Source organism: Lathamus discolor, chromosome 2 (genome assembly GCF_037157495.1).
Source record: "Lathamus discolor isolate bLatDis1 chromosome 2, bLatDis1.hap1, whole genome shotgun sequence".
In the NCBI taxonomy this organism is placed as follows: Eukaryota; Metazoa; Chordata; class Aves; order Psittaciformes; family Psittacidae; genus Lathamus; species Lathamus discolor.
In genome coordinates, this window is record NC_088885.1 from 44489681 (window position 1) to 44711178 (window position 221498).

At 40.8% G+C, this 221498-nt stretch overlaps 1 protein-coding gene across 3 annotated transcripts; it reads left to right on the forward strand.

Annotated features, from left to right (window-relative positions):
- The first annotated feature begins 28268 nt into the window (after window positions 1-28268).
- ZEB1 (zinc finger E-box binding homeobox 1) lies at window positions 28269-150162 on the forward strand. Of its 3 annotated transcripts, XM_065666686.1 has the most exons (10): window positions 28275-28377; window positions 30937-30994; window positions 124978-125178; window positions 129980-130042; window positions 131616-131777; window positions 135454-135656; window positions 140642-140747; window positions 142214-144024; window positions 145600-145780; window positions 147675-150162. In XM_065666686.1, exons 1-10 carry the CDS (start codon window positions 28327-28329, stop codon window positions 148229-148231), a joined length of 3393 nt encoding a protein of 1130 aa, XP_065522758.1. In that variant the 5' UTR covers window positions 28275-28326; the 3' UTR covers window positions 148232-150162. The 3 variants fall into 3 exon arrangements, with proteins under 3 accessions (XP_065522760.1, XP_065522758.1, XP_065522761.1); XM_065666688.1 differs by lacking the exon at window positions 30937-30994 and having other exon boundaries at window positions 28269-28377; XM_065666689.1 differs by lacking the exons at window positions 28275-28377; window positions 30937-30994 and adding an exon at window positions 29210-29324.
- Window positions 150163-221498: the final 71336 nt, after the last annotated feature.

Genomic DNA, 221498 nt, shown 5'->3' on the forward strand with positions numbered 1-221498 from the left:
AAACTTGGCAAAAAAATAAAAAAAAAAAATGTCAGCTAGTATTTAAATTATTGTACTAAATTTTCTTTCTTTTTATGAGTAATCTATGACCAGACTTTACCCTTGCAATCCCCACTACACTTCTAGGTCCCCTGGAAGCAACCAGCTTGAAAATGCTGCTGACTCCTCTTACAAATATTCAAACCAGAGACTGCAGAGCCCAATCTCTGTACCAAAATGCAGTTATCATTCTGTCTGTCTGTCTGCAGGCAATCTTTCTTATGCTTCCCCTTATCAAGGCAAAAGTTTCTTGGCAGAAGCTACAAGGTAGAGAGTCCTTACAAAAGTCGGAAAAGCAGAGGAGCAAGAAGGCACATAGCAAACCCCTCCTGGTGCAAGGTCTGGGCTTGGTCACTCAGTGCTCTAGCAAGTTATTTCTTGTTAGAAAAGGAGGCATGCTGTAAGGGAGTTTCTATTTGCAGTGGAGGCTACACCAAGCAACTATGTCTGAATACAGTAGGACTGTGGAGAGGGGAAGCCCAGAGAAAGCACCACAGAAGTAAAGCCCAGGAGGGTGCTCACCCTAATGCAGAGCAATAGTTTGCAGCTAGAGGAAGGCACAAGAGAAAGGGGCCATGTTATAGGGCTGGGTGAGCTGGGAAGCTGGAAAAGCCCTTTACCACTGCCTGTATGGAGCACAGGGACTGTCAGTGCTAGAAGTCACTGGGCTGCGCAGCTCCAGCCCCATGCCAACCCTGTCCTGCCCACTGCGAGTGCCAGGGCTGGGACACCATTTTATTGGCAAGCCCTATAAACCCTCTAGCCAAGTCCTCATCACTGCTAGTTGAGTCCTTGCAGAATTATCATGCTTTTTATTTGCCTCTTCTGTCTAAAGAAACAAAGGCAGGATTTCCACTGGGCTGGATTGGTGGAACCTGAGTCTGGTATTTTAGCAATCGTCCCCCAGAAGCCATATTTGGCCTCGCTCCTACTGATCAAGGTGTAGCAGCACAGTCTCAGCAGCATTTCCATCCCTGGTTTATATCATGAAGAAGACTGAGTAACTATAATACAAAAATGTATTTTAATGGAATGTGCATCAATCTCAAGAGGTACAAACAATTTTAATATGATTCTCTTACCTTGCATTTCTCCCTCCTGCAAAGCAACAGCAAAAAAATAACCATAGGTTACAGAAGCATTACAGAAGATGAGACCTGGACACAGCTCTTGAGGCAAACACCCTTCAGGATCCAATGCAGGGAGAGCAGTATTTTGCAAATACATGAACTCAGCTCTAGGCAATTGCTGGTCAGATCTAAATGCATAATGGAAGCAGAATATGCTGCTCTTTCACTGCTGCAGGAAAAACTGAGTCGTAAAAGTAGACCCACTTTAACAAACACAGAATCTACTTCAAAGCATTCAGCTCACAGTACAGCCCAACACTCCGTGGTGATCACCAGTTTTCCTAAAATCCCACTGCCACTTGGAGGGTTTTTGAAAGGCTTGAGGGAGTGCTGAGGAATTATCAGAGACCCCCTCCTCAGCATAGGCAAGATGCTTCCCAAATCAGGAAGATTAAAAAATATTGACAAAAATTATCTGATTAGAGATTATGAAATTAAGTTATGTATAAAAATTGCTCAACTTTGATGCAAGTGTGTTTAAATTTATTACCCATGACCACTGGATCCCTAATAATAGTAAGGACCATCTGGTTAAATCTCCATCCAATATGAACATCAAAAACTCTAAGATGTCTCTGAAAACAGAAAAAACTATTTGTTTAGTTTTGTCTTTAGCCCATTTTGATAGTGACCATCCTGTTAAATAATAGACATAATATACAGCTATATTGAGAAATGTTTTTCCAATTTCAAGCTCATCGCCACATTTCGTTTGGGACACTGCTCTTTCCTTCCACCGCAGAAGCCATCGGAAGAAGAGATCTGTGCTCATCTTTCATGAACCTTTCATTCAAAAATAACTTTGATATTAGGAAGAATTTTGCCTATCTATATAAAAATTTATTACCAGGTTTTGTCTCTTTCTCTGAAGCTTTCAGGACTCCTGCTATTTGGTTGAAGACACTTAAGCAAGTGGGCCATTAATCAGATTGAAATCCTAATTTCTACATTCCTGTAAGGATGAATTCAAGGGAAAAGGCAATTTGACTTGCTGTAGTAAGTAGCACTGATACAACACCTCAAAGATGCAATTTGTTACTTGATGTAAAAGTGTACCCAAGTCCATTTCAATGCTGACGACAGTCCTGATCTTCCCTGACCACCAGCTGTCATCCTGCCATGTGTGGTGTCTCAGAGTGTGGGCTGACACTCAGTTCTCTTCCTGGGTTGGTACATCAGGGTGGCATCCCAGCAGCATAGAGAGCAACGTTAATGTGGACAAACCCTCTGTCAGCCAGCCCCATTGCCATGGCCAAAAGCAGCACATTTACCCACAGCCAACTGGTAATTAAAACCTGATCATAGGAAGGCAAAAGAAGAAAAATGAATTAAAAAAAGAAACAAAAAACCCCAAAACCCACCAAAAATCCAAAACCAACCCAAACCCAAAACCAAATGAAACCAAAACCCCACACAAAACCGACAGGAAAAATAAATTAAGTGCTTGTTTGTCCAAGAACCATGGGTAGAATAGGACAATACGGTGGAGCTGTTCAAAGACACATACTTAAGGATGATAAGGATAATGTTATACAGTTTTCTTCCTCAAAAAGCCATGGAAAGGCAAGAGCAAGTCTTAACCTCCCCATCTCTGACCCCAGTCACATCAAGGAGACCATGTAGTTAGTGGGAGCTGGATTCACTTTGCAGGAGCAGGAAGAACAGGAGAAAGACTTGCTGACTGTGATCCGGTCACAAGATTCTGGGAAATGTAGCAGAGACTACCTGAGTGCTGGCAAATGATACACAGGTAATTGCAGTTTTTAAAGGAAGGCCTCTTCTGTAACTGCCCATTTGGAAGGGGAAGGAGGTATTCAGAGGATTGTGGTTTAAATTCTGGATAGCAACTCCATTTTTGGTCTGCCTGCAGTCATTCCTGACCTGCTAGCAACGACAGGTCATTTGGGTTTATGGTGCACCTTAAGTTGTCCCTGATTGACATGGGAAAAACTGTTCAAAGCCTAGTATGCCAGGATGGATGACATTATTTTTCTGAACCCAGTTGTAGAGTATTCTCTCAGGATAGGTGGCATTGCATCTGACTCATCTGCTGGTAGAGAGTGCTGCTAAGTGACCACAAGTTAAATAAACTTGAATTCCTCAGTCATGACTGAGGGATAATGAGGAAAGTTCCCTCCGGCTCTGCAAGTAGCTTCTGCAGGTGTTGAACATCTGGAATTCCCTCAGCTTCCAAGATCTATTAACCACAGAGAACAGATTGAATAGATTATTGTGGATTTGGATGATACAAGAAATCAGAGACCCTTCTGATGAACGAACACTGTTTTCAAGGGCTAGCTACAGTCACTGTTCCAATGTTGAATGGCTTTTCTCTAGTAATTACCACAAAGTTTCTGGTTTTCATGAAAAGAGTATAAACTGAGTAAGTTACCTGGTCAGGACAGTCCACATAAAACATCCGAATAAATTCTCAGGCATGTGAGTCATTTATTTTATTATATGTCAGGAAAACAAAATACATGTAGAAAGCCACATAATTCTGTAAAGATAACTTTGCTGAAATTCAACAAAGCACGTTATTTTTAGTAGTTGCAGATCATAAGTGGACATTTTATAGAGAAACCTACAAAAGTTAGTTGTACTTTCTGGTAGTAATTACCTCCCACAAATATGACTCACTTCTGCAGTTTAAATGCAATGGTTTGGTGTCCCAAAATCAACAGTTTTATAAATAAATCTCTGAATCACAGACTGACTGCTTGAAGTGTTTAAATATTTCTAACTGGCCTGGGAAGTAGTTTGCATTTAAGGTTTTTATTTCATAACAAATTCCCAGCGAGCAGTACTGATGCTAAAAGGGAGTAAATACAGACCAAATAGGAAGGCTGCAGTGAGCTTTGTAGCTGAATACCATAAACTAACTTTTCCCAGTCTTTAGCATTTCTGCTAATCTGAAGTGGGATTGCCAAATTAGATGCGAATAGGGCCCAGGATGGAAGAGATTTTCCTGTTTCACAGCATCCTTGACTATGGAAAGTGTGCGTGGAGCTGAGGTCACCTTTCAGCATGGCTTTCCAAGCAGAACTGGGGGGCACCATTTCAGGTTTTCTGGGGAGGCAAAGCAGATCATTTCTATAAAGAAAGGCAAGCTATCTCACTGAAGAATGATGATAAAAGAGAGAGGCCTCTCCTCAGAAAGCCAGCTCACTGCAAGGCTAAAGAAGAAGGCAGTTTCCCCTTCAGGTCATTGCATTTTATATTGTGAGAATTATACAATTGGTTTGAGGTGGGTTTTTAAATGCTGTGTGGTGCCCAGAGGTTTTTCTCCTGTTCGAGCGTAGGTGACTGCGTTCAGTTTTGCTTCCTGACATTTAGCACAGAGGTGCCCCCTCGCAGGAGGGCCGTACGCTGCCGCCGTGGTGCGTGCGCGGTCCCGCTGGGAATCTGCCGCAACATCAGGGCAGCAGAGCTGTATCAGGCACCCTTCGTCCGGACCGCTGCTGCTCAGCATCGGTTTTCAGCTCTTTCTGGGTCCGCTTCCTGCTCCGCAGCTGTTCTTATGGCTGCTCTGTCTGCCTGGAGCTGGCGGGGCGCGGGGAAACACAGCGGCTCCGCGGCTCCTGCCAGAGGTGGAACTGCTGCCGGAGGTAGCCCAGGTTCCCCAGGCACGGAGGACCAGCTCCGGCTACTCCTCTCACCCACGGCTGACACACCGCTCCCAGCCTGAGCGGCGGTGGAAGAAGCCGGCTCACGCCGAAAGTCCAAGCCATGGATGGCAGCGCTGCACCGAAGAAGTGCCGTCTCTGGCTCCAGCAGGAAGTTGGCTGTCAGCTGCTGCAGCCATGCTGGCAGCCTTGTCTCGTTTAGAAGCGATTTACAGGCGGTTGGAAGGTGCGTGTGTGTGTTTGTGCGAAGAAAGAAAGCAAAAGAGTAATCTTACCTGTGGAGCTTTACCCAAAGGAAAATGAGCTCTCCCAGAAAAAAGCATGAATTTTTGTTGAGTCTTCATGGAGATTCTTCTAGTTTCACTGCACATTAAACTCAGTATCTTCAGTCGGAAAGGAAAAAAAGCCCCAAACTACCATTCCCCTGGCTGATACTGCTATACGAGCATGGCTTTATGGACTAGAGGGGACTTAAAAAATCACTAATCTGATCAGGTATAAAAGCAGAAATATTTATAAGTGTAGATATGTAATAAAGTTCCGATTTACACATGGTTAAGTTTACGAAAACTACCCAGAAGACAACAAATGCAGATATGCAGTTGAAACCTATAAACCTTCTATCGTTATGTAATTGCAAACTGTCAGTTAAAATCGCTACTGAATCTGGATCTGGGATTGCTGGTGAGAAGCTATATATCATAAGTGACAGCACAGAACATGCAGTCCTTTTTATTTATATTTAATTAGAGGAGAAAAAAAAAAGAGAGAAAAAGGAAAAGGCAGGAGAAGATAAAGGGAAAGAAATGGAAGCTGAATACAAAAAAGAAGAAAAGGAGCGGGGATATTTTAGATGTCATCCTCTAGCAATTAATCAAAGGTTTCTAAAAAGTTCAAGCACAGACTCCACAGATTTATCTTGGTTTCTAAGTCTCAGTGTGATCTACAAAACAGCCCACTTATGAGTAAATGCATTCGCCCCTTGGCTGACTCATCCTCAGACATTTGCCTTTCTCCTTTATTTATATTTCAGCTACTATAAAATCTCTGCCACTTCTTCAAACCCACCTTTGCGGGACACACGGATCACTGCTGCTTCTGCTGCATGACCACCTGGAATCCTGCTGTCCTGCCCCCCTAAAGCAGCGAATCCTCCACCTGTGAGTTTCCAAAACATTTTATTGGGAACTGGACTGGGAAATTACATTCTCTCATCTTACATCCAGCAATTGGGAAGTTTGATATCTTTGGCAGGCATGGTTATATCCATTTACGTTTTATTTTATCTAAAAATAGATATTCCTCTGATATTATGCAGGCAAAGATTAGAACAACACATCATTGTGTATATCATGGAGTTCCATTTTGACGACTGTGTACAATATCACTTAACCAAATGCATAAAACCCCTACTGATTCCCTGATTCCCTGTGAACTGCAGACTGTGTGTTGCTAGCTACTATAACACTTGCTTTCCACAGGTGACCAGCCCTGATGCAGCAGGCACGCACAATCTGTCTAAGATTCTCTGAATTCATGCAGCTCAAAAGAGAGTGAGGCCTGATTCTCCTTCTCAGAGTTTCACATAATTATTCCACATAAAATACCAGTACCTTGAAGAAAATTAATAGATAATAATGATGATAAAATGGCACCATCAATATATTATATTCTTTTCAGAAAGGGTCAGAAAGAGGGAGTGAGGTAGTAGAAATGAGCTGAAACTTAGAAGTCGAAAGTCTGAGATCAAGAGCTTCAACTAACAAGAAGAATGAAATGGAAACAGCAGAGGAGGGAGATAATCACAGGACAACCGCAGCCTACCAGTCATCACAGACCTGAGAAATTACAAATGTGATCATAGAATGCAAAACTTTATCACAGGATACAAAAAAGTGTTGGTAGAGCATAGGAAGAATTCAGGCTCTTGTCCAAGGCACTGGTGAGACCTCTCCTGACATCTTTTGAATACTGGGTCGCTCACATTTGGAAAAGACAAAGTCAAACTGGTACAGGTGCAGAGGAAGCCTAGAAGTTTAAGCAGTTTGTGTTATGAGTAAACTACCTAATGTGACTAAACAAATCCTCTAAATAAAGCCGAAGAGGAGATATGATTGCTCTTTTTAAATCTCTCTTACTGATGTTATTGAGGCTAAAGGAAAAGGGGCACAGATCTAGAAATACCATAGCAATGGAACACATTTGCAGAACTAAATGGGTTTGAAAACCCACATTTGTTTTTCTGAACAAAACTTGAGAGCTGTGCAGGAACACCAGCCTTCCCAGAGCCAATCCAAAGATCTTGGACTGGGTGCAGACAGGCCCAGTCACCTGGGTCCAGGGATGAAACATATGCCAAAAGAGCTGGCAGATTACTGCTATCTGCTGTGCCTGAACTATTTATCTATTCCTACCCCCAAGTCAGCCTTACATAGAGTCTGAAGCCATGGGGGTACCTTAATAGCCTACAAATGCTGCCCATTTGCTGCTGAGTCCCTCTCCCAGAGGGCGCAGGTTTCTCTTAAATAGCCCTCGGAAAGACTGTTCATCTTCTCTTGAATCATAAGTCTACAAGGTGGAGGTAAAGAGTGCCTAAAATATAAACATCCCAAGGCTTACCCCTTCTAGAAGCAGAGCTCAGAGGCAGGCTGTCCTGCTGCTCTTGCAGGGTGTAGCTGCCATCCCCTCTGAGAAAAAGTGAGTCACTAAAGGTCACTTTTCTTGTTGGGGACAGCGAGTTCCTGTGCAGGTTGTGCCCTAGGCATAACTGAAGCACAGCACCCTCTGTCCACAACACCTCTCACCTCCATGCAGAGAGGCCAAGCAGAATCTGGTTCCTGTTTTTGTTCTTGCTATGGAATGTCAGAAAAAGAGGCAAATTTTCTTCACAGTGAAACTGATTTGAAAGAGAACAAATGCTCCCTGACTTGACTGAGCTTGGTGACCCCTGTGGTATGCTCCCTATATGTGTTCAGACACTTCATGTAGATGTTTCAAGTCTTTCCCTTGGTATATCTGACTCTCCAACGCCATGTGTAGATGCTGATCTTCTGCTTGGGATCACAACCATGAAATGCTTCAAGCGGTGAGTGTGCTGTCCCAGCCCTGGCTGCAGTGACAGAGGGGACAGCTACGTAACCAATGGAGGAATGAGACTGGCACATAGCCCTGAGAATGCAGTCTGAAGCAGTGAAGAAAATGGAGTCTGATTAATGCATCTGCAGTGCAAAAAATGGACAGCAATTGTCCTGTGTTTGTCTATTTGTGACTCTGCAATGTGGATTGATTACAGACATCTGAACTCAACAGGTTTCCTCCCTGCAAAGAGTGGAAAACATTGATGCTCTCTTTACAAAGTATTTCTGGGAAGTCTGTTGCACACACATATCAACAACTACTGGCTTGGATGGCTTTTATTTAATAGGGTTTTGAAAAGCATACGGAGAAAATTTCTTTTGTGATGCATTTAACTTAGAAATGTGCCATGCCTGGAGGATCAAGCTTTTAGGAAGTACAATGCTTTTGTATCTGGCTAAAGTGTGCTGGTGTAGGGATGTGTATTTGGGCTCTCATCATAAGCTCTGGGGCTGGACTGTACATTGCTGGAGAGTTCAGCCTGTACATAGGCAAGGCTCTGTTTAAAACTTGCATTTGCTAAAATTTGTAGCTTAAGGCCCTGAGTTTTATAACATTTTTATGACATTTGCTCTTTGGAACAATATCTACAATATGTTCATTTTCCTTGCACTCCAAGCTCCAGCAATCACCCAAAAATGGCATTACATAACACAGCACATCTGGCCTGGAAAAGGACAGTTCAAATGTTCTATATTTGGGTTCTGATCATTATTTTAATGTAGGTCTGGTGAGGGGATTTGAAGATAGATAATGTCTCTAAAATTTGAAATATTCTACTGTGTCCTTTTATGGTATTTGTTTTCACTGACCTTTACTTCCACATCACAGGCAAAGCCCTTCAGAGCTGACACACAAAGGAGCAGCACAGAGCACAAGCAAGGTGTGTCTAGGATCTGCAGGGACCCAATATATCCTGCACTCATGGTTAGATGAGTGGGAACTGCAGCCCTCAAACCCCACAGTATTTGGTTACACTTGAATTTCTCATTATTTGCTCCCTTACAATCAGTTTCTGAATTTCCTAGTGTGCAGTAGCAAGCCTGAACACACGAAAAGCAGGTCACTGTTGTTCAGACATTTTTTATTTTATAATAACCCAGCACCTGATGCAATTTACTTTAAATGGAGCATCCTCAAATCATTGTTTCAAAAGCTTCCTTAACAATTGTTAGGGGACTTTTCTGTTTCCCTACTGAAATTTACAGTGGTCTTTTCAGCAAGAAAGAAACTAATCAGGGTTCCAAATCTAAAAAGTTTTAACACGGCGAGTTAACCAAAATAAAGTTAAATATACACGTTAAGTCTTTGCAGGAATTGGACTCAGCTAACCATAAAAGAGAAGTTATAAAATCTAACTATGCCATCCAAAGCACAGAGCAGACCAAAAGTGTGAGACCATTTTGTAACTTATCTCTCTTTAATCAAGTTGCAAGTACATGAAGTACTCATTTCTCAGCCAGCGCTGTGATTTTTCAGGTGGGAGGCAAACCTTCAGGATAATTCCAAACAGGTCTCACAAGTTACTTAAAAGTGCATATCCATTATTTATAGGTGAAGTATTTCTCTTGTTTCACTTCCAATGAAACTCACGTTTTAAATTTTGATGGGCTTAAAAAGCACAATTCAGCCTGGTTAAAGAGCTTACTTTTGCAATGTAGGCTGAAAAGTGCAGCACACTCACCACGACACAGCAGTTGAATGTGAAGGACAAATGCATACGTGCCATCTGTACAGCAACTGATCTCACATTGGGAAACAAGGGGGAACTGAAAGAGAAAAGACTAGGAAGTAGTCAGTAGAGGAAAGGAGGCAAGAATAAGCACTAAAAACCTGAGTCAACATTAACAAGAAAAGACTCCCTGGAGGGAAGAGGTCCCTTTCTCATGACTTCTCTGTTTATTGATTCAAATGGAAGAAGATAGACACCACATTGTGGACCTGTTTTCTAATTAGCAAACAAACTAAAAACTTTAATTAAAAGTTCTGATTCAAAGAACACATGAAAAGCAACCTTACTGTTTCGACTGTGAACTGTTTAGTCTGCTTAAGTTTTCAGAAGCTCAGTATAAGAGGTTATGGAACAGATGGAAAAAAAATAATGCCAGCACATTTTTTCCCCTTAAGCTAAATACTAGGACATGCAGTAGGTAGATACTACATAAGCAGCAGGCAAAGCCTTGATTTAGCTTCTAGAACGTGTAAGCACCATACACATTGTGATTTTTTAATTACTGAAAATCAATACTGTATCTTTAGTTTGAAAAAAAAAAAAAACAAACCCCAAAACTTCTTAGATGACTTTAAGATGCAGAAATGTGTTAAACTTGCACATCAAAAAAGTCCCAGTTCACATTGTTTGTTCTTCTATATCTTATATAGTAGGGATGCTTTCAGCATGCTGTAAATCAGTTGCATATCCAATGTCATTAACCTTAACATAGACTTCATTAGGGTTTTGAAGCTCTGCAGTGTTCCTGATCACACTCACAGTTTGCAGCAATCATGACTAAGTTGCATACATACTCCCACCAGATTTTCTAGGTAAAACGAAGCCACAGGAATGTATGTGTTTGCACTGATCGCACACTTAAGCTCACCACAGGAAAAGCTGCTCCGGCTTGCTCTAAGCCTGCCGTTAAGTGGAAGAAGACAGATAACTCAGGGCCTGACCCGATATCCACCAGCATCTTGGGGAGTGTTGGCAATGATGACATTAGCCCATCAGTCAGGCCTCTGGTGTTCAGTGTACAATACACCCAGCCCTAAGAGCTGGTTCTAAAACAGGAGCAGTATGTCATACTTCAGACCTGCTGGTTTGTGAACTTATTTCCAAATACTTCCACAGGAAAACAGTGAAGTGTCAAAACCCCGTATCTTAAATTCTTGACATATACTGAGTAACTTGCAAAGGAAAGAAAACACATTTTCTCTTTTCTCATGAAAACAAAAGATGGGCACTGCTTCTGCAAACAAGAGCAAGGCTGGTTTTTAACCAGTAGTAATGCAGATTCCACACCCTTTTATTTCTTATAAAATCTTATTGAAGACATAAAAAACTAATAGGGGAGGATACATGGTCAGTGAAGAGCAGAAAGGGATTTACTTTGGTAGAGCATTGAGGACAAGAGCCTTTGACTATGGTACATCAAAAATATCCCTGTTTCGTAACAATGGTCTGGGTATTGAAACCAGACTTCACGAGGAATGGAGCTAAGACGTAGTGCTATATACAGATAACGTTGATTGATCTCCACTAACCAAGACCCCCAAATTATGTCATCTTAACACATTGTCAATATTTTTATTAACATGGTTAAAAATGTCAGTACCCAATGAACATTTGGTAATGCCTTCCAGCAAAACACCTAGGAAGAAGCCAGTGAGTCAGAGGGTCATGTATTTTGTTTCACAACGATTCTAAAGGCAAAGTTAATTTAAAAGATAAAGAATAAAATCTATACTTAAAATTTTTGTCTATACCAAGGAATTTTACTGGTAAAACAGGGAAGGAAAATATACATTCCACTAGCTGAGCCCCACAAAAGTTGAAAGTGCTGGGAGATTAGATATGTACATACTTCTGCTGTCTTTCAGCATTTTTACTGGTGGATCAATGAAGTGCTCCTCAGTGAGTTAATTCTGTCCCTGCTTTGGAGCATGCTCAGGGTAGATGGATCTTTTTTGCACATCAGTGTGCTAAATTTGAACAGATTTCTACTGTCTGTGTATCAGCTGAAATTTTCCACAGAAAGCAGAAGAGCGTGACTTCTTTGCCAATTTTAAGTAATGCCTTTAGAGCTTCTCTATATGGTCAAAATACTTTATTTTTGCTCAATTGCTTTATAGATACTGATGAAATCCTTACCCTCTCTCAAAAAGAAGTCAGATTGCAGGATATATGCCGAAAAGGAAAGTCCTACCTGATCAGTTAAAATTCAAACCAACCAGCAGTTGAAATGATAGCCAACTAAACACTGCCTCTTACAATGAAAATGTCAGAAATCTTTAATTATAGGTCACCATAGTTCTGCCTATAACAGACTAATTTTATTTTAATCCATGGAAATGAATGGGGATAGGGGGAGTGGCAATCCACCTATTAAATCCAAAATCCAGGCTGCTCCATCACTACCACTCTGCTTCAGGCCAGCCAAGCTGCTACAGAATTCTCACTCCACTTGTTTGCTGTGGTTACAGTCCTGTGTTATTTCCACTATCTCACACACAGAGCCAGGAGTACTTGGAAGATGAAGAGACTTTTGTTTTCAAGTATTTTCCTTTTAAAAGCAGAAAGCTAAGTGTAATTTTATTAATGCATCATTACTTTGGAGGGAGAGCTGCAGTCAGGAAATTCCAAGTCAATGCTATATTATATTCATTGTGCAGATGTACCACTTCCTATTTCTCTTTTCTGTGTTAAGTATAACCTGTTATGGCGTGTTTTTATTATAGAATGTGCAGCAGGACGGTTTCTGCAGCAGTGCTGGAATCACCCAGGGGAGATTAGTTACATCTGAAAGTGGATGGACAAAAACGAAGTGTAAAAAATGGCTGAAAGCAAGGTAGCATGTGCCAGAAAATGAAGCTTACACACTGTTGGACTTTCTCTTCAATGGATTCAAGACACTGTTCTGTTTTAGAGAATGCTCTGGGAGGTCTCCCTGATGTCCCGCTACAGGTAGCTTTGTTACCGTTTTGTAACACTGTGTATCAAAAATTCGTACTCAGAATTCTGAGTATGATTACTAGTTCAAGTATTTTGAAATTCTCTTTAGCTGTGCTTCACTACTTTGGAGCACTTCGTTCTAAACCACTTAGGAATATAAAGAAAGGATATTTAAAATGAGAGAGAAAACAAACCAAAACACACACACACAAAAACCTACCCCGAAACAAAACACACACCCCCCTCCCCTCCCCCGAACTCAAGAAACAAAACCCAGCCCAAGAATTCTCTACCTAGTGACACAGACTTAGAGCCAAATCTTTTGTTCCCAGACATAGGTCTTCATCCTGCCTCAGGGTTCTTCCTAATTGATGATCCTTAATTAACGGCCGATGGTATAGCTCTTACAAACTGATCTCGCCTCTTTGTTCTGCTCAGTAGCACGCTGAGCCAGGGTGCTTTCCCCAGGCTGCACACAGGAATGACCGAGGGTGTCCCAGGGAGCGCTAGAGCAGGGCCAGGCAGGGCGCATCAGTCAGGGGCTGACCTAAACCCCTCTGTGCCCTGATCCGCTCTTGAAGCTGTTGGCTGTCAAATGCAAATCAGAAGAGTTTCCAGAAACCTTTGGTTTATGGCTTCTCTAACCAAACAGAAATAAAACATTAGAAAGCAGTTTCTTTTCAAGGCTGTTTTTAGCCAGCCCTTTGCTGAAAAGAGTTCTTCTGCTGGACTTTCTCTCCAAAGCACGTTTTTACTTCTGTTGTTGCTTATATTTGCCTTTTCATGAGCAGCTTTGCAGGCTGTATGCCAGTGACCCACACTTCTAGCCATCCCTCCTTCCACTGGCACATCTGACTTCAGACAATATTGCCTACACTTAAGTTTTGACTGATTTATTACAGCAACTACAGGCTGATTACTCTCAACAAGTTGCACAGAAGAACTCTCATAATGATATAAATTGTTACAAAATACTAACTTCACTAAAAATACAATCAGATGCCATGTACATCAATTTAAGCAAGGAGGAATGGACACTAAGCACCAGCAGCAGTATTTACAAAAAATGCAGCACCGATGTTGGCAGATCTTGTAGCAATGCCCACTACAGACAGCTCCATAGGCACTCGCTATTGATTAATCTGTTATCCTTAAAATTGTTCTCCAAGAAGGGTCCTGCAGGTGAAGCTGGGAATGGCTTGCAATTGCAGTTCTTGAGTGCTGCAGGTCACGGGTCTCTCCTTGTATTTTTCCTTGGTATTCAAATAAAGAGGATAAGAAAGCACTCCAGGCCTCCTGTTTCCTTCTATAACTTCCTCAGATCCTCAGCTGTAATTAGGACTTCCAAGGGAGAATCTGTATTCGCTTAATGCTGACTTGACTCAGCAGAATGTGGTAAGGCATTAGCCAAAACCCTCCTTGTATTCGTCTAAAAGAGCGCTGCTTTCTGGGGAACAGCCTCCTCTGTCTCTTCCTTAAGTGCCTTCTGTAGATTCCTACTCTGGGAACAGCTGGATAAACAATGCTGTCAGGTGAGGAGGGAACAAGCTTTGAGTGACTGATGCACCGCAGCAAGCAGAACAGCTGACAGCTGGTCAGATGGACTCTGTTTAGGAAACACGTGGTTAGAGCCTGACAGAGCAGCACCAAAAATTTCATAATGAAAATGATAACAAGGAGATTACCTTTAGCCTTGTGGAATGTGATCTAATCCTTAATGGGAGAGACATGGAGACAAACCTGACACTCTCTTAAGCATATACCTTAACCCTTAAGGTGTCTTAACATGTATCATAATCAACATATATTAATCTGCATGTATTTTATTATTATATTTAACTATGTCATCATTATCATTAAATGACTGCTTGAGACTATTTTCTGCATAGCACTCAGCCAGTAATTTCTTAAACTTTGACTCTCTTTAGACAAGAATGTTGTACTCAGCATCTGACAGAGGAGTTTAGCTTTCATCTGATAGCGCTTTGCATCTTGCTTCAGTGTGTCCTGATTAAATATGGCAAGCTGAAATATTCTTTCTAATACTGGAATGACGTTTTTCTTATAAAAGGATCCCAGATGGTCAGATAACAGAAGAAAGGTCTTTTACACTGAAATGAACAGTAACTTAAAAATTGAGATTACTAGTCATTAAAATCAAATGGCATCTTCTAATGGGAAAGATAGAAAAATGTCTGCTACATCATCATCCTGAAACTCACATTCTCAGACTCCAATCAGTGTCCTGACATTAATCAATCCCTGTGTTTTCTTTTTAATATATCTGTAACTAGGACATAGGAAGGGCTTTATGTAGTGTGGTGATGGACTGTGGTCCAAGGAGCACTGGATCGTCTTAAGGGAAGTATGAGCTTTCCCATGACTTCAGGAAGTGATAGATCTCTGTAATGAAACGGCATACTTACCTTTCATAAACTATATAGGAAAATACAGGGAAAGCCATATGGCATCTCCTAAAATTAGGTATCACTTAACACAGTACCTAACTGCAAGGCCACAGAGCCTACATCTGTTGGAACTGGGTGTAGCATGAAATGTCAAATGCAGATTTAGATCTAAGTAGGACTGCAAAAGGGAAATTAAGTGGTTTTGATATTCTTTTATTGAGGAAGAAAGAGCTTCCTCATGAGTTTGCTGAGATTCTGATGGGAAAGAGCAAAAAGGTTGGAGAAATCTGATTTTTTTTCCCAGGAGGAAAGTGAAATAAAAAATACATGGAGCTTTTCTGTTACCTACTTGCCCTACTTGCCTATGCTAGTCTTCTACAGAGACGTATATCCCGAGCTCGTAGTTATACATACTAAAATGATATAGTAGATGCTGCTGGAACAAGAAAGTCCATATGAATCCTCACCCTTCTTGGTCAAGGAGTTTCCCATATTGTGATTTTGGCTAGTTTCTCAAAGCATTTGGGAAGCCACACTGAAATGTAATGTGTCTGACATGATGCATGACCTTCCATACATTGTGTGTCATTTAAGTTGAAATCAAACATAAGCATCTGCCTAGGAGTGTCTTCCATGGAAATTCAAAGATGATCTTCAGAGTAGAGTTTGCATAACCTGCATGATTAGGACTTGGGAACTATTTATTTTGAATGAGGAAGAAAGATATATCAATACATTACCAAGCGTTATATCTCAAGGCGCAGGAAGAGATGAGCTAATGTAACTAACATAATATGAGATCAAAATTAAAACTCTGTGACTGAAAAGGGAAACATTAGTATTTCCTTTCTGTAACGTTGCCACCCATGCTGAGATATAACGAAGAAGTTCTTTACTGTGAGAGTGGTGAGGCACTGGAACAGGTTGCCCAAGGAAGTGGCAAATGCTCCATCCTTGGCAGTGTGCGAGGGCAGGTTGGACACAGCCTTGTGGCAACATGGTCTAGTATGAGGCCTCCCTGCCCATGGCAGGTGGTTGGAAATAGATGATTCTTAAGGTCCCTTCCAACCCTAACTATTCTATGATTCTGTGCTGCATATAGCTGGAACAGCTGAAAACAGCACTCATCATAAATCTGGGAATGGTAACCTCTTTAGCCATTTCAGATATTCATCTGGGAGAAAGACTGCATCTGCAGCTGCTGATCCAGTGTACTGCTATTATTTTTAACTACCACTGTTTTCAGCTAGCTAATATATGGCAATTTGAATAGCAGCTTCGGCTGTGGTGGTAGTAATCTCTTGGGGAGGGATGGGGCAGGCAGATGTGGGTATAACCAAGGGATCACAAATCTAGGCCAAGCCCATGACTTTGTGACCTTCCTAATCTTTAAAAATAGCTTTATGCATGCGTGTGCGCAGACAGATGGAATGTAGTAAAAAATATGCACCATAAATGTTATCTAAAATTGAGTTTTCTATTTTTTAATATTCTGAAAGGTAAGAAAAGCACTGAGCTCTTGTGCAGTATGACATGAGACAGCATCAAGTATAGCAAGCAAGAAAAAGAACACACAAGTGAGGTTACATAAAATGTTTCCATTTTAGTTTAGCCATGGGTTTTGCTCTGGTACATTTGGTGACCCCTGGTTGGGTGGATACTCTGTCTAGTATTTTCTTCTATGCATGAAGAATGGTCTGTTTGCTGGGTTTGGCATGTCAGTCTAGGTAGTCGCAGCAATAGACAGGTTTGTTTGTTTGCTTTTTTGTTTCATGCTTGCCCAAGTCAACAGAAAAGCTTATCCATCACTATGCTACAGGAAAAATAGGCTGGGAAAACAGCATCAAACCATTTTCTTAGTATTCATATTAGCACGCATCATTTGGAGGAGAATGGAGACTCAAGCAATGTCATTAAAATGCAGTTTCAAGAGGTAAAACTAATGTAGTGCACTACTATTCAACAGAAAATGTAACTGTGATTTGATTCAGATTAAGACTAGACTGTAGTTAAAATGTCTTGAAATAGACTCTGAAAAATAGTTGTGCATAAGCTACCTTTCAATAGGGGAAATTAGCAGGAGTTGCAAACATAATTTTTCAAACCTTTTGGAATAAACATTTAAGCAAGCAACAACGTTAAGATAAAAACATCACAGAACCTATAAACGCTATTTAGGAGTACCAGAGTCCTTTTGAAGCAATCATCAACCAAACAAAGCAGTCTAAGGTGAAGCATTGAAAGTATAGTCCTGTATTCATAGTGAAGAATAGGATTGGAGTGAGAAGCTTTTCCATTTTACAAATTAATCTTACACCTAAAATAAGCAATAAATCCCACGAAGTTCCTGATATTATTTAGAATAAATGGCATGGCACCAAAGTACTATTATTAATAACAACTAAGCAAGTTGCTTCTGTCCTCTTCTTCAAGATGCTGCAATGATGAAGGCAAATACAAGCACACCTGTCTGCAGGAACAAACTTTGAGCTTTTGGATTATGCATCTTTGCAGAATAAGGTTTTCACAGTTCTCCCTATGCTAATGCCAAATGCATTGCATATCGCAATGGCCAAATGTTTTAAAATGTTTAGCTGGATTGCAAATATTAAGAAAAAAAGAAGGAAGGTTTTTGTCATGCCATAACAAATGCTTTTGTTGCCCTTGGTGTTGTAGATATATGGTACATTATGTGGAAATCCACAGAGCTGGTATGGCCTTATAGTATCATAGAATCAGAACAGTTGGGGTTGGAAAGGACCTTAAAATCAACTAGTTCCAGCCCTCTGCCATGGGCAGGGACACCTCACACTAAATCATGCCACCCAAGGCTCTGTCCAACCTGGCCTTGAACACCACCAGGGATGGAGCATTCACAACCTCCCTGGGCAACCGATTCCAGTGCCTCACCACCCTAACAGGAAAGAATTTCCTCCTTATATCCAATCTAAACTTCCCCTGTTTAAGTTTGAACCCATTACCCCTTGTCCTGTCACTACAGTCCCTAATGAATAGTCCATCCCTAGCATCCCTATAGCCCCCCTTCAGATCAGGGAACAATGTCTAATGATGGCTGGCAAAAAAAGACACCAGTTGCAGATGAGGCAACAAATTCTGGGACTTTTCACCCTACAAAACTGGGAGCAAAAATTAGAGCAGAGGGATGAAGTCACCTCTATAAACCCCAACAGTGTCCTGACAGGAAAAAATATCTCACTGACTGGACCAGTGTCAAGAGTAAGAAACTGGGTGGGATTCTTCTCACTTACCTTTAGATGCCTGCGAGGTATACCAGGCTCTACTGACTAGATCCTTACTAACCACAGAGGGAGCCTGGAGGGACTAGCCCTTAAGTAAAACTCTACATCAGGCAGCAAAGTCCCACTCATGATCACCTGCTATGGTTATTAAACATGAATTAGCCATTGCCTACAAAAAATCAACCGCTTCAATGAATGCCTACCAACAGCTACTGAAATATCTTGTATATTTAAGCCCAGCTGGTAACTCAGAACCACGCAGCCGCTCACTCACTCCCCCTGCTTCTTCCTCCCCCCTGCTCCTAGAGGGATGGGGAGGAGAATCGAAAGAATGTAACTCCCACGGGTTGAGATAAGAACAGTCCAGTAACTAGGGTATAACACAAACCACTGTTGCTACCACCAACAATAACAAGGGAAATAACAAGGGGAGAGAATACAATCACTCACCACCTGCCAACAGATACCCAGTCTGGCCCGAGCAGTTATCTAGCCCTTCCAGGTAACTGCCCCGTTTATACACTGGGCATGATGTGCTGGTATGGAACACCCCTTTGGCTAGTCTGGGTCAGGTGCCTTGTCTTTGCTTCCTCCCAGCTTCCCTTCCTCCCTGGCAGAGCATGAGACTCAGAAAGTCCTTGATCAGAGTAAACATAACTGAGCAACAACTAAAACCATTGGTGTTATCAGCATTGTTCCCAGGCTGAAAGTCAAAACCACAGCACTGCACCAGCTACTAAGAAGGAGAAAAATGACTGCTACTGCTGAACCCAGGACAGTATCCACCCTTATTCCATACCATTCACATCATGCTCAGATCCCACATTTTTCAATATACCATCACTCTTGTCTCATATATTTGTATGTATATATGCACCCACACAAACACAAAGAGAGAGGTATCACTCCTTAGTGCATGGACCAAGCCCTATAAAGCTGCTGAGTTCATCTGGTCCATGATGTTGGGCTCCATCTCTTGTAAGTCTTTCAGAGCAGGAGAGACAGTGTGCACTGTTGGATTGTTGCCTGCTGATGACACTGCAGAACTCGTCTGGTCACTGCTGAGCTCATCTGGTTTTGTCAAAGTTCATTCTTTGTTGGGATGATGATAGGAGGGAAGTCAGGGCCAGTCGCTGGTGACCTGAAGGCATTTAGTTGGTGGGATATAAAAGTGCTACATAGCAGGCGACAGCATATGATTAGGTTCATTGGCTGTTTTTCCCTAAAATCAAATCTCCTTGAGGTACACATCGGACTTCCCCATCTTCCCGCATTACCCACTAAGTATATCCGGGTCCCTGAGCAAAAGCAATCCCACAAGTGGGTTTGCCTTTACCTGAAGCAGGAATAACCCAGACTGTCTTCCCCAGCAAATTCTTTATGGGCACCACAGGAACTTTGTCCCCCTCTACAGTATGTAAAAGTTCTGATTGGGCTGGGTTAGCCCTGTTGGCCGATCCTCTGGTGTTGACCAACCACGTGGCATTTGCTAAATGTGTATCCCAATGCTTGAAAGTTCCCCCACCCATTGCTCTCAGTGTGGTTTTTAACAGCCCATTGTATTGTTCAATTTTCCCAGAGGCTGGTGCGTGGTAGGGGATGTGATATACCCACTCAATGCCATGCTCTTTGGCCTAAGTGTCTATAAGGTTGATCCACAAATGAGTCCCATTGCCTGACTCAATTCTCTCTGGGGTGCTGTGTCGCCACAAAATCTGTTTCTCAAGGCCCAGGATAGTGTTCTGGGCAGTGGCGTGGGGCACGGCGTATGTTTCCAGCCACCCGGTGGTTGCTGCTACCATGGTAAGCACATGGCGCTTACCTTGGCGGGTTGGTGGGAGTGTGATGTAGTCAATCTGCCAGGCCTCCCCATATTTGTACTTCAGCCATTGTCCTCCATACCAAAGAGGCTTTAACTGTTTGGCTTGCTTAACTGCAGCACGTTTCACAGTCATGAATAACCTGGGCAATAGTGTCCATTGCTAAGTCCACCCCTCGATCATGAGCCCATCTATATGTTGCATCTCTGCTCTGACGGCCTGAAGTGTCATGGGCCCAACGGGCCAAAAATAATTCACCCTTATGTTGACAATTTAAGTCCATCTGAGCCACTTCAATCTTAGCAGCTTTATTCACTTGTTGGTTGTTCTGGTTCTCCTCAGTGGCCCAACTCTTGGGTACACAAACATCTGCACGGGGTACCTTCACCACCAGGTTCCGCACCCGGGCAGCCATATCTTGCCACAATGCAGCAGCCCAGATGGGTTTACCTCTGCGTTGCCAGTTGCTCCACTTCCATTGCTGCAACCACCCCCACAGGGCATTTGCCACCATCCATGAGTCAGAGTAGAGATAAAGTACTGGCCACTTTTCTCGTTCAGCAATGTCCAGGGCCAGCTGGATGGCTTTCACCCTGGCAAACTGACTCGATTCGCCCTCTTCTTCAGCAGTTTCTGCAACTTGTCATCAGGGACTCCATACGGCTGCCTTCCATCTCCGATGCTTTCCCACAATACAGCAGGACCCATCAGTAAATAAGGCATATTGCTTTTCACTTTCTGACAGTTTATTATATGATGGGGCCTCTTCAGCACACACCACCTCTTCCTCTGGTGACATTCCAAAATCTCTGCCCTCTGGCCAGTCCATGATGACTTCTAGAATGCCTGGATGACTGGGATTTCCTGTTTGAGCTCATTGTGTAATTAGTGCAGCCCACTTACTCCACGTAGCATCGGTTGCATGATGTGTAGAGGAGACCCTGCCTTTGAACATCCAGCCCAGGACGGGCAACCTGGGTACCAGAAGGAGCTGTGCTTCAGTACTAATCACTTCTGAAGAAGCTCAAATGCATTCATAGGCTGCCAGTGTCTCCCTCGCTGCGGTGTAGAGTACATTTCTTATATCTCACCCTGTCCGGGCTGGTCCAAGGGCTACTGCATGAGCTATCTCTCATTTAATTTGTTCAAAGGCTTGTTGTTGCTCAGGGCCCCACTTGAAATCATTCTTCTTCTGGGTCACGTGATAGAGAGCTCTTACAATCAAACTGTAATTGGGGATGTGCATTCTCCAGAACCCCACAGCACCCAAGAAAGCTCGTGTTTCTTTCTTATTAGTTGGTGGAGACATTGCTGTTATCTTGTTGATCACATCTGTGGGGATCTGTCTACGTCTATCTTGCCATTTTATTCCCAAAAATTGAATCTCACGTGCAGGCCCCTTGACCTTACTTCATTTTATGGCAAAACTGGCTTTCAGCAGGATTTGGATTGTTTTCCTCCCTTTTTCAAAACCTGTATTGCAGGTGTTCTGGAGTTTGCCCCTGTTCCAGTGCGATCTGGATCAGTCCATGACAGATGGTAGGAGTGTGTTTCCACCCCTGGGGCAGTCGGTTCCAAGCGCACTGGACGGCCCTCCAAGTAAAAGCAAACAGCGGCCTGCACTCTGCTGCCAAGGGAATTGAGGAAAATGCATTGGCAATATCAATCGTGGCAAACCACTTGGCTGCCTTGGACTCCAGTTCATACTGAAGTTCTAGCATGTCCAGTACAGCAGCACTCAATGGTGGTGTGACTTCATTCAGGCCATGATAGTCTACTGTTAGTCTCCACTCTCCATTAGACTTTCGCACTGGGCATATGGGGCTATTAAGGGGTGAGTGGATCCTGCTGATCACTCCTTGGTTCTCCAGTCTACGGATCAGCTTATGGATGGGAATCAGAGAGTGTTGAACCCAGGACATACGTAATAAATCTTTTAAATAGAAATAAAATTACATAAAATGCATCCAATTTTAATTTTATTACAACAGATTGCTTTTGTATTTGAAAAACAGTGATCAGACAAGCATCTGAATTCAAACAAAGCCCTCCAGTACCACTTCCAGCTTCTAGATAATCCTAGTTACTGAGGATTTTTCAGTTAAATTCTCTGTGCATGAGAAGATCTGCTTCTGGTCATCCCTACAGCTGCCTACCTCTGCACTCTACCCCACCACCTGCAGATCTTCAAGCTTGGCTTTCCTCTACCTGGCTACTCTGCAGAAACTGATTTGGGCTATTCAGAACATGTCCTGCATGCATTAAATGTTGGGTGTAATTCATCATTAATATGAAATCCCTGTAGTCAGACTCCTCCAGGATATGATACCCAAGGTTCGATTCTGTCCTCTCCTCAAAGAAATCTGAATTGTCATCATTCACCAATGATGCCAATTCACCTTCCTACAGACAACAATTCAGGTGGTCTTCATCTGTACTGATGAAAAGGTTTTTGTTTCTACAAAATACTTTAAATAGTCATTGAACTAGAGAAAGATTATAACCTAAGAGCCAGAACATTTACCTAAGTGAGTAGTGAGAGGAGTAGAAAGCATTTCAAAGTACTTCTCTTAAGATGACACAGGAGCTCTTGTTCTTCTTTGGTACTTAAACAGTTAGCATGAATAAGAAAAAATGAAAATTCTTCAGAATACCTAAAGCTCACTGACTTAGGGTACTGCCTACCACAGACATCTCTGTTCACACCTCCTCAGGGAGGAAGGGAACCTAATAAAAGGAAAACTCCTGGACCACCTGCTCTGCTGTAACAATTGCTCTAATACAAGCTTTTACTGCTTGGGTAGAAAGGATATTTTTCTATTTGATCACATGTAAAATCTTTTTAGGCTTCTTTTTTCCACAAAGAAAAAAAAAAAGTTTTGATGGAAGCAAGCTACGTTTGATCCAAATTAAATGTTTGATCTTGCCATCAAAAACTCCTGATATGCATAGCCTTACATGAGAATCACAATCCCTTTCCAATTCTTTATCAACACATGATCATTCTAGCACTGAACTGCTGTTCCCTGCTCCAGTAAACTAAACTCACATATACTTACACTTGATTTTACACAGTTCTGTAATGCCAACAAATTTGGTCTGTGCTTCTGAGTTTCAAACATACCATTGCCCATTTTAATACCATGTTTGTATTTATCAGAGCCTTACCTCCCCAAATAGGAGAATCATACCAACCGTGCTGAGTATACCAAAGTTTCAGTTCACATCTTGGAAAAGTATCATTACAGGGTCTGTGTTTCCCCTTATGGCATTGACTGATGATTTGTTGAGGTCTCTAAAGCAAAAATAGACTTTTAATTGTATTTGCTTGTTTTGATAGACTCCTATGCTTTTTTTCCCTGGTTTACCTTATGTTAATTTTGTATATTCAGAACACATGCCACAAACTCCAAAACCATAGCTGCTCCAAACCAACAGCTTTCTTTTATGTACTAACAAAGATTTTCTGCAGAAGCATTACGCACTTCACAGTGAGAAAAAACAAAACCAACAAGAGATAGCAAATGAATAACATCTAACAACAAGATGTGTTCTAGCAATTAAAAAATCCAAATATAAATGACAAGAATATGCATGAAATAATTAAGAAATCGGTTTTAATTTGGGACTTTAAGAGCTGAGTGAGCCAGCTGTACAGATACCATAACAAAGAGAGTAACTCCAAATGAGAGCCAAATGAGCAATTGCACAAAACTGTGAGACAGCAAACAGCAAGAGGGCTGAGGAGTAGAATTAAATCAGAAACAGAGTGTAAGTTACAGAAGGAAACAAACATGAACCATATGGGAAAATATTCACAATACATTAGTGTTTAATTAGATAATATAATGGATAAGAACACTTATGCAGAATCATCATAAACAAAGATGAACTGAAAATGTGCTACTAATAAAACTGAGTAATCAAACTGCGCTACAACTGTAATTTGATCAGTCACAAGTTCATATGTAATGTAAATCTAAAAATAGTATTTTGATACAGTATTTTGCTACTGCATCTAGTAGAAAATATTGAACTTTACATTCTAAACTGAGTTCTGGATATGTTGAAAGCAAACAAAAAAATCACAACCATTCACAACCCAATGCTTGCATCCAAATTTGCATTGCAATTCCATTTAGAACATACAAGCTTTGCCTTTTGGATGAAGAATGTCAATGACCTTTTCAACCTTTTTCCCTCTCTAAAATCACTTTTTGCTTGTCTGAAAGCTGTGAAACAGAAATCACAGCTAAAGTTAAAATTAACATAAGAACGGAATTGTAGGTCCTCATTATGTTTTCATACATTTAGTTTACACAGCATACTAGCCTGACATAGGTATCAGCACAGGTTAATTGCTTTCAAGAGAAAAACAATATGCAACAAGTAGGGCAAAAGGAGAGCAAGAGAAACAAAAAGGTTTTGAAGGCCTTTGTGATCTTCACAAACACTTTTTTGTAACACAGAATATTTTTTGAAAGTCAATCGTGTGCATGCAAGTCATTACAATTATAAATACGTACACATTGATGCTTTATGGAGGTTTACATCCTTATACTTAAAGCTTGCATGCAGGTGCAGCCTTCCCAAGTCTGTACCTGCTTGCAAGATGACTATCAGGAATCAGCTTTAAGCTTTAAATGAACAAACATATTCACAGGAAAGTATAGAAACAGAAGAAAAGGAAGCTGAGGAAAGTGAAAAAGGGATAATTTCTCTTGATAAACATTTACAAACCCTGCTCTAAGTGAACGTGCAAATTTCAAGTGGCTTTACCATTTTTTGAGATTGTACAACATCCCAGGGTACACCTTCAAAACTTATTCAGTTCACTTGGAAGCAAATACAGAAATTGAAAGGCCATCTGGAATGGAACTAAAACCGTATGTTGATATCTCTAAAATCCACATTTTATTCAAGATTAGTGCCTCAGCTAGCTGCAGTCAAGCTGTATATTTCTGGGTCATTGTTCTCCTAGTAAATCTTTCAACTTCAGTTTCTATAGAGCAAAAGCATATATAAAAAAATTTAAAAATCATCAATTTAACAGTAAATTTTAACAACTGACATTCCAAGAAAATACATGCAGGTGAAAATAAAGTCTCACTAGTGGAAATCAGAAAAAAAAAAGAAACTTCACAAACCAGAAATGAAACAAGAAACAATTCACTGAGCCATTTTCCACTGTATTTCTAAATTCATTCATCTAAATGAACACCATTAAATCTAGAATACTCAGAATGTGAAACTTCATTTCATAAACATGAATAAGGAGTACACATACAAGAGGGCTGATTGCTTTAATTTAATAATACATTCTCGAGAGATCATAAACCATAACACAACATACACGACTTTTTAAAATAGCAAAAAACATCTATAATAATCATTACCTGGTTTTCAAGCATTCATACTCTAGTGTGACTACTGAAGTATTTTAATTCCTGCCTTCAGACAATGGAAATAAATTTCAAACAGTTGAAGTACCTCAGCAAGCCTGCCACATTGAGGAGGATACAGAAAATATACGGCTTTTCTGAGATTTTGCACGAGTACATTACTGAATTTTTGCATTCTTGACTGAAAAGTCAGATTGCAACTTGTGCATCATGAAGAAAAACAGGATTTTTTTTCTTGCAGCACAAACCAGTTTAAGTTACATACACAATGTGCTCATATAGTGCAGAACACTACAAAGACAGCAGGAATTTTAACTAGTGGGTTTGCATCCAGGATTAGAAGAACGTATTAGGCCAGAACACTTTGACAGCAGCTACATCCTTGTGATGCTTTTTAGCACAGGAAATAATGGGAACTTTGTATACAAAGATGTGAAGTGCTCAGTTGCTTGGATTAAATGTATCAAAGTTTAAAAACCAACCCACCCCAAAACAACCCATCCACATACCTATTTACAGGTTGTGAATGAAACAATTTTCACAATGAATAGTGATTGGGGTAATCAGTAACCTGATGCAAAACACTATCCTCTGCTTTTTTAGTTTCTGGACCTCCTTGCTATCAAAGATAACATATACAAAGATTGCTTTGGTTTTCTCTTCTCATTTATCAAAACTATAGCAGTGTAGAGCAAGCAATGCTCCTGCCAGTTTCAGTTCTGCTCTTCAAAACTAATAAGCAGCTAGAGTTGTCACTGGTTTCCCCTAGCTGCTAGGAAATCTCAAGAGACTAATGCTCAAAGAGCCACTGTGGCCATTTGAAAAACACCAGGAGACTCTTTCTCTCCTCATTCTGTTAGGAAAACATAAATTGTTCACAGAGACAAGAATTCTTATCCAGAGGTGAGAAGTGACAGAACTCAATTAAAACAAGCTACTTCAAAGTGACTTAAAGAGAAGCCTGCAATTCTGGGTGGGCATGCAGGGCAATATTGTTACAAATCTACAAAAATATTTACAGATATGTTATTTTTTGCAACTAACTTCTAAAACATGACAAATTTTAAGGAAGTAAAAACTTGGCATGAAAACCTGCACATGATATTTTGGTTAAATTCATCCACCAAATCATAAAAATGTCCCAGAATTCCAGAACACCTTAAGGCCTTGTTTGCAAGCAGTTTCACAGCCGCAGATATTTTCTGTACAAAATCTTGACAGGCAAGGATGTTGAACTATTAAAGCAGGACAAAACTGACATTCTGCCTTAAATTTTGTGATTCACCCACTCAAATTTCACTGACATTTCTTTTTTGTCTTGTAGCTGGTTTCATGTTGTGGTTCTTAGTAAACCTTGTATTTGGGGTTCAGTACCCCAGCTAATGCCCAGCCTAATGCCTAAGCGTTTCTGCTTGTACTGACTTCTGGGGAAGCTTCAGCTGTCAGGAACTTCCACAAACTGCCAGTGTTTAGCTCATCTTCTAGAGGCATGTTCTGAGATGAGGTGCTTCCATGAGATGAGGTCCTGTGTTACAGTGTGTGAACATATAGCACGTGGAAACAATGCAAAATAGCTGAAATATACCGAATGAAATTCGGTAGTATATCAATTACTTAATAAAAGTATCCCATTAACAGAAGCACTTCCACTGAAATTTGTCTGGATAAAATGATTCTCCAGCAGCATAGAACTATAAATTCTACAGAATCATAAGGGTGTAAGGGGAAAAAAAAAAAAAAAAGAAAAAGAGAAAAGAAATAAGAAAGTCTAGAAACAAATGGAAACTTAACAAATTATTTTATTGCCTGAAATAAAACTCAAGTAGTATGAGTGTTTAAAGGTAATGTTTCTATTTTTAATACATAAGCCCAAACACAGTTGTTAATTAATTATCTGTGAAAAAAATACACTCTTCCCTCTTTATTTTTTAGAGCACAAAACTTTGTACCTCACCTCATCAAAAAAGTACAAAGTATTATTAAGGGAAGCCCCAGAATGTCAGATTTCACACAGGGTGACAGAACAGCATCACTCTCCTCCGGCTGTTTGCCTCTTGATTAGACCTGTAACACCAGACTGCCGTCCCACGTGGATCAGCCGGCGCCCACACCGCCCCGCTGCCTGCCCGTCCGCCCCCCGGATTATGGTAAGGGAACTTGCGGAGGAACAGGCTGCCGCGGCCGGGAAAGCACGACCCTGTGGAGGGGACAGTCCCATCTCTGCTCCAACGCCGGAAGCAGGTGCCCGGCACGGAGGCGAGGTGAAGCGGGCCCGGGAGCCCCACTGTACCTGCGCACGACTGCCCGTTGCCTGTGCCGAGGAGGCCGCAAGGTAGCGGGTCAGGAGGCACCTGGTAGCGGACCGGTCCCTCAACGCGGCGATGCGGGACGGGAGAAACTCCTCCGCGGGCCGCGCCGACGGGGGAATCCCCCCTCCGACGCCCGCCCGGGCTCCTGCCCCCTCGGCCCCCCCACCCCGCGGGGAACGCCCCCCGCTATCGCCTGCGGATGGCCCGGGGGGGACGGGTCCAAGCGGCTTAAGGTGGGGGGGCCGGGCGGCGCCGCAGCCGCCCCGCGGACACCCCGTCCGAGGCCGCTGCTACCGGTACCTGAAGCCGCAACTTTTCCCCCGCCGCCATTCAAAACGTCCTGCCGTAAAGCACCCGTCTCCCCTGGCAACAAGGTTCCGGCCGAGCACTAGGTGTAGGAAGGTGATGTAAAAGTAAAACCACCCAGTGTCGTAAACCAGGTCCGGGGGGGAGGGGAGGCGAGGGAGGGGGGAGGGCGGGGGAGGAGGTGACTGGAGCATTTAGACACAAGCGAGAGGATCATGGCGGATGGCCCCAGGTGTAAGCGCAGGAAGCAGGCGAACCCGAGGCGCAATAACGGTCAGTCAGCCCGCGGGGTAGTGGCCCGGCCGCGCTGGGGCGGCGGCAGGGCCGGGGCGGGGGCCGGGTAGAGCCGTCCCGAGCGCGGAGAGGGGAGGTCGGGCGGGCGCCAAAGTAATTCCCCCTCCGCTCCTCGCCGGGAGCCCGGCTCCCTCCGCACCGTTATATCCGCTACCTGGTGCCTCCCTCGCTTCGCTGCCTGCCTGCCTCCCTCCTCCGCCTAGCGGTGCGTCCGCACTCCGCCGCCTGTCCGGGACCGTTACACGCTGTCTTCCCCCACACGTACCGCGACCGCCCCGCCGCCGCTGCGGGGAGCGGGCTCGGGGAGCCCCGCAGCCGCGCCGCCGCCCTCCGGCCCGGGCGGGGACACCGGATCCCCGCGGGGAGCGGTGGGGCATCTCTCTCCGCCCGGCCGGCCTCTGCAGTCCTAACTCCGAAACTTGTTACCTGCGCTCCCCGGCGGAGTGGGGTCTCCCCGCCCGCCGGCCTCGCGGGCGGGATCACCCCGCCGCCCGCCGGGGAGCGCCTCTCTCTGCCGTCCGCCGGAGTTCCCCTCGCTCTCCCGGGCCGGCGCCGCGGAGCGGGCTGGCGTTCTCTTTTCGGGGAGCGGCGGTGGGGGACGCCAGCCGTCACTGGGGGGCGGGAGGGGTTGGGGGGGCACACCCGGGGAGCGGGGCTGGGGGGGGGGGGGGGAGAGGCAGTGTCGCCACAGCGGGCAGCGATTCGCGCGGGGGCAGCGCTGCGCGGCCGCCCCGGGCCGGCAGGAGGGGGCCGGCAGCCCCGCCGCCCGCTCGCCTCTTTTGCCACCTCCCCTCTCCGCCGAGAGTTGGTCCCCGGCGGCGCCCGGCGGCCGTGCTTGCCTCCCCGGTCCCGGTGGGGAGGGGAGGGCTGTTCCCGGGCGGAGAGGGCGGGCGGCGAAGTTTCTTGCCTTTCCTCTGGCTTCGGAGGTACCTGTTTGTATAATAATGGGTGGTAACGGTTTGGCCGGGGGCCCCCGCTCCGTGCGTGTGCGACCGGCTGTTGCAGTCTATATAAGGAATTACATTTACATTTCGTACTGAAGGGTTGCCGTGGGGTGGGTTTGTGTGTGGTTTGTTTTTTTTTTTTTTCCCCTTTGGTACGTGGGTTACTTTAAGATGCGTTTTGAAGGTATACGGTGGGGGGAATAAACGCTCGTAACACCCACTCTCTACTTGTTTTCTGTAAAATGGAGAAGTAGTTGGGCTCTCGTAGCGACTCTTCGCAATAGGGTGGGAAGCAGAGATTTTGTAACCTTCCTTGGCAATTTTAGGTTTTGTGTGGCATTTCCTGTGCAGGGTCACAGATAGGAAGGCTTTCGCTTGCGATCCGAGGCGTTTTCCCCTCGCAGGGAACGGTCTCTGAAATAGCTCCGAGTCACGATGTGTGCCTCTCTTCTCTAATCCTGACTCTGTCGGGCGTAGCTTGGTGATAAATAACGGCCTCTCCAGGGGCCGGTGAGTTGATCTGATCGCTTTGAACTTAGGAGGGTTTTCTTATTTTGTTCTCTGCATTTTCTAGCGAGTATTTCTCTTTGCACGCTCATGTTATTAATTCCTTGTGCTAGTGTAAATATTTATATTTAGCTCATGATTTGACTGTGCTAAAGGTAAGTTTGGAAAGTGCTTTACTCTCTACCTTATTAAAAATGCTGATGATCACAGAAAGGGGCTTTTCTTGTTGCTGACGACATGTGTGTGACATGCGAGTCTGAACCACCCAGTGTGTGTGCAGGAGCTGTAAACATGTTTACCTGAACAGGAAAGAAATGGATTTTTTCCTTAAATATCCAGTGATATGACTATGATACTCATAAAGCATATCAACAGATGACTTGGGAGAGAAATTTTCTGAAACCTTAGTTTTTGAAATCAGCGTGGAAAGGAGATTCTTGATCACTGCAGCAAATGGCAACTTGTGCAGGTAGAAAAAAAGATGGTGTTTAGTTTTCTCCTGCATGCATGTCAGCCCCCTCCTGTCTGCTGCTTTCATTCTCAAGGGAGGGATTTATTTACCATGCTTGCTGTCAGTGTTTTTCCTTTGTGCTTAATATTAGAAAACCAGATTTGAGGCTGTTTAGCATAAAACGTTTTGTTTGCAGCATGTATCGCTCATAGAAAACAAAAGGTGTGTAAGATGTGGTATCGTTCCAGGTATCTTTCATCTTCACTTTTGGACCTCATTGTTGCACCCATTTAATTATAAAACGTCTCAGAGTCTTTATCAACTAGTTCTGTGGTGTAGAACGGCTTGTCTTAGGCTGGGTTTGGTTCTTTTTTTTGAGGAATTAAAACCAACTTCAGTCATTGTGCATTGAAGCATCAGGATTGGTTAGATAATAGATTCTGGATAATAGACATTTCTCAGCAGTGGGTTTATGTTTGACTTGCAAATATTTACTAAAGAAAATGGCTAGAAAAATGTTAACTGTTTTAACCTCTGGATAAGTATGAGATTTTTTTCTTTTTTGTGTGGGGGGGGTGGTGGTTTTTTTTTTTTTTGTTTTCCCCCGAAGTCTCTAAATGCACTTTGCTTTTATAGGTATCTTCTGTTAATGAGAGATCAGCATACAGGAGATGCTTCAGCAGCTGGCTTGTTGGTAATATATACTAGATCAAATTTCTGCTGTTTCAGTTGCCTTTTTCCTTCACTTTTGCATAGAATGTGAGTTTATTAGGGAGAGACTGCACTTGACATCCAGTATACCAGTTAATAATACTGGGCTATGGCATCGAGTTGTTACACTGTAAACTTTTCTTCTGTTTATCTGTTGATAAACTTAACTCAGCTGTTCTTGTCCTGTAAACTTTATTTTCTACCCACCAGCCTCCATTCCCGTGTTCAGGAGCTAGGACTTAGAGCTTCCATCCTGATGCATTAACTGCAGCTGGAAAGACACTCTTGTCTTTTCTTAACTCTAGAGCTGATTCATTTTCTACCTTGTTTATTGGCCCCTACAGGAGATCGGCAAAAGAGCTGATTTGCACTGCCATTAAAGCCTCCACTTACAAGAAAATCTGGCACTTCTTACCTGAAGAAAACTATCCTGTGTCATTGTCCTTACTTCTGCTCAATACACAAACACCTGCTACAGCGAAGGAGTTAGCAGTGTTGGGACAATAACACCATTCTGACAAAGCAGAAACACAGCACTGGTTGGGAGTGTCTCTTCCTATCTACCTTTTCTCCTTCTCCCCCTCTTTTGGTAGAGAAATGACGAGGAGAAAAGAGCGATGTGGTTTTTTTTTTTTGTTTGGTTTTTTTTTTTTTTGCCAGTCATCTGCATTGCCATGCTACGTGAATCCTGTGTGGACTTTAAATAGATTCAGCAAAGACTTTCATATTCTAAGTTGCTTACAGGATCAGGATTAGTTGCTTTCTTAGCATTTCTCCTGTATATTATAGGGTTGTCTTAATTGTTATTAAATAGCAAAACTAAAAGTAACACATCTTGTTCTTTAGCAATGCTGTGAAACAAGTAAAATGAGCAAAATACTTAAAACTTTCCTTACTAGAGGGTTAAAAAGATACCAACCTTTTATATTTATGTTCTGAAAAGTCAGTATGCCTTCAGGTTTTCAGATGCATATTTAATTATAAAAAAAATAATGAATTAAACTGAGTAAACTCTGCATACAGTCAAGTGTACATGAGAAGTATACATGAGACAGGCATTTTTTTTACCCCCTGGTAAGAGTGAGTTCTTTACTAAAAGGTTAGGTAGATTGACTTGTTGGAGTGCTAGTTCACTTGCTTTACAGTGAGATTTCCTCTCTTTATTTTTATTAGATTATCATTTAATGTTAAGTTTACTTGCAAAAGGAAGGACTTTAAGAAGATTGTAAGTGCCCTTGAATAAGGCAAAAGCATGGCGTAGTTCTGTTAGCTCCAAGGTGTTAACTACTGGCAGGATGTCAGGTGTTAGTGACGCTTGGGATAAAACATTCCTTGTCCTGCCTTTCTTCTCTTGCCCCATGCCTTTCTTTTCACTAGGTATCATGTTTTTAACTCCAGCATTAATTTAAATTTGCAATTTGGGAATTGAGGAATGTAGCCTGAGTTAAAATTCCAGGCACAGTGAACAGGTCTACATGGACAGCTGAATTAACTGTTTTAAGACCAGGGAAATCTTCCCTTATATAAACAAGTAATACTTCTATTTTAATGTTAACTACTGAAATATAATGAGAATACGCTTTAAAATGTCATTATCTCTTAATTTTCTCTCAGTTAACCAGTGCTTGTTATTTTAACGATTGTGAAGCAGGGTGTTTTAAGGTAATTAGTTGCCTGAAACAGTTTTACTCACTTATTTGACTCTGGTAAACATGATGCTGCAGTGGTTGATGAAAAGTAGCTAGTAAATGAAACTTTCCCTCTGACTTGGACTTCCTGATCATAGAAGTCACTCAGATTAAACTTTCTGGTTGAAGTCTGAGGATTTGACTTAGGTGATCTCAGCCCAAATTTTTTTGTTGAGCATTTTCTCTTGTATAAAGTAATCTCTCCCCATTGAGTCTTTCTGTGGACTTTTGGCTTTATTACAGGTCCTGTTAGTATCACTGTTACTGACTATGGTTAGGCCCTTGCCCTCTGCAAGTGAGCTCCCCTGTCAGCAGTGTTGGGGGAAAGGGTTCTACAGCCATCCTCTGCCTCCTTGCCTGCTGGCACTCAGGTAGTGGTATTAACCTTCCATATCTTCTTATAGAAGTTTTACTATGGTAGGTGGAGAAGCTGGACTGAAGTAAAAATACCAGTGCAGTGCCTTTCTTCATGTGGAAATATCTGTTATAATAGGGTTTAAAATGCCAGTGAGTGATGGCAGATATTTTTAATGTGCATGGGACAAACTTAATATGCTAAAGAAATTAAACCACCCTCTGTGAAGCTTGGCTTGTTGGGTTTTGCTTGCTTTTTTTCACTGATATTTGAGCAACTGCACTCTATTGCAGGGAAACTGCTGGAAGTACAGTGTCTAGCCAAATGGCTCTTAAGAATCTCTATTTCTAAATGCAGTCATTATTATTTATCAGAAATAAGCTCATTCCATTCAACTCATTAGCTGTTTGTAGTAATTTCAAAAACCTCAAACTAATTGATATTGCAAGCTGATTAGAATATGGTGTGCTTCACTCACTGTAAATCCAATATTTAACAGTACATACTGGGTTTCTGGAGATCATATTCTACTTATGATAGGTTTCACACAATTCAACAAACAAGAGCTTGAAAAATGGAAATGGTTCTGGGCTGATGTAGGCTTTCATACCAATTTTCAAAGTACAGTTCCAGATGAACTTTCAGTTGCTTAATATTCCTGAAATTCTGGTCATACTTTACCTGTTGTTTTCAAGAGAACTCACTAGGTAGGGTCTTCCCTGTTATGGGCATGTAAACAGGACCTGGCTTGCACCTGTGGTCTCAGAAACTTTGGTGCTTGATTCTGGCAGCTATAATAGGCCTGTTATTTTTGAGAACTAAATTCTCAAGTGACTTACCCAAGGTCACACAGGAAGTCCATAGCAAGACTGAGTCTCAATCCATTTTTAATCCTTGGGACTACCAGTGCATTTGGCTTGATCTAGAGCCTTAAAGAGAAAGAACAGATTTATCATTCAGCAATTACTATTCCTTTCTCTATAAGTATTTAAGCTCTTTCATATTTATTGTCTTGAAATACTTGCACTTTCATCAAATACGTGGCAAGATGCAAAACTCGGTTTTTCTCTTTAGTCATTTTTAAATGGCATTAAGATAGTATCTTCAGTGGTGAAGTTTCCTGTCTTCATAGTTAGCATTTATGTAATGATGTGCTGGAGAAGTAGAGTTTTGTCTTTGGGTGGTTTTTGTATTCCCAAATTTTAAGTTCAGTGGTGTGTCGGTAGAAAAAAGGAAAACACACCAGGAGGAAATTAACTTAAGACCTATACTGTTGACCTCAACATCCCTCCTTCACTGTGTGGGGTGCTTAGAAGACTGTTTTCTTAGAGCTTAATACCTGATTTAATCAGATATTGGTGTTCTTCAGACAGTAATAACTAAAGAAGAGACTCAGAATATGGCTAGTATTTCTGCTATTTGAACATGATTGCTAGATAATTAAGAAAGCATAAGTCTTCTTTAAAACAAACATTCCCTGTGTGAAATATTTAATAACAAAAATTATAAAAAAAATCAACAAAAAACCAAGCAGACCGTGGAGAGCAGAGAGAGATGGATGTAATGAGTGGGCAGGGGTGCACAGGTGAGGCAAACAGCATGTGTTGGAAGGAGGGAGGGTGGAGTATAGGGAAGGGAGTAATCTACTTCTCACTGAAGGTTGTGTACTTTTTATCTGATAGACCTTGGTGGTCTTCCAGGGAGTGAAGAAACTGGTCCCCCATCTGCTGCATGAGAAGATCACAGTGGGAAATAGCTTTGACCTCAGTTGACTAGGTGATGCCTTGAAACACTAGAATTGCTGGGGGGGGTGGTGGTGTAGGGGGCTTTATGTGTTTTCTGTAGGGCATTTTGCTTCCATGTTCCATTAGAAAGTTTTTTGCCATTGCTTCTAATACTAGGATTGACTCAATTTCTTGAGCTAATTGTCAAGTACATGGGTATTTCTTAGCCTCGGTTTGGTTTTGTGGCTGTCCAGTTCCTGGAGTCTTATTTTTAAGTTATTGGAAAGGGTAACAGAAGCTGGATATTTTTAAAAACTGTTCATAGTTGCAGCTTTTTAATCTTTGCTTGCCCTGCACTTTTAAAGAAAGAGTAGGGTGGGTTTTTTTTTTTCACTTTTCCTTTTGTATTGAGCCCCAGTTTGTTTATTTAATAATCTATTTGTTCTTTTTTTTGCATAGGTAAGTAGTATTCCTGTGTGACAGTCAAGGAAAATGGAAAGCCCAGTCAAGAAGAGTGAGACTTGACGATGAAATAATAACTACAGTTAAATGCAGCATAGCGTTATATATCTATTTTAGTACTCCTAAGAAAAATACTAGCCCTATCACCAGAGTATGTAAGCACCTTTTAGGCAGGAAAAATATGTTGGGTCTTTTCTTTCTGTATTTGGGCCTATACATTTGGTTCCTTGTGTGAGTACCGAGCAGCTTACATTCATAGGTTAAGAGGATAAGTAATGGTAGTGCAGAAAGAAGGAACTCGTTAAGTTTGTATCTTCACATGTGGAGCAGCCAAGCAGTGATTCACGTGTTTCGGTTGGTTAGTGCTGAACTTTTTAGCCAGTTTTTTTTGTCTTGTACATTTGCAGCCAAAGGAACCCCAAATAGGGAAGAAAGGAGGTGGGGTTTTGTGTTGGTTTTTTTTTGTTGTTGTTGTTGTTTGGTCTTGTTTTGTTTTTGTGTTTTGGTTTTTGGTTTTTTTTTCCTTTGCCTTGCTCTGTGCTTGTTTCTGATGCTATTACTGTAATGTTACTGTATCTTTTATTTTAACATGTTTTCAGAGCAACAGAAGTTAACTAAAAATATGCTTTCTCATCTTTGAGAAGTCAGTCTTGTTTGAAAGCAGCCTGTTTCAGTTCTGTCCTTTCAGCTGTCATTCCCAGCTGTCACAATCTCCTTGATGTAAGGACTTTACCCCTGTTGTTGTGAAGCAGTTCGGTTAACAGCTGCTGTCACCCAAAGGTTAAAACCTGAAAAGTGGCATCCTTTGTTGCTTCCCTTACAAATATTTGCTTTCTGTTTGGTAACATCTCCCTTGTTGCTCTGCCTTCAGTGTGTTCAATCTATCCTAGTTTTGGAGAACTATGTAAAGCAAATGAGTCTGTCTAATATGATGAATATATTCCTCTGGATATGTTAGGAGGCTTGTAACTGAGAGTAAAATAGAGAAATTCTATCCTTGCTGAGATGACTTTCCATCTTACCTACTTCAGATCTGTGAGTACAAGTAGGAGTCCTTGAGTGAAAGAGCATGTAAAATTACTTATTTAAATGCTAAGAATCCCATATGATATTGGAGTATATCAAAAGGAGAAGAAACAACTCTTCCTTAACTATCTAAATAACTGCATAGTTTTCCATAGTGGTTTTAAATATGTTTTTGTATTTGATGTGGATATCCTTTGTCTTTTGCAAGCTTTTCAGTTTTTTAGCTTGTTGCAAGTAAAGCATTAGATCAGGAATGCTGGAGCAGCTGGCAAGATCATTGAAGATAAACAGATTATAAACCTGGCATTTCACCATGATCCCGAGAGTGGCTTTCAGATAACACTTGAAATAAAGGGGTTAAAAGAGTCTGATGTGGTAGAGTATTTTTACCTATGAACTGCTGTGCCTGTCCTCGTTAGGATCAAATGCTACTTGGGCCAGTGACGCTAGGAACACCTTCAGTCACTGTGATATGAATTGTTTTCATTATTTCAGCAAGCACTCCTTTTAAAATTCTGTCTGACAGACAACTGACAGACACTGAGGGCAGTTTCTGTTCCATTTTGTAGAGACATCTGTCCACAGCGTGTGTATAGGAGGAAAGCAACATGAAATTACAAAACATCACAAATGTTGCATGATTGAAAAAGTCCTGGGGGAATCGATTACATCTGAAAAAGCGCAAAAAGAACAGAAAAAATAGCCCTTAATTACAGGGATCAGGTTGCTTTTTGCTAAACTGGTAGATTGGACCTAAAGAAACAGGTCGAGTATTTTGTTTGTTTTCTAACATTCCCTCTCCGAAAATGTAACGTAACTTTTCTTAATGCCAAAAAACTTATGGAGATGAGTTGTCCCTTCTTCCTTAAATACACTTGGTTTAAAACAGTTTTTCTCAATGCCATGTGGAATTCCTGCCTTGTGTCCTTTCAGGTATGCATCAGATTCTCCTTCTTCCTACCTTCTAATCCGTTTTATTATTTCTCTGAATTTACTGTATGCTACCTGCTATAAGTCATGTGAAGTTCTAGACTGGAAAAAGGAGATACTATTCAGAATCTGTAACCTGTTTAGTTGTCTGTTTTGTTTCTGTTTTTCCATAGGCTTTTGGTTTTTTTTCCCTATTACTCCTGCTACAGCTGCTTGGTAAATTCAAGCAAAGTAGAACTAGTCACATACTACTGGATTCATTCTTGTCTTATTGTTCACAGGAAGGACCTAGGTACAGTTGGCCCCGCAAAGAGCATGAGGTGGTGAATAAGGACTTTGAAGCAGATTTGGAGCTGTAATGACTGGCTTCCTTCCCTACTGCTGTCCCTTCCCCTTCCTTGCAAAGCATTTTCATTTGAAAAACTAAGGTGTGGTCATTGAGCATATCTGTTCTCAACTTCCAGTAATTTTTTGCTCACTGCTGAACTACACCATAATTACATATGCAAATGTAGTATTTTTTTTTCCCTTTTACCTTGTACATGTGGGAGAGAAAGATAAGGTTGCAGAGTACCGCCAGGGATGGTGCTGTTGTTGAGGCTGAGGAGGTGCTGCAGATGGCCACAGGAGAAGTACTCATCCTGCAGATCAAGACTCATGGAGGATTTCAGAACTTCTGTGACTCAAAGGCAACAAGAAAACACTGTTCTTACCAACTTTAAGCTTTAGATAGGAACAGATTGTTGAATGACTTGTAACAACCTATTTTGATACATTCTTGCTACTGAGGGCTGAGAGTGAATTTGCATTTACAATAGGAATTTGTTTTGTGGACACACATATGTAATAGTTATATCAGATAGTTTAACCTATTAGGTTGGCTTGGTCACTTCATATACTAACACAAGGAAACCTTCTGTAGTTTGTAACAGTGTTGTAATGATACTAAGATCACAGAGATTAATTCTATGGGAGAGACTATTCTGACAGCTTCTGGGAGAGACTATTCTGACAACTTCTGCCCTTCAGGGGAAGGCTTACCTTGTACTTTTTCCAGATTTTTAAATTGACTGACATACTGTTTTCCTGAAACCCTAAATATGTCGTATAACAAATAGTGAACATGAGAGAGAATCAGTTCTACATTGCAGTCAAAATGCTAGGAGATTCTTTCTGCACAAAAGTGAAATAATAATTTAAGCAGAAATGAGAAGCAAAACTGAATTGGTAGTTGTAGCATAGGAAAAGGGAAATAGTTCCAGTGACACATAATGCAGTATGACATGCTGTAGTTCTCTGTATTTCATCATGTGATTAATCATGCTTTCAGGGATCAGCCTGCATAGCTGATGTGGTAGTTACGTGATTGAGAGGGACTTTTTAAAAGGATGAGCCAGGTTTGTACCTCAGCATGTGAGTGACTGAAACTAGTGGCAGACTTTCTGTGAGCTAAGGCAGTTTAAACAAGAGGCAGCAATCTAGATTTCCAACTGCAAAGCATACAGATAGAACTGGTTGAATCAAAGTCATGACTCACAACAGAGGTTTATGATCCTGACAGAAAATTCTTACAGGGTATTTGAAGCAAAGTGTTGCTTGTAGATCTGGTGCTTAAAAAATCTTTTTGCTTATATTGCTGCAACTCTGCTGAGATGAAACAAAATAAGTAAGGTAATTAAAAACTGGAAAATATGGGTGGTTTGTTTATTTTGGTATGAAGCTGCAAGCCTTCTCCATTTAACTACCCCAACTTCTTAAAAAAAAAAAAAGGTGCTTGTTATGCAGTATGATATGCAGATTATTTCACTGTGTTTGTTTTGTGTATGTATGGTGTCAGAATAGTTTGGGATATAGGAAAGAATATACATCTTTTTTAAAAATCTGAGTATTTTTTTTCTGAGCAGGTAAGAAAACACAAGTGCTGAAATTGAAAACTTGCCAAATGTCTTGATTTAATAGTTTACAGTGCTTATACTTAGCCCTTCCTTCATTATTCTAATATTTTTTTAAGCATTTTGGAGGTCTTTTAGCAAATCCAGAGAATGGAAAGATGTTTGTAACTTTTCGAGTTCCAAGATGCTCACTTACTGAGTAAAGCATTCCAGGTTTGTGCCTTAATGTATCTTAATAGTCTTAATAGACATCCTAATCAAGCTGCCCTGTTTTGTTTGGGGTTTTTTGTGGGTTGTTTTTTTTTTTAATCTCTTCCCAGCCTATCTGGCTTTAAAGAACTTGTACCTCTTCCTTCAACCACAGAAACATTAAGTAGAAGTGCAGTCAAACCTCTGTCTTGTTGGTTCTTTGGTCTACCTTTGAAACACTTTGTAGCTGAACGTATGTGAATGTGCAACTGTGTGTGCTGTTTTCCTGCCTTTTCCTTTTGTCTGTCAAGCTTCTGGCTGATAGCAGATTAGCCATCTGAATGTGGGCAGCAAAGAGTAATGGGCTGTACAAAATGCCTCAGGCTTCTTGCATACAATAAAATGACTCCATTATAAAGCAAAAAATGACAAGCCTGCCATGGAGGATATCTGTATTGGCGAGATGGAGAGAGTAGCGTTTGGTTTATGATCATATTAATGGGTGTAAAATAAACTTAATTTTTTTTCAACTGTCAGAAGTATTCCTAGGTGTTTTACAGAGTAGTGCTGAAGATCCTTCTAGCAGGAAAATGATGATGGGCTGAATGGGTGATGCACAACTTGCTATTCCTGATAGCTGTATATGTGGGGGTGAAGGAAAGGAGCATGATGGCTCAGTTTTATTTTCACCATACAGATGTGTGTATGGTTTTTCTCTTCCTTTTTCTTTCTTCTCAATTTTTTATTTCTAATGTTTTGATTAGTTACAGGATTACATAATCTGCCCTTCATAAGCATGTTGGGTTTATTAAATCTTTTGGAAAAGATGTGCTAATACAGATTTAAAGGAAATTGGGCCAGAAACATGGTTGACTGAGACAGAGGGAATCCAGATGTTGGAGGAGGATATAAAATATAAAGCTGTAGTGAGCTGGATCAAGCAGAGGTACAAGTCTGTGTGCAGAAGCACAGTAGCAGGAAAAATAACTAGGAATCCTGAATCCTATCAAGGTTTTTGACAGCTATGCTTACCCACTATAGGAATCTGGTGTTTAAAAAAAAACAACCCTCTCAATTGTCTACAGTTTACTGTGTAAGCAGTAGTGGCTGCTCTTGCCCTCCTAACTTCCAGTTCTGGCCTTCAAGAAGGTTTGTGTTTGTTTTATGGCATGCAAGATCTAAAAGGTGCTCTTGTCAGGAAAAAAAAGAAAAAGAAGGTGCACTACTTTCATTTGTGCTAAATGGAGGATCTTCCTTAATTGCATCTGCTCAGGAAATGAAGACAGCTACTGATATACAGGAGCTTCCAAACTAACTGACAAGTCAGCATAAAAACAATTCGGTATGTAGAACATGGAAGTATTGTTAAAACATGCAATGCTTGTCCTAAGGTACTTAGTTTTAAAGAAGCCTTTTAGAATAATTGATACTTGTTTTAGTCTGCCTTGCTTGTTGGAGTCTGTTCAATATGTCACTGTGGATACAACCTAAGTGGACTCTGGAAATATATGCTTTAGCAGCAAAATGTACAAATTGCAACTTGTGATAAATAAAATGGGAATACTTTTGAGTAACCTCCCTTGTGTTATTTTTCTCATTCTGTCAGCTGCTGCCACATCTCACTGGGGCTGTTCTGAATGGTAATTCCATCTATGGTATGGACCATGTCCCTTGAAGATCTTTTAGCTGCACTTCATACACCCAGTCTCATGGATTGATTTTTCCCTAAAGGAAACCCCTTGCTCAAGATGTGTACTTCATGCATACTACTTTTGCTCCCTTCCTCTCCTCCAACAAAGTCTGCCCCCTGCCCTCTGAAGAAAAAAGAAACAAGAAACAACTGAGTGATTTTTGAGACCAGTTATACCACAGAGCTCCACAGATGTTGCTCCCTTGACAGCAGTGTTAATTCACTTTATGTGCATTTTTATTTTGCAGTTCAGAATTGTTTCTGTGATCATATGAGCTTTTTATGACACTGAAGACTGTAGCTGCTTATGAGAGAAACTGGTGATAAATCAGAAGCTTAGTTAACAATCTTTAACAGTGCATAGTCTGTAGATGGTGGCAACTAACACACGTTCCAGGCTAGTTCCATTGAGAGAGGATCTGTGGAGTTTTTCTTTTTGCCTCTTTCCTTGCCCCATGTGATCACTGTGGTTTATAGTAGGAAGCCACTAGTTTCTGCAGTCACAGGTGGGAAGGGAAGGTAGTTGCTAGTGGGTCATGCAAAGGCATTTGAGTAAAAATAAGAAAGTGAGTTCTTTTATGGGGGAAGGAGGTAGCTACATATTTTACAAATCTTTCAACAGCCATGACTTAATTGGCACTACTGAAAGCAGTATGTTGCACATTAATGCAGCTTAGGGAAGTTGCATTTATGAATAAAAAAGAAAATCTAGAAGTGCTCTTTTATGTGTTGGTTGTTTTGTTGTTGTTTTTTTTTTTTATAACTACCTGTCATACTGAATAAGGTTATTGCTGCCTTGGACCAGCCTGGCCTGACAGGGCTAGCGACAGTGTTCTGTTATGGCTGGTTTTCAGGACAGGTTTGGGAGGTTGCAGAATACCAGACACAGAGTGGTAAAACAGGTGAAAGCTCAATTTCACTTAATCGGAAGGAATTGTAGGAAATACAGGTTTTGTTATCTTAAAGGTATTTAGATAGTAGAGAAAAATATTCTTTTGGCAGATAGTTCTTGCTGTTTTCTGTGGTATTTAGGCTACAGCATTGTCTTTCAATTTTAACAGTGTTTGGGTTGATACTTAGGATAGCTTTGTTGTTTCTTGTTGGCAAGTACTAGTGCAGCCGAGCTGGAATTCCAAGTTCAGGAGATGTATTTTGAGTTAAATACATTGATAAATAACAACATACATTAAAACTTCTTGTGCACAAATGATTTTTTGTTTGCTGATTGTAGTGAGGAGGGGGCAGCAAGACCTTAATGCCTCCTCTGTAAAATATTTAATGTATAAGCCATGAAATTACAGAAGGCCTGGTACAAACTAAGGTTCAGTGCTTGACACAAAATGAGGTGGTGGGAGGATACAAGTCTGGAAGATGCCTTCTTGTATTGTTTCCCCAATTTTGGTTTCTTGAATCCTAATGGCCAACTTCTGCCTTAAACTTTGCCAAACAATGCTGTTAAGATGTGGAAGATCAGAGGTTTTACAGTGATTTGCCGTTGCTCCCTAGTTCACCGCAGAACTCTGTAGTTACTTCAGTTTTGTCTGCTGTTTTCCATAGTTGGAACGGAAGTGTGTTTCTGCAGTAGAAGAATTACAGTATGTGTTTTTGTTACCTGAGATACTGTTTGTTGAGATCTTTTCTACGTGCTGTAGGCCCTACGTGAATCCTGGTGACTCCAGTTTTGTGGAATTCCTTTTCTGTGAGCAGGGATGTGCTTCATTCTTAGACAAGGGATTATGTTTTTAAACTGATGGAGGGGAGATTTAGATTAGACATGAAAAGCTCTTTACTGTGAGGATAGTGAGGCACAGGAACAGGTACAGAGTAGCTGTGGCTGTCCATCCCTGCAAGTGTTCAAGGCCAGGCTGGATGGAGCTTTGAGCAGCCTGGTCTAGCAGGAAGTGTCCCTGCCCATGGCAGGGGGTTGGAACTAGATGATCTTTGAGGTCCCTTTCAGCCCAAACCATTCCATGATTCTATGTGCCTCAGAGTCAATTTTTTAAAAGCCTCGTGTTTACTTCCTTATCTTAGAATCGAGTAGCTCTTATGAGAAATTAAAGACATCAGTGCAATGTTGCTCTCCTTCCTGGATGAAGTAGTGAACTCTGTCATGCTATCTCATCTAGCTGTCAAAAAAAGTCAAGATTTTAGGCTATGCAGAGCTATAGGGTATTTTTGTCTTCTCCGTTCCCCCTTGTCCTCTTCCAAGCAAGACTACTATAGAGAAGGGAAAAATCCACTACCAAAAAAGCCAAATCGATGGTTTTGAGTTTAAATAAGGCTTATGATTATCTCTGCTGTAATAATAGATGATATAGGTTTCTGGAGCAATTAATGCAATTCTGCAAAACCTGTGTGACTGTTGCGGAGTACTTCAGTGGACAGTGTCTGTTACAGTTGGGAACTCTTTAATTAGTGTAAATTGCAAACACTGAAATGTAATCCTCAGCAGATCAGCCTGTAGATATGAGAATGAGGCATGTCAGGCTCTGTTTTGGAGGAAGCATGTATTCAAAATCTTTTGTACTCATTCACATATGCTTGCCCTTAGGTTTCCGTTGGATTTGTAAGGGTGTTTTGGAAAACCAAATGGCCAAAAGCATGTTGTTATTACAAAAGTGGGGAGTATTTGGGGTGGGGTTTTTTTTTGTTTGTTTTTTGTTTTGTTTTTGTTTTTTGTGTTTTGTTTTGTTTTTTAAACAGGATCTTATTCCTCTGTATTTCACAGATTCTTAAACTATCTGGTAGCCATCACAGCCATCTACAGAACTTAGAATATTCTAAAACTAGTAAGCAGCTGCACTAGCATGACAAATCTGTTTACTTACACGGCATGATAGAATAGGATGGATTTCCATGCTATCATGAATACGACCTGCTAGTCATTATTAAAGCAATGTGCTTTGTTCCCACTGGGAATGGAAAGGGTCTGGAGACAAGTGAGGCCTGCCTTGCCTTGTGATGTCTGTGTTGTCATCCTCAACAGTATCATGTGAGGAAGAAAAGGGGGTTTTAGTCATTTCTCATGTCCCAAACCCTTTAGAAGCATGTCCTTATTTTTGATGTTTTGCTCCATTTGTGCAAGCAGAGCATTCATAGAAAGCCTGTTACATGTGGGTTTCCATTTTGGTGTGAGGGCTCTGGAACAAAATATTCAGTCTTTGAGATTATGTCTATCTTCTATTTAAATGGGATTTTTAGTTATCATGGGGGAAGGGTACAGATGAAGATGTCATTTTGGGCATCTGGAGGTTTGAGAGGGCCTATTTCCTTAGCCAAGAAAAGCAAGCGCATTTTGTGCTTCCTTGAGAGTTGTTTGTTGGTTTTGTTTTTTTTTTCCCCATTGGTCAAAAGGATAAAGGCTGTCTTCTGCCCAAAGGTTATTTGAATTGATGCCCGAGTATATGAGATGACAGCATGTAATGCAACTAATTCCTGTTGGCTAATGGCACATGTCCCACTAAACGCCTAGAGAAATGACAGATCCATCTTGCTACTTCTTTGAGAAGCAATCGATTGTGAGTTCTATGTCGCTTATTACCAAGTTGTATGACTTTGGTGGAAATTTCAAGGAATAGAGGCAGCTTTTTGGCAGATGCACTCAAAATGCCTTGGCATAGGAGCTGGGAATAGCAGTAGGAGATGCTGGTGTCCTACCATTCAACTTTGGGGAAGTTAGGATTGCTAACAAAGTGACAGAGACAGGTCTGCTTACCCGCTATGGTAAACCATCATCCTTACGTGAAACCAGTTCCTGTAATAAAGTGAGGTTTGAGTTTTTCTCTGTGAAGAAGTCATGTCTGCTGGTGGCAGCCTGCCATATTAGATGTAATACATAAAGGCATATAGTTGTTCCTAGAAAAACATTGTCCCAGAAATGCTGCTTTTTAGTGAGTAGACCTCTTCATTTGCAAGAAAAACAAATAACTTGTTTGCTGATCTGTGACCTGTTTTGAAGTGACAGTCTTGCACGGTGCTATCCATAGCTGGGAGTGAGCTTCACAAAAGCGTTGGAAGAATACATTTGTTTTTCTATATTGTTGCTATTTCTCAGCAGGTTTTCAGTTGCTGTTCCCCCCACTTTTTGTAACCCTGAGGCTGCTCAGACTGTTTCTGTTTCAAGTTAGTTTCTAATGTACCTTGTTGAAAAATCCTTAATGAAGGCTGGAAGACTTGAATAATTTTCATAAACTGAGAAAAATAAATAAAAAGTTAATTAATAAAGCTTGTTGGGCTTTCTGGTTTAGTTAAGTGGTTTAAATATGACTTTTTTTTTTTTTTTTTTCCTGATTGAATCAACTGATGAACCTTTAGTTAGGTAGGAAAAGTTTTGGGTTTTTTTTTTTGAGGGGGAAGGCATATAAATGCTTTATTCAGACCTTCATTCTAATAATAGTTCAGTATTCTGGAGGTCAATTATGTGAGTTGACATCAAGGATCTAGCTAAAAGGGAAACTTACTCATCTTTTCTAGATGAGATGATGCCTGTTGTGAAGATTAAATGCTTGTCCAGAAACTATTATCTGTGAAGTAAATTTTGCTAAACATACTTTGAAATATTCTTGGCTGGCACAAACTATATGTCAGTGTCTGTGGTGATGAGGGTTTAAACTAGTTCATTTTAAATCCTAGCAAGCAGCAGCTGAAATGCTGCAGAATGACCTTTGACATAGGGACCCATGAATGCCCCGAGTATGATTTCACTTTCACCACGTTCTTTGTGAATCTGAATGCTTGTCAAATCAGATGTGTGTTTAGACCTTTTCACTGAATGTGCTTGGAGGGAAAGAACAAAGCCTGGGGTCAACTTGGCATAATCCCTGCGTTTATCTTTATTCTATTATAGTGGCTTGTGGGGGATGGAGTAACTATTCTCTATGAGGTGAAAGTGCAAGTAGAGTGTAGGTAGGCTATCCATCTTTTCTTCTAGGCTTTCCTAACAACCTAACTGGTCTCCCATGATTTAGTTGAGCTAATGTATGGCTGACTAGGCAGATGACTGGTGGATCCATGTGATTTGCTATTTGTTCTACCTGTCGCTATTTCGTAGCTGCTGCACCTATCAGCTGATGTAAACAAAACCAAGTACAGTTTGTCTTGGGTAGCACATGCAGAAATGGGTCTGTGTTTCATAGTGCTATGTTCTCTCCAGTGGAGACAGGAGGGGAAATAATATGAATTTTTATACTACAACTACTTTTGCTTCAGTGCAAATCATCTTTTTGTTTTAGGGGATAAAGAGCTTTGTATACTGTATGGCGCATATGTATTTTTTGCTTTTGCAGGCTATTAGTCATAAGTAAGGAGTGACTAAGTTTGTTATTACCCATTCGAATTGGGAAAGCCTTTGTCTCTAAGGGAAGAACCGTAGAATTCTCCTAAATTATTATTATAGACTTTTTGCAGTATTTTTAGATTTTACTCCTGTGGTAGATTTACTTCACAATACAGGATTGTTTCTATGTGGAGCTGGAGTGGTCTGAATCTGTAAACGAGCTATTGTGCAGTAAAGTACAAGTGGGTGGAGGAACTATATGACAAAAGGCCTAGTTACCTTTACAGTTTGTTCGCTGTACCTCATACACTTTGTTTCAGAAGAAAAGCACTATTCAAAGACTTGAGTATAAGGAGGCAGTCTTTCACACAAGGCTTGTGGGAAATTTCTTGTCGACTTGTGGGTTTTCAGCTTGTGTAGATTTAGCCTGCGCCTTCTGAGGCTTTGCCTGCAACAGCTTTGCACATCTCTCTGAACCTCACACACCTTGTGGGGTGAACAGTTCCTAATCTTACACTTCAGCCAGTATTTTAACCTTACATGTACGCTTGTCTGGGCTTTTTCTGTTCACTTTTTAATCAAATTTTGCAAAGTTTATTTTTAAGTAAGGAGGGGGACTTGTTGGTTTTTAAGGGCTTCCAAACAAGGAAATAATTTGCCCTCATTAACGTCACAGATTAAACACAACAATAAGCAACAAGCAGCTACCTCTTTTTTCTACCCCCACCCCTTATTTTTAACCAAACCTAATAAATCATTCTGAAAGCATGAGTGTACTTTTTTTGTCATTTTTTAAACTAAACTTTGAAACTTGATGTTCTCTGTGTTAGATCTGCAGTTCCCTTCAGCTGCTTCTGTGTTTCACTGTTTACTTTCTCTTTGATAGCTTAGTGGATAAGTTCTTAAAAACATGCTCATTCTGCTTGAAAACAAATGTGCTTCACTCAGCACCCATTTTTCAGATTTAAAACACTCTCTCACAAAGGCTTGCTGATGAGCTGGATGGGTTTTGTGTTTGTTTTGTTTTAAAGGAGACTTGAGTTATTTCAGTCCACCTTGGAAGAGAGGAGAGCGAGTACCTGGGAGAGAGCACGGCTCTCCTTCTCTTGCCCAATCTAGGTGAGCTGGGGTCGCTGAAGAGGAGCAACACCCAGAGCAGGCTCCCATTTCCATCAGAGAAGCAACTGAAGGAGTCCTCAGCCTCACAGGGCACAGCCTGGCACACAGGCTGGAACTGTCAGGCTCCAGACCTGCACAGTAATTTTAAAATGAAGTAACACAAGCCTGGACCTGTGCCTGCATTAGCTGTCTGTGCTATGGAAGCACTAGCCACTGGCAGCAGGGCGGAAGAGGTATTTGGGGTTAGGAAGCAGTCTGATAGAGTTTCAGTAATGGCTTTCATTCCTCCGTAGCTGCATCCTTTCAAGTTTTTTGTGTGTTGGAGAGTGACACTTTCAGCCTCCATCTGCTTGGTGCTACCAGTAACTGCTGGGGAACCTACTGTCGTTGTCATCTCTTGCTGCATTAAGGAATAAGTTTAGTGCCATTGTTCAACACTGCCAAGGTAATTTTGCTCAGAATCTCAGGCTGAGCAGCATGGTGTGCTTTTTTGTGTGGGTTTCCCTGGATTGTTCACCCTCCCTGTTCCCATCAAAACCTGCCGTAATCTACTTCGGATGTTTTCACTTGCATACCTGATTGTCACCAGCCAACATCCAGAAACCTGCACATCTGACTGCAGTGTCTCTGTTGTGTTCTTAGTTTAACTGTATAACATTAATGACAGCAAGAACTTGCATCTTAAAACTCCCTTTACCTTGCAGGTGGTAAACCAGTAAGTTATATCTAGAATCTCCATCTGCAGATATATGCCTCAGTGTTTACTTTTTCACAGTATAGCAAAAGTCTGACCAGTTCTATTGTAGCTGAGTGAAACAGGTACATGTTTTTCAGAACTGTTTTTGAGCTCTCGTGTGCTAAGATTAGTAAACTTGAAGGATACTTGAAAATAATACCACAATATCCTTTGCTTGTATTAATCAGAACTAAAAGGCAACAGTCAAATGTTTGCTTTTGCAATATCAAGGTTTTCTTAATTGGTAAATCAAACCTCCTGTTCTTAAAATGCCACTTATACTATTATATAATGGTAGCTTTTCTTCTCTTGCTTTTGCCTCCCTCCTCTTCTGTCAGATTATAAAACTACATGCTGTGTAAGAGTTTCTCTTCATGTTCTCCCTTTCAAGACTGTTTCAGTCTTGAGATGTGAAGGGAGATTTTCTAGTAACTAAAGTTCACATGGCTAGTCTATTTGCTGCCAAATCTGCTGTGTTTTCTTCTTTGTTTTGGGGTTGGTTTTTTTTTTTTGTTTGTTTGTTGGGGTTTTTAACTTCTAGTGGTGTGAAGGTGGTGTTTGGAGAAGCAGTTCTACTAGCTGTGAAGAGGCTGAACTGAAGGAGCAATGCTGAAGGAAACAAACCTGCTGTTTTGTACTTAGCTGCAAAGTAGTACATTCCTAGTCACTCTTAGGGTTTTCCAAGAAGGTCAGAATAACTCTTCTTCTGCCAACTTCAGGTGGGAAAACAGACAATAGAGAAATGAAGCAAGGGAGTATATTGGCGGCAGAGGAGGGAACAGCCAGTCAAACCTGCTATTAAGCAGCGTTTTTTTTTTTTTAAGTGATATGAATATTGAAGAAGATAACAGCACTTTTGTTTTTGGAACTTACACAATGCTAAAAATCCATCATGGAAACAGCAAAACAATATAGCTGTGTGCTGCTGATCTGATTTCACAGCTGATCACAAATGCAGTTTAGTTTAAAGAGGCATCCATATGCTTCAGTAATACCAACAGTTGGCAGTTCAGGAATGTAAACTTAATGTGTCTGATCTTACATTTCTTTTACTGTCCAAAACACAAGTGCTTGTGGGTATAAATGAGTTTTCATGTGCTTTAAAGGCAGTCTAATTTGGAATAGTTTAGACCATAAAGTCATGGGCAGAAGTGCATTCAAAACAATAGTTCCTGGTAGAATAGCTGACCAGAAGCCTGCTATGTGGGGGTCCTTTAGCTCATCTGCCCCTGCAACTTGTCACACTGCAGAATCTTCTTGCTAATTTGGACAGCCTGCCTTCCAAGGCCTGGAGCCCACTGGCATAAAGTATTCTCTCAAACTGCACTGAAATTTACATTTGCAGTAAGCCACTCTGCCCCGCTGTAGTTTTGAGGTCTTAAAGATTATGTGTGTTGAATGTTTGAATAGCCTTGTCTTAAAATGTGAAAGCAGTGGGTTTGGCCCCAGGTTTCCCTCTGGGGACAGTGATATTGAGTCCTCTAACATGTCTAGCTACTAACAGCCACAAGGTTTTTCTTCTTTCCTTGAGCTTTAGCTAAATATTGTCATTTGATTATGTTGTAGAATACTTCATTACAAAAGGAAAACTAGAAGTTAACTCACCTGCTCATTTAAAACTAACTTTGATCTATTTATGTAGCAACTGCTACAGAATTAAATGGGCTGACAGCTCTGCGTTGCTAGGATTGTGGAATTGTTTTCTATGGTTTTTATTTATTGGTTGGTTTGTGTTTTGTTGTTTTTGGTTTGTTTTTTTTTTTTTCTTGGAGTCAATCCCATCCCAGTAGCTAGGGGAGAATACAAGGCAATCAAAATAATTACAAATTTATGTGCTCAGACAAAATAACAGAAAGGTTGCTACTGGGAATGAATTGACAAAGTATTGGATACAGGAAATAAAATTCCATTAAGCTGAGGTTTAGGGAAAGTGTTATCTCTGGTCGTCATGATGAAATCTTTAAAAGTGTGGAAATGACAGCTTTTCTGAGACTTCAAGAAGAAAGAATAATGCAGAATCAATGCCATGTTATTTGCAACAATATTTCATTCAAATCTCCCTGTAATTGCTGCTTCAATCTATGCTTTTACATCTTGGTCCTTGACTGAAAATCATGCCTGATCAAGCTGGCAGGCAACCCAAAGGAGAAAGAACTAATGAGTTGTAGAGAGATGTCAGTCGCTTTGGAGAATCCTGGTCATCAAAAAAGCTGGGCGCAGATGAACACCTCAATAGGCCGACTGTTGGCATCTCAAGAGTCAAGAATGTGCTTTTGCTCTTCTGTTCTTTTCTGTGACTGTGTGATATTGAGGGACTGAAAGAGAGAAGGATGTTAGCCTGCATAGTTGTTGAACACATGGTCCTAGAGTTATTCTGTGGGCAAGCAATTGATGCAGTCCTTGTCTCTGTCAACAAGTGGATCTATGGAAAGCATAGAATGCAGCAATTATCCTCTCTGTTCATTTTATCTCACAATTGGGACAGATTAAGAACAAGTGGTCAATTTACAGCAATTCAGGCAAGTTGTAATTTGTTGTCATATTGTAGTGTCTCAGTGTGCCCAAACTCAAATTCTGGCTTCTGTGGTGTAGGGTTGGGGTTTTTTTTTATACTTTTAAAGAATATTCTCTTTCGCTCAATCTTTATTGACTTAGTTTTCTGGTTTGTGAATCCAGCACTACAAACATATATATGTCAGCTGGTGAAAAATGTGACAAACACAATGCTTGCTTATTAAAAAGAGAAATCCGTGTCAGCTCTTCTTGGCTCACACAGTTCATGCATGAAGGGTATTTTCCCTGACCAGGTGCATGCTGGAAATCATTCAGATGTGTTGCTATTTTTGAAGACAACTTTTGTAGGGCAGAATCTATCCCTCTTTTGATACCTAGAAAGCATTTGCTTTTCATATAGACAGAAACTTGTATGGAACATAGTTCAGGAATTCAACTTGTGCTCTACTGGTAGGTTTTCTTGTTATACTGACTTGAAGTTTCTCATGAGAGCCCTTGTCTAGAAAAGATTTTTCTAGAGGATCATTCTCCCAGCAGTTATTTACAGCATGTGTATGTTTGGCCTAAAAAGCCTGCCTATGTACTTTGTATAAACTGTAGGGTTGGCTCACTGACTACAGCACCTAAATTTAGATGCCAGGCTGTGAGCTCATTGCCTGTTCTCCCATTACAATCTGCTGAGGCCTAGTCAGTGGACCTGAAGAGCTGTTCAGTTGACTGAACATAGGTATCTGCTTTTGGATGAGCAGAATAGTACTTCAAATATCATTGATTATAGTAGAAACATATGGAGCTAGTGGATGTGTAAATTCCTAAATCTAAGTTTTGTTATCTGTGAGCTGTATCTCACCCTAATGATGTTTCTTATCTCTTCAGAGTTGAAAAAATGTTTGATGTTCTCTTAGTTATTAAAACTGCATTTGTGAGTTGTCTCTTGTGTTACTTTCTTTTGAAAATTATATGCATGGTTGAAATTCTTGATTGCTCAAATAAGATGATACCTGTCTCAATGCTTTCTCTAGCAGTCTGATCTTAAGTTTCTTTCAGTTCTCTGGGACTCATAGACTGGTTTCTCAGTCCAGGAGAGAAAGAGGCATTCTGCCCTCCTCCTGCCCCATGCACCTCTTTTCAGATCATCTTGGTGTTGAAATCTAGCTGGACCCATTTGATTTAAGAGAAGTTTCTTCAAGCTCATAACAGGAAACAAATGAGCTTATTGCAAACAGTATGCTGTCTTGAAGTCTTGTTAGGAAGCAGCAATGAAATTGTTCTGTTTTCTCTTCAGTTGCATGTGCTATTAGGGTTGGTCACAAGTAGCTTTTAACTTAAAATGTTAATTTCTGTTAATTACTTAAATAGTGGTTTTGTACTGAATTGATGATCACAAGTGAAACTGATGTGTGAGCACTGGAATGGGGAGGTGTGGTAATGGGAAAAGCTGCTTTGGAGTGTGAGATATCACTATAAAGAACTAGGATTATATACATGTATTTAATAGCAGTGTTTTTTTTCAGTGCAGTGGCCTTGAGTTCAGTGTGGTTAGGGTAATTGCTAGTTGTTTCAGGTCAAGGAAGAATCAGTTCTGTAACTGAGCAATTTAGACACAAAACTGTCTTTTTTTTACTGTCTTGTTCTTGCTTCTTGTTTTTAATACTTCCTTTTTAAAGGTTTACTCATCGCCAGAGAGTGTCCCTCTGGATATGCAGACAGCTTGGATTTTGCTATGTCCTCAATATCAACAGCACTCACTAACAACAGGATACATTCTGTACTTAATTAGTGGAGTGACTAGGGAGGGACAAACCGACAAGCACCTGAAGTATAATGCTTAAACAAATAGATGGGTTTGGTTAAGTCTCCCACATTGTGTGAAGCTCTAGCTGAAATTCCTCCATCTTTTAATGTTCATACTGTGCAGTGGTTTGTTTTTTTTTTTTTTTTTTACAATCTTTTTGACTTTGTTGACTGAGGTGAAGAGGCTTATGTTAGAACAGGATTAGCTTTGCACCACTGCAATAAATTGGTGGACTGCTGGAGTACACAGTAGGTATCCTGTACAAGTTACAGCTTGTAATTGTTTCTTGTAAAATCTTGGATTCTGAGGTCAAGTGCTGGGACTGTTTGAACTATCACCCCACATGTGGATTATTCATGGTGAGACTGAGAGCAATCCGTAGCAGACTGTAGCTCCCATCTCTCTCAAACTTCATGCTGGCTTTTTCGTGTTAGGCTCAGCAGATACAAATCCACGCAGCCTGACAGGTATCTTTGACCTTCTGTCTCTCCCTTCTGATAACTGTATCAGAGTAGTATCTATCTGTTTTGAAACAGTATCTGCTTTTTGTATTGTGGCTTTTACTTGAGATTGGTAGGAGTTTTGAAGTTAGGGAGCAGCTAAGTGATCTTGAGGTCCTTTCTAACCCTAACTATTCTATGATTCTATCTGCACAACTGCATTAGAAGTTTGACATTAATTTCTCCAAATTAATGAAAAGAAAAAAAAGTTTAATTCCTTCAAACATCAAAATGTGATGTTTGACTGAAAATGGTCTATGCAATATTCTTTTCTGATCCTTTTATGTTAGTGTAAATTTTAAGAAGTCTTTAGGAAATGCTTTTTTTTTTTTTTTTCCCCAAAACTTTTTTAGCTGTTCCAAATATCCTTATGAAGAATTCAAATCCATATTTGATAGATAAACTTCTGAAATGTAATATGAAGGAAGCTGGTGGCCTGGAAATAATTTCTCTGATACATAGCAGTAAGTAAGTGAGATTAGCTGCTCGGAAGGAATCTTTACTCGCTAACTTTTCATATTGACCTTTTGGGGACTTCATTCTTGAATAGTTACCTTCAGCTAGAGTGTAATTATAGAAAACACTACAAAATTTCTCAGACTATACTTGCTTACTGGTGTTAACATGTTCATACCTTAGAAAGGGTGGTCCTGAAAGACATTGAATTTCCTGCTGGCTGGCTGATTGTGAGCTTCCAGGACTCTTGGAAATAGCTCTTTGTTTGCAAGAAAATGCTAAGGAAATGGTGCTACAGTTGTACCTGTCACTAGAGCAAGACCAGAGCTAGAACATCATGCCTGCCTTTTGTGCCAGCTCTTAAGAATGATTGCCAGCAGTGTCTCTGTTCATAATAAAAGCAAAACCAGACAAACAGCAGAAAATACTAAAAACATCACCAAGGAGGGAAAAATAAAAATAAAAAAAAAGGCAACTCAAAACCCAAACAAGACGATAAAACACAAAAAACCTTACATAAAAATTGCAGTAAAACTGTTAGTGCTGAGAATAAAGAAGCATAGTCTGAGTTCACCCGAAAGAAGGGTAGGAAGTGTTGTGGTAAGTCTCATAGCTCAAAGGAAGGAAGATGTGAAAGCTGAAGTTGGGTAGTTCTGGCAGGCAAAGGTAGATACATACTGCTTCTCAGTAGTTACTTTCAGCATAGCTTCTGCTTCTATGCACCAGATATTAAAAGACAGTTAAAACTGGGGAATTTACCAAAAGTTGGCTTGTGATGTCTGTAAATATATTTTTTTAAATGGTCTTAAAAAGCATTTCTTAATAGTAGGTTCCAGATTAACCAGAAACTGTGTACTTCTTGAGTTGATGAATGAAACTTCTATAATCAGTTCTGCTCAAAATATCAGACTAGATCATTGTGCTGGTATATCTTTTTTAACCAGGGATGAGGGGAACACAATTTGTTACATATATTTGAATGAATTACAGTCTAAATACAAAATGTCCGTTATTTTCCAAATAATGGTTGCTTAGGAAAAGTTAGGAAAAACTTTCTTGGGTGCAGTTTAGATATGCATTCATGCATGTTACTTTAACTAAGTTTGGAGAACAGATGCAGCCTTTTTCTTAAGTATTTGTTTAGATGATAATTTGACTGTATATCTTCTACACTATGTCTGCTTAAAATCAGTATACCTGCATCCTTATCCCATGGCAAAAGTACATTGTTATGAAAGAGTTGGCAACTACCATTGATATCTGTGATTGCTTTCCACAGACAGTACTGGGGAAATCTGGGGGACATTAGGGAGTTATTTGCCCCAACAGCCAAATTGGGAAGTGAATTAATAACTGATGCTTACACCACTTCCACTATTGAGTTGTGTGTGATGTCTAAAGTCTTGTAGGAGGATGTCTGGGTTCTTGGGGTTATATCAGGGGAACGGCAAGTAAAACTTCTACTTAGTTAGAGCTGTAGGTTGTTTCCATTGCTTTGCATTACTTATCTGTTCAAATATCAAACCTTGGAGGTTTTGAATAACACACCTGGCTGTACTTCCTCTGGGGGCTGGATGCTGTCAGATTCACTTGCTCAGTCACATATACAGCAGAATACACATAGTAAGCTGGAGATGCTCTTGGTGTACACCTGGTATCCTGGGTTTCTGTCAACTAGATTCCTGAGATAGAAGGGGAGAGCACGCTTTGCTAATACTGCAGATCTTCCTTTCCATTGAGTAGAATAAAGGTGATTGTTTGGTTCTTGTTCATGTGCCAGTGCACTTTTAAACTTCTGCCATTACCAAAAAAGGCTTGAATTTCATCTTTTACAGCACTATTGCAGATCTAGGACTTTAAATTCTAAAGCAACCACCACCATGTCCCATGTCATCAGTCCACCCCGCCCCATCAATTAGGTATTGCATCTTCCAGAAAGGAAGAAAAGCAGTTGATGTGCTTCAAATGGATGAGTCAGGAGAAAGGAACTGTGCTGGTAGCCAGCATCCCTGCAACTGTGAAGTTGCCAGCTATTTTGCAAAGTGATGATGACTGTGTGAAATGGTCATATTTTTCCTATTCCTGTCTTGAATGCATTCCTCTGTAGGCTTTTACTGATGCAGTTGGTAGCCAACTGTATACTATATAGCCATCTATATATATGTATAAGTGTACATACATTGTATACTAATGGACATAACCTGCAGTACAGCAGATCCAACACGTTTGCTTTTTCTCTGTGTCGATTTTCTGTTGAATGTGTGTGCTCTTTGGTTATGTGCCCTGTGCTTAGCATACCTAAGGTGCCTGGCCTTCTGGAAGCACAGCTCAGCCTGCTCCTTAACTACACAGCTGGCAAATGGCACTGTTGTTGGCCAGGATCAGCTTTGAAATACTGCCAGCCCCAGAAGCCTGTCTGCTTTCTGTATTGTGCAGGAGTTGTCTGGGGGACTCTACTTGGTGACAGTAATACTGTATGAGATTACTCCCTACAGATCAGCCAATATCTGCTTTACTGAGTATGAACAAGTAATATTTCATAATTTAATAAAATCCTTCTGTAAATGAAACAAAGCAGAGATTTTTTTGCAAGGAACCTGATGAGGAATATCCACATGCAGTGCAATTCTGTTCAATGTAGAATGTAGCTGGTTGTAGGAGTCAGTGAAGAGTTATAATCTTGATTGTCGGTTGCACCTCTACAAATTACTTTGCCACAAGCAACAGAGTGACAGTTACGTTGGTTCAGGAAATCTGTTTCTTTCCGAACTTGATAAACTCTTGAAAAGAACAGATTTACTTAAGGTCTAGTCTCGTGTATGCAGTTTACACCATAAGCTTTCCACAACTGTCTTGTTTAAGTTGGAATCTCGGTAGGATTCTCAAGTATCCTACTTGAACATTTTTGTTGTTTTAGGAGAGTGTTCTCAGCTAAAAGTTTGTGCTTTCAACATTATAAACCAAAAGTACTTAAAGTTCTTGATATTGTAGGATTTTAATGTATTTGTCCCAAATTTAGGGACATACGTGACAGGAAAATGTTTTGGGTTTTGTAAACTGGTTAGACTTTCTCTTTCTTTTGGAGAATGTGATTGTTCTGGTGTGTTCTTATTGTTGCTATATGTAACAGTAGGTCAGCAATGACCTGAACAGGCTTGTAATAATCATGTAGAATTGTGTAGTATTTGTGTGTGGAAGGGCTAGGGACAGGGATATCTGTATTAAATAACTGCTTTTTGCAATGAGCGTTTCTCTGAACTAAGTAAGTACCTTCTCATTATTTTGAACAGATCAGGAAAATGTATATAATTTTTGAGTTGCTTAATTATATATTAATGTATATAATTTTTCAGTTGCTTACAGCTTCAGTATTTGAGTAGCTTCCATGCTGTCAAGTAACAGCAGCAAGTTTTTGCTGCCATGGCTTCAAGATAAAAAGATAACAAAAGTCTCGGGAAGTGATAGGCATCTCTTGCCCTGTGACTGGATTAATTGCTGACAATATTATCATATCTGTTAGTGATTTCTTTTGAGGTATGTCAAGCAGTTTTTGGTAAAGTAACACCCCTGCTGTGGGGTCTACTGAAGTCTGGACAGCTGGTCGCTATTTTCCAGTGGCTATTGTGAACCACAAGAGTAGCAGTTCCATGGTGCTTCACCTTTATGGTGAAGCAGCTTGAAATGAGGCAAAACAGTTTTGGAGTGGGTTCGAAGCCTTTTCTGCAGGATAACTTCTGAAAAGCACCTATAAGGAATTTCTTCTAAGTGCTTAGCAATGTTTTTGATACCCTGAGTTGTAACAGCTTTTCAGTGTAGAAAGCGCAGAACTGCCAGGTGTGGTTTGGAAAGTTAATGAATGTTAAGGGAGAGGGAAAAGGAGGAAAAAGTTCTATTCTGATGGGAATTTCTTACTCTAAACCTGTTAGCACTACCATAGATTCAGTCCTCTGTATAGCCACTCTGAGAAGAAGGAAAGAAATGAAGTTTTGCTGCAACCTTACAATGTGCAGGAATTTTAAAAAAGCCCCATAGAGTATTTCTATAGCTTTGAGCTCCACGCCACCCCCCCCTTCCCCCCCAAAAAAAAGCCCCAAGCCAAACAAAACTGTTTAAAATGTGGTTGTGATAGATAAAACATACGTTACTGCACTATATAAGCGTGTTGTGCTGCCTCCATCCCTTCCTTTCAGTCTACCCCTGGAGTAAGACATGCAAAATAAGTAATTGTCTTCTATGATACTGTGTCATCTGTGAGAGGATTAGTGCAGTGCTAGTTGCAGTCCCGAGAAGTTGGTCTGGCTGTGTTTTGCACTTGTAGTATTTGTATGGATGCCTTTTAGCATACACAAAAAGCGCAGAAGGACTGTATCTTCCAGGCAATACTAATCTGGACATGGGTCATCTCTTAGATGTTTTCTGCTCTTCCCCTGATTTACTGCACTCTCGTGAATGTTAGTGAAGTGAGAGAAAAGCCTGCAGGGAAGTGAAGTTATGTCTGCTTTAGTTGTTGAACTTTTAACTTTTTGAGGTGTAGGAATGATACTTAGCCTTATCTTGAGTAGGCATTCCTGTGGTTCTTTTATTGTGCTCTAAATGCTTTTAATGGCATACTTAACAATTCACAACAAACTTTCTGCACAGAAATATCTTCAGAAGTCAAGTTTTGTAATTTGCTTTTGTTATTTAAGCTCAAACCTTTCCATTAGAAATAGAATAAGCAATTCCAAGAGTAGCACATCCCAAAGTGAGAGTATTTTCTACAGATAACCGCTTGTTCTTGTGTCAGAAGAGCCACCCCTTCTTTTAGGGCATTTCAGAACTAACTTTCAGCAGGGTCAGGAAAGAAGACATTGTGATATATTCTTGTTGTTGGAATAAGGACAGAGTTGGTAGAATAGGTTGTAAAACCAGAGTCTATTGCTGTGTGCTGTGATGTCTCACTGTTCAGCATTTATACTGCTGTATGATCTCTAACAGTTGTGTGTGCTGAAAGTTTTCAAAACAGAAGGATGTTTGCTGTTTCTCAAGCATTAGGCCACCACTGTATTTGGACAAAAAGCTTTGAAATACAACCACCTGTTCACAAGTTGCTTTATGAAACCAGTTATATCATACTTACCAGGGTAGGTATCCAAGTAGATTTATACTGCATGTTCTTGCACTGTGTAGTACCTAACCATTATGATGAACTTGGATTCAGTGTTCCTGTAGGTTATGTAGGAATGATCGAGTTCAGAGATATTAAGTAAACAAGGTGGGTTTCCTCATTCCTTTAATGTTGCAAAACCTGTGTGTTGCAGGTTCTGAAATATACTGGTCTTTGCCCTTTATGGAAGCATACACAGTCTTTCCTCAACCATAATTAAATATCCTAAGAAGTAATTTATTGTTTTGGGGTTTTTTTATCTAAATGTGTCTGGTCTAGAGATGGCACAAGTCCTTCTCCTCGTACTGAAGTATTTATGTAAAGTACCTGTTCACTGACTTATGTGCAACAGATGATTCTCTTGATAAAGCTTTTGGTGTGATGTCTTATAATTGTGATCCCAGTTCTATTAATATAAAGATCTATTGTGAGGGCTGCTTGGGTTTTTTTATATCAGAAAAGAAATTTCTGCTGTTATATGCAATTAACTCACTTTAAATGCACTGTTTAAAAGGGAAAGAGGTTGGCTCAGTAGATGGATTTAATTGTGCAGTACAGAAAACTTGTCTGTGAAGCTATGGATGAGGAGATGAAGTTGACATTCCAGCCATCCGCCGATACCTCTTCCGAAAGCACTACTGTACTTCAGCGAAAGTAACACACCAAAAACAAGCTAGTAGCATCCCGAAAGCTTGTCCTGGTTACAGTGCTCCATTTCAGCAGTCTTGGTAAGAGGTGTGGCAGTGTGACTGATACTGATGTGGCAGTGTGACTGTGACTGATATAGCTATGGCAGTAAAAGTTCCATAAATCATGTAGGAATTTATATTGACAAAACTCTGATTTTCCTGTAACATGTCTGGGAGATACTAAGATAAGCCAGTAGGTGTTATTCAAACTGTCCTTTCCTTAAGCAGACTGTGTAAGTCATCACCAGGCTGGTTGTACTGTACTGGCAAAACCTTTGTTATAAATCTCATGGTGCACAGAGTGGAACAGGATTCTTGAGTGTGTAGAGCACAGGCTTCCTTGTCCAGGAGTCTGAAGGATGGCATAGTGTGACCTCCCTCTTGTGCTAGCCTATGATGACTTCAGTGGTTGTCTAACCCACTGGTGAAACTCAAGGACTGAGGGATCTTCTCCAGTAAAACTGATTTTTGGAGAACAGGGCTTTTTTCCTCAAGCCTGATTAACTGTTAATTCCTCATCAATTTAACTTCTGCTGTGTCATGCCCTTTATTTTAATAGCCATGATTCACTATATACGCCCCAGCACACTTTGCTAGGTTCAAATAATAGCCTTCACTCGGTCATGGCCACACTGCTGCATCTAGCTGTAGCTGTGAGCCGCGTTGGGTTACTCACGAGAGGAAGGGCGTGGAGGAAATGTGATACAGCTTGACAAATGGCCTGTAACCCTTTTAGCCTGAACCTGCCAGAGCATACACGCATAGCCAAGGCCATATGCTGCTTAAAGATTATTTTATATATGAAAAGAGAAGAGCAGCTGGCAGAAATAGCTAATATAAGGGAGTTTGTAGAGTTGAGATGTCCCAGGCCTGAAGCTTCAGGCTTCTGGGAACTGGGGAGCTGATGCGACTTAAGGCTGTGCTTTAACCCAAGAGGAGAAAATCCAGTTCGAAGTTGTTTTGTATTTTGTTGTTGTTGTTGTTTGTTTTGTTTTTTTTTTTTTAATGAAGCTTAAGAAAAACAGGAAGAATGATCAGAAATCATCCTTTAAGTGCAGATGGTTGGTGCGGTGCTTTTTCTGAGGGAATAGTAGCTGATAAAAGTGTAATGAAAACACTCCCCTCGTAACATGTTTGAACATGTGCTGGATGTGGAAGAGCAGCCCTGAGAGAGAATTGAAAGTGTTGGAATAAAATAATTTCTGCTTCTTGGCCCAGTTTGGTTTTGTATTTTTTCCCTAGTAAACCTCACAGCTTAATATTTGAACACTGTCATTTGTTTTCAGCTAATAGTAAAATGAACTCAAGCCAAGCAGATTTATGCTCTTAAGTACCTTGTAAAGACATCCTGCCTCTGTGATGCATTGAAGAAACGATCCCAAGCATTATGGCAACGTAAAAACCCTAAAAGAGAGTATGAATGTAAACACTGTCTTGAGAGGCTGTAGGCTTTATTGAAGTCTTGGTGCTCCTCTGTCAGCCTTGTTTGCTATCATGCTAGTCAAAGAGCAGTGAAGGGGAAGGCTTCATTAGGGTGTGACCAGAAAAGCCCTGAAAGAAGGAGTCATGTTCTTAAAACATTTATTGTGTGCATTTTGCAACTGTTTCCCTTGCACTTACCTGGGCTGAAGACATTTCTGTGTAATTATCGGTTTGTTGTAATTTCATCCCTACCTTCCACAGTGAGCCTTCTCCTCAGCTACTTATCTTCTTCAGTATCATACTGTGGGTAAAGAAGAAAAGTAGGAATATTTTCCAGTGTTTGGAGTAAATTGAGCCAGGAGTGGCCTCAGGTTGCGTTTCAGAGCTGCTGTACCTGCTGTAGGGAGGTGGGCTGCAGTGAGAGGAGTGCACAGGGAAGCAGGCATGAAAGGAGACATGGCAGACTCTGTCCTGTGGGATGAAGTGCACTGGTTTAATCTTAATTTAATGTGAAATGTGGGGGAAGGTTGTGGAGGGGGATGGTAAGCTTTGTATTACATGAAGGTGTCAGATTCTGGAACCGTGAAGGAAGCATTATGTAACAGAATAAAATATTAATGTGAGATTTTCAGCAAGCAGACAATTTAAGACAACTAACACTTATGGTAGTCAGCTCCATTAAAGCAGCTGGATTTGTATGATTCAAAAAACCTAGGAACTGGCTGTTATGTTCAAGGGAGTCTCTCCCTGTGTGTCTTCTGTACTGCCATACTTTCATCTTCCCTCTTTTGGGGGAGGAGGATGTTGCATGACTTCTATGGATTTGAGACTGGCTTAATATACACAGATTTGCAGTAGCTTTCTGTAAACGTTAACTGTTAATGATGGCTTCCTCCTCCTCCTGAAAATAAATTTTATGGTTGGGCAACTTGTGGAAAAATTCACTTAAGTTTTCTGACAGTGATTTTTAATGCTCCATTTGCTGGGGAGGCACATCCAAAGGGAGGAAATCAGTTTGGCTGTGAGTTCCATGTTGAATGTGTTTTGCTAACAAAGGTCAATGTGTACATTTTCATTTCGGGAGTGTTAGGAACTTGTCTTTGCTAGACCTCTGGAAGAAGCAGTTTGTTAAGCTTCATTGCCTGTTGAATAGGATTTTAGTGAATGGTTAAATTACTTTGTATGTGAACTATGACTCTTTTATGACCTGTTTAAAGCTAATTAACATGCTATGCTTACTGGAAGCAACTTGTGAGTTTTGACTTTGAACAAAAAAAGTACTTTAGCAGGAACTAAACTCCTTCAGTTATATTTCAAAAGTTATACTTCAGTCCACTTCAAAAAACACTTCCTCTGCATCAGAAGTATGAAACCAGCATGCTCTACTTCTATTGTATTCATCCTTTTTTTCTCAGTTGCAGCCAGTCACAATTATTATGTTCTGCCATGGGGAGGGATGGCAATAGCAGCACATGTGGAAGTTTGACCTTTAAAGGTCCCTTCCAACCTAAAGTATTCTGTGATCTGGGACAGAATCATATACAGTGCTGCTTTGTAATTCATGTCCAATTAAAATTCTTATTCATACTCTAAAATTGGAAGGCTTAAATTGTAAACAGTTAAATATTATATAGACTTTCCATAGGTCTGCATTAATAACATGATTTCTATGAAAAACAAGTTACTCAAACTTGTTTCAAAGTCATGAATCTTGAAATAGTTGCACTTGACTGATTTAAACATGTGGTTAGAAATTACCCCTTTAACTGCTGAATAACTCTCCTAGGGAAGTTAAGTCTTCTAAAGATTTTCATGAATTTCTAAATTATTTGGTTGCTGGATCTTGAATGTCTCCCCCCAAAAAAACCTCCTGCTATTAAGCAGAGAACTCAGAAAAGAGAGTACTTTAAATTCTGCTCCTAGTTGAGGTGTGGTATTCTTTAACTGAGAGCAAAACATAAATTAAGTAGAAGTACCAAACTTGAAACCACAGTTAATGGAGTCCTATTTTTAGTTTTAGTGGTTTGTTGTTTGGGGTTTTTTTTGTCTGTTTGTTTTAACTTGTATGCTGACATTGTTTCTTAAATTGATCAATTTTACAAGTCATGCATGACATTCTAGGAGCAGTATCAAAATAGATACCTTCAGGTTTATTATCTAAAAATGTTATTCTTTCCTTTGAGGCAATCTTTTGCCTAATGAAAATTACTGTTAGTATTATCGATAGGAAGGATGTCTTAAGTCTTCCTTTCCCTGTCTCAATGTCTGTTTAGAACAAAAAGTCTAAAATAGAACTTCTTGCAAGGCTTTCCCAAGGTATATGTCTGTATTAAATATTCGAGAGTCAGTTCTAATTGCTAGCAGAGTGGCCAAGTTTGTGCTGCCTTATGTGTTGGAACAGTCAATTGTGGCATATACTGCCAAGAAGAAATCAGATTTCCAGTAACTGTGTGGCAAAGAAAGAGTCTGAAGCCACTGCAGCTAAAAAATAAGGAACTTAAGGGGATGAAGAAAAGACTGGGTTTTATCTCAGTGTACCTTTTTAAATGTTGTTCTGCCAAGGGCTGAATGGAAGTTTGGAAAAGATGAAGGTCTTTTTTTGCTTAGTGGTTCTTTTTGTTTATTTATTTTTTTCCCCAAGTCTTGAGACATAATTCCAGCTTCATTAATATTCAGTGCCCCAAATCACTCTTCTATTTGTATCTTATTAAAAACAAAATAGAACAAACAACTCTCCCCCCCCAAAAAAAACCCAACAAAACAACAAACCCAAATGTCCAGAAATCATGATGTCGTGACATACAACTATGTACCTTGGTTTATTTTTTCTTTTGAGGGTGGCTGGATGGGGGGGGGGGGGGGGGGGTAATACTCATTTTAAAGCAAAGTATATATGCAAGTTCGAGATCTAAGTGTAATAGTAACATTAAGTGAATACTAAAGGGTCACAATTTGTGCTTCTCAAGTCTGATATGGTAAGTAAAAAGTACTTGTAGACCGCCAATATGTACATCTTCAGATTTAAGAGCCCTCCAGTGGCTAAGTGTATCTTTCACTTACACAGATGAAAACAGCACAGACTAATACAGTTTTATAGAGGTGGGACTAAGTAAACTTGTAAGATTTCCTTTTATGTCTGTTGAGGCTTCACGGTATTTAATATCCTGTTGTACTGAAAAAAGGAAAAGGTGGCAGTAGGGTTTTTGTCGTGGGGATCTACCCCCTTCCAGCACCCCCTGGGTGGTTTTTGTCTGCTGTAGGGTTTGCTGATAATGTGGCAGCATTTACCAAAAAGCCCAGGAGATAATTGCTTCTTAAAACAGTGGCTTTGCGTGCATTGTTTCTTAATGTCATGCTGAATCACTTTGATTGTAAGAGTACTGTTGCTACTAGTCAAACACTGAGTTAGTGCTATGACTGTTGCTTGCCGCTGTAGCATGATGTAAGGCTACCTCTCATCATAGATGAGCAAAAAAAATAATAGTTGCATGAAGTTCCTCACAATCTTCCTGTTGACTCCTCTGTCTCCTAGTCTCTTCTGGAGAACAGCATTACATTTTCTTTGCTGTGGTTTTGTATGTGGGTAGGGGTTTTGGGACTTCTCTGTGTCTTTCAGGAACTTCTGTATATTACAGATGGACAGGAGAGACAGCTGGCTGATGGCTCGGGTGGTCTTTAACAGGCAGATGGAGCAAAAAGCGTGTCAGTCTTTTTGGCACTATTTCAGCTACACTAGCCCTCTGCACAAAGGACTTTTGTGTTTTCCATTGCACTGAAGATCCTTGTATAGCAAAACAGATCATGATGGGAAAATTAAGTATATGGGATATACGTACCCCTTGTGATTCTTCACTATTGTAATCCTTCTGTTCAGCTTGTGCTAAACTTCATGTTGAGCCTGTTGTTCTCTCCCAGGGAATAGTACAAGGCCTCATCTAGTATCTTGGAGTAAAGCATGCAAGATCTGGAAACTTAAAGGTTCAGACTCCAGAATAGCATGTTGCTTCATGTATGCTGGGGAGTAACACCCTTTTCATATGTCTGTGAACATAATTGTGCAAACCATCTAAGGATTTGAGAGCAAGGGGTGCTGGAGGAAACTAGGAGACTGTTTAAATATCATTGCAGGGAGGTAGCATCTATTAGTCATTATCCTGCTATTTGGGTTATTCTGAGAGGATAGCAGGAAACCTTTTAAAAGTACCTTCTTTTTCCCTGCCCTCACTGTGTTTTAAAATCTGAAGATTAATATTCTCAGGTTTAAAAGGTAAATTTAAGGTGACATCAGGTGTTGAGGAAGGTGAGACTTGTTCCTTTAATTTACATTCTTTAGTATGTGGCTTTTATCACTTTAGATCTAGAAACTATGACACAGAATTAACATGCAGTGGAGAGTGATCTCTGACTATGATAGAGAAGTTAGGGGGGTAGTGAGGTCTCAATATACTGCCTTTATATAAAAATTACATTTGTGAGGTTATTTGTTAGGCTCTTTTGTCTGCCACCGCTATATTCATTTTCTGTTAGAAACCTTTAGTTGGGATCATTGGCTACTCACACCTTGCAGAAAGCTTTTTTATTTTAGAACAGCAATGCCTCTGAAGGGGATGGGATGTGTCCAGAATCACTTTTGTGCATGGTGAGCTATTGCACTGTTTTCTGAAGAAATGGCGTCATTTAAAGCTTTGTAGAAACTCATGAACAGAGAATCCAGAAAAAAAAAAAAACAAAACCAGACCAAACCACTTTTGTCTTTTTTCATGTTAGCTACATCTGTGTTTAATCTAGACACCTCTTTCACCAACTCCAGAATTTAACCTGATAGTCACTTCTCTCTTCAGTTCAATATTGAACTTGGGGTTCTGGGTCTGTATGTTCTGGGTTTGAATTTAGAAAACGAGAACAAAGTTTTGTCTTTCATCTCTTTCCTGTACAGCATGAGGTAGCATGTGCACACAACTGTGCAGATACACTAATGGGTGTTGAAAATGGGAATTCCCTGTGCAGTGTACATATTTATGTTGAATGGGCTTTGCTGCATAGTTAAAGGGCACAGGGGCATTGCTCCCATCTGTACAGAACTTCTGCAGAACTGTGGAAGGTGTAAAACATTTTAAGCAATCGGGCAAACTGTTTGTGCGGTATGACTTAACTGAGTCTTTGGATTAGACAGATGGTTTCAGTAAATAATTGAAATACGCATTCTGTTTATCACTTTCATTGCACAAGATGTAAGACCTAGAATGTACAGTGAATACTTGTTAAAAAAACTTTCAGCCTGTTTAGAAAGGTTGTTCTAGGTGCACTGAAGAACTCGGTTTTCTGTGGCAGACTGAATTGAGACTTAATTTTTCTTTCCCCTGGAGTTCTTAGTGGTGCTCCTCTCATACTACTGTGTCCATCAGGTGCTTCTGGGACTGAGTAACTGCAGCCTGAGGAATTTTTGATATCTGTCTTAATGCTTGGGCTTGGAAGTGGTGGGGTTGTATGAGAGTAGTGTGTGTGTGTGCTTGTGTGTGTGTGTGTGTGTGCGCATATATGTTTTGGAAGGGATGGTATTGCGTTAATCCGTGTGCTTTTTTTGAGCTACCTGTAATCGTTGAAATTGGCAAGTTGGTTGCTGCTCCTTAGCAGCTCCTCGGGGTGAAGGGTAACACTTCTCTTGCTTGTTAGCCTTTCAGTTCAGGTAGACAGTCATTTACACCGGAGTTTACATTTGCAGTGTCTTACTTAAACCTGCACAACATGCAGAAGTTGAGCTCAACTTAGCTAGCTGTAAGAAAAGGTTTTTCTAGCTAACCACTTCACTATTTCCATGCTGAATCTCCCTGCTGTTTCTGTCTGTTAGCCATGTTTCCACCTTTTATTTCTTCTTTCTCTGCAAGTGTGCGAGTGTGGGTAAAAAACTTGCTAACAGAATGAAACAAGCGACTGCTTTTAATGTTGCTGGAACTGTCTAGTTTGAAGGATTTGGATGGTGTGTGTCCTCCTCATAATGAACACTTACTGTTTCCTCACAAATTACATACTTGCTCTTCCTTGCTACACTGAAAGAAAGAAAAGTAGTGAGGAAGAATCCGTCCACCCTGTAGAGGAAAAACAAATCTCATCTTAAATTTATTTTTTTTTTTTTGTATTGTCTTTGACTCCTGTGCTGTCACCAGATTCAAATGGAGTACTTGTGTTCAGTTTTTGTTGCTGTCTAGCTCTGGTAATCAGTCTTTCTCTTCTGAATAAATAATTTTCCAGGGTAATGGTAGGCAGTGGCTTTAAGCTTGCTTGATGGGGAAGAGGGTATGTTTGGTTTGGGGTGGCTTTTATTTGATCGATTTGGAATTTTGTGGGGTTTTTTTGTTTGCTTAATTGGTTTGTTTTGTTGTGTGGTTGGTTTGTTTGGTTTGTGTTGTTTTGTTCTTAAATTTGGTACTCTCTGTAATCAATATACCACTTCCTGTGCCTTTGGATGTGAAACTAACTTAGAGCCCTTTAGGTAATTTGCAGCCACCAGGTATCTCAGCAGCGTTCAACACCTTACAGCATTTGGCTGTTAGGCATTAGGTTGCTATGAAAACTTCTGTACAATAATGATAATCTGCTTGTTGTATTTACTAGGTCCGTATCTGTCTAATGTTTAGGATATGACTTTGACTGCCATTTTTATATAATCTTTAGGAGTATTATGTAGGTTAATGTCAAATCACTTGTTTGTCAAGTCACCAGCTTTTAGCAGCAGAGTAGATGATTGAAGAAGTTCCATGTGTCTATTTAAGGCCAAATTTAAAGACTTCCCCAGAAATATATGGAGAGCTCTTCTAAGGCTTGATTCAAAGGTGTTTCAGTTACTGTTAGTCTCCTCACATTGACTTGCAGTTTGGTTAGTATTCTCACAAATAGCTCACTGCTCTGTCTATACTATTTGTTCCATGGATTATGATAATAACAAATGTTATGATTGCCATTTTAAGTAGTATGAACAAAATGGCTTTGTATTAAAAATCTCTGAAATTGTTAGAAACTTCTTTGCAGTGTTTAGCTCCCAATGCCTTTTTCATTTCTTCTTCAATTCAGGATCCTTTTAGGTAAATACAGGATAAGTTAAAACTTGGGTTTGATGAACTGCGGTTTCTACGCTACCCCAATTCCTTCTCAGCATATGGCTATTCTTGTTGAAAGTTCAGAGAATAGCTGTAGGATGTGTTACAACTTTAATCTACTCAAGGAGGCATATGCAAGAAATGGTAAAATCTTCCCAGGCTGTAGAGAAAATCCTAAGTGCATACAGTAAATGTACCGTTAAGTTCAACTCAAGCTGCTATAAAGTGATTGGGAAATTAAACTTTGCTGTTTGTTTAAGGGTGGTGATGGACTGGAGCCGATGAGAGCAATCCCTCAAGCAGAGCCATTTTATAAATTGATTATAATTATTTTAAGCTTTTGCCAAGACTGTTCTTTGTTTAGTTTGTTTACCTAAGAAATGAAGGTTAAAGTACTTGAAGCAGGTTATTTACCAATTGAAACACAAAGTAAGAATTTGAGTTATAGTTTTTACTGGTATTAAATCTAACTACAGCACTCTAGAGATGCCTGATAGAATAAGGATGTGACTAATCAAAACACACATCAACTAACTCCATGAATGCAGGTTCAGAAGAGAAGTCGAAATAACTTGCATTCATGGTTTGAGTAAATACTGAGCTAGAGTGAGTTCCTCTGAATATTTTGCAGATGCTTCTTGAAGTACTGTGTAACTCAGTAATAGTCCTGATGGAGAACAACTGTACACTGGGGGCATAACTAGAACTGGAGATATTAACAACTGCAGATGCTTCTAAATTCAATTTATATTAGCAAAATAATAATTTATGGTAGTACATTTTGCAGTATTTTCTGAACAAAGTAAATTTGAAAGACAGATTTTGTCAATATAATTCAGGCTTTTATGTTATTTATATATATGTATCTTGTCTGTCAGATTTTAAATCTAGACCTTCATAGCGAGACCATATCTATAAATACTCTGGCTTAAGCAATATGAAAATAGGCACATACAGAAATGTATGAATCTTTTTTGTGTCTGTTCATATTAATAACTTTTCACACTGTGCAGGATGACACATAATGGCAGCATACCCAAACAGACAAGTTATTGAAATAATAATGATGAATAAATAACTTCAGATACTTGTGCTACCAAGTCTGACAGCTTTTACTACATGTAAAGGTCATTGAAAGCTAGGCAGCATAGTTGTTCAAAAAGTTGAAAGAAATACTCAGCTTATCCAAGTTCTTCAGATTGTGATAGTTTGTGTTTGTCAAGCTTTCAAGTACCATCCTAAAGCACTTCAGTACATGAAAGGAAAATGCTTCTGTAGGAAACTACGTAGTCTCACAGCAGTACCATGCTCACTTGGTGCACTGCTACCACCCATGCCTGTGGAGATACCCTGAGCCTTCATGTCCATGTCTTTCTGCTTGTCTTAAGGCTTCAGCTCATGAATTAAGCTAGCGGTCCTCAAGGAGGGTTTGAAACTGTAAATCATGTTTTTTCTAAAAGCTGGTCTTCTGTTTGCTGAAGTTGTAGTTGTGCCTGGGAGCTTGCTTTTGAACTCCCAGGTGAAAAGCAGCAGAAGCAGTGGTTTGTACAGTGTAAGGGGTTGTCCTATTACCTGAAAAGACAGAAAGAGTATATAAGTGACTATCCATCTAGGATGGGAGTGGAGTTGGGAGGCAGGACAAATTAGGCATGTTCCCTATTCTGAGAGGGTAAGGAGGTTGCTGAATTAACTACACCAGTCTGTCCTAATAAGATCCTAAGAGGATCTTTGTGTTCTAGGAAGTTTCGTCCCCTATTAAAGTTAAGATAGCGTTTTTCTTGTAGTGGGTTGACCCTGGCTGGACACCAGGTGCCCACCAAAGCCACTCTGTCACTCCCCTCCACAGCCATACATGGGCTGAGATAACGACAGGGAGAGAGCACTCACCAATTACTGTCATGAACAGATTAGTTTAACTTAATCAATCAAATCAGAATAGGATAATAAGAAATATAACAAAATCTTAGAATACCTTCCCCCCACCCCTCCTTTCTTGCCAGGCTCAACTTGACTCCCAGTTTCTCTACCTCCTCCGCCCCCAGCAGTGCAGAGGAGTGGAGAATGGGGGTTGTGGTCAGTTCATCACACACTGTCTCTGCTGCTCCTTCCTCCTCAGGGAAGGACTCCTCACACTCTTCCCCTGCTCCAGAGTGGCTCCCTTCCATATGTGCAGTCCTTCAGGAACAGTCTGGTCCAGTGTGGGCCCCCCGCAGCATCACGAGTCCTGCCAGCAAATCTGCCCCAGCATGGGCTTCCCACAGGGTCACAGCCTTCTTCAGGCATCCCGCAGCTCCAGTGTGGATACAGGGCTACAGGTGGGTATCTGCTCCACCATGGACCTCCATGTGCTGCAGGGGCACAGCTGCCTCACCATGGTCTGCACCATGGTCTGCAGGGGAATCTCTGCTCCGGTGCCTGGAGCACGTCCTCCCCTCCTTCTGCACTGACCTTGGAGTCTGCAGGGTTGTTCCTTGCATGTGTTCTTGCTCTTCTCTCTGACTGCAGTTGTGCAGTTCTCCGTATTAACAGTGCTATGCTACCACCATCACTGATGGGCTCGGCTTTGGCCAGCAGTGGGTGTATCTTGGAGCTGACTGGCACTGGCTCTGTCGGACATGGAGGAAGCTTTCAGCAGTTTTTCACAGAAGCCACGCTGTAGCCCTCCCACTACCAAAACCTTGCTATGCAAACCCAGTACAGCCCTATAGTTTGTGATGTTCCTTAAAGAAAGTTTGAAGAGAGGAACAGCCTGACTTTAAGCAATATTGACTAAATTGTCATTCTGTTGCAGGGATTCTGTTGAGGAAAAAGCCTCACAGCAAGACTAATGCTGTTTCTCATTAGCCTGGCTCATACTTCCAGCAATCCAGGGGTGTTAATAACAGCCCCTTTTCCTGAGAATGTTTTGTTTATAATGTCCCTAGACACTTCTTGGCAGAGTGATTTACACCACGATGAAAGTGAGAGAAGTTTCAAGTGTGAGGTAGAAGTATAATGGTATTGGCCCACTGTTGTGGTTACATGTGAAGATGGCCTTGATCTGTATCTGCTTTGTCCTGGGTGCTCAACTGAGAGGTCTGGTAACTGATAGGCCAGTGAAAGAGTTCTGATGGTATTTAGTTAGCGATGAAGAGCATGTGTTTTGCAGTCTGGAATAATTAACTGGTTTTGGACTTGGTAGCTCCATTTTAAACAGTGAAGATCTGCAACTCCTAATTTAGATGAGATACAGGAATGAGAAGGTTGAATGAAGGTCAGTAATTAAATTTGGATTCTGAAATTCAGACTGATATTTGACCTTTTTTTTTACTGCAGCCTTCTATTTGTCTCTCTTCGAAGCTGAAGTATATTGATCTCAATTTTAATGTTAGATTTGTGGTGGTGTTTTGGGGGCTTTGGTTTTGTGTTTTTTTTTTAATTGGAAAGGGAGAGTGTTTCTGTAAAACTGATGCTGGATTCTCTGTAAAGATCTCCTCTTATCAGTTAATATTTGTCAAGCACTGTGTGATAGTTCTGTTGGTATGCATGAGTGTTAGTGTTTAACCTGGTATGCCCACCTGTGCATTGTTCACAGGAAAGCTGGGAATTAACAGGATAAAAGATGATCCTTCCAACATCTAATCAACTCCAAATGGGATTTTGCAACTTACGGTGTTTATTGACAGCTGGTGTCTAAATTTCTTAATTTGTTAAATAAAGCTAAATAGTCTATTTGGGAGGCTGTTCATGAGGTGGAGCAGGAGGAAGCATTTGTATTACAGGCTTATGTATGTAATGCTTGTTGTCTTTCATCTACCTGGACATCTTCTTGTTCTAGGTAACCTACACGTGTATCTCTTAACTATTTAGCTTTTTCCATGTATCCTCTTGAAAAGTGCTACTTTTAAGTCTCTCTTTGCAGTTGTTTAAAGAACATCATGATGAGAACAGTGTGTCTCCTGTAGCCTGCTGTAGGAATTTTATCTCTAAAAAGGGCCCTTGTCCTTGCAGAGGGAAATGTAGAATTACATACTCATCATGGATAACAGTTGCAAATCAAGTTCCTGAAGAAAGTATCAGGAACTACAAAAAGTATTTATATTTCGGGGAAGAATTTAAAAGCAGTGAACACCAGATGTTGCAGTATCCTTCCTGAGCACTTACACTCCCTGTACACAAGCAAGTGCTGTTGCACTTCTTTTACTTGAATGGAGAACAAATTGAAATTACCCAAAACTATTTGTAAAAAAGCATTACTAGCTCCCATATAACAGAGAAACAAACAGTTGCAATTTGATTAAATTTTACATGTTACACATTTTATTTTCAATGGAGCAGGTCAGTGGATGATAAAGCACAGCACAAAGTACAGCTTTTCAGGCATCTCATATTAGTATAATAGTTTGCAGTCCCATACCTTGTGAAGGTGTGGTAAGGTTCATGCAGTTTGGTTTTAGTGGGGTTTTATTGTTCTTACAAATTTTAAGTCATTCTCCCTCCTTACTCTTCAGCTGTTGCTACTGTAATCTTTCCTCATCCATGTCTTTGTACTTCTTTTAGCTATGTTACTGCTCACTTGTAACACTTCCAGATGCTGTCTGGTTACTAATTAGCATCTGCACTAAACAAAACAGACTTTTATAAAAACATAGAAAAGCTAAGTTTAAAGAAGTAAAAGTGCTTACAACTAATAGTTTAAAGAAAAAGACTTGGTTAAGAATAAAGAAGAGATGAAAAGAAAACTAGAGAAATGGCATATGTTCTGCTTGTATGTAACATCCCATGCTTTATTTTAAGGGGTGCAAACAGTTAATCTAATGTAGCAGTCTAATGTAGGTTTAAATGTTGAATGTTTTTTTCTCTTCTGTTTATTACTAATACAAACACATAGTGTGTAAAATGTAAAGCTACTGGGCCAAACTAAAACATTGATCTCTTTGACTTCCATAAGTATCCTCCCTTTTTATGGACCACAGTTGAAGACTACAGCTGGATAGTGCTCTGAATTAGTGATGCAAGTCTGCACTATGTATATTCACTGCCAGTTTGGTACTATAAGGGATTTCAAAAAAATCCTTTCAGACTAAGAACTCTTATTTCCCAGTGTAAACTTGTACCCCTTGTACCAGCTTCTAGGTTTTGCTTTGTAATCTGCCCATTGTAATCTGCCCATTGCTGTGGAATTGCAACAGGAGAAGGTTGATGCACTTATGCTTGTGGAATTTTTTTTTTGTTTATAATTGGTTGTCATTGTCTGGGAATAGTTCAAATGTACAGCTTGAACGTGCACTACTAGATGATCTCAAATTCAGCCTGCCACCAACATCATGAGTTTTTAAAGCCTACATATTTTGAATTGAACTTGTGAATACTTGTAGCAAGCCAATCATTTGTCTGTGGTACAGGCTTGGATGCAGTTATTGCATTTGTGATTGGCATGTATTAATATTTAAAATGCATAATCTTGTAGAAAGTAAAGTATGTTCTAAATTCACTGCTAATAGACAGGCAAAAGTTTATATTGTATAACTGTGGCTCATAGTTGAAAATAACTGATAGTAATAAGTGGGAATATTTGGCTAAAGTTTTGTATGCTAAGTAGAAAGACTCTGCGATGCTGTTGTCATACTGATGTTAAAAAGTGTGTTGAAATAAAGTTGTTCCAAGTCCAGCACAATGATGGCATTAATTCCTGTTACTCTACTGTGCAGAGCAACAATAAACCCTGCCAATCTCCTCTGTTTGGGCGGGACAAAGGGTGGGGAAGAACTTCAGACTGTTAGCATAGCTTTCCAGCCCTGTTTCAGATATTTATTGAACCTGCTAACAAATGCGAAATGAGACAGAATCCTTGTCAAAGAGAGGGCTTGACTCCTTTTGTTGCCTTTGTGCCATTATGTAATTCATAGTTACACAGAAGTGGGTCAGAAAGATAACTTCCATGTTTTGTGATCCTGATGGCTATTCAGATTGCATATTGAACACTAAGCCAAACAGTGAACCAAAAATGCTACACCTAAAGCTGTAACTCCGTGAATGTTTTTCATATTAACATTGTTGTTGAGGGGTTTTGTTTCCTCCCTGCTCCTAGCATCCTTAATTGCTGATTTTATGGGTTTGTAAAAGGCTTGGAACCAGCACCATTTCAGATTAAAATTCTGGATGATTTGGTTGGGGGAGGTGGGGGGTGTGTGTGCTGGGCAAGGAGGGGATCAGACAAAAACAAACCACCCAAGATGAGCATTGTGTTAAGTCTGCAGTTTTGGGTCATGGTGAAAAGTGTGTGCAGTCATTCAGTCCTTCCTCACAGAATAATTTGTAACGTAAACAAGAGTTCCATATGCTTGCTGATTTAAAAAACACATACACATATAAATATATGTATGTCTATTTATAGGTATATATGTGTATGTATTGATACACTCTTACAAAGACTAAGGTATTTTTAAGACAACTTCAAATGAAACTGTTGCCTAAAGAAATTTCTTATGTAACTTTCATGGATTTAAGTTTTGGGGCTTAATGAGAAAACAAAGCAGGTGAACGCATGGATAGAGTGATATTACTGAACATGAGAAGCTTTAAAATGTATAAAGCTTATGTACAAATGTGATAAACAGAATTGCCAGAAGGGAGCATGTATCAATTAAGCCAGGAGATGGAGAGGGGCGGACTAGACTGTGAGCAACCAATGTAGATCAGTTTCTCTCCTGATTTTCTGATTAAGAGAGCTCTGGCTTTGCCTATATTGGCTTCTCAAAGATCATAAACGTGTCAGGGGAGGTCTTTCTGCTCCAAACTGTCAATGTAAATTTTTTTAAATTACTTCTTGTTTCTCCCTTTTGGTCATTTCATCCATAATGTCTTGTGAGGGAGTATCAGTTTTCCCTAATACTATTTCATAATGCACAGCTGTCCGAGAAGGAGCTGTAAAGCATCAGCTTCCTGCCCTCTCTTTCTGGATATAACTTCCTTGTGAAAGAATTTTGTGTGTACTCTGTGTGTGGTTTTAATATATGAGTTACTAGCTCTCAGAATCTGTGGGCATCTTGTTGGCATAAGTTGAAAACAAGATGCACTGTTTGCACACTCTTCCCCACAGCTGTTGTCTATCTTTGTGTCTATAAGAACCAAAGTAAACTGAAAAGTCTATACTAAAACCCAACAAAGTACAAATCTTGATTTTTATTTTCTTTCTTTAATGCTGAGTATTTTGGTATTGCAAACTGAAAGCAATTTTATAATGAGAAATCTTAGCAGTGTTCCCCAAATTACCAATAGTATGTTATTTAGACATAGAATCATAGTATGGCTTGGGTTGAAAAGGACCTTGAAGATCCAACCCCCCTGCCACCAGCAGTGACACCTTCCATTAGACCAGGTTGCTCTAAGCCCTGTCCAGACTGTCCTGGAACACTGCTGGGGATGGAGCAGCCACAGCTTCTTCAGGCAGCCTGTTCCAGGGCCTCACTACCCTCACAGTAGATACAGTCTAATCTGTATCTACCCTCTTTCAGTCTAAAACCATTTCCCCTTTTACTTTCACTACTTGCTCTTATAAAAAGCTGAATATTAATACTCATGATTTCTAGACATAAGTTTCATAAATACTGTCTTACCTGGCATTGTATAGAAGAAATGTAGAGGGAGGCTTTCAGCAGTGTTTGAACAGGTAGAATCCCTTTTTTGAAGTCTCCTCCTTGCCATTAGTCTTTGAGGAGGAAGACTATTGAAAGGATATTTCTTGTGGGGTCTGTTAGGAGATACAGAAACTATAATTTGCTATTTGTACTGATCCAAGTTGCAGTGGAATCATAGTAAATGAATAAATGGAATCATTTGTTTAACCACAAATGCATAGACCATATTTGCTGCTATTTTTAATACTTCCCCCCCCCCTTTTTTTTTTCCCCTAAGACATGCCTAAGCTTGTGTAAATAAATAACACTTGGAAAGCTTGTCATTTTAGGATGCCCTACGTATCTACTGTCTAAGCTTCAGCAGTAAGTAGGTGTTGTAAGAAGCTGATGGCATTGGCATTCAGTGCAAAGCTAAGCTGTTGGTGATTGTGAACTGGAGTTTCTCCTGTAGTTGTACAGAGAGCTTTGTTCTTGTTCTCTGTAGTCCCTGAGATAGGAAAGTTGATGAGGCATAAATTGTGTGAAGGAATAACATTTTGGGATGTGGTGTGTTGCCAGTCTTAACTTTACATGATGAGCATCTTAATTTTCAAATAACAGATTCTGTGACAAGAATCAAACATTTACTTGGAGCTGCTTGTCCCTGTGTCATTGTCCCTTCCCCCCTGCCTTCCCCCGAATTGTTGTGGTATCTACTATTTGATTGAAATCTTTTTATCTGTGAGAAAATCTTAGTTTGTTTTTATTTTATAGATAAAAGTCTTTGCAGCTCGTAATCCATTTTCTTACAAGCGTTAATTGACGGCAACAAACTTGATCCAGGCAATAACCCCTTAGGCAGGGCTTGGGAAGAATAACTGAAACTAGAATAAACACCAAGCAATGTCCCTTGCAATCTGAGAACTTCTAAGTATGACACTGGTTCTCTATTTCATTCATTTTAAGGGAAGACTGTTGTTCTTTTTATTGATGTTTAGGTCTTCTGGTTGTTTGGGTTTTTTTCCTGGTTCAAGTCTGACATAGTATTCTCTAGATTGATGTTAAAATAACATCTGTTGTGCTCCCCTCCTCCCAGTCCCCCCACCTCCAACTCACAGGCCCACAGACAAACCTTGTAGTTCTGCGTTTTTGCACTTTGATCCATCTGCATGGATTATGCTTGTTGGGGGACAAATTTAAAAGTTGTACTACTAAGCCATCTCTGCAAGGCTGAAAACTGCATCCCTGGAAACCATTGCAGGACCATTGTCCTACATCAGATCTCAGGTGGAGGGATTTTTTTTGTAAACAGTATTTTTAACCTTCAAATGCTATAGTCTTTCCATTTATCTTTATGAGAAGTCATTAGTAAAGTACAGGCTACAAACTGGGGCAGAGATAAACTACCTCTTCCAGTCAGCTCAAGAGCTGTAGTGTTGTTCACGTGCTGATCTGACACTGAAGTAGAAATTCTGGTACTTGTATGGCTTTGGGGAATTTGTTAGTTAGCAGCTCAGTTTTATGTAACTAGCTTAAACATTTTGCAGCTTACTTTCAGTTTGCTTGTTTGTGGTTTTTTAGTGTCGTTTGGGTGCTAGTTGTGGTTCATTGATTTAAGGTGTTTAAAAAAATACAATTTTGGTTTTCCAGGAAGCTTCAAGCTGTTTCAAAGAGCAATTGTACATAATTGTACTCTCTTGACCTACTCAGAGAATTGTATGGAACTATTAGTGCTCCATCCCTGGCAGTGTTCAAGGCCAGGTTGGATGAAGCCTTGGGTGTGATAGTTTAGTGAGAGGTGTCCCTGCCCATGGCAGGGGGGTTGGAACTAGATGATCTCCAGGTCCTTTCCAACCCTAACTATTCTATGATTCTATGATTCTATTTATGCCAGTTGTTCCTCAATCTATGCAGAGATACAGCAAACTTGGCTGTTGTCTGTGCTTGTATCTGCATCAGGGCTCTGCTTTCTGGGACTGATGTCTCCCTTCCGAAGGTGTCTTTCTCATGGTGGCCCTTTTAACTGCATGCTTAGCAAATTATTATTATTTCTTTTTCTTTAAGACTTGTTGTCTTTCTTTCTAAAACTAGTATGTGGTTTAGAAGTAAATGCTTTACTTTAAAACATTACTTTAAAAGTAAATGAGATACCTGTTACTTGAAATTAGTAGTTTAGATTTTTTATGATGGTTATTACTTTGAGAAATTCAGTGATGCAACTGTTTTACAGTTTGGAGTATGTTAGCAGTGTGAAATGCTTAAGAACCAGGAATTATAAACTTAGGCACTGGTGGTATTTATTAAGTATAAGTAAGGCAATTCATTAAGCAGATGTTGCTTATCTGAGGTATTTAAGTAACCTGTAATAGTCAGGTTTGAAAAGCATTCAAGCTGAGCTTTAATATTAAAAGTAAAGAAACCCTTCTTTGTTTCTTTTAAGAGTTCAGCCTCCTGGAAATGCACATGACGTTATTTGTATAATACAGCTTCAAGAGGTAAGCTGTGGAGGCCAATACCTAATGTAAATGCACCTTATGGATGTGGTGTGCAAGCGTTCTAATGCCATGAGTAGTAATTGTGATGTTGTAACCTGGAAGGTGATGTCTATATGCTTTCTCTGAATTTCTATTAAACTTTATAAATACTGCAGTTTGGTATTCTGCATGTCCAGCTCTGCAGAGACAGTTTGCTTTAAAAAACTTTGTGTATGCTGGGTTGTTTTTTTTTTAATGAATTCTTACCTGGTTTGTGTTACAGATACCAAAAACCAAAAGCATTTAGGAGAAAATTTTGTATATGCATAGTGCTCATATTTTAATTGTTGATATCTGTGTGTAATATGAACATAAACAGATTTTATTCTAATTAAGTATTGTCCTACATTTTTATTACTAAAGACAAGTAAAGAATGTTAGTACTTAGAAGTACTTAAATTTCAGTATGTTTCTGTGACCTACATGCTTCCTCCACACATTTTTATGCAGAAGCTACAGAAAGTTAAATAAGGCAGTTCAAAAGAAATCAGAAGGGTCGGGTGGAAGAAGGGACTTGCCATACTTCATAGGTAAAGAATGCTAGTGCATCAAAAATCTTGTTACTCACTTAGGAAGATGCAAATGCCACCATCGTGTCAAGATGTTCTTGTGGTCCCCTTAGCCAAATGCATTTTTTAAAAAATATTTCTTGTTTTATTTCCTACCCTTTCCCCTCCTTCCTGTGCCCTTTATGAAACTGTTCGTAACCTCTGCTTGTAAAATAATTTTCTATTACTAATTTGTTTTTAAATCTTCAGAAAATGGTTTTATAAAATGCCCAGATACTACTTTTGATACTGCAACAGATCTCTGTATTTCTTCCATGCAATTTGAAAGGGAAAAGCCCTGACCCCTGGAAAAAGAGCATTCTTTCTCCTTCTAATTAATCCAGAGCAAATCCTGATAACTAACAATTTTGATTTAAACCCCAGTGTGTTTCCTTCTTACTCTCAGATTAAAGTTGAAAAGTGATTTTGCACAGCTGTAGCATATTGATGGCTTCCAGCTTTTTAGATAGGAACAGCAGTATTCAAGAAACCATTACCAAAGAGTCTAGGTGTTCATGGCAGTAGGCAAAGAAGCCTTACTAAATGTGTCTCTCTATTTAAATATTTAGGTATAGGTATCAAAACATGGACTATAGTGAATAGTAAAGAACATTACAATACAGCTGAGGCATATTGTGTGAGTTTTCTGATGATATGACTATGCAATTATATGGCTCTTAAGTGACAATTAAATGTAAGTTGAGATGAAGAATAGATAACAGTTACAATTGTTTAGGATTTTTTTAATTAAATTAAAAAGAACTGAAGTGTTACTCTGAACTTGGAGATGTAAGTTTCAAGGAGGGTTTGAAACATCTGTGAATAAGAATCTCTGCAAGAGCAAAGGTTCAGTGCAAACTATTTAGGATATTTTATATTAAAAAAGGAAGGTAATAGAGTATGATCATACTAACTTACTCAGATTGACTGATTATAAGGTAAAATATGTATTGATTGCCTACTAGTAAAAGGAAGAGTTCTAACATTTTGACAACAGAAAATCTAAAATTTTGGCTTGTTCTGCTGTCTCCTGGATGCTTAATCTCTGAAAGACAGTGAAGTTAACATAAGATGCTGTCGTGGTTTAAGTCCAGTCAGTAACTCACGTAGTCGCTTGCTCACTCCCCCGACTTTCCTCCCCACTGCCCCCCCACCCCCTGCTCCTGGTGGGATAGGGAGGAGAATCGAAAGAATGTAACTCCCACAGGTTGAGATAAGAACAGCCCAGTACCTAAGGTATAACACAAATCACTGCTGCTACCACCAGTAATAATAATGATAAGGGAAATAACACGGGAAAAGAATACAACCGCTCATGACCTGCCAACAGATACCCAGCCCGACCGAGCAGTGATCTAGCCCTTCCGGGTAACTGCACCCAGTTTATATACTGGGCATGATGTGCTGTGGTATGGAATACCCCTTTGGCTAGTTTGGGTCAGGTGTCCTGTCTCTGCTTCCTCCCAGCTTCCCCTCCTCCCTAGCAGAGCATGAAACTCAAAGTCCTTGGTCAGACTAAACGTTACTGAGCAGCAACTAAAAGCATTGGTGTTATCAGCGCTGTTCCCAGGCTGAAAGTCAGAAACACAGCGCTGCACCAGCTACTAAGAAGGGGAAAAAATGTCTGCTACTGCTGAACCCAGGATAGATGCCTGTAATGTTTACCTCTTTATGCTAAATTTAAGTTCATATTCTTGTCTATTTCTATTTTTTAATAGTGCTAAATTCTGTCCTTAAGCCCATTAGAAATTAAGAAGAGGCTTTTAGTCTTGAACTCTGAGCTCTAACTAACCCTCTTTCATGCATGAATCAGGTATAGTCTTGTAAATTTTTTGGGAGGGTTTTGTGGTTTGGTTTTGAGAGGGTGTGTGTAATAGTTTCACATATTCTTAGTACCATATCTAATGTCGCATGGCCTACATTCAAAACCTCAAAGCTGGGATCTTATAGTCACTTGTGGAGAAAGACTACGAGATGGTTTTGTAGAGGACCTGTAGCAAGACCTTTGGCCTGGCCAAATGCTCTCTGCTGTCCTTTTGTTGTAATATTGCTTTTCTGTGTTAGAAAGGCATACCCATTGGCCTGTGCTCTGCAACAACTTTACCCTACTAACTAGCCACTGAAACTTTCCCCGTTCCCAGGTCTCTTGTCCTTCCTATTCCTGCTGCCCTACCTGATGCTTAATAATATTAAACTCAAAACATTAGACTAAACTGAAGAAGAAGAAAATCTTTATCCTGATAGGAAAAGAAAAAGATACGTTAGCAAGATCCTTCAAAAGCAAATAAAGGCATATAATAGAATGAGTGAACTTTGGTCAACTTTCACATGTTGTTTTAACTTCATTTTTTTCATCTCTAAAGATTCTCTCTAATTTTCATGACTAGAAAGCATCTATAATTTCCACTGAAATGATATAATTACCAGTGTTTATCATCAAGCAGAATTAGCTTCCTTATTTAGTGACTTAGCAGTAAGTCTAATGGAATTTTCTTTTAATCAATATGAGAATTAGGAATGCCCTAAATGAAAATATGCACTTCAGAAGTGGAAGGAAAAAAGCAGCAACTTGGTAATATCAAGGCAACTTGAAAAATCTAATAATGTTCTTCTAACTTGTTTACTAGTTAATCAAGAAAATATTTTTCTTCATTTGGAAATCATATTAGGGTTTTCTGTATAATAAACATTTCCTGCTGCTCATATGGGATTGATGAATAGTAGTTCTGATAAGGATTATGGAGTTTAATGAATACATTATAGGTCTTGATGTTTATACATTCATACAGCTACTGAAAATATTTACCTGTCTGATAGTTCAGTACAGTATTCAAGCCTTAATGATTCAGATACTTGAAAATATGAAGTTCAGAGTTTCTTCAGTTTCAAGATACCCTATCAAAATGGATATGAAATATCTGTATGTCTACTACCTTTGGTGTATAACAAACCTCAAGATTTGGCTGTGAATAGTGTTAATTTTAGTGTTGATTTGCCTCAATATTGCTTTGATTTGGGTGGGAGTTTCTTTGTTTTGTTTTTGAATGCAGATAAACCCTTCAATTTTTACCTCATGGCTTGAAAAAAACAAAGAAAACTAGTAAAGGCATATTAAGTCTGAAAATGAAGTTCCATAAAAATTACAGTAGATAATTTTTTTTACTTACTCTTTCAACTGTTTTTAAGGAAGATGGCAGGCTATTTTAGCTACAGTTTCATCTCACTGAACACTGCTGAGATTCAGAAAAGAAATTAATGTTTTATGACTATGGCTACTGGTAAGAGATTTTGTTCTGTACAGCTGTCCCTGGGGAATTATTTTTTTTTTCAAATGTACAAATTGTGTATCATCTCTGCTAGATGGCATGACTTATATTTCTTGTGACAGTGCAGACCGACACTTGCAGTGTTCAGGTTAAACTTGTTTGCAATGTATTGATCTTGAAATCACTTAGTTACATATATGATAATACAAGTGTTGTTAGTATAAGGAGCTTATTACTTCCAAAAATTCTGTTTCAACCCTTGTGACTTTCCATCAGTCAGTACTGACCTGGGTAACATTGCATGCAGATGGACCTTCCATTAGATATTTCTAATATGAAAACTAATTCTAGTTGCATATCTCAATAGGCGACATAAATTTAAAATAAAAATGTAGTGTTAAGACATCTGAGTCACCTTATTCATACCTTCTCTATGCTTTTATTGAGTAAAAGAACAATTTTATTAATGCCCAAACTTAACCCAACACAGTTTGTTCTCAGGAGTGTTTAATTCAGTTATAAGCATGGCTGAGTTCTCACAAACTGAAAAAACTTATAGCATGTTATACAGTAGGAGAAAGTTATTATGAATTTAATTAGGTACTCACAGTAAGATTACAGCACACAAGTGAGCTGCTGAAGTGCAAAATAAAAGCTGCGATTGCTGAAGAGGGGGTGATAGAGTTTTCGGTTCAGGCTGCTGTCATGCTCTGGCATTAATATGTAAATACATGCACATACACACAATAATATCATCCCCAGTTGAACTGTGTTGTCCCCTCAAGGTCACAATAAAATCTTTGCCCACAGTGACTTTATTCATAGGAAATATAATTTGAAGGATCCGGAGCTGCCTTTTAAATTATACTGTAATATTGTCAGATTCCAGAAAGACCACAGACACGCTTGGTCCCCCTTTTAGAGGGGGTGATAAGTTTGTGCAAACAGTTGTCGGTATTCCATTGCACAATTTGGTACTTTCATCAGACAGCAAAAATGTCATGGACCAGATTCTTGGGGAGGTTGCAAGGAAAGCTGTTTTTCAGTTGTACTGAACTATGTGCTAACCCAAGTTAAGATTCTGGAAGTGCTGCCATTGAGGAATTGTTCTAACAGCAATCAGACTGTACTTCACTCCTGCAGGGTTGTTGCAACTGTCCAAAACAGGTCCTTCGTGGTTGTGTTGAAGCCCCTCCAACTGGTATGTCTGTAAGAATATTCCTTAACCTGAAAAGGAAATGAAAAGTGGCAGCTGCAAGTGGTGTGATTTTTTTTCCTGAAGCCTTGAAATTGCCACGTAACCTGCAAGTGGTTGACTTTTTTGAAAGATCAAGGGATTTTGTATGATTAAATGGTGCAATAAATGGAACTACAGAAAGGGGAAGATAACCTTCTCTCATAAAGTTGAAATGGTGCCCAGCCTAGGGAATAGAAAGTGTATGTTAGGTTCCGATAGGCTTAATCTAAAAACACCAAAGAGGAGGCCAAAACAAGAGTTTGGGGAACAATTTACAAGGTGCCTGAAAACTATTAAAGCCTGTTTTTCAGGCGTTGGAAACAAGAACCTTGCAGTAACACTAGAAACTGATTAATTTATAGAAGTGGCACTTGAAGAAAATAAGGTCACAGAACAAAAAAAGCAATGATTTTGGGTAACTGTGCTTACAATATAAGAGACTGGACAAGTTCACTTCCGTCTGGCTCTGCTCCCTTGCAAAAGGAAACTGCCTTAAAACAAACTGTTAAGGGTTTGGGGGGGGAGGGAGTGAGCAGAATGAACCACAAAACCCCGGGTCAGATGTCATTTTCCTCATCAATGACATGAGAATGAAATGGCTGAGCTATCTGCGACATATATTGCCCAGGGCTGCTTCACTGTAGGACAGTTGGGTATAGCTCTAAGGCGAGTCCAGAGAGCTCCCCACCAGCAGGCTTGATGGCACACTCCTGCTTTCTGCAAGTGAGTCACAGAGCAGGTGGACTAGCAGGATGCAGCTGACATGGTTAACCAAAACCCTTGTTAAAGGTTCTTAAATCCTAGTCTTCAATAAGATAAGGAAGGTCTTTGGATAGAGAAATTAATTTAAAATGAAGGGCACCAGAAATAAGGGAGTGGTGATAAATGTTAGGGTTTTTTGCATTTGTGTGTCTCTCTTCTGGAATCTGTGCAGTTGGATATGCTGCTAAAGTTAAATTCTCTATATAAGGAATGGATAGAAAAAAGATTAACTTTGTGTCCTGGGTTCAGCAGTAGCAGTCATTTTTCTCCTTCTTAGTAGCTGGTGCAGTGCTGTGTTTTTGACTTTCAGCCTGGAAACAGGGCTGATAACACCAATGCTTTTAGTTGCTGCTCAGTAACATTTAGTCTGACCAAGGACTTTGTGAGTCTCATGCTCTGCCAGGGAGGAAGGGAAGCTGGGAGGAAGCAGAGACAGGACACCTGACCCAAACTAGCCAAAGGGGTATTCCATACCACAGCACGACATGCCCAGTACATAAACTGGGTGCAGCTACTGGAAGGGCTTGGTCACTGCTCAGGCTGGGCTGGGTATCGGTCGGCAGGTGGTGAGCAGTTGTATTCTTTTCCCTTGTTATTTCCCTTATCATTATTATCATTGGTGGTAGAAGTGGTGATTTGTGTTATACCTTAGTTACTGGACTGTTCTTATCTCAACCTGTGGGAGTTACATTCTTTCGATTCTCCTCCCTATCCCTCTGGGAGCGTGGTGGCAGGAAGTGGGGGAGCAAGGGAGCAGCTGCATGGTTCTGGGTTGCTGGCTGGGCTTAAACCATGACACTTTACTAATGTAAGATTATCAGGATCATAGAAACAAGGCTGACATAGAGTTGCCGAGGGATTTCATGCTAGAAAGGCAAAAAGCGCCAATGAATTTCAGTGTATTTAAAAACTCTAGTAATGAAGCAAAGTATTTGTCCTACTATGAAGGACAAGTAACTGATCTGTGATTGTGAATATGTGCATCAAAAGAACAGGTAGTTGTCTTATTTTTCAGGGAAATTAAACTCTAGCATGATAAATAACATATGGTTCTGATCACTTTAGTTGTGATTAGTCTTCATTTCCAAGGATATGGATACCATAATACACATGAAACTAAACCAGAACTGTGATAGTGGAACACTAAAAAGGTTTTTATAGTTCATAATATATCAGATTATCATATTTACCAAATTACATAAAGGGAAAATATCAACAACATTCCATCAAGACTGTAGCCAGCATAATCTAATTTAAAATAAGTATGATACAAAAAACACTGCAGAATGGGAAAGAACAATCAAAGGAAAAATTGCAATCTAGGAGGCAAGTGTAAGAGGAAAGAAAAATCTTGCAATATAGTTGCTTTACATGGTTGCTGCTGCTACAGAATTACTTCTCATCTAAGAAGAACCAAAAGAACAGATTGATTCACTGTCAAATCAAATTTTCCCCTCGAGACTACACATAGCATTAAAAATGGGAACAGTGGATTTTTAGTGACTCTTCAACTGAACCAGAGTGCTGCAGACTCCAGAGAGGCCATCTCATTGCTGTAAATTCTCTTTTTCAAGAACACTGTGAGGAATACCATTCTCAGCATTCCCTTGCCTCTTACATGAGAAGACTTCTTTTAAAATATATTCTTTGTTTGGCCTTCAACTGCAGGAATAAAAGTTTTTGTTTCAGATGAAGCATATGCACTCTAAATATGCACTGCATGTTGGATTCCAATCCAACATGTTTATGGATTTCTTTTTTATCGTAATTTAAACCTTTAAGACCGAGCTTTTCCAATAAGCTCAAGAGGATGCATGTAGCAAAGGAGAGAACGTGTCAGCAATTCTGTTAATTTATATTTACTCTCTAGAAATGATTGGCAGGTGTTGAAGTTTATTTTGGACAGTGGGCTACTTCATTTTGCAGGGAGATTCATCTTTAGTCATGCCTTTGATATGCATGTAAGGTGAGTCACTATCACCCATTCTTTATTTACAGTGTAGAGAGGTAGAGGAGATGAACTGTTACCTCCTGTGTAGCATTAGTTTTTTCTCAGCCTCTGTCAGATCTTTGATATTTTAACCAAGAAATAAAACACTTGCATCTGACCAGAAAAGGACTGCTTTAAAAAATCGGTGGGCTTTTCCTGATAATTTTACTTATTAAACTTATGCAGCAAAAGCTTTTAATGTTTTTAAGTGGGTTGTGAACATAATTTACCACTTTGGCTTTAATTAATTGTTGATATCCAAATCTTGTCAAATATAATTTGCTTTGAAAGAAGCACTGCAGCAAATGGAGTACATGAAGATATTCTGGGACTTGAGAGCCATGTTCTATTAAAAAAGAAAAAAGAATGCTTGAAGCAAGACCCTTCCAATTTCCTGTCCTCCTTGATCTACATGCTCTTACATCTTAAATGGTGTTTTGGCTTAAAGTGAGCATTCAGAGCTTAAAAAATGGCAAACTACACAGCTAATCTGTATGTCACTGCTCTGTCCTCTGCTCTTTCTCCTCCAACCACAGATGCATGTATTCTTCAGTGAATGTGTAGTATATGTGTGTGTGGATAATTGCAGTTAATTTCCTCATCATTGGCATTTTTTCCACAGAACTTGTTTCAGTGCAGATGCGTGGTGTATATTTAATAGAAAGCTAGTCACGGTGGGTTTCTACCTTACTGTTCCACGTGTTGCTTTGTGTCTCAGTATAATGTTCAATGCTATTCTGAAATAAAAATTAGTTCTAAATAGGTGTGTAAGACTTCACAATTATTGTCTCTTTCACAGTGCTTCTTTGAGGTGGGATTGTAAAGGGGAAGTTTTCCATAAATTTGAGGTGATTTTTTGCATTCTTAAATACTTCAATACTTAAACCTGCTTATCTTGTGGCTTAAGCACAGAAATACTGTGAAATAGCAAGAACAACTCCCACTGGCTATAGCTGCAGCTGATTATTTAGTGTCTGTTTCCTTTAGAAGCAAATTAAGTTGGATATCTGAAAAACTGAGAAAGTAGCTTAATTAATACGGTCTAATAAATTTGAGTGCCTTGCTTGCCTTTTGGCATGCGGTTATATTGGCTATGAGACAGAACAGTAATACAGTTTTGGTGGGAAGGGACACATAAATAGTGGTTTCATTATTTATAGAGAAATGGAGTTTAAGATTTAAAGGTACTCAACTGGTACCTTTACACTTTCAGTTTCATGCTCTCACCCTATATGCAGTTCATCAGCAGGTTGCAATCCCTTGATTTCCATAAGAAATTATAGCACTTGGGCTATTGCTACTAGTTACATTGTCCACCGTAGAGCAGGAGGAGGCATGTTTTGCTAGCCAGCTCTAGAGTGTTTGCTGAGGGAGAAGAAAGATAACACTGAGGAGTTACACATTCCAGTAGAAGCTTTGAAGAAGGCTTTCTAGAAGGCATAGATGATTCTACTTCTTTTCCTGAAGTTCTGAGCATGAAGATTTCTCCTTTCTATCTTGCTTTCATCTTCCCTACCCCTGCTCCACCTTTGGGTGCTTGTCTTAGTCTTGTTCATGATACCAGCTGCATTATTCAGAGCTCCTGTATCAATCACACTTTGTTCAATCTGTACCAGTATTTTCATGGAAGCTTACCCAGTTCCCTTTTCCCTTTTTTCTGATTACCATTCTGTATTTTCTTCCTTGGACTTCTCTCTCTCTTTTATTTTCTTTTTTATTTTCTTTTTTAATTTTTTCCGCTTTTTAATTTGTTCCATCTCATCATGCACCACCTCACCTGTGGCTCTCAGGAGAACTGGAACTACATGAATCTGTCTTCTTGCTGCCCTTGAGCACCAGTAACAGTGACTTCATGTCCCTTTACTTGCATTCCTAGAGTTTCCCAGCTGTTGTGCTGCTTTTGCCGTCCTTCTGTTCCCAGAATTTTCCCAGCTTCTCAGTGTCCCCATGCTCACTCCCCAACAAACTGCTTGTTAGTCCTTTATTTACCATTTTTCTTACTGACTTTTAGTCAATTGCTTCTTCTGTCTTCAATCCTCTTTGCCCAAATGATTTGGCTTTCCACTGACTCTTCCTCCAGTTCCCACTGGCCTTGCCAAGTAGGCTCAAATCCTTCCTTGCCAGCTTCCTGCAGCTTCCCTCTCACTAGAGCTGTTACAATATACTTTTTTCCTTTTCCTCACTTCGTTCATGCCGTTTGCATTCTAGTCACATTTTCCTTTCTATGTTGCCTAGGTGTCAGCACAGAGTAATTGAAAGTGTAGGAGAAACTTTCTGACTTCTGGATTGTATTTTCAGTGCTTACCTAACCAAAGGGCTAAAACTGTGGGGAAAATCTGTTTTCAAAAAGACTAACTTTGTCCTTGAAGTCGTGTTTGTTAAAGATGTATCATAAAACTTTTTCTTGGTGAAGTTCTAAAACTGTTCCTAGTGTCACTGTGGCAGTACTCTTCCAGATAATGCCAATGCACAAAAGATTCTCAGTTGCTGGGGCTGTGTTTTTGTACTGTATAAAACTGTTTGGGTGCTGTAACCTTCCCTAGAGTAGCTTTTGCTTTTAGAAATCTTAGCTGATACAGTTGAAAAAACCTACTGAGACTTGCTATGTGGTGTTGTGGATCTCAGCCTTTTTTATGTCATTAGTATGTACAAATTCAGTATTCCCATAGTGCTTTCAAGATGTATTTTAGGCCAGCTCTGAGGGACAAAACCAGTAAAAGACAAACTCCTACCCTATAAATTGCACCTTTTTAAACATCTCAAGTTCCTTCTACTAAATGTAGAGGTGCCACCATGCTCAAAGACGAGGTCTCTGTATGTGCCTGCACATGCATTTTGCTCAGGTTTTAATTTTTTTCCTGTATCCAAGTTTCTTGAAATGATCAGAGCTAGTTTATGACAGATGAGCTCCTCTTGAGTACTTGCCTTAAATTAGATTATATGTCAAAATTCTTAACAAAGTTGGCTGATGTTACTTTAACAAGCAAGTGAAATGCAGTATTCTAATAGCAACTCGAGCGTTGAGCAATCTTTAAATTTCATTCCATCCTGCATAATTTTAAGCAGTTGTCTTGGAATAACAACAAATGCCTTCCCTGCTGGTCTGTTAGAAGAGGGAGCTATCCCTCAACCATGATGACAAGATAATTAAAGCCTCTCTTCTGCCTCTTGACCTCAGCTGTCCCTTTGTTCTGGCACCCATAGTGGTGAGAGAGTGTAATTCAGCCAAAGCCAAACCAGTAAAGTCTGGTTTAGGACTGGGATTTTTAGTGTCTCCTAAAATAAAAGTTACTCAGCAAAACTGTTGCCTCTTTTTCTGCAACTCAGTCATCTGATAGTAAGGGCTGTCTGCACTGAGTCAGACTAAGGATCTAGCTAGTGAATATCCTGCACCGGTACTCTGTATATTTTTTGAGGTTGCCCCTGAATGAAGAGTGGGAACAGGACCTGGTCTGCCTCTGCATTCAGGTTCATACTCTCTATCTCCAGGCTCCAGAGATTCCTGTGTGGTGAAGGCTGTCCTGCATGGTGTGTTCTGATGTGGGCTTTCCTCTGTTATGTCTGAGGGCTCCAATGTGACCAGCAGCTCTTTACCCACATATCAAACAATATTTTTCAAGACTATTCTGAGCTACCAGTCTTTCACCAGAAAGAACTTGAAAGCTTCTCAGAAAAACTGGATCCCCCTGTCATAGAGAGAGTGTAGGGAAGCCTTGTTGAGAACCTGCTGCACAATTCCCATCCCTGCATGCAGACCTGAAGGTCCCCTTACTATGCCATGTGCTAGTTCTGGCAGGTAGCACCAGGGCTAGAGAACAGCAAACTACCCAAATTCAGCAGTATGTAGCTCTAGTAACTTCCAGAACCAAAATATCTGTGTACATTAAAAATCAAGCTAAAAGGATTTATGTATGCCTGCTCTATGCAATGTCTTCTGGATTATCTCGTATGCTATATGCCACTCTATGAAGTTTCATCATCTGTATGTAAAGGTGTTGCCTCTATTTAGATCTTCTGGTATTTTTTACCTGCATTTCACTCTTCTTTTTCTAAATTGTTGGGGTTTGCTTGTAAGGAGGATTTTATAGTAGCAAACTGACAATAATAACAGCTATTTTGTATAGTAGTAAATTACCTGAAATGCCACTTTGTTTATAACGGATAACAACCCATCTTTCTACCTGAACTGTCATGCACTTCATAGTTGTTTTGTTTAGTGTTTTAAAATATGCAGTTATTTTTATATCTGTTTTGAGTTAGAGCTCTGTAAAGGTGAAGCAGGTATTATGGGATGCACTGAAAGCATTCTCAAGAAATTAAGCACCAAGTATGTGGATGCTTGGAAAGATTTTCATTTTCTATGTTAATGTGGATATAGGAAAGTTGACTTCCATGTTCAACCTACCATTTCAGAAAGATCATTAATGTAGTTTTGCTTTTTACCAACAGCCCATAGCAGTACTTGAAAGGCATTTGATGTGGCAGTTTCTATGTACCTTTCTTGGAATTACACTTGCTTTTATGCAGGTTTCAGTATATATAAAACCAGTTTAACTTTTCAGTGCACTGATTTTTAGTTTTATCCCCTTAAACACCAAGATGCACAGCTATGTATGTATGTAATTTTTTTTTATAATTACGGCTCTTTAAATTCCTGATTTCAGTAAATAAAACCATCCTCCTGTGACACAGGGGAAAAAAAAAACAACCACAAAACAAACCAAGACAAAACAGTAACATGTGCCATTACGTAGAAGATACTTTGGTGAAACTTTATCTTCTACCTTTGATGCATAAGATTTGTTCCTGTTCTGGATTTCTCTGCCTCTTTCTTAGGACTTTAAAAAAAATGTGTATTCTATTTTTCTGGTTTCAGTGAATCTGGGAGAAACAAAACCAAGCTTGCCTTGATGATAATAGCATAGGATTTCCTAGCATGGCATACAAGCTGGAATTGGATGTGACAACTGGAGTAGCAAACAGTCTTGAGGAAATCAATTATTTGATTTTTCCTATTTATTAGTTTCATGCTGTTTAAAATTAGGTACACCTATAAAACTGAAACTGTACATTTTAGTGTACTTCCTGAGACAAAGTATAGAGCATTTTTAACTTAGTTGCTAGTCAACTTAACCTGTTCTGCTTGGAAATTTTGCTAATTTATTTTTTTAACGCTGCTTATTTCTTCCTTTTTGTTTGCTCCTCTTTAACCTGTAGAAGTCAGTATTCTTTCCCCTGTTTTTCAGTGTTTAATTTTACTTTACAGTACTAAAAGCATGGTTCTCTGAGATACTTCCTGTCTAACAGAAACTGCTATGGCACAGATCACTTAGGGAAGAAGTCAGGATTCTGTTTGGGCTTTTTTTTTTTTTTTCCCTTGGAACAGCTTCAGCTTGTGAAAGTTGTCATAGTTGCAGTTTTACCCTGCAAGTGGCACTTTGATTTAAATATTGTAAGTCTGGAAAACAGCAGGAAGCAGTGGCTAAAAATAGCTGTAAATATTTCCTTATCTTCCAAAGTATTAATTGACAAAAATCTACACTGCCCTCATCTGTTCTTTCCCTTTTAATTCTTAAACATCTGCTTTTCCTCATAACAGCAGTTTCAAACTGAGTTTTAATCTTTAAACCAACATCTGACTGATAGCTCAAAATATGTATTAAATATATGCAGCACCTGGGTAACACTTTACCTTGTAAAAGCAAGGGGTTTTTTTCTTTCGGGGGGCTGCTTATTGTTTTGCAAAAACTTCAGTATTTATGCTGGAATTTCATGCTGCATTTCCACCTTAGTGTGTATGTGTCTATTGAAAATTCCTTTTTGGTGTGGAATTACTTTGCAAAATTTGATGAAGAGAAATTTGAGCAAATGTTTTGTCTTTAGCTCTGAATGCAATGTTCTGTAGAGTTTGATTAAGGACATAATCTAAAAGGAAAAATAATAATAAAGGTTTTAAAAAATTGTGGAAAAACTATCTGGAAAGCCTTAACCTTAATTGAAGCCAATGATGCATGCACTTGAGAAAACACTTGACATAGTGTATTTTAAATCAGTATTAAATTCTGTGTGCCTCTTGCATTACTCTGGTATCATGTTAACCTGTCTGAATTCTGTGGGTTAAAACGCAAAGGAACTGTAAAGAGGAAACCTGCAAACTAACCAATAGGGAAGAGAAGGCCCTAAGGAAACTATTGAGGACCAGGCTGCAGCTGCTTGACAGGGCTGATATCGGCTGAGCTTGGATGCACGAGGCGCATGTTTGCAGAGGCTTCTAATGTACTACAGAATCCTGTGCAGGTAAAGCTTCATCTTTCAAACTTTTGCTTTCATTCACATCTCTCTTGAGAATTTAACTAATAGTATCTTTTGAAGCTGTTGAGGTTATTTCAGGTCTCTGATTGGAAACTCATGAGAGCCAAAATAAATTTGCCAGTATTACTCTCAGTGTTGAGAAGACAGGAAAGGTGCAGGTTGGATCCTGTCTGAGTGCTGAGTTTTTGCAGTTGTTAGAGCAGCCAAGATCCCAGAGATCAGCCCAGTCACCAGCTGAAGAAGAGCATACGTAAAATGTGAAGCATGGCTACTCTGTGCATGGAACAGTAGTGGTTATGATGGTCTTTAATTATGGCTGTGTACTTTCCGTCACTTCTGCTCTCATTCAGTGGTCAGTGAACAGAGGTTGCTGTGGCTATGTAGCTGTTGCTCAGGTCACTTCAGTAGAAGTACTTGATGTTCACAGAAGCAGCTGCACTGTTGAAACTGTTGAGTTGCACATGTACACATATACATGAATGTGCTTCGACTTAAGTACTTCAAATTAACTTCCAAATTATTGAGTGCTTTGGTTTTTTGCTTGGGTTTGGTGGTTTACTGGGGGGGGTGGGTGTTGTTTGGGTTTTTTTTGGGGGGTTGTGTTGTTTGGGGTTTATTTCTGATTGTTTTTTGGGGTTTGGTTGGTTGGTTGGTTTTTTAATGTGTTTTTTCTCTATCAAGAGGAGCCAAGTCTTCCTACTGTCAGAATGATGTTCTGTCAATGTTTAAATACAAGGATACAAAAAAGGAATGTAAGAAATTTTTGTGTTGAGTGATCACTCAGTGATACCTGTGCAAATTAGATCTGACTACCTGCCTAGTGAGAGAGCATTGCTTGTCTTGTACACTGAATGAGACAGAAGTCAGATGTAAAAGTATAAGGTGATCATGTAAGTGAAAACGCTATAGTAAAATGCCTTAGGGACTCAAGCTGAAGGAGTTGCAGAAGGAGCCATTATTTTCCCCTCAGCTGTGCAGCCTTCTTTGCTTAGCTCCTGATTATATTTTTTTATGCAATCTATGCTGAGTTATTTTTGTATGCTGAGTCCACTCTTATCTCTTAAACAAGTTTCAGTGCTTTTCAGCTTAATCCCTACAGCTGTGTATTAGTCAGAACTTTGATGTATCAAATGCCATGCAGAGTGTATCTGCCAGTGCCTTTTAACTTTCAATCTGTAGATCCTAAATTTTTCTGAGGACTACAAAGATGACAGTATTATAAATTAAAGTTCATTAATACATTTTCCTAGACACTGCTAGCAGAATTCTTAAAAATGTTATCGACCTGTAACAATATAGCTTTATTTTCTTTTATTGAAAACAGCAGTTTAATCTGTCCTTCAGGAAAGCTAAAAAAAAAAAAAATAAAATCAACCTCTACAGATAGCTTAACTAAAGCAGAGAAATGAAGCACTCACATAAAGAAAAAATATTTAATGAAGATTTTAAGTCTTAAAAAAAAAAAAACCCGAAAAAAGAAAAATCAACAAAAAAGACTTAGACCTGCTTTAACTTTCTTTCCCTTTCACGTGCGTGATTTTCTGCTCTTCGCCTCAAAGCTAGAGTTATGCCGGGTCAGATGTCTTTTAAAATTGTAAATTTAGCACAGTATCAAAATTAGAATATGTTTCCAGATTTGACAGGTTTTTCTTGACACTCTAAAAGTTGTCTAATATCATTAGTTTTGGGTTTGCCTTAAGCTGCCAAATATTTTTCACTTCTGAAATTTCAGGCCACTTCACGTCCTTCTGAGCTACAGCTTGTTCTCCTACTGGCTATGGCATAGCAACTGGTTACAGGATTTTGCTTTTAGTAATTACCTAGAATGTTAATGCATTGCTGTAGTAAACCACAAAGTGTTAGAATAGTTTTGTGCGTGAAACAGAACAACATAAGAATTAAGTCCTGCTGTTTTGAAACTAGATTATTAATAATGTTGAAAACTCCAGGAGCATTTCTTTTAGCCACCCCTTGGAGCTGGAAGGTAGTCTTTTCTTTGTTCGGATGTGGAGTTCTCTCTTTCTTCCAAAAACGAGGACCCATATATCTGTAGTGATATTTTTGGCTCAGCAAAGGCTGCTGAACACATTTTTTTTGAGTGTGATAGATTCTGAAAGTAATTTTTTAGCACTGGAAAAGCTGCTTGTATTTGAAGTTGATACCCATCTTGGTGCTGAGAGCCACTTACTGTCTTGGGAGAATGTGTTCAGTTAGCCAGAGTCCTGGAAGAAGCAGAAGTAAAGAGCATTTTGCTTTCTTTATCCTAGCATGCTGCCTACTCCATTATCAGGCAAGTTGTCCAGCTACTTCACCTATAGTCTCTATTTTCTTCTGCTTTGAAGGGAAGTAACATGTCTCAGGCTTCACTCAGGCTGTAAAGATTTCCTATTCTCATAGCAAAATCTAGGAACCAGTAAACCCCTAAATTTTAAAAATTTGAGGTGAGAGTCCTTTTCTGTCAGGGGTAGTAGGCTGGCAGACCTATGGAGAAGTGAGACAACTGACAGAGCAGTGCAAGCATGTTTTGTGATGCTTTATAGTTTAGCTTTAAGATATTAAACATAAGCAGTAGAAGAAACATTTAAGAGGGTCTTTCAGGTCTGTCATGATTTTCTGTCATCATGGTGATGGGTATATAAAGAGTAGTACGTATAGTCAGCCAGCATGTTGGTTGGGCTTTTTTTTCCATTTTACTGCTTAATTTCATTACATCCAATTTAATTCTTTTATCAGTGAAATCCTTATCTAGTGATGATTCTAGCTATTATGCGTGTCACTTCGATCTTTTTGCTGACATTATATGATGTGGTTAAAACTTTATTTTTTCTCAGATATGCTGATGTGAGGTTGTACTGTCACACACTATTCCAGTGTACTCTTTGCAAACATTTTAGAGATGAACAGTCATTGGGCAAAGTCTCAGGGTTTAAATATATAAGTGTTTACTCCCCACCTCAACCCCTTCCACCCTATGTCAGATTAAATCATAGGACTATTTTAAGGATATTGCATTAAAATGTGATGGGACAAATGAAACTACTGTAATCATTAACTAAACATCTCTCGCTATTTAACACTGGAACAGAAGGTATAAGAATTCTGTAGCATTAATTACTTTGAAGCTCATGAATACATTTTCTAATGTAAGTAAAAATGGTGAGCATTAGAAGACATTAATATAAATACTGCATTTTTGACGATATGCACAGGTCAGTGTCCTGTTCTGCTTGAAGTATAAATATGTCCTTGACAAAAGGTTGAATTTTCTAGTTTTAGTCATGCACATGCCAGTACTGTACCATTTCTCCTTTACTCATTGCAGAAAACTTTTTTTCAGTGTTGAAATTACTTCTGTGTTACTGAATGCATGGCTGCTCCCAGCAAGAGCTGTAAAGTGTATTTTTATCTGTTTAAGTGCTGAGAAGTTGCTATCACACCAGAAAAGCAGTATTGTTGAGAAGGTTTTTCCTCCTTACTATTGAAAATCTAAATATTTCTTGCAGTCTCATACCTGTGATTTCAAAAACTTAAGTGCTATCATGGTTTGTTTTCTGAACTGTGTGCACTAATGTGTATTCAGAAGGTGGACTGCATGGCAAGGGGAGAGTGTGCAGTGTGCAACGTTCAGCCACTCCTGCAGATATGCTCTGAATTGTGGAGCTGATGCTGATTAGTGCCTGTAATGTGTTACTGAGATACTATTCAAAGTTAGATGAAAGAAGAAAGATCTAATGATTGGGGTATAGAGGGTATTACGTTACTGGAAATAATCTAATTGGCACAGCTTGCAGATGACACATTTCTGGCTGCTGATCTGTTAACTGCTTGTCACTGATTCTGAAGGAAAGATTTATTTGGTGGCATTTCTTACTAATCTATTTTTAAAATCTTTCTGAAGTTAAGTTAGAAATTAAAAAAAAAAAGCTGAAGTCAATGTATAAGCATTTCTAAAATAAAACCTTTAATTTTACATGATACCATGCAAAAATAACTTTCCACTTCCTCTTTCGTAATCTCTAAGATCAGTTCTTAGTTTCAGGTTTAAAGATGAGTTTGTGTTATGATTTTTTTTTTTACTCACCTTCAAACCTGTCTCTTTGTCATTTGCTTAAACATGGCTACTTCAAATTTGCTTTCAGGAATGTTTTAAATAAGGTTTGTCTGTACACAGGTTTTGGTTAACTAAGCTGAGGGAGGAGGAGTTGCCATGGAAGTCCTTCTTGAAAAAATTCCACTAGGGCAAATACAAGGATAGTCTTCAGAACAATTTTTAGTCTTAAGTAGACAAGGCTACCAAATGTGTACAAAACAAACTCTAAGCTGCTAATTAATAAAGTAAGTATAAATGTGCACCTATCAATGTGGTCTCCATTCTTTCTGTCATTAATTCTGCCTTGACACAGCCTTCTCCACCATTCTGGGATTTCTCAAGCCCCTCACTTAACTGGGAAAACTGCTTCCTTCCCACTGTTGCTTCCCCTTCTCGTGGGGTCAGCGGAAGGCCAAGAGCTCCAGGAAGCCGGAGCCCCTGGCTCTGGCCTTTCATAAAGCTGGCAGAGATCTAGGGAATGTCATGTCTTGTCTCAGCACCCCTCAGCTCTCTTGTGCTCTATAGGATTCTCCCTTACTACCTGGGAAGAGAAGTTAGAGACGCATTACCACTTTTCTTGTAAATGTATGTTTTTCTTTGTCATCAAAGGAGACCACCACAAATAGTTTAGAATAATTGTAAAAAAGCAAAGGAGAAAGTTGCCCTTCTGTGAAACATGCTTAAATACAGTTTCTCATTATGCCTTGCAAGCCTAACGTGGAGGGAACCTATGAAATTCTACTCATATAAAGTAATTTCAAATGTAGTTTCTATTTAGAAGTCATAATCAGGTTTACTCTCTGAAATATTTTATTAGGTTTAATGAATAGAAATGTTTTTTTATAGGTTGGTTGAAGCTCTGACTAGGTGTACAGGTGAGCCTTCATCTTCAGGAACTACTTTTAATATTGTAGTACCTTTTTAGTTCCTAACAGTGGGATGTTTTGTGTTCCTCATGCAGTCAGGTTGTATGGATTCTAAAACACTAAAACACTTGCTGACATTGTTTGGCTTTTCTCCAGGAAGCTGTAAATTCAAGAGTATTGTATTAATTCACTGACAATTTCCTACTAATAATAATCTTTTTGTAGTCTGTCTTCAGTGTATGAGATTAATAATAAGTTTAAAAAATGAAAACAGGTGTAGAAATCACTGTTTGTACTTTTGTCTTAGGCACTGAGGAAGACTGAAATATGGGAAACGTAACTCCCATTTTTAAAAAGGGAAAGAAGAGAAGACAGGCCAGTCAGTCTCATCACTGTGCTCAGCACGGTCATGGAGCAGATTCTCCTGAAAACTGTGTTAAGGCATATGGAAAATAAGGAGGCAACTGGTGACAGCCAACGTGTTTCACTAAGGGCAAATTGTGCGTAGCAAATTTGGTGGCCTTCCATGACAGGGTTACAGCATTGGTGGATAAGGGTATAGTGACTGACATAATCTACCTGGATGCAAAAGCATTTGATACTCTCCCACACAACATCCTTGTCTCTAAATTGGAGAGACCCATGTCTGATGGATGGACCACCCGGTGGATAAGAAATTAGCTAGATGGTCACACTCAAGAGAGTTGCAGCCAATAACTCTGTGTCCAAGTGGAGACCAATGACAGATGGCATTTCTCAGGGGTCACTATTGGGAATGGGGTTGTTTATCATCTTTTTCAGTAACATGGACAGTGGGATTGATGTACCCTCAACAAGTTTGCTGATGACACCAAGCTGTGTGGTGTGGTCAACAGTCTGGAGGGAAGGGATGCCATTCAGAGGGACCTTGAGGGGTGGGCCTGTGCAAACATCGTGAAGTTCAACAAGGCCAAGTGCAAAGTCCTGCACCTGGGTCAGAACAATTCCAAGCACAAATACAGGCTGGGCAGAGAATGGATTGGGGGCATCCCTGAGAAGAAGGACTTGACGTTCGTCGAGTGGAAGCTCAACATGAGCTGGCAGCGTGTGCTTGCAGGCCAGAAAGCCAACTGTATGCTCGGCCGCATCAAAAGGAGCGTGACCCGCAGGTCGAAGGAGGTGATTCTCCCCCTCTTCTCCACTCTAATGAGACCCCACCTGCAGTACTGTGTTTAGCTCTGGGGCCCCCAAAATAAGAAGGATGTGGATCTGTTGGAGCATGTAGTGACAAGACAAGGAGGAATAGCCTTAAGTTGAAATAGAGTAGATTTAGATTAAATGTAAAGAAGAAATTCTTTATTATGAGGGTAGTGAGGTGCTAGAACAGGTTGCCCAGATAAGTTGTGGCTGCCCCATCCCAGAAAGTGTTCAAGGCCAGGTTGGATGGGGCTTTGAGCAACCCAGTCTAGTGGAAGGTGTTCCTGCCCATGGCAGGAGGATATTGGAACTAGATGATAAGCATGGCTTCATGAAGGGCAGGTCCTGGTTGACCAACCTGATCTTCTACAGTAACATGACCGAGGTTATGTACAGTAACATGACTCAAGGCCAGGTTGGATGAAGCCTTGGGTGGGATGGTTTAGTGTGAGGTGTCCCTGCCTGTGGCAGGGGGGTTGGAACTAGATGATCTTGAGGTTCTTTCCAACCCTAACTATTCTATGATTCTATGATTCTATGACCAGTCTGGTTGATGAGGGCAAGGCTGTGGATGTTATCTAGTTGGACTTAAGTAAAGCATTTGATATTGTCTCCCACAGCATTCTCCTGGATAAATCGGCTGCTCATGGCCTGGATAGGTGTATTCTTCACCAGGCTGGAAAGTGGCTGGATGGCTGAGCCCAAAGAGTGGTGGTAAATGGTGTCACATGTAGTTGGTGACAGGTAACTAGTGGTGTCCCTTAGGGCTTGTGTCCTGGGTTCAGCAGTAGCAGTTATTTTTCTCCTTCTAGTAGCTAGTGCAGTGCTGTGTTTTGTTTTTTTTGGCCTGGGAATAGTGCTGATAACACCGATGTTTTCAGTTGCTGCTCAAATGTTTGGTCTGCCCAAGGACTTTCTGAGCCTCATGCTCTGCCAGGGAGGAGGGGAGGCCAGGAGGAAGCAGAGACAGGACACCTGACCCAAACTGACCAAAGAGGTATTCCATACCACAGCACGTCATGCCCAGGATGTAATGGGGAGTTACCCGGAAGGGCTGGGACTGCAGGGTTGGACAAGGTATCAGTCGGTGCTCTGCTGTGGGGAGGCGGGCGAGTTATTGGTCGGCTGGTGTTGAGGTATTGTATTCTTTCCTCTTGTTATTTCCTTTATCGTTATTATTATTGGTGGTAGCAGCAGTGATTTGTGTTATACCTTAGTTACTAAACTGTTCTTATCTCAACCCGTGGGAGTTGCATTCTTTTTGATTCTCCTCTCTGTCCCTCCAGGAGCAGGGGGAAGGCAAGAAGGGGGGGAGTGAGTGGACGGGCTGTGTAGTTTATGGCTTACTTTGTTTAAACCATGACACCTTGGTGTTAGGGCCAGTGTTGTTTAATATCTTCATTGATGATCTGGATGAGGGTATTGAGTGCACGCTCTGTAAATTTGCAGATGACACCAGTTTGGGTGGGTGTGTTGATCTGCTGAAGGATAGGAAGGCTCTGCAGAAGGATCTGGACAGGCTGGATCGATGGGCTATGGCCAGTGGTATGAGGTGCAACAAGCCAAAGTGCCAGGTCCTGCATCTGGGACACAAAACCCCCATGCAACACTGCAGGCTTGAGGAAGAGTGACTGGAAAGCTGCTCGGCAGAAAGGGACTTAGGGATGCTGACTGATGGCTGGCTGAACATGAGCTTATAGTGTGCCCAGGCAGCCAAGAATGCAGCCAATGGCATCTTTACCTATATCAGCAATAGCGTAGCCAGCAGGGCCAGGTCAGTGATCAGCCCCCTGTACTCTGCACTGGTGAGGCTGCACCTCGAATACTGTGTTCAGTTCTGGGCTCCTCACTACAAGAAAGACATTGCTGTGCTGGAGCAGGTCCAGAAAAAGGCAACAAAACTGGGTCTGGGAAACAAGTCCTATGATAAGCAGCTGAGGGAACTGTGGATCTTTAGTCTGGAGAAGAAAAGGCTCAGGGGGGACCTTGTTGCTCTCTACAACTACCTGAAAGGAGGGTGTAGTGAGTTGGAGGTCGGTCTCTTCTCCCAGGTAACAAACAAGTGATAGGACAAGAAGTGACAGCCTCAAGCTGTGCCAGAAGAGGTTTAGATTGGATATTAGGAAAAAATTCTTCATGGATAGGATAGGTATTGGAACAGCCTTCCTAGGGAAGTGGCGGAAGTGTCCTTGGAAGTATTCACAAACCATGTAGATGAGGGTTTCAGTGATATGGTTTAGTGGTGGCCTTGGCAGTCCCGAGGTAGCAGTTGGACTTGATGATCTTCAAGGTCTTTTCCAACCTAGTTGATTCTATGAGTCTATCTATAAAGTCCTTTCCAACTCCAACAATTTTGTGGTTCTGTGGTTCTGTATGCATCTTAAGATACAGAACAGGAAAAAACTGTCCTGTCATAATCCTTCTCAACAGACCTACCAGCTGCACCAGTGTGTAGCTAATTCAGAGTGACTTTGGAAAGCAAAATGAACCTTCCCATAGATACCTTCTGACAACTGGCTCATCTTTTCTCATTATTGGCAAGAACCACATTAAGCCGTTCTGTCACTGATTGGTTTTTTTTTTTTTTTTTTTTTGGATCTATTTCTTTTGCTGAGCAGAGGAAACTACAGATTCTCTTAGTAATTCCCTGCTGATAAGATGGGAGAAAATGTACGCCATGTGACAGGACAGCTGAACATGCACTGACATGTACACGTCCACACAAATCTATTTAATAGAGATCTCACAGTTCATACCTGGACCAAAAGCTCACCTAAACTGAAAATTCTAAACATCTATTTTCTGCCTTTACTCTAGCTAGAGATAAAAAACAAGGCCTGTGTTTTTGAAGAACATGTTACAGTTTGAGTAGGTGTAATAGGATTGTAAAACTCGTATCTGTGTGATCTTCTCAAATTGAGGAAAATTGCCTTATAAAATGTTATTTCTGATCAGTGTCATAATTTCTAAATAAAAAATTTATTTTAAAATCTTCATTCTTAGTTCTGCAACAACAGCAACGAAACGTGAAAAATGTTGTCCTGTGTTGCACTCATGTTAGGATGCTCAAATCTTCTTTGAACTTTAAATACAGATCTTTTGTTTCTTCTCCCACTATTTTTTCTCTTAGCAGTTTTTGACTGGCTAGGGACCCAAACATGAATATACTCATGAGGGATGGTGGAGGTAGAAACACTGAACAAAATTAAGCTTCCTCCTACACTGACAATCATTTTTTGGAAGAAAAAAAACCTGAATACTTCCTTGACACTTGTTTGGTGACATCTGAACTTTTCTACTTTTGTACTATCTGGGAACTGAAATAGCAAAGTTTGCTCCTTGAAGTCATGCCTTGCTTTTATGTAGATTTTGCTGTGGTCAGCAGCAATTTTATCCCTTCATTGCATAAGCTGCTGTAATATGCTTTATTTAAGACATGGGAATCCAGTTAGAAGGTATAGTTGCATAGAATAGCAGTATTGCCTTTCTACAGGAAAAGATGTGAGAACAAACCATCAGTGGATCTTTTCACACTGATTTCCAAGGTGTTAATGGATGTAGATAAAGGTGTTGATAATTATGAAGTTCCTAATTGATCTGAATGCCCTTTACCTGCGAGATCACTCTTGCTTTATGGTGAGAACATGAAAAAGCAAGAAGATGCAGCAGGGCTGTTAGGTTAGGTACAGTGCTCTGGGGATATAGCTTCTGGGCCTGGCCAACCTGGAGTATGGGCAGAATGGACTCATGTGTCCTGTGTCTGTCCAGATGCACAAACACTTACACATGACATTGTAATATTAAGGCATGTTTCTAGCCAGGAAGATGTAGGTGTGTTCTTCTGCTCATGCGGATGGAGAGCAGCCCATGACCTAGAATCATAGAATAGTTAGGGTTGGAAAGGACCTTAAGATCATCTAATTCCAACCCCCCTGCCATGGGCAGGGACACTCCACATCAGACCATGTCACCCAAGACTCTGTCCAACCTGGCCTTGAACACCGCCAGGGATGGAGCATCCACAACTTCTTTGGGCAACCCATTCCAGTGCCTCACCACCCTCACAGGAAAGAACTTCATTATATCTAACCTAAACTTCCCCTGTTTAAGTTTTAACCCGTTACCCCTTGTCCTATCACTACAGTCCCTAATGAAGAGTCCCTCCCCAGCATCCCTATAGGCCCCCTTCAGATACTGGAAGGCTGCTATGAGGTCTCCACACAGCCTTCTCTTCTCCAGGCTGAACAGCCCCAACTTCCTCAGCCTGTCTTCATACGGGAGGTGCTCCAGTCCCCTGATCATCCTCGTGGCCCTCCTCTGGACTTGTTCCAACAGCTCCATGTCCTTTTTATGTTGAGGACATCAGAACTGTACACAATACTCCAGGTGAGGTCTCATGAGAGCAGAGCAGAGGGGAAGGATCACCTCCTTTGATGCACACTGAAGCCGGCTCAAGTTGTTTCTCATCAACCAACACCCCCCCAAGTCCTTCTCTGCCGGGCTGCTCTGAATTTGTTCTCTGCCTGACCTGTAGCTGTTCCTGGGATTGTGCTGACCCAGGTGTAGGACCTTGCACTTGGCTTGGTTGAACTTCATGAGGTTGGCACTGGCTCACCTCTCAAGTGTGTCTAGGTCCCTCAGGGTGGCATCCTTTCCCTTCAGTGTATCAACCGAGCCACATAACTTAGTGTCATTGGCAAACTTGCTGAGGGCGCACTCAATCTCACTGTCCATGTCGTCAACAGTGGTATTGGACAAGATCGGTCCCAACACCGATCACTGAGGGGCACCACTCGTTACCGGTCTCCAATTAGACATTGAGCCATTGGACCACAACTCTTTGCATGCAGCCAGCCAGCTCTTTATCCACTGAGTGGTTTATACATCACATTGATGTCTCTTCAGTTTAGAGACAAGGGTGTCATGCAGGAGATTGAATTTTGGAGGAAGCCCCTTGCTTTTAATAGTCCTCCTCCTCCTTCTTTCGTTGGCTTTTGGATTGGGTTTGTTTGTTGTTTTGTTGTGGGTTTTTTCTGCTACTAGCTCCCACCCTCCTGGATTAACGCCCTCCTCCTTTTCTGTACGCGCTATGGTGGACGCTCATGGCCCCTGCACGGTTTGGGCCTGGAGCCAGCAGCCCCGCTCCCTCGCAGCCCCCCTGACACCTCTCAGCTCCCGGCAGCGCCCCTCAGCTCCGCCCCTGCTGCAGCCGCACGTCCACCGGGGCGCACCCAGCGCAGCCCTGCCCGCCGCGCACCCTCGCCTCAAGAGGCAGGGCCCGAGGGCGGGAGCAGTCTGCGCCCCTCGCCCCGCGCTGCAGCCTCCCCTCTCCCCGGCTCTGCCCGGGGCAGCCGGAGCGGAGCTCCCGGAGCGGGCCCCGGCCCTGAGCCGAGCGCCTGGCGAGGCCGCCGGGCTCCCTCCGTGCTCTCTGCGCTCAGAGCCGAGGCTCCGGGACGCGGGGTTCCCCCGGCCCCGCTGCGGAAGGCTCCTCTGGAGCTGCTCACCTCGGCAATTAAACTTCATCTCGTGCTCAGAATGCCTTTGAGCTAAAGTTAGGAAATAAGCGAGGCTTACGTTGTAGCCAGATTAAATACCTCAGAAAGTTTGGGAGGGGAGAGGATACTGGGGTTCTCTACTCACAATACCCATTTTCTGGAATGAACTGTCCACAGTGGAGCAATAAGGACTATTGGTATGTGGGCAGATACGGCACAATGTGTCAGTAGACGTTTCTTTCATGATTTTGAAAAACCGCACTAAATGTCTGTCTACCAAGACGAGTATCTCAAGTCAGAAAAACAAAACCTGTAACAGGAAGGAATGTCCCAATACTTAGCAGAGTAACATCTCAGTAGGGGTCAGTAAGATGGGAACTGTTTGGTTATATCTTTATTCCAAGTCTTTATTTTTCTGGTAGTGGTAAATTAACATCTTTAAATTGTTGTCAACATCTGCAATTATTATAATGTTTCTGAGAAAAATTCCACATAAATATTTCTAATTTTTATCTTTTTTCCCTAAGCTAATTTGCGAAGATTTGATGTTAATATTATTTTGTTATATCCTTTTATCAAGTAATCTTGAACCTGAAAAAAACAGGGGAAGAGGGAAAAACCCAAGAAATCGCTCCTACTTGTGCAGTTATTTTCCTGCTTTTCTTTGTGTATTAATTTAATTTATTTAAAATCTCAAGAAAGGTAGAAAATGGGGTCTCGTATGAATCAGGGATCTACGCAAGTTTATATATGTTCTGGAAAAGCACAGCAGAGCGGTTTCGTATTCGTGTAGTATCTTTGCATAGTAGATTTACTCATGCAATGCATGGATTGTGTTAATTTGTATTACTATATATTTGTAAATAATGCTGTTGGAGCTGGGTTTTGTGAGCAAGCCTTAATGGTTTCATTTATTTCAGATCTGTTTGCAAACTATCACATAATTGGGATGGTTTATTGATCTCACAGAGATTGCACATCTGACACTGTACCAGTTAATAAATGGTTTTGTTGGCTTTTTTAAAACTGAATACCTGAGAAGGCACAGTTATGCTGTAGAATTTAAATTGCTTATGTACTGGAATATTTACTGCCCTCTTTGTTGTTTCGTTTCAGAATGACCTTATTTAAAAATGCATGAGGCTATTTATAATCGACTCTGTGGCAGTGATTAAAGAGGTGCGAATAATAGCTTATTGGAAGTTGACAGCTCCTTGTTTGCTAAATCGCTGTTAGAACATTTATGCTGCTCAGTTGTACTTAATTTTTCTGAGGGGAAGCTGCATTTTGACAAGTGCCTAGAACAGGTGTATGTGGCTGACATTTTTATTATTAAAAGTAAAAAAACCACTTTTTTTTTTCTTAATTGCATAAGGTTAATTAGTTGCTTAGCCTGTGTCTTAATGATCTATCTATAGCATATTATTAAAATAAGAGCAAACAAATCCATTTTTACTTGGAAAAAACAGATGTTGTTGTTCTTGAATAGAAATAGTAGATCCAAACTAGTTTGATCAAACAGTCAGACATCTGTCTTTCTGATGAGAGGAAGACTTATCTCTGATGTTTCTGATCTTAGATTAGGATTCTAAATATCTCTTACTTCAGGAAGACAATTGAGTACTTTTTCATTGCTATTCAAAAAATAAGAATCGAGGAAAAAAAGACTGAGACTTATTTAGTTGCAAATCACATTGGAGCAATTGAGGTTTTTGTAACAACATACATAGATGCCAATGAGCTTGTCGATAAGACTGATAATAACACTCAGTGTTTATCCATATTTGTATGTCTTTATGCTCTGCCCTTTAAGTATCTCATTTGACCAAGTAGACCCATTTTAAAAATGGTCAGCAATTAAAGCTTATGAGAGTCCATAGTTCCCTATTGGTCTGTACACCTCATGGTGACAGCATAAACCATAAAATGTTCTAAATTCTTTTGGAGAGGGTATGTCAGAACTTTACAAGAACTTTCATGTGCATTTTGAATTTCTTGCAACCAAAAATTGGTAGTAATTTTTCTTCACTACAGTGTTTTCTTTTAGCAGTGTCCTGACCATACTTTAAATCTTACTGTGCACATCAGAAATGTTTGTTCAAAGTGTTTAACAAGAACTGCAGAGATCCATCATATTGGCTTGTTTCCAAGGACATGTTACTGATATTATTGTACTGTCATGCTGAATGGTACAAGTCACAGTAGTGTTATAGAAAGAATTTATAACTTTGTTAGATTCTTTGAAAATTCATAGAATAAGTGGCTACTAATGCTATCACACAGGATATCTTTCCATAAGTGTTAGCTCATAATTTTGCAGGTTTTACCTCATAAGGCACTAAAATGAGAGAGTGCAGAATTAGTATTCTGACTGCACTGAGTTAATGGACTACTGTAAGATCTAGATACTTTTTAAATAACTATCTTGTAAAATTAATCTGCATTACTTTTGTTCCTGATAACTCAGTTGGGCTTTTTACAGAGCAGGGATGCCATTTTCTAGGTGTGTTCAGATTCTGGCAATATATTCTTTTAACTGTTCTAGTTGATAACAACACTCTTCACTCAGTTTCCTCAAAATGCTGCTCTGCTTTAGCTGGCCCAAAATGAACGTGATGTTCCACTCAGGAGTTGGCTGGTTTGTAGCGTTGAGTGTTTCCATTATACATAGTCAGACAAAATACCTTGGAATTTTCCTGGAAAAGGAATCTGAATATCATATAGCTTGAAGAAAATAGTATGTAGCTGGGCAAAACAGACAGAATTGGAATAACAAAATTTTGGAACTGTTTAATTTTTTAAGTACTTACAATGCTTTATATTACATTTATATTGTTAATTTATGGCTTATTCTCATAAAAATGTCCTAAGATTGTACCTGAATTTGCTGTTGAGCTGAACAGCATAGGATAGACTTTAATACATACTTTCATGTCTTACTATTTTATTTCTTCAAGGTTCCTAACTTTTCTGACTTCCTGTCTTCTGTGTTACATGGGAATGCAGTACTGCTGTCCTTTCAGTATGCTGTTTATTGATGGTCAGCAGGCACATTATGATTTGACCAACTATTCAGTGGAGTTGTCTTAAAATTCTTGAGTATCCTGGACAGCGTGAAAGTTTTGTGTTCTAAATATCACCTGTCATTGTTCAAAACTCCTGGTCACAGAGTTCAAATCACTTTTATGTTAAGGAAGTTTGGTTCCTTTTATGTTTTTTAATGGCTTTAAGTTGATATGAGTGGTAATACGACATTGTAATAAGTCAGAGAAGGAACCTGGATTAAAGCCAATGTGGGGAGCATTCACATGTGTTTCTATGTGCTGTGCAGTAAATGAAAAGTTCAATTACTCACTCTACTCCCTATTTTATTTTTTTTTTCCTCCTTACTGAACACTTGTGTGGCCTTGAGTCTGTTAATCAACAGACATAAGTGAGACAGATGATGTATTGTTACAGTACTTCTACAGCTGCTGGTTTCCAGAGTGCAGTGATTACTTGCAGTGGCCAAAACTAGTTGCTTCATGTTAGAGTACAGTGATTATTAATTGATCTAAATTTAACTGGTAAAACAAACTCGATTTTCACTTTTGTGCTAAAGAGTACTTTAAGTCAAGGGGCAATGGGTGTAAACTAGAGCATAGGAAGTTCCACGTTAACATCAGGAAGAACTTCTTTACTGTAAGAGTGACAGAGCACTGGAACAGGTTGCCCAGGGGGGTTGTGGAGTCTCCTACACTGGAGATATTCAAGGCCCGCCTGGACAAGTTCCTGTGTGATGTACTGTAGGTTACCCTGCTCTTGCAGGGGGGTTGGACTAGATGATCTTTTGAGGTCCCTTCCAACCCTTGGGATTCTGTGATTCTGTGATTCTGTGAAGTCAGGTAGCATTGAAGCTATCATGTGAGGCCTTGTGAGTCTGCTATTAATGTTTTGCTCTTTATCTCTCTAGTTTCCTGATCCCCCAAAAAGAACCAATATGTCATTTATCAGCTTGCGAAAAGAAGGGTGTTCTGAATGCGTGGGTAAATTTACTGACTCATGTTTTCAAGGAGGAATATTTATTTCACCTCACATGTCTCATGTTGGGCTTTAAGAAAAAATAAAAACCCATACTCTTGAAAGACTTTCCATAGGTGTCTCTCTCTCAGCTTTTACCAGTGTAGAGCAGATGTCTCAAGCTTCTACACAGTGTCTTTAGCCGCAAAGGTTCATCCTAATATTTTTCTTTCTCAACAGTCTGGATGCTGAGAAAAGTTGATGAGGATCCCAACAGAGTATGGATGTATTTTGTATTTGATTATGACTAATATATACCATAATATTTTCAACTGTTTCATTAGACTTTTTACCAGGCAGCATTTCAGACTGTCTGTAACACCTCTGAGTGTTGTGTTCTCTGTGGCGGAGGAAAGTTAGGACAACTACTAGACATGGAGTCTTTCCATACAATCCTCAGCACCCTGGAAACAATTTTTTTTCCATCTGCTCCTGCCTTTCCCAGAAGTGCTATTTCTGTCAGGGTACCTTGCAGAGCTGTAGGTTTTTTCTTTTTTAAACATTGCTCATCTCATCCTTCCACCTTCATTTGGCTATTTATCTCTCATGAGCATATTGATTTCCTGTTCAGTGCCTTTTCTTCAGTAGCACTCTGTTCACTGGCTGTGCTTGTGTTGTAATCCTCGATACACTTCCCTACACCTTCCTTTCTTTAATGGCTTCACAGATTTCAAGAAACTAAATGCCTCTGCAAAAGTAGTCAGAGGTTGACTTAGGCCCTTCTCTGATCCTAATTGTTTTAGGAGATCTTGATCATTTTTGTTATACTTGTAACCAGAAAGATGTCTCAACTATTTTTATGAGAAACAGAAGATTAAATAGGTCTTAAAAATGGGTGAGGGTATCTTCTTGGGAAAATTATCAGCTTGGACAACGTAGTTCTCATTTCAGTAGATCCAAAAGTCAGGTCTGATTACGTTTTAATGCTTCATTCTGCTTTAAATTCCATGTTTTCTTATTCATTCTCCCCTAGGAAATAAGCATTGTAAGCCTAGTGATGTTTAGTATCGGAGGTATTAACAGCCAACTATCTATTGGTAAGATTCACAAACAGAGTAACTAGGTTCAAGTGTTTTATGTTTATTAGCAGGATTGTTATTGTTGTTACTCTTTTTATTGTGTCAGTGAATTGCAGTTGGATTGACTGATAGAGCAAATAAGATTCTTAAAAACTAGAATCTGTCGTAGAAATACTGCGTATAAAATTAAAGGATTACATATGTTAAAATAGCTGCAGGTAACACTGTGCCTTTTCTGTCTTCAGTGTTTTTCTAGCTTGTAATTTTAACCAGCTACCTCTTGAGAAATTTGTAAGAGACTGGCTGTGAAGTAGTAAAAAGCAATTCCCAAGGCAGTCAAAAGCTTTTCTCCCTTTTTAGAAGTCCCTTCTCTTTGTACGAGATCAGATACAGTAAGCTTGAAAGTTATTTACCTCCTAAACAAAACATACTTATTTTTAAGCCAAGCAGTCCCATCATGGTTTGTCAGTGCTCAGCTGTTTTTGTAGCAGCCTTGACAAAGAGAAAGTCTCTGTCTTGAAGTGACTGACAGATGTTTCTTACTGTCCTCCTCAGTATTCATCTGTTATCAAGCATGTCTCTATTGCTTTTTTAAGGTCTTTTCCATTCATTTACGAAAGGCTGTAATGCAAGTCAGGTCATATACATGAATAAATACAGGGTTGGATATTTTCTGCTTTTTTTGGAAACTGGTCTCTTTATTTAAGCTACTCCATCACTGATCCTTTGTTAGATTCTTCATCGTTGTTCATTGACCTTACATATGAATTCAATGTCAAATGGAACAGCTAAGCTCTTTTAAATTAAAGTCTCGAAATGTTTAATTTCATCCTTGTGTAGACAGTGAGAATTTCGAGGTGTTGGACTAAACTGAATACAGTTATTTATCACCATTAACTAGTCTTGGAACACACCTGCTATGAAGTCCAGTATCATAGCTAAAATCTCACAGCTGTCTTTTATGCACTGATATTTTAAATCATCTTCATCTGCAAGACTCTTTTTTTAGAGTATTGATTTGTTGGGAACCTTTTACAAGCTTCACTGTGCCATGTGTTGATCCTGTACAAACATGAGTGCATGCTTTCTTGGAAATTCAGTGTATTGTGTAGCTGCGTACTATAAAAAGTAATTATGAATATTTAAGAAAGAGTTTAGCATTACCTTATTAGCTACTATTCATTCAGCTCATATTACAGTAATGTTACACTAACTGAAGAATGTCAAAAAGCTCATTTCTCACTTCTACTGTGTTGTGCCAACACTTCATTTGCCACTCCACATAATTACAGATAATCTTCAGTCTCTCTTTTTATATGGGGGGGAAGGCAGCAACAAACTAATGAAAGATTAGAAATATTTTTGCCTGTGTTTGTTTTTGTTGTGGGTTTTTGTTGTGGTTATTTTTGTGATGAGAAAATCTGAAATAGTTTAAGGAATAATTCACTTTGGAATATATAAAGAAACAAATGTGAGACTGAAGCAAAGCAGTGGAGGGAGCTGATCCAGAGGCCCAGCAGAAATTGATGGACAGAATGTCTTTCTCTGAAACTTGGTCACTTTACAGAACCAATCACTGTAGTTTTGTTTAATAAGGAAAGCTATTTCTCTTCTGATTGGAAAAATGCTTTCTTGGCCGTTGCTTCTTTAAACTAGATGAATTATTTAAATTAGGTCAGATTAGATATAAACGTTGGAAATTCTTGCCCATGTGTCATTTGTAGCTTCCTTCTTTCTGTACTGGGTTTGTTTGTGAATTCCACACCTCTCTTGAGGGCAGCAGATTTTTTCCTAAATCCTTGGTTAATAAACGAATTTTCAGTAGTTGATAGGAGATTCGGTTGCTGAGGATTCAGAAATATGAGACTGAACTGGAATCAGTGTAATATGAGGCTTAAAGGCAAGGGTTGTCATTTGGAAAGTGATTTAATACTCAGGAGAGGAATCAGGGAAGAGTGGGAGCCCTACCTAATGTGTGCTGCTGACCTTCAGGATAGCAGAACAGGCAGCCCATGGTGTTCTGGGCCAGCTCCATTTGTCTTCAGTTCAGTCATATAATGCTTAGTTTCAAGGAATTGAGCTTGTCAGGTTTCATGCTCATATTCATTGACAGACCATCAAAGTCTATGTGAAAATATGTGTTATTCTATCTATAGATGCATATAGCTGTTAAAGGGTATACTTGGGTGCAAGTGGTGATGAGGAGTCCAGGCAGGTGCTCAAGCATTAGCAGTATTTAAGCAGAATTGCATGTTCTCCTGTGGCATCCTTTTTTCATTATTTACATATTGAATTAGATGAGTGGGTCAAAAAAATACTTTACTAGGGATCATGTGTGCACTCAGTATTTTCAGTAGTCAGTTAGCTTTTGAAGATCTTCTTCCCTAGTAATAACATTTTCTTCTACAGAAGTTCAGACAGAGATAGTATCATGTCATCATTTTACATCTGCTCAAAAGTTCCAAGCTTAGCAAGATATTTTCTTATTCATTAAGGCTGCTTTGATAGACTATCATTCTTCAAGGCTAGGGGTGCTGGTTTCTCAGGATATTATTTCACGTTTTAAGGAAAACAGTCTGAAGTGGTTTGACTATCTTGCTAGTTCATCTAAGTAGTTTGTGTTGAGAAGTGAAGGAGCTTGGTTTTTTAGTTTAGGATAGTGCCTAAATTTAATATTTCTTTGTGTTAGAGTGCATTCTTGAGTCCGTATTTCAACAAGAGGCACCTGTATGTTTTCTTCTTCATTCTTGCAGCACTTTCTTAATGATGCTTTGAATCTTCATCTCTGATGGGGAGCAGCTGTAGTGTCAGTCAGCATGGCTGTGTGATCCTAGAAGCTTGTGGGTCTCTTCTCATACCTTCTTTGTGAACCTTCTTTTGAAGCATGTACTTCACTATGTGAAATATTTTAATGGCTAAATAAGGGTTATGCTTCAACATGGGGGATGAAGAGCTGGCTTATCCAGTTCTTGATCCAAAAATCTAGGTATAATTGCCTTCTTGGGGAGATTCAGTAGCTATATATGAAGTTTTTGTACAGAAATGGAACAGTGCAAAGGCAGATTACAATTTTACAGAAGTCAACAACCCTGTCTTTGCAATCATCTATCATAAATTACTTGATCTCATAAAGATCTTCGTAAAATGTGTGCTGTGCACTAGATTCACAGCCTTTTGAATTGAAGAGGTTAGTGTGGCAAAATGCATTTATTTCCTTAGTGTAATGTCAGAAATATACATTAGGTTTTGTTCCGATTTGTATAAATATACATTTTATTTAAATGAGTAAAAATTCACTAACCTATAATTTGCTAATGTTGTTATGTTGTTTTGGCAGTGTATATCATCCTTATGGAATGCATCTTTTGAAAATTAAACTATTTCTTAAGCTTTGTACTGCCATTTAAACAGGATAAGTGAAACCTTTCATAATCTCCTGTGTCCACCTGTTTAAATCAAACACCAGGGAATGTCTACCCTTGAAATCCAGTAAAATGCTGTAAATCCATTGCATTTTTTATTGTCTCTTTATTCATGCTCCTACACTGTTGTAGGTTTCTGGGAATGATAACTGCTTGTTATCTTGCAAAATTAACAAGAAACACTTAGAATTTAGGTGGTGCTTTATTTCCCACGTCACACAAATAAATTATATACATTGTCAGTGATTTAATATTTTAAAATAATTGAAAATCAGTAATGTGAAAAATCCCCAATGCAAAAATGAGCCTTGTAAAAATAGAGTAGATAATTTTAAATTAGAGAGACTTGAAACTTGCCATATCACTCCTAGACAGTAGTTTTCTACTGCTGTGTTTTGTTTGATTAGCTGTAAATATAAATGCAAAACATTATGTGTGTGTCATATATGAGTATGCATAAGAACCTCGTGTTATTCAAGATGCAAAGCTACATGAAGCAAACCAGATCATCCAGATTACATACTAAAATTGTGTTTGACTACACTTTGTTATTCTAACATCTCTTCGCTATCTTTATTTTCCAGAAAAGTGAATTTAGAATACTTGATATAACAATATGTCATGATAATAACATATAATCTCTAAAAATTTGCTACCCTGAATTCAAAAGTCAGGACCCATATTTTTGAAAACTGAAACCTAGATCACCATTAAACTGTTAAACTGTTACTGTGTGAAATCTGCGTGAAACCAAAATATAGCTGCTCAATTTAGAAGACAGATTATTAATAAAATTAAAGAAGTCCCTGGTCCTTTGTCATAAGCAGTAGACAGCATGGGGAGTTACTTTCATGCCAGTGTTTAAATCTGTAGTCAGAATAGATAGCCACCTTTACGCATTTGACAAACTGGCTCTCTTTCAAGAGGTATATTTAAGAGATTATTTAGAGGTTAAGAAAAAATGCTGTGATATATGAAATGGAAAAAAAAAATAAATTTATTATGAGAAATTCTTAATTTAGATCACATTTACGCAACATCTATTTGAAGTTGTGTAATTTATTGTTCTGTTAATTTAGGAATGAGGAAAGAAAAATGTTAGGGCTTCATAAGGCATGTGATTCATGATGATAAGTCTGCCATGGCTATAACTTTCTTAATGGTGAAGACTTTTCTAATGGCAGTCTTACGACAGTCATAATACTTCGGGGGCAAGAAAGAATTACTGTAGTAGGCTACTCTTGAATTCAAAGTGTGGCACTTGGAGTGTCATTCCTCTGCCTTGTTTCTAAGAGGATCTCAAAACTTTATAAGCCAAACTGGTGCTCCCGTATTACAGTGGTTTTATTGTCTATTAAATAAATAATCACTATTTATAAACTTAGCTATTAATGCTGTAAAATCACCAGTATTATGAAATATATACATTTCTATAAACATGTCAGCTGGGTCTTCCTGAGGACGTAACCTGGCCTAATGGTACCTGAATCATAGAATCAAAGAATAGTTAGGGTTGGAAAGGACCTCAAGATCATCTAGTTCCAACCCCCCCGCCATGTGCAGGAACACCTCACACTAAACCATCCCACCCAAGGCTTCGTCCAGCCTGGCCTTGAACACTGCCAGGGATGAAGCACTTCAGGCCTATTCAGGTACAAGTGGATAATGCTCTATGAGAGTGGATAACATGCAAGAGTGCCACAGGAGTGCAGTTATGTCACACGGTGGTTGAGTTAGCATCATGGGCTGATTTTGGATACAGTTGGTAATTTGTACTAACCTGAGGTTTTAGGTACAATGCTAAAACATGGCTGTCAAGTTTTTGAGTATGGGTTAAGGTAATTATCAAACTATTGTTCAGATTAATTCTTTAATGAGGATAAAACTAAAGCAACTGCATTACAGTTGTGATGAATTTACACTACGTTTATGAATAGAAAAAGGATATCGTGCTTTTTTAGCAAGTTGGTCTGTATGAGGTTGTAATTTTGGAGCATGCTACTATGGTGTATGTGGTTTATGCCTGTATATATCTTACAGTGAGTACCTCCACCTTGCTGCAAATTCCTCTCATGGTCCACATTCTCCCAAATTATTTGTACCCATTGGTACCTACTACCAGTATTCATTGGTACCTAGTACCAGTTAATTATGAGACAATATTCTGTGGCTCATCTTTAACTTGGTGACATGTATCTGTGTGCAAGTGTTAATTTTTAATTTTTTTTTAGTAATAAGTAATCTATTTTTAAAAATATGTCTCTAAGAAAGTAATTAATAATCTTGCATTTAAAATACTTCTATTAGCTAACTTTTTTTATATGTGAGAATTTTTATAATGAAAAAAGTGTCAAGCATCTGCAGTAGAACTGTGTAGAAACAATGTGCCCATCATAGAGTGTTTTAAATGTGCAGGAGAGTGGTACAGTCACCAGTGGGTAAATAATCTTCTAAGAGTGAAATAGACTATGTAACCCGTGGAAATACTTCTTCCTCTCAGTCTTTTCTCAGTTTAGTTTACTGTTTCCAGTTATTCAGTAATTAGAGGTACTAAAAGATGAAGGCTTCTCAGATATTTATGTATCTTATGCTTAATTTTAATGATCACCACACTCAGTTGTCTCAGAGGCAGTAAACCTTCGCAGCTGTCAGACTGTACTTGGCTGTAGGGGACACTGGTCAGATACGTAGATTGGTTTTTCCAGTCTTCTGAGTAAAATGATAAACTATAAAACTAATCCTGGTGGCAGAAGTGCAAACTTACCTGGGATGAAATAAGACATGAGGGAAAGGTTTCTACTTCTTGCCTATTTAATTTGGAGCAGAAAATGACTAGATCATTACAGTCTAACCAGAATTAGTCCCCACAGGATATTCTTTGAAAATTCAGATTATCTTTTTTTTTTATCATAAAAATCAGGACTTTATTTGATATTTATATCATTATAATTATATGGAAGAACTATGTATGTTCTTTAGAAAGACAGAAATGAGCAGAGAACAGGAGATTCAGTCACAAGTTCGTGCCTTTGTATTATGTAGCTGTCCCCACCTTCTGATTGATACTTATTTTGACCACATACATTCACAAATATAAATACTTGTAAAAACTTCCACGTTGAATAGGAGAGGTTTTGTCATCTATAATGAATGAACACCTTTCTGCATTTTATGAGGCTGCCTTAGGGACACATGTAAAATGGGGAACTGAGAGATGATGAGCCAAGGTATGACTTCTCCCCTGACGAATGTTAAAAGCATCAATGAAACTATGAACTTCTTTTTTTTCTCCAGTAGATTAAAAAAAAATGCTGGAGGAAGGGATATGGTTCTTTCTTTTCACTGTAAGTTTTTGTGAATGCTTCTTTAAAGTATTAAACTTACTTCACACTTCTGTAAAACTTCCTGACAGCAGCATTTGACATGGAATTATGCAGAGTTAAGTTCTCATTTGTAGAAAGCTCTGCAACCTTGGCTTGTAAATGGTGATAACAGGTAAAGAGTACAGTTAATTTTCTCGTATACCTTTGGCTGTCTTGTTCCTAAATGTTATTTTTTTTTTCTTATGGTACTATTTTTAGTAGTTCAAAACCTATAAGCACCTTATCATAATACCATTTTTCAAATTATGCTGCCAATGACAATTTCTGTATTTGCATGTAGAATTTACATCAATCCAGAGTCTAGAGGGAGAGAATATTTCAGTGATAGTTAGCTTTTTCATTAGAAAAAGGACCATAATTTGCAAATCCAGTAGAGAAATTATCATTGCAAGTCCCTCTGTCTTTCTGAAAGACTGAAAGCTTTCATTTTGCAAAGCTTTAAAACTTCATTTTTAGCACAGAAGAGCTGCAGAGTAATGAGAATTCTCAAAGCAGCATGGTGAAAATTGCTTTTCTTAAGTTACTTTTCTGAAGTATCCCTAATAAGAAAAATATTTCAAAATCAAATTTTTTTGCATGATGATATAGGTCTGCATTTCCAAATATAATTGTAGGCTGTCAAACCTGAAAATATGTATGTACATATGTGTATTTATCTATAAATACATAAGCATATGTTTTCCTGTATTTTAAACTTATAATGGGACCAAGACTACATACTTGAGATAGTAATCTGTGTACTCTCTACTTCTCATCTACAGACTCATGTCAGTTCTACATGCGACCAAACTCTCATATAAACACGACAGTTGATTTTAAACTTGTTTCCCACCCTTATAAGTTGTGCAAATTTTTAATGTGTAGCATTAAGGCACTGTTACAGCATCTGGAAAGCCATTCAAAGTTACATGTATATGGGGTGTAGTGCTTTTAGGAAAGGCTTATGTAGATCCTAGCGTACAACTGCTGTGACTTTATTGCTCAGGTTATGGGCAGTTAAAACTAAAAGGCACGTGAGCTACCTTAGGAGCTCCCAGTTGGTGACCTGTACTAAGACTCCTTGTTGAGAGGACTGCCTGCATTAGTTGTAGCGATGCTTTCTAATCATAGAATCATAGAATTATAGAATAGTTAGGGTTGGAAAGGACCTTAAGGTCATCTAGTTCCAACCCCCTGCCATGCGTGTGAAACCAGTGTCCCAAATTGAGCTTGTCATCTACAATCTTGGGAGTTACCTAAATACAATTAAATCACTGTGTCTGTGATATTTGCTCCAAGTATCATTTATGTCATCTCAGAGTCTAATTCTAGAGCTGTAGCCGTTACCCTCATTGTAGGAAACTGGTCCTGAATTTGATCATCAGGCTTTGTTCCAGACTTTGCCATATTGATAAAAAAAATAATCAACTTTGAGGGCTGGTTTTAGTGTCAGATACTGACTCATTTTAAAACTGTGATTTAAAATTAAAATTTGTGTTTGCACCATTGATTTTAATGTGTGTTGTGTAAGCCAAGTCAGACATTCAGTCTCACATTTGGTACATTGTGAGCACATTTAAAATGAGCACATTTTAGAATGCTGTCCATTTGCAAAGCATTTATTTTAAACTCCAAGTTTCTTTGACTGGATCAGAAGACCAAATAATCTAGTGTGTGTGTATTGAGTTGATTTCTATACCTTAGTTTGTATTAGGATTCTTGATTTTTCATAGGTTTTATTGTGTTGGAATATACCATCAGTATGTGTCAAGCTGCATTTGAGTTGACATTAGTATTCAGTTAAGAGGTATGAAAACATTTTGAAAGAGATTTTTATTAGTTAAACAAAGTTATCAGGAATATGCTTGGTGCATGTAAATATTTAGACTTACATTTTTGCAACTATTCATGTATTTATATAAACACATGTCCGAGATGCAAGTTTGATCCCTTCAGGCAGAGGAAAGACTGAATTCAGTTCCCCCTTTCTTGTGTGAGCACACTCGTGTATATGTCTAAATAAACAGTAAGTTAATCTTTTATATATAGAATATAGGTTTTTTTCCACAGTTATAGCACATACACTGTTCTTAGAAACAGAATTATTCCTCTGAAAATTACAAATATGTTTTTAGATTAAATTTGAAAAGGATTATTTCAGAAACTAATCTCTGGCAGAAGTTGTTTCAGTTGTTTGTTTTTGTTTTGTTTTTTTTCTGGAATGATTTAATTAAAAGAGTAATACAGTTTCCTCGCACTTTTCACATAACGAGATCTCATTGTAGTGTATTTTTTACTGAGTTCAACAAGCTACCTGATGCAATGTTTTCTACTCCTCCACTCCACTCTGTAGTGCTGGTGGCTATCCCTTTCCTTTATCTCTTCCCTGTGTTTCTACTTCAAATGGTAACATGATTGTGTGTGTATTATTGCATGAAAGCTACTCACTAATTTCAAGTGTATATATTAAATTGGGAGAAAAAATATGAAAAGAACATAAAGGTCTTGACTTTAGTAAAGCAGCTTGTCAGTGGAGAGGCATAAGTAAGGCATTTCATTCAGGAGTAGTAATAAAATTAATAGTATGACCTAAAATCTAACTATAAAATATTGAACAATAAATTATCAGGTTTCTGCCTTTGCAATATATTTTGCTTAAAACATCTTTAAGACCAGAGCAAAATAATACATAGATGCAGATATTCAGTTGATCTGACAGAGAGTGAATGGTTTCCAGGAGATGATTGTAGGCTGTCAGAGCAGAAATCCATGAACCAAGAGAGCACTTAACAGAGCACAGGAGTTGTTCCAGTTTGTATAATCAAAGGTTTCTTCTCTAACAGTATTAATGAATAAGCTTTCAAGTTCTTCCTTTAGAACTTGGAAGAGCTTCTAGAAGTAGGATTTCTGAAAGATCAGAATCCCTCACACCTATTCTAGATCTCCAGTCTTTTCAGCATTGAGATACTGAGCCCACACAACTCTAATGTGTTGGTGATGTGTGTCCAGTGTCTTAAAAAAATTCAAGGGTGCTTCTGTTAACTCAAAATTCCTAAAAATTGGTTTGGGGTTTTTTTCAGTGGAAATAGATAGGATTTTGGATTAAGTATGGAAATATATGAAAGAGATGGGTAGTAAGAGTGTTGGACCAGACTGTAAGTAAAAGACAGTGACTACTGGCAGGAATTGAAAAGATTGTAACAGATCAGGTTCAAAGCATTCTTACCTCTGTATGCTTCCAGATCCTGGTAATACGTGTTAGAGTTTACAGATTAGTTCTGTTGAAGCGTGTCCTCTTTTTGGTGCAGTTCTGTGCTGTTGCCACCTGATCTCAAATTATTTTGATATATATTCCACCACTTTTTTTTTTTTTATCTTGTTTAGACGAGTAAATTCCTATCAGAATTTGAGTGATATGAACTTGATTGGGTCATTCTTCATGTTGGAAATGTTGTCCTTCATGTCATCTAATGATTCCGAGAGCAGATCTGGGTGGGGAAGCAGCGAGTGGGTTCTACTGCCAGTTTTTTGAGTTTTTCTTCTGTTGCCACCAAGGTCACTCACCTTTCTGGGGAATCTCCCATTATAATATATGCTATGGAAACAGTGAGTCCTGTAGTCTTTCATCAAAGCAGCATTAGTGTTCACCTTGAATTTCCTGGATTCACTGGTTTTAAATCAAAGAATAAAAGATTCTTTTCCTTTTAATACCATGTTTGAATTTGACTAGATATGTGTATTGTTCTTTCCTAGCTGTATTCAACTAGCAAAATAATATATTTCTCTGGTTTAGCTCTTGAATCATAGAATAGTTAGGGTTGGAAAGGACCTCAAGATCATCTAGTTCCAACCCCCCTGCCATGGGCAGGGACACCTCACACTAAACCATCCCACCCAAGGCTTCATCCAACCTGGCCTTGAACGCTGCCAGGGATGGAGCACTCACAACCTCCCTCAGCAACCCATTCCAGTGCCTCACCACCCTAACAGGAAAGAATTTCCTCCTTATTTCCAATCTAAACTTCCCCTGTTTAAGTTTTAACCCGTTACCCCTTGTCCTGTCACTACAGTCCCTGATGAAGAGTCCCTCCCCAGCATCCTTATAGGCGCCCTTCAGGTACCGGAAGGCTGCTATGAGGTCTCCACGCAGCCTTCTCTTCTCCAGGCTGAACAGCCCCAACTTCCTCAGCCTGTCTTCATACGGGAGATGCTCCAGTCCCCTGATCATCCTCGTGGCCCTCCTCTGGACTTGTTCCAGCAGTTCCATGTCCTTTTTATGTTGAGGACACCAGCACTGCACACAATACTCCAGGTGAGGTCTCACAAGAGCAGAGTAGAGGGGCAGGATCACCTCCTTCGACCTGCTGGTCACACTGCTTTTGATGCAGCCCAGGATACGGTTGGCTGTCTGGGCTGCGAGCGCACACTGCGGGCTCATGTTCATTTCCTCATCGACCAGCACCCCCAAGTCCTTCTCCGCAGGGCCGCTCTGAATCTCTTCTTTGCCCAGTCTGTAGCTGTGCCTGGGATTGCTCCGACCCAGGTGTAGGACCTTGCACTTGTCATGGTTGAACTTCATAAGGTTGGCATCAGTAATTTCATTTGAACATATTTCTTTTTTAATTAGAATTGTGCAACATGATACACCTCTGCATTTAGGACAGTAAAAATCAAGAAAGCAAAGCTCATTTTCTGCAATTTATTTTGCAGTCATTTACTTTAAGAGCAATGAAAGCTTCAGCTACAGATGCTCATTTATTGTTTAGAAGTCAGGCTACTGTAGCAAGAAAGTGATCAACAGGGAAAGAAGTAGTTATGGTTCATAATATGTGTTTTTCATGTATTGCTTTTTAATATATTTCATCTTGTATTTCAAAAGTTATATAGTAATGATAGAAAATTATTTTTATTGAATAAGTATTTAGTCCAGTGTCATTTGTAATATATATGTTGAAAATGGGTCATTTTGTATTTATCTGTAAAAGTAAAGCTAAATTTAATAATGAAACTGTTCAATATATAATTTTATGCCAAGGTTACATGCAGTGCAATGAACAGAATAGGCCTGTATATCTGTTATACATCACATATGCTTGTCTGGTGAGCATGGATTACAGCCATGGTTCATTATCTGAGTCAGATTTAGCTTTTACGTTGAAGATAAGATTCCCTTCAGTAGTCTGCTTCTTCCCTGCTGCTGATGGCCATCCCTGGAGCGGTGGTGGCTGAGGGCAACGTAACCTTTCTTGCCATCATTGCGTTTCACAGAGCAGTGTCTCGTCGTGGAGATATTGAGTGCTATTTGTGCCAGTTTTATGTGATCCAGGCTGAATTATTTTGCTTTGGTAGTCACTACTTTTAAATGACATGAACTAAAAATAGATATTACTGAAGTTTAAAATATTTGTAGTTACTTCAGCAGAAAGCTATAACTGCTCTTGTAAGCAAGGTTTTACATGTGGTTTTTATTTTCTGGAATATTTGGCCAAATTAGAAGTCCTTTGAAGTCATCATTATGTATATTCAATTGAATTTCTTTTAGAGGCTTTAAGCCTCTCCATGCAGCTTTTCTACTAGATGTATTTCAATTCTAGCCAAAAAGGTTTAATTAAATTTATTGCTCCCAACTTAAGCAGTTACTGTAGTGCCAGGCATCAGCTGAGGCTCGTGAACTTTGCTGTCCTCTTCTTTCAGTTGTGGCTATTCTGAGGAAACATCAAGGACAGAGGAGAAAACACCCGCAGAAGAGAAAACACCCAAAATGATGTGTGGATAGGGAAGTTCTGAATTTGGCTCTATGCTTGAACTGGAGAAGGGAGAAAGGGAGGATGTTTACCTCTGGAGTTGGATCCCAGGTGCCTTAGTTTCAGGGTTTCTTTAATGTCTACAAAGAGCTGTGAAACATGCATGTCTGAAGCAAATGAAGGAGCACCCTGCTGTTGCCACCTCTTAGTCTTGTAGGGCACCAGGAGCAGATCTGCATTGCTAAAGCTAAGCTTTGCAGCCATGCAGGCATCAGTATGGTACCATGTAATGGGATTTAATTTGAATTAGTTAAAAATACAGTAAATTACTGGGCTTGATTATTTTTTTTTTTAGCCATCATTTCTATTAAAGAATAATACATTCTTTGAAATCAAACACTTGACTTTGAAAGTCGAGTGTTTAAAAAAAGTTGGAAAATGTCAGAATGAAGATTGTTCAAACTGTTTTAATTTGTCCCTTGCATGTGTGCATAACGATAAGATCTTTAATTATGTGATCACATAATTTTTCACAGGAGGAATGGTTCCCAGAGAATGAATTAGGGGTGTTTATTAAAGGAAGCTGTTGCCTCCAGAACCCTTGCCTTAATTGCTAGAAAGTGTAGTAATTTTAGTAGAGAGCTGCAGGAATCAAAAGCTCACTCTCTAAGGCATTTGAAAGCTCCATTGAAAGACTGGATTTTATTCTCTCTCTTTTAAGGAGTTTTTATGTGATTTTAGAAGGTCACTTATTTTGGAAGTGATCTCTGTGTATGTAGTTGCTGTGGCACACAATCCAAGGTACCTGGGCTCTGAGCATAGCTGCATTGGAATGAACAAAAGCGTGCTTGAAATATGTGAAATGTTGTATAAATTCAAAGTCCTCTGAAAAGAAAGGCACAAAACATCTTACACTGACGTGGCAATGCCAGGGTTGCCAAAAGAATCCTCTGTTTTTTAAGTAGCCAGTTTCTGTTCTGTTAAATGGAGATAAACCATCAACCTACCACAGTCCAGTTAATTACATGTTTTGAAGCATTCCTGCTGAATGCCATGTAGGGAAAATACATATAATCATATGATTATATTAGATGTAGTTATACTATATTGTGTAATATACTATATAATAAATATATACTATATAATGAATATATAAAATATAAGATATAAAGTATAATGTATAATAAGGAATCCCAGTTTGGCTAACACCATATAAGTGAGCCTTTGGGAGCACTGCTGGCTGGTGGGGATAAAGAGAATGAGCAATCACTTTGCAATCTGAAAAAATGAGGCAGGCTGCTACAAATACTCAGTTCACTCCATAAAACTGAGTGTTCCGTGCGTATTTGCCATCACTGTACAAGATGAGGCAAGGATCTTGTAGAGGGAAAACAGCATGTAATCATTTAGAGTTGCGCATAGATAGATGGATGTTTCTGTTGGTTTAAGTACTTGACTTTCTGCTGCGTCTGATGTGTGGGTTGTGCGGCCATCTCGAGTGTGCCGAGCCCTTTTAAATACATTTTATTTCCCCCAAAGCTCTTTGTAAGAGGAAAACCAGAATGTTAGAGCCAGATTTCTTGCTGATTTTATTGTGTTGCCTTGTTGACAGCTGCTCTTTGGTGGAAGGAACTTAAATCCCAAAGACCATTTATTCCTTTATGTTTTATGGAGATGGTGGTATTTTAGGTTTTGCAGAGATGGCACATGAGTGAGCATAGTGAGAATTTATGAACAAGTTTCAAGGTAAATAGAGCCATAGTAAATAGATTATATTTAAAATTTAAAAATAGGTAATGAGGAAAATAAGATATGTTGGTTTTTTTTTCCCTGTAAGTGTAATTCTTCAGGACAAACTTTCTGATTATATTTTCATTTTCTATGGAAACCACTCTAAACCTAATATAAGGTATTTCACTTCATTTCCCAAGCGAAACAAGGAATTTATTTTAAAAAAAATCAAGTATTCATTATCTACAGTACTGAAATCTGAACTTTTGCTCATAAATTTTGATCCCTGCTCTTACTGATCTTCTTTCCGTGTGGCAAAGTTAAGTATGTTGGTGTTTTGTATTAATAATACTGCACATCTAAGCATCACAGTAAAACCTAGTTAAGACAACAGGCCAAAATAATTTTTTTCACTTTTGCATAAAACTTTCCTGGTTTATGTCTTTTCTTGCACTTTTTTTAAATTACATTTACAATTTCTCAGGCAAATAAATTCATAAGTCTCTTCTGCTTTGGTGAGGGAATACATCTGTGTTTTCTCTTTCACACAACATTACAGCATTCTTTACAGTACTTCTTTTACTTCACAAAACTAGTTACAGGATATAAAGTGAATATCAATGTATTGATTGAAATGGACCAAATGCTAGTATTCAGGCAATTTGCCTAAATTTGTTGTCTTAGAAGAGGTCGATACCATGAATAGTGGAGCACTACTGTATTTTTTAAATAGCACTGTCTGTATGAAATATGGAAACGTGGAATGATTGTTTTAAATTCAGAATGCTCTTTTGTCATGCTTATGCGTGTTCTAGATGAGATATTTTTCTCCTGAATTGGAAGGAAATGAGATAGTAGCCAGCCAGTTTATAATGTTACTCACTTTCCCTGCTCAAATGCATTTTCAAATTACTAGAATATCTACTTAAAGAAAAAAAAAAAAAGCTAACCTCTGAAGAGCAGGAGTCTAGGTAGCTATTTATCTACCTTAATAGGCTGGATTTCACATGAAAGAATCAGTCTGGCTTCTCATGTGCTAACAGTGACAAGATGCAGGTATCACTAAGTAGCATGATCATGTGCCTCCCAGGTCTAATTCTGATAACCACTGAAGGAGTACTGCAGCCATGACAAGTCTTGTTAGTTTATTCATCAATAGATTTATTCTCTGTCTTAAACTGTATTTTGAAACATTTCTGTTAAGAAATTCAAATGTGGCAATGAAGAAGTAATACGCTTATAGATGTAAATGTTTAATAATTTATTTTCAGTGTGAGTAACAAGACATTTCAACAGATTGTGAAAGTGATTTTTTTTCCTAATACATAATCCTTACAGTTTAAATTGAAATGGCTATAACTGATCTTTTGTGCTTACAAATGAAGACTATTTTAATGATAATCTGCTCCCATATGGCAGAAACATATATCGTTGTATAATCCTTTGTCCACAAGACTCACAATATGTTCTTCAGGCTGAAATGTAGAGTTATTACTTTTTCCTGGTAGCTGGGGAAAATATTATGCAAGATTTCCTTTCTAAGTCACCTGTGAGATTTTTCCTTTCACATTCATACTGTCGAGTCTTTAGTGTGATCGTTGGGTGTAACTACAAGATCCTTTTTGCTAGAATCAGGAGCACTTTAGCCCTTCTGAGGGAAATCTCCTTACTGTTCCTATTTATTGCTCCTTGATTCACATACCCATCAGTTACAGGAAAAGCCAGCTAGAAGGTGGACTGGGTGAGCACAGCTAGCATGGGTAACTGCAGACAAGGTCTTGTTTCATGGGACCTCACAAGAGCAATTGAGCTGCCATCTCGAGTGTGGTCAACCTGGGGTCACTTGGCCTTCAGTGCCAGTTGTTTCCCTGCAGTTTTGTACCTTCTATACCCCAGTGATTGCTATATGTGTACAGCTTATCCTCTTTATGCACAGCTGTCTGTAACAAAATGTTGTTTAACACTAGTAAGACACAGTTCTGAAAGCTTTGGACTTCCATGCTGTAACTGAGGAGTATATTGATCAGTATTTTGCTTTTTTGTCTGTCTACAGTCACCAATTATAATAACGTGGTAGAAGCAAACTCAGATTCAGACGATGAAGATAAATTGCATATAGTGGAAGAAGAAAGTGTAACTGATGCAGCAGACTGTGACGCTAGTGTGCCAGAAGATGACTTGCCAACAGACCATACAGTATTACCAGAAAACAGTGAAAGAGAAGGGAGTACAAACAGTGGCTGGGAAGATGAAGGTATGTTCATTTTCACTGATGATGCTATGTAAAGAAAGGTTTCTAAAATGAAGATTCACTAGAACTTTTTTTGGTCACTTTGCTACCAACATTGTTCTCAGGCTAAAGTTGAAAACACCGTGCTACACCAGCTACTAAGAAGGAGAAAAATGACTGCTACAGCTGAACCCAGGACACTGAAATAGCATGTGATAGTCACAGTCAAAAAAGAGGTTTTCTAACATATTTGTATTTATATTGTAATATATTTCATGTTCTTTTTTAATATTTGAGGTAGATTCAAAGGTGCATTCATTCCACTGGCATTGTTAAACAAAAGTTTCAAATGTAGATTCTCAAGGGTGATCAGAGACTAGTCACTTGCTTTTCGTTTTTCTTATGGCAGGTCTCTGCCATAGCTCCCGGTAAGGTTCAGGGTTTGCTCAACTTACAGAGTTGAGCCAAAAACATGAAACAGTAATATTCAGATGTAAATTTCTCCTTGTGAGCTGCCTCTGCCTTTTTCCTTGTAAAATATTATAGTAGAAAAAAAAGTTTTAGATTATTAGGTTTAGAATTTGCTCTCTTATTCATAATAAATCTGTGTTTCGAAAACACTAAAAGGAGGTACATTTTTCACATATTATGCAGTAGCTTTAGAAGCTGGAAATTTGAAGCAATCAGGAAATAGGCCTTTTCTACTGTGGAATCAGATCCTGAGTTTCATAATATCACACAGCATGCTTACATTTGAGCCAAATTGGGATAAATGCATAAATTAGTGGAAATTATCATGGAATTTGGCCTTAGTTCCCTGAAAGATAAAGAATATTTTCTGGCAAAGCCTTGTTTGTGTCTGAACTCCAGGCACAATTCTTTAGCATCTACCTTGTTAAAACGGGGTGTTTAAGATCAATTGCATGACCTCACATCTAAATAAACAGAAAGCAGTCGGATGGTCCCTAACTGCAATCCAGCTGAGAGAGAGCAGCTGAGAGTTCAAAGAATAGCATCAGCTCAGCCTGTTTTTACATAGCTGCTATTGCCAAGGTATGCTGTGCAGGGAAATGAGTATTTTGGAGCTAAATTATTAGGTAGGTAATTTTCTTAGTTGTAATATCTTTGCTGTACTGCAGGCTGTATCTGTCAGGAATTGCAGTTACATAAAAATGGGCTGTGTGTAGACTATTTCTTGAAACCTTCAAGTATAAGTGTAGGAAACCTGAAATAGGGAGTGAAAAGCAGCACTGCCTCATGGAGGTGCTGGGTGAAAGACCCTTTGGACTGAATTTGCTGGAAGTGTACCTACACACAGGTAGTCATGACACAGTGTCTTTCATCAGAAAACCTTCTGGGTTTTTTCAGAGCTCTAGACATGGGGTGGCATCTTTTTTGACTCCTTATTTCAAATGTACTATTTTTAACCTTTTAAAATTAGTTTTCTAAAATGAAACATTTGAACCAAATTCTACTGTGATTGTAGAATCACTATGTAGCAATGTTTTCTCTGCCTTGGTCATTGGTGATGAAGACAAGCTTTCATCAGTGTTTATACAGACAAAAGGTTAAATAGTTGCCATACAGGCTTGCTCAAACTACTATAAACTTCTTCTGTAAAAATTCTGTATTCTGAAGTCTCTTTTGTAGCAGTCTGGTGATGACTACATGAGAAAAATGAAGGCTACATTAGATTTTATGGAGCTTTGATTTGCTGCTGTAAAGTGCTCTTTATTATAGCTTTCCTGGAAGGAAAGGTGTGAGCTCAAAATCATTGGTCTTGGTTACATATTAGAAATCTGAAGATTTCTAAGAGAGGAGTATTGAATACATGATTTCTGTCATGCAAGGAAAGGTACTGGCATAGGTGTCTGTGCAACACTAATACCATCTTCAGGGCTAGCAATTATTTTTAGAAAACATACTACAGCAGTTTTAGTAAGTTGTGCTTTATCAGTAAAGTAGTACTGAAAGTTCCTGGGTTTAGCTGAACCCGACAGAATGAGTTTTATGCATATTTATTCTGTTCGCCCAGGACTACAAACAACACACGTAACATTTCTTCATCAGATTAGTTTCTTTCCATTTCCAGTCATTCTAACTGTCTTTCTGAAAGACCTTCAGAACAGGTGTTTTAATTATAAGGTGTGTATCTCAAGAGGTTTAACAGAAACGGTCAAATGGGTTTGAAGAACTGAATCACGTGTATCCTGCACAAGTTCTTGGCTGTACGCCAGCATTCATGTGTGTGATGATTCTGTAATGTGACATTTTGTTTTTAGTTTGAAGTAAAACCTACACTGCAGGTGTTTGGGGTTTTGTTTTAAGTAAGGGTTAAACTTATGGACTTACTACGTTAATACATTTAAAAATCTTTATTATGTATTATAAGTATCTAGCAATTCTAGAGATCTCAAGACCTGGAAATAAGATATCTCTGAAAAATTAAAAATGTCAAAAAATTGTCTAGACCTTGAAATAACCTTTAAAACTTAAGGAAGTTATGTTTTATGTGTAAGTTCTTCCTGGAACTCAAAAATTCCTTTAACTCATAAAATTTTAGGTTGAGCCTATGTGCTGTAAGATGGATTGTGTTCTTTCTGTGTGTGTGGTGGGTTGCTGAGGAAGGTTGCTGTACTATTCTTTATTAATTTCATTTAGGAGGAAGGCTAAAAAAATGTGGCATCTTTTTGATCAAGTTTTTACTCACATAAACAACCAACCAGGCAATACTGTAAGCTGTAAATAGTGCTTGCTACATGCATATCAGAAAAATAGTTCTAAAGAATTTAAATTAGAAACTCTTGATGGGCTTTCGTGTTTGTTCCCTTCTCTGAAGATAAGACTGCAGTGAAAATTTCAATGAAGCCTGACTTTCTGCCTACAACCAGAATTTCCATTTGCTAGTGGTTTTAATTTCACCAGTATCTTACCCATGCGGAGGTCTTTACGGTCAGCCTATAAGGCAGTGATTGTGTCGTGCGTGTTCACTGGTAGTACACGCCGCTGCCTGTGATCTGAAAAGCATTAGTATTTAATCCTGGGAAGTCCCACTGTATCTCTAAACAGCTGCTTATAAGCGATGATGAGATACAGAATTACAAGACCATGTTTTAGAATTATGTGGTACGTCCAGATGTAGTGCCAAGATGGATATTCATGGCCTAGATGTTATTCATGGAAACCCGTATTTAAGCTGTCATTCAGAAGGTAGCTCAAATTTCTTCTGGAATTCAGAGCTGTGATTTCTGCTTGGTGGAACAGCGGTTTAAAATCTGTTCACATCCCTTTCTGTTGCTTCCCAGCAGCTGTATTTGCAGCGTGGTAATTGGCCTTCTGAAGGACAATTGCAAAGTTGTCTTCCTATGTGGACCACACATAGCTACGAAGATGGAGCTCTAATTAACATTTCTCAAATTATTAATTATTCCTACAGCATTAAGGAAGATCACTCCCTGTGGAAAAGGGCTCCTATCTGTCTTACACCCCACTTTTAGATATTGCAAAGAGACAGTACCAAGCAGAGGTTCTGATTATTGGAATTGAGATGGTTTTCAGCTTCACTGAGATTAATCTATAATGTCATAAATTCCTTGACATTCCCTTGGGAAGCATAGCTTTTATTTATACTGAAGCAAATGGAATTTACTAGTGACACTATAATTTAAATTTCTAAGAGTAATAACTTACTGATATTCCCCCTCTTCCACAGAGCCTATATCATAGTGGGGAAAAATCACAAACCCTTTTTAAATAAAAATAGTGGGTTTGTATCACGATTGTTCTTAAGAAATTAAATTTTGGATTTAAATTTTGCATTGCATTCTGAACCAAATCTGTGGTATCATGAGCCAAAATTATAATTAGTTCAAAATCCAACATAGCTTTCCTAAGCACTGACAGAATGGCATCAGTGTCCTTTCCAATAGGAACTTCCCAGTTCAGGTGACCCAACAAACATAAATTACGAATAACTTGGGCAGTTTATTGATCTGAATCCACAACTATATGAGTTAAAACTTCCATGCTGCATCCTTGCATGCTGCAGCTCAGCAGGAGCTGGTAGAGTTTTGGAAGCAGGTAGGCTCCACAGCATTTGTTCTGTGGACATCTGGTACCTGCAGACTTGTACTGAATACTGGAATCAATACATGAAACATTTCTGTAGTGCACAGTTGATCTGAATTGGAGAGCATGTGTTTAAAATCCTTGTTGTTTAAGCAATGGCAGCCTAAAAGTGGTTTCTAGATGATTTACAAGAAAGAGAACACATTAGGTAGTTGTTATGACTTGACCAGCAAACTGTCAGTCATTTAAAAGAACTGCTGATTGGAGAAAACAGTTTTTTCATATATTTGTTTTGGGATATTTTGGTTTCCAGAAATAATATTACAGTGTATCATAGATCTGCATTTGTAGATAGGGTTATTTAAGTAGCTGACTCTATTTGCTGGAGAAATACACTGTCCTTGTCCTTCTCTTAAAATTATGGTTAGTGTTTAATGTTGCTCCCTTTTAAGATTTCATTTCTGTAATCATGGAATATCTTTGTGGTTCAACTGATTGCACTCTGCTGAAATAATGTGCAATCCGTATTTTTGAAAGAACATTGTGTTTAAATGCAGTTCTCCTAAACAATACAGAAATGGGAAAAAATGTTGAAGTAACTCAAATATAAGCTGACCTTTGAAGGTCCCTTCAAACCTAAACTGTTCTGTGATTCTGTGATATTTAAGTTGTTGAGGTGTGTGTGGCTTTTTTGTGGGTGTTTTGGGTTCTTTTTAAATATTCATTCTTTTTTTTTTTGTGGAATGTACTATTTCAGCTGGAAAAGAAACGAAGGAAATCCTGGGGCCTGAAGCTCAGACAGATGAAGTTGGATGTACAGGTATTTATTTGTTAATCTGAGCCCTTTATTCATAAAGTGCTATTGAATTTGGGCCAGGTGAGTATCCTGAAGTCTTTGAAGTTCTCCCACCTCTCTTTATAAACTGCTTTGCTCTTCCTCAGTAGATGTCTTAAATAGTGAGCTATTCTAGCTGAGGAATAATAGTCTGGGCTCCTTTTGGATGTCCTGGGTCTGGAGGTGTTGCTGACTAGTGGCGCAGAGCTGTCCCCTCCCATGAGGGCTGGCTGCAGCAGCATATCTCCTAAGGGCAAAACAAGGAATAGCGTTGATCTTGCATGTAGATAGTGTTTTAAACTAATAAGGAATATACCAAAATAAACTTAAGCTCATACTGTGTCTTATTATGAGCTCCTCTGTTTCTAATGGTTACACGGAAGGTAGAATAAAATGTGTACTTCAGTTTTAAGAACCAAACAAAAGCAAATGCTTTGTTATTTTGTTATTTCTCTGATTGACAAAAAAAAGTAACATATAGCCCATCAGCTTTTAAAAATATTTTTATACTTTTCTTTTAATGCCCGTAACACTAAATAGTTCAATGTTATCAGGGTAACCTTTATTTAATGAATAAGTAAATTACTTTGGTATGTTTAAAACTGTAGATTCGCACATTCTTTTTAGTTACTACGAAGTCAGATGTCTCCAAACAAGTATGGAGAGCTACATTATGTATTGTATTACAGTCTATATGTGAGAGGCAGGCACATGGCATAAGAAAATTGTGTCAAATTGTAAACTGAGTGTGTGACTTCACACAGGGAAAACTTCTTCCTATTAAAATGCACCTCATTTTATTAAAAGTGGAGATTTATCGTGATTTAGTGTGCACAGGTAGAGCTCTCACAGAATGTTCAACCATGGTAAAAATAAATTCAATGAACAATGTATTTAGACAGATACTTGGTAGTAAATATTTATCATACAAACATGAAGTAAAATATTTAATTTATTATTTGTCAACATTGAAGTATAGTTCTTCATTTATTGTTTTCTTAAGTTTTAAACTGGGAAATGTTGAAGAATGTTAACTAGATCTGAAACCTTTTTGATAGCAGAAAACAGGCCACTGAAAGTTCCGGTTTGCTGCATTTCAGCCAGCCAACTTGTTTATCAGAGTTTAAATATCTTCTGGCCTTGCACTAATGAGCAGGTCATAAATACGTTAAAAATTATGTCTTGAAGGCAAAAAATTTACATTTGCAAACATAGGAGCCAAGATTGTAAGATGGCCTTCAAACTACAAGGGCTAAATCAAATTAAGAGGAGCTTTTGGGGAAGTTTAACAGCCAAATCTGAAATGATAAAAATGCACTGAGTTGAAGAGCCAAATGTGGTTTAGTCAAAATGTTGTTACGCCACTGGTTCTCTGTTTTAAAACTTGTCATATTCCTTCATCTAAAAGAGCTTGAACTGTACAGAGTACAGTTTGTAAGTACAACTTTGTAAAGAGTTTTGAAATCTCTGGGTAGAGGGTGGTTTGGTAATGTGAATTATTGAATGTCATTTATGTTCTTTTTAACTTCATATCTTTTTTCTTGTTTTTCACTCGTAGTAAAAGAAGATGAATGTGATTCTGATGCAGAAAATGAACAAAACCATGACCCTAATGTTGAAGAGTTCCTACAACAAGAAGATACAGCTGTTATCTACCCTGAAGCACCTGAGGAGGACCAGAGACAAGGCACGCCAGAAGCTAGTGGGCAGGATGAAAATGGTAGATATGCCACCCGTTCAGTTCTGACAGATAAATTGTACTAACTACTGGACCCAAACATTCCATTGTATTTTAGAAGACAGCAATGCATATACATATGACTTTGGGGGGTGAGGGAGAATCTTAATTAAATATATGAGGATGGGATTGTCATGCAAAAAACAATACTACTTGATTTTGTAAAACAAGACATGCACTGGGGTTTAGTTGTATGGGTACCTAATTGATAATCCTAAGTAACTGGAAATAAAAATTCAAGCTTTCATAAATCATTCAATAGCACTATATGAAAGAACAGAACAAATATTTATTAAATATAATGGGAGTGAAGCAAGATAGTGTGATTTTATGTGAGAATAACTTCAGGGGAGTTCTAACACTTTCCTTTCCTTTCTTGTATTTCTAAACAAAACACCCAAAAGGACATATTAGGTAGGAGTTCTTTTATTAAGTAGCCAATCTATGACAGACTTTTGGGTATTTTCCTGAAAAAACAGCAGTGGAGAAAAAAGAAATATTGTTTATACAGAAATATTTATGTGAAAAAAATGACCTGTTATTGTTTTTACATAGAAGTCTTTTTTCTCTAAGTTTTGTGCTTAAAATGTTCCTCTGAGTGAGATGAGAAGTCATACTTTGTTCAACATGAAAGACTGAAGGCTTCTTCATCATGAAATATTTGAAGGAAAAACCTGTTCAGATTGGTTATGCATTCTGTTCTGCTTTCTGATGTGTTCAGCTTTCATAACCTGTGACAACTACAGTTTCAACCAGATTGCGTTCCTTTATTGTTGTATTTAAGATTTGTCTAAAGAAAGTAACATCCTACATAAAGGGTTAGGAGTTGTCTTCCAGTCATTTGAAAAAATGTGCATAATTGACAAAAAACTGTCATTGTAGCTGTATTACTGTACTCGAGTCTAAGGGAGAGCAGTGAATGGGTTAACACTAATAGTTTTGTTCTGGTCTTCAAGAGATTTTATGTTATTAAGGATTTAAAAAAAAAGTAAATTAAAATATTTGAGAAATGTAAACTGTGTATATGCCTATTCATATACAGAAATAGGACCTGAATTACAAATATTTTGTGGTATACTTTACAAGTTTTGCACAATTCAATTAAGATACATACTCAACAGTAGCATTTTAAAAATTACGGGTAATATAAGCTGTTACTCTGTGGTTGCAGTGGCACAGATTGTCAAGTTAGTTTTACAGCCTTGCAATATAATTTCCATGTAATCATTAAAAAAATACACATTTTTATCAAAAATTTAAATTGGAACTAGCCCAGTAGATTAACAGGGAAGTATTTTGAAAGCCATGATGCTGAAAAATAATGTTCAGTGTTTTAATCTTTTGGAACAGAACATGCCAAAAATATAGTGATATTTGCTAAAGACACATGATTTCAAACCAGGGGACTGGGCAAGAGAAGTGACAGAGAAATAGTGACTTTGGGAAACCAGTGCCATTTGGCCATTTGCTCCAATGAAACAGAATTTAAATTAACATATTTCTGTAATTTCCCCTGAGTTGTTGTGCAGAAAGGGAGTATTCTTTATGTCAGGTGAATTGAATTGTAGATGGAAAAAAGAGGATTGAAGGGAAGCATGCAAGTATCTATGCATGTGGGGACAGGTTAACGTTTGAACAGCCTGGCTAATCCAGGAAGGGAAGAAAGGAGTAGAAGAACACGAAAAACAGTGTAATACAAGTGTGACCTTGACTGTTACCATAACAAGTGTAAAAAAACATATATGACAGAGAAGGTGTTGGGGTTTAGTAATAATGAAAACTGGTCTGACTCTTCACTGTTGCAAGAACAATGGCACGTTCAGTAAAAATAAAGTCAGTAAATTCCACACAAACAGAGTGAATTGCTACTTTATAGAGCATATAATCAGTCTATGGTGATAAGTCCTGAAAGAGGTCATGGAGATAAATAATTCACAAGTACTTTGTAAAGTACTGATTAATTTTATGAGTATTAATAATGCTTATAGTTCTGCAACTTAAGATGACAGTGCACACAAATTTGCCCTTTGTGCTTCAGAGCATAAAATGATAGTCAGTAAAGACCTTCCACCTTCCTCTCCTGCTCTCAGTCAGCACAGCATATAGGTGCATCCTTGCAAAATTAGCTTCCCATTTCCTTTAAAACGGGGAAAAGTAGCATGGTCATTGAAGGATATAACTTTGTATAAATTGATAGTTTGATCAAGTACAGCAAGCCAGACATTTATGCAAGCACTTTTGTCAATATATAAAAAATGTTTTCTTTTCCAATCCTTTAAAAAAAAATCTTCAAGGATAGAATGTGTTACTATTATATGGGGTGAAATATATGCTGATAAGAAGAGATGGAGTTAAAACTTCATAAATGTTGACTTCTCAGAAATAGACTTGTGAAATTGATATTCGGCTTCAATTTGATTTCACTTTGTCCTTTACTGATACAGAAGTAACTTCATGAAAACCAGCAGAATAAATTCTGCGGATCACATTAGAATCATATTTATAGCCTCATGTTCGATCTTTCTCCTTTCTGATCTGCAGACAGCATGTCCTATTAGCAGGTACATGATGTGTCATAGAATCATAGAACGGTTTGTGTTGGAAGGGACCTTAAAAGGTCATCTAGTCCAACCACCCTGCAGCAGGCGGGGACATCTTCAACTAGATCAGGTTACTCAGAGCCCTATCCAAGCTGAGCTTGAATGTTTCCAGGGATGGGGCATCTGTAGCCTCACTGGGCAACTGTTGTATTACCTCACCACCCTTATTGTAAATTTCTTCCTTATATGTAGTCTAAATCTACCCTCCTTTAGTTTAAAACCATTACCCACTGATCTATCACTAGAGGCCCTGATAAAGTCTGGCCCCATCTTTCTTGTAAGTCCCCTGTAAGTGCTGAAAGGCTACAATAAAGTCTTCCCAGAGCCTTCTCCAGGCAGAAAACGCCTAACTCTCTCAGCCTGCCTTCATAGGAGAGGTGCTCCAGCCCTCTGATCATTTTTGTGGCCCTCCTCTGGACCTGCTCCAGCAGGTCCAGGTATAGGAATTATAAACCACATTTCTAGGATTTTTTGGTTTGGGTTGTTTTGGGTTTTTTTATTTCAGTTCTCTTTTTCAGTTGCAATTCTGTTAGGTAAAGAAAAGGAAAAAGAATATTCTCTGCAACTTGTAAATATTATTTATAATGTTTATAATATCAGGAGCTGAAAATAGGATGCTATTAGTTGTTTCAGTGATGGACTTAAATTTGTAAACAGGATTTGAGGATTGTCTGTGATTGAGTCAATCAGATCTACAAAGACTGCTAGATCTTAAACTATGTTTCACAATTTTCAGACCACTTTCTAAACAGAAATACATACATTTTTAGAATCTCTAGTGCTATACTGGGGAGTCCAGCAGACTCAATGAGAGGTGTGGGTTTGGGTATAGTGTTGAACTTTCTGCAGTGTACACAGGGCAATCATACCATAGTTTAGTTAGTAACATAATATGTGTGGAAAAAGATACAAATTGTCATTTTTCTAAAACAGATGGAGCTTCCAGCAGCTGCATGTTGTCTTACAGTAATATATGTAAATGTAAAGCATGTCTGTTGATGGTAATAAGTTTGGAACTTACATTTATTTAAATATGCTCTATTGTCTCTCCCGTTTAGGAACACCCGATGCGTTTTCCCAGTTGCTTACGTGCCCATATTGTGATCGAGGGTACAAGCGTTTTACCTCTTTGAAGGAACACATTAAGTATCGCCATGAAAAAAACGAAGATAACTTTAGTTGCTCCTTGTGCAGTTACACATTTGCGTACAGAACACAGCTTGACCGCCACATGACGTCACACAAATCAGGAAGAGATCAAGTAAGTGGCGTTTGAAGTAAGGATTTGTCATCCTCCATAACAGTGCTGTGATTTGTTATGTGAGCAAAAATGTACAGAGCAAATAAAACTGTTCACATCAGATCATCTGCGTGCTGAAGTCCCAGTTCTGGAGCACACACTTAAACTTGCTGCTGAAGTCAGGCTTTTTTCATAGATGTCAAAGGATGAGATATGAATTCCTATGTTTTAATTCATCTAGGCATCTGGTTGGGTTTAAATTTTAGTTTTCAGAAGTGCTTTATTGCATTTATAGGTAATTAGTTTTTGCTGTTCATTAGCTAGCATTATATTAAAGTTGTGACTCTAATCTCAAATCTTCAGTGAAACGTATTTTTCTTTCATAAATCCTGTTTGGCTAATTCAGAATTTACTTTACTCATTTTTGCCCTTAAGAAACAAATCATTGTGTTGATTCATTTGCTTGAACTGTGAGATAATGGTTTCTAAATGCAGTCCATGCAATAAGGAAATATACAAATAATTTGTGCATGAAATACAGCATTTCAATGGTAAATGAAGCAACAGAAAGGGCTAAAGATATTCTGAGCTTGTTTTGTCTGGTTCATGGGCTGTCCTGAGGCCATGGTTCCCTTAAATGCCTTCCATAAGTTAGTCATCTCATCACTAACAGAAGGTCCTGAGCTTCTATTCACCTCTCCCTCTTTTTCTTTACTGCTTGTATCCTCAGAATTTTCTATCACCCACCCACAATTACATGCTTCCATAGCTTCTCAGGGGCACTCTGTGGCTCAAGAGCCAATTGAAACTTACTGAAACAGTCAGGAATTACCCAAGCTAAAAAGATACATACTTTCCACCACCATGAAAAGAAACAGGCGAGAAACATCACAGAAAGATAGGAAACAGTGAATAGTGACAAGAATGTAAAGGGGAAGGTACTTCAGTATTTCTTGAAGCTCCAAACCAACAGATATTTTGTTAAACTGAAAGGTTGTAACACAGAGTAAAGGAAATGCTTTTTTACACATTGCACATTAACTTCCATTCTACGAAGTATCACTAAATCCAAGAATTTAGCGGGCTTAGAAAACTTATTATACATTAATATACATTTCTATACCTGAGTTTTTACATTCATGGGTACATTAAATAGCAAAAATAGTTACAAGTATTGGCTATCCCACTGCAAGGATTTTGCTCTCTTGCAGGGTTTCTAATAACCTCACCTGCATATTCTGGGGTGGTAGTTCTTTATTAAAATGTATTTCCCATGAACAGTTTATTTGTCTTGCTGTCTTATTGGCTTGGCTTCCACTTCAGAGTTAGTCTTATATACATATTGTATTTCTAACTATAAAATCTATTAATGCTTTTGTATAATGCTTTTTTGTGAGCTACTACATTTTTCCAGTTTTTCCAACTAGAAGCATAAATGCATAAGAATAAAGTAGTTGGAGAGGTAGAAGCCTTTACCATATTTGCACGTAGTTTGAACGAAAAGATAGAAAATGCCAAACGATGAAGTGATCTCAGAATTGCGACAAAGGGAAGTCTAAATTGTATTCCTGCAGATACATTTCAATGGGCACAATTGCTTTTGATAAATGTTGTTTCTTTGAAGTATCTCAAACTGAGTATTACGCCCATATAAGTGTATTTTTTTCTCTAGAGCCATAACCAGAATCAAAACTATAATAGTTTAGATACTTGGCAAATTTGGAATATGTATTTGTTTATGTTATTGTCACAAAGGTGTCATGTCTTCAGAACAGGCTTCATGTGCATGTACATGGTAACATCATTTGTGTAATGCAAGATTAATTTTTTTCCATAGTAAGTATAGACATCCTTGTTGTGGATCTTAAACAGCTGCATCTTCAGAACTTAATGTGTCATTCTTAAAGGACTTCACCTGAAATCAGATTATATGGATAACTTTGTTGGCTGGTTAATGTCCACCATGTGACTGACAGTTTTGTAATTGTTCTGTACAAGGAAGCAATGAGCAAAGGTAGTACCTAGTGTAGTGAAGGCAGTGGAATAGGTATGTTCACACTGCTTTCCCATGAGGAATGGGGAGATAGGCCAAACTGCAGCTACTTCTGTGAGAGCTGAGAACCATCCTGCACCTTCTTCCTCCCCATGCCCGGCATCCTCGTGGCTCTCCTGGCTGCTCCTACACCACTAACAGTTGATAGGAGGTGATGCTGCCTATATATCATCTGCTTTCACACATGAAGCACCAAATAAAGATGTTGAGGTATGAATAAGTGCTTCTTATCTTTGTTTTCCTTTTCTTCTCATAAATTTGCAAAGCACCCATAGGTAGTGTAGAAATTTCATATTGCCCTGGACTCCGCTGAGAAACAGCAGTTCTTGAACACCATGCTCAAACCATCTCTAAAAAAAAAACATGATGTAACTGTAATTCCCATCTTCCAAATAACTTTTTAGGATTTCCATTAATTAGTTTTTGTTTTCTTCTATGAAAAGATGAACTTTAGCCCTAGGCATAACAAGTGGTTGATGCATGGATGCATTAGTGGCTAGTTACAGACCTTAATGTGGATGTTTCTTCTTTCTGTCCTTAAAGGAATGCAGAGGAGTATTGTTGGATGGTACAGATAATTCTTTAATAAGCAGAAAATAGTTATATACAGTGCATTTAAAAATATATCACACATCAGAAGCACAAAAAATGTGTATTTAACAGTACTGAAAGGGGAAAAAACATTTGAATAAGAGAAAATTAAGAGTGAAAGAGTATCAAAGGTGGCACTTTAGAGGATAGTTATGATTTCTTAGTTATTTTAAAGAAAAAGTCCTGGATACTAACTCTAAGGATATCACAGATTTATAAAGAAGAAAAATATAGGACAGACAGCCAGAAAGCTGAATAAAGTATTACAGATATAAGAAAGTAAGGCAAAATAGATGGAAACACTGCCTACCAGAAAGTTCAAAGCAACTTTTAGCTGTGTCCAGGAAAACAGGAAAACTCGTTAAAAAATTGCTAAGAGGAATATGGGTTTCCATGCTTTGGAAGCAGGACATTGAATTTTAAAGACTAGCAGAATCATTTCTGATAGATTGAATACATGCACTAATATTTACTGTGAATATTTATGTAGTCCAGCATCTGCAATAGCTGTATATATGCTGAGATCCTTTAACTTGTATCATCTCAAGTCAGACAGTTGTAACTGATTCTCTGCAGGCTTAAGTAAATCCTGACATAGTCCTCTAGACTCAGTGAAGTTGGATCATTAAAGTGAAAGGCAGTGAGTCAGGCACAATCATCTAGAACATCATCTTCAAGGGACTTAGTTAAAGAAAGTTGAAAAGTTGTGTGGACTAGCAGAAGACAGCTGACAAAACCAGAACTAAGGGTCAAGTACTAATCAGGATAAGTCAGAGTGGCAGCCTCACTGCAGAGCCTGGCAGGAGGCAGGAAGGAACCCACCCTAAGGAGGGTGAGAGCAGTATCTGCTGTGAAGTTAAAACTGCAGCTTAACGAAATGCTTATCCCAAGGGAACTGTCAAATTCAAATACTTGGAAGCAATTTAGGTGATCTTGTTTCAATTTATCTTTTGTTAGCATCTGTATCATATAAAGGAGGACAACGTGTAGAATGGGGAGGGCTGATAATTTGGACAGCATATCTCATAGCAGAGTGCTCAGATTTTCATCCAGCAAACTATACAGCTGCGCATTCTTCAGATCTAAAGACATAAATCAGTCCAGGAACATCATCCTGCCTTTTTATTCATCCCTGCTTCTCCAGCACACATCTCGGCCCCCAGCTGCTGTGTCTGCACTTGGGGAATAGCCTTAGCACCGGGTAAGCATCTGCTCCAGTGCTGCCAACTGCAGTAGACCAGACTTAGGTGTAGGAGCTCCCCACCATGGTTTCGTGCCAGAGGCAGGCTGTTTCCTCCAAGTACATGTATAACTCTATTAATCAGTTTATGAAAATACTTGCCCTGGTTACCAAAAATGTACAGCTGCATCCAAGTGGTGGCAGAGTATCTTTTTGCAAAGTGAACTCTACTTAGGAAGGAGACACTGTTTTAGTAAATAATTTGCTTGAACACAAAATTTCTGATTGTTCCATTTCATGTTGGTAATTAAGCTGCTCCAACTTCTAAAATGTATAGATTTATGCAGTTTGTGATAAAATTATATACCTTGCATACACATCACATATATACTGCATACTTTTACATGTCTGTCTTAGCCTTTGTGGTTTTTAAAGTAGTATAACAATAAAGATAAATGAAAAATAATTTGGAGCTTAACAATAAACTCTCTCACAAGGCAAAATACAACAAAATAAGCACAAAGTTCCAATGCAAACAGTGAAGAGGTTTGATGCTGTGTACTTGGGAAATACTTCCATATTGTTATTTTAGTTTTTGCATTTATTTTGAGAATTCATTGTGACTGGGAGTGCCTTTGTTGTCACTGAGCTGTCTTCTCTTGAGCAATCGTGTGGCATCATTACATAGTGGAATTCAAGGCCAACTGTAAGCACTAGAAGCATGTAAATGGAAAAACCAAGTCAACTGATTAAATTTTAAGCAGGCTTTTATATGCTTTAATGTTTCTCTGTCCTGTGTGACATATTCTGTGGGTGGTGGGCTTGGGGTTTTTCTTGGGTTTTTTGCTTTCACAAAATTAGCATGGAACTTCTGACTCATATAACATATCCGTGCAAGCTTCATCCAAAGTTGGGAGAAGGGGCAAATGTATTTTTGGGTTTTGTTTGGTTTTGATTTTATTTTTACTATACCAGGCTTTTTCAGAAGACACACGTGGCTCAGTTTTAGCCTGACTTCTGATTTGTTTCTTTTTCATGCATAATGCATATCACCTTCAGTCTTTTAAAATTATGCTTAATTCTTTTCAGTTTCGTATTACATTTTCTCTGTTACAATGTGAAAATACAAAGTGTTTTTCCAACATGCTGTCCTACGCAATAATTATGAATTCTTTCTTACAGAGACATGTGACACAGTCCAGTGGTAATCGAAAATTCAAGTGCACTGAATGTGGAAAAGCTTTTAAATACAAACATCACCTAAAGGAACACCTACGAATCCATAGTGGTAAATAAACTAAGCATTGAATTGTGTACTAATGTTGCTATTTCTACTTTTTATAATGTTGATGTGCTGTCAGTCTTGTAAGTGTAAGTTTAAAATACTAGTATTTTTTCTTTTTTTATGTGTTCCTTCTGGGACTTTAAGCACTAACTGCAGCCTTCAGCTGTGTGGACGAGATATGTAGAATAACTCAAGAGCATTTGCAGTTGCAGCTTAAGCTCTGACAGTTAAGGAAAACTTCACTTATGGCAGAAGAAGCAGGGGCGTCCTTCTGGTGCCTTTTCACTTGTCTATTTTTTCTCAGTGTTTGCAGTTCATTCAGCATGTTATGAGCCTAGAAAGAGCTGTGCTTCCCACTGTGGCTGTGATTGTTATCATTTGAGACTAGTCATATGAAAGTAGGTTCAGGACACAGATCTAGGATTGTGATATACCGTCACAACAGTTTCAGTTTCTAAGAAAAAGTCCAATTTATAAGAAATTTAATATGTAATAATATATTTTAATACATAATATAACAATAAGTTTAATGGGGTCGCTCAAAAGAGATTCACAATTTCTATCTTTAACGCGGATGTACCCATTGACAGGAAATCTGAAAACAAGCTTTTAGGCCATCTTTTCCTTTCTTACCAATTGCTTAGCCATGACAATAGCAGTAAAGTGCACTTCACTTACAAGTCCTCCCTCAGCAAACATCATCTTCATTTCATTTCCAGAGGGTAGTGGCACTGCCTGTGAGTGGGAAAGCCTCAGTCAATGTGCTTTTCAATCTGAAAGCAAAACAGCTGTTTTGGCTCTTTCCTTTTCCTCTGTAGCACAGACCCCCTGAAAAGCCAGCTCTTACTAGGGGTTTAGTGATTGCATAGTTGTGTGCCTCTTCCTGGTGATTTAACCTGACATTCATCTCTGAAGGCAAATACATATCTGTCTTCTACCTGTATCTGGTTTCCTTTTACTTAAACTTTGCCTGTATTTCAGCTGATGAGTATTGTATGAAGATCCACATACAGTGTATTTGAGCTTGCGCAATAAAAAGTGTATAGCTCTCTGTACAATTACGATTTGTATTTATGGCCTTTTTGTCTTTGGTTAATCATACTCTTTTTTTTTTTCCATTATGAAATTTATGTACCTTCTGAAGTTAGTAGTTGTACTATTTGAACAGAGTTAAATGAAATCTTCAAGTATCATATAGACTGATTTATGTGATGTGGACAATTACTGGGAAATACTGGAACATATCATGATCATGTGGGCTCCATCCTATATCTACCAGTGGATCATAAACTCACTAAAGGACTCTAAGATCAGAGCTGTGCATGACACAGTTGCCTTTAGTGATCAATTAACTGTGTAAGATCATTTTTCAGTAGGACTCTTTGAGAGGTTATGTTGATGAAGTTCTGCTGTAACCTAGTAAAGTGTTGCATATGCCTTTTTTGTTTTGTTTTTTTTTTTATCTTTAGGAGAGAAGCCATATGAGTGCCCAAACTGCAAGAAACGTTTTTCCCATTCTGGTTCATACAGTTCACACATAAGCAGTAAGAAGTGTATTGGTTTGATGCCCGTGAATGGTCGAGCCCGGTCAGGGCTCAAGACGTCTCAGTGCTCCTCCCCTTCCCTTTCTGCATCACCAGGTAGCCCAGCAAGACCACAGATACGACAAAAGATAGAAAATAAACCCTTGCAAGAGCAACTTCCTGTTAACCAAATTAAAACTGAACCTGTGGATTATGAATTCAAGCCCATAGTGGTTGCTTCAGGAATTAATTGTTCAACCCCTTTGCAGAATGGGGTTTTTAGTGGTGGTAGCCCATTGCAGGCAACCAGTTCTCCTCAGGGTGTGGTGCAAGCTGTTGTTCTACCAACAGTAGGTCTGGTGTCTCCCATAAGCATCAACTTAAGTGACATTCAAAATGTACTTAAAGTGGCAGTGGATGGTAATGTAATAAGGCAAGTACTGGAAAACAATCATGCTAATCTTGCATCCAAAGAACAAGAAACAATCAACAATGCATCTATACAACAAGCTGGCCATTCACTCATTTCAGCTATCAGTCTTCCTTTGGTTGACCAAGATGGGACAACCAAAATTATCATCAACTACAGCTTGGAGCAGCCAAGTCAACTTCAGGTTGTTCCACAAAACCTAAAAAAAGAAAACTCTGTTCCTACAAATAGTTGCAAAAATGAAAAATTACCAGAAGATCTTACAGTAAAGTCTGAGAAAGATAAGAACTTTGAAGGAGAGACCAATGATAGCACTTGTCTTCTTTGTGATGACTGTCCAGGAGACCTTAATGCACTTCAAGAATTAAAGCACTATGAAACAAAAAATCCTTCTCAGCTTCCTCAGCCCAGTAGAACAGAAGCTGAGAAACCTGACTCCCCTGTCCCATCAGAAACTGGGGAGAACAACTTATCTCCTGGTCAGCCACCTTTAAAGAACCTTTTATCGCTCCTAAAAGCGTATTATGCATTAAATGCACAACCAAGCGCAGAAGAGCTTTCAAAAATAGCAGATTCAGTAAACCTACCACTGGATGTGGTAAAAAAGTGGTTTGAAAAAATGCAAGCTGGACAGATTTCTGTGCAGTCTTCTGGACCATCTTCTCCTGAACAAGTTAAATTAAGCAGTCCCGCAGATAATGATGATCAAGCAGCAACTACAGATGTAAGCAAACCCCAGAACAGCACAAATAACTCTGAAAGTACTGTCAGTACAACAAAATCTCAGACTCTACCAGGGGGATCAACTCTGAATGGTTCACGCAGTAGCACGCCATCCCCATCGCCACTAAACCTTTCTTCATCAAGAAATTCACAGGGTTATACGTACACAGCAGAGGGTGTACAAGAAGAGCCACAAATTGAACCTCTTGACCTTTCGCTACCAAAGCAACATGGAGAACTGTTGGAAAGATCTACCATAACTAGTGTTTACCAGAACAGTGTTTATTCTGTCCAAGAAGAACCTTTGAACTTAACTTGTGCAAAAAAAGAACCACAAAAGGACAACAGTATTACAGACTCTGATCCTATTGTAAATGTAATCCCACCAAGTGCCAATCCCATAAATATTGCTATACCTGCAGTCACTGCCCAGTTACCTACAATTGTTGCCATTGCTGACCAGAACAGTGTTCCATGCTTGAGAGCTCTTGCTGCCAATAAGCAAACCATTTTGATTCCACAGGTGGCTTATACATACTCTACCACAGTTAGTCCTGCAGTTCAAGAAACACCACCAAAACCAACCCAAGCCAATGGAAATCAGGTAATTTGGTTTCTGTATCACTTGATATTGTGTATGATGTATTCGTTCTGTATCCATGCTGAACTAATTGAAAACTGTCAAGATAAATAAAAATGTAAATATAAGCTATTAGACTTATTTGGCTTGATTGTTAATGGGTGATAGATGTTACTGTTAAGTCCTCTGTAAAGCTAATAAGCTCAGGCAGCTTGAGTCCAGACTTACAGAAACTATGTAGTTCTGTACATGGACAAGTCGATTCTTCACCATATTCAGTCATTCAGAAGTGTCTTCTAGGACATTAGTGCTCAGTATTTTAAAGGCAGTCTAATCCTCCTGATCAAAAAGCAAAGTAAGGCCATGACTTCTATTTCTTGCTGGCTCCGTGTCATCCCTTTCCCCACATTCAGAAAATAAACTCTCTGTAACTTTGGCTACTCCCCTCACACTGCTCTGCTTTCTCGGCTTGCAGAGTAGCTGAATTTATCCTTACACCATAATGGCACCTTAAAATTCAGATGTATTCTCTTTGTAAGTAAGGCGGGTATTTATCTTCACATCTGCCATTCCTGTATCCTGCCGTGTTTCTCCCTAGGTACATATAGATATGACCTGATCTGAGTCAGTCGTCCTGAGAAACACCTGTGCATGTTGAGCAGGGACAGAGCAGAACAGGAAAGTGGCTCATGTAAAGACTAAGAGTTTCCAGTTAAAACTTAGAAATGCTTTTTAGCATTTCATGCAGGCTTCTGTACTGCCAGAGGCTGAGGAGCCTTGAAGAGTTACGAGGTTGCTTATGTCTTAAGCTTTATTAGACAGATGATATGAGCTAACTAACATGTACATTTTTATATTCAGATTTGATAATATATGATAAAATTAATTGTGTGTAGTGATATTATTGATATCAGTAGAAAATACTGTGCTTCTTACAGATGAGCTTCAGCACTTTAAACGCTTAGAAATAAACAACAGTTAGGAGATTTTAAAAACTTTTTATTAATGGAACATTTGAAGTCCCCCAGATGTTGCTTTATTATTTGTGATAGTTTTATGAGGAAGAAGATAGTAAAATATGCAAACTTGAATGGTAAGTTAAATAGCTTTTTGTGAAAACTACGGCAAAAAATACCAAAACAAAAAAAAAACTTGCATAAAATCCTAGAGGTAGCAAAATGTGGGTGACAAACCTAAGCTGAAAAATGCAGTTAGATACCAAATTTACTCTTCCAACTCGCTGGTGTACTTTATAGGTCTTTAGTCTTCTTTTCCTTCCTAACATCACATTTATTTTATGGGCCCTAAAAATGATGTGTCAGTGTAACTTAGGCATGGCCAGCAGTGAGATTCGGATGTGATGAAAGTCAGTCCCAGTGAGAATTCTGATTCTGTATGGTGGCAGGGACTGCAAAGCAGAGTGATGCAGCAGAAGATTTTTTTGACTATGTAAGTCTAAACAATTTTGTTTGGCTGTTTATGGAATTGGATGAGAATAACAGCGTGGCTTCAGCTTACATTTTATAATACTGTGTGCTGCATCCATGCTTTTTTTTTTTTTTTATATTGAGCTAAACCTTTTTCATAATTTTTCTTAAGGATGAAAGGCAAGACACTAGCTCAGAAGGAGTATCGAATGTAGAAGATCAAAATGATTCTGATTCAACACCCCCAAAGAAAAAGATGAGAAAAACAGAAAATGGGATGTATGCGTGTGATTTGTGTGACAAAATATTTCAGAAGAGCAGCTCATTATTGAGACATAAGTATGAACACACAGGTATGTACCAGGAAAAGCAGATTCAGATCATTATTTCATGCAGTGTTAACTGATAATCTCAATTGGAATCCAGTTCTCAGAAAATGTAGGCAAGTGTAATAGTCCTTCTTACAGTCTGTGCTCAGCTGTCTTTAGGAACCTTTGTTTTGTATATTTGTTTGACAATTGCAATTCTATGTTTCTTTGAATTTTTGAGACTTAAACCTTGAATAGAAAAATGGAATTTCTTCCATCTGGCTCATGGACAGTCATCTGCAAGCAACAGCCTGTAGTCAAGGTTGTATTACTTCTAATTTACCTTGCCTGGTTATGCATTAAGAAAAAATAAAATAATAAGTTCAGAAAAAAGAATACCTTACATGAAAGGCAGAGAGATCTCTCTAGCACAGTGGATTTTCAAATTAAACTGCATTTGTAATGATCTGAAATTAACAGCCATTCATCAGATATGGACTCTAACGTTTTTGGATTTTACTTTTATTTTTAACTTTTCATAGTTGTTCCTTTTGGCTCCAGTTCTGCTATCTTTAGTCATTTTTTAAAACAACTGTTAATCTCTTACTTCTTCTGTAATGGCTTAATTATTTTTTTTAATTGTTTAGGTGCCTATATTATATATCTGCCTACTAATATTCTAATTTCATCTTACATATGGAATTTAAAAGATAAAAAATCCCCTTCTGTATTCACCACTTGATCAAGTTTCTCAAGTTGTATTCATTAACACTATTTTCATGCCTTTCCTGTCCAGGGACTCTTAACTCCTCCTTACATAACACAACTCTTCTTTTCATTCTACTTTTAAACTAAGTGCAGTATTCGGAATCATAGAATCATTTAGGTTGCAAAAGACCCTTAAGATCATCAAGTGCAACCATTAACTCTACACTGTCAAGTCCACCATGAAACCACTTCCCTAAGTAGAACTACACATATTCTAAGTCAATAGCTCCAGGGATGGTGACTCAACAGCTTCCCTGGGCAGCCTCTCCCAGTGCTTGACAACACTTTAGGGAAAAAAAAAATTCAAATATCCGATCTAAACCTCGCCTGGCACAACTTGAGCCCATTTTCTCTCATTATATCACTTGTTACTTGGGAAGAGAGAGCAACATCCACCTCACTGCCTGTTTGGAATAAGCTGACATGGGGGTGTTGATAATCGCTATAGTGTGACCAAAAAACTGCTGATTGTCTCTGTCTCTCATGGGCCAAGACAGTGCAAAGTTGTTTTGCATTGCAACTTTGAGTGTTGAAATCAAAATAACATTGCTAGGTTCCTGCTGTGCTCATAAGAGACTCTAAAAACAAGGCAACAAAGTAACAAAGTAGAAAGCTACAAAAGGGCAGAAAGAGAACTAAGTGAAACAGAGCAGATTTGCCCTATTAATATGTGTAGTCAACAAGTTTTGTACCTAGGGCATTTGCCTGTCCCAGCCTAGATTTTAGAATGATTTTTCCTTTACCTAGAAGGTGGAAGAAGGAATTGGTACACAAAAACCAACATAAAAGCTTAGTTTATTTAAAATTTCCATTGATACAGGAAAGTCAGGATGGTTTTGAATCAAAATAATGTTTACTGCAAGAAAAATATCTCCTTTTCTGATTTATTTATATTGTACTTTTCTTGTGGTAAAAGTTACATCTGAGAATCTGTCCTTCAGGTTTCCTAAAAAACTTCCAAATTACCCTTGTAATTGTGATAATGTACCCTTGCATACTTTGATCCTCAGGTGAAAAATTCAGGGTGAGAGTACTTGGAATAGACTGTTCTGTTGAATAAAATTAATTGCTGGTAATACCTTCACCAACAGCATTTTATGATGAAAACAACAGTATAATTCTTTACAACTGCTGCTACAAGATGTCCAACTGTTTGTGCTTTATTTTGTAGGTAAAAGACCTCATGAGTGTGGAATTTGCAAAAAAGCATTTAAACACAAACACCATTTGATCGAACACATGCGGCTGCATTCTGGGGAAAAACCCTACCAATGTGACAAATGTGGAAAGAGGTTTTCGCACTCGGGGTCTTACTCTCAACACATGAATCATCGATACTCCTATTGTAAAAGAGAGGCAGAAGAGCGTGACAGCACGGAACAGGAGGAGACAGGCCAGGAGGTCCTCAATAATGAGCATGCTGGTGCCAGGGCATCTCCATCACAGATCGACTCAGATGAGAGAGAGAGTCTAACCAGGGAAGAAGAGGAAGACAGTGAAAAAGAGGAAGAGGAGGAGGAAGAAAAAGAGATAGAAGGACTTCAGGAAGAAAAAGAATGTAGGAAACTACAGGAAGTAGAGGATGAAGAAGACGAAGAAGTAGAAGAAGATGAAGAAGGGAAAACTGAAGGTAACAAGAATGATGAAGCTGTAAATCAAGCAAGCAATGCAGAACCAGAAGTTATACAGAATAATGGGCAGGTGTCAGAAGAAAAAGATAAAGCTTAAATGATAGTTTTTTCTATAAGGAAAAAAAAATTGGTAATGAAGTTTGTTCTATATTATACATTCTTTTCATGGAAACACAGTAGCCTGCATACTGTGATTTCTGTTCACTACTGTGTAAAAAAATATATATATAAAAAAAAGAAAAAGGAAAAAAAAAAAAGAAATCCAGGTGTGCCTGAACCTCAAACTTAGTAATTTTTCACACAGTTTTCAAAGTTAGGAACAAGTTTATAACATGAAGCAGATTAGAAAAATACAGTGACTCTGGAAGCAAAGATTTAACAGGTTTTAGGAAACCTGATTTATTAGACGAGCATCTGGCATTGTTTGTTTTATCAGTATTAATTTTCATTCTTAAGTTGATTAATTTTTAAGCTGTACAATTGGGAGAGATTTATATGATTTTTTTTTTTTTAATGGTAAAACATTTCCTAAATCCACTTCAGTATTTTCTTATGTTTTAAAATGTGAGAACTTCTGCACTACAAAATTCCCTTTTGCAGAAACCTGTAATGCAGTTGCAAACAGTGCTTGGCTACCTTTATAAATTCAACCTAGAAGGTAGCGGTTTATGACATTAGATGTTGTAGTAGAGCATATTCTCATTTAAAGTGTATTGTTAGCCTTAAGAAAGCAGATGATAGAAGAACTGAAGTTTCTTACTCATGTGGTTAAAAATGTAGTTGAAAGGATTGTTGTTGAGTTCTGATTGCAGGGACTAACAGTGTTAATACTGGTAAGGACAGCAAAGTCGTCAAAATCAGTGTTTGTAATTGTGTTTTGAGTATGTAGTAACAATGAAGGATATGATATGAAGCTTTGTATCTCCTTTGGCCTTATGCAAGACCTGTGTGCTGTAAGTGCCATTTATCAGTATTATAAAGGCTCTAAGCAGCCTTTATCCAACGTGTGGCCTACAATAACTAGCATTTGTTGATTTGTATCAAACTTCTAAACTAATCATGGGGGAAAAAACACTCAGCCATCAGAGAAGTAAGAACACTGGTATATTTCATTATTTAATTATTTGGTGGTATTTTGAGTTAATACCTGACTTGCAGAATTTCTCTAAAATAATGACAAGGGAAATTTTCTAATCTGCTTTAATGCTTTATTGGTTTACTTTAATTTCAGACACATACATGACATGTTATCTGGCTCATAAGTATTTTTCAAATGTTAGTTATTATGGACCCCATTTATTAACAATGTTAGCTGATTTTTACCTATCAGTATTATTTTATTTCTTTTAGTTTATAGATCTGTGCAACATTTTGTACTGTATGTCTTCAAACCTGGCAGTATTAATACCCTTCTTACTGACATATGTACCTTTTTAGTTTTAGAAAACTTTTATATTTATGTGTCTTATTTTTATATTTCTTTATTTATTACACAGTGTAGTGTATAATACTGTAGTTTGTATTAATACAATAATATATTTTAGTATGAAAATTTGGAAAGTTGATAAGATTTAAAGTAGAGATGCAATCGGTTCTCTTGCATTGAGATTTGATTTAACAGTGTTATGTTAACATTTATACTTGCCTTGGACTGTAGAACAGAAGAATTAAAATGGGAATGTATTAATTTTACAATTGCAATCAATTCATTTTACCTTTACCCAGTTTTTAATATAAAGCTCTTAAATTTTGAAATTCACTGTGTGACTAATAGCATGATGCTCTGCAGTTTTATTAAGAGATTAGTCTAACCATAAACCTCTCATTTCCTTAGTAAGCCAAATTAGAATGATCTTATAAACAGTGTTGGGAGCAATGTTTAACATTTTTGTGCCAATTTGTTCCTGTATTCATGTATGTATGTTACAAATCTGAAACTTCATTTTTAAGTTCCTTGTTACATCATGGTCATTTTCTAGTTTTTTACCAGACTCCCCATCTCACAATAAAATGTGTCAACAAGTCTGACTTACTGTCATTATTCTGGTCATTTAGAAAATGGTTTGAAACTATTTCTATGAGATGTTATTCAGACACGGTTCCTGCTTCAGTGTCAATACTTGGTTTCAGTCGTGCATAAGGAGCACATAAGTGAAAGGAAGGTTTGACTGTGTGCAGGCAGAGGAATCACTGCGTTAGTTTATTGATTTACCAGCCTTAGTAGAACAACTGAGTTTTCAGAATGAACTGTGTGGGTTTGATTTTTTTTCCCCCTCTCCTATCTACATAATAAGAGTTTAATGCTCTCTTTCAATATGACTGCTTTTAAAGGAAGTAAGCTTATAGTTGTTTCCTTGATTTAGCAATAAGCTAGTGAAAAGATTGATGTATATATTGCTCTTGAACTTTCCAAAGATATGGCACTAACATTACATATATATTATACATAAGATTTCAGCAATGTAAGTATAAAGGCTTGAAAGTTGTATTACATACACGTGTTTATAATGTTTTGCAGTTTAAGCAAAGTTTAGAGGCTGTTCTTTAAGAAACATTCTGTTTTATAATGATTTCCTAGAAAGGGATTTCAGTTGTTAATTTCGTTTTTCACAAACACCATGTAATTTATTTTATGTTCACATATCTAAGTTTTGAATAATTCTCAATCTTATTATCTCAACATTAATACATACAAATGGTTTATTCCATATATTGTTTGCTTTGTCTGTATTTTGCTGTACAGTATGCCAAATATTGCATTTTTAGGTGGAGTAAGCTTCTAACTCAGTAGTATCATTGAGGTAAACATGAGAAGGCTGTTTTGAAAAAAATAATCATTTATATTGCCTGAATAATGTTGTGTTTTAATTATTATTATAACAGAATCAAACAAGTAGGTCAGGATTTCTTGCAGGTAAAAATGGCTTCTCTCTGTTCTAGGTAATGAAACACACCCCTTTTTAAACTATTTTAAGATTTTTCATGTTCCAGGAGCATCTTACTTGTCTATAGTAATAAGCTCAGGGAGACATTTGTTGAAATGGAAAAATTTTGCTGTCTTTAGTAATAGAACAAAGAATTTTAATAAATCCAAGGTTAAGCTTGTGAAAGGCCAGTAACTTCCATTTCCAGAACTTTAAATGAGGCAAGAGAAAACTATGCTTGTATAGAGAGCAAAGTTCAAGCAATTTTTATTCAGGAAATGTTATCAGTTTTGTAGAGAAAATTTATATTCATTACTTAGACTGTGAAACCCTTGTTAACATTTTTATCTTCGTAGTGGATTGGTGTATTGAATTTTGCATCTGTTAAGCTTGGAGATGCCTCTGATTGTGACCTTATAACAGCATTTATTATCCCTTTGAAAACCACAAAAAACTGTGGTGCATCTTCATGTAGTGGAGTAAACTCATCTGGAACATAAAGGAGCTTAGGAGGCGCAGGCTTTATTCACAGCCCCACCAGTGAAATCCAAGCAGCGTAGACGGGTGTGCAGCATAGAGAAGGCCAGGCAGCTGTGAAGGAGTACATCCACCAAGGTACCAGAATTACTCCAGCTGCAGCCATGTGGACCTTTTCTTTACATGAATGGAAAAGGCATTTCAAGCCAAGTAAGTTTCCCACATGAAAAAACAGTGAAAGCAAAAGCATAAAGCCTTTGCATTCTGCTCTTTGAAGATAAATAGAAGTTGGAAAACAGGGGTAAAAATGGAACGTAGTTTTAATAAAACTTCACTGTTCTTGACCTCCTCTTTGATCAGAAAAGTACATCAGTTGCCTGTCTGCCCAGACTGTGGTCTGTGCCTGCTTCTTTGTCATGTTCACTGTGCATGACTCAGCCAAGCAAACAGGGGACAGTCGCCTGTCCAGACTGACAGAATGAAAAGTGTCTTTTGAATGCAGCGTGGGACAGAGCACTGACCTTAGCCTGATGTTCTGGGTTCGGTTTTGCTACCAACCTGTTTTATGACTGCAGAATGTAACCAATTTGTATGTTTAAAAGTCAGTTCCAGTTGCAGAACTGTGACAGCGGGGTGCTCTCTCAAGCAGTTTGAGAACAGGAAAAATATTACAGAAAAACTATAGGAAGAATGTTACAGAAGTATACAGTAAGTGTCATGCTTATATGGGTGGGGAATACACTTCTGAGAGTGTGAGCAAACAGGAACAGAAAGAAACATAAGGCTACAAAGAAAACTAGAAGATGTGTTAAAGAGAAGTAACTGCTTCCTCCTCTTTTAGTAGTGTTCATGTAACATCCCACTGGTGATTCTGGTAGCACTGTCAAATTCTCCGTGGCCACATTGCTGTCTACTTGCTGGTTTTCTGGAGCAGCCTGTCCATATGTGTGATTGGTAACAGCAATGCTGTAGGTATGAGCCTGAAAGTCGGGGTGGGGGGTGGTAAATTGCATAGAATTACAAATAATCAGATAAATTAACAGATACTAAAAAAAAAAAAAACCCAAAAAACCCCCAAGTTTTGTTACTTTGGCTAATCTCAGAGTGCCAGTGTGTTCCAATAGCTGTCTTACATTTCAATAGAAGAGTGTACCGTGGAATAGCCCAAAATGCAATAGTTACCCTAAAAGGCACTATTCTTCAGACAGATGGAGTAAAAATTGCTTAAACTGGCAAAAAGTGCTGTGTTTGCACTCTTGAGTAAAGTTATTCTAATGCAATTATTGCCAGTAAACCCCCAGCCAGTGTCTGCACAAGCAGCACTTCACTGATATTTGTGCTGGCAAAGTGTGCCTGGGACAATGGTGGCAATTTGAAAGCAAAGCCATTTACAAAACAGAAAATATGACACTACTAAAAGCACCATTTTGCCACAGCAAAAGGCTGCACTGGGGCTTTTATCATCAAAGTGATGAAGGATCAGGAGTTCACACTCTAAGCCAACATAGACGTCTATAGTAGAGAAATGAAAATACTTTCTACTGTACAGAAGACCATTAAAGGTGAAGGTGATGATTTGAGTATGGGAAAAAGGCCATTTTGCTCATGGAGGCCATACTGAAGATAGATAATGGCTTTTGAGCAGAGGAGGGGGACAGAGGAAAAAGTTTGCTCTGTGCTGTCCTCAGTGCTTCTGAAAAGTGTGTTGGTTTTGATTTCTTTACTACCGCTGTGTAAGTCTGCACTCAGCTCTTCACTTCGATAGAGGTTTTGCTGTATGTTTTGCAATCCACATTCTGGTACTTAAACACGAAACTTTTTTCTCCCTCCTTGGCAGAATAGCTTGTTTAATTGCTACTAGAATAGTCTCTGAATTTCATAATGGAAATTCAATATTAGAATATATTTTGAGGGGTTTTTTTATCATTTATTGTTCATGTTTTTCTTAGGCAGTTGTTCCAATTATATTTGCAGTCTGATTTTCACCAAAAAAATTAATACAAAAATGTTATGATAGTCAAATAAACTCTTAAATCAATCAAATATTTACAACTTTTGTTTTGTCCCTCTGTTTTTTCATGACCTCTGGTCACTAATCTGTCACACAGCCTTCTGCATTGTGCGTATTATGGCTATCATGCACATTGTATGTATGTTGTCTCTAGAAGAAACACTATTATATATTTTATATTTCATTGCTTCAGAAGACAAAAACTGCTCCTTTAAACTGTAATTAGAAAATAACGTGACAGGTGGGATTCAACATGAAATGTGCTGATGTCAAGAGCACTTTTTGGCAAAGATTGTCCTAGTAGCTTGCCGAATGTGAAAGTAGTGTAGTATTAATCCACAACTAGGTAAAGTTCTCCAAGGCCTTACCTATACACGACTAGATACCCCAAAAGATCTTTAAAAAAGATGAGGACAGTGGGAAGTAATCTTTAAAATAAATATCTTGAGAATGCCATTTTGGTCTTTCCTATGATTTTTCCAGTGAGTCTCAAGTTCTCTGATGCTGTTTTTAGATTTTAACATTTCTATATTGGGAACTGTTGTTGGGTTTTGATCATCTCTGTGTAAACTAAGGTTTGCATAATAATCACAAGATTTGCATTGTGTGTTAATTCAGGAATTAAGGGGGTAAATTAATTAAACACCAAAAAAAAATTTAGCACACCTATGCTAACTTTGTGTCATTCCTCATGAGTTTCTGTTCCTTTTCTACAAGGAGAGCCTGCTCACTTTTAGCACACTCTGTGCCCAAAGGCAGACACAAGTCTGCCAGTGCTTTGCCTGACTGGATCCTGTTCCCATCACTTCCTCTTCAGGAGCTTTCTCTGTAGCCAAGATCCTGCATGATTGTTGATGAAGATAATGAGAACCCTTGAATTCTGTGAAGCTTTCTACAAATCTAATGTCAGGTAAGCTGTTACAAAGATACAGAGGGAGCATTTTGCTCTTTCAGTGTGCAAGAATAAAATCTGTTGGACCAAATTGTTCAAGACATAAGCTCATTGGAAAATCATGCAAAATTCTAAAACTAACAAGGGCTTCCAACATCTCTGAAAGGCCATGTCACTATATACAATAAAGGTACTTGGAATTCTGCCCTCTCCTCAATCAAACCAACCCAGTAATGTGAAAGCATTTCTGTGGACAGTAGTCCCCTATTTCTTTTGCTCGCATTGAATGCAGTGCTGTTGCTGGTCTCCAAACCAGCAGCTAAACAGCTATCTGACTTGCAGATACTTCGTTTTGAGGCCTTGGGAGCAGTAAGTATCGGAGTTAGGAGGAGGGATGTTCCTGTCAGTTGGGGCCAGTTGTCCTGCCAGCAGCACCTTCCCATAAGCTGCTGCTGCTACCAGTGTTTGAAGTGGTCATGGTTACATCCTGACCAGGTCAAATGATCTCAGCTGAGGTTGCAGAGATAACAGGGGCTTCAATCAGGACAAGCTGACTAAATTGACCTCAAGTCAGCCTTTTTCCCCCCATTTAAACAACTCCAAAGAGTGTCTCTGGTAGGAGTGAGCAGCCATGGCTCGGAGGAGCTGCCAGCCTGTATCACCTGAGGCTGGACAAGAGCCACCCCTCAGTCTGCAAATTAGAAATTCTGGAGAGTAGGGACTCATGTTCCCAAAACACGGCACTGTCTTTGAATTATTTTTTTTCTTTAATCTTTCTAATCAGGCTGTCTCTTATTGGCGTTCTGGTCTCCAAGACAAACTTGTTACGTCAGGCGCTCTCAAAAGATCCTGAAGCTTAGTGAGAGGTACTGAGCTTCACCAGGAGCAAGGAATTCCAGCATTTGCACTTGCGATGAGTGTTACCGCAATTTCTGTATCTTTTCCAACCCAGTTTTCCTGTCCTAGGAAAATAAAAAAGGCAGGTAGGAATAACTGATGAGTGCACAGGGTTATTCAGGCGGAGCTGGGAACAGAACAGCGGTCTCTAACATGGACAAGCCATCTGCCTTCTACCTTAGCGTGCAGCTTGTTCTGAAGGAATATGGCAAATGGAGCATTTATGTGAGTTTCAGTGGCACAGTGGAGCTCTACCACCAGTGGAGCAGCTACATCACTTGACAAGCTTATCCTCTTACACTTTAGAAGCCAGTTCTTCTGCTTAAGCAGCAAGGACTCAGACTTTGTATACAGTAACAGCATCTCATTCAGGCCAGCGGATGCCAAAAGAAAAATGGTCCGATGGGACATTTGGCTAGGTGGTTGGCTGCCACTAGCAATTTACTTCCAGAACTGTTTCCTGAAACCAGTAGTATTTGTGCCTCATTGCTTCCTCGTGGGCTGATGCTGGGTTCACTGCTATAAGCAAAGTGGCAAGTGTGCTGTGCATCTGGGGGGAGTTCAGGTTCTGCCGGTGGGCTCCTACCAAGGGGGAAGAATAAAAGCTTTGCTGATTTCCTGCTGGCCCAATACATTGTCTTGTTCCTTGCAGGTTCTTTTGTGAAGACCACCTGTCAGGGACAAGTTGTCTGGGTCCTGTTGGCTCCCCGGTGGAGCCTCCAGCTGTAACCCCCAGGGGAGAGGAGTGGAGGGAAGAAATGCACCTCAGTGCAGAAAATCCTTCCATGTGTGAATAATCCTTCTTTACAGAAATTGCTCAACTCATCATTACTTATATAAGTAAAGCTATTGTAGGATCTGTGTTTACTCCTTTGATGTTAAAATATACTGGGTTCTTTCAATGTTAAGCAAAATAAAAACTTAATTCCTGCTTTCCTGTACTTTAATCTGTTTTCTAACTGTGGCCTCACCATCTCTGTATAAAAAGGTCAGTACTGCATTGCTTGCTCTCTGATAATGGGAATGTATTTGGTTCAGTAAAATCTGAATTCAGATTTAGATACAGTACAGCTCACTGTATCTAAACCTAATTGAAAATAGCAGAAGATCTGATGTCAAAATATGCAAATATTTCATAGCCAGAGCCACGTCAAAGACGGTCAAAGACCACTTATATTGCTGACTTTTTGAACTGCGTGTTCAAGTCCATCTTCTGCTCCTCCTGCTACCTTGTTTCTACAGTTTTGTGGGGTACACACAATCCACCCAAACCTGTGCGCACCCCTTGTGACTGTGGCAGGTAAATAAGATTCTCCTCATGCCAAAGCCATGCTCTGGTGACTGTCCTCCCTGCTGGAAAAGTGAGCACTTCAAAATACCAAACCAGAAGGCAGGCTAGCTTCACTGTCACTTCAGAACCGGAGTATGCAGTCAAACAGACCATTGCACCATAGTCTAGTCATATACTTCCTTCTAAGCAGAAACTTTAATTTCTGAGGGATTTCTCATGGCTAATACCTTCATATTTCACAAATTAGCTCTTCCTGTGGTTCTGCTAAATTAACTGTCTTCAGTAGCTTCTGAAGTGCATTTTGCCTACTTTTGTTCTTAGGTGTTTAGGCGTGTGGTGTTACCTGATGTGGAGCTTGCTGAGCGCACACTGGCGCCAAGCTCTGTGTGAAAAGCAGAGCCTTTGCTCCCCCGAAAGGTGCATGTTACCATCAGTGTCCTGCAGCAAATGACAGTGCTCTGCCGAATGACCAGGGGTGGCAAGGGGTGAAAGAACGCTGCTGCTGCATAATGTCAGGAGTGCTTTAAATTTAAGATAATGATGTATTTGTCAGTCAAAAAATGACAGCAATAAATTAAGTCTCCTTGCAGAATACCATTCCTTTATTCTTAGTATCCTGTAACCACCTACCTTGTTATAGGCCCTGGTCTCCTAAGCAATGGCTTTTGTGAGCCTGTACTGCATGTTCCCTTCTGTCATCTTACAGCACATTTTGACCTGACGACTATTCCTGGCCAGCTTTAACAGAAAAGGGGATGTGTCGAAGATGTCAAGTCCTTGCATGGCTTGGCTGCCAAACTAATGTCCTTGCTAGGCAAAGGCAGGTTCTATTCAATGCCTTACTTTCGTAAGTGCAGCTCTGAACCACTCCCAACATATGCCACTGCTTGTCTAGTCAAGAAAATTAGGGGAGGTGACAGAGGGTTCCATTTGTTCAGGTGAATTCCTGCTAATGCGGTTATTTGAGAGGGCAAAAGAGAAAATTATAAACCACACAAGAGTAAGTATGAATTCCTAATTAGTAGCTGACTATTGCAGCACCTTTAAAAAGGAGACTTGAATTATGGTACCAGTTACAGTGTCTGGCCATCATTCATGTGGGACGCTGCCAAGACGATTGAAACCATCATCTCCACCACAGGCATGTGTGACAAATAAATCATGTTATTCACTGTCCAGCCAAACAAATACAAAATTGTCATGCAAAGTAAGGCTAACTCAACAATAGGGTCTTTGTCTTCCAGGAGGGCCAAAACAGAGCATATTGCTCTTGAACCTCCTTCTTTTGATGGAAAAACTGAGTGCAAGTTTCCTACATCCCTTGAGTGTTATAACATGGACATAATCATGGATTATCCTGTTATTCCTTCACCAGTGCGCAGCTCAGTCCAAATGGTTTAAGCGGGTTTAAGCCTGTTTCACCATGCTCCTCAAGCGATACAAGGGAAGGAAGACCCAGTCTGTGGGCTCTGATGGGTTAGTCAGTATACGGATGCTGGTGGACTTCTGGGAATGTCAGAAGCAGATGTTTAAACCTCCCGAGAACTGTATTTCCAAACACTGAGCCTGCAACTCAACAACCACTGCAGTCAGTGTTAGCAAGTGCTGCTGAAGTGCTGCTGCTGCTGGAAGGGAGTTTCTTGCCCTGTCTCATCCTCTGCCCTCTTCAAGGCTAGTACAGCCCCATAAGGACTAATCCAGTGAACAAGTAACAAGCCATGTTTCCTAGGTTATTTTTCAACTGGATCCATTCACTGAGTAACCAAAGTTTTTGGCAGAGCAGGAGAAAGGAAGGTTGGGGTGGGGATTGCTCCTTTTACAGTGGTGTAAAGCAGGCACCGAGCATGCGCTTAGTCACAGCCTGATCTGCCCAGGGTAACCCTGCCTCCTGAGGGCACAGTTCCTGGCTGGAGCTTCTGAGGGATGCACTTTGATATACAGCTCTGAGAGAATGAATTAATTCAAATGAAGCAGTTTGGTCCTGGTAGTGCATCTAGATGAAATCTAGCTCCTTAAAGCTCTTTTATATTTACTAATAAGATTCATCAGCTTCTATTTACCTTTGATTTTGCCCTTCTGAAATGTTCTCCACTTTAATTTGCAGCTACATTGCAAAGAGTAGCAACCTGTACAGTTTATTTGTCCAAGGCGAATGCCTCAATATCAGTGGTGGGAAACAATTTAGAAAAGATCCATTCATTACAGTCTGTAGCAGTAACAGCTCACGATTAAACCCAGCTACTGGATTTGCTCTGCTCTTAGTGCTGCACTGGCATTTGTTAGCCTGAAATGCAGTGTAAGCAGTGTCATGTAAACAAACTTCTTTGTTCCCTGTATATGTGGCTGCATAGACTTCCAGCTATTGCAAGAAACTGCAAGACTGTACTAATGGCAAAACCCAGATGTAAATCACAAAAGCAAGCAAGACCCCAGCAAGAGTGGGCTGCTGGCAGCATGGCATGTTCTCTGCAAAAGAACTGGACCGCTTTAGTCCAGGCTGTTGAGTTATTGTCAGAGCTAGAGAATGTCCTTTGCCCTATTGTGACAACACCTCTTTTTCACTTTCTAGCTGTTACAAGAGCAGAGGGCACAATTAGCTCTATTAGTTATTTAGCCTATTCAAAATTAGAATGGGTGGGTTTTTCCCTGCACATAAATGAGCTGCTGACGGCAGGATGTCATCACACTGAGACTACAGGCTGGTATAAGAAAGAACTTGAGAGCCCGACTCTGGAATAAAGTCCAGGGATCTCTGTTGGAAAGCTAGCACTCAGGTGCTTCTGTCCTCACGTGCTCCAAAACATGGATTTCTCCCTGAGAATCAGTGTTTTCTGGGCAGGGCTTGCTGTGTGCCTTCAAACCCCACTCTTGTCCACGTCCTAAAGGTAAAATTATTCATGTCAGGAGAAGGAACCCAATATCCTATTTACTCCACCCATGACAACCTCAGTGACTGAAAACTGTAACCCAGTGGACGCAGGCTATTTCAGAGCAGGGCAGAGGCATTCCCCTTCCTTTTATTGAAGGTATTTTCCTCTTTAGACTGTATTTCAGGACCTAGGTGAAAGGAGAAGGTGGAGAAAGGAGACAAGATTCATACAAACAAGCACAGGCGCCAGAGGGAACCTGACACTTTTCCCCATGGGAAGAGCAGTCCCTTGGCAGAGAAGATGCCTTGTGTCCCAAGGACCAGTCCATGCATGTTCAGCCACCATCATGGAGCAGGAGATGACAAGAACCAGCCTGGGCACAGCACAATGTCCTTGATGAATGCTTTCATTACAAGCTGCTGTATAAGAGATGGGTACCTCCTCCACCCAAGCTTTAGAAGAAAACACCGACTGTGCCTTTGTTTCACAAGAGGCAGAGATCAGTATACAGAGATGTGCAGAGACGGCAGGTCAGGCTCCTCAGGAGATTTTGGGGTCTCCCAAAAACGAGGCATCCTTCACCTTGTTGCTGGGGCAGGGAAGACGCATTGACCCACTGGCACTGAGGTAGCCCTGACTGCCTGGGGAGCAGGGACCTCTGGGTGCCTGATGGAGGGTCCGATGGCTATTAGAGGCACTTACTTCAGATCTAGGTTTTGCTGTCTACATCATGTCAGAAAACACATAAACTGTCTGTTTCTGTCAGTGGTGACAACAAAAAGGAAACGCATCAATGTCCATTGCCTCACTGGTTTTTACCCAGTGTCCATCAGTGACTCTCCAGTGAAGAGGATGGCAGAGTTTACACACCCTCATAAGATTTTTATACCTATATGATTGACGATTAGCAAAGCTTCCAAAAAATTCCTAAAGCTCAGCCTCATTCTCCCTGCCCCCAGGCAGGTAGTATGCTGCCCTACTGAAAAACAAGAGAACCCCAACATTTTTGGTGGGTGTCTGAGTGGGTATTCCTGCTTTGTGTTGCCCCTTTCTGTCAAAGCCAGGTGGCAGAGCTGCCTGTGAGGGACAGCCAGGGGCCTGCGTCCTGCCCCAGTGCAAGAATATTTGGAGTGGGAGGCAGATGTCCTGGATCACAAACAGCACATTCAGGGCTGGAAACAACTGAAATGTCTCTACAGCAGGAGAAAAAATCTTGTCTCTGCTCCAGTTTCCCTATCTTTAGAGGAAAGATAAGTATAAATCATTATCCACAGGCATGCTGTGGGATCTGATTTCAGTAATGCCTAGCTGGTGAAGCATATGAGCTCTAGGAGAGCAAAGCTGTAGCCATGCAGATGGGGTTGGAGCATTGCCTGTGGTATGGAGGTCACTTGGCGTTCAGTTGCCAAATGCCCTGTGCAATATGGGCTGTCCTGTACTTACTGCTCAGATCCCAAACCTCATTTGAAGGGATGACAAGCCATGGGCTTCTTGCATTTTGCTGCAACATACTAAATCCCACATGTGTGATGCACTTCTCCCATGCCACAGCACAACCAAGGCACTGGGCTCAAAGACACTGCACAAAAGAAAATGTATGTCTCTGGGTCTGCTCAGCATTTACTGTCTGACAGCCCTGCTTAACTCCCCTCCAGCAGGATCTGCTTCAAGCTGCTTATCAAAAGCTCTGTTTCCCGTGGGGGGACTTAACTCTCAGTCAGTTTTTCAACCGAGTTTTTTTCAAAAGGAAAAAAAAGAAGTAAGGGACAGAAGATGAGCATCTTGCCTCTGAGGAGCTGGGTGGGGAAGGTGTTGGTGGAGCGTCTTCAGTGTCATATAAGAAGAGGTAAATCAATGCTTTTCTTTCAAAGCTGGGAGTTGCCCTGGCTTCTTTCTACTGGACAAGGTGGGCAGCAGGTTTGCTGAGGTCAAGTCTCTCCTGTCTCTTGGGACAGTACTAAGGCAGAGGCCATGTAGACAGAAAAGGAGCATGGCAAACCCTGCTAAAATTGTGCAAGAAGTAGGGGCAGGCCAACCAGGAGGAGAGAGGGGCCGCACTGCAGGCCCCATGGTGAGGCCCCTGGGGGCTTGGAGACAGAGCATCCAGTTGCTTCAATTTCCCTCAAGATGCCTGCCCATGCTGCTCCCCCATGGACCTGCTCATGCTGGAAACTGGGGCTGTCCAGATGTGGAGCGGACGTTCTACCTTTTATTCACCAAATACGTGGGTTTGATTTATGTATATTAACACAATTAGCTCAATATTTATTTGTAAAAGCAAGAAGCTTACTTCAGCTTCAAATGTTACAAGAGAAAACATTCTGAAGAATGACTTCAATATGCACTTCACATGCTTATTACTGTGCCCAGGCAAGAAGGATTCACATACAAGCAGACTGCAGCTCTGAAAGGCTTTTGTTCTTCACAACATTCTCTGAGACGCAACAAGCTAAGGAGAAACACTATAGCCAGATAAAACAGGAGGCAGTCATACTTCAGCATTATTTAAGCCTGTTATGCAATACCTCACAGTAAAACCATCACTCATAAAGCTGCAGATTTCTCTTCGTTTCACAGTAAAAAATCTTCACTCGAATCAATCTGGTATTTCTCTTTTTTCATCTGGTGTTTCCCAGAGAGCCACTGCTGGACAACTTGTTCTAGAGACAGGAAGCTGTGTCTGAATGTTATGGAAGATGTTCACGACTGTCTTGGCAGAGGGATGTCAGGCTTCATACAGCTGTTTCCTCAACTGACTCAGGAAGAAAGATTCTCACTCCTTATAGACTTCTACTTCTTGGGGCTGGTAGTTGCAATTCCAAGCCGTGAAGACTTTTGCCACAGGCTCTCTGGAAGAGCTGCTCTTAAAACCTCTGCATGTTGGGAGGTAGATCACAGGGTTATCTCAGTGGCCTGCAGTAATGCTCCTGGGGACAGACACCGTCCCTAGCCTCCAGTGCTGGCTGTTGTTCCATTCATCCAGTGGTGTTTCCCTTACCCTGTTTTCAAGAGGGAGCCAAAATGTGGCATTAATGAGGATATATTAGTATGACAACTACAGAGACCCAAACAAGAATAAACTGCCCAGAATCCTGCACCAGAAATGGAGACAAAGGGTAGTTGAAATTCTGGAAATTGCCCACTTTGCCTTAGAGATCTCTGCCAGGAGCCTACCTCTGTGCACCATATGAGCAAGTGAGAAAGTATCTTTGAGAAGGGTGCAATGTTGGTCCTGTGTTAATAATGGATCTAGTCCAAGGTACTGGAACATCTGCTCTATATTTCAGTATTTCATTTCCTACTCTTGTAAGGATATTCAAGTAAGTGAGCATCTACACCTAAAAGACTACATTTGAAAGAGTATTTAAGATGTGGTCACCACCAGCCAAAATACTCGCTATGCTAGGCTGTAGTTTGGACTCTCCTCCAGGTAACGTGTCAGTCTCAGAATCAAATGATCACCACATGTAGGTCTATAAAGCTCCTAAATCAGCTGTGTAGAGAAGCACTCTGCAGTGGTTGTTGCTGGATGGTTAAGTGCCAGTGCAGGTGAATGAAATTATTATTGGTTCCAAGTACGACTCCCATGTGCTGTTAATTCATTACCTGCAGCTGAATTGCCAGCAAAGTAGTGCAAAGCTTTCTCTGGTCTCAAGGAGTATCAGCAAAAGAGAAGTGGTCTGCCAATGGAGCCCTAGTGGCAGGCCCATAGACTACCCTAGGTGTGGCATAAATTCATGTGAGAAGTGAGGTTTGGAATGCAGCAGTTTAATCCATGTCCTATATGCTCCCCCCAAATGGAAGCAGAAATTATGGACTTTATGTTACGTTAAAAGAAACGAATCTCAGCCATGGTTTTTCCTTCCTTTTCTTTTCTACAGCCTCTCACTGACTGATGAGGGGAGTTTTCTTCCCTTAACTTTTACAGTATGATTTTCTGTGCCTTGGTGGGGAGAGATACTTTTTTGTCTCGGGGTGTTCCCCCTAGCAGCAGCACTGGTGATGCTGGTGATACTCTCTCTTTCCCTGAAGAGTTAACAAATTCCATCCTCCTATTGTTGAGGAGTTTCCTTGTGACCTGCAGCGGGGCAGGATCCTCTGCACTCTGCAACGGGTTTGCTTCCTGGTAACAGAGCAATTCATTAACTCTTGTAGCTGTTGTTCTTAAACTGAAAGCTCTGTACTCTAAAGCCCAGCAGGAAGGGATAATTAGCAGTAAATTGTGTATTCTGGGCAAAATCCATCCACTTCTGCCAAGACTACACAAGGCCTTAAATACAGTGGATAAAATAGGTGTGGGGTGGATGTTTTTTGGATAAATTTGGAAGGACGTGTGCGTGATTACACTCTTGGTCACTGTGGCCCAGAAACAGGATCTGGGGTTGATGCAGGTCTATGCCAGCTCCGCACCCTGGGTAAGCAAAGGGATGGGTAGTAATGCCTCCAGTAAGGGAAGGGGAGACAGTACCTGCAGTAAGGTGCTGAGGAAATAGCCCCTATCCCAGCCACTTCCCTTATCCTGCTGCCTTCCTTAGCATTCACATGTGCACCCTTCTGCCAGCCCAGCTGGGCACTGCACTGCACTTGGTCCTTGGACGAGTTGTGCTTGTGGATAGAACGCTTCAGGGAGCGTCTGTTGGAGGACAGACAGAAACTCCATCTCCTGCTTAGTAGTGTCACTGCAGCATGGTGTGATTTTCATCCATGCACCAGGTGCCCCTATTATATCAATTTAATAAATTCACTGCTGTTCTGCTGCTTCTTCCTCTGTTTGGGCAGCAGGCACAATTCAGCTGCTTGAGTGCAGGCTTGTTGCTATTTTCCCCTAGGAAGTGCCACCTGAGTCCAAATGCCTGTTCAGAAGCAGGTAGGTCTTCTGTAGGTCCTGTATTGTACCTGCCAGCCCTGGCAGATGCACTATATGAGATGCCCGTGTTGGAAATGACTCAAGCCCTTTGTGTCCAGGTTTTGTCCCCTAGAGCAAGTCACTAGGCATTAAGAACTACCATGTCCCAGAGCTTGTCTCAGCTTAATAGCAGCAATGCAGGACTAAAGTGGACAATCTTCCAGACAGCTGGATATGTCCAAAAGCAGTTGGTTGTGATGAGTGCCAGCCACAAAACCAGATCCTGAGGGGAATCATGAGGGACTTTGATCTGAAGAAGGTCAGGTTCTTCTACGGGCAAACTAAAGACCTGAAGATGTGCTAACAAGTGGTCTGAATTTGCACTGCAAAAGCAGTCCTGCTGTACAAAGCCCACCAAATGAAAGCAAAGAGCAGAAGACATTACACTTCACATAACCAGTTTATGATGGGCAGAAAGAAGTCAAGTTTCTGCCTGACAGCTGAGTGTTGTTAGGTTTCCTTCACCTTCCCATTTCCACACAGAAGACACCTACTCCCTAAACCTTTTGTCTTGGGGTGCATTTTCTAAACCTTCTGTCTTTTGTATGAGCTCCTTTGGACCTTGTTCAACTGCCGTTTTCTGTAAAGCATGATGCTGAGGAATATACACCAAACTGCAGCTGAGACTGCACTAGTGCCAAGCAGAGCACAATCATTTCTTCTGTGTCTTACATAAAACACTCTTGCAGGTGTGGCCTGGGATGACGTTTTGCCCTTTCTTGTGTTGTAGGCAGACAATACCAAGGACTCCAACAGTTTCTGGATCTCTAGAGGCTGTGCATCCCTCTCTGCACACTGCCACCTGGCAGGTCACTGTTCGTAAATGCCTCAGGTTGGGCTTGTTTGCTGGGTGCTTTTGCATTTGACATTTCCCTCTTAAGTGCTTTTTACTGTCATTCATTTTATTTCTGTCCATTCCTTTGGGCTTTTCAGGATCTATTTGAATTTAAACCTTGTCTTCCTATGGGAAACGGTATAGATGACTCGTGGACAAGATGGTCATTTATCTTACTTTGAGTACTAAAAAAGAGTAGCCAAACTGCATTGGCTGTACAGGCCTGTGCTTGAGAGGCAAGGGGAATTATTTTACCCAAAAGACCGTAAAGCTTCAGGCAAATTACTATTGGTTTCCCTTCCTTGTTAGATGTCATAATGATTTGGATGTTTAGCAGACAATTCTCAGATAAAAAAACATTGTACAGACTGTTTGCTGCCTCCTGGTCCCTGGCTACAACCAGTTACTCCAGTCTGCCTCTTATTCCACCCCTGCTAAGGACTAGATGTGATGTGGCCCTGAAGTTCAGTTTGGTACTGGGTTTGCCGTTCAGGTTACTGGGCATTATGGTAGGTGGTGAGCAGAAGCAGAAGGCACAGTGGAATCTGGTCTAGTGCCCAGGGCTGAGCATTCACCTTTTATTGCTTCTATGATTCTACTAATGTACTCTGCTCCTCATTATGTGCATAGAAAATGGTCAAGGGTAAGATCACTCTTGGGCATGCAGTTTCACACAGGTTAGCACATCCTCCTCATGCAGAACATTGTACATTAGCATTGACTGTTCAGTTTGTGCCATAGACTTGAGGCTGAGATTGCCATGCAAGGCCTAGGCAGGGCATCACCTTCCCATTTTGGTACTCCAGCATGCCACTAACCTGCAAATAACTTTTTGGCATACAGCTGTCAAAGGTATCGTGGTTAAATCAGAGTTGTGCTGTGAGGTTTCATGTTTTCTTAGCTGATTCATGATGTTAGATGCCAGCTTTGGCCGTAACTAATAGCTTTTAGCAACTGCCTTTAACAGATTTGTGACAAACACTGTTGGGGCATTACTAAATCCTCCCACTATGATAATGAAATGTTGATTTTTAAAGAGAAAACCAAGCCACAATCTGTTTTTCAACTAGCTTTGCACCTTTCTTGATATTAAATCTAGACCTTTTTCCCCGCTAGTCTTCAAGCAAGAATGTTTTCAGGACTGCATTGAGGAAAAGTAATTGAAGGGACAAACTTGATCTCCAGCACCTGGTTGCTACATCAGTCTCAACAGGGCTGTTTGTATAACATTCCTGCAAAGTTAGACGTTCAGTTATTATGGAACCATTTTCTCTTTCTACTAACAGCAATAAAGATGAAGTTATAGAGAGCTTGCTTTGGAAAAGCAGTAAGAAGCAAAGAAACTTGACAGCAAATGTGCCAGGTGCTGTAAGACTGGGCAGTGGTGTTACTTCAAAGAACCTGAGTGGTACAAAATAGATGGTCTTTTGGCAACATTAGGGCCAACATAACTCTTTAGAGCTATTACTGTGACAACGCTGTCATTGACTTCAAAGGTGCTGACTGGACTTGCAAAGGGTTATCAGGGCTTTCTGTGGAGCATCAGCTATGGGATTACTGTTAAGTCTGTAAGGACTAGAAACCTCGCATCCCTTTGAAAGTACAAACCCAAGTGCATCTCTTGTTACTACTGGATAGGTCTCTTTCCAGTTACTGGTTTCTTATGGTGCTGGATAGCTCTGAATGGATGAGAAAGAGAAATGTTCTGACATTTTGTGGGGGGTTTTTGTGCTTATTCCTGTATCTATATTCTATGATCTGTATGCAACTTTCCGCTTTATTTCCTAAGAAAATTTCTGTGGGATTAACAGCACCCCTGTGCTGGATTTGGAGCAGCTGCCCTCAGATGAGACGTGAGCAGGTTCTGCAATAGACAAAAGGATTCTGCAGCAGAAAAATGATGGAAAAGTGGTTTAACTGGGTCCTTCAGGGCTTCTAGAAACCCCTCAGGGCTTCTGACAATAATCCACAAAGAAGTGGGATTTCTTCAGTTTTGGTAGGGTTGCTACAGAGGTGCTATCAGTGTGATGAGTAAATAAGACCTTCCCCCAGTCGTAAGATTTGTCATCATTTGTATGACAAATCCTCATAATTAATGTGTGAATAAAGAAGGTGGCAGGTCCATTTAACACCCCCTCTGTATACCAATTCCTCAGTAAGAAACAAAGATACTGATGTTTGCCTCGATCCCTGGGACATGCCACTGTATCAGCTAAGCTGTTTGTGCAGTAGAGGATTCCCTTTTTCTTCCTGAACCTGAGTTCCCAAGTGTAGCTCTGGCTCCTGGTGTCTGGCTGAGAAACCCCCTTGTCCATCTCTTCCACCCTCCTCCCTCCCATCAGCTCCTTCCAGCCCTGATGGGGTTTGGAGTTCTTGGAAGGAGCGATGCTTTGTTTAACCCTCATCACCTTTTCTGCTTGGAAATTAAAAAAGAAGGAAAAAAGTTAATGTTTGGGTAAACATGTGAAACTGTTTTGAACCCCCAGAGCTAAACTGTGGCTCACAATTAATTACACTTCTCTACAAAGAAATGCGGGAGTTCAGAGGACGAGGTGAGGTAATACATTACGAGGAAGCTGACAGGAGAACAGTAAGTCTGGGCTTAAGTGAAAAAGTTTTTGCTTTGCTGGCTCTTGGTATGGAGCCAACAACAACAGAGCAGGAGCTGGCTTGAAGTGGCCATGGAGAGCAGGTGTGCTGCAGACATCTTTGGAACTACTGGAAATAATACCCCAAGTTAATGCACTCCTGTTCAGTGTCTTTAAATAATAATAATAATATTAAAACAGTTTCCTGGTAAAGATTTGCCCTTTGTGGGATGTACGAGCACTGAAATGCTGTTTTATTAGCAATCACTCTGCATCCCTGCAAGCGGTCATATGGGAGACCCTCCAAGCCACGTGGAAACAAAGAACTCTCTTTTGTTTAAATGTAAGTTTGGGGTTGTACAATACAGAGTTTGTTGAAGAGTCAGGAGTCAAAAGTCATCTGAATTAAGAGCTTTTTCTCCCTCCAGAGAGCCAAACAGGCATCTGCTACCTACAAACCCTAATGACAGCGGCTCTTTTTTGTTCCCTATTTTATGCACTGGTTCACTATAGCGAGCACAGAAGCAGCAACATATTCCCAACACCAAGAGCCATGACCAGCAGGAAAACAGGTACTGCTGTTACAAACCCTAGTCCATGCTCTCTGCTCCACAAATCCAAGGAAGTCATTTTGTTGTGCTCAAAAACCTTTAACTCTTCACCCAGTCAGTGGAGACCTTGTCATTAAGTAAAAGCCCTGTGACCAGATCCGGAGGGGAGATGAGCACCTGAAGTCCTCTTGAAGCCAACAGGATTTGGTTGTGAGGGGTTAAGACCTTTCATGATTTGGCTGTGTGGGCTTAACAGTCCATTCACTGACATGTTTTTTATTTCCCCCTGGTGTCTAGTATTTTAGACCCTGTACTTGCTGCAGCACGTGTTTCTCCTCCAGAGTCATGGCATATAAAATCACTTTGTTTCCTGATACAGCTTAGGCTGACTCCTCACCACCACACTGGTGAAAGATGAATTAGACATAGTTTTTCCACTCTGCAGGCATGGCAGAGCACACCTGGCTCGCCTCCAGTGCTCACTGTGTAGGGAAAGGGAGTAAGATAAAAGAAGGACAGCAGCAGAAACCACAGGGACAAGGGAAAGCTTTCCACTCAGATAAGGCTTTAATAGTTTGGTTTTTTCAAAAGTCAAAACAAAAACATTGAGTCCATGTGCTGGTCACAGTAAGATTTGTACCTGTAGTTATGCCAGGGATTGTAAAGTTACACAAAAGCAGTCTTTCTCTTTAGGCATATAACTTCATTGCCAAGTAGAGGCAGAAAATATTTGCCTTATTTCATGCAAATGAAGCTTAGGTGTTCCTTTGAAACATCCAACACCACATACTGCTTGAGAAAAGCTCCTGGACTGGCTTGTTCTTCAGGAATGCTGTGGCAGACCATTATTTCTGAAGAAGAAAAGGGCTCACACAAGCAGACTTGCTGTGTATAATAAACCAGGTTACATAGCAGCAAGTGATTGAAGAGAAAACATGAACTGATATATTGATGTCAGGATGGTTAGTGTTTTGGGGTTTTGATACATTTTCTTGATATAATGGCAATTTCTTTCCTGAAAGTAGATTATTATATTCATATGGTACTAATTGCATGACAGCATCATATTAAGTCATCACAAGCTCTTCCATAACTTTTTTTAAGTGCTCCTCAGGCTGAGATTACAAATATGCAGAGGAGAATACCCAAAGTTCAGTTTCATTTCATCTCTGTTTTCTTTTGACTGGAAAGAGAAGCACAATGTAGAGACTTATGAAGACACATGATTTCTCCTAAGAAATGAACTGGAATGATCTGCTAATGTGGAGGTAAGGGAGAGGACATGGCAGAAGTGATGTGGCCGGTGTTGGAAATAAAAAGGTAAGAGTGAGTCTTACACAGAATAGATAATAAGCCCAGAGAGACATATTGAAGGAATAATTATATGGAACCTGGCCAAATCCTAGTGCATGTCACTGCTGAGAGCATGGCAGGACACAGGTGGGGTGCTTTGGTTTCCTGGGCAATAGATTAATCTGCTACAACATCACTGGAATCTGCCAGACCAGATCATTGCTGGAACTTAAAATGCACAAGTTTCCCCAGTTCTTCTAATCTAAATATGCCTTTGAGCATAAGATGCAAGAGGTAAGGAAAAAAAATATGGAAGGGACCCTTTGAGAGGCAGGCACAGGAGCAGACAAAAAAGCACGAGCTGGAGAGCTGAAAAGGTTGCTAAAAAGCTGACAGAAAGCCCTGATAAAATAAAATCAGTCTAGATCAGGAAAAGAACTGCACTGTTACCTTTCAGAGTGGACTCAAAAATCAAAACAGGACATGCTAACACACAGAATCTGTGATGGAGTAAGGGAAGGTGGGGAAAAGGGAAGGGAAAGGAAAACCTGGCAAAAAGAAGGCCAGGACCAGGGGTATGACCTTTCCCCCCTTTTTCCTGACAGTATCCTGCCGCCTTGATGGGTGGTTGGTCTGAGTCAAAGAGTGACAGCAGGAGGCAAACGTGTGTGTACCAGGCATGGGGTGCTAGTACACAGGTGCAGAGGACAGTCAGAGCACAGCCTGACTGTAATTACTAAGATGCGGCAGTGCAATTGGTGCTATTATCGTCAAACCATACGGTGGTCCATGGAGGCTGTAGGTGGGGAATGGATGGTGAGTGGGGGGATGGTGAGGAAAATATGAGAAACCAGAGACAAAAAGCACAGCTAAAGAGAGCAGGAGGGAGCAGAAGAGAAAGCCATTTCTTCTAGGGCAGTTGTCCATGGTGAAGGCAATAGAGGGGTCATCACTGGTCAACCTAAGATGCTTATTTCCAGCTGCTGATAGATGAGGGATACCCAGATCTCCACTTTTCCCTGGATCCTCTTGAGTCTAATACCACTTCCAGGAAACAGGAGGTTTCCATGAAGCAAGTGCAGAGACAGGGAGGCAGTGGTGGAACTGGACCTCAGTGCAGGAGGTCATGGGGAAATGTGAGAGGGAAGACACAGCAGAAGCTGGGCAGAGCTGATGGGGAGGAGCAAAGCAATGTAGCCCACATGCAGTGAATTTGCCCAGGGCACAGAAATTTGGGGAGGAGATAGAGGAAGAAGGAAGAGATGCTGTGGGGAAGAAACTTCTGGCAGGGCACAGACAGCAAGAGGACTGCCGAGGAGACAGAAAATAAGGATATTGTGAAGGAAAGGGGGAGGAAAGGAAACTAGGCCTGTTCAGGAGCAGGCTGAGGCCAGTGGGGAGAGGGGACTGGGAAGAGAGACAGGGCTGGGGAGGCCCTTAAGCAAGGGCTTAGGCTGAGGGTCTGGGCTGAAGAACCTGTGAAGTTCAGGCAGATGTTGTGCCTTGACTGCTTGCCCTGTGGGCTCTGTGGCTGGGGCAGGGAAAGGCTGCCCGCAGCCAACACCATGGCACAGGGCTGTCACTGTTTGTTGCCCAATTAAAGCTTCTATAATGTACCAGCTTCATTTCTGCTTTCTGCCTCTTGTAGGTTTATGCATTTCAGATGCCAGCCTCTGTCAGGCTGCGTAGGAAGAGCATCGCTCTCAAATGTCTGTAGGCAACTCTTACAGGAATGAAATTATGCTCCTTTCTTATGACACTGCCCCATAATTTAAAAGTAAAATTCACTTCAGGTGTTTACACTCATCATAAGTAATAGCCCAACAGGAGACACAGCCCTGAATTTTCTATTACAATCTCTCTTTCAATAAGAAATAGCCTACAGTTTCCAGGGGCAGAGTACAATTTTGCTGAAGTTGTACAGTTCTGCATAGTTTGGAGGTTGCTGGATAAATCCCCCAAGAGCACCCCCTCTGCCTCCCATCCATCACAGGCACTTGACTAAACGGTGGGAGGAAGAGCTAGGGATGACAGACTGTTGGGAAAGTTGCCGAGAAATGCACAGCGAAAGCAAAAGCAGTGGGAGAGGAGCCAGAGGGGACAGAGCAGCTCCCTCACGCAGGACTGGGTGCTCCTTATCTCTGGAGAAGCAGGAAATCCTTCAGCTTCTGCAATGGGACTAGTAAAAGTATTTGTTCCTTGGGATATTTCCAGCCCAGTCCCCTGGCTGGTTCCTCTTCTATAACCATTGCCCTGCTTCATGCATGAGTTTCTTCTATGCAGTCCTGGGCACTGGCTGCCGGCCATGGTGGGCTGTTGTGGCCCTGCACTCCCAACTCCAAGACGTGGGGCAGCAGAATCTGGACCTCCAAGCAGAGCCAGAAGTAGGGAAGTCAGTTATCTGAATCACAGCATCCCAGTTTAACTTCTAATCACATGCCGTCTGCTCCCTGACAGCCTTGTGCTTATGTTACAGACATCAGCAGAGCCCTGCTCAGAAGCTGTGCCTTCCAGTCAGAAGAGGAGTCATAAGCTGGAAAAAAAAGCAAACATAAGCTAAAATTGCAATATCTTTAGGTGAGGGAGAAAGGGAAAAAAAAAGACCCTGAACCTGATGGGGCTGCTGTAATGCTCTGCATCATCTTATGTAAAAGCTCTTTCTTAGCTGTCCCAGTTTGAAAGTGTGGGTGAGAGTTTAGTCACTTTAAAATTGTCATTTCTGAGACTGCCATTGCTTGTCACATCACTAAAATGAGGTACAATGATAATGTGAAGGAGACACTGGTAATGACTGGGGTCCAAATAATTGTAGCTGAAAAAAAGATTGTTGAGAGAAAGGGCATTGGCCCAGACAACAACTATAATGGCTGTATCCAACTGGATGTTTGCGTTGCAGTGTATTTTATTAAACACCAATATGTTCTGCCAAACAAACAGTACCACTTCCAGAGAGCTTATTCTTGCCTTCTAAGGTGACTGTGTTTGGTGACCATCCTCTAAGCCCAGTGTTGGTGCTAGGCATGTCAAGGCACTGACGCTGTTCTGTCAGTGAAGCTGAGGCTGGACACCAAGTGTCTGCCACCTTCCATCTCTCAGGGGCTGCATCTCTGCAGCAGTGCAGGCTGGCCCCACAGTGCTCCGCAGATCCCTGTCCTTCAGGATTCACCCTGCATATGCCATAGCTATGGACCATGCCTCCAGGATTCCCTCAGGGGAGCCCTGCTGCACGGATCAGGGTAGCTGCCATGTGCTTGTGATGACCAAGACACACCAGTTGATTCATACAGTGGGTCTTTGCCAGCAATGGGCAGACAACAGAGGCACAACTCGCTTCCAGATGAGCTTTGTGCCTCCCTCCCCTTACAATGGTGAAGGTGGCAGAGGACTTCCTGCAGCACTTGGTCACAAGGACAGGGCAGCCCTTCAGTGCTGGCTCTTTCTGGTAAAGGAGCAGGAAGCAGAGCCTGCAGTGGGCTGCCCTCCTGGAGTTAAAAAAACCAAAGCCCTAAAAGGAAATGAAATTACCCTTTCTAGAACATGGAAGTGCTGAGGGGGTGTTTCATGTTTCAGCAACCCCAGCAGTGCAAAGGGCAGCAGAAATTCCCCAGTGCTTCAGCTAACAGCAGCAGTAGGTGTAGGAGAAGCAGCAGCGCCAGAGGCAGCAGAAGGAAGCAGCTGGCAGGTGGTTGAGGCAGTGATGAGGAGGTGCTTAGCCCCTGCTGGTACCAAAAAAGGGGGCAAAGGATAGTGTTCCGTGACAAAGAAGAGCAGCATACTTGCACAGTGCAGGCAGACAGCAACCCACTGCTGGCGTCAAACACCCAGAGAGGAATGGAGTGAGAGCCGCACCATAACTACCATGTCAGAGGCCAGGATCAGGCCTCCCTCAGGAATCCCTGCAGCAGTTTTTTCCCATTTCTACCGTAGTTCTGTAATTCCTCTGTTCTGCTTGTAATCTCCCCACAAAAGGGTTTCTAAGTAATGCTACAGGATATGTCCACAAGAAAAGGTTTTCAACATAGGTCCTTTAATAAATGTTTCTTGAAACATTAATATAGTATAGTCTAACATTTAGAAGAGGCATCTCAAACATTATAAAAGCTTTTGGTGCAATGACCAAATTATAATGTCTGCAAGGGCATGGGCCTGAGATCCTAAACCAAACCAACATGCTATAAATCTTTTCTTTTTTTAAGTGAAGGTAAGAAAGGCAAGGAAAGGGGCCTCTGGAAGGAATACTTTTTGCATTAAGAGATTATAAGTAATAACAACCAGCTGGAGAATGAAAGATCTCAAATTTATGTAGAGATTGTCAAGCTACCCAGACACAGCATGCCAAGAAGATAAACCTCTCTCTTCCAGGTCAAGTTACTGCCAGGTAAATTATGTCTAAGCCATATCTGTAAGAAGCAATAGTGACCTCGCATGGCTTACTGAATTATTCCAGCAGATTGTGATCCCAGATCTTGTTATTACCTTGATGGAATAATCTAAATTCAAATCAGGCAATCAGATCTGAATGCCAAGGCACTCCTGTCCTCCTAGAAATGAAACTTCGTTACATTATGGGAAAGTTGATAACATGGGGTGGGAGACTGGAGGTATTGTTCAGCCCTTGAAGTGTCCTGACAGGTCTTGGACAGGGTCTGACTGAAGGATTTAATACTTCTTTTGCACCTACTGTTTTCGGTATTGGTGGTCTCCTTGCAGGGAGAGGAGGGGGGGCAGGCGAGGAGCAATATCCAGGCTTTGAAGGTTCGCTACCAAAAAAAGTTTTGGGCAGCACTTTTGGGCCTGTATGGGAGAAAATAATTATTTCACAGCTATTTTGATGTAACAGCCAGGTATTTCATTTCCAAGACATCAGTCACTGTGCAATTTAGGCACCAAATACAGGAACTCCTGGGAAAACTCCCTTTCTGTCCTTCATGGCCCTATTACAGAGCTCTTACAGGGCTGGGCCAGGATCCTTCCAAATTGGGAGAAGTGCTCTCCCACACGCTGACCCACTGCAAGGTCAGTAGCATTTTCCTAGGGAAAATATAAGTCAAAATTTCCTACTAATGCCTTATAGCAGTGCTGCAGCCCTGGGGGCTGAGGCTTGCTGGGCATCCAAGACTAAGATCTGAGCAATGCAGCTTTCTCTACCTGTGTCCCCAAATAGAGAGAGAAGTATTTTAACAGCTGGAGAGTAGTCAGCTCTCAAGTGTAATCAGAGCTCACAGAGTAAGTTATTCTGACCAACTGCAGCGATGGTGACGATGTGGACAGTACTTAAACCTCCAGCCGGGAAGCTCATGAGCACACAAGGGTTCATCTCAGTACCAGGCTGGTTAACAAATATCTCCTGGTTAACATTAAACCCTACTTCAGTTTCAGTTTGGTCCTGGAGCTCCAGATACAGTGTGTTTGTACATGGAACACTGCCAAATCAGCCTGTGTCTCAAGTCTGTTTGTACACGGGACACTGCCAAATGAGTCCATGTCTCATGTCCAACATGAGTTCCAGGCAGTCTGCAGCAAAGAGGGGGACAAAGCCTTAGGCAGGGTTTGTAGATGCTCTGGTCTCTCCACAGCCCTTTCACAGAGTCCACACACACTGGAGCCACAAATCCACCCGGAGCAGGGTGTCTGCCCAAGAAACTGCTTGCCACAAAGCTGCTCACACAGTAGTAAGCGTGCACAGGGTTCAGCTTATAAGAGACCTATGCGTGAGTGTCTGTGGAGGAAGAAGAGAGAGCCTCAGCACCCCCTTTATTCAGAAAGGGAGATGCTGAAGAAAGTCGGTGCTGCATGTGCAGCTTTCCACTACTCTGAAAAGCATTCCTGAAAGCTGACACTGCCAGTAATTTTTTGTTTTGTTCCAAGGTGCTCATACTTCAGATGGCGGCATCTTGACATTCACATCCATTATGTGAACGGATTGCGGAAATAACTTGGCTCTCACTCGCTCTGTGATATTAATCCCCAGCCGCTGGCTGTAGCACAGAGAATGCCTCGGGCAGCAGGCACCCCGAGCAGCCCAACGGCTCCCCAACCGCTGCTGCACTCAGCCACAAGGAAGGTGAAGCAGCATTTCCAAAATCAGGCTTTTCTGCTGCAAAATCCAAATCCAAGTTGGCACCTTAGAGCTTTTCTCCTTGCTGAGCAGCCACAGGTGCTTGTGGTGAAATATAAGGCCTTTAACATAAACATCGTGATAATACAATATCACATCATGGAAACCAAGCAGGTTTCACCAAGTAATGGCTGAAAACTGTACAAATGAGAAAGGATCCAGCAAATTAAGATCCACAGCTTTTGTTTACATGGCAAAAAATCATTAGTGGGAGGTGGGAGACTCTGTTACCTTTTATACCCTGTTGACTTTTAGTGCTGGTGTTTTTAATACACACACTGCAAGCTGGTTTGGGAAATGCAGACCATGGTAATTGCTTCAAAGCTCAGTTCATCATTCCCTGGAACAGATGTCAGTGTGGAAGGAACCTGCAGAAGGAGAAAAGGAGAAGTGATGGAAAGGAGAGAGGAGCAGAAAATTGGAGTAATTTTGCATTAGTAAAATGGGATACCCATCTGGACACAGAGAGAGGGCTGGCAGCATGCAGTTACTGCCCAGGGCTCTGTTGTGATGCCTGATACTTGCTTTCACCAGTGGGCACTTGTATGACAACAGCATTTAGGAGAAAACACGTCAGATGTGGGATATATCAAAGGCTGAAAAACAAATACTTCCTTTGCTTAAGCCTTCCCAGAGCTTAAAACTTGCCTAGCTGTAAAAAGCAAAGGTGATACATTTTCTTTCTTTCTGCCTTTCTTTGGGAATGAGAGGAAAAAAGAAGGGAGGAAGACCTGAAGTGGAAAAACAAAACAAGAAAAAATAGCCACCATGGAGCAGCATATGCAAATGGTGCCGAGGAGAGCAAATACACGCTGACAAAACAAGCCAGGAATGCTGAGGCCTGAGTTCTGAAACACATACGGTTTATGTTGTTCTTACCACAAACCAAAAATATGTTCCCATTTGAAATGGTTGAATCCACAGCTGTTTTAAAATCCCTTGGTACTTCTGAGACAAATGATCCAAGTCAGACTGTGTTAACAGGGTCAGTTTTAGAGCCAAGCAAGAGCTGTGACTGATGCAGAATCACTGCAGTTCCCTCCCTTTCCACATCAATCATCGCTCAATGAAAATCCTGTGGGGCTGTCCAGTTCTCTTACAATATTGTTTACATTAAGAGATGATGTAAAGCTCCTCCAGCAAAACCGTGCTGCTGGATTATGATCCTTACTAACAGCAATAGAGCTTAAGTTGCAGCTGCAGGACAGCACGGAGAGATGCAAGCACATACCCCCAAATTTACATCTACAAAAGCAGTCATTAATGTTTCATAAAATATACCCATTGATTCATCTCTGCAGGCAAATTCTCTCCCTTTAAACGGATGATTATAAAGCACCTTGGGGTGAGTCTACATCCTGGGCGCTCTATAAAGTAACCACCTTGATATTGCCATAAAAGCCGAAATGGCTTTAATCTATTTCCTCACAATAGCAGTTTTAATTCACTCCGAGATGGCTGGCTGTCAGGAAAATAGTATTTTTCTCAGATTCACACCTGAGGTCAAAGCCCTGCCCTCCACGCCAGAGCTAATAAATCACAATTCTTTCCCTCCTGTTCCTTTTCAATGGTGAGGACAGACTCTTGCAGAAAGACAAAAAAAGGGGTCTTTGCAGGAGCAGGCGAGGCATCGTGGGGGATGGATGTGGAAAAGGCCGCAGCAGCATCCCGGGATCACGTACCAGGAGGGCAGGCTTGCAGCTGTGCTGGGCCTTGAAAAGAAAGGCTCGGCACCTGTTTACTCTTGACTGAAAGGTCTCAAGTTATGGCTGCCGTGCTCTAATACACCTCATTAAATATTTGCATATTAAACACACAGAAAAGAAAACCTTTTTGAAGTGACAGCGAGTGAATAGTGCTGCAGCCTCTCCCGCTCTCTGCAGGTCCCTCTAATTGGTCCCTCTCGTCCCCACACTGAATGCTCTGGAGCCAGGGTGAGTTCTAAGGCAGAAATTCCCCAGGCATTCCAGCAGTGAAGAGCAGTCAAAAACCTCACGGACAAAAACCTGGCAGTCACCATCAGACGTACTCAGGAGCCGGCAGTCTTTTCCTCAGCCCAGCAGAGGAAACTGGGCTGCGTCTCATGCTGTGTCAGCAGGGGGATTCACAGGTCTCTTCAGCCTGGCTTTCCCACCATCAGCATCCCTTCCCCAAACCAAGGAGAAGCATGAAATACTGAAATGTTTCATTCTACATGCAGCCTCTGCTATCGTGGGGGATATAGTATCCCCCAAGCCACCATGAAAGGTCTTTGTAACCATCACAGGTCCTGCTGTGACTGGATGCAGACAAAACCATTTTCTGCGCTGCTCAATGAGATTCCAAGGTGCCCAAAGACCCTGCTGCTGTTAGCCACTCAACAGCTCCTGCTTCTCTGCAGACCATCTTCTTCTGGGACCCCTCCTATCCACTTCCCACCTTACAAGCCAGCAAATGGCCCTTCAATGGCAACAACAGATGGAATGATGTCTTGCTGCACTCCACAACTCAGCATTTAGGCACTTGGACAACCTGTGCCATGGCGAATTTCCATCCATGGAGCTCGGTAGCAGTGGCAACAATGGGAGAATTTGTACCAAGGTGCCCAAAGCTGCCCCATGCTCTGTCCAGTGCTGCTAGGGATGAATGCTCTGCTTCATGGCACCAAAGCACCCTGGGTCTAGGGACAACAGGAAATGTGGTCACACCAGCCATTTTGCCATGCACATTTGGCAGATTCAGCTTAAAGTCAGTCCAGGCCTTGCATGTGGTTTTAGAGGTAGCCAATGTCTGGTTTGATATTCTGTTGACACTGTCTGTTTTTAGATATGGTTTTGAGCACAGGCCTCCCAGAATGCTTTACTTTTGGGAATGAACAGCAGCAGGGGCTCCCTCAGTTCATGACCTGGATCTGGACCAGAGTCAGAAGAGCATTTAAGCACAGGCATCTCTGCATAGGGTTTAAAAGCTTGTTTGGGACTTTCCAGCTCTCCAGCTGGTATGTGAATTGTAACCCTGGCCCTGCAGACTCAGGACAAGCGGTTACAAGCTCCTGGTGTCCCAGCCATGCTTGGAATCCTTGCCAGAAGGCCCCAGGATGGTTTGGATACACAACAGCAGCAGTTCCCAGCCCTCACCCTTCCTCTTTCAGAGACAGCCCTGCTGCAGCAAGGTCTCAGCTCTGCACCCTGCAAGCCCCCTCCCACAGCAGCGTGACCACCATGTGCCTCTCCAGGCTCCTCTGTGGTCTGTGGGCAGAGGCAGGCAAGGAGAAGGCCTCCTTGGATAGCCTGCTCCTTTGAGATCAAAGCCACTGTGTGTTTCACTGCTAGAAGGCAGCGTCACAGACAGATGCCTCGCGCTGGGAAAGGATGATGGTGAACGCCTGATGCTGCCCCATCTGCAGGGGTGTTCCTTCCACCGCCACACACTGGAAATGCTCCGCTCCCTGCACAAAGGAGCTTTATTCTCATGGCAGAGACTTTTATTGTGCCGAAGGAACTTGTTCAATACAACAGCCCTCTTTGTGCAGCTGCTTCACCCATGAGCCATATGCAGTCCCAAGGCAAGGCTTGAATACTGCAGAGGGCATTACACGATCCCTCTGCACAGAGATACATTCAGCTCAAACAGTGTTATTTTTGTCTTACGTTTTGATGACTGCTGCGGGGGGACATGCAGATGAAGGCATCAGCAGGGAAAGTGAGCACAAGCCCCATGGATGTTTTATGTCTTTTCACTTACAAACATGGAGAGAGGGGGAAAAAAAGTCAGAGAGTTCCTGATGTGCCTAATTGCCCAGCAGCAGCAGAAAGTGAGTTGGCAGTGTTTGTATCAACCTGCACCAGCTGGTTCTTCACCTCACCATATGTTTGCTCACTTGCAACTCCCCTGAACAAGCTACATGGCAGCTTGGACACTTCATGAGGGCTGTGCATGCAGTTCTAGAGGAGTAAACAAAAATCATTCCAAATATTCGATGTTTCTGTCCTTGCTGGAGACTAGAACTGGGCTTTTATGTTGCTTTCCTATTCCTTACTTCATTTTAGGCAGTATAGATGTTGTGAATGTAATCCTACTCTTTTACCAGTCGCAGCTTTAAACAAATGGTTTACTTGCAATGATCAACCAAGTTGGCATTTCCTACTGCTCTTTACAGACTGGATTCTTTTTCAGCCTCAAAACATCTGCAATCACATGTCAGCTTGTAGAAAATTCCCTCTCTGTCAGGCATTATCGCTACATGACCCTGAACTGGAATGGTCACAGGCTTTGGAAGGTTCAGCTAGTGCTGCTGCTCAGCAATGGGGTGAGCTTCCAGAGCAGTGCAGCCTGCAGACCCTTGCCTTCCAGCTGGTTCCCATCTTCATTGCACCAGCAGAAGACAGCACTGCTAGGTGTTACAGTAGTTGCTCCCTCCACCAGATCAACATTTTAGGATGACATTCAGCAGTACCCTGAGCTCCTCTCTCAGAACAACTCTTTACCAGAGTATATGCATTTCCACAATCAACACAGCGATCTCAGCTTCTTGGTTCTTGCTGCTGTCGGAAGGAGAATGCTTGCAAAATCTTTTATCATTAACATATCATTATCATCAGCATATCACCATTAGACACTGCAGTGTGATGAAGGGTATTTTGGTCTGACACAGTGCTAACAGAGGTAAGGGTTAATAAATGTCTTGGGATGAGTATTGCATGCATCTATCTCACACTTCTAGCAGCAAAAAGTTGACAAGTGCCTTTCTCTGAGTCTGCTGTCCTATTACAGGCTCAATCAGGCAAAAAATCTTGATTCTTTTCTTAAGGCAATGAAACGAAACAACTCTGATGACAAACAAGAGCACGGATGCAGACACTGGGTAGCAATTATGTTACCCACTGGAAGCTCAACATTTCTTCTTCTCTTCCAGTTTTATACCCCATAGCAGTCAGATACGTGAGCTCCTCTTTTTAATTATCTTCAGCAAGTGAATGCTCCCTAGAGTGAGGGGAAGAGCTCTACCAGCTTTAAAAGCACTGGAGGAGCTTGAAACCAGCAGCAAAGCAGCTCAGCTCAGGGCATGCCTGAGGGAGATGCGGCGCGCAGAATGTTGCTGGCCTCCTGGGCAGTGCTCTTCTCCTCCAGTAGCTGCGTGCAGAAACGCAGATGGAAATGTTTTCGATGCAGGCACTTTGCAAACCCTCTCCCAGCAGCCAGGCAGCTCAAATCCTCAAAGAAATGGCTACCAGCTGAGCAAAAGTGAGCACTGTGGCTGCTCACAGAGCTTTGGATCCACCACTACTGCTGCGCCTGGTGTCTCAGCCTCTTCCATCTCTAATCCCCTCACAGCTACCTGCTTTAGTGCAAGGGTAGGCCTGGCTGGGCTGCTTTATTTTCTTCTTTTTTTAATCTTTTCAGGCTGCCAAACCCCAAGCTGTCAAATACAAGTTAACAGACCGAAAACACAGATATCCGTTCATGACTAGGTTTTCCATACAGACTGGATGTGTTCAGAACAGCTTTAAGGTCAAAGCACTGATCTCTTTTTCCATGCCTGCCCCCCTCGGCAGTCAGTCATTTACTGCCAGTGGCATTCATTGCACCTGTCTTCTGCGAACATCACTTTTCACAAGCACTAGTTTCACACAACACTGGCACACAACACACAATTGTGGCTGCAGTTTCTTAGGGTCAAAAGCAAGGATTTCATGACACATCTCCCTTGTGCAATAAAGGCAGTGGGCATCAAAGGTTTCTCAGCTGAGTGGCTGAGACTGGCCTGAGGCAGGGGGACTCAAAATCTGAAGAATGTATGTCCAAAGATCCTTCTTCATTACCTGGAAACAGAGATGTTCTGCTTGCTCACAGACCTGAAGAGATTTTACCTGCACATGTACATGCAAAGATACAGCATACTCATTCATGTGTTGCCCATGAAGAATGCAGCATTGGAGATCTCTAAGGTTCTCTAAGAGCCTTTATTACCACCCAAGCCTGGGTGCTAAGAACTTTCTTTATTGGCATGCCCCAGACCTCAGCTTTTCTGCTGACACTGCCAATAAAACCACATACTCAATGAGCAGATCAGATCTGCCAGATTATACCAGTATGGGAGAAACCTGTTTATTTTATCCTGATGAGTATACCAGTCTGCCCTCCATCTTCCCTAGTGGTTTACCTGTTTCATTCACTTGCCACAATTTCTCTTCTGGACAGTAAAGTCTTTGAGGCCAGGAGGTGTCAGATCTTAATTAGGCTTGTGCATAGGCCACTGTGGTGGGTCCTGGACAGGGTGGGCTGGAGAAGCCTTAATACAGGATAAATTACAGTAACAAAAGTATAACCTAGTTTTTAGGATTAATTTCTGCAAATCTCACCCAAGATGCTGACTTCAGAGCACTGCCCAGCTCTCCTGGATTGGGATTGTCGAGCTGTAAGTAGAAGGCAGGGTTTTTGTGTCAAACTGCCAGAGTGAAACTGATTGATTTCTGAGATGCTCACCTACCAGAATTACCCCTGAGAAGTCACAGCTCATTTTCAGTAGTGACAGTGAAATTCAGAGGCTGCATAAATATTAAAGGAAGGTCTCTCCTAATTATACGATCAATAAAGTGCAGCAAAAATTAAGTGAGTACAATCATTCCCTGCAACACTGTATATTTTATTCTCAGTAACTCTAGTCCCAGCTACTTTAAGATGAGATAGTAAGTATGAGTTAAGGATCTGGAATGCATTCCCAGAAAGGTGCTTATTTTTGCTTTTTTCTGAAATGTAAAAAACGGGCCACTGCCAGAGGCAGGGTACCAGGCTTGACAGACCAGTGGTCTGATCAAGTCTGGCATATCCTTTGTTCCTCTGTTCCAATTTAATGCCTGCTGGGAGTGAATTCCAGTCATGTGGGGATGTTTTTGCCAATGAATATTTACCAACATCCTTACTACCCTGAGAATACAGTTTAAAAAAGCCTAACTCCCAGGAAAGTGAACACATACTAGAATAAACACTTAGAAATAAGTCATGAACATTTTCCTTTAATGCTGAGCTAAAAAACATATTGTTCAGTTCACATGTACACTTAGGACTAAACCTAAGGCACATACTCCAGGTACCATTGTTACAAGACCTAGATTTTTAGGCCATTTATAAATGTGTGTATCAGGTTGTTAGAACATATTATTTTAACAACCTACTGCATCCTTACAGCCCAGTAGTAAAATAGGCAGGCAGTAATATGATTTCCTTAACTGCAGAGAAGCTGACTCAGTAAAAACAAGGGTTTATGTAGCTAAACTCAGAATCCTAATCCTTGAACAGTACCAGAAACACCTCCATCACACTGAGTCTATGTATGTATCAGTACATGTCATCTTCATCAGCTGGTTTCCCAGTTACAGTTGAAGGACCACTTGGAGCTTATCTGTGGGAACTGGCTGATGGTGCAGCATTTGTTTTACCTCCCTTCTAGCTGCTAAACTCCATTAAAACAAGCAAGAAATCAATGATACTCTTCCCTGGTGTCACATAGAAAAGTAATTGCAGCAGCTATAGCGATGTCATGTCAGTAGCTGAAGGAGATGAGGTGAGTTCTGTGACTGTATATGGAGGTGGAGGACATTGCCATTGGGTGATCTCTTCTCCAACCAGTTAATGAGTTTCAACCCCCACAATGGATCTTTTCAGGTCTGGAAGCAATGTCAGGGGGAGTTAAAAGTGAACTGCTCCTGGCCTCAAACACATGAAGTGAGACCTGTGAGGACAGAGAGCAACTAAGGTCTTCAGCTTCCTCTTCCCTACATGAGGTTCACAAGAAAGAAGATACCTGTGTAGGAGCTTTGTAGCACAGCAGTGCTAACACAGTGCTAACACAGTTCCTGGAAGGAAATCCATAAGAACAGAATCACCTTCGCCTGCGCAATGCCTAACAAAGTAATGCTGGCAGCCTCAACATTCAGCATGTCCATCTGCCTAGAATGACAAGATTTTACAATAGCCCACAACAGCTATGGAACACCTAAATTTTAAGTCTTTTACATCGCATTTGGTCATCTTTTCTCTCATTTCTCTTTAAGAAAAAGGGTTAGAAAGTTGGTGGGGAGTTGTTGTATTTTAGTTTGTTTTATGCTTAAAACATCCTGTAACCCTTGTTGCAGAGTTGATGACTTCAAGCCTTGCCATGAGAGTTCTAGCACTAGCTGTGAAAATGCTCCATTCTGCTCTGTGATGCTGACCCTCTGTCCTGCACACAGACCTCCAGTGTCTAGAACAGAGAGAGTTTAATCTTCCATTTTTTGTGTGCAAAATGGTGACAGGGTCAGGATTTTCTCAGATGGAAGATATTTAGGGCAGAGAGGGATCTAGTGTTGTCAATTTCACATTGACTCATAGAACTTTGGAACATAAATAAAACCCAGGCTCTTGCAAGAGCATGCCTCTTCCCATCCACGGCTTTGCTGGCAACATCCCCCTTTCCCATGCAAGAACAGCTTGCTACAGGTCTGGAAAAAGGAACAGCTCTGTGGACTTTCTACTTCCTCCTGCCTTATTTGGGTCTCACATGGATGACTGGTGAACACCCACATCTCATCGATAAGAGAAATGAGCAGCACAAGGGAGATGACAGTGGGCTGACTGACAAGGATATGCACGTTTTCACTTCCTCTAGTCCTCTTGTATGGGGCGATGCGGATCTGATTGCAGTGAAAGAATGAAACAGAACTCTGATATTTATACAGGTCACCATATAACCACAAGAAAAGTAGGGCAGATAATTTTGCATTAACCTGCAATGTTAAGCACTTAATCAAAAACTTAAATATTCCACAAATTCCCAGCTTGATTGACAGCACCTGAATAGCTTTCTGCAAATTAAGTGGGCTTAAATTTAAGCACATTAGGGTTCTCTAGTTAGTATTGACAGTCATAACCAGGGTTTCAGCCGTGCATATTTATGTTACAACACAGATAGGATGTTCAATCTAGATTTGGAGGATTTAGGAGTTCTTATAGTTCCAAAAATATATGTAATGGACCAAAGCATCAAAAATATGACATCTGCTTTAGTGCATGATTTGCAAGAGACTGTGGGTCTGTTCCTTTGAGAACATTATCATTGCCAGAAAATACTAAGTCCTAAAAAAAATGTCAACCATGATTTGCAAATTCTGAGCCACATTCATCACTCAGGGCTTTCCAGGGCAGCCTGTCTACTCTGTATCTGTCTAAGGATGTTTCTCTCTTTTTAGTGCCAGAATGTCTCACAGACTTAGATGCACATATCTTCACCATCCGTGCAGGGTAGCAAAGTGCTGTCGCCAGTCTTTTAAAGGTGGGGAACATGAGCCTTTGGCTTGCCCACAGTAAAGCAAGGAATAGAAAGACTGTTTTCAAAATCCTGGTTTCCCTTTCATCCTTCCTACTGGGTGGCTCTGCTGTGTAGCAGAGTCTGCTGGTAAAAAATGCACATGAAAGCAGTGGTTCGCCTTTCAGCCACTGTGGTCTGGCTGCATGCTACTGGTTAAGAAACCAAGGTCCATATGCTTGTCAGAGTAGGCAGCATCTCTATTTTTACACAATACTGAGCCAATAATAGGTGATGGCAAATGATTAATATTTTATACCCGTTATTCATAATTCTGCCTGTCAATTCTTCGGGCACCCTGAGCACTGCTGCTGTTTTGTCATTTCCTAAGTGATCAAGTCAGAAGTCCTGTTTACAGGGACACAGTTTTTGGCACAGCTTCCATACCACTAAGAAAAGGCTCCTAACTACCAGCAGAAAGGTACTTTACAAGGAATTGGCTTTATAGAGCTGTGAAGGCTGTTTTTAATGCCTCTCACTCAGTTCCAGCTTGCCAGGATATATAGTTCTGGGTTAAACACATTAAATTCTGCCTCCAGAGTGGCTTTCAAAGCCTTTTTTTTTAACATGGATTAAACAGAACCTGAATTACGAACATTCACTTAGTCTTTCTCTCCTCCCCCACCCCAAAATTGCGTAAAATATTTGATATTTGCCTAAAAATCAAAGCCTAAACCCTGACATATGGGACATGTAGGCTGAGATAGGACATGTAGCCTGAAAAGAGCTGTATGAATAATGGAATTTTTTTCTGGCAGCAGAATTTTTTCTGTTACAAAAGAGTGAACCCCCAAATATTCTTTCCTCAGGCCAGAGATAAAGACTTTTCTTCTGAATTACTTGTTCTTATCATTTTGATAACTTACAGTCAAGGTTAAAATAAAATGAAAAATACTGCTTTTTTATTTTTTTTAATAATTTTTTAATAAAAAAATAAATTATCCAGAAGTTTCAATGTTCTTCCTGCTTGGAGGAGATGTTTTTTTGTTGGGGCTTGGCCCCAGTGCTTCACTATTCATACCTGCTAACAGATTTGATTGCCCTGCAAGTTTATGGACCTCTGCTTATTGAACCACATGTATGGCAGTAGCTGTTTCCTCCTGCAGCAGCTCCTTGGAAGTCTAGCAGGCAAGTTACCTTTTAGGCCAAAGTTAGGTGCTAAAAATACAGCATCTTCTACCGTATTATTATATGGAAATTATTATGCAGCAATCCTTAAACCATAAGGCCACATCATCAATCTCTGTATCCTGTATGTCACTGAGAAAATGAAAGATTTTAGGTGGAGACCTATCAGATACGTTGAAAAAATACTGGTTTGTGTTTTCAGAAGTGCCCAGTACACACTCTCTCAGCATCCCCAAAAATGCAAGATGTGTCTTTTTTTTAATCTTTTTTTTAATCTTTTAAATTTAAAGGAACTGGTGCTTTGTGCCTGATGCAAAAAATAGCAAATTTAGGACTCTCTGGAGGGAAAAAACTGGCAGCAGGCTTCAGGGGTGGCCCCCTTGGACAGCAGACTTGGCACCAGCGAGGGGCAGAGGCGGAGCGCATCCCTCATCCCAGCCTCACTCTCTGGGAGTGAGCAATGCTGCCAGAGCTGCCTCAGAGGGGAGAGATTTGGTAGAGAAAAGGGGCATTTACTAACATGGCTGTTAGCTGCCATTAGCAGGAAACCAGGTGTAGACTATGTGATTATTTTACGTCTAATTTAATTTAGCACTTGGATTAGGTGTATGCTATTTATAAGTAAGCAAAGCCAAGTGATTCTTCGGGTATTGCAGCAGGTGGGAGCCTGTTTAGTGTGGAGACAGGGAGCACTGTGCACACCACAGCATGAAGCTGGGAGCCCTGCATGGCCAGCACTGCCAAAACTGAGCATATAGAGAGGAGATTTCAGTTGTCTAACTAACCAAATGTTTATTAATAGGCAGCACGAGCGTGTCTCCTCAGCTTTGTAATCACATCTGGGAAACGGCGCAACCTTTTGTGCTGAATAACACTTGCATGGAGTAAGAAGTGGTTTGTTCTTGCTTGAGGGCTCTCCCTGGTGCAGAAGAGGCTTTGGTATCTTCCACTGGACACAAAGAGCTGTTTCCAATAGCCATCCGGGCAGGAGCCCGTGGTGAGGAGCTGTGCTGCACCACACTGCGTTGCGGCAGCCGTGAGCGGAGGTCGGGCTCCGTGCATTCCCTGCACAGTTTGCTTCACCGTCTAGACGCTGTGCCTTTTATTAGATCAAATTCAAATTGGAGACATGGCCCTGGCAAAGTTTCCAGAGCAGCAAAACATTGGCAGAGATAAGAACAGAGCATTTAACCCATCAGATTTGGACTTGCTGCAGCCTTGTTAGTGGAAGACAGAGCTGGTCCCAGCAAAAGCGCTCTAAAATGTGGGATAGGGAACTGCTGAAATCAGTGAATTTTGGTCGGCTCAATTAATGATTCTTGGTTACCTCCCATGCTCTTGGTTGTTAAAAATGTAGCAGTGCAGGTTGATGGCAAAAGGATTGATAACAAACATAATGACATTTTGTCTCCTGCTTACTGTCTTAATATTACATTATAGCAACAATAAATCCTCCAGATAGAGCACGGCACATACCCTAGACATTCAGTCACTGCTGTAATACGCTTTGATTATCTGAAACATGACAGGCACCTAGAAAGACTGTCTGCAAGCTGCAGGACAGTCTGTACCAGCGGGTGCCGAGTGTCTGTCTCCACAGCTGACTCCCAAAAGGGCTGTGCATGGCTGTTGACACAGTGTGTTGTGCAGAGAACACCTCAAGTGTGGCTTGTTCAGAAGGTTGGGATGCTGCGTTGCACCTTGTCCCACTAATTATTTCCTATATTTATACCCTGCAGACGACACCAAAATGGGGGGACATAATTCATACACTGAAGGGCAGAGCTGCCACTGTGCAGCGGTAACTTAGCAAGCTAGAGACACAAACTGAGAAAAAACCTCATGAGACTCAACAAAGTCCTGCACCTGGGATGGAACAACCCCATGCAGCAGGACAAGTGGGGACCAAGCGGCAGACAGCAGTTTGTCAGAAACAGAGCTTGAAGTCCTGGTGGACTACACACGGGACATGAGACAGTAGTGTCCCTTGACAGCAAAGGTAGCCCGCTCCACACTGAGCTGTGCGAGCATGAGTGGGGGCAGTAAACTGAGGGACACGAGAATGTGCCTGAAGCATTGTTACCACTTTTGGGCTCTACGATGCATCAACAAACTGGAATCAATCCAGAGGAGGCCAGAGAGATGGTGAGAGGATTGTAGCAAATGATGTGGAAGGAGAAGCTGAGAGCTGGGTTTGTTCAGCATGGAGAAAGGAAGCCTTCAAAAGGGCAGATGGAGTCAGACTCTTCAGTGGTGCACAATGATAGGCAACAGGCACCCAGCTGGAACATGGGAAATTCCAAATAGTGGGAAAACCTTTTTCATCAGAAGGGCAAGAGAAGGTCCTAACATTGCAATGGGTTTCCTAGGGAAGTTGTAGAGTTTCCATCCTTGTGGATACTCAACACATAGCTAGTCAAAATCCCGAGCAACTTGCTGTATTTGACCTTCTGAGTGGCAGGATAGCAAGATGATCTCCAGAGGTCCTGTCTGATCTAAATTAGTCTGTGGCTATAAGACACTGTCCAGGCTACACTGGGCATCTGATCTCCTGAAGCCTGTGCTCTAAAGTATAGTTCTAGGTTACAGTCTTTGATTTGCCCACTAAAGAAGTTTCTCACTCCTTACTGAGATCTTAGAGAGGTTAGCCAGGTAAATAGGTGTGTACTATGGGACTGAGAGAATATGCTTCTTAAGTACCTGCTGTAAGCCTTAGGACACAAATACAGCTGTGAACATGTAATTCTGCTGCAGTGTCAGTTCTACTTTTTTCTGGAAGTCTCAACCTGAAACCTGAGTCTTTCTGTTTCTTACCTAACGATTCTATACTTCTTTTTTCACCTTTCAAAAGCCTGGGCTAAATCCTGTTAGTATTGCAAAGCATTTAATCACATGCTCAGCTTTATTAATATGGACATTACTGGTGAGACCAAAGAGTTTATATCATGAGGCATCTTCAGACAAAGGTGAGAAGTGTGGTAGACTAAATTTTCCACTGGGGTTTTCTGTCCACTGCTTGTTTTCACTGTCCTAGTCATGTGCAATATATAGAATTACAGCATGAGAGTAAAAATTGTGATTGTTTAAAAACTACAGAAAAAGACAGCAAATTCTGACATAATGAATAGCTGTTTAGGATCTCCTAGCGTTCTTTTTTAAACATGTCTGAATGGTTTTTACTAGGTATTTTGAGTTACTTATCATGAAACTACTAATGCATCAATGCACAAGCTATCTGCAGGCCAACCCACATTGCTAATTAGCTGAAGTCTGGATCAAGAGCTTTCTCATCCTGTGTTCATTTAGATCTCAGCCCCTAAACCAGGGTTATAGTGTCACTTCCCACTATGATCAGGAGCTTTCTTTAACTCCAGGGTCACTGCCCAGCAAGCTTGTTAAGAGAGATTGGATTTTTTCCCCTTAAGCACCATTTAAATGAGAGTATTTTTCCTTCCTGCTGAAGAGAATAGTCTGTTTGGAGCTTTCAAGTACGTGAAGCTACCATAAGCTTTTAAAATCTCTGGCAAGTTCTGGTTATGATTGCTTATATCCAGTTTTATGACCGTGAATTTTAAAACAAATAGATGTTAATGCCTTGTCCTAGCACTGCCCTGCGTGAGAGTGGTTCAATCTGTTGTGACAGTGTCCTGAGAGCTATGCTTTTCATACTTGCAGGCCCAGGCCACAAAATTATACAAATCACTCTTCTGCACAAGTTCAGATTCGTCTGAAGTAGAGGCTAGCAGGTTCTGTCCAAAATAGGAATCCAGTCTACTGGAATATAGGTATATGCAGGCATTTGTAGCTGTACTTAGATAAGGAAGCAGAAAGAGATGAAGTATCTCCAGAAGCAAAATATATATCTGCTTACATCCTAGCTGTGATTGCTTTGAAAAACAAAAAATAACCTCCCTTGTCCATTAGCTTTCAGAAAGCAGTAACAGCTGTATTGGAGTAGCTTGTATGCTAAGGATGTTCTTAGCAGTGCTTTTATTCTTAAAGAGAAAAGCATTTGCCCTGAAATTAGAAAACTGTAAACCATACAGGTTTGTTAGATCTTTCTGCCTTTTCCCACTGATAAAAAGTCTGGGATGGAGTAAAATAATAGCATTAAATTTCATCACTTTATTCTAGGTAGGATAGATTGTAGCACAGAAGGTTTCTTCTTTTAGTTACTGAACATGCAAATGCTGGATGTACAAGAAGTGGAAGGAACTGTCAACCCTTCAGAGACATTTTCTTTGTAGAGGTGAGCTCTTTGCTAGGGCATTTGACACACACAGGGAGGAAGGTGTTAATCTGTTCACATCCAAGGCACAGTCTGCAGGCTGCTGGTAATTGCTGCCCCATAAATGTGCCTGTCATGCCTCTTAGTCTTTAAATATCCAAACTCAAAATAGATGTCTGTGCAACATGTTGAGCCCAGCACTATTGTTTTGTGAGGCAGTATTATTCATTTAGCTTCAGCCAGCTGCTCTCTATATTCAGCTTGGAAGAACAGGCTGGAATTTGTAACCAGACAGGCAGGCTGGGAAGCTATAACTTATTCCCTGGGCTGATAAACCAGTGCAACAAAAGTACAGTAAACAAACGCCCACTGGAAAACCATTCCAGTGCTGTGTCCCCTCCTTTCCCCCTGCCACAAATAGCAGTGATCACAAGGGAACCTACTTTCATAAACAAATACCCTAGACATTAATTCTAGTATCAGCTGCATGACATAGTGTTACTGGTATGTTAAACACAGCACATAACAGCAGGATACACTGTTAGGTCACACATGGCAATATAAAATACTAGGTAAAGTCTGTGCCTTCTGCTGGGTGGGGACCTGGAGCAGGTCAATTATTTGTAACTATATTGCCCTCTACTGACAGATGCACAAAGAGGTTGAGACCCTGATTCTGCTGCGCTCAACTCCGGGAGAGGCTGTCCTGCCACTTGTGGTGAGGCAGAAGCAGGAGGTGGTGTCATGGCCCAGCCTGGCAGCAGATCTCAGCTTTCATTTCCTTGAGTAGAGGCATTACTTACTGTAGTCCCAAAGACATGTGCTTGGACATGAATTGATGCTGTTCACTGAGAAAGTCTCTTTTCCTTTTTGTAACACAAACAAACAACAATCTGAGCTGTTTTCTCTGCGTTCTTCAACCATTTGTGGACATTGCAAGCAACCATGTGCATAATCCAGCTGCAGACAAACAATTGTCATCAGTGGGAGTGCCTCCAGCCCTTTTGCAGCACCCTGCAGCTGTGTGGAGCCTCAGCACAGGCACATCCTCTTTGCAATTGTTACTGCTGCTTGAGGAAAGTGAATCTTTGTGAGGCTGGGATGAAGTGGGAAGTCTGCCTCCGTATCTGCCTATAAGAAATGTCAAAGCAGCGAGTGACTTCGCCTAGGCCAACCATTCTGTTGATGGCCGTGGCTCTGCAGTTTGTCTGTGGGAGTTGCCAAGGCTGACAGAGCAGTAGGCTAAGCGGGCACAGTCTTGACTTCATCTGTACATCACAAGCTCTCATTTGGCTTGTTTCCTGCCTTCAGCAGAAGCGGTGCTGTCTTCTCCTTCTAACAGGCTCTCACTCCCCATATGTCTTTGAACCATCTCCAGTAACATGTGGGTTGCAGAGGAGATGGCGTTCATCTGTGGAGCTGTAGTTCAAAAGGCTGAGAGTTGGCACACCAGATTAAAAAGTCTGCGAACCCCTATTCTGGGACAGCAGTGTGTTTTAGTAAAGTAGTTCCCTTTTTCTGACCTCTGTTTTGTTGAGGTGGCACGAAAGCTTTAAAGAAGGCAAGTGCAATTGCATAGATATGAGAAGATGCAGTACAAGGGGAGTTGTACTGCATCTTCTCAATTAGCAGTTCATACAGTCAAGACTCATTTATATATGTCCATGAATGCAAGGAGAAATCTCAGGTGCTATGTATTTTTGCAAGAGAAATTTCCATTAGTACCTTTATCATAACAATCCAAATAATACAAACTTCTTGTTGGTGTCGTACAGGGTTTGGTGTTTTTTTTTTTTTGTCTCAAAATATACTCTTTCGTTATCAGAGTAACCAACAGAAGAAATATGTTATTTGCATGAGAAAACTTGTGTACATATATTTGTGTAGAAAGAGTGTGTACTGTATATATGCATGTGTCCTCTCTTCAACAGGAAGCATATGATTAAAATCAGCACAGTTGCTTGAGGCCTGAATTATTTTCATCCAGCCGCCATGGTGGATTTGAAACGATTTCAAATATCCTATGAAAACAAAACAAGTGGGGGAACATCTGGGAAGCTGATGGGCTGTGGTGCGTGTGGGACGGGGTGAGTTCAGAGGAAGGAAACCAGCCATTGATCAGCTCACCATCAGGTGTCATCTCCGTCGCTGGAAATGCTGGCAAGGAGGGAAGCTGGACACGGGAAGGAACTGAGCAGCAAACAAGCCATGCGTGAAGCTCTGGAATAAAAAGTGTAAAAACAATGAAGCTTAGGTAATGGGAGAACTCCTGCCATGTAGGAAGAGGAACAGTCTGCAACTCATTCCAGCCCAATCACTCCAGGGCGAGAATGTAAATCATCTGAGTGTGCACACAAGATGCTATTTATAGCTGTTAGTTGAAGCACTTGTTATTTATTGTTGTGTTTATGCTGAAGGAAACCCCCCAGTATAGGAAAGATGCTACTCCAAGTCCCCAGTGCTTCCTGCTATTTTTATATATATTCTTTCCCTGGATTTATTTAGGTTCTTTTTTTTATTCATTATTTTTAAAGGCATACGGATTAATGATGGCAGAGCTGATAAATGTTTATCAATGCTGATGTGATCCTCTCCCCAGGAGACAGAGCATCCTGTTGTGGTGTGCTTTCTAAGGGCGGTGTGAGGGACCTCAGGGATGATGAGCGTTTGCATCTCCTGCCAGGTCTTCCATTACCTCCTCCCTCAAGGGCCCAGGAAGAGTCAAAACGCTCCAGGCTCATCTTTACAAGATAAATAAATAAGCAGCAGACAGAGGGCTCTGGGGGCTCTGTGCTGCTGGAGGCCCTGAGGAGGACGTGGCATGGTGGAGGTCAGCGTTCATTTTCCCCTGCAGAGTTTGTACAGCTCCCTACCAAATGCCCTGGGCCATCAGAACACATCACATCAGCAGCCCCAGCGGCCACGTTCCCAACAGGGCCACCCCGCTCCACCACCACTGCCTTGCTGCAAGCACTGACATGGGGAAAATCGAGGAGCCCCAGACAGGGGACAGCCCCTGGGCTTAGCAAAACAGCTCCCAGGCCTGCCTGTCTCTTGTCCCAAAGGGCTTGGGGGTGCTAAAGATGCAGCCCTAACTCGCCAGCCCTAAATGCTGAAAGGTTTTTGTAGCTTCAGGAGGCGGCTCCTTTTTACCTTTCTGTCAGCAGGAGTCCCACAGTAATGGCCAGGAAAGACACAGAGAAACTCAGATGTGTGTTCCACTTGCTATTCTTGTGGAGAAACATGAGGATTTATGGAGCACATCTGTTTACACTAACACCTCTCCTGGGATGGGGTGGGATGGGGTAGGATGGGGTAGGGTAGGATAGGATGGGATGGGATGGGATGGGATGGGATAGGGTAGGGTAAGATGGGGTAGGATGGGATGGGGTGGGATGGGGTGGGGGGGGGTGGGGGGGGGGGTGGTTCCCACCTCTCCTTCTGTACCAACTGGCTTCCCAGGGACATGTTTCTGCCCTCCCCAGCTGCTGCAGCTCAGTGGGGGTCTTCATCTGGTAGGCTGGAGATCTTCTGCCCTGAACAGTGTTTTCATAGCTCAGGTAACATCATCCTGATTTGATACTAGGGAAACAGAGGCGGCAAGATGGTGCTTAACTATATTAATCGTCCTTCCCATTTGCACTCCTGTGTAACTGCATTTCAGTGCTGGCCCTGCGGTAACCATCCAGCTCTCCTTTACTGGGAATCTCTGTTTAACCCTTTCCTGAAACACAGGCTTCAGCTCTGCCTTTTCAGAAAACATTACATAGATCTTAGTTTTTGACTAAAGATATCAATAGTCCCCCTGAACATCAGTGAGGAAACACTGTAGACTTCCTTAATAAATAAGCATTTAATACACTATAAAAAAACACATAAACTACTATTTGGTATATCAGTGCTTTAATTTTAAGCAAAGCCCATTAGAGCAGTAAATCCTTTGCCTCTTGTCATGCAGAATTTCCCCTTTGTTACCATTACATATACTTGCTGTGCAAGGTTATACCAAAACAGTTGCACTTCTGTAGTTCAGTACATGTATATAAACATAGTTCCCTCTGAATGTCTTTCAGGGCTAATTTTTCTGCCTTTGTAGCACAACCAGTATTTGGAGTGCGGTACCTGAATTCCTTAGACTTGGACAAGAAAAGCATCATCTTACTTGCTTTCTAAACACTTCAAAACCCTTTCAGCAAGCAGTCTGGGGCATTATTCTGCTGTTATGACTTTCCCCCCCCCCCACTTCAGCTGCAGCAAATCTCCTCTGAGGCTCTGCTTGTGCACCTACACCGCTATGAAATCCTTTGGCCAATTTGTGCACACAACTGAATTTAATTTGAAATCTATAACCCCTCTCCAGGCTGAGGCCTGGCTGTCCCACCAGTGCAGCGGTCGATGAAGAGCAGACGCATTCACCTGGTTAGTTTTTTGAGCTAGGCAAACTTGTTAGAAATTGGGCAGTGTCTTTACTTGGGCCCTTCCAGCTGAATTGTCCTGGCAGTCATACACTCAAATAAAAATGCCTCAAATAGTGGGAGCAAAAGCAGCCATTGCTGCGTTTCTGTGAATGCGGACATCATGAACAGGAATTTTTAAGACAAAGTAACCTCTTCCTTTCCTGTCTCCAGCTGAAGCTTTAAGCTAAGCACCCAGGAGCTTCTCTTTAGTAGTAGAAACCTACTTGGCAGCCATGTTTTCATGTCCAGTTTCCCATCCTGACAATTTAGAAGACGATGCAGTATAAAGGGTAGAGGAAAGCAGCCACTTTTAACTTTCCTTTCTATATTCTATTTGTCAACAAAAGCCAAAGCAAGATCCTTGTTTACTGTCTTCGGAGCAAGGAAGAGGAGGTATTTAGCCCAGGTGCTGTATTCTGTGTACATAATTTTAAATCACCTGCATCAATAACTTTATAATAATAAAGAGCAATTTTTGTAAAGAAGAAATTCAGTCTACTTTGCTCTTCCCTGAAGTGAATGCATCTCTCTCTGCTGAGTGAATCTCCCAGCATCTCAAAAACATATGGTCTCTTTGGTGTAAATGATACTCACCTGCTTTAATGTCTTTAACAGAAAGGAACTAAATATACAAGAGATGCTCAAGTACCTTGAAATTAATGCCTTGTGCAAACAGAAGTGTCATCACACCCCTTGCAGTCACATTCTTCACCTGTTGTATGCTTGTTTACTTGTAGCTTGCTTTGACAATATGTTACATGTTTTTTTAGTAGTTTGGAAAGCTTCCAATTTCAGAGCTGGGCTCATATGTGGCATTTTCAGATGCAGATTATTCAGTCGTTGCTTAAATACAGATAAATGCATTACACTGCTCCCTCTTTTTTTACACTCTTTTTTTAATTGGGCTAAACTCATGCTTGGCAACAGACAGTTTGGCAGATAAAGGTGTCTAATCTTCAGACAGCAGAAGACTTAGTCCTTTTTAGTTTTACTTGCAATGGATCCAAATATGAAGTCTGGACCTGAATTTAAATTTCTTGCATTTCAGAAACTCTTAGATCAGACTTCAGGTTAGAACATCACAAAACACAAACCAAAACATACATTCTGGTTCCTGATGCAGGTTTGTTTTACTTTCTCCCCACCACTTCCAGCAAGTAGGGTTTGGATGAAGATGTTGCCTCCTCTGATGTTCCTCTTTGCTGAACTGAAGTTGTGTCACATCAGTAAGTGAGCAAGGGCCTCAACACATGGGCTTCAGAGGGTCTTGTATGCAGTCAATTTTCCCTGTATCATTAAATGTCGTCATAACAGAAGAAAAGGAAGGCTCACCCTGGTGTTTATGGCCTTGGCTCTTGTGACCCTGCTTCAGTCTGTAAGTTGATTGGTACTACAATTGTCATGGCACAGAGAAGCAGCTGGCCCTTGTGACCTCCTGTGGATTGCTTTCCAAGGTCTTTACCATTGCTGGGATGGCAGTATAAGAACTGGGCACATCCTCTCCTCCTCATCTCTTTCATGGCTGACACAAGTTCACAGCTGTTGGCTATGCCCCATACAATGTGTGACAAGTGTAGTACAGGGCTTACCTGCCCCAGGGCTTCTCTTGTGGAAACAAAGAGATAGGGATATTTGTTATCTCTCTATGTGTATAAAGCTATGATAGAAATGATGTGTTTATGGCTAGTTTACTCATATGTAGGGCAAGATCTCTGTCTGTCCAGATGCCCAGTATAAGCTGAGAGGTGGCAATGAAGATTTTGGCTTGCCTCCTCTGTAGAGAATGTTTGAACGCCTCTCTCCCCAGTGCAGCCAGGTCAGAAGGACCAGCCTTTCCCCAGGTGAAACGATTCATTCTTATAGTTAAATGGATGGAGAAGAGAAGCTCAGTTCACACTCAGTGAAATCTGACACAGAGCTGCCATACTTGATTTACTGAGTAAATTTTCTGTCTCTTTGGTCCACTTTTGCTCCAGCTTTCCAGCCTTATCCTGTTCTTGTGCCTCAAAAGGAGTAACTCTTGCTACAGGGACTAGAAAAACCGCATTGCTCCCACCTCTGATCCTCACTGCGAGAGCGCACTTGGGGCTGGGAGAGGCATGCCTGAAGCCATCACATCCAGAGAGAGCTGTACCTCTGCCTCCTGCTCATCAAACAATGCGCCATTACAGGATTTATAAAAGGGTGCAGACAGCAGTGCCTAGAGGGTACAGGCTCTGTAGCTCCAAGGGTGTAAATGTCAGATGGAGATAAATCACTGCTCTCAATGCAGATGTTTTCTGAGTACACAGGGAGGCACAAAAGACAATGTCCTGAGTGCTTCATAATTGCTGTGCGGGGTTACTCTTTACCCTGCAACTTGGTTTTCACCACTTGTTATTCATATGCTTGACTCCCTGCAGTCATATAGTATGCAGAGAGCTTAAGGACATAACTCGATGGGTTCTAGCTGGCAGGTAGGGTCTTAAAAACCTTTTTTGTGAATCTAACCCTGAGAGATGTGTGCCAAATGCATGGTGTTAGTAGGAGTTCATTTCTCATGCTTGCACTCTCCTGATCCATAGCTGGCTAGCACTCAGCATTAATGCATGCTAGGGTAATTTTTAAGCACTGTACATTGTGATTGGGACACTTAGTCCTCAGCACAGGAGGAGGCTGCCAGAGTTCTGCTCACAGGAGAGAATGGCACCTCATCTGCTTCTCCATGCACCCACCAGATTGATCAGGTCTCAGAAATGGTGCAAAGGCAGCTCTGCACCCACACAGTCACTGAGACAACACTCAGATGTAGTATCTGGGTTGTGGAGGAGGAAAGATCTAATGTTAGCACACCTGCGGTCCAACTCCTCTTCAGCTGCCTCAGTAGCTGCATTGACTTCAGTGGAAAGACAAAGTGAGCAGAGTCTGGCCTTTGAGGTGAGGGAGAGGTATGTCTTAATCCCAGGCTTTCTCCTGCTGTTGTGTGTGTCATCTGAGAGGGTTCATTTGCATGACACGTATTTTCTCTTATAATTTGGTGCTAAACCATGCCAATCTCATCTTAAAAAGTAACAGCTTCCAGGATCAGTCACTGCCACCTCCAGCATGAGGTATCTGGTGGGCTCAGAGGTGCAGGTACGGAGCATGGACCGCACAAGAGTGGTCTGTGGGCAGAAGGTGGAGATTTTCTCCCTGCAGCCCACTGCTTTGGGGCTTCCTGTGCTCAGGTGGGCTTAGTTGTCTGTTGAGATTCATTGTGCAGTGGGCAAGGAGCCTGAATTTTAACCATCTGATGTGTGACAAACAAATCACAGCTTAGGTACTGAAAGTTTCTCTGTTTAAACTAAAAGGACTGTATGTTGTTTTCAGGGATTTGTTCTTTTGTAAGACTTCAGTGTCTAGAAGTAACATAATGACTGTGCACATCCTCATGCCTTGAAATACTTTGAGGATGAGATAAAACAGAAAGTCCTGTATTGGTAAGAGAATATTTTTAGAAGCCAGAAAAATCTTTGAGAGGAAAATGGAGATAATATTCTGTGTGTGTACTTTATAAAGAAATTTTCTAAGAACAACTCATATTTGCAAAGCTGTTAAGCTATAGTACTGTAATGGGTAGTTAAGCTTCAGCCAATTTCTTTCAGTTCCATAACTTCCAAGCATGTATTAGACAGCACAAATGCTCACCTCTCTTGGTGCCTAGGCTGTGCTCTTTCAACTCCTTCAAGTTGCATCTCTCCTGGGTTTTGTGCTCTTCATTAAAGGCAAAACACTCTGAATCCGTCTTGATTTTGAAGAACTCATGACATCTTACTGCAGTTTTGCAAGTAAGCAGAAGTGTTAATACTTCTCGATTGTAAGACCACAACCGTAGAAAATCGGGAACATTTGTAAAGCACGTTATATTCTGGACGAATACAGCTTCAGTGAGTGATTCTAAATTCAAGTAAAAAGTACATAACTTAATCTGACCCTCATTCTCACCTATAATCTCCTGCATTTCCCCAAATGTAGATTTCTGTGCCTACAGTTTAACAATAAATTAAGGCCAATGTTGGACAACACAGGTTTGAATACCAGGAAAAATATACCTAAATACAACTCTCTGCTAATCCTGAGGGGCTGCAGCTTGCAGGTGCCTTACAGTGTTGGCCTGATGTGATTTACTGGCCTGAGACCAATTTAATGAGCAAGGAGTAATTAAGTCAGATCTGACAGCATCAGCATGCGTTTGGTAGTAGAGCCTGGCTGCTGAACTGCATAGCACCCTCTCGTGGGAGCTTGCACTGCTCCTCTACTCCCTTCTGACGAAGTAGTGCAATCATCGTTTTCTTTGCAAACCTGGAGTTTGATTTTTCATCCATAACATATCTAATTTCCAAAATCCATTATGGTGCACCTGCAGATGTCAGTATAGCCTAAAAAATATAGCCTTAAAAAAGGTGCCCTAATTCGTGAAGATTAAGCAATTCACACAAAGCTCATGACTTCACTTAAGAATGGGGGTTTTCATAAGGGAAAAGGCTCCTGCAGTAAGTGTCCATACATTTCAATCCACAAAATCAAGACAATCGAAAGGAGTCAAATGTGGCAGAGTCTGGATAAAGTGGCTTGCACAGCACAGGTAGGAACGGGTTGGTGGGGCTTTTAAGTTTGTGGAGCAGTGGACAGAGCAGGCTTGACTTGCCTAAGAAGTTGTCCATCGCTGCACCTAGGATTGCTCTTTTGGCCATATTTCTAAGAGGAACACATGCTGAAATAATGCTTCAGGACACATTATTTGCTTTTAGAACCCATGCCCAGCTGGGTCAGCCTCTACTCTCAGCCTAATACAATATTTGCAAATAAAATATGGACATTTTGCATCACCTTTGTGTGTTTGCTGGAGATTAAAAGCATGCCTTTGGGTGAGAAGCTGCCTCAGATTTATTTCATATGATTTCTTCCTTAAAGGAGAAGACCATTTCAGAAGTCAGGTTTCCTCCTCCACTCCGAAATTTTAGAAGAATAATGAAAATGGGATTTCATAATTCATGAAGTTAATCCACTGCGCTTGAGGCCACTGTCTGCTTCTGAGCTGACAGCTGTACATCAGAAGTGGTTCTTTTATAACCAGCATGTGGACAGATTGTGGATGGACATGCGACAGTATTGCTATTGGTTCAGGGGAGGACATGGGAAATAGGACTGCATGAAAGGCAAGTGGAGGAGACGGTGACTGCGATGCCCAAATGAAAAGGCTGTCATGAAGGCTGTGATTAGGTGTCTTGCAACAAGGAAGTGGCTGTGGCACTGCACCAGCCGTGAGGCATGGCATTCAACAGTCTGCCAAAGCAGCAGTCTTGCCTCTGCCAGGGAGGACAGAGCACTTTGCAGGAGGGTTGCAGAAGCATTTGCTGGGGTTTTCCTGCAGGCCCAGTAGGGAGTCCCCAGACAGGGCTATGTTAGCTCTGAAATGTAAAGCTACATGTATTTACATCATAACTTTGCAACCTACCCAAGGTAACCTTCCCTGGAACTGAGCAGCAGATGAATGTCAAATAACTTTCTTATAAGGGACTTCAGGCTAAGCCTTTTAGGAACCTAGCTTATAGCAAATACCGCGGGGATGTAACACAGCAACACAGCCCGTGTAAAGAGCTGGGACAATTTAAGCATGGTGTCTCCAGAGATTACTCAGAGGAAAAGGAAAAAGAGTGTATCTATCTGGCTGAACCCATGCCTGGACAAGAAAGTGCCTATGTACGTACATGTGTCACTCTTTCCCTTCCCCCAAAAAACCCAGGGCTTTTGGTTTGTGATGGGTTTTCTGTTTAAAGGCTGGAGGGTTGTAAAAATTAGTGTCAGCCAGCACCCCTATTCTGACAGCAGCCTGCACACTAGTACATGGTCTTTTGCCCTGTTTAAATCAGTGCAGGGATGCCCGGTAAGGGTTTGTCTCATACATAAGCTCCACCCTATGCTAATTGTCTGTTGTTGGCTAAATAGGGCCCCATGAAAATGTGTGACTCACAAATGTCTGCATGTCCTATTTATAGGTTTTCATGTCACAGGCCTTGGGCTGACTTTGCCTAAGGCTTTTGCTAGGACACATTGCAAGTACTTGGTTGGGGTCTAAAATTATGGCAGGAGATCTCAAAGTAGGTGAGACACAGACCAAACAGGATGACAGAATTCTAGAAGAAGGTGAGTCCAGGTGAACAGAACATGGGTATGACTTCCCATCCCGGTGTGTGCTGTGGTGCTTGCCCATGAGTGTGATGCCCCAGAGATAGCTAAGACAAACCTATCTCTATACCAACAGCAGTATGCACTGGGAGGACCAATGCTTCCAGGTATGGAAGCTGAGCTGTCACTGTGCACTACACCACCATCTGCTCCATCCTTGCTGAGTTCAATACTTGTTTGTGGATTAGTTTATCCCCTTAATCTGTGTGTTTTAATCCACTAAACCCATACATACAGGAGCCAAAGACAGCTGAGGAGTGAAACAAAAGCTATTTATTCTGCTCAAAAACAGTCACAGTGAGCAGTTTAAAGTGGACAGCACAACAGTAAACAACCAGTGTCTTCGGCTCTAAGAGTTTGCCCTAAACAAAATGGAGCTAATAGAAGTCCCCCGCAGCTGGGCAGCTGGGTTTGTTTTCTGCTTTGGCCACCATCTGCTCATGGGACAGAGAGTTAAAACTTTGTGGTTCCTCTTGCTAACCTCTCTCCCCTGATGTGGAGATTACCAGCCCCTGCTGCTCTCAGGCTGAGTTGAAATACAGAAATGACTGTAGAAACAAGTATCTGAGTATGTCTTGTCTTGCTGGTCTACTTCAGCTCCCCCTGTTTTGCATATGAATAACGTCCAGGTGTACATCAGACCTAGGTCATACCCCACTCCCCAGATCTATTTAGAAAAGCAACCCCTTTCCTCTCTTCTAGGACCCACTGCCTTATCGTTGAAACTGCTCTTGTTGAGAGTTTCCGAGGTTGTAAGAAACTGGGGACTCACTGCACCCTTGTGCCTGAGGCTGGGGCAGCAAAGGAAAGGATGTCAGTGGAGGCTGAAAACACCAGTTGCATAATGCTCTGAAAAGTATCATTTTCTCTCCCTGAGCCCCAACGGAGCAGCCAGGACTGTGCCTGCAGCTGAAATGATGGCTTTCTGGGAGCCATCTCAGATTTATCCTTTAGGATAATCCCTGCCTGAGTCTGCCAGCTGCCTACATCTGGTGACCAATAGTAGATGCTGAGGGGAAGAATATGATGAATCTGTCTATACTGCAAGTGTTTGTCATTTATTCCTACCTGTTATTCCCTCCCTGTGTTTGGAGTCCTCCTTGATGTTCTCAGTAAACTTCAGTTTCTGTCTCTGAAATCATCTTTTTTTCTGATAAGCAACATAATTTGATGAATACCAGCAGTGCTTAAAAGTCAGGTTTTGCTTGAAGTGCAGCAGATCAAAGAGGCAAAGGAGTGCTAAGCTGTTGCATGGTCTTCCGTGTATAATGCCAAAATGCCTCACCCTGGCTGCTCTCTGGTGGCTCAGGTCCTGACTGGACCTCCAGCAGCAATGAGTCCTACCGCTCTTGCAAGCAAGACTTGAACCAGCAAAGCTGCAGACAGGCGAGAGTGGGAGTCCCAGAGGAGCACTTCTCAGCATGGGAAAAATGTGCAAAAGAGACATTTCTAACTGGAGTGCTTTCCTCCTATTGGATTTTTGAATAACAGCTGTTTCCCTCTGACATTTCACAAAACCTCCTCTGTGAAGTCTCTGTTGCTTTCAAGACAGTTTCCAGTTAGAAGAAACTTACAGAATTGCCTACTGTTTAACGCCTGTTTAGTATCAAGGCTAGTGAAAACTCATGAAGACCGTGCTAGTGCTAAATGACCACTCTTTAAACATGTCACTTCCAGTTTCACCTCCTGCCATGCTGTGAACCAGGACACAGCAGCGTCTTTGATCTCAGATAGGGATGCCGGGAGAGTAAGGATGTGTGCAAATACAGAGACTTACAGGAGGGTGAATTTGCTGTAGTGAGTGATCTGGCTATGCTAGTACGAGTCTGCAGCAGCAGTCAGACGTTTTAGAGGAATTTCATAGCAGACAATTATGGAATAACCTTACTAAGCCTTGTCACTCAAAACCTGTTTATATCTTAAAATATATAGGCTTAAATACCATAAATGAAGTGGCCTCTTATTTCTTTAATGACATAAATATATAGCATGTTAACCTGAAGGGTTTTGGCACAGCAAGCCTGTGACTTTGTGGGTTAAGCCGCATGGAACAGAAAAACACTGCTTTCGAAATACAGTACTGGCATAAGGGCAAAATGACATCGTAATTGCTATAGTCTGCTTTGTGTTCTGCTCATGCTTTTTGATCCTTCCCAGCTCCATTTGCCATTTTCCTTCTCTGTTACCAACTCATACCCACCATGATCTCCTTCTATTGCTGCATCTTAGATACTAATTTCTAAGGCCAAACATGTCAAAGCCTTTCTTTAAAATCCCATGTCTAAAGCAAATTCTTTTGCATGAACATAATTTCAAAGAGCACCAGCACATAGGGAAGACTAAACTCTTCTTTGAATAATTCAGTGTTGGTAGGCCTTTTCTTCCATAGAATCAGAACGGTGTGGGTTGAAAAGAAACATCCAGTTCCAACCCCCCCTGCCATGGGAAGGGGCACCTTTCCACTGATACCAAGTTGCCCAAAGCCCCATACAACCTGGCCTTGAACACGGACAGGGACGGGGCAGCCGCAGCTTTTCTGGGTAACCTGTGCCAGTGCCTCACCTTCCTCACAGTGAATTTTTTTTATAATACTTGATCTATATTATTTCCTTTTGAAGCTGTTGTATCTACAGCCTTACTACTCCTCTTCCCCTCTCACCCAATGTGATCCTCCTCCCTGAGGGTGGGTTTTGTGTACATGTAGGGGGTTTGTGGTATTAGATCATAGTTAATGCAAGATTTCATGGCTTTTGTATTGCCCTTATGCTGACACGTAACTGTCTTCCTTTTATAAATCTGCTAACAAGTGGTAGGATGCTTTGTGGGGGTCTCTCCAGTGAGCTGTTCTTTAGACCCTTCTGAAATACCGGAAGAGGCAGTGAGACAGTAACTAAAGTCTCACACCTTTCTGCAGAAGATTTGTCATTTTGGATTTGTTCTCCAGTTCACCCTTGTGCTCTGTACATCAGGAGCTCTGAAAAATGCAGGCTTAAAGTCCAGCCACACTTTGGTGAGGTTCCCAGTGAGCTCCAGTCCGCAAGCACCAGTCACGTCTTGCTCAGCTGGGATCTGAAGAACTTGGACTGCTGCATAGCCGCTCCCAAGGTGCTTGGACAGTTCTCTGACAATCTGCCACATTTAGACACATCTAGCAAGGTGAGCTAAGGATAGCTTAAGATAAACTTTCATTTTCCTCTTCCGTTATTTGGACTTACAGCACAGTCTTCACTTTGCTAATTACTTTCTTTGGCTTGGCAGATTACTGAGCGGCACAGTGCCAGGATGACATTATATTAATCTCAGTGAAAGACCAATTTAGGGCTTTATGTATTTTCTGGGATGTTCTCAACATTTGTGAACATTTTGGGCACAAATGTTCATTTTATTTTGGCAGTGGGTACAGCCATGATTCTAGTAGTCAATGAAGTTGCGATGGGAAGGGAGGATGCTGGAGACTCACTGCCTGCCACCCACCAAGGAAGCCCTAGCAGGCTGGGTTTTATTCCCTTCTGCTGCTGCTTCTTTGCAAGAACCTAAAGCCTAAGTACTCAAAACAGTGCCACTCCTTGCAGCAGGCAGTCAGCAGCCCTCTGCAATGTAAAGGCCTTGTTCAGGTCTTCTTTCCTTATGGTAGGCATGTGGTCCCCATATAAAAGGACAATCCAAGGAGAGCTGCATGACCTGGCACCCAGGAGGTATATTGCTTAGGGGAATGGATCCTGCCATTTGGGGGGTTCACTGCCTAGACTTTTCCCTGAAGTAGTCACTGAGGAAGGGCTGAGTGAAAAGCCTTTTCTTTCCAGATCTAGCCAAAGGAAGACAGGATGGCTCCAGCACCATGCTGCTGGTAGAAGCACCAGTTGAAGAACTGGGGTTTAAATGACAATTCCTCCTGTCTGGAGTGGCCACTGTTGTTGCGCTGGGCTCTGGCCTATCCCAGGTCACCTGCCAAGGTGCCCCAATCCCACAGGCAGAGCACCATGGTTATCTAGTGGAGGGATGACGAGCAAGAAGAGGTGCTGTGCTATGTTGTCTGTGGTCAAGGATGACCACTGTCTCTGCAGCTGTGGCCATCACATGATCAGCAAGTAGAGAGCATCCACAGCGTGAGGGCCTCTGGTACCTTCTGGGCCAGGCAAGGAGCTAAACAACGGGCTCATCCGTGCTGCATGAGTGCTTTGATGGCAAAGCTGGAGGAAAAGGGAGGGAGGTACCAGCAGTACTGACACTGCCATGAGTGCTTATTTAGTTGGAAAGGGGACTTTCATGCACTGATTTCACACACTGACTTTCACACTCTGTTTTCTGTAGGATCTGACTAAGTACAGAGCAAGCCTCCTAGGAGTAGCAGCTGTAGAGGGGGAATGCCAGGTCTGGCACCTTACTCTAGGTGTCCCTGCTTGAGCAGGGTATTAGACCAGATGACCTCCAAAGACCCTTTCCAACCCCAGCTTTTGGTGATTCTGTGATTCTGAGACTGTTTCCAGCAGAGCAAAGCTCCAGAAACCCTAAAGCCACAGATGCCAGTGCCTCTGAGGGGTGCCTTTTTGGACCACCAGGCTCCTGCAATGCTTCTGTGGCTCTTCACCAACCTGCTGGATTTACAGCTGTAGCAGGAATGCTTCCTGATGGCCATCAATGTGACTGGCGTTTCCAGAGCAGCTCAAGTTAAACATGCCAGCCCAGGGTTACGAGCAGGGTGGACGCTCAGGAATGTCCCTCTGGATCTGTGTGTTTCAGTGCAGCCTGCAATTATTTTATTCCTTTATAATTTTTGTAACGTGAAGAAAGCAAACATGGAAAATCTTGCTTCAGTGCCCAGTCTGTTGTAAAAGTTCAGGAATGTCAAGGCTGTGTAGCTGTAGCTGTTCAGAGGCCTAGAGGAATCTATGCTGAGTTAGAGGTTTACCGTCTTTCTTCTTAAAGATTTCCTTCTGCCCTGTTGGAATTAAATAGAAACAAATTCGGAAAGGAAGCTTGCAAGGAGTAGAGCAGGGTACTTTACCTTTTGTAGTCTTTCTGTAAGTAACCTTGTGTTAACTGTATAGCATTTCTTCACGTTGCTTACAGGCATTTCTTTACCTGGGCTAACTGGGGCCTCACACTTGAAGGCTGTGGCTCTACCTCAGCCAGCCGCCTTTCACCATCCCTGCTCAACCTGCAAATACCTGACATTTCAGATGATGGCTTTGGCGGACTGCTGTGCTTTTTAACCCTTTTTTTTTGCAGGCCAATTTCTGCAGCAGCCGTGGTCTCTGTAAACTGTGAAAGCAGCACAGCGCCCTTCCTTCAGTCCGGGTAAACACAGCCCTCGCACGATCAATGCATGAGTTGCAGGGTGCAGGGGTTGGCGGGTTTTGTTTAGTGAGCTGTCTTATCTGCAGAAACATTTCCTGAGCCACTCTCTCATCCTGCCTTGGAGATACACTCACTTCCTGGTGTGGGTATTTTTGGTTTGTTTTCTATTTTTTTTGCCTTGTTATTTTTATCTCTTGCTTCACTCTTACAAAGAGTTTTACTGAGCCTGGTTTCCAAGCTGCTCGTGTGGAGAAACTCGTTTCTGCGAGGCTCTCACCCTTCTTGGCATTCCCCACCCCCAGCTTTAGCCTGCTGGGCTTATCTCCTCTTGACTCCATATCCCGGTAATTTAATATTGCAGACAATCTGACAGAGTCCAGCCAAGATGAGGCTATGCCAATTACACAGGCTTTCTCTATAGAGACATCATCTTGCTCTTTAAAGCAAGTCTGTTCTTTGAACAACTGTGTAAATCTCAGCAATGCAGTGTAGATCTATAAATAATTAAACAATTATTTTGATGAACATGAAAGACATTTTTTGTGACACGAACATGTTTCTCGCAGAAGCCTTAGTTTTTGCATATTTTAACTCTAAATACATTCAATGCTAACTTCTCCAATGGCTCAATTACAGCGGGAATTTTCTGTTCACACAGCTTCAAGTAGGGTTGTTAAGCCAAGCACTGAAATAAAGGGAACTCCAAAATTCAGGTTGCTAAAATAGCTCTAATTTTGTCCTTTGGCCCCCATTGCTTGTGTCCCACTAGGGGAGATGTGGAAAGCTCAGCTAGTGCTTCAGCTGGAGCATGTTCAGTGCAAAGGTATTTTAGCTGGCAAACTCCAGCTGGCATTTATTGCCTGTGTGCAGTGTGAGAGTTTTCAGAGGCTCAAAAATTGGCCAAATTTGGTCAGGCTGCTTGGAGATGACAAAGGCCCGTCACTAAAGTGAGCGTGATCTCAGCAGGTTTCTAAATGTCTGCTTCAAACAATTGATTAATGTTACCTAACAAAGCATCTGTCACCCCCAGGTCTTCCCCTAAGCTCCTTCTGAGGATTCTCAGAACAGGTTTTGTGATGGCTGCTCTCAGAGATTCCAAACCAAAGCAGAAATCCCACATTGCAAACCTTGCCAAACTTTCCCCCTTTTGATGGTTTTATAATCCACTGGAAAATGGTCTTGTATCGAAGAATTTTGGACAGCCTGGACTGTTTAGTTTTAAATACTGAGATACTTTGGGAAAGGGGTGGGGGAAGATCAGTGAATGAATCTTGGGAATCACAAAATGAAAAGTGAGGAAAGAGAAATGGAAAGAGATGGAGAGAAACAAGAATTATTAAAAATTACTAAAGGTGAAGGCAAACTGTAGCCTTTTCCATGTATGAAAAAGCCCAGACCTATGCCAACGGCTGAGCTTGAATGAAACACCCCTAAACACTTCACTTGTGTCCCACTCTGTAGCCCTGCAGCACACCCAGCTAGTGCCAGGTGCTGTGGTGTTAGAGCAGTATTTACCTACTCTGATACAAAGCTCATTTTAAGCCCCGTGTGTGAGCAGAAGATGCTTTCAACCCCCTTCTAACCAGATAGCTGCTCCTTAGCCCAAGCTGGGTACTTCCTCCTGTAAGGGTGAGCTGGGATGCAAGGAGGATGCTCTGTGTGTGAGACATGAACATGCTTCACAAGCATAGCCTGTGTCTCTGGCACGCTCCTTCTTTCCTCCTTGCTCCTTTGGCTTATCATGTTGGACAGTACACATGTCTTTTTACCTCTTCTTCCCTTCCCTGCAAGCTGCTGTTATTTTGGTGTCTCATCAAATACCACTGTTAAGACTAGGCGGAAAGTGATGGTGAGTTGCTAACTGGAGTGGAGGGAGCAATGCGAACAAAGTATTTTCTGCCTGAAACAATCCGAGCAGCACTAACCAAACCAGGGTTCATCCCTGTCCCAGACATAAACTGCCTCTGCTTGGCTCTGCACAATGGCAGGGTGTCACCAGAGACCTCTGTTAGGGACGAAGATGAGGGCCAGAATCTCATGGCAGCTGTGTGGAGAGGCAGCATGAGCCTCAAGGGATCCTTTCCGAACTTGATGCAGCAACTAAATGAAATGCCTCCCTACAAGAGCCACTTTGTATTTCCTATTTGTTCTGACTCTTGGAGCTGATGCAGTACCTTATTTCAAGCAGGTCTGATCTGTTAGGCTGCCTTTCAAATAGATCTTCCCTGCAAAGATAAAAGATGCTAAGAAGTAAGCCTTACAGCTGCCTTTCAGACTCTGCTCTCTCCCATTTTAATCCAATAACATGTAAGATGCTAGATGGAAGTTCTCAGGAGATGTCATACAAAGTGTTCACTTTAAAACAAACATAAACCAGTTCAGTTTTCAAAACGAAACTGTTGTAACTCGCAGCACCTCTGGCCCCAGGAGCTCTGGCAAGCCTAACTTGAGCAGAGATTTAAGACTAAACAGTGTTTAAATACAAAGAGACATGAGATGCAAAATGTGGATCCAGATTGTGTGGCCACCCAGACCCAGGACCCAGGCATGGGAGGGATGGAAAAATCAAAACTGGGTAGCTGCAGTGACTTGAATGGGCCTGAAGCTGTTATTCTGCCTTCCTGACTTCTGGGGCCTTTAAAGTACGCAGGAGTTGAAATACAATGCTTTGGCATCATGACACTATTTTATTACTAACCAGTTGGAACTGGTGGTGGTTGTTCATGACCATAATGAATCTGTTCATCAGGAAGGGAGGACTGCATGTGAAGCTTAATTAAAATTTGAAAGCATTTTCTGCCCCTGAGGCCCCCGAGCTGCTGGTGTGATGTAGAAGGCACGGTGTGGCCTCGCTGCCGACTGCGGATGGTGGAGATGAGGTGCGGAGGGTAACACCCATTCGGAAGCAGCGGCAAACTCAAAAGCATCCCCATGGGACTGTAAATGTGTTAATGTCAGAGCTGAGGCTGCTTACAAGGCGGAGCAGATCCCAGGTAGCCAGTCCAGCACAAACCCTTCAGCACCAGCCAAGGGCAACTTGTAAAAAGCGTGGTGTTGCCGTGCACTGCATTTATGCACTTGCACATCATCTTCTGCCAAAAGGAGAAAGAAAGGGACAAATTTTTAAGATGGTCTCTATTTTCCATATTTGCTCTGGCAATGGACAAATATTTCACATTAACTATGCTCTTTGCCAATTTTTGTCATGAGAGCAGGGTCTCCGAATTGTAGAGCCTGTGAATTACAGTGGTAAACACTGTATTGCTTTGACCTTTCGAAATGTCTCCGGCGTGATTGGCTGCCTGTCCTCCCCTTCCCCCAGAGGTCAGGCAGGTTGTAAATACAGGCGAAATGGAATAGCCAGATAATGAAATTGAACCTATTTCACTGCAGTGCGGTGCAATCACAGAGCAGTGAAATTCCATCAGCGTCGACGGCTGCATTTCGAGTGCCATGGAAATCGCTTTGTAACTGTCCACGCGACACAAGGAGCAATGTTTACTGTCTGCAACACTGAGGGCTCCGCATTTTTAAGCCTCCTTTAGCAAAGATAAAAAAGAAATCCCAAAGCCACAAGAAAAAAAAGGAAGGAATATGCTGCCATCTAAATAAAGCACATTACCTGGAAAAAAATTGCCTTTGACATACAGGATGATTGATAAGTTTTATTTGCCTTTGTTTTTCTTTTTTCCTTTAAAGACACTAAAATGCTTCCTCTGGTCCGGCACAGATAACAGAATTGCTTGCTGCATCACCTGAGCTCAACTTTTTCGAAGAATAAGACCTTTAGTCATTATTTTAGCAACAGCATTGAAGTACACTACTGAAGCAGTGGTATAAAACGCACCATAACTCTAGCTGTGTATGGGGATAATGTTTAGGAGTAATGTTCTCTGACCACATCCTTATAGAGGATTTTCAGAGGTGGGAGCCAAATGCAGCACTGTGCTTCTGCTGCTTGCAAGCCCAATGATGCTAGCAGTGGGGTAGCAGGGCATAATTAATGTTTACTTATAATCAGCATCTTTCTGTGCCAGCAATCATGGCAGACTGAAACTAAGCAGGGGAACCAGAAACCCTGCTGCTTTCAGCTGTCTGGAACAATAATTACACAGTGCCACGGCACCTCTGGGAGTCTGGCACCATTTATCCTCCCAGCTCTCGGCGTTGGTTACCTGCCACAGAGCGATCCCCAAAGCAACCAATCCTCAACATCATTTTCATACAAAAGCTGGAGAGAATGATAATGGCTATGCTATTGCTCTGCCTTCAGAAAGCCGGGCTGATGGCTTAATTGAGGTTAAAATAAGCTCCAATCAGAAAGTAAAAACTTAACAGGGCTACTTAATCTTATATAAATACAAGAGAGATACAAGTGCATGAGAAGAGAATAATAACTGATTCTGGTAGGGTTTCTATGGAGAATAATCATTAGCCAGGCAGTGAACAGATTGGACTCGGAGCAGGCTATTTAGCATTCATGCCCTGGTGGTAAAGGCTTTGAGCTGGAGGCTAATTTGAATTTTAGGGTTGGGTTTAAAAAGGAAAAATAAAAGCCCCCTGTCTGGAGCAAAGCAGCATCATACTTGCTTTTCCCTAAGCTGTGCTAACAAAAATTGACTGACTTTTACTCCATGACTGAGTGCAAAGTGTCTAATAAAAGGGAGAAGTAATTGCAGGACAGAAAGGCATTTGGTTGACTCAGGAGCAGGGATTTGCCCTGCCCAGGGCAGTGTCCCCAGTCCTGTTTGTACCTCCAGCCCCACTGCACGCTTTGTAAATGGGAGAAGCAGCCCAACCGCCTGTCTTTCTTCAGCACTACTGGGAATGCCACCAGAAAAATAAATTAAAAGAGAACTTTTGTTTTTTGCTCTGCAATTTCGTTCTCGGAGCTAATTCCCTCTAAGAGCTGGAACTAAAATACTCTGGCAAATCACTGGAAAGGTTTGGCAAAACTCAGATGTTTTTATTTTTCAGGCTTGTAGGTTGTTGCTCATCTCTTTTGGTACGTTAAATTAGATGTTAGGTTTCAGAAGTAACTACGTGAAAACACTTCTTGTTTGCAAAAACATTTAAAATCCAAACTAAAATTTCAACCCTTTTCTGCTCTGTTTGCTTACCAGCTGTTTGCAGGAGTGGTTTCTGTTACAATTAGTTACTTTTAAACGGACCATGTGAAAGAATGCAGTAACTAGCTGGAGATGTGCAGATCCTGCCAAAGTACAGTTTCTAGGCTCTGTTTTTCTTAGTGTGTATCCCAGAGATGAAGTGATGTCTTTCCTCCACCAGCAGCTTAGCTGACACCGTCACATATCAGCTGCAGTGGGGTTGTGAGCTCTAGATATGTAGCTGGAGACAGATAAAGTTAGAGGCATGTATGATATTGCTGACTGCATTTCAGAGTTCATTTATTTTAATGTAATTTGAGATCCCCTCTCTACTGCTACTTTTTTGCTTACAGCTTAGTATTTGGTAAAGTGTATCTTCTTCTTGTCCAATTTCAAAATCATGAACAATCTACCATAAAAAAATGGTTTGTTATGAGCTTCTGCAATAATTTGCTTCATAGCTTTGCTTACACCTTCCTGGTTTCCCAGTGTGAGCTGAAAGTCCTTTAGCATGCGTCCATCAGGAGATAAAAATAAACTCTATGCTGCAGCTCGGTGTGGCTGGATGCTCCATTACCGTTGTGAAGTGCAAGAGTCCTCAGGAAAGCAATGACAAATTACACCTCTCCAGGCAATGAAAAACATCAGGAGCCTCGCCGCCTCTGAGGCCTTAACGGAAAACAATTATGCTGTGCACAGATTGCTGCTGGTGGAGAACTCGGAGCACTCTCAAAGAGAAGACCATGAGACCCCTTTAAAGGGGAGACCAGAGAACTTGCACTGCACTTCTGGGGAGAAAACAGATGAGAACAAAGAAACCATACATCCAGTCGAGCTGGCTTCGCTGAAGTGAGTGGTCCTGTGCCTTCCAGGACTACCTGCAGACAGGAGAATAAAGGATAAATATGGCCCAGCTGATAACTGGATAGGTATTTTTAACAGACTGATCTGTGGCCTTAATTCTGCTGGTAGCCAAGTCCTTCAAGACAGTCAGACAGACAGAAGCGTGAACTCTGAGGCAAGGAGAGGACTTGGCCAGAATTTCCCTGGAAATTCCACCTGTCCTTGGGCTGGCGAGCATCTCCAGCCTTCTCCAAAGCACTCTTCACTCAGGGGATCCAGCCCACCCTTGGCCTGGGCTGTTTCCTCCTGCTTATGCCCAGTGTGGCAGGGGCGATGATGGGATGAGCCATGGCCACCCCAGGAGTCTTGTTGCAGGTTGTCATGGGTGGCTTGGCAAGGAGCCGGGTCCTTCTGCCCATGTGCAGCTACATCCAGTATATAGCTCAAGGAGAGGGATAAGAAGGGGGATTTTTGCTTTCACGGTAGCATTCATGAGTGTGCTGCTCCGAGGAGAGGTAATGAGTATCATGACCAGTACTAAGGACTACTGATGTGATCAGGTCAAGGCAACCCTGAAGCAATTTGTGCTTAATGGGTAACAGGAGCCAGAATCTGTTGGATATTTCACCTCCCTAGGAAAGAGTCTGACAGACCCCAGTTCATTATCCTGGGAGAAGGTGACAGCGCTGTTCTGCCACATTAAACAGGAGCAGGCTTAAAGTTGCAAAAAGAGGACCAGAATCCTCCTAATAATGTGTTCCCTCTCTTTTCTGCACTTTAACTGTAAAGGGCGACTCTGTGCAACAGTGTGAGATGCTATTGGCCAACTTAGTGGGGAATAGGGCTGCAAGGGAGGACATAAACTTCACCAGGGCTTGTTTGCAGGCAGGAGGGAGGAAGCCCAGATGGCAGTATCAGAGGAGCAGTAAGTCGATCACTGTGACTCCACCATCTGCTCTGCATTGGATTGTACTTTCTAGCTCTTCCAACTTCACCCAGAGTTTTGTGGCTTGACTGGAGAAACACTGTGTGAATAAGGAGGGAACTGAGACTCTGCTTTGCAGACGTTGAGCTATCTGTCAGGAAGGGGACTCGGGCATATCTTCCACGCAGCAATGCATTGAGGTAAATCATTACTAGTCTCCAAACTACCACTGCGTGCTTTTATAATATTTTCTTCTCAAGGTTTAAATCACAGCTTTTCAGTAGTGTACAGCCTTTTCATGGGTGTCTGGAAACAAAACGGAATTCAGGCTTTGCCATGTTCTTCTCAGTGATGCAGCTGAACACCAGCTCAGGTGAAACAGTAATAGAGAGGTATGTGCTTTTAATTTGTCAGACAAATCTGCTAGACTAACCCAAATCTGCTAGTATCTTCTTTTTTCTTTAACCTTGGTTTTTAATGTGCAGAGCCTTGGTGTTTTGTACATAATTATAAAATGCTCAGAACCTCTTCAAGTTAAATAATTCGTTGTCACAACAAGCTTTGTCTTGAAAATTATAATCAAGCTAAATGTGTTCGGTACTTCCGTCTCGAAAAACCTCTTCCAGCTGCCACAACATAACTAACTGTCCTTCAAGTGTTGGCTTTCCTGCTGTGAGTAGAAATGTAATTCCAGCTTTTCCTAGTCTCCCTGGTGCACAGCTGGCAGGGCAGCTCTTGCACAGACAACCTGACTCATGGAAGCTATAGGTTAGGGCAGGACAGCATGGCAGCAGCCGTGGGTACCACAGAGGCACAGAGGGATGCGGTAATGGCAGCAAGCCAGGGAGGGAAACCCCAGGGTCTGCCCCAGTCGGTGGCACTGATCCTATCTGGGATGTTTGTGAGGGTTTGCAAGCTCTAGGGAGACAGCAGCAGGTTGTGCTGGGGCTGCTGTTTGTGGTGACAACTTCTGAAAGCAATTCTTCTTCTTCCCTCTCCAACGTCTGTATCCTGGGGGTCAGTGCGGTCCTTTTGCAATGCCCTGGGGAGAGCCAGGGAGGCAGCTTCTAGTCTTGCTTTAGGCTACATGGCCCTTGCACACAGCCCAGGCCTGGAGCAGTGCTTTCTACCAGTGCTCTGGTCCCTGGCACTTCAGCAAAGCTTTTGCTCACATGGACAGCAAGAGCTGCAGTTACCTGGGTATTGATATCGCCCAAACCTGTCATTCTGGAAAGCAGTAAGAGTAAACACCTCAGCTGCATAATGCTAATGTTGCTGCCCACGATGGTTTTCACTTTCCTCCCTGTTACTTAACTGAGGCCAGTTTTCTTTGCCAACGCTTCTGAGCAGATGCGTAAATTTTGGAGCACTTTGAATTATCAGCTCTTAATCAGAGCTTTTGCTTCTCCCAGTGATGCGTCCCTGCAGATGTCAGGCAGATTGACTTGCACACCTCTCTCCCTCAAAACCCCACCGGGGCAGGCATGGACTTACAGCCTGGGGCATGGTAGCTACAGCACTTGCACTTAAGCCACTGTGCTTTATCTAAAACAGGGCATAGGGGCCTACTTGCTGGCTAATTGCTTCAGGAAGCAAAATGTGCCTCGAAAACTGCATAGCTTCAGGGGTTGTAAAGTCTCTAGTTCCATAAGTAGCTGGAAATCAGGGATTCAGGGATGGATCCAGGGACACCCAGACCAGAGCATCTGAGTCAACCAGCAGTGGGAGTTCCCAGGGTACAGCAGAGGGCTTGGACAAGCACATAAAGCAAAGGCTGGGGCTGACCTGGAGGGTAGGTATCAAAGAGTGAAGAAGTGAAGAGTATTCTGCAACTTATTTTTATTTAATAGGTGGATGCTGAAGGCTTCTCCTTGAGGGGATGTGAACTCACACTTCCCAGTGCCACGCAGGAACCAGTCGGCTGCTTGACATCCAAGGAAAGATTAGGAGGATTCAGTTTGCTTAGTCTAGAGAAGGGAGAAGTGAGACACAGTAACCTTTTATAGTTTAGTGGACTGCTATTGCGTACATACTGATGCAAGGAAAAGTAACTTGCAGAGTGGGATAAAAGCAATGGATAAGGACAGAGTAAGGAAAAAGACAAAAGTAAACTGCAGCAAGGGCTACTTAGATGTGCAAAAAGAAAAACTTTCTGAGTGGGAAGAAGATTACATGCTAGATAAGACTGGGAGACTCTACCCTCTCCATCAGCAGAGGTCTTCAAGAGCAGCCCAAACTGCTGCTGGGCCTGGGAGAAATACAGTTCTTTGTCTCCCAGCCCTGCCTTCCCTCTCTGCTGTTGCCTTTGGTGCACATGCCTATGGCCAGGGACTGCTGCATGCTGGCTGCGTCCAGGCACCGACGGACAGGAGTACTGGGAGCTCTGCAGGCTGCCTTCTAGCAGTCTGCCTATTTATTCCCAGAGAGGCATCCATTGCTGGTCTGGGGGAGAAACAGTAGTGCTGGTGCCCCTTCCCATGGCAGGACTGTGCTGGCTGGGGCTGCAGGGTTCATAGCTTTGAGGATTTCTTTGTATCTGGTGTGAGGCACTTACAAGACTGAAGCCTTGGTGGCTGCAAGCACCCAGCTGGTATTTCAGGCTGTGGTAGAGAAAGAGTAACTTTAACAGGGCTTTACTGAATTCATGGTCACTAGTTGGGACTGTGGCAGTACCTGGTACCACCACAGCCATCCCAGTCCCAGGAATGCTCCAGCACAGTGAGGCTGCCAGCGCTGCACTGGGTGATGAGACAGGTTTGTTTCATTGAGCAGCATCACGTTAGGAGAGAAATGGGAATGAAGCTTTGGCCAGGAAAAGCGCTTTCATTTGATATAGGTTGTGAATGGCCAAGTAGGAACAAGGAAACCAATGGCTAAATGGAAGGCTACATGCCAACTTCATTCATGGATTCTTTAAAACCGGAGAGGACCATTATAATTGTGCTGTCTGGCCTGCAACATGCCACAAACCTTAGCTCATAACTTAGTAAATTAGAAAGGCAGCAGGAAGGAAGGAAAGGCGTGAGTCCTCGCCTCTGGCTTGCACAGCACAGGCATCGCTTCTGAGACTTGATGATGGCAAAACGGAGTTTGCCTTGACAGCAACAGCAGCACTCAACCTTTCATTTTGCAGCATCCTGCCCTCACGTGCTCAGGCTTTCCTTTTATCTCAGGGATGCAAAGAGCCCAGAACACATTAGGACAACCACCTGGGGAGTTAGTTATGATATTTAAGAGCTAATGATGCCACCCACTGCTCAATGTTTATAAGAAACTGTCTTCTCCCCCTCTTAACTAAATTGTGTATATACAAGGGAAGAAGCCGTACCGGTGGACACCCTGAGCACTTGGCTTGCTGGACACAGCTTCTGTAATCCGCAAACAGGAAAGGCTGAGAGAAAGTTACTTATTTTCATGCATTTAAATGGGGCAGGCTGGGAAGCTCAGGCAAAAGAGAGGGACAAGTATGATCCTAGCCTGTAGCCGCAGTGTTTTAATGTAAACCTGAAGATTGTGCCATCTTCTTGGCAGGTGGCTCACAGCTCAACCTACACAAGCGATACGGATGGTGGAGGCTGCATGGAATTACATTGCTTTCCCTTGCTCTCGTGCCAAATATAATACCTCATTGCTAGGCTTATATACATTGCTGCAACACACAAGGAGAATGGGCACTCTGGGAAGTGGGAGAGCAGCACCCAGCCAGCTTTAACTGTTACCTTGAAAGGACCATTCTTTTCTTCTTCTAGTCTGTGAGGTTTTTTTTCCTTTTTTAATTTCTTTTCCCCTATTTACATCACCATTTAGCATTAACGCTGCTGACTGTGCCTTAATGAAGTGTCTATGGCAGAGTGGCTGCTACCTCAGCCTCCGTAGGCGAAGCGGCACTCTGGGCAGAGCACAGTGCATTCCAGTCCCCAGGCTTCAGGCTGTTGTACAAATAAGGAAGCAAATGATCCAAGTCGGATTGACTTTCAGTGCAGCAGGAATAGCAGGTGGGTGGATGCAGAGAAAGGGAGACATTAATAGGAAAAGGAGTTTTCTCCTTAACACTTCAAAGAGAAAACTTAGAGCAGGATTAGTATATTGATGAGAACAGCACCTCATCTATGAACCAGCTGTTACATAGCAGGGAATATGGCGGCATCCTTTGTTGTACATTATTGCTTTAAGGGCATGCCAGAAGACCTCTTGCACAGTCATGTCTCCATTTTGTTTCACAGAAGCAAGCACAAAGTTGAGCACGTCACATGTGTGTTGGCAGAAGCCTTGCCAAGGCCAGCACCCGCAAGAAATATACTCACTTAGCCCCAGGGAGAGCACCCCTGCAGCAGGAAGGTGAACCCTCTTGGTAAAGAAAAGACAGAGGGCACTGGCACATCGGTGGCCAGGTAACACACCAACAGTGCTTTGATTCAGCCATTGGGATTCAGCACATGATGAACAGATTTATGTGAGGGTGGTGAGGCACTAGAACAGGCTGCACTAGGAAGCTGTGGCTGCCCCATCCCTGGAAGTGTTCAAGGCCAGGCTGGACAGGGCTTTAACCAACCTGGTCGAGTGGAAGGTGTCCCTGCCCATGGCAGGGAAGTTGGAGCTACATGATCTTAAGGTCCTTTCCAGCCCTAACCCATTCTATGATTCTGTGACAACTAGACAAGCTGATCAACATTTAACAGTTATCTTCCAGTGCCAGATATAAAAAATTACAACTTTTAATTAGTTTTGTTTTGTGAGGACAGCTGTTTCTTTCACACTATGAATTTTCAAACTATTCTGAGCAGATTGATACCATACATGCAAATCTAAACTCGTGAGGATAGTTCAGCTTTGGGGTTTATTCTTTCTGCATACTCCCACTGCTCAGCTTCATACATTCCTTTCTTCCTGTGTGCCGAGTTTGTAACAGACAAACTGGTGCTCTTCAGGATCTGGTTCTGATCTTGGATGGGGCACCCAGTGCCACCAGCACAATGCTGCCGAACTGAGAACAAGTTTATTTTTGTACCACGCACATGCCAGTTGTGCATTCACGATTATATTGAAGGAACATACTTCTTGAACCCTGTTAGCACTCAGGTGTTTGTGTCAACTGAACCTCAACAGAAGCACATCAGCTGACACAGAAGCTGCTATGGAAAAGTCCAGAGAAGGGTGGGCACTGCTGTTTTGCAATGTCACTTGAACTCCACCTGTTTACAGAGCAACTTACCCCTACAAAACATAGCCAGGCCTTCATCGGCATTGTGTGAAGTGGAAAAAGAAGGAAAAAAGAAAAGAAAAAGCCCAAACCCACTCTCTTGGCAGCCTGGCTTTTTCCCAGGTCTCTGGCTTGGATTCCTGCAGATTTTCTAAGTGACTGTTTCTTTGCCATCTTGCTTGTCCATCACACCTGCTTTGTCTGGTTGCCTTCAGTGCTTTGCATTTACTTATTCCCACACTAAGGGGCCACTCTCCACTTCCGTAGCAAACTACATTTTGGTGCAATAAGCTGCAAGATGGTCTTCTATGAGAAATAAACCCTACATGTTCCAGTTTTCAGTTCCTAGGTTGCTGAATGCAACATGATTTCTTCTTCTGAAAGATATTCGTGAAAATCCTTAACAAACTCAAATCCAGTTGTGAAAGTTGTAGGGAACTCTAATATTAGAGCTGCTATTTAATTCTCAAGGCAGTAAAAAGGACCAAGAGGCCGGCTTGCCTCTTAATGTCTTTCATGTTGGTCTGTTACACAGTGTGATCTTGTTTTACAAGTGCTCTGTTTACAAGAATGCTGGGGTTGGGGGGGGGAGATGTTCATTTAAGTCCCACACTCACATAGGGCCACTTTTGTAAAGGTCTGATCCAGTCCTACCAGCTGCTTGCCCACAAAACTTTGCAATTGTGGAGGCTAATTAAGATTCTTCAGAGAAGCTCTCCTCTCCCCAGCGGCTGCAGAAGGCCTCATTAGCCATGCTGTACCTCCCCCTTTGCCAAGCAGAATGCCCCACTGTGCTTGGTTTACATTATGCCTTATGAATTAACCAATTGATTCAGAAAATATCATTACTTTGGGGCTAAAAAAAGCTGTTCTTCACTACGGGGAAAAAGTCAGGGCTCTGCATTGGAGTAAACTGATGCTGTTTCACCTACAAACTCCCTTCTCTCTCTCGCTCTGCAAGCCAAGGATTCCCTTTCCAAGACAAAATGGGCTCAGTACAAAGGGAATTTATCATACCTTTCTGTGAAGATGGAAAGTCTGGGCCTAGGTGGTCAGGGTGACCAATCCACTTGGACACAGGAAGCCTCACTTACATGCAACTCTGATTTAAAAAAAAAAAATCAGTTTACACAAAATGACTCTATTTGCCTTATCCCTTCTGTGCCCATTCTCTCTCAAGTTTTAAAGTGAAGAAACCCGCAACTGGTATAGATCAAGTACAAGTCTGAGGATTTCTTGGTACTAATGTGTAGCTGATCTACAGAGATGAACACAGCCAGAAAAGAATTTCAACTGGCACCGATACATAACACTGGACCTCCAGTATCTTTGAGTGGTTATGGCTGCAAAAGTTCATATTTACTATATATTGGTTTTAAAGCAGAACGAAACCTGATTTAAAACAAACTGAGGAATATATAATTACGTTTCATTTAATACAAAGAGTTTTCCCCTGCTATCTTTGTGCAAAAATCTGTGTTTGAATTTTAAAAGAAAGCTAACTGCAGGAACAAGCAAGGTATTTTGAGCAGTGAATAAACCCAATGTGCTGATACAGTTTCAAGCTGGTCAGGACAAGCATACCACCAGCTTGGACAGCCTCCTCTTCCTGACTGCCTCGAATGTTTAGCTACACCTTTCAGTTAAAAAAATACTCTCCCCTCCCCAAACTAAAAATGAGAACATCAAAACATGACAACTTCACTGCACAAAACCATACCATAAATTGTAGTAACAGAATGCTTTATTTTGGGGGAATACAAGGAAAAGTGTGACATCCTCATTATCAAATTGTTCTAAAAAGGCATTCTTTCTTTGAAACAACATAGCACTCATACAGAAAAGGTGACCTGTGGATAAGCCCTCTCATTTAGCAGTGGGAACTCTTTCATTTCACAGCTGAAGCTGGGATTTGAATAATCCGCAGCAACAGACTTCAGCTTTGCTGATACTTTCTGGTAGCCTGAGGCACACCTGCCACTCGGCACTGCTCCAGTTTGACAGCCTACCAGGAGCTGACAACGCAATGGGAGATGGAGCTTTCACAATTCTCACCCAGGTCGCTTTGCAACAAACCACAAGACTTCACCATTACCACAAGAAGACAGTGAGAAAGCCACAAGGTAACTTGTCTTCTCTTTAATCTCTGAAGACTTCTCATGCAAGCCCTATGCTCATGAAATTCTCGCACCATTCAACTGGTTACACCTCAGTACTTCACTGCACACCCCCTCTGCTGTAAGCCAAAACTGTGTCGTAAAAGGAATGCAACAGATCAAAGGCAAAATACAATTACTTCCCCAATGTACCTGCTTTCTGTACTTAGTACCTACTGTAAGCTGGGATATGTTTTAAAGAATTTATATCAATAAATTATTTCTGCCCTCTCTGAACATTATGTTAGAATTTAAGTTGTTAAAGAAAGGGACTGGGAAGTTCCTAAACTGTCAGGTTACAAAGTAAGCATTCATCTTTTAATCCAGCAAGACAACCCTTTGTCACAAGTAGTATCCATGCCAAGCAGTAAGATACATTGGTCTTACTGTTTAAAGGGGTTCATGTTGTCTGAAGCGGGAATGGCAAACTCTAAGAGAACTAATGGTTTTTCTTTATTCAGGTTAGACATAACAAATATGTCAGATACAGCAGTTAGTCTAGAAAAATACATTTAAAAAAATCTTCAGCAGACCATGCTCCCTGTAACAAAATCTTTCAAAACCAATTTTACAATTTATTCTACATTAATGTAAAAAGAAAATCTTAAATTTAGCATCATGGATTCCATCAAACATCTATCAAAACATGAGTTTCACTATTTGTCGATGTTAGAATTCATAATACATTTTTCTAACATACCCTGTACATATTAAATAACCTAAAAGGCTCCTCTTGTAGTGCATTAACAATGTAGCAAGCACACTCAGTATTTCTCCAGTACCATTTGCATTACAGTTATTTCCCGCAAATGTAATTATCATCTAAAAGTGCACACAGT

Excerpts from the sequence above, each read along its gene's own strand:
- ZEB1 (XM_065666686.1), top strand. The coding sequence starts at position 28,327 with ATGGCCCCAGGTGTAAGCGCAGGAAGCAGGCGAACCCGAGGCGCAATA. Across the intron at positions 125,179-129,979 it reads CAGTGGCTGGGAAGATGAAG|CTGGAAAAGAAACGAAGGAA; the intron begins GTATGTTCATTT and ends GTACTATTTCAG. Across the intron at positions 140,748-142,213 it reads ACACCTACGAATCCATAGTG|GAGAGAAGCCATATGAGTGC; the intron begins GTAAATAAACTA and ends TTTTATCTTTAG.